The 288,358-nt window shown below is 38.7% G+C and overlaps 2 protein-coding genes across 2 annotated transcripts; one reads left to right on the top strand and one right to left on the bottom strand.

Moving 5' to 3' along the window:
* The first annotated feature begins 21,754 nt into the window (after nucleotides 1-21,754).
* Nucleotides 21,755-22,150, top strand: LOC119648511 (protein GVQW3-like). Its single transcript, XM_038050279.1, has one exon. It carries the CDS (start codon nucleotides 21,755-21,757, stop codon nucleotides 22,148-22,150), a length of 396 nt encoding a protein of 131 aa, XP_037906207.1.
* Nucleotides 22,151-70,916: 48,766 nt separating this feature from the next.
* On the bottom strand, nucleotides 70,917-286,757 carry LOC119649228 (fringe glycosyltransferase). Its single transcript, XM_038051287.1, has 7 exons — nucleotides 286,142-286,757; nucleotides 235,185-235,550; nucleotides 165,062-165,110; nucleotides 149,623-149,725; nucleotides 86,124-86,262; nucleotides 76,646-76,826; nucleotides 70,917-72,013 (listed from the first exon to the last, which is right to left on the bottom strand). The coding sequence occupies exons 1-7, from the start codon at nucleotides 286,265-286,267 to the stop codon at nucleotides 71,781-71,783; spliced, it is 1,197 nt and encodes a 398-aa protein (XP_037907215.1). The 5' UTR covers nucleotides 286,268-286,757; the 3' UTR covers nucleotides 70,917-71,780.
* Nucleotides 286,758-288,358: the final 1,601 nt, after the last annotated feature.

The raw sequence follows: 288,358 nt of genomic DNA, 5'->3' as shown, positions 1-288,358 counted from the left end.
TCTCAAACACTTATCGAAGTTCAATTCGAGTATCTACGCCGTTTTAAAACCACAGACTTGTTCAACCTATAACACGAGCTGTCGTATGGTTTCCGTTGTGGGGATTAGGGTCTCCTACAATGAAAAATGCATGAGATTGAGAGTTTGTCTCTTGATGTCAAAATTGTTAGAGGCAACCACGCTAAGTTTATACTGTACCAAGAAAGTGTGATTTATCTTCATCAGTCTTTATCCGGCTAGAAGTACCTCGTCTAGATGGAGTCGAGAGGCTTTCAAATCACCATATAAGCTTTTCGGTTGATTCCCATTGACGTTGATTCTCAGATCAATCTTTAATCAGTTTTCGTCAGCCCGAATCACTTGTCATGTTATCGAAGACGACTTTCTTGTAAATTCTCTACGACCGGCGCAACCTCGTATCGATCGCGGATGACCTCATTTCGGATGTGTCCATGACGTGTTACGCCACTGGCCCCACGCAACATCTTGGTTTCCTTTACCGTAAATCGTCATTCATTGTCTTTTATAGTTGGCCCGTGCTCGGAACCTTCTAGGGCAACAGGTCGGACGATTTTATCTAAGTTTTGATGGTGGGTGAAACAATTTCATTGATCTGAGGTATTATACAGTTTGAGTGCCTGTTTCATATGTATCGGTCGGGTTGAAAATTCAGTTTTATTCAAATTCAGTCTGAGTCTGCGTTGCATGAGGCGATTATTTCATGTTTGAACAAGTTGATCAAAATCAACTTTCCTATAAGACGCTAGGGAAACCTCATCTCATATTTAATGTCCCGTATGAAAGGAGCGGCTAGAGGGCACTTCTGTGATTAACTCCAATAGAGGCACAGAGCTGTTTTGAAGTAACTGCTACACTTCGAACTTTACTTTTGGGATGACCCTCGACGATTACCTATACTGTCGTGGTGGAGGGAGGGGCTCAGTAGGGAAAATCCTCCACTTGAAGTCAACAAAAAACCTTTAAATAAACTAAAATTACATCTTGATCGTTACGATAAGGGGCAACCCTAAACTCATCAATGGAAAACCTGAATCTAGACCAGGATTTTCCACTTACTCAAGTGACAACCAATCTGTTTGTGATCTAAGAAGGCTGTCCACTTAAGACGCCAAAGAAGAGTAAAACATCACCTTGGAATTTGGATTTGGCGAAACAGAGGGGAGCGACAAGGGTACTTCTCAATCGTGCTCTGAAGTCTGATTCAGCTGCTGGCTGGAATCACTATAAAGACGAACAGAAAGCTTTAAAAAAGAGAATAAAATCACCTAAACGGTCATCATGGAGACGTTTTTGCGAGGAGACTAAATCTCTTGAGGCAACCTTAAGCTGAAGCTGACTCTTATCAGCGAGAAGCTGGATTATTTACATGTAAAGAGTGGCCAACCACTTACTTGAAGTGCATTTCCCAGGCAGCATCCAAAGTCTCATCTCGGAACCAATAGGAACAAAAAGCGCTAGTAATAGAGCAAATGGATACTCTGGGTCTACATATTTGGAATATGTACCGTGCGTTCCTAGCACACGCTTATATTCAAATTAACGAGCGTGATGGGAAGGTGATGCCTGACGACCGGCAACCAAGCATTATGTGTCTTATACATAAAAAGGGAGATATCACACAGTGTAGGAATTATAGAGGTAACTCGTTGCTGAGTACCATCTATAAGATATTCTCCGCTGTATTGCTAAGCCGGATACAACCATACGCTCAGAACATCATTGGCCCATATTAAAGAGGCTTCACTCGAGGCAAATCAGCAACAGATCAAATTTTCTTTGTGCGGCAGCGATGGAAAAACTGTTGGAATATGGACATCAATTGCACCATCTGTTCATCGACTTTAAAGCCGCTTATGATAGCATAGCCAGGGTAAAACTGTACACGGCCATGAGAGAATTCGGTATCCCGACGAAATTGATAAGACTGACTAGGTTGACCCTGACCAATGTACGAGGCCAGATAAAAGCAGCAGGATCACTCTCAAGACCATTCAACGTCAACAACGGTCTACGGCAAGGGAATGCCCTATCAGCCGTCCTCTTTAACTTGGCCCTCGAGAAAGTGATCCGTGATGCTGCGGTAAATACGAGAGGTACCATCCTCTTTAAGTCCACCCAACTACTGGCCCATGCTAACGATATTGACATCATGGGAAGAACGACCCAAGACATACAAACTGACTTCATCCAGATCGACCAGGCAGCGCGAGATCTTGGGCTGCACATCAATGAAGGCAAGACAAAGTATATGGTGGCAACGCCAGCACCAAAAATCAACCAACCAACAACATCAAACCGCACTGGTTAACGGGAAGAATAAAGATAGGAGACTACCACTTTGAGACCGTTGACAATTTCTCCTATCTAGATGGGATGGACGATTCCATAGCCTACATAACGACGAGTTCTATGAGCGACACCATGACCGTCAAGTTGTGAATAAAATCCGGCTCAATAGGTTGCGGTGGGCGGGACACTTAATTCCTATTTATTTATTTTATTTATTTTCCTTGGACTAATTTCTTTACGTCCTAACGCCGTCCGTGCATTAAGAAACCTTGCCTATTTCTCGGTAAGATTACGTAGAACTGAGGTGAATTCCGTAACATTTCTTGGAGGCTTTTTTGGTTTTTAACGACATTGACACAGAATAACCATTTCTGTGTAACTGCCCTTTCTCTTCGTCCTGAGTCGAAGCAAAAACTTAGGGATCTGGTAGCGTGTGCAAAATCAAGTAGTCTTGAAATCTTAATAGGTTGTGATGCGAACGCTCGACATGTTGGGGAAGTGGGAAATGGAATCCTGGAGGAGAAAAGCTATTTAATTCCATTAACTCATTAATGCAAACTTAGGGCACACACCTATGTTTATCGGGCCAAGGAGAAATGAAGTAGGATGAGCAGCAAATGGTACGATAACTTGCACCATCCACATATTATACGATTGAATTGTGGTAGAGTGCTCCTTTTGTTTCTTCAGTTGCTCTTTATCGTGGATGAGCAGTCTACCATTAACGTTCTTCATACGACCATCGAAAGGTTTACGACCGCATACAAGCTTTTTCGTTTTTGCTACTATATCGAAAGTTTCTGTTGGTAGATAGCACTGCACAATTGTGATACTTATTAACCTGGACTGGAATGTTGCAGTCAAGATTCTGTCAGCAACCGGCTTCTAGGTTATGCTTTGTAGTAGTTGTCAGTAGCAGCTCGACACTAGATTCGCGTTCGCCACCACTAGGCTTCCCAGAGTACAAAAATGTAGTATCGAAAGAGAAAGGGGAATACTCTTCAAAGTCCCATCATCTCATTTCGCTTAGGCGGAAAATGTCCAAATCATATGGCTGGAATTCTCGCTTAAGTTGGAGAAAGCGAGCATTGTTGGCACCTTCAATGCAGCTGTCGAGGAATGTGCACGCATTTTAGAAACCAATCATAAACCGTTTTCAATAGCCAAAGATCGTAGCCGTGGTCAGGTCAGTTCCTATCCGAGGTGTCGTTGACGTTTTCAAATATGTTAAGTTGTCAGACCAACAATTTCTATGCCTGTGTATTCTGAAAATCCAAATCGCAGGGCAATCTTAGCATAGATAATATCCATATCTTCTAAACCAATATTTCCGAGAGCATTCGAAATAGCTTCGTTATTTACATGTTAAAAGCTCCTTCTCTTTCTCAGAAGGTGGCATGTGTACTGCCTGTAAGGATTGCCCGCTCAATTGAAGGTTTGTCTCAGTAAATTTTTCATGCTTAGGTTTATTCAGGACCCCAAATGCAAATCTAACATATATGCCAAGGTTTTCAGGAGGCGGAGCTCACAGGTGTGAAGTCCATTGTCGATTTATAGTTTAGCTTCGCAGCCTTTAAGATGAAGATGACTGGCTTTTAGGACTATGGAGCATAGTTTAGCCTTGAAAAATTCTTTTTAGTACTTTCTTGCTTCTTTATTTACCGTAACGAAAGAACAAATATTGAATATGTTGGAACTGTGGAGGTAATTAGCAGTTTTTTTCTTTATTTAATACAGAAGTGGTACTCTACCCTTCTGCTGATTAGAATCTAAAGTGAAAACCTAGACACTCGTTCTGAAAATTCACGAGATGAATAGTCAGTCATTATTGAACCACTCTGCTGCTTTCATCGTTGTTTTTCTTACAAGACTCACACTATGAACCAAATTTCTATCTTTCTATCTGAAGACAGAGTATTATCGAGGATTTGCTGAATTTGTTAATCCAGGTTTGTTATATGATTACAAAGATGTTCAAAGTTGCCAGAAGTCTGTGAAGAAAACGGCATCTGCTTTAGAAATGGCGGAACCAAATGAAGGCTATGGCACAGGTGATGCAATCACAATTATAATTACTATGTACTATGCTTGTAATGACAGGAGTATTCCTATGTCACCGGCCGGTACAAAACTAACCATATGCATATAAAGTTGATGAGTTAGGCTTCAGTTGGTATGCAAATGTCATGATTATTTCTGGCAATATTGTCACTGTGAATACCATTTTAGTGCCTTTGAAGCATCCATCTTTCCTCTGAAAGAAATGTTATTAAGCTATGTAAATTTATGTATAGATTCTCCAGAAAAATTTTCTTAATTAAGCAGAAAAAACCCAAAAGTCAATAATGCAACGCCCCCGTATAAGATCGTTATTCTCATAATTAATTACCCCGGATTATCAGGCAACAAGTGTGTGGAAGCAGCTCCTAAACTCGTGCCCCCAAAATCAAGCAATTCAAGTTTGAAATTTATGAAGATTCCTAGGATGCTAATGCTCAAGTCGTCATTCAGATATTGCCATAAATATTTTTTCCACTTAATGGGTTCCATTATAAATGTCTTAATGAATTATTAATCATCCAAGTTTGAAACAGCTCCACGACATGATGGCCTCCGCTATCACAGCCATGTTCATTGATAATGCTCAGTATTGTTTTTGGGTAGGCGACAAAAGTGTAGCTTTGAGATAATCGAAGTGATAAAACGGGGGTCTTTGCCACCTTAGTACCATTCGAATGTATTCATCATATATGCTTAGAAATGCAGTATCGGACGAAATAGAAACGAACTTTCAACGGAGTTAGAGCGTCTTAGACATACTATTTTATGGGCTGAGCATCATTTTACGGGTAACTGAAAATCACGATAATTAATACAATGTGAGAGATAGTCGAGGTCACTTGAATGAAGGGGTATCAATAAACTATTTAGTTGAAAGTAGGTTTACTTTTTTAAAACGGACGTAGCGAATTTCTAGAAATTATAGGAACAAAATGTTTTTTAATTGTCTATTAAGAATGATATGGAAAGAATATCGTTCTATTTCTTGAATCGACCGTTTTTCCCTACCATCGTAGCCCTTTTCAAATCTTTTATAACGTGCTCCCGTGGTGTCCTGCTGCTGTTCGGATGCTTTTAACTTCTACGAATTTCAGGTCATCCTTCGCTACTCCACTTAGTAGTCTGGAGTTTCGGCTTTCGTCGAATCAGAGCACTTGTCTGCACTAAGGCCTACAAATAAGTTCTGTCGGTTTTTTTTTTTTTTAAATTTGAAGCTTTATTGTAAAAAAATTGGTTATACATTCATTGTTCAAAGTATTGCCCATCGCTAGCAACAACTTTCTTCCATCTTTCAGGCAATTCATAGATACCATCGCGCCAAAAATTGGCACCCATCGAGCCATTTTTTGAGTTCGTCGTAATTGGAGAGGTGCTGGTCAGCCAGGCCATGGTGCATCGACCGGAACAAATAGTAATCAGAAGGAGCAGTGTCTGGAGAGTACGGCGGGTGGGGTAGGATTTCCCATTTCAACGTTTCTAGATATGTTTTAACGGGCTGTGCAACATGTGGACGAGCATTGTCATGTTGCAAAATAACTTTATCATGCCTTTGCTGGTATTGCGACCGTTTTTTCTTGAATTCGCGGATCAAACGCATCATTTGACGTCGGTAGAGTTTGCCCGTGACCGTTTCGTTCGGTTTTAGCAGCTCATAGTATTCCATACCCAGCTGGTCCCACCATATACACAGCATGATCTTCTCACCATGAATATTCGCTTTGGCCGTCGATGATGAGGCATGGCCGGGGTATCCCTACGTTGCCCGACGCTTAGGATTATCGTAATGGATCCACTTTTCATCGCCAGTAACTATTCGATGCAGAAAACCCTTCCTTTCTTGTCGTTGGAGCAGTTGTTCGCAAGTGAAAAAACGGCGTTCGACGTCTCTCAGTTCATACGAAACCTAATTTCCGACCTTTTGGATCATTCCCATTGCTTTTAAACGGTGGGAAATGGCTTGCCGAGTGACTCCAAGTGTTTTTCTAAGTTCTTCCTGCGTTTGCGATGGATTTTGGTCGAGCAATGCCTCTTATTCTTCATCTTCAAAAATTGTTGGCCGTCCGGCGCGCCTATTAACAGTAGCTTTCCGATGAATGTCTGGAAATGTGGATCAATGGAATAAAAAACAAGCTACGCCATCTATTGTGAAAATCGACAGAACTTATTTGTAGGCCTTTAGTTAGTTCAGTTGTTCCTTACGAATCTCATGATACTTTGGCATTTTATCATTCCATCAAGTTTATGATGCATCCTGTTCTTTACAATCTCTTTTCCTATATAAGACCAAAGTATTGAACTATTATTCAAAGGATCAGATATTTTTGTTGAGTAGTTGTAGTTGTAGTTTAAGCCTCACATGCATAAGCCAACACACATACATATATTGTAATTTTCGTTTCCTTCATAATGAAAAATATCATTTAGTTGGAAGTATCGCATCTTTCTCTTCTGATTCTGGCTGCTTACTGGTTCGATTGTGCAATAAGGAAAAAATATGGTAATAGGAAATATGCTGGGCCGTAGAGAGAAAACCCTGTCGAGACGAAAATTTTATTGAAAAACCGGGTCCAGGATGGTAATTATGCAAGCCCCTCTCCTATCGTTTCTTCGTTGACATTTTTATATCCTGGCCTAGGCCATCGTTCCATCTCAGGCAGGGCCTGCCTCGACTTCTTTTCCTACAATATTACACTTACAGACTTTCCGGGCTAGATTATCCTCATCCATACGGATTAAGTGACTCGCCCACCGTAATCTATTGAGCCGGATTTTATCCACAACCTGACGGTCATGGTATTGCTCATAGATATCGTCGTTATGTAGACTACGGAATCGTCCATCCTCATGTAGGGAAACCTTCTTCTTCTTTCGAATGTGGCCAAGAGTTCGCAATTTTCCTTGCTAAGAACCCAAGTCTTCGAGGAATACATGAGGACTGGCAAGATCATAGTCTTGTACAGTAAGAGCTTTGACCCTATGGTGAGACGTTGCGAGCGAAAAAGTTTTTGTAACCTGAAATAGACTCTGTTGGCTGACAACAACCGTGCGCGGATTTCATTGTCGTAGCTGTTATCGGTTGAGATTTTCGACCCTCGATAGAAGTAATTATCACTGGTCTCAAGGTTGTAGTCTCCTATCTTTATTCTTCCTGTTTGACCAGTGCGGTTTGATGTTGTTGGTTGATTCGTCTTCGGTGCTGACGTTGCCACCATACATTTTGTCTTGCCTTCATTGATGTGCAGCCCAAGATCTCGCGCCGCTTGCTCGATCTGGATGAAGGCAGTTTGTACGTCTCAGGTGGTTCTTCCCATGATGTCGATATCGTCAGCGTAGGCCAGTAGTTGGGTGAACTTAAAGAGGATGGTGTCTGTCGCATTCACATCTGCATCACGGATCACTAGGGCCACGCCTTGTGTTGTCTTGTTGATATCAAATGATCTCGAGACTGATCCTGTTGCTTTTATCTGGTCTGGCACATTGGTCAGGGTCAGCCTAGCCAGTCTTATCAATTTCGTTGGGATATCGAATTCTTTCATGGCCGCATACAGCGTTACCCTGGATATGCTATCATAGGCGGCCTTAAAGTCAATGAAAAGATGGTGCAACTGATGTCCGTATTCCAATAGTTTTTCCATCGCTCGCCGCAGAGAGAAAATCTGATGTGTTGCTGATTTGCCTGGAGTGAAGCCTTTTTGGTATGGGCCAATGATGTTCTGGGCGTATGGGGCTATCCGGCCTAGCAAGATAGCGGAGAATATCTTATAGATGGTATTCAGCATTCAAGATACCTCTATAATTCCTGCACTGTGTGATATCTCACTCTTTATGTATGGGATAGATAATGCCTCGTTGCCAGTCATCAGGCATTCATTCGCAGTCCCGCACCTTGAGCATAAGTTGCTGAACCGCTTGGTGTAATTGGTCGCCTTCATGTTTAATCAATTCGGCTGTAATTCTATCGTTTCATGATGACTATAGTTCACTTATGTTCCTTCAATGAGTTGGTAGTTAATGTCCGTGACGAACTCTTGATATACTAATCGCTTGAACCCTCTTGAAGCCCGTTCCATATCTGAGGTCCATCCAAGACCGGCATAACCTTCAATGATAAGCTTCGCTTCAACAGCCATTTTCTCGATGTCAATGCATGTCAGGCTTTATATTGTGTTGGTTATATTGCGTATACCAAATTCCCAGCTCCGAGATGCTGTCCCCCTACTGCAACTATTATTGTTTTGCTCTTCTTTAAGCAAAATTTTCTTCGAGTAAACTACCGTGCCCATCTTTACTCTTTTAATCGCCCATATCAATGTATTTTGGGTAGGGCTGACAACCCTACACGGAAAACAACTTGTTACGAAGCCACAACAGGAGCCTCGGACAGGACGGATTTTAAAACGACGGATCCGGCAACGAAAAAGGAACAACGATTTGCGCATTTTCTCATGGAACGTGCGCTCCCTGTACAGAGATGAAGCTGATAAGCAGCTAGCCGATACCCTGTCCCAATATAGGGCTGATGTAACAGCGATGCAAGAGATGCGATGGACAGGGACCGGTTTCCTGGAGAAGAGCCACTACACCATATATTATAGCGGTCATCCAGTAAACCATGTGCTCGGAGTAGGTTTCTTAGTCAGCCAAAAAATGAAACCTGCTGTTATCGGCTTTGAAAGCATAAGCGAACGGCTATGCACTCTGCGCTTGCGAGGCAAGTTTAGAAATATAAGCCTCATAAACGTTCACGCCCCTACAGAGGAGACTGCAGAGTCGGAGAAGGATACCTTCTACGAGGCAGTAGAACGAACCCTCGAAGCCTGTCCCAGATATGATATCAAAATCATACTTGGGGATTTTAACAGCCAAGTAGGGAAGGAGCCCGTATTCAGGCGATACGTTGGCTCCCATAGCTTACACGAAAAAACAAATGATAACGGACTGCGGACTATTCAATTACCAGGGTCACACGAAATGGTTGTTGGAAGTACCTGGTTTGCGCGAAAAGCGGTCCACAAACATACGTGGGCCTCTCCAGACGGGACCACTTTCAACCAAATTGACCACGTGTTGATCGAACGCCGCCACCTCTCAGCCTTGATGAATGTCAGAACATATAGGGGGGCCAATATCGACTCGGATCACTACCTCGGTGGCATGGTGCTCCGAGCTCGAATAACAATACCACCTAGAATCCCCTCTGACAATCAGGTGAGAGTGAAGACTGAAGCCATCCACAACACAACCCTCCGCGACACCTATTAGAGGGAAATGGATGCCGCAATAACCGCAGTCAACAGAGGACCTGGAGATGAAGCATCAACTAATGATCTTCACAACCACCTGAAGAACGTTATCATGGATACGGCCACAAATATACTTGTCCCCAGCCGCAAAAGGAGTCGGAACGCCTGGTTTGACGATGAATGTAAGCTAGCAACGGAACGGAAGAATGCCGCATACCGAGTAATGTTGCATTCTCAAAGAACGCGGGCACGCGCAGAGACTTATCACAAACTCCGTCGAGCGGAGAAGCGACTTCACAGACGGAAAAAGGAAGCCTGGGAGAACCAACAAGTCTGTGAACTAGAAAAGTACAGGGAGCAACCGCACCAGGCGCGGAAGTTTTACCAACAAGTCAGCAGGATGGAGCCTTATACACCTCGATGCTCATCCTGCCGAGACAAAGAGGGAAATCTGATTTCCGACAGAATGGGCATATTAGAGCGATGGGTTGAGTACTTTGATGAGCTACTGAACAACCAGAACATCGGCGAATTGGAGGTCCCGCCAACTGAAGACGACGGACAAATACTGCCACCACCAAGTTTAGGAGAAACAGTCCGTGCAATTCACCGGCTAAAAAATCATAAGTCGCCAGGAGCCGATGGAATTACAGCCGAATTGGTTAAATACGGAGGCGACCAGTTACACCAAGTGGTTCATCAACTTGTGCTCAAGGTATGGGACAGCGAATCAATGCCTGACGATTGGCAACGAGGCATAATCTGTCTCATAGATAAAAAGGGAGATATCACACAGTGCAGCAATTATAGAGGTATCACGTTGCTGAGTACCATCTATAAGATATTCTCCACTATCTTGCTAGGCCGGATAGCCCCATACGCCCAGAACATCATTGGCCCATACCAAAGAGGCTTCACTCCAGGAAAATCAGGAACAGATCAGATTTTCTCTCTGCGGCAGGCGATGGAAAAACTGTTGGAATATGGACAACAGTTGCACCATCTGTTCATCGACTTTAAAGCCGCCTATGATAGCATAGCCAGGGTAAAACTGTACACGGCCATGAGAGAACTCGGTATCCCGACGAAATTAATAAGACTGACTAGGCTGACCCTGACCAATGTGCGAGGCCAGATAAAAGCAGCAGGATCACTCTCAAGACCATTCGACATCAACAACGGTGTACGACAAGGGGATGCGCTATCATGCGTCCTCTTTAACCTGGCCGTCGAGAAAGTGATCCGTGATGCTGAGGTGAATGCAAGAGGTACGATCCTCTTCAAGTCCACCCAACTACTGTCCTATGCTGACGATATCGACATCATGGGAAGAACCACCCGAGACGTGCAAACTGCCTTCATCCAGATCGAGCAGGCGGCGCGAGATCTTGGGCTGCACATCAATGAAGGCAAGACAAAATATATGGTGGCAACGTCAGCACCGAAGACGAATCAACCAACAACATCAAACCGCACTGGTCAAACACAAGCACGAACAAGAATAAGGATAGGAGAATACAACTTTGAGACCGTTGACAATTTCTCGTATCTAGGGTCGAAAATCACAACCGATAACAACTACGATGATGAAATCCGCGCACGGTTGTTGTCAGCCAACAGAGCCTACTTCAGCTTACAAAGACTGTTCCGCTCGAAACGTCTCACCATAGGGTCAAAGCTCTTACTGTACAAGACTATGATCTTGCCAGTCCTCATGTATTCCTCGGAAACTTGGGTTCTTAGGAAGAAAAATAGCGAACTCTTGGCCGCGTTCGAGAGAAGAATCCTCCGAAGAATTTTTGGCCCCCTACATGAGGATGGACGATTCCGTAGCCTACACAATGACGAAATCTATGAGCGATACCATGACCGTCCGGTTGTGGATAAAATCCGGTTCAATAGGTTACGGTGGGCGGGTCACTTAATCCGTATGGATGAAGATGATCCCACCCGGAAAGTCTATAAGGGCAATATCTATGGTAGGAAAAGACAACGAGGCAGACCCTCCCTAAGATGGAGCGATGGTGTGGGCCAGGACGCCAGACAGCTTTTAGGGATATCGAATTGGTGGACCTCGGCGCAAAACCGGGATGTCTGGAGTTCCTTATTAAGGCAGGCCTAGACCGAATACCGGTTGTTGCGCCGTTGATGATGATGATGATGATGATATCAATGTATTTTCCCGGTATCGGTAATGGATCGTTGCTGCCGGTATAGCATTCTTGTTAAAAATAGTGTAAATGGTGGTTTTCTTACCTATTGTTACCGTGTAAAAGGAGGAATCTCTGCAAAAAGAGTCTTCAATTTAACTTTTAGTTAGGTCCAAATGTAGATACATACTCGCCATCATTGTCAGCTATTGATAACGTTATTTAGCTTGCTGGAGAGCCTGCCCAGTTCCTCGATAACCCGTCGGTTAACCTTCACTGTGTCGCATACGTCCTTTACGATTACGTTACGTTACTGCCAATTTCTAATTAGCAAGGCCGCGAATATTTTATTTGTACGACAACATAGACTCCTATCGATATGGCGTCAGATCAGAATAGACATTTGTAGTCAGTATTAGTCTCACCTGGGATTATTCATGATCATCAACGGCGCAACAACTGGTATCCGATCTATACCCGGATATCCCTGAAGGTTGTCTGACGTCCTGGCTTATGGCATCGCTCCATCCGAGGTAGGGTCTACCTGCTTTCTTCTTCTTTTTCTATCTTAGATATTACCTTGATAGATTTTTTTGGGCTGGATCAGTCTCCTATCTTTATTGTAGTGCCATTTTATACTGTTGGTTCTTATCCCGATTTAGCTTAATTACTCATTCATAATTAGGTGGATTGATGTTTGACAAGGAGGGCAAAGTACAAATCTCTCTATCAATAACGAGATTTGAACCGGAACCATTCATTACATCAGCTTTGTGGTCTAAATACAATTGTCTAGCTTCGGCCAAGCTTTGGAACGAACTATGGGCGGATTTACGCTGATTATCATTCGTACCCTTGTTGTGCTTTACGAATTATAAAAATGAACACACAACACCTGCGAGCCGCTTCTGTCACGCTGCTCCCAGGGCGGAGGTGAAGCAGCGTCTGATGAGTTGCCTCTGCCCTGGTACGAAACCGTAGACGTCTTCGTTTTTCTTTTCATTTTTGAACTTTGGGTGTTAACTCAAAAAGAGGAATCCGTGGACCATAAAGAGTGGGAGTAATTTGAAATAATAAAAAAACTTGTTTTTCCTATTCGCTAGTGTTGATTTTTATTTTGCAAATACCAATTTTTCGGGAACCACTTGTTCCCTTCATCAGTGCTAACCAGTCCGACATTAAATGGATGCGGACTTAGGACCTCTTAACCCCTAAAAAGAAATTGTCTGCCTCCGGCCCAGCTTTGATTAGAACCATAGGCGTAACTGAATATAATTCGTACCCTTGTTGTGTTTTACGAATTATCGGTCACGTTGCTCCCAGGGCAAAGGTGAGGCAGCTGATGAGTTGCCTCTGCCCTGGTACGAAACCGTAGCCGTCTTCGTCCCCCTTTTCATTCCTGATTGATAACTTGGCTAGATCCAGAAAAAAGAATACTTTTGATGGTACCTGATTGGTCGAACGTCGTTTGTCAATTGGAACCAAGCTGATGTTGTGGCGGACTTAGTGGTCGAAGAAGAGGGAAAATTACTAAGACTGACAAACCTCTCACTATTGTTGTTACAATCGGCATGACTGTGGGTCATCATCGGATGTCCCAACAAGGAGACCACCTTGGCATTTGTATCACCCATCACGGCTACAAGTTCATTTTTAGTTTCCTTTAGACTGCATTTAGTTTCTCATAAGAAGTTGCCATTCTTATTAGGGGGCTGTTATACTAGTGTGTTATTTTTCATTATCAAATGGACTATTATAGTCAATATACTGCATGAAATTGGTTGCCAAGTTATTAGAGCGTACTTTGAGGATACCATTAGCTTTAGCCCGACATCGTAATCACGTTTGATTTGCATAGACTCTCTAGAGTACAATAGCACAGATCTGCAAGATCTTCCGTGGACTTTGCGTCAAAGAATTAGACACAGTAGAAAATGTTAATGGTTTACTATTTGTCTTTGTATCTACCACGCGCACTATATGCGGAAATTACTTTGTGTTTATGTTGAGAAGAGCTAACAAGTGGGGGTGCGGTTGACACTTTTTTTCCGCGAAATATAGCTGTGTGAAATATCAAACCAAAGCTGTTCATTCCTACTTATCAAAGAGAAGGCGGTAGATCCACCGAATGAGTAGCTTTGGAACCAAATGGTTTTGCATTGCATGCAAGAAAAATTTTTTTGGGATATGTGTCGAACACGTTTTATAGATCGAGAAAGGTGGTATACAGAGGGTGATGCCTCTCGATGAGGCCCCGAAGGGCGGATTCTCTTACGGTCAATACTTCCGGCAACCTTATTTAGCTTAGATCCGGATATGGAATCATGAGATTTCTTGCTTAAGTTGAAAGAAGCAAACACTCCTCTGATCTTGTATACTGCTGTCAAGAAACGTGTTTAAGACAAACTAATGGATTGAACCCACACTTTGTAACCTAGCTCTAGTTGTGAAAAATGTATGCTGTAAAATTTCAATTCAAATCAGTGGAATTCTACAAATTCTATAAAAACTCCGAATATATCAGAGCCGAAAGGAGGATTTTTGGCTAGGAGGAGGGGCCAATACTATTGGCTTGAGGATAAATAATAATAAATCGGACTTATGATCCAAACTCGAAAAAAATAAATTGAATAAGATTTAAGTTTGAGAATGTTGAAAATATTAACAATTTTTTTTGGCAACTAGAAAAATTTCAGTGATTCGGACATGTTGAACGGATGGAATCTAGCAGAAGCTGACAGTGAAACCATACTAAATATGTTTCGGGAACTAGGGGCTACGTTCACAGAATCAAGGCGACTGCAACATCCCCCTGTTCCGGGGTCTAGCAGCGTCATGTGGTAAAATTTGAATTGCTCTGCTATTACTGATGATGATAAGTGAAGTTTCTACCTTCTAGATACTATCATATTTCGATGGTAGAGTTATGCGGAAAGTTTACAAGTTTAATAAATAGGAATAGTTTTACAAAAGAGGACGAACTTCAAAAATGTAGAACTATTATAGTAACCAGCCCATCAATTCTACCTTCATGCTCTCGTGCTTTTTGTTAATATGAAATAAAGTCATGGAAAAGTATTCACAAAATTAATAGCTGAAATTGACATTAGATTGTTTTTGATATATGCATAAATACCTCACTACCGCCTACATCTCATTTCTATCTATTAGTTAAATTTTTAATTAGCGATCAACTTTTATGCATTCATTATAATACCAAGGACGTCATTAGGCCATCATACCACCGACTGAGTGGAACCACAAAAGTGCTATAAATTGCATCAAACTGTCGAAACGTTGTTCTTATTAGTGTTCCGTTGTCCATTTTAATTAGAGTCCGATCGAACTTAACTTGAGAGGACAGTCATCGGATAAGGGTCCATTTGAACGTCTCAGCATCTGAGTATCTGGGCAAACATTGCATAAATTAATCAAAGTGGAAGGTAACATGAACATTCGATGGGTCCATTGTCGGTTGTTGGGAGAGGGCAAGCGATTAGTCTGCAAGGGATACGGGACTGACTAGTCCTTTTGCTTCGTATCGAATCGTATTTCCTCTTTCTAGGTATCCAGATAAACCTACTCATTCGTTTGCAATGTCCGCTACTGATTCATTGAATCTTGACTTTTTGATTTGATTCATTGGGAATAACAGTGTTTCCTAAAGTTATGATTGCAATTGGAAATTATTTGCTTAAACTGTAATGCTTATGTTTAATTGTTTACAGATGGTAATAATATAGATGATAAATAAATTATGATAGAATGTTAATAACATTAAAAAAGTCTAGGATTCACTAAGAATAGAAACAAGTTTGAATTTTAACCGTCGTTGTAGCTAAAAAATGGATGAGGATATAAGTGTGTATAGCACACAATTTTCCCAATTTTCCGACACTTTTAAAATTGATTATAATTTTATTGTTATTCGTCAAATACAAAAGATTCAAGCTTTGTTGTACTTTCTGCAAAAATTAGCCAAATTCAAAATATTACGTAAGCTATGTTTTCGAGAGTTACACAGTTCATTGAGGAATGCCAATTAACTGGAGAAACTTTCAATTGCCGCCAAAGATATTTCGAAAACTCCTTTTAATATATCTTGAACATGAGCATATCTTTACCTAACACGATTATTCTAGCGTTTAAGAATCATTGTAGCCCTCTCAACTAAAGAAAAGTGAGATCTTTGTGAACGTTGTTTATAAACGGTTATTTGTATGAGAGTTATCGCAGCCCCGGGAGATGCCAAATTGTACCTACTACATGCAATAGGTGATAAGCAGTTAAATTCTATAATTCTATCTAATAATAAAATGGAAAGCTTCGTTTGCGGGACTGATGGCAGATTATTGAGAAGACGCGCTGAGAACCACGCTTCATTAAGTAAGTGCGTACTTCTGCATGGTATGAATGGGTCAATGAAAGTCTCATCATATCTAAGGAAGTCGTAAGAGATTTAGATACAATATCTGTGCGGGTTGCGGTATTTCTTAAACTTACAACATATGTAGTTGACTTTCTTCTCCATGTATTCGTGCTGACTTATACTTAAAGCATTTCCCTTCAACATTATTAACATGACCATTCTGTTAATAGGGTCCTTCCACTATTAATGCGGAATATGAACTTGCAGTGGTTATTGGATTTGTATTTATGAAGTTTTGGATCGAATGAGGAATGAGAAGGAATGGAAATTGCTCCGGGCTACTTATGACCTGTTTTTTACTGAACTTATCAGAAATTTTACACCCGATAAGGACCAGGGCCCTTCCAGTTCATCATACTACCTAAGGCTTAGATAGTCTCCTCTTCGCCGACAATTCATGCATTGATACTTTCCAAAGTCTATCCCAATATTCTTTCATTTTCGCTACGTTGCAATTTGTCAAGTGATTTGAAAAGCAGCTCCTTCCTTATGTTATATTATGAGTAGTCTGGAGTAGATTTCGCAATGCTGTCACAACCGATCGTATACAACAGGAAGTCTGTTTTCCAATGTGTCCTGAATTTCAATCACAGTTGTTTAATTGGGGAGAGGATAGTTAAAGTAAAATGTTGAACAATATTTTTTACTCGTCTGCTGGCATTACTAGTGCTGATTTGACGCGGCTTAGCAATATGTCTCAACTGATCGCACCAAAATTCCAAACGAATTTTCCATAATGTCCTCTTATCTTGGGAGCCGGTATCAGGCAGTATACTAACTGAAGGAATCCTTCCCTGGCTGAGGAACATTTAAATAGTGCAGTGTTATGCACCAACGAAGATTTTCGATGCAGAGGAAAAAGGGGCAGCTCAATCCAGTCCAGGAGAGGCTTCCTAACGGGGCGGGAATCACGATCGTGATGGGAGATCTTGGGCATGTGATGGATAAACGTAATCTTAGGGACCGTAACGAGAATGATAAGAGGTTTGCGGATTTCTGCAGTTTCTATCGCCTTATTGCTCGAGCGCAGAGCATGTCAACTGATCGGCAACGTACCTTTAATCAGATCGACCATATAGTGATCAGCAATAGATTTAGGAGTCGCCTTTTGGATGTGCATAATAAGAGAGTCGCAGACATCGGCCTCGAGCGTGAGTATCACTTGATCATCTTCTGGCAACAGCGGAAAGCTCAACCTAGTGGGTTCAAAAGTGCTCTGCGACCTTCCGAAGTTGCGCCATAATATATGGTTAACTGCTGGGATATGGAAGCGGATAGAGGAGCGTAGGGAACGGATAGCCCTTGTTATTGCTGCAAGTAGGGAAGAACGTCATACGTTTGAGATCCGATACCTCGCAAAATCCTAGGAAGTCAAGCTTAGCTCGCCGTGACAAAAGGGTATTCATAATTGCACTGATCAGAGAAATAATAACGATTTCGCTACCATATACTACATCACGACAGAACTTGCATGTGGTCGCAATTTTCTCGATGGTCCTGTGGGAGACGGTAGACTCCTCATCCACAGCAACGAGCAACTTGAGAGATGGATAGAACATTTCCCCATGATTTTCGAAGGTATTATATCTGGGAAAGTTCCATCTCTTTTCGATGAAGTGGTTAGTCAGCGTAATATGCGGATAAGGACTGCCTCCTCAAACAAAGAGAAAATCATGTCCAAACATCAATGAACTCCAGCGGGGGAAGCCACTTGGTTTAACAGTCTTCCCACGGAACTCTTCATCGCTGCTTCGACTGACTCTGCAGGTCTGCTTCTTCCATTTACTTATGAATACTGGGAGATCTTTCCCAATGAATGGAAGAACGGGATAATCGTCATGATTTCGAAATTTCCGCCTTGTCATCGGCTAACAGGCCATTTACCGGTAGATGTATTAATTTGAAGGCGGAAGTGGTAGTGGATAGGGCACACTTTAAGAAAGGGCTCAAATACGTTGTTCGCTACGCCGTGCAATGAAACCCACTTTCCCAGAGTGGCCGACGAACGGGTTGCCCTAGAATCAACTGGCGCAGAACGATAGAGGAGGAGTTGGGCCCTCGAGAAGACTGGAAAGCGGCGTGTAGGCGTGGTGGACACATTATGCTCCATTTGGGAGGTGGTGGCCACCATATATATCTCTGGAAGTCGGCTCTAGCCCCGAGCATCTGAATCTTTGCTAATTAAATTTTATTGCGTTGGATTAACTCCTTCTCAACTGTGCCGCTCGTTAAATAAAGTAGCCGATGGATTGAAAAACATAGAGAGTGAAAGTAGAGAAGATTGATATAAGCAAATATTAAAGTGGCACGGTTTTTTGCTCTTTGTGGCAATGGGGTTTAGGTTCTTTGTCATCTTTGACTGAAATTTTAAATAAAAGCGCTTGAAGGTAGTTCTTTTTGTATTATTGGACAGAGTTGTAAATGTAAAGAGAAAGCGAACTATCGAATATCTATTTATCTGCCTTTCAAAGCAACTTCAGGGTAATCTCTGACTCTGCAACTTCATCTTTATAATCGGGATTCGACTGAAAAATAAATCCCAATAAACAATCATTGGAAAATTGAGGAGGAGTGTGGAATTTACTTGATACTACTTGAGAACCTGAAAGTCGATTTTATCTATATGGGAGGTTCCTCCGAAATCGGGGCATCGTACCTTCATCCATCGACAGAGCGCTTCTAAGAAGAAATATAAATTAAGCATATTTATTTTCAGGTTAACTTAATTCTAATTGTAAACTAAAGACTTATGACACTGTGAGGATTCCTTTTGTCCTAGGAGATTAAAATTGATCTTATCAGCTATATAGGATAATTGAAATCAAAAGCTAGAGAAAAACGTTTCGTTCTTTCCAACTTTGGGAAACACTGCACAAGAATATTTTTTAAACCGCGAAACAATGCGTTGCTTCACTTTGTTGCGTTCAGTTAACAAAAGTTCTTAATTGGGCCTCGACCGGATTGAAAACATTTTTTCCGTTCATCTCAAGTAAACTTCAAAAGATTCGAGCGCTTGCTTGTCCTTAATGCTATTCTACACTTTCAATTTCGTTCTAATCAAAATTCCTGAGCTGCATCCTTAAGTGGAAATGTGGGTACTACGGCTGTCACCTACAAGGAAAGAAATTCTGAGTAAAACAATCTCAAAACACATAGCTTGCCTTGGATGCATAAAAAAGATTTAGTATCCATTTGCGCCTTTAATTAAACGCCGCGGTTTTTGAATACGAGATAAGTAAATTTGCAAGTGCGCGAGAATCACACTGTAAGGAATAATTTGCCACTAATTGTCTTGATATTAATGATAAGACCCCGGCAATGCATCGTCAAGACTGAAACTGGTTCTTGGTTTGTGGTCCCTGATCGAATACGCCGCTGTGAATATCACTTTATGTATGAAGCTGGCAAATGCAAAATCTGGAAGGCACGAGTATGTTTGGAAACTCATATGTACCCCTCTTGAAAAATAAATGCATTTCATCGGCGGATCTGAGCATGATCATTAAAATGCATTTTCGATGATTCTAAATTTTCCCAAGCAAAATATGGTATTAGAATAAAATTAAATATGGTATGAAATCAAACTCTGAAGCTCTTGTAGTCTACTTCAAATTTCCAAGAAGTTTCTGAGTCTCTATGAATTGTTAGTGAGTTTTTTGATGCACCTGAGCAGTGTGATGGATTGCTCAGTTGTTCCGATTCTTGGAGTATCCTCCTTTGTAATGTCCCAAATCAATTGAAATAGCACCGTTTTAAGCTATTAGTGCCGATTCGAATGCTATACGCTATGCTGACGTTACTCTCAGCCCAGATGTGCATTGCATAAACATCGGCATCCGCCGATTTTGCATGTAAAGTGAATCATCCCATATTTTAGTTAAAAAAAACTGTACCGTTTGGGCTTGTTCTGTGTAAGGCCTAGGAAATTTACTATTAACTTGTTCAGGGTATAGAGTATAGAAATTTAGCCTAGTGTCTATTTTGTACGGATAGAGGAGGAAGTCTAAGAAAGATGCAGTTGCGCCAGGTCATAATAATGGGCGGGATTCACCTCAACTAACAACGAATCTTCTGCCCTTATCTCCGCGAGGCTTCCATGTAATACTGGCACGACGAGTCAACCCCAACAGCTACAATTCACTTGTCTGACCCACTTCCCAGGCTCGATCCAAATGGAATGGGGAAACTCAGTTTGGCATCGCTGCTCCAGGTGTTTTGATTCGAACTCATCAACTCTGATTTTGTTGTTCTTTGGTCTTTTTTCTGGTCGGTAGCAGGCTCAGCTCATCTAGAATGGACTCGTGTCTTTCTTTAGTTATAGTTTTGGTCCGAGTGGAGTTCAGGCTAATTTGCGCTAGTGGGTCCTTATGAGAGGGAATGCGTGGCCATACTATTTTCTTCACGATGGGTGCAACTTCATATCGGTTCCGGATATCGTCACAATGTGTTGTGCTCCTGATCCAAAACAACATTTTTCTCCATTACTGCGAGACCATAGAGGGCGATAGGATGGACGGCACTGGGTAGATTTTGGATTTGAGACCTTCGTTGATATGTCAATTACAAAGAACGTCAGCTGTATAATGTCACTTTATCCAAATTTCGCTTATACGTGTGGCAATTTTATAGTGCAGCTCACCATTAGTTGAGAATACCCATCCGAGATGCTTAAATGAAATGAAATGTAAAGAGGTATCTCTCTATGAACCGTATATTGCGTCAGTAGATTTGCAGTTTTCAATAAACCCGGCCAGGTTGATGGTAATTTGAGCAATGTCGCGAATGCGGTTTTCAAAACTTCACTCAAAAACCTTGAAGCTATTGATTAACAGTCGAAGCTAAACTTTCCGTGGGGCGCCGTTTCTCTTCCCACATTGGAATGGTCATGCTTTTTTGCCAATTAGATAGTGTCTTTTTTTCCTCAATAACCCGTTCAATAAAACATTTATTAACAAGTAAAAGGTAGTGAGTCTCGGTAAAATCGGCAATTTGCTTGCTAACTTCATTGCGTGGACTGAAACTTTTACCCCCATAGCACCGGTTGCCCTCTGCCTTTTTGTCATCATGATTATCCAGATCACCCGGAAAGACGACATTTGTGTTTACAGGCACGTTACATTTCTTTGTGCTCTTCTTGGAATCTGGTCAGTTTGTTTTGGGCGCATATGCGGTAAAGAAATCAATAGTGAGCTTCATCAAGGGGCAATAAATTGCTCGACTTCTTGAATGGCGTCACGGCGTTCCCCAGAGACGACAATGCCGTTATCACTATCATCTCATGGGCTACTTACCTTCTGTTCAAAATTGAACCGGACTGTATCATTTAAATTAACCGTTGTTGACGTATTGTTTAAATTTTTTTTTATGAAGAGATCTAAGACTGCAATAATTTTAGTTGTCAATTTTTAGTGTGATCTGCAACGTCATTTCTTTGTAATCACTTAGCAAAAAGTAGGCGGCGAAATATTTTTGCGAATTTCATTATGGATAAAAAACTTGAACAAAGAGTGTGTTTAAAAAATTGTTTTATAAACGGAATGTCTTGTCCAGACGCATTAAAAATGCTGCAAAATACCTATGGTGGATCTGCTCTATCGCGTACGCAGGTATTTAGCTGGTATAAATCGTTTAGAGAGGGCCGTACATCCATTGAGAACTTGGCCCATGCTTCCCGTCCAGCGACATCGGTAAATGACGAAAACATCGAAAAAGTAAAGAAAATTGTATCCGAAAATCGCCGAGTGACCGTAAGGGAAATAGCTAGTGAACTTGGCATATCGATTGGATCGGCGTACAGCATTTTACATGATATTTTGGGGATGCGTCGGGTTACCGCGCGGCTTGTGCCAAAATTGCTGGATTCTCTTCAAAAACAACGTCGGAAAACTGTGGCTGAAGAGATGCTTTCTATGGATGATAGGGACATTCAGCACATCATTACTGCTGACGAGACTTGAGTGTACGAGTATGATGTTGAAACTACTCAACAATCTTCGGAGTGGCGCTATCCAGATGAGCCGAAACCCAAGAGACCACGCCAAAGTCGGTCGAAGGTTAAAGTGATGTTAACTGTTTTTTTCGATAGTCAAGGTGTCTTGCACTCGGAGTTTCTTCCCGAAGGTCAATCAGTAAATGCACAATATTATTTGAGTGTCATGAAGCGTTTACGGGAAAATATTCGCCGAAAGAGGCCAGAATTATGGAAGGACAATTCGTGGTTTCTGCATCACGACAATGCACCGGCCCACACATCAGCGCTTGTATGTGACTATTTGAAAAAAAATAACGTCAATGTCGTCTCACAAGCATCATACTCGCCCGATATGGCTCCTTGCGACTTTTTCCTATTTCCCAAACTTAAATTGGCGCTTCGTGGAAAACATTTTGAGACAGTTGAAGTTATAAAAGAAAATTCGCAGAGGGAGCTAAAGGCCATTACAAAATCAGCATACAAAAAGTGTTTTGAAGATTGGAAAAGACGTTGGAAAATGTGTATTAATTCCGGTGGTGATTATTTTGAAGGGGATAAAATAAATATTGAAGAATAATTAATTGTTGTCGTTTTATTTGCACAGTCCGGTTCAATTTTGAACAACAGGTATTATAGTACAGAGGTTGATAGCCACTTTCACTGCATTTATATTCTATAGCGAAGCTTTTGGGACTACAACAACGAGTTTTTTGTTGACTGAAGATGCCGATGCGCCTCTTCTGAAGAGCTCTTGCAAGGTCCTGTACATCGCGCCATATAACTTTTGTTTTCCTCTACTCCCACCCTAATTTATGTCAATCGGTCAAGTTTGACGCCGTCCTCGGCAAAAGCAACGCTTGTTAACTCTTCTCAAACATACAAATTGATCGACACCTTGAATGCTTTACCCACCAATGCAGGTATGAATTGTGTGACGATCAATCAGGCTGGGAAGTTCGGTATTATCGGTCTTTGTCTTCACCTGAGGCAGATTCTGGAACATCACATCAACCACAGAATGGGTTCAGCAGCGTCTCCAACATTTTCCTTGTAGAGCTTAAAAGAAAGGTAGGGAACGCAAGGTGATTTTTGCAGTTTTGGTAGCAGAGTTAACTCCATCTTTTCCAATGGATCGGAAATACTTCTTTCCACAATGCACGATTCAAATGTGCTTATGAATCACACGGACCTGGCATTTTTTCTCCTGTTTCGGGGTTTCCTTGCCCTTTATCAAAAATACCCTCGCTCGTAGATAAGACGATTCCAACGTCAAGATTTTCTAGTTCCGTCAGAAGTTTGATTTTCGGCTGTGGTGCAAGCGGCTTCGTCGGGTTGTAATGTTACATTATGGTTATTTGCTGCCACAGATGAATCACCTTTCTGATCGAATTGTAACCCCCTTCTAGGTCCGAAGAAAATGCTTTATCCTCAAAAGCTCCTTGGACCAGATGAGGTATGCTTGCGATGATTCCCAGGAATAAAACCTTAAAAAAAAGAATAAATTGGCAATGTTGTACCCTCAATAGGTCAATAGAAGAAGAATCCTGGCAAGAAGGTATGAAAATCGAGTGTAGCATATGAAAACCAAATTGGGAGCAGCATAGGGAAATGAAGCACAGCCACTTTTGAAGAGCTTATTGAGGTTAATTCAATAAGCAAGCCTTATTTCTTACGAACATCGACTATACCAAAGTCACAGTAAAGAAATACGAACCAGAAAACCGGAAGCTGGACAGTTCGGGCGCAAAAGGTTTTATGGTTTTCTTTTGTAAAGTTTGGATGCTCGTTCTCCCTTTTATACGTAGTTAACTCCAGGATACAATATGCTTATATACATACGACATAAATATGGGGTTTTGTTCATCTTAAACAAATGAATACTGCACGTTATTATCTTCTTATCCTTCTTCATCAGCCTTTGTCGCGTTCAGAAGCGTCATCTTGATCGGTTGCACTATTTTGCTCTGTCGAAGGCCTGATCCAGGGTCGTTGTTTCGACTGGCCTTTTGGCCGTTTCCCACTGATTCCGATGTTCAGATCAATCTTGGCAAGGGAATTCTTGTTACCGCGTAATAAATGACCATGTAATCCAAGGTGCCTCCCTCGTAATTTTTCCACCATCAGTGCAGTTCCATATCAATCGCGAATATTCTTATGTGATCATGGCATGTTGCGCCACTAGTCCAAGGCAACATCTTCGTCTCCATTACCGCCATACGGGGTTTATTGTTTCGTGTGTTGACCAACACCAGAGGCCGATAACAAAGAACGTCAGTAATGGAACGCCATTTCATCCAGGTTGTACTAACGCGTGAAACCATTTCATAATGCAGTTTACCATTAGTAGATAGCATTGATTCGAGATATTTAAATCGCACAATTCTGGGCAGGTTACGGCCAATAACAGTGATAGTCCCTGCTTCATTAAGATCGTTTGTCAAAAATTCAGCAGCAAATTCGATCTGAAACCGCCTTGCATGAGGCGATCATTCCAGTTTTGATCAAGCTGCTTGAGATCAGCTTAACTATTGCACGCTAGGAAAACATCATCTACTTAAAGCAGTGGACGTTGGATGTCCCGTATTATAGTGTCCTTAACAAGAACAAAAAGGAGTGGCTAGAGGGCGCCTGCTTGATGAACACCGACAGAGACACAAACCAGCTCGGGCTTTAATCTTGCGGTAAATTACGCTAGAGCAATTTTCCCCAGCACGCCAGGTCTTCTGGCACTAGATGTTACGTTATCTCTTATTGTCTAAATAACCAATATTTTCTTCTATATTATCACTTATACATACGTCAATTTCGTACTTCTAGGATGAATTCAAAGGTTTTCTTCCGAAAAAATTTCCAAAATATATTATAGTAATATATGATTATTGAATTTATTTGAACAGAGAAAGCAATAGATTGTATTATGACATTTTTCAGATTTTTCGGTTGGTTCTGAAAACAAGACCTGCTTCAATTTCTCGGGCACACATTTTGAGCCCTTATTCCCTATATTTCACCCAATGACAGTGATAAGATCAGATTGATCAAATTCTGATTAACAAAATTGCCCCAGGACAGATAATTTCAACCAAATCGATTTTAATTAGGTTTTATTTCACACAAAATCTTCACAAAAAAGAAATAAGAAGAAATTTCAGTTGGTAACTTTTATACAATATTATAATGATTCTTTTATTATCGAATATATATATCCAAAAATGCTCCATACATTGCGAATATGAGAGTGCAAGGGCAACATTTTGGTACAAATTTTCTTTAACAATGAAGAACGTGATCAAAATGCCAGCTAATTAATGCATAGAAAAAAGAATAAAGGATCATAAATTGGAACCCAAATGGAAGGTGTTATAATGACATGAAAACAATGGAGACTGGGATATTTAGGTTATTATTATTGCTAACAAAGCATGTCCTCATATTTTTACTCCATAATAGAAATCGACTGTTTTGCAATCTGTTTATTTTGATGTGTTTAGTGAAATAATTTGCATAATATTAAAAATTCGAATCGGGGTTTTGTCCTCGAAACAATGAACTGCAAACATTTTAGCATAGAGAGAGGGAAGCTTTGAAGCCGCTAATGGCCCATTAGTAAGTGGTTCTGTAACGTAAATTTTAGACCATTTACAGAAATGTTAAATTATGCAGGCCGTTGTGTATATTTAAAGAAAATGGAAATTTTCAAAATTTATTGATAATTAATTTTGTATTGACAGGATAGATAAAATTTAAATTTTGTTAACTCTTATAAATATTATAAAAGGTGAGATTGAGGGCAAGAGGCGAGTTATATCTGTAAACTGCCAAAAACAAGCCAGTTTTTTAGGATTCCTTTTCCTATAGAAATGTTATGTTTTAAATGTTTTAAATTATTTATTTTAAGTGTTGACTAGGTATATTTTGCTGAAGTATTTCAATATGGAGAAAGAAAGGTAATACAGCACAATGTTCAAATTACCGATCGATCCGATTACCTTCTCATACCTTGAAGATTTTTGAACGTATTCTTGACCATCGTATTCTTGAAATGAAAACCATGGATCAAGCCGGATATGTCAAGAATTGCGGAACAATACACATTGCGCGGTTACTCATGGAGAAACACCCTGAGTAGCATCGCCCTCTTTATATTGCATTTCTGGATCTACAGAAAGCGTTTGACCGTGTGCCACACTAATGGGTCCAACTGGTCTATCAGTTCGAAGTGTGGCGAGTGTATAAAAACCGTTTCGTGTCTCTGTTGGTGTTCATCAAGGAAGCGCCCTCTCACCACTCCTCTTTGTTCTCGTTATGGACACCTTCACACGGGATTTCCAACGTCCAGCGTCCTAGACACTGCTTTATGCAGATGATGTCTTCTTAGCGTCTAGTAGCAATAATTATCTCAAGCAACTTTTTGAAAAATGGAATGATCGCCTCATGCAACATGGTCTCAGATTGAATCTGAATAAAACTTAATTTTTTACGACCGATGCCCATGAAACAGGATCAACCATTGTCAATGTCAGTGAACTGCTCAGAAGTGAGCGATTTAAATATCTCGAATGAATGCTATCGGCCAGTGGAGATCTGCGTTGCTTCATTTAGCTGAACCTGGATGAAGTGGCGTTCCACAACTGGTGTGCTTTCTAATCGACGTATCAACGAACTTCTCAATTCTAAAATTTACCGCAGTGTCATCCGCTCTGCTGCCCCCTATTGTTCTGAGTGTTGATCGACTATAAAAGGCAATGAACGGCATCTTGCGGTAATGGGGACGAAGATGTTGCATTGGATTGTTGGCGCGACATGTGTGCATTACATTCGAAATGAGGATATTCACCATCGAGATGGGTTTTCCATCGATCGTGGAAAAATTGCGAAAAAGACGTCTTCGATGGTATGGTTACGTAATTCGCGCTAACGAGAATTCACTTGCCAAGGTTGGTCTGAACATCGAAGTTGATGGTAAGCGTTCAAGAGACCTGCCGAAACAACAGTGGCTTGATACGCTAGATGGGGATTGAAACGCCACGCGATTGGATCCAGGGCAGGCTTTTGATGTAACAAAATTGCGAAACCGATGACGACGTGCTGACCCTGCTTGTGAACGGAGCAAAGGCTGAAGAAATAGAAGAAGAAGAACTGAAGTGTATTGTACTCTTAAAAAAACGAAATGGCGGCAATATTTGCACCTGCTTTAAGGACGTTGCTATCGGAATGCCAAATCGTTGTGCAACCGATACTAAAAAAATCAAACATTTCACAATTTATTATAAACGTGTATAGTTTCTAGTTGAACCTATAAAATGTGAAAAACTTAAACATGTTGAGCTTTAAACAAAAAAAATGGCAATTTTCACTAAAATTGTGATTTTCACGCCTTAAAAAAATATTTTGGTTTAATAATAATTCACATTTTTAAGGTTCAATTGGAAGGTCCTAATATAACAAAGGTGCGCCCAAAATTTTAGCAAGATCATTTATCTTTTTCATTTATCTTGCATACCAATTTTAAAAACACTGTTTTGAGAAAAATCTGTTTAAATGGAAAAGCGGTAATTGTAAAGACTTATAGCAATTCAACTATCCCTTTCTGTATCGCAATCCCTTAGCTTCTTCACAAAGGTTGGTATATAACTGTAGACTGATTGTATGCATGTATATATCGGTATATATAACAGTTAATCGTCCAAAAATGAGGCAGAATGTGAGCGGTTATGAGAAGGTCGGCACTCTCTTTTCAATAGAGGCACTTCTAGCTTTAAAATTATTCCGAATTACAATTTGAAGTTTTCCGGGTTTTTTGTGTTTTGAGTTTTCTGACCAAATTACAGGTATCTGTCCCCTTAAATTCAAAAAAACTTCGAAATATCTTAAGGAACATATTTGTGTGATACCCAGTTCCCTACAGGCCATAGTTAGCCTGTAGTAAAAAAGTTTTGAAATGAAATAAATTGTAAATATATAATTATATATACATTACGAGAGTGTTTTATAAGCTCGTCAAAAGTTACCAAATCTCCTCAAGCCTAGATTTTATAAAAGAATATTTTATAAAAGACGGAAAACATTGGTCAGAGGCGAAATACAGGAATTTTGTGGCGTTCGTTTTTCCGGAAAGTCGAAAAGTAAGACAAGTAAGTCGAGGAATCTATCCATGATTCTCCAATTTTTTAACTATGACTCAGGGAGAGGCGAATTTTTTGAGAAACCCTTGAAAAGTGGTAGGCGGAGAACATGCATAATCTAAGAAACTAGTAATAATTAGAATTATCGAAGAGTCGCTCAAGTGGCGAACTAGAGTAGCTAAGCCTGATCCTACCCAAATACGAGGAACTATGGCACTTTTTCACCGAAAGTAGAACCGAAGAAAAGGAGAGTAGCGCAGACAAACCTACAAGAGGAAAATGTTTCCAAGGAACACAAGTTTGTACCCAAGACAGAAGAAGCTTCGGATAAGTTAGGGCAATGGGTTTCTACAAAATTTTGTCCCTGGACGAATAAACAAAATTGCCGTTGTTAGAGTCTTACGAATACAAAATATAAACATGCAAAATCCACTTGATTCGATAAAAGTCACTGTTTGGGCCGCAGATTAATTGGTTCATACTTTATCTCTGATCAGAAACTTGCACTGTAATTATTACTTCTAAGCAGCTTAGCAGGTTTTTGTTAGATTTTGTTAGTTAGTTCTAACAAAACATGTGATTCCAATGGGATTTAGCAGCATGTTACGCGTTTAGTGTGTCTATACTAGTTGATCGTGAACTTCTCCCTGGAAAATTCACACAACATTAATAGGTTTCCATGTAGCCAAATGAGTTTTTCCCTGTGGGGCTACATTAAAGGTATACATCAACAATCAGGCCTTGTGGGATCAATTTAAACAAAACGAAGTACATGTGCCGAGCAGTTTCCGAAATGTGTGTCTTTCCCTTTTAGTAGTAAGCCAACAAAATACCGGAGCACATTTAGGCAACATTATTTTTTAGTCGTAAGTTCCGAGGAGATGTAATAAAATTTCATTTTTTTTTTTACTAAATTAATACATTAGTTATGCTCTGTGAGTTGGGGTTTAAAATTATCCTTGCTTGTCGCAAAAGGTGACTGAAAGGACTAGAAATTTGTAAGCTAGCAACCTACAAATTCCGAAATTCAATTCCTATCAAACCGTCAATAGTACCTCGAGTTGGTTTCTGGAATATGCGTGGTCCTTGACGAGTGCAAATCGAGCGAGAATTTCGGTGATATAAGTTGGACATTGTGGGCCTAAGTAAAGAGATAAAGCACTAGTCTGGAGAGTACTCTGTTCTTTTCTTATGGGACTGTATTCAGGAAAATCAAGTTGCTGTACGTCAATCCTGTGTAGAAGTACTGCTGACGACTACCGCAAGGCACTCTCTTTTAGCACCCGTTTTATGACAGGATTTTGACTGCAAGATTCCGGTCCAGGTTGAGGAACATCACAATTGTACAGTGCTATGTCGAACGGAGATTTCCGATACAGTGGGGAACGATGCTTTCTATGAGCAATTGCTCGTATTTGAGGTCACTCTCTCTAAAGGTGGCTTTGTGATGGTGATGGGTAATGTGAATGCCAAATTGAACTCTGACAATACTTTACTCAGGCATGTGATGGGGAAGCATGATCTCGGTGACCATAACACCAGAGGTGAATGGTTTGTAAGCGGCACGCTATTCGAACTCAAGGCTTGCTACAAGGTTAGTTGGGTTTCGGCTGACTGGCATCGAATATCAACGCACCATATCTAGGTCATCTGTAGATGTAGAAGTTGTCTTCTAAATATTCGTAATAAAAGAGGTGTTGATTTGGCATCGAGAAGAACCATCATCTGATAGTGCCTTATCCTAGCTTGCGTGCCATTGGAACTCTACAACCGTGCAAAAGTACGACGTCGTGACAAAAAGGATTCAACAATTGGTGGGGGAAGCAAAGGCTGCTGCAAATAGCAACGAAAGAGCTTGCAATTGGGTTAACAATAGGCTCTTCATCCTGATTATAAGTAAGTGATGAGACGGAAAAATTACTTTCCCATGGTTCTGAGCAGCTCCGGCAGTCTCTGAAGAACTGATACTTATCGTAAATCCTCGTAACCTACGATCTTTCCCAGTGAGTGGAAGAAGGGCTTGATCATAAGACTCTGGAGAAGTCATTTCGATAAGAAAGGAACCACATGGAATACTGGGAGAGTATAGCAGCGACTTACTACCTAAACCAGCAACTGATAATCAGGTATACCAACAGGGTTCTGCGATCCTAACTGACAATCAGGCGAATGCCTTAAAAAATAAATATATTGAGCTCGTTCAATCAGGTGTGGAGACTATAGGAGAGCGGTTAAACCTCAATACAAACTTCGCGACAATATAATGGATCATACGAAGTAGACAATAAAATGGAAATTCCAATTTCCAATTATCCTCGGAGGAAGAATATAAATAATTTGTACTACTTTTAAAATTAGGAAGAGAGAGAGAGAGTTAATGCAAGTCTTAAAACGGATTAGTGCCAGAATAATCACAGTCAAATTAGGTCCCGGCGACGTCCGCGAGGGTAACCTGAGAACAATACGGGAAGCAACTTCGAGAATAATGTACCAGGAGGCAGAGTGGTCCATCGAACATTGAGCTTGAAGCGTTAGGCGAGTCACAGTTAGGAACTGATCCAGCTCCGCCACGTAATTATTTGCACCAACCCCATTTTTTTTTTCTTGGGGTAAGGTAGGTGAATGCATTTACGCACACAGTGTTGGACTCCCGATTCGGTACGTCGTCGGACTACCAACTAAACACCTCCCCATCTTCAGAGAGCTAGCCTGGAACCGTTTGTCACATTACTTCGGGCTAGTCCCCGAACACTCCCGCTTTGCAGAGCCTTGAAATCAGGGAATTCCTTTCATCAACGGGAGGGGAGAGGAGGAAGGGAACTGTCAGTTCAAGGAACCCCCTGCCATCCGGCTCCTCCACCGGTCGAGTTCTATCTTCTTAGCAACGAGGAGGGCTCGAACGTAATGGGCAACACGGTTCCACCTGTCAGCAGTCCTCAGCATCTCTTCGACAATGTTGTCTGCAGAGAGATCCCCTGTGTTTAAATAGAGCTGCTGACGAACCCCATTCCACCTTCCACAAGAAAAAAAAGTGTGGTGGGCGTCGTCCACAACTCCATTGCAAAACACACAATCCTGAGAACGCGATTTTCCAATCTTGTGCAGGTAAGACTGAAAACCTTCATGCCCACTTAAAAATTGAGTAAGGAAATAGTCAGTCTCACCATGCTTCCGATTCAGCCACGCACCTAAGTTGCCGATGAGCCGCGCAGTCCATCTGCCTCTAGTTTCATTTTGCCAAGAGAGCTGCCACTCGTCTAGAGTGTGTTGCCGTTCTTCGCGAGCAACCACCTCCTTTGGCTCATCTCCCTTGCGCTTGTATATGGCCTGGCGCTCCCTAGCAAGAAGGGCAACGGGGATAACTCCTGCGATCACCATCACGGCCGGTTCAGAGACAGTGCGGTACGCAGACGCCATCCGTAAAGCTCCCAGTCTCTGTACTTGCGCGAGGCGTTTACGACATACCTCCTTTTTAAGAGCGCCAGCCCATACCTCTGCGCCGTAGAGCAGGACAGACTGCGTTGAGCTCATCAGGAGACATCGCCTACTAGACGTAGGACCCCCAATGTTTGCCATTAGCCTACTTAATGCCGGAACTCCAGCCGCAGCCTTGTTCGCTTCTGCTTGGATTTGCTCAGAAAAGCTCATCTTTGAGTCAAGAGTCAACCCGAGTACTTTACCGCTGATTTTGACTAGATGATCGACTCGCCGAACGATATAGGACGCAGGGTCGGAATTCTCTTTTTAGTCAGGATGATTACTTCGGTTTTTTCCAGTGCAAGGTTGAAACCATGAGTAGTCATCCATCCGCTTACCCGTCGCACCAATATGCCGAGTCTGCTTTGCGCCTGTTCGACAGTGCGTCCAGCAACAAGCGCTGCGACATCATCTGCGTAGCCGACCAGGCGCGACTCCTCTGGCATGTCGAGCACCAACCCCATAACCGCATTGCAGGGGCCGACGCCATTTCTCTCTTCAACGATGAAAAAAAATGTTCAGGTTTTTTCTTTTTAGTAGGTGACCTAATATGAAACAGTAAAAAATTTCGATATTTTGGTAACAAAAATCGCTTTTAATTCTATATTTTCTATTACAATTTTGCTCTACTATGTATATTTGAAGATAAATCTAAATTCTTGATGGATAAATAAAAAATAAACCAAATATCCATACGTCATATAACGAAAGGTTCAACCAAATTAACTGGAAACGAAAATTCGAATTTTAGGTATTGTCATTGCAAATTGCACAAAAGAAATTTTTCGGTTTTTCCTCTCATACATACATATCTCTATTTAAAACAGGCACAATATTTTACTTTACTTTCCTTCCCTTTCCTGTTTCATTTCTGTCAATTCTTGTAACCATTTCGCAGTAGTACCCTTCTTGTTGTTGAAGTCAAATAACATTCCAACCCGATGATTTGTAACCGCTCTTCGGGGTGATTTTTTAACCAGTTTGAGCATGGTTTTAAGGGATGCATGGGTACAGGGTGCAAGGATGACATAATTTTCCCCAGCTATTTCAAGAACATCAATGTTTTTCGGCTGAGGATAGTGACAATCGCGAGCGCAATGCTGACCACATTGCCTCCTAGTGTACCGTTACGGTCTTGAATGAAGTGCTCTAACACACTTCAAGGCCCTGATCCAACATGGATTGTTGCGCCAACGATTATTATTATTATAGTGACAATCAAGAACGAGTACTCCCGAGTCACTTTCAGTGGTTTTCGTGCGAGTGATAAAATGTCGTAGCCAATTAATAAACAGTTCAACTTGAATTCTGTCCAAAAGGCGATAATCATCTATAAAACACGACAAAGTTCCGCATATTAGGTCAGAACATTTATTCTTCCTAGTGAAGATTAAAAGATGCAGAATATAGTTCCACTAGCACTCATACAGGTTACTACTGAGTTTCTTAAACGACGTGAAGGCGTAAATTTGTTATTACCCTTTATTATACTAAGCTGCAGCTCAGCTCCTCCCCATCGTCAGAGAGCTAGCTTGGAACCGTTTGCCGCATTACTTCGGGCTAGCCCCTGAGCTCTCCCGCCTTGTGGAGCCTTCAAATCAGGGAATTCCTTTCACAAACGAAAGGAAAGAGGAAGAAGGGAACTGTTAGTTCAAGGAACCCTTCATTAGGGGCTTCTACCGATAGAGCTCTATCTTATTTGCAGCATCTCCTCGACCATGTTGTCTGGAGGGAGATCCGTTGTGTTTAAATAGAGCTGTTTATTCGAACGATAGATAAACACTAAAGGATATCTCCGTAGCAAAATCGTAGAATTTTTTTCCTAGGGATTGTTCAAACCTTCCACCTAGCTTAGAACAATATTAAACAAGTTCTTTTCGATATTGTTAGGAATTACTGGCTTCCTCTCTATGCGCAATTTGCTCCAGTACAAAATCAACTTCACTTTTAACGTATCGCTCCTCTGTTCCTTACCGTATTGAATTGCTTTGGCGTCTTTCGGTAACCAAACCTCGCAGTAAAAAAATTAATTATATTTGGTGTACAACTTAATTCGGTCCATTTTTTTCTTGAAAGATTTTGAAAGATAACATGAATTTAGTTTTCAGAGTAGCACGGTATCTCAAATCCGGGACTTCCTCATATTATGCTCCTTTGAACTATTCCACTTTCGATTGCAAACCTGATTAATTTGCTGGATATAGTGAGGCAATTTGAATTGTGAGTCTCAATTTTTGGGAATTTAAACATAAGTCGTACTGAACCTCTAGGAGCAATAGGTACTAGCGGGCTCTGTAAAATTAATTTGTAAAATAGAAATAATCGGGAGAGAGGCTATACGGTTGCACACCTTTGTAGCTAACTTCAGTAGTTTATTTTTGCGGACGAACTATTAATAGCGTATAGTATCCTATCCGACACATTCAACTTGAGTAGACTTTCGAAATTCAACTGCATTTGAACAATAACATTTGAGCATTTAACCAATAACCATCCGAAAACGGATATACAAATTATATATGTAGTCTGGCTAATTTTCAAATGATTGGCGAATATATTTTCTCTTGTTGCGGCTTTCATACCACGTTCCATTGGGGTTTATTCACTTGGAAAACTCGCTCGAACAAAAAAGACCTCGATATTGAATTCCAACCCGCTTTTCGGGTAGGATGTTATTGGAAATTCATTCATCAGATTGACGCCGCGCTGATGTGATGGAGAAAATATCGAGTTTCATTCTGGCCAAAATTCGATAACTCTGACCAGTTTATGTGTTTTTTACCAAAAAATGAGTGTAAACCTGATTGCAATTCAATGTTTGTCCCTTAGGTCAAATGGCTGAAACTGTTTAAGAATTTGAGCAATCTTCGTATTAAATAACAAATTCTATATAAACCCTGTAGATGCTCAATGAAGCAGGAAAACGTCAAGTGATGGATCCAAGGAAGAGAAATCAGTTAATAAAATTTTAGGCTTTACGTTGTGCGGATAAATATTCATTAAAGAGATTGGTCCATTCAACAGAAAAACTTCAAGTGTTGGCAACAATGGCAATGAATCATATACACACAGTAAAAAAACATTACTTAAATTGGGCAATAATAGATGGATGGATGAGGCAAAACGAACAGTAATGCAGAAAATAAAAAAAATAAAAGTAACCTAACCACACTATCTATAAATGCAGGATAGTCAAAAAAACTTGACTGACGGTTTCGTCCAGGGCAGAGGCAACGCATCAGACGCTGCCGCACCTCTACCCTGGGAGCAGCGTGACCGAAAGTAGTGACAGGTGGTAACGCTCCATTTATATATAATCGCAAACAGGATAGTCGCTGTGGAATACGACTGAACAAATAGTATTATTCTATTATCCAATTGATATCTACAATGGTTGCTTCGTTTGTAATATACAATGAATTTTCGCGTATTTTATGGTAAATCTGAAAAACAGATTTTAAAGAATTACATTTTTATTGCCTACGAAAGCATCGACTCGAAAATGTTTTTGGCAGTTTCAATGGAGTTGACAATGGAATGGGCTACGAAACTTAATTGTGCTGAACCCGGTGAACGTGCCCAGATTGCAAAAGAGGAGAAGGGAAATTAAGCAGCTCTACCAGAACCGAACTGCGAAAGCAGACAAATAGGGATCTAACTCAATAATCTTTTGAAATTTAGACCACATGCCATAATGCACGACTTTGAGCTTTCCACCCCACCTGTTTTTTTCATGGAACTGACGATATTTTTATATGTCGTATACTGGATAACTCTTACTAGAAGTAAGGAAAGAAAAGAAAGGTTATCAAGTTGGACGAACGTTTATCGTGAAAAATTCATTATGCATAGTAGTATCTTTCCCTTCTTCTACTTTAATCGTTGCGCTAGCCGATAGGCAGGAACTAACCAAACTAGGATATACATAAGAAATGAAACCAATAATAAAACAAGCCAGAAATCGCAAGCTCATACTCCAGGTTTTTATGTAACAATATTCGGGTGCGTACTGACTACACTTCACTTCAATGTGGTGCTGATATTTTACGTCCTAGGGTGCAGTGAGTGAATTTTATTGATAACATTGGGGTTCCATGCTCCATATTGTGACCTATCTCATTGCAAAATTTTAGTTAGTTCCAGAATGAACTTAAGGCTTTGTAATATCCGCGGTCTTGTGACATATACAACATTTCATTCGCCTTGTCCAGGGACAATCTGACGAGAGAATGCATTTTTTCTCATGTTTTAGCACCCCTTGGCTTTCCAAATTTACTCCTTTCAATTTATTAATTCCCATCCTGTCGTTTACTTATACCAAAAATTTAATATTTAAAATAATTAATTTTATTTTATTTAAAAAATCTAATGTATGGTACCTTTGTCCTAACCCCTAAAATCTATTTCCATTTGAAGAAATTCAATTGTTATATAATAATAGTTCCCTAATATGTACATGCATATTCCAAGCTGAACATGATCGAGCAAATGAAATATAGTTGCTATTATTGAACGCAAGCCTAACATTGTGCCTCTACCTTAGCATTGCCAAAAACGAAAAAGACTTGAATGCTATCGACGATCAGTCATGTCCAAAACGAATAGAATGAACGTCAACATAAAACCATCTACTCGCCAAATGTTTGTGGCTCTATTAGAATCATTTTCTCCGCTTAATAATAAATTAATTTTCACTTCGATAAATTGTATTAAAGCCAGTCAATCATACAGTGCTATCGCGACAAATACAGTAGAAAACAATGTCACTCGTACCCTGATCTCGAATAATCTCGGTGCCACTTTATTTTCCACTCAGGACTTAATTATCAGGTTGTCCACAAAGTTTTCGCACAAATCAAAGACAGAATTCAGCAGATAAGTTTATAAAAACCTTTAATTATTTAATCTAATATATAATTGCCTCCATTAGATACGACTTCCCTCCATCTATCGGGCAACTTCAAAATCCCCCCTCTATAAAACTCTTCCCCCTTCCCTTCAAAGTACGTGCGAAGTGCACTTTGGAGGTCAGCTTCAGAAGTCATTTTTTTACCATCCAGAAAATGTTGGAGGGACCTGAACAAATGGTAATCAGAAGGAGCAAGGTCGGGACTATACGCAGGATGACTCAAAACTTCCCAGCCAAGCTCACTCAATTTTCGCTGAGTAGTTAAATATGTATGCGGCCGGGCGTTATCATGATGAAAGACAATATTTCGCCTGTTGACCAATGCTGGTCGTTTCGAACGTAGCTGGGTGTTTAATCTGTCGAGCTGCTCGCAGTACTTATCGGCGGTAATGTTCTCGTTTGGTCCCAAAAGCTCGTAGTGTATGGGGCCACGAACGTCCCACCATATACTGAGTATTCGCTTCTGCTGATGAATAGACGGCTTTGCTACCGATGGACCCGGTTGATCTCGATGAGTGTAGGCTCGTTTCTTCGCTACGTTTTCGTACACAATCCATTTCTCATCGCCAGTTACCAATCGATTCAAAAAAGGGTCGTTTTCGTTCCGTAAAAGGTTAGCGGAGCAAATTCTCACTCTATCGGCCAGATTTCGCTCAGTCAGTTCGTGCGGTACCCACTTTGTGCTCTTCAAAACATATCCAAGACGCGTAATGGCTACTGCTACTCCTGATTTTGATACACCGAGATCCTCTGCAAGCACACGTGTCGAAAGAAAAGGATTCGCTTCCAGTTTGTTGCGCAGGATATCGTCGTCAATCGTATAGGGTCTTCCTGAGCGAGGTTCATCTTCAAGTGTCAGGTCTCCGCTGTAGAATTTTTCGAACCAATCGTAAACTGTCCTGTGCTTTACCTTTCCTTCACCGAATACCTTCGACAAATTTTCAATCGCCTTCGGCACCTTCGTCCCCATTTGAAACTCGTACAAAATGCAATGACGAAAATGTACTTTGTCGAATTCCATGTTTGTCCTTGAATATCCTTCACAACACTGATCCTTCAAGGATAATTTACCATGCATTTTATAGTTAGGACTCTGACCTTTCCATTGGGATATCACATGTTGTACCTGCTGTTTTGGTTTGTCTGCTAATTGCTTTTTAATTGTCACATTAATATTTGTGCGAAAACTTTGTGGACAACCTGATATTTTAACGAAAGGGACAATAATGAAACTTGTTAATAGCAAACCCGAAAATGATCAATTTGTTGTTATCATTGAGTTAGCAGTTAAATTTCTCTATGACTGCATATTTTTAAATACACAAAGCAAACGAAATAAGAATTTGAGAACCTTTTGTTACCTAGCAAATAATGAAATTAACATCTGTACAGTAACCCAAAGATAGTTGACAAACCTTGATAACCTCTCACATCCAAGCTATATAGCACATAGTATAGATTGCAGCGATGTGCGAGAGGTGGTGTTGCTATAATTTTAATTAAAGGCGCCCAACATACAAGATTTTTCTCGTATCAAATAAAATTATCGAAACGGCTGCTCATATTGATACGATCCTGTTTGCTTGCTATTTTCCAGGTATAAATACTCGTAAAACGAAACTATGTGATCTGGAAAAGATGTCCTCTCATTCGAAGTGGTATGAAATATATTATTTGTGGTGATTTAAATGCAAGGCATCGATATTGGAACTGGTGGTTTTACGCTATAGAAATATGGACCTTAAATCGAAGACAGTACGAATCAAGACTGAAGCCCACTAGGTCAGATTGTTACCGGACAGGACTCTTCGGACAGATTGCAAGGGTAACCGCTTTTTGTATCTCCATGTATAGTCCAGCCCTAAGATCGAGCGTTTTCAGCGCTTTATGCATATTTTTCGGAACTAATCCCGTCGCCGAAATGACAACTCCAAGTCGGCTTCATATCATCCGCCAAGGGCCGTAGTTCCGGATTTTTTCGTGCTGTTTTTTAACAGAGTTTCGGTCCAACGGTGCCGCTACATCTATTATGAAGAACGCTCGTTCTTCTTTCAGAAGCAGAACTAGATCGGATCTATTGTGATTAACATTGTGGTTGGTGGCAATAGTGTGATCCCACAGTAATTTGACCGGATCATTTTCCAAGATTCGCTGCGGAGTATACTTATAATAAGGATGGTAAGTTGCCACTAAGTTATACTTCAGCGCAAAGTTTTGATGGAGAATTGTGCAGACGAAGTTATGACGGATGGTATACTTGTCTCCTCTTCACAGTTGCATATAGGTTGGAGTTGGTGATTGAGAAGTCGTGAAGAATGTACCGTTTATGATTTTTTGTTGGGAGCGAAGCATCCTGAATTGAAGTTAGGAATGCTTCGGTCTCATAGATAAGTACACCATTAGTCAACCATTTGTTGGAGGCTTCGATGTCAATGCTCGACAACAACAAATTTTTTATATGACCACCATGAATGGGTTTCTCTTTCCACATGTCTTCCTGACCTTCTGTTGGACTGAAGTAATATTCGACATGGGATCCCATTCTCTGCTTCTCAAGTTCAAAGGAGATAATTTATTGTCTGCCATGACGGTAGCCTGATGTATTTGGCTAGAGGATTGTTTCTCATAGAAAAACTCACGAAGAGAATCAAATACCTCCTTTCTTCCCTGATGACATCCGATAGCTCTATTGTGAATGTTGCTGTTTGCAAGAACTACCCTTACCGGTCTATTAACAGATTCTAAATCCGTATTACTTCACTGTATCACACCGAAAGTATATAGAAGGATTGGAATGGCGAAGGTGTTGATTGCCATGATTTTATTCTTCCCGTACAGCTCAGTTTTAAGGACGAGATCTAGACGCTGTTCAAAATCCCCCAGCAACTTAAATTTAATTATTGCCACATCAGGTGTTGTTGCTTGCAATATGCCGAGGTATTTGTAAACGTCGTCCGAATCCATACCCTCAATTCGGATGTTATTATGGCTGTATCCTTCGTTATCGGTGTATTTTCCCCGAACAATTGTTGCCGATATCCCTGCTGAATTGGATGGTGATGTCCAGCAAGGACAATTTGATGTCTTCAATATACATTAAATGGCTTAACGTACATTTCGCCAATATGTCATGTTTGCTTTGGAACCCATATTTGCTTTCATGCAAAAGATGGGATAGCAGATTCAGAGCCAAACAAAATCATAGCGGGCTTAGAGAGTCGCATTGGGAAATGCCACGCGTAATTGTTATCTTTCTTGATGCTTGTGAGAATACCGATAGATTCGTGCTCCAATTCTTCATCACTATTCTCAGGAGAAGAGCGACATTCGGGTAGATTTTGTACAAGCGTAATACTTGTTTTAACCGCGAGTGCGATACGGAGTCAAAGGCTGATTTATAATCGATGAAGGCTGTCGAGATATTTCGTTTTTGATGGACAGCCTGCTTTACAGCGACGGTATCGATTATAGGCTGCTCTTTACAGCCTCGGGATCCTTTTGCGCATCCTTCTTGCTCCTAAGCTATCAATTTGTGAACATCAAGATGTTTTGAGATATTCGCGCACAGAACTGAAATGAAGACCTTGTAGATGGTAGGAAGATAAGTAATTGGTCGACATTTCGAAGAGCAAGAGACACCCTGTTCCTTGGGGACGAGGAAAGTTATCCCTCCTGGAACTAAATCAGGATCGGCAATCATTTGATTAAATTGATTTACCAATATCCTGTGAGTGCTCTTGAAGCGCTTCAGCCAGAAGTTGTGAATCTTGTTAACTCCTGGCGCCTTTCAGTTATCTACCTTGTCAAGGGTTGTTTCTACGCCCACTGCAGTTATGTCAGGCATGGACATTTCGAGGAGGGCCTCGCATGAACGCATAAGGTATGGTAGCCACGCTACTTCTAAATTGCAACGGCTGGATTCGCTCCAAACGCTTCTCGAGGAGTTTTCTGCCTGATCGAGATCGAGGTTGCTTTCCCTACCTGAGTTGGTGAGATTTTTGTAGAATCCCTGTTGGTTCTGGAAGAACAACTTGTTGTCTGTCCTTTGCTGAAAACTTTTTTGATACCTACGGATGCGATTTGCGCATATGGCAAGTTTCTGCTTCAGCGCCTTGAGGATTTCTTCGATTGGCATATCATTGGAAAGATGGTGGTTTCCAATGAAGTGCTTGCGTGACACGACCAATTTCCTTTCTCAACTTTTCGACTCCCATTTTCGACATTTTCAACTCTTTTGTTAAGTCGAAATACCCAGAACGGTAAAGTCCTCCTGCACATACCTCTGTTATTTGCTCTAAGATGTTGATTATTGAGACGAATAACCATGGCCGCTGCAACGTAGATTAGGCTGTGAACCTCTGTAGCAGTAATTTCGCTAGCCAAACGATCAGCCGAAATCCGTCAACGGCAGCAATGATGTTACTAGTTGCCGAAGTAAACTTTAGTTTTGGGATCTTTGGCCTAGCGTCTGGGAGAATCTCAGCATATTCTGTGAATGCGACCTGGGACATCCCCGGTTACTAAGTTTCTCGTGGTTACTGGGTGCATGGAGTGTCTTATAGGTGAAGAATTCGAGTTGATTTTTTGTTCAGTCCAGTAAGTTAATGACTCCACACCGAGCTCAAGTGAAACTTGGTGAAAAATTTGACTTAGCTCTGGAAATCGAGTTATGAACACGTCATGGAGTCGATGTCTGCACGCTAATGGATTAAGTTCTAAATCCGTGACACGGTAATAGGCGCGGATGATAAACTCATTTAGTCGGTTCGTTCAAACCATACGAACGTCTCAAAACATTTGAATGTTCATAAATTGATAGTTGAGGAGCAAAAAAGTTGCTCAAAAGGCTCCCGAGGTTGTAAAGAACAGCTTATAATTGATACGGTTGCTGTAAAGCAGGTTGTCCTCCAAAAACGAAATATTTCGACAGCCTACATCGATTATAGATCAGCCTTGGACTCCATATCACATTCATGGTTGCTACAAATATTACGCTTGTACAAAATCAACTCGAATGTGGTTCTTCTCCTAAGAACAGTGATGAAGAATTGGAGCACGAAACTGCAAACATGCAAAAGAGAGGTGTAAAGGTCTCGGTTAGTACTTTCCGTAGCCGAAGTTAGTTTTGTCATTTGTTGGAAAGGCGGGGAGTGCGGGGGGTTGAAAGTGATCATTTCTTTAACGGGCTCATTCTCAGAAACTACCTACCGAAAAATGTGAAAAAAATAAAGAGGCTGCCACTATATGGTGCCTAGGCTCCGAAATACCTTCCATATCGATATTTGTTTAAATAAAGTTAATAATAATAGTAACACAAAACCTTTCACACCTGAAGCGTCCAGCTTCCGGTTTCTCGACTTAATATAAGGGGGGTTAATTATTTGTTTGCAATAGCTAATTCGTTAGTAAGTATGTGCGCCAAATTTGAAATAAACCGTTTTTTAGTTTTAGTTTTTTAAACCTTTACATCGAACACAAAAAAGCACGCTTTGAGTAAAACATGTTTAAATTTTCCGAGCACTTGTCACCCCTGAATATTTCGAACACTCCTTGCAATGATTATGCACCGATTGGATGAATACTATATGATTCTGTAGCATGTATTATTCACACACGTGCCATGACAGGATGCTTACTCAAGGTATATATTGCGTAAAACAGGTGTTGGTGAAATTGCCAGTTCCACTTATAATACAAGTCGTAGGCTTGGCGCGTCAGGTATGAAAGGTTTTTTTGCTTCTTTATGTATATCTAGCTCGTAGTGTATATACTTTGAGCACACCATATATTCGATTCTTACTGCGTAGTTTTTTGACGCCAAAGAGGCAATTTTCACATACTTCAACTTTGTTAATAATAATAGGATTTTACTTCCACGAATCTTGGAGGAAGTTAAGCAGAGTTCGCAGTAAATTTTCAAAACATACTAATATAACGGGGAGTATTTTAAAGCCTAGATACCATGTGCATGGAAAACCATACCTTTTTTTCAAATTTTTTTGGTTAGGTATTTTCTGAGAACGGTTCCTTGTAATTGCCTCTTTCGTGCTCTCGCATTCCTCCCGTTGTAACTAATGTCATAACTAATATCAATTCCGAAAATTATTAATCGAAATCTTTCATGATTATATTTGGCGAAAAAAGTTTGCCCCCATATTTGTTGTGTTTCACCGCATGCTTAAGGGTTCACAGTTCCCGTCTTCCCACCAAATTTCGCGTCGGTACAGTTTTTCCTGAGAAAATTGCGCGTGATAGACAGAAAGCCTTAAAAAAAGTAAGAGGATGCACATATTGTATATACCATGTATTTATTATGTATGCACATAGCATATTGGAAATGATATTGTCAGTTGAATTGCTTTTCATTTTTATCGAATAGCTACTATGCTGATTTGAGCATTGGGGAAAATTCTAATATACGGATCTATCAACCAAGTAATTATGAGAACGCTTTTCTAAAAAGTCGAAACACATTTTCAAAGTATCCGCAATGTCCGCTGATTAGAAAATGATGATGACAGAGAATATTGTCCTGGGAGCAACTTAATTACAGTCTATTCATTTTGCTAGTTAATTAAGCAGCCAGTTCGGAACTCTGAGCAAGGGTCAGCGACTAATTATGTATCCTGACAAATGACTTGGGTAATTATATTTATTACTCCATGTAGCAAAAGTACCCATCACTGTGAAAGGAAAAAATAATGGTTGTCTTCTCAACCTCCAATTTGATTCAATATGAGTCGTTATCTGCGCAAACTGCATATTGTAATCTATTAGCGGATTTGAAGTCCACGGTATTTTTATTGTTTGGTGAGTAGAACGCCCTCATTTCACAATCACCTACGTCACCAAACCATTAACTTTTACAACTAACCTGAGGAACTTCAAGTTTCTTTGGGAAATATAATAATCAGAGCGCTTGCATTGATGCTATGAACATAAAAGGTTATAAGATATTTGTGTTTTTGTAAAGAAATAATCAAACGTAAGAATAGAGAATAAGTTTTAAAACAAAAAAACCCTTGCAAACTGGCTATCATTAAAGAAGATCTTTTGATTATTATATGGATTTGACCATCAATATCTCACATTTACTTTTCGACCCTTGGTCAACGACCACTTTTAACGGAGCTGGCGCAAACTAACTCGTCTAAATGACAAGTCCAGCACTAAACTGCTACCACGGCAAACAATGAAGTCAATGCAAAATACAAGTAGCAAATAATAAATAACAATGAAATGTGAAATGTGACACCGTATTCATCCCTCAAAACCAGCCATGAGCGTTAAGCGTGCCAAACAGTATCATTAAATAACAGTTAAAATCCACTTCAAGGAGATTAACATCCCTGCAGCGGAAAATATATCAAATGAGGGCTCTATCGCCGCTAAAATCAGCCCTCCTGCTGAGCCAAAGCCAATCAGTTCATTTGTTCAAAATCCAGCCTTCAAGTTTCAGCCCCAGTTGAACTCTCGGCTGACTATCACAAACCGGGCATATCCAAAAATAGAGAAATCACAAACTGTGTATCTTTTGCCGTTTCTACATCATCTTGAAAATTCAAGATTCATGCAGCCGATAGACAAATGAGCTGGAAACCATCTTAAACCTCAATTTGCATGAGAAACTCATTTAGTGGTCCCCAAACGATAATTTCTGAAAATATATGCAAAAATTAAGACTACGACCGTCGATAATTTATGAAAAATTCCTTGAAATCTTTCTCGGCATAAAGCTACCGAAATTCTTGCTCGTTATCGTGAACACTGTTGAAACTGTAGAATAAAAGAGACGAAGACAACAAGGAATTATAATGCACATGTTAACGTAAGTTTTGTGAACACGCGAGAACTCTCTCCTTCAAACTTCCCGGATTATGGCCTATACGAGCAAAGAACTTGAATCACGAATATATAAAATTTATAGTTAATCTTAAGATGTATTCAAATGTCGTTTCGGAATCCGAAGATAGTAATTTAGAAATAAATGACTATAGACCAAGTGTGGTTTTCGGTGTATTAAATTTCACACGATACAAAAACGGAATGACGCGATTGTGACATATTTGTTGAAAGAGAAATACCAGACCCTAAGATTAATTGCATTTGATAGTATCAAACTCATATGAGATGAATCAGATATGGAAGATTTATTTTTATGAGAATTCAATTCTTATTTAAGCTGTTTGCCTTTGATAACATGTGCCATTTCCATAATACGTCTCGTTTGCCAGACAGTTGGTTATGAAGTCATTAAAGATATAATCACCTTTGCAAGTGTTTCACAACTGACTTAAAAGGGCTATCGGAACTTGCTGAAAAAACAAAATATTTCATTGGTAGTGTGCACACGGGCAGAATGAGAACCTGGAATAATGTTAGAAGTCTTCCTGGCCGAAAACTTGTAATAACAAAAACAAGGATAACTCCCCCTGATACGTGCAATGCGATCAGGATAAGCGAAGACAAGGGGTCAAGCAGTAGACTGAAGGATAGACTGATGCGGAATACAGTCTTCTTAGAGCCAACCCATCTTTCTCTGGGGTTGATGTATTGCTCTCCAGGAGCCAAGCCTCTCGTCTACCAAGACCGCTAGTGGGTGGTTATAGTCACATTCTGTACTACTACTGCTACTAATAAAACGCTACAAATCAAGATCAAACAGTCGAAAAACTCCTCCCCCAATCCAGGATGCTATGCGAACCATGCCCTTTGGATAGTTTGCAGTCGGGGGTAACTGACTGTATTCGAACGGAGCCTTACTGATACCTGGTCACCTCAGTGAGTAAGTCTGATATTACCATGCTACAAGTGCTATGGCCTGGCTGACCTCGCAACCCTCATCCTCGGGGGAATTATATGAGTAATGCAATAAAACAAATCAACAAATCAAACAACAAACAAGCGGAACTCCATACCGCACACAAACTGGCCCATAACACAGAGGCACACCTCTGTATACTGGAGAGCCAGGTGATCACATATAAGAAAGGAGAAGTTGGGACGTCAAACAGTGGAGTCAAAGTCAATATTGGCTAACTGCGAAGAAGACTACCAACAAAGGTCCTCGTCCAAAACGCAGGGACGAGCAAAGCTATATCTGAGGTCACCCTATCAGACGTCACAGATTAGACAGGTCTCAGTGGTGTTGGTGTTAAATGGTGTCTGCACTATCTGAAACCAAATAAGGTCCTTAAGGAGGCTCAGGACAGAACTAAGCAGGAGCAGGAAGTAATTGTGAACCTGACCATCATGAAGATGTATGGGGAATGGAATAAGGAGTTCGTGTTCACTGGCATACGACATGTGATGGGCACACATGGTGGCGGTCTACCTTCCCAAAGCAGTGATTGAGACGGGGAAACCTCCTTATAACTCAATACATGGATCTTCAAACTTAAGTTTAGAGAGTTTTTAGAAGCAAGGAGGAGGGCAAACTCCTCAGAATTGGGTAAATGACCGATCCTTGGAAGCAAACGTCGTAAATGCCTGATCAATTACATATTTGGTAGCATACCTATGCACAGGGAGAAACCAAGGAAGGATACTACGGAAGACCCTAAAGGAATCACGGAAGCCAATAGAGGCAGAAAAGGCAGGACCGAGCGGGCACGTGAACTTTTTGTCCACCGAAGAGGAGAAGCTGGCCGACCGTGATCTAGGCTTTCTAGAGCGCAAGTCGGACAAGGAAACGCAAGGAAGTGCCATGTCGGAAGAGGAGAGTAATGTTCAGACATTGGAGAAGAGCTGCAAGCACTAACGGAGCCTACGACTATGACCCAATTTTAATATTGGAATAGTTCTGTTTCAAGAACACTAGTTATACCGGGGGCAGATTTGGCATTCCTCTTCTGAAAAACCAAGAGCTTGGATCATTCTCAAAAGAAGGTACGTACCTCTTTCATAGTTTTTAACTGGAGACCGCTTGGCTGTTCAAGTCGCACTAGAAGCCCGAGCATGAATTCGAAATGCAGTTATGGCATCAGGATACTTCCTAGGAGTCGACACCCGGATCTCACAGGGATTAGTCGTTAGGCTGGCGAAGTTCTGCGAGAGGAACACGCTATCAGTTCTTCTCGGCTGCGATGCACACGTTCACCATGATCTCTGGGGAAGCAGCGACATTAGTAAAAGAGGTGTGTACCTTCTGAAATTCATCCTTTAGAAATACATAATATAGGGAACACACCAGCATTCATGATCTGTACCAGACAAGAGGTGGTTGACCTGGGAAACACTCTGTTGCGCGGTTTGGTCAAGAATTGGAGGATGTCCGATGAGCCTTTTATGTCGGATCACAGAATAATCAGATTCGACATTGACTGCAACTTTAAGGTAAATAGAATAACAAGAAATCCCAGGAGAATAGAGGAACTCTTACACAAGACACCCGAGTGACAACATGGCTCCTCTACAGGTGAGCAGTGACATCATGAGCGAAATAGAGCTAGAAACAGTGGCGGACGGCCTCAACAGAGTCGTCATTAACGCATATGAAGCCTGCTGTCCGGCTAAGATAGTCGCAAGGGACGTACCTAGGTAGAACAGAAACCTAACCAGAATAAGGAAAGAGGTGCGAAAACCCTTCAACAGGGTCGAATAAACCAGGGACTGACAAGGATACATAAGGGCCCTGATGGCGTATAGCAAAGCGGAAAGGGAAGCAAAATGGAAGAGTTATAGGGAATTCTGTGAAGGATTAGAAAAAACCACTGGAGCATCCAGGCTATATAAAGCTATGGCCAAAGTCGAGGTAATATCTTCTTTCTGCCTCAAGAAGGGAGATAAGACATTCATCAAGAATGAGGAAGAGAGGATACAGAACTCATTTTCACGACGGAAAGCAAAAACGTTCTCCCCGACATCCCATCAAAAGACAAAAGGAGGAAAAGGTTAATTGGAAACTAGCGAAAGAGGTATGCTAGGAGCTAGAGTCAAATGGGTAGGGGGAATCTTTAAATCATTGAAATCAACCGGAGTCTATGGCATTTTCCCAGCATCACTCCAGAGAGGCCTATGAATCATCCTAGGATCTCACCTAAGAGTGGTAAGGGTCGGCGCAGCTTTGGGATATATACCAAGGGCAAGGAGTTGGGCAACCGAAACTGCTCTGTATTAGCTGGCGGGCGTATTACGGGATACCACAGAAACGGAGAAAATGGCACTGTGTTCGCTTTGGACATCAAAGGAGCGTTCGATAATACATGGAAACAACCTGCCCTTCTGGATGGCCAGAATGTTAGAAAAGGGTAATAGAGGTAAATGTAAATGTGTAATAGAGATAAAATATTATATTTGGGAGTTACACTAGACCAAAAATAACTCTGGAAGACACATATTGAAGACGTACATATGTTGGAAAACTACAAGGGCACTGTTGACATACAGGTCCACAGCAGGAAAAAAATGGGGATGCATCCCGAAAATGAACATACACTGCAATAGCAAGACCAATGATTACCTATGGGGCGGTAATCTTATCACAGATGCAGGAAAGTAGGGAAATCTTCAGAATGTCCGGGAGTACCAGGGAGGCTGGGAGCTGCCTAAATCGAAGAAAATTGACATTCCTTCTCGATGGCATCCCGAATTGGTGATACCAAGGAATAACATGACAACGAGGTTTCACTTCGAAGGTACCTACTACTGACAGCCAAGCAGCTATTAAGACACTTGGGTGCTACTGGAGTGCTTTAACAGACTGAATACACTCGGCGCTTTGGATACTCTGGGTTCCAAACTATATTGGGTTAGAAGGCAATGAGGCAACTGACGCGCTGGCCAGGGAACAGGGAATGAGCAGCGACCTGGGAATATGGGTCAGAGCCATTCTGTACAGTTGGAAATGCGTTTATGGCCACGACATTCAAAGATGAAGACGAACGACTGAGAGAAATTTTCCGGGCGAACTGACCAGGAATTGAACAGTCCAGGGTCCTCATGGGGGGATACAAACACAAACGTTCGAAAGATTGCTTAAACCTCACCAAGAAGAGCTTCCGGATCATAGTGGGGATGGTCACTGGTCACCACAAGCGAAACGATTATCCTGGGGAAGCTAGGGATATTTACGGACGCTGTCTGTAGATTCGGGGAGGAGAGTAATGAAACTTCCTTCTGGGCCATTATGTTCAGTAATGTGGGAGAATAGTTAATACCAGGTATCATTAACACCAGATACAATTGAAACACTTGGAAATAGGAAACATAATAAAGTTTCTATGGAGTATAGGTTTAAACGACACACTATAGTTTATAGGTATACTATGATGAGTAAACGGGCACAATAGTTCTTTTAGGACGCAATGCGAAATCCCTTGACGATATTATTAAGTAAAGACAACTACAGAGTTTAACAAAAAGCTTCGCAGAGGATACAAGTAGAAGTTGCTGATGAAGCCATTCTGAAATACTCGGATTTAATCCCATTCAAATTAACAGGCATGCCTTTAAAAAATAATTCAAGTTGTAAGGGCTTAAACCGTTGTTCTAAATATTTGCCTTTCCTTAAGACAAGAAAAGAAATCCTTTCGTTGGCTTCAGACTTTTTGCCAACAGTGAATCTGATTTCTTACTTACTATCATTTATCCTAGCAACAAAATGATACAATGAACATTCGGAAATACCAATTTTTAGTCGAGAATGACGAACATTTGTTATTCAAGTGCATACTTCATGCCTATTAAGGGACACGAAACTTTTGTTAAATTAAATCATTTTAATGTGTAGGAACTCTTTCCCATGCTGGACGAGCACAAAGATGTCTAGACGGCAAATTTGCTGAAAGCAAGTATATAAGATATAGGTAAATAGCAAGGACCATCAAGTTGTGTTGAAATGAGTGGCATATTTTGTCGTTCGCTGGAAGAGTAGCACGATCTCACTTACGTCAGTATATACAAAACTCCAAACAGATGAAGTTTCAAGAAGTATCAAGTAACATACTTTAATCGTTCGTAGAAGTGGATTTGCAAATACTTGTTATGTGGATGGCTTTGTTGATGTGATTTGCGATGAATGAAAGATAACAGATTGACAGATGAGACGTTATAGGCGTTGCTTTCATTTTAGTAGAAGTTTTCAGTTTTTGTATAAAAGAAAACCTAATTAATCCTCATCTTGTATCGGGCATATTTGCGCCGTTTTTTTGTATAAAAAAAACCTCATTGATATCGTTTAAAGGCTGCCTACCACACTCAATTTACTCCGAAACGGTTAAACCCAAGAAGACTACATACAGGAGGAGTAAAGCGATTTTCTGGACGTGATCGCATATGCGGATTAGGTATTAGGTAACTAGCTAACTAGCGCCTGGCCTAAAATATTAGGTAGAGTGGATTTCGCGTGTGTCTTTCATGTATTGGTGTGCAGATGTGTCGATGGCACCTATATGATATAAAGATCGGCGTATATGTGGGATGCTTTGCTTCGACCATACAAATTCAAGTAATCTACTTGGATATGAATTTCCTGTATGTAATCTATCTCTGCTCTATCTATCTACTACTCTTCCTCCTAAAGGAGCAAATTGCCATCTCATTAATACACGAACCTTGGATCGGCGGGAGATGAACCATCAAAGAGCTTCAAAGAAAATATTATATGATAATTTATTCCACAGCGCGAGAGTCACTGCTCGGGGCAGACCTAGAGTAGAAAAAAGAAGAGAGAAAGAGTCTGCAAGCTTTTATGCAACCCTACCTGAGTTCTAAAGATTTAACCGTGATCAAGCTGGAGGAGATGGGGGCGGAGAGCGTATTTATTTCCTCAACTTACGTAGCTCGTAACCTAATCTATCTACGGCGCCTGAAGAACTGCAGTATTTCACGTCCACCATCGCAGAAAAAAAGGGCAACTTGTTAATAGACTGCGACGGCAATGCAAGACACACGCTTTGGGGCTCGGAAATCAACGAAAGAGGTGAGCCATTCTTTGATTTTATTATTAATACAAATCCATCAGTGTGTAACAGAGGCAGTATACCAACTTTCTATTTGATCAGCTTGAAGAACTGTGATGGTTGGGAGGAGGTGCTTCCTCCCAGATGACAGTTGGACAGTTGAATGATCCTGCTGCAGACTCCATGAGAATCGACTGGAGGAAAGTCAAGTTATTAAGAACAGACTCTCCGGTGTGCAAAATGGTGAGATTGGCACAACAGGCGAACTGCAATGAAAGGATGGGGCTCTAACCACATTCAAAATCTCATGCCCTGCTAAATACAGCAGAAAGACACTGCCACCGTGGTGGAATGAAGACCTCTCCAGCCTTCAACATTTGTTACAGTCAGAAATATTGGCACCCATATCAAAACTACTTGAGAAGTATAAGTCGGCTATCAAGACTGCGAAGAAGAATCTTCTAGTGAAGCAGAGTAGTAAAGAAACAATAAGAAAGGTTAGTGCTTTGGCCAGTTGAGATTTACCGGAGCTGTATCTCAGTGGGATACGCATCCCACTCTTGGAGACGGGCACGCTTTGTTTTCATACCGAACGCAGGCAGGCGCAGCCTTGAGTCCGCCAAATGACTTTCGGCCAGTGACCGCCACCTCTCTTATGTTGTAGAGACTGGAGCACATCCTAAACATCCAATTAAGGACGATTATGGAGGGGGGAGGGGGGCGGGTTCGTTTCTCGCAGTTACGAAAGTAAATGGCAAGTTCACAGAAACCACTCTTCACGAGGTAATTAACACAGTTGAGCAGTTACTACAATAACTTCCTGGAGCGGGGAGAAGGTGGTGGTGTATGTCGACGACTTCGTGATATTATTGTCATAGCTGTTTCCTTCCATTATGGGTGATATCATTGAAGAAGCATTGGGAAAGTTGTGCCGCAAGATATGAATCAGGCATAAATCCAACCAAAACGGCGAAATGAACAAAGATTGGTTCTTTCTTCCAATGTAAAGTATCTGGCGGTAATCCTGGATCCGAAGTTAAATTGGGGATTAAACATAGAGCTGAAGCTGAAGAAGGCCTCTAGTTTATTATGGTTCTCTGGATATACACAGCCGTGACACGTTCCATCCTAATGTTGGATTCTGTTGTGATTAAGGTTCAAGGAACCGCGTGTGCATCTGCTATCGGAGCTCTCAATCGTGCCCATCAGATGTTCTCAATGTACTCCTACATCTCCTAGCCCTATACCTGTATATGCGAGGTTTCTTGTGCCAGATGCGTGCAAATGCATACAAGATGACGACGTGGCTGCGAAATGCCCCCCCCCCCCCCCCCTCCCTATATGCCATACTCGACCTACCCTATAATTCACATTCCCGCAGCTGCGAAGAAGAGAGAGAGAAAACCCTCTGCACTTCCTTTGCGATTGCCTAGCTCTAATTAGAGCCATGCTACGGACACTAAATAAACCATGCTTTGAGGACATCAATGAGGTCTTAAGCTACAGGGTGAGGAAGCTGGTTTCATTCGTGGACGCTACAGTCTGACTTAGCAGAATTGAACCGGCTAGACATAGGGCTATATGGTCTCCTCGAAGTGGCCACTGATAGCTACCTACCAGCACTTGTTAGTCAGATACTACTATCTCAATAACCTATCTGCTCTCTCAATAACCCGATTGTAGAACTCCACAGTTTTGCTTCCAACTCGCCGCTTTCCAAAGCTCAGATATTGCTTCATTTATTTTATTGCTTCCTCGACTTCTGTGGCGCTGACAGTTACGTCCTGGTTGTACGATATGAGTAACCAAATGGTTTTCTTAAGGAACGGCCTGATTTTGTGACCACAATCTGAACCTTGCTGTGGCAACGGCCAAACCTATACTGAAGGCAGGCTCAGCATTCATGCTGGTGGATGCAAGACCTACCTAAAAACTCTTCACAACACCCGAATTGAACAGCACAACTCCACGCTTGAGGCCCGAACGGCTCTGTCCGCGATGTGAGCATAACCGCAACTCCTATGAAACTCCCATTAGGAAGCCAACTACAAATAATCGGGCTGAGAGCACATGCCCCAGGCATTCTCCTGAGACATATGAACTCGGAGGGCTATCCCGGTTTCCTTGGTACCAGATAATCTCTGGAGAGGATTCACGGCTAGATGAGTTCATGTTCATACTCGGGTTTGATTGTCCAAGACTTTGAGGCATTCGCCTACTGCATCACGACCAGCAAGTCAATGTAAATCCAGCGTTTCCTCTCTTTCCTCAGTGCTAGTACCTAATTTTAGGTACTAGTACTGAGGAAGGAGGCACGTGGTCTCCGAAACAATTCTATGCGTGGAAAAAAATAAAAATATTAACAGTATAAGGAAAAACACCTAGTAATTTTCTTAACTTATATACCAACTGTAAAAAAAAGACATGGACATTAATTTCAACTTATTCCTACTACAAAAAAGGTTGCAAAGTGGCACCTGTCGCGGTCGGCCTTTTCACCCACATGACCATCAAGATCACCCGCAATGACGATATAGTCGTCGACAGGTACATTATAAGTCTTTGTGCCAATTAGTTGCCACAAAGCGTTTTTCTCGACCTCGAGTCAACATGCCTGCGAGCGTATGCGACGAATAAATGAGTGATCGGTTGATATAATAGTGAACTTCATCAGCCGGTTATAAAATCACTCCACCTCTTTAATGGCATGGCGGAAACTCTCAGAAACAGCAATGCTGACTCCATAATGAGCGCGTGAGCTACCAAAATAGAGAAGATTACGTGTATTTTTATCGCGTTCTATGTATTATACTTTTGGCACTCTACTATGGAGTTTTCTGTATAGCCAAAATGTTAATGCGCCTTATGTCCTGACGTGATAACAATCCTTGCCCATCTCTCGACAGGATCCGGTTTCGTCTTGCCACATCGACTGAGGACGCATTTCTCAGAAAAATCAACGCGATAATTTCTGTAAAGACATTGAAAGTATTTTCTTGGTCGGCATGTGGCGGGACCTGTCACCAAGAGAGCTGAGGTAGGATTTAGCATGGTGGTGTAACTTTAATTATACTTTATTCACCTCTTTCACTAGCTTCAGCATTTTATTCTTCTTTTACTGAGGATGGTACAAAACACGTTATCTCTAACCTTCCTCCTTTATCTGGGCATGTGACCAGCATGCTATATATCAGAATGTCATATAATAAACGCTATTACGAAACGCAGGCTACAGTTAGAACTCCCGCAAACGTGAAAACGTCATTTTGAAAAAAAAGCGTTTCAAAAAGAAAATGTTTGAAAAGTCACTTTTCGATGAAGACACTGTCTTAATTACAGGCAAAATACAGTTGCAACAAATACAAATGCACTCGTAGAGGGGACCGCTTTCAAATAATTATAAATACACTGTCTACATAGATTACGTAAGGAGGAGGAGGTCGGTCGAGTCTGAGACTGTCCCCGATAATCGCTGGGTTGTACGCTCATAAAATCTAAAGGAACATGAATTTCGTTTGAAATTTTTGCAGCGTATTCTGGGATAGTGAAGCTGTCGATCTATGCAATAAAAAAATCTATTCTGAAAATATTTTTTTTTGAGATGTGGTTTTCCCCCTTAATACTTGTTCTGAAAAGATGAATTTCCAAACTGACATTAAACATCCATTTCATATTCTGAATTTTTAAAATATTTTACCACAAAATTTTAAACCAACTTTTTACCGCTGGTTAGGAATGGAGCTGGGGTTCTTTGAATTTTCTGTCGTTGTTTGTTTTAATGGACGATAGTATTTGGTCTAGGAAAAAATATAATCCCCTCAGCCTGCTATTTTTTTCACGGCCTCTAGCTATAAAATCGTCTACTTATGACTGCAATTAATTCCGATGTTTCCTGTAGAACCTCATTAATGTCCACTGGCAACCGAGAGGACTGTGGAAAATACTAATTATGCTTTGCACGAACTAGAAGAACCCGACATTGCCAATTTAATGCGCTGCGTCACTTAACTGTACAGATTGAAAATTACGGCAATTAAAACTTCAGATCAAATTTCCTTTTCACGAGATCCCACTCTACTGCCTAAATCCCTCTTTCCAACCGGCTTCCTAGCCGCCCGTACTCTTTCCGGTCCATGGCGCGTCCGACGGACGCGCGCACATTTATCTAGTTGATGGCGCGTCCGCTGGGGGCACATATCACTTGTCCCAAACAGGGATGCGAAGCGGGTATTTGGTATCGCTCCGCCACAGCACTCCGCTCCAGTTGAAACCAAGGGGTTTTGGCAAGAGAGCCCATGTCGGGGCTAGTCGACCTGTCCAAGGAAATCCTTTTGGGCTTACCACCGACGTCCAGACTGAACGCATGCTTCCCGCGCTCAAGGACCTTATAGGGGCTCTCATATGGTAGCCGCAGCAGCTTTCGGATACGGTATAAACTACGCAGGTCGCCTGAGAGTCGTAGGTTCTCTCCTTACACCAGCTCAGTAGGGCTGGCAGCAAACTCCTCGCGAATGGCTATACGGAAGCCAACCAGAACGAAAAGCAAGACCTGCCACCAGGACGGCGCGTCACGCGTCATAATGGCTGCCTAGAACGTCCGATGTCAACGTTCTAGCATCCGATTGGACGACAAGTAGTATGCAGTTGTCCACTGGCGTTTGAATCCCAGGAGCTTTTCGAGTTCCGAGAAGAGAGTAAATTTAGATTGCATTCCCCCGTCTGTGATGATTGCGGTGGGAACACCAAAGCAAGGAATCGACTTTCGACAAGAAGCCTCAGCACATGAGTGTGCTATTATGTCCTTCAGAGGTATTGCCTCAGGCCACAACGTAAATCGATCAATGATCGTAAGGCAACACTTGAAGTCGCGCGAGTATCGCAAAAGGAGATCCGAGACAAAGCATCAATGACTAAGTTGTCTTTACCGGACACATGACGAATGTCCGATGTGAACTAGCAGATGTAGGCTAGAAATCGCTGAGGGACGCCTTGCCAAGTTATGACGTTCTTTGTTATTGGCTTATATTTCGTTGCATTCTTAAATTGCAATGTGCAATACCGTCACCTTCCAAGATGAGAGTGGGGAAATAGCGGTATCGCTCCGTCATAGGACTTCCCAAGTATTAAGAAGTTTAAATTGTGGCGTTACTAACATTTCCCCGCCCTAGAGGATGCTATTGAACCATTGTATTTTCAGACCGGTTAGTTAAAGCAAATAAGAATGGGAAATTGATGAGCAGCTCAGATTCTTTTCAAAGCTCCCAGCTCCATCTTTATTCAGTGGTAAAAAGTTGGTATAAAACTTTATAGTAAAAGATTGAAAATCTAAATAGGAAATGGAAATGGCTAAAATTGAAATGGAAAATTTTGCAATTGACTTGGGAAAGTCTGAAGTTAGTTTGGAAATATCTGAAATTAGTTTGGAAAATTCTGAATTTGACTTGCGAAACCCATTGCGAAACAAATATTCGGAGAATTTCGTCAATTTTCGAAGTAAAGTGCAGATGCCATTTAAAGCCGGGCGGAAATTACCTGCAACGCAAAAGGAAATAGCGGCTACACAGCTTTCTTCGACGACGTTTTCTTTTTTGTAGATCCCTCGGCCGAACCTATTATACCTACAAATTTTAAGTCACGGTAAATCGATTCGGAATCGGAGAACTTTTTTTCGATTAGACACATACATAGCAAAAGAAGTATATAAGATTTTTATGGTATGTCAATTTTTGGAAAATTAACGCCAAAAAATTATGAACCTCCATGGAGAATATAATTAATTAATACGGTGGAATCCCAATAATTTTGTACATCGATACAAATCGACTCGGTCTTCTGTTATTATTTTTTTTGCAAACAACGCAAAACTGTTCCTTTGAGTCAGTGTGTTATTTATTATCCCATATGCACATTTCAGTTGTGACTTGCTACCTTTATCAGTGGGTTATGAAGCTAAAGACCAATATGTTAAAAAATAGAGACTAATGGTTTCGTCCAGGGCAGAGCCAACTTATCAGGCGCAGCCTCACCTCTGCCCTGGGAGCAGCATGGCCGAAAGTGGCAACAGGTGGAAAACGTTCCTTTATATATTTGCAAAAACAGAACCAGGGAGCGAATTACATCCAAGTCAGCCAATAGTTTGAGCCTAAGCACACGATGCTCCCAGGGCGAGGTGACGTAACGTCTGATGAGTTGCCTCTGACCTGGAAGAAACCAAACGAGGGGTCCGGGGACCAAAAAAGTGAAAGTAAGTTACTCTCCATTTGGTCGGGTCCAACATCCAAAGTTATATAATTATATTATCCGAATAAGTTTATCATAGAATTAAGTTCAAGAGCAGGGAATGAGATTTTCATAGATCCGTGTTTAGACGGGTTTCCTGCGTTTCCCTATCTATGAGGAAACTTTCGTTATTGCACGTCATCCGGTATGTCCCTAATACCTACCTAATATTGTATTTCTGGAGAGTTCGTTCAAATTTGACGGTTCCCCCAGTTATTTTCCATGTTTTGGACTCCCGATATTTCGTACCAAATCATCAGTCCCATGACCATACGAACTATCGGGATTCTCCTGTGTACAATTAAAGTCAATGGGACAAGATTTGCTCAAGTTATTAGTTAGGCCAACTTGAAAAATGCAGTTTCGGGAAAAACGCGTCAGAAATTTTCGGTATGTTCGCATAGGACAACGAGGAGTTATGGCAAAATTGAAAATAAAAGTATTTAGATACCCATGATTTTGGTAAATCAAATTGTGACCAGAATTTCTACATAATTATAGATAATATTATTATGATAGATAATAGGCAGTGGCTCATTGCAAGTTCAAGACATACTTCATTAGTTCATGCTCTAAGCCGTTTTAATAAGAACATGACACGATGCGGCCTTATTCACTTTTCCTGTCATGTTGTTTTTTTTGTTTTTTCAACGTAGCTCGCGTAGATGTCTATGATCGTTTGTTTGATCTTTGTCATATCTGTCGCATTCTAAGACAAGGGTCGAATGAATTTTATGATATTCCTTCGCATTAAAAATCAATGGGAGCTCACATAAAATGAAGATCTTTACACCGCACATCCAAAACGAAATATCCAGCCTCGAAAAAAACATCCGCAATTAAAAATGAAAAGAAACCACGGCCATGTCCCATTGGTCACAGGTAGCTCAACAGGTGAGCCAGGTGAATCAGCAAATAGAATGGGATTCGTGCAACTACACGGAAACTACTTGCAGTGACCTCAATGGGTGGTTCCCGTGTTCTGATCGACTATTTATTTGTTCGTTTCTCGAATTTTTATTTTGGAAATTTAATCAATTTGGGCCGGTCTTAAGACGGACGGAGAATAAGACATTAAATTTAGAAGTGTCTGTACCGGACTGAATCAGAGAAATGAATTCACGTGTGGTAGGGCTATTCAAATAGTGTTGGAGGATCGAACAACATGCTATGGTCCTTTGAATATTTATACAAATTGAAAAGTAACTAGTTAGAACCTCCGATTTGAAAAAGGGAATGAAGACCTGTTGATCAACAAAATAAATAAATATTCCTAAATAGCTATTAGTAGTGCAGTTGGAAGTATATATTGTCCCTATAAGGACGCAAATGGTAACATAAATTTCGAATAATGAATCCTACAAAGACCATTCTAAGTTCGAGCTGCGTTCTCCAATGTTAATTTCAATCCCCAAATTGGGAACCCTGCAATCGAGCCCATTCGATTCTGATTTGATGATGGAGCATATTCAACAAAGCCCAATCACAAAACTTATGAATTAGGCGATGATTCGCCAAAATCACATTATTATTAGGGAAAAACTGTTTTTAATATTTTACGCTGGATCTGCTCGTAATGGTAACGACGGCTCGCTTCAAAAGAAGACACTTGAAGACGATTGGCAGGTGTACAACGTTAAGAGCTACTTGGACAAAGTGAAGTAGTTTTTAGAAATAGAATGGAGTGGCTCCTTAGGAATTTCGAGGGTGCACTCACCCGAGTTTAAGTCGATCGATTTTACTGCATGCTTTTTACTCATTAAATATCACTAGATTAGCCTGCGTTCTACCTATAATTTTTTGAAGGAACTGACATCATGTTGCTCATGGCAAATTCGATGTTAAGCAGGTGAAGTACTCATGAAATATGTATATGCGAGCTTGTACTTACACGAGTGTAGCGCATGGGATGCCTTCTCCTCATTCGGAAAATTAACATACTGCTCGTACGTTTCAAGTATTATACTTTGAATACTATGTTCGTCCGTTTCACATAGTAAATATTCTAACTATTAAGCGAATGTGCAGGGAGGAGTGTCAATGGTTGCAAGAATTCATTAGCATTAACGTAAAGCTTCAAAAGGTAGGGTGTTAAGAGCTGAAAAGAAATCCGAAATCACAACAAAAGAAGACAATTTAATGTTTCCGCCTCTTTTGTTTTGGATCAAAATGTGAACCTTTTCTTATTTTCCTGATGGTTCATTATCATGCAGGATAATTTTTACGGTTTTGTAATGACTTACGAGGTCGGCCGGTGGTCAGAAGACCATCTAAACTAGACGAAGTTGACCGAGAAGACAGACAAAAAGAGGTAGAAATAGGACCGCCTACAGAAACTGAAGCTTTACTCAAGTATCCCGTTAATATGCTCGCATGCCCTTGTGCTAGTTAGGTTCGGTATGCGATGGATGGGGGGGTAGGTGTTCTTTTGCACAGTTCAGTCCTTAACTTCCGATCAGCAAGATTATTCCCCAAATATTGAACGACAGTTGGACTTAGGTGTTGAAGCTCTCCAACCCTGCGAAAAGCAGCGGATGTAAAACATGGGTGAAGACTCGACTGTCCATCATCTTGGTATGCAGGTTACCTTTGGGAAACCTCCTCTTGACTGCATTCAATTGCTAAAAGAAAGTCTCCTTCTCCTCTGATTCGAAAATCGCCGTTGTTCCTCATTCTGGACCAGAATCTTGCAGTCAGTACCTGGTCCAAAACCAGTTCGCAGGTAGAGTGAATACTCAATTTGAATACTTCCTAACAAATGATCCAATGTCGAAGACAAATTCACCGTTGATGTGGACCTCTAGCAAAGTATTTAGGAAGGTATCACAGGACCTGCTGTTCACCCTCAGAGTCCGTCCAATTATGGATACTCTGCTAATATACTTAAATGTCATGTAATTAATTGTACTGCATAAAAGTAATAGCACGGGTGTCTGTTGGGCCGTTACACAATCCAGTTATACGAATCCGCGGAAAAAGTGTGTAAAATTAGTACTGGTGCTGATAATTACGTATAAGGATTTGGATTATGGAAGTCCCTATCTTTCGCGTAAAAAAAATTTGGAAATCTTAGCGATAAAAGCTCAAGTGTTAACGTTGGGGCTCATAATTCCCAGAATGAACTTACATCGGCTATCAACGCTTGAGACAAAGTAGTTGGATCGCCAGCCGGGTTAAATGATGGGCTGTAATGCTAATATTTATGGAATAATTGGACAAACAACAAGAGAAAACAGCACAAGATTCAAAGGAAAGCATTTAGGAAATGTCAAAACAATAGAAAGAAAGCATCAATACAAAAAAGACAGAAGTACCGCAGTGGGGAAGTAGCAAAGTAATAGGAGGACATTCAAAAACAAATGGGAAGCAACTTTGTAATTTAAGAATTTAAACACAAAGTTTCAGAAATTGCAAGTAAGTTGATTGTAAATTGAAAAAAGTAGGGAAAACGGAACAAGTAATATGTGCAATTAGGCTGAATGAACATTTACTTCTAAACAAGAACAACGCCACATCAAAGATCAATGCTCCGATATGTGATGGAGCAACGCCGTTTTCTAATTTCAAATTTATCCCACCTAAAATCATTTGATTGATGGCGATTCTGCTCCTCCTATAACAAGTTAATGAGAGGTTTATTCCTTTTTCTCCTACTTAACCTCCTTTAATTCCCTATTTCTCATGACATGACATTCATTTATATTCTTCTTCTTTTTCTTCAGCTTTTTTTTTTTTACAAGCGGGCGGGGGGGGGGGGACTCGTCGCGATCGGCTTTGCCATTTTATTTTATCAAATGCCTGATCTGGATGCAATCTCAAGGCTTTTAAATCTCCATCCAGCGTATCAAGTCATCGTTGTTTCGGCCGGCCTTTTGATCGTTTATCATCGACTTCGATTTTGAGACCAATCTTGGCAAGTCAATTCTCGTTAGCGCGAATTACATGAACATATCATCGAAAACGCCTCTCTCTGGCAGTTTTCCCAGGATCGGATATCTTCACTTCGGATGTGATCAGAACGTGACACGCCACTAGTCCAACGCAACATCTTCGTCTCCAGTAGTGCAAGACGTCGTTCATTGTCGTTTATAGCCGGTCAACACTCAGAACTGCAGAGAGTGACAGGACGGACGACATTACGGTAAATTTTGGAAATAACACGTTGATACGTCGATCATCATCGATCGATTCATCCAGGTTGCGTTAATGCGTGAAGCAATTTCATAGCGCAGTTCTCCATTGGCTGGTAGCGTTAACCCGAGGTTTTTAAATCGCTCAGTCTCGAGCAGGTCAATGTTGCTGAGACTGATTGTGTCTGTTTCATGGGAATCGGTCGCTAAAAATTCAGATTCAATTTGGGAGCGTGTTGTATGGCACGATCATTCCATTTTTGGACAAGTTTCTCGAGATCATTTTTGCTATTAGATGCTAAGATAACATCATCTGCATAAAGCCGTATATTGGGCTCTGGACTTTGGATGTCCATAACAAGAACAAAGAGGAGTGGTGAAAGAGCGCTTGCTTGATGAACACCAACAGAGACACGAAACGGGTTCGATACCTCCACCACACTTCGAACTTTACTTTTCGGATCGTGACAGAGCAATTGAACCCAGCGCACGAGTTCTTCTGGCACTAAGTGTTGTCGTAGAGCATACCAGATTAGTTCATGTCGCACATGATCAAACGCTTTCCCTAGACCCAGAAATGCAATGTAAAGAGGGCGTTGCTTCACACGGTGTTTCCCCCTGAGGAACCGCGCAGCGTGTATGGCGTCAGCAGTTTTTGACAAATCCGGCTTGATTCACTGTTATTTCAACAATTTCGCGAATACGGTTGTAGAGAAGGCGTTCAAAAATCTTTATGGTGTGGGAAATTAACGGCACCGGACGGCAATTTGAATATTCTGCTGGACTACCTTTCTTGTTTTCTTATTGGAACTGTGGTACTTCTTGCCAGTCAGATGGTGTTCTACCTTCCTGAATAACCCGATCAAAGAATTCACTGAGTGTTGGGTCCTGTAGCTTTCCCCGATTTCATCCGTTTTATTGCCTCTTCGACGTCAGTTGAGCTGATAGGTGGAACTGCACCAATTGTCGGGAATGATTGCGGAAGTGGAGGATGAGCAAATTCTTTAGTTGAAATCTGCTCGAAATATTCTCGCTATCTATCCGCCGCGGCTCGACGGTTGGTAAGCAAAGTACTATTCTTGCCATTAACGCTACAAAAGTGTTCGATATCATGTGGGCGTTCGTTTCGGCTTTTGGCAGGTCGATGCAGATCTCTCTCGCCATTCCGAATGTCCAGTTTATCGTAAAAATTTTTGTAATGGTCCGCTCGGAATTAGAAAAATTAATTAAAAAGTGATCACTTCTATTCTATTTTTACAATTTTATTTACAAAACACTCTCATCTTTTAACTTCTCTCAAAATCCTCAAACCCATTTAAATATTTTCAAGGTTAGGTGTCCGAATAGTTCAGTGGTTAGAGCACTGGGTTGTCATATGGAAGCCTTCGGTTCAAATCTCGCTGGTGGCAGTGGGATTTGTATCGTGACTTGACGTCGGATATCAGTCTACTCAGCTGGGAATGAGTACCTAAGTCAAATCAGGGTAATAATCTCGGGCGGGCTGACCACATTGCCTCCTACAGTGTACTGTAGTGAACCGCTACTGTCTTGAATGAAGTGCTCTAACACACTTCAAGGCCCTGATCCAATATGGATGCGCTAACGATTATTATTATTATAAGGTTAATATAGAAATTTTATAACAAAATTCTTGCTAGGACAATTCTTTCACAGTTCGGTAATTGCTGCCGTCCACCAATACATAGAAGGGTTGTCACCTTCCGGTACCCTCCAGGACATGAAAGGTGTAAGGATTCCTGATTCTTAAAGGAAGCAACATGAACTCGGGCCAAGGACTGGAATGACATTATTGACCACAAGGTAAATTCATCAACTCTGTTAGCTGGCTAGTATCAAACAAGCAATCTGAAATAAATGATTTCTTCACTTCCTAATCTTTGCAATTTACTTTCCTCATCATTTTATACATTACAAATTGTTTGAATAAATATTTTATGCATAATTAATTATATATGGAATTCATTTGAAATGTCGCCACTCACCTTTATTTTTGCCTTTTTTAAAAACGTTTGAAAATTAGAAATTATAAGGAATTAGAATTAGCCGAAACTTGTCTTTTAGGTTTTGTGTAGTGTAGTTTTGACATTGGTTACAAAGGGAAAAAGTGAGATGGATCCGAAAGGGTCAGTTACTTCAAGGTCCCGTTCTCTGAAACCACTCAACCCAAATATCTAAAAAGAAATATGTTGGTCCATAAACATCGTATCTAGGCCTACCGATACCTGTTGAAATAACTTTAATAGTAGTATATTACCCTTTTTGTCATAAGTATATTTTCTAGAAATTGATTGTCCTAGTATCATCGATGGCCCCCCTACATGAGGATGGACGATTCCCTAGCCTACATAACGACGAAATCTATGACCGTCAAGTTGTGGATAAAATTCGACTCAATAGGTCACGGTGGCCGGGTCACTTCATCCGTATGGATGAGAATGATCCAGCCCAGAAAGTCTATAAGGGTAATATCTATGGCACAAAAAGAAGACGAGGCGGACCCTGCCTAACATGGAGCGATGGCGTAGGTAAGATGCCAGACAGCTTTTAGGGATATAAAATTGGTGGACCTCGATGCAAAACCGGGATATCTTGAGTTCCTTATTAAGGCAGGCCTAGACCGGATACCGGTTGTTGCGCCGTTGATAATGATGACCATCGACTTTTTTAGTAATATTTATACTACAGAGCATAATTCTACCAACTTTGGTGGAAATCGCACTGTCATTAAGAGAGTTCTCACACATCAAAGTTGTCAATTTTGTGCAAATTTTTTGTCAGTATCATGCTAATGTGGATGGCTTAACAAACGAAATGCATAAATATTACGAACTAGATACAAATGGGTCAAACGCCTACCACACCACAAAAATACATAAAATTTTTCATACCTGAAAGGCTTGACTTCGGGTTTCCCGACTTGCTTTCTAATCTTCTTGCTGGTACTGATTTATTTTATTTTACCTTAAAAATATATATTTGATTTCCGTTTTTTTTTAATTGCTTTGATTTATAGTGAGAAGAATTTTTCTTCTTATTCTCCTCTCTAACCTGCGAAACTCACATTCATACATCTCGATTTTTTTGGAGGATGCCAAGGAACTCCAAAAGCCACACCTCTTAAGCATCTGGGGCACGGGTAGCATTGATTGAAGATATAATCCGTTGTGGATCATTCCTCTCGATCACAGCACTCATTTCGGAAGCGTTCACGGTTCCACGCGCAAGGTCGAACCGTGATTTTTTTTCTTTTAATTCCAGTTAAATTGTGTGTTTTCATTCGTTAGGTTCCTGCGATATCCCGACGTTAGCTTCTGCTTTCAGATTCCGGTGTGGACTTATGCATCGACTTAAGGTCATGGGAAAGTTTGTAAAATGACATATAAGCGATTGAAGTATTCAAAGGAAGCCCCTCTTAACATTCCCGAGGCTAGCTATCAAAGAGGCAAGTAAGCTTTGCGGGCGAATCTTTAAGGTCAATACCACCAAAGGTTTTCATAGCTCTTTAATTTAGATGGTTTCTGCAGGTCGTACCTCAATTGTGTAAACATAGAGACCTGTTCTTGGAAGTCCACTCTTCTTTTCCGTCTTTGAACGATTCTTCAGGCATGCAGCCAGTTCCTTTAATTCTTCGTTCCATTTCTACTACGGTGAGCCTCTCCCGCTGGGTAACAAACAACAGTTTGAATAAGCAGCTTGAATATCTTTCCTACAGTTCTCTGATCCATGCAGGCGGAGTTGAAATCTAGCACACATTTTCCGCAGAAACTATCCTTCTACTTTGGGCCTGTCTGTTTGGGATTCTGCGCCCTTCTCTGCTGTTTAATTTCAAACAGGACCGGCTGATGATAACTGTGTGTTAAGTCTTTCATAACCCACCACTTCCTCTCTTTGACAAAAAGGAACAGCCGAGAAAAGTGATGTCAGTGATAGAATCCATACCGGCTTTACGATACGTACCGTTATTTGCAATTCTTGTTTCCAGAGATGTAAACGTTTTGAGCAGCCTACGACCTCTGTTCTTGGTCGCTCGACGGTGCCTTAAAATCATCATTATCACTTGATATCTGATGGGTGCGCCTGAAGTTGTGTTGTCTAGTATTATCTGAAATTCATATACTGTGCAACTGAGTCTTGCGTAGAAAGTATAACAATTTGTGCTGTTTATTTTATTCCGGACGAAACCTTCTGTTGGCTCTTGAACTTCCTGCAACATTTGCTTTCTGCACACCCACATTGTAGCTTGTTTGCTCTTGTCGTAAATTCAGACACTACCCTCTGGAATCTTATATGGCTCGTTGATTACAACAGCGTCCATTCTCTCGCCTATTACAGTTTGTGCCAAGAGATCCTGATCCGCCACGCAGTGATTGAGGTTTATTTGCATTATCTTTAAGACGATTTCATCTTACCTTGCAGGGGCCCTTCTCACTTTTATAATTTTATTGCAAATGTCCTAACTCCAAACATTTGAAGCACTTTGAAATTATCGCGAACACGACAAACAACTCCTTCCCGCTCCCATAAACTTATTCGCACTTTCTGCTAGAAGGAAAAGAAATACAAAAAAACCTGGAGCACTGCATACATACAGTTAAGTCCTTGAGGGTTTTACGTGAGCACCTGTCCTTAATCCTACGGTCCTCTTCAGACACGGATTGATTTTGTGACCACAATCAGAGCTCCGCTGTGACAAGCAACAACGGTACCAGTCTATACCAAATGCATGGCTTAGCATTCATACTGGTGGATGTAAGACCTACCTAAATCTCTACCGAACTGAGGAGTACGGCACCCGTGTTGAAACGCAACACCACGCCGAGCCCCGAAGATCTCTTCTCGCTTGAGCGCAACCACAACTCCCATGAAGCTCCCACTTCGAGGTCAACCGCAAATAACCGAGCTGTACTCACATACAACGGGAGTTCACCCGAAGTATGAGAGTCCAGGAGCTATCTCGATTCCTATGGTACCAGTATACCCCTGGTGAGGTTTTGTGACCAATTTGCCACTTTAGATGAGTCCCCGTGCAGAGTCGGGTCTGATCGCCCTGATTAGGCCTTTGGAGCATTCGCCTACTGCATCACGGCCGGCAAACCTACATGATTACAGCGTCTCCCGGTGCCACCACCATGGAGGTTCTCCTCGGCCACTTGATTTTGGTCACCGCCACCTCTGAGCACCACTGCATACATACATGTAAAAGGAGGGTGTAAAAATTTTTTCACCGAATATAATCATGTGGGGTATCATATGAAAGGTCTATTAGAAAGGCGAAGAGTGGGAGGGGTGGAAAGTGATGATTTCTTTAATGGACTCATTCTCAAAAACTACCCAGCCCAAAAATCTCAAAAAATTCATGAAGCTGCCCCTATATGTTGCCGGAGCCTCAAAATACTCTCCATATCGATATCCGTTCAAATGAAGTAAATAATAGTATATTACCATAGTTTTTGGGAAATTGAGTAGCCCCCCTTAAGTTCATCCCAGAGTTAAAAAGTTGTAGTAGTATAAAATGTAATATGAAGCATATTATCCCAAAGTTTGATCAAAATAATACTATTAGTAAGGAAGTTACAATTGCTCAAGGATAAAGGCGAGTCTCCCGCGCTTAAAAACGGGACAAATTGTACCAACTGGTCCTCCAGGTTGGGGGTTAGGTAGGGCTGACAACCCTACACGGAAAACAACTTGTTACGAAGCCACAACAGGAGCCTCGGACAGGACGGATTTTAAAACGACGGACCCGGCAACGACAACGGAATAACGATTTGCCCATTTTCTCATGGAACGTGGGCTCCCTGTACAGAGATGAAGCTGATGAGCAGCTAGTCGATACCCTGTCCCAATATAGGGCTGATATAACATCATTACAAGAGATGCCATGGACAGGGACCGGTTTCCTGGAGAAGAGCCACTACATCATATATTATAGCGGTCATCCAGTAAACCATGTGCTCGGAGTAGGTTTCTTAGTCAGCCAAAAAATGAAACCTGCTGTTATCGGCTTTGAAAACATAGGCGAACGGCTATGCACTCTGCGCTTGCGAGGCAAGTTTAGAAATATAAGCCTCATAAAAGTTCACGCCCCTACAGAGGAGACGGAAGAGTCGGAGAAGGATACCTTCTACGAGGCAGTAGAACGAACCCTCGAAGCCTGTCCCAGATATGATGTCAAAATTATACTTGGGGATTTTAACAGCCAAGTAGGGAAGGAGCCCGTATTCAGGCGATACGTTGGCTCCCATAGCTTACACGAAAAAACAAATGATAACGGACTGCGGATTATTCAATTAGCAGGGTCACACGAAATGGTTGTTGGAAGTACCTGGTTTGCGCGGAAAGCGCTCCACAAACATACATGGGCCTCTCCAGACGGGACCACTCTCAACCAAATTGACCACGTGTTGATCGAACGCCGCCACCTCTCAGCCTTGATGAATGTCGGAATATATAGGGGGGCCAATATAGACCCGGATCACTATCTCGTTGGCAGGGTGCTCCGAGCTCGAATAACAATACCACCTAGAATCCCCTCTGACAATCAGGTGAGAGTGAACACTGAAGCCATCCACAACACAACCCTCCGCGACACCTATAAGAAGGAAATGGATGCCGCAATAACCGCAGTCAACAGAGGACCTGGAGATGAAGCATCAACAAATGATCTTCACAACCACCTGAAGAACGTATCCATGATGGATACGGCCACAAGCATACTTGGCCCCAGCCGCAAAAGGAGTCAGAACGGCTGGTTTGACGATGAATTTAAGCTAGCAACGGAAGTAACGGAAGAATGCCGCATACCGAGTAATGTTCATTTTCAAAGAACGCGGGCACGGGCAGAGACTTATCACGAACTCTGTCGAGCGGAGAAGCGACTTCACAGACGGAAAAAGGAAACCTGGGAGAACCAACAAGTCTGTGAATTAGAAAAGTACAGGGAGCAACCGCACCAGGTGCGGAAGTTTTACGAACAAGTCAGCAGGGTGAAGCGTTATACACCTCGATGCTCGTCCTGCCGAGACAAAGAGGGAAATCTGATTTCCGACAGAATGGGCATATTAGAGCGATGGGTTGAGTACATTGATGAGCTACTGAACAACCAGAACATCGGCGAGTTGGAGGTCCCGCCAACTGAAAACGACGGACAAATACTGCCACCACCAAGTTTAGGAGAAACAGTCCGTGCAATTCATCGGCTAAAAAATCATAAGTCGCCAGGAGCCGATGGAATTACAGCCAAATTAGTTAAATATAGAGGCGACCAGTTACACCAAGTGGTTCATCAACTTGTGCTCAAGGTGTGGGACAGCGAATCAATGCCTGACGATTGGCAACGAGGCATTATCTGTCTTATTCATAAAAAGGGAGATATCACCAGTGCAGCAATTATAGAGGTATCACGTTGCTGAGTACCATCTATAAGATATTCTCCACTATCTTGCTAGGCCGGATAGCCCCATACGCTCAGAACATCATTGGCCCATACCAAAGAGGCTTCACTCCAGGCAAATCAGCAACAGATCAGATTTTCTCTGTGCGGTAAGCGATGGAAAAACTGTTGGAATATGGACAACAGTTGCACTATCTGTTCATCGACTTTAAAGCCGCCTATGATAGCATAGCCAGGGTAAAACTGTACACGGCCATGAGAGAATTGGGTATCCCGACGAAATTAATAAGACTGACTAGGCTGACCCTGACCAATGTACGAGGCCAGATAAAAGCAGCAGGATTACTCTCAAGACCATTCGACATCAACAACGGTCTACGACAAGGGGATGCCCTATCATGCGTCCTCTTTAACCTGGCCCTTGAGAAAGTGATCCGTGATGCTGAGGTAAATGCAAGAGGTACGATCCTCTTCAAGTCCACCCAACTACTGGCCTATGCTGCCGATATCGACGTCATGGGAAGAACCACCCGAGACTTACAAACTGCCTTCATCCAGATCGAGCAGGCGGCGCGAGATCTTGGGCTGCACATCAATGAAGGCAAGACAAAATATATGGTGGCAACGTCAGCACCGAAGACGAATCAACCAACAACATCAAACCGCACTGGACAAGCACGAAAAAGAATAAGGATAGGAGAATACAACTTTGAGACCGTTGACAATTTCTCCTATCTAGGGTCGAAAATCACAACCGATAACAGCTACGTTGATGAAATCCGCGCACGGTTGTTGTCAGCCAACAGAGCCTATTTCAGCTTACAAAGACTGTTCCGCTCGAAACGTCTCACCATAGGGTCAAAGCTCTTACTGTACAAGACAAACTTGGGTTCTTAGCAAGAAAAATTGCGAACTTTTGGCCGCGTGCGAGAGAAGAATCCTCCGAAGAATTTTTGGCCCCCTACATGAGGATGGACGATTCCGTAGCCTACACAATGACGAAATCTATGAGCGATACCATGACCGTCCGGTTGTGGATAAAATCCGGCTCAATAGGTTACGGTGTCACTTAATCCGTATGGGTGAGGATGATCCCACCCGGAAAGTCTATAAGGGCAATATCTATGGTAGAAAAAGAAGACGAGGCAGATCCTGCCTAAGATGGAGCGATGGCGTAGGTCAGGACGCCAGACAGCTTTTAGGGATGTCGAATTGGTGGACCTCGGCGCAAAACCGGGATGTCTGGAGTTCCTTATTAAGGCAGGCCTAGACCGGATACCGGTTGTTGCGCCGTTGATGATCATGATGAAAGTTGACTTTACCGTGTAAATTTACTGCAACTAAATCAATCAATATCACACTAAAGTGGGTAATCAGATATGTAAATGCATGTATTATACACAACGTGCTACGTACAAATGGGATAGTTCTAAACTCCAATATTCTCACAGAAGAAGCAAATAAAACCTTCCATACCTGAAGCGCCCAGCTTTCGGCTTCCCGACTTGTCATTATATTGTATCACGCTATGTGGCACACCATCCTGGGAAATCTCTTTGTAGTCTACGCAAACTGGTGATACAGACCTCGGAGAGCTTTACAAATCGCGGGTTTTCACAAAAAGGTAACCAGTCCGAGTACGTAAGTCTCGGTATCCACGTAACAATATATACAAATATATATGTACAGAAAGCGAAATGAACGGAGCCAACGCCATTGTTTCTCTCTATCATTAAATCCGGTCAATCACGGTACAGAAAAATTTAACTTCTTTTTTCCTCATATTGCGTTGATATCGCAGTATTTTGTCTAGTTTTTCTGCGGATCCTCCTGCAGTGAACACATCAACACTCTAGGAATCATTTTGGAACAGCTTTGTTGCTTCATTGATTTCGAGAAAAGTTTTGACAACGTGAACAGGGAGTATAGCTGACGTGCTTTACGCCCGTGTGGGCATCTCAGGGTATTTCAGGTAACCGCGAACGATAGCGAGTAGTTGTGGTTGACATGCTATACCCCACCCAAGGGTAAATGCCATGAGAAAGGTGCCCGTTTTTCATCTAGAAAGCCCCCTTGAAAGGAAGTACCTTGTTCTTTTTAACTAACCGCTTCATGATGTTTCTCGAATAATTTAATTACAGTGAATATGAACTTCAGGAAAACAGATAATTGACCCGTTTCCTTTGAAAACCGAAACTGTAGCTTCTCTTCATACACGAATCAAAATGGCATACATTATAAGCTTTTCATTAATTAAGTAACACATTAAATACGATACGAACCAAAGCGTAAGAACTTTCCTCCTCTCTGAAATGTTGTAGTGAACATAACATGAAATAATATTTTCCAGTTTTTCACGAAATACTTTTCTAGAAAGTTCTCAGTTGCGTGAACTAGAAAGACTTCCTCAACCAAGAGCAAAGAAACGAAAGTATTCGCATCAGCTGCAGTACTACTCCAAAGAGACCTTTCTTTGCATTATGAGTGCCCTTGGGTTAAAACACAAAACAGGTGCGATTTAAATATATCATTCTTTTATTTTAAACTAACAAGTATACATCATTTATCAAAAAATTGCAATAACTTTATCACCTAGATCACTTCTCTTTTGATTCCACAAATCATGTATTATCTCAATTAGATCGATTCAAAACAATCATTTACAAAACAAGAATCTAATTCACATATTGCTATTTACAAAGGAATATTAAAATATTTCATGGAAGCGGAATAAATATTAGTGTCACATATTATGTCATACTATCTCTTATAGAGACTAGAACAATCCTTTTAAAATTTAACAAAACGCATTTCGATGTATCTGGGCGCAGCAGAGCTTGTCTGCATTTCAATTGAATTGTAATTTTATTAAGACCGGAACAGTCTTATTCTCCTACTCCCTATTTTATTGCAATAAATAACACATATCCACGTTTTTATTTACACTTGACAGTAGATAGTCACTACCTTCTATTTACAAGATAAAGTATGCATTTGCCTACACAACTAAGAACATCACAGTCATTTCACTATAGTCGGGAATAGCAGCTCCGTCCATATCAGCATCGCGAAAAATGCTCTAAAATTTTAATTATGATTTACGATAACACGTTTCCGTGTCTATTTCTTTCGCGGAAAATGCATCACAATGCTCGAGGACGGATATAATGTCAGGTTGTTGAATTCAACTTTCCATTATTCCGCACCAAGCACAAAAGTGGAGGATGTTGCTCGAAGCATCATAAATTCTGATTTAGTATCTGAATAATGGTACAGGACATCATCGCCCACTGGAGCTGACTATTGCTGCATTTTTTACACGTAGGATGGCGACGTAACGGCAGAAATTGCTCTAGAAACTTCCCAAAGTGGTTGGCGGTATTACCTCGGACAGAAGCTGAAATACGGGAAAAGATGGCAGTGCAGCGAGTAGAAGCGCTTCGGATCCGTTTTCATATCGAACCCGTCAATTTTCACAACGTTCCATTCGTTTTTCATTCGAGCATAACTGAAGGAAACTTGGTCATGGAAGGTTTCAGGTCGGATGAACTCCATCGGCTCCAGATGTGAATGAAAGTTGTCGACAACGGTGAGAGGTACTTTGAGCAGGTGTTCTGGAATGAAATGAAAAATGCGGGATTATTGACGAAGTTATGTGCATTAAAGTATCAACCATGATTTCATGGTGAAAGTTAAAGGGAATAGTTTCTTTGGAAAATGACTAATGAATAGAGTTGAGCGCTAATTTAGAACTATCGTTAACACAGGCTTGAAGAGGCAAATTATCAGATGCACATTTCCCAAATCGACTCAATCAGCAAGAAATGAAGCAAGCCGAAAACCGGAAGCCAGGCGCTTCAGAGGTGATGATTGTGTGTATTTCTTATGTAAAACTATTTAAATGCCCAAATGTGTTGTACGCAACTTGAATGTGCCTTCAGCAGGTCATGCTAGTCACTTTAGTATATTTATTACCATTCAATTGGGTAGCACAAAGTTTTTACTGAACAGGCAAACTTGACCTATAATAACTCAGTAATAGTAGGATCTTTAGAAAATGTATCGTGTTTCATAGTATACTTGTGGGTTATATTACTACGACATTTTACGATTCTGGGGTGATTTTAAGGTTTCCAGTCTTCTTTTTCTTCAACCTTTGTCCTGTTAAACATCGGGATCGGCTCGTCATGATCCTCTTAGCGAGGCGAGGCGTTTAAATCCCCATTCAACGTATCAAACCACCGTTGTTTCGGCCGACCTTTTGGTCGATGTTCAGACCAATCTTGGCAAGTGAATTCTCGTTAGCGCGAATTACGTAACCATACCACCGAAGACGCCTCCCTCGCAATTTTTCCACGATCGATGTAACCCCATATCGATTGCGGATATCCTCATTTCGGGTGTAATTGAACGCCACTTCATCTAGATTGCACCAATACGTGAAGCAACCTCTCCACCGACTAATAGCATGGACCCGAAATATTCAAATCGCTCAGTTCTGGGCAGGTTACTGCTGCTGATAGTAATTGTGCCTATTTCATGGGGATCGGTCGTAAAAACTTCAGTTTTATTCAGATTCGATCTGAGACCGTGTTGCATGAGGCGATCATTCCATTTTTGGACAAGTTGCTCGAGATCATTTTTGCTATTAGATGCTAGGGAAACATCATCTGCATAAAGTAGTGTATAGAACGCTGGACGTTGAATTTCCGTGTGACAGTGTCCATAACAAGAACAAAGAGGAATGGTGAGAGGGCGCTACCTTGATGAACACCAACAGGGATATGAAGTATGATAGTTTTGATACACTCGCCAAACTTCGAACTTGTGATAGAGCAATGAACCCAAAGCAAGGATTCTTCTGGCACTAAGTGTTGTCGTAGAGGATACCAGATGAGTTTGTGGCCCACACGGTCAAACGCGTGGAACTACTCCAAATGCCGGCAATAAGTGTGGAAGTGGAGGATTAACAAATTCTTCAGTTGAAATCTGCTCGAAATATTCTGGCCAACTGTCTGTCGCGGCTCGACGGTCGGTAAGCAAAGTACCGTTCTTGTCATTAACGCAACAGAAGTGTTCGATATCTCGTGCGCGTTTGTGTCGGCTTTTGGCAAGTCGATACAGATCTCTCTCGCTATCCCAAGTGTCCAGTTTATCGTAAAGATCTTTGTAATAGACCTCTCGGGTGACAGCGATCGTTTTCTTTGTTTCTCGATTGCCAGTCTTATAATTTGCCAATTGGCGAACGTTTTGTAGTCGAGGAACTTGTGGTAGAGGCGTTTCCTCTCACGGGCCTTCATTTAAATATCGTCATTCCAAAGCCAAATATCTCGGTTGATGTACCGCTTCCCTGTCTTGGTGACCCTGAGGGTTGCAAAGGCCGCTTTGTGGATCGTGTCTTTGTGGTTCTACGATTTTTCCACATTCGTTATGGTTGGTAATCACGCAAGTGAGATCATTTCTTCTTTCTTCTCACGAAATCGCCACCATTTAATGCAATTTTGTATGATTAACTCCAAACTAACAATTTGAAAGTACACTTTCTTTTAAAACCACGGTTGGCTTTTTTTTTACATTTCCTAAAAGACTTCCACTTATTATACAATTTAAATATTCCGCTTTTTTTCAAAAGAAATTATTAGTCTTAAATAATCCTGAGAAATTAATTTTTCCAAAATACAACACAACAACACAACGCTTGAAACGAAACTGCGGCCAAGCAAATTTCTCGGTAAAAAATTAGTATTGAATGCACATATTTAAATTTGAATACCGTTATATTCTTAATTTTGTTGTTGCAATCACCATAAGAATGGTAGGCGTCACTTTCTTTGGAAATGTATGCTGCTAAGCAAATTTCGGGCATTGTAAATGATCGGACACTTTGGGAAGATTTTCTCTAGTGTCTTTCCGATAATAATAATAAAAAATCGTTGGTACGGCTAGCCAATTGGATCAGGACTTTGAAGTGTGTTAGAACACTCCATTCAAGACCGTAACGGTACACCATGGGATTACAGCATCCTGTAGGAAGCAATGTGGTCACCATTGTGCTCTCCCGTGATTATTATCCAGATTTGACTCGGTTACTCATTCACATCCGAATCGACTGGTATCCAACGTCAAGTCACGATACAAATCCTTCTGCCACCAGTGAGATTTGAAGCTTGACTTTCCGTTCGACAGCCTGGTGCTCTAACCATCGATTTATGAGCAGGAATCTAATATCTTCTCCCAAGTTGCCACGAAGGAGTGGAATAAGCAACTCTGCAGAGACCAGACATACTGAAAAACGCAGTGGGAAGACCGTTAAGGCCAGATTTACTCCGCTTGAGCACGTTGATGGTAAAGGTAATTTCACTTCTGTAATGAAAGTTGAATTTGTATGTTACGGTGACTTGAGAGAGGTAGGACTTCATCGCATGTTTTACGTTTCAGGGAGATGCACAATTTTCGTTCATATAGTCAGGTAAAGTATCAAAATAGGTCCTAGTTTTCGAGTAGATTGCGAAACGGAGGAGTGAGGGTCATAAAGGGGTCATTTAAATTAAGGGGCCATTCTCAGAAACTACCTACCAGATAAATCCGGAAAAAATCATGATGTTGCTATTATATGACACCTAGGCTTCGAAATACCTGCCATACCGCCATTGGTTAAAATAAAGTTGATAATAGTATATTAATATATTTTGGAATTTTGCTGAAAACCCCGCTGAAATTCATCCTAGAGCAGTAAGATTTTGCATTAATATGGAGCAGCCTCCTGGAAAGTTGGATGGAAATCTTACTATTACTAGCAGTAGTCTTGTGCGTCAAAATGTTACTAAGAGATAAACTGTTAATATCCCATCGAATTAAATATCGGGGACGTTCAACATATATACACTATGAGCTATATATAAATGGAACCATTGTGTATCCCATTAATATTACACGAAATGCCGAGCTTCCGGTTTCCTGACTTGTTTACTTTTGCTGAAAAGAAATATATGCAACAAATTTTTATGTGGAAATAAGAATAACGGTTATCATGATATTCGGAGAAAATCCGATAAAAATCGAGACAAAAAGAATTGGCGTTACGAAAAGAAATATCGAGACAAAAGGAAAGACAACCTCGTAGCTATTAAAAGGAGACAAAATTTAAAACCAGCGTAAATGATACACGAGCAGATAAAGGCGGAGAAATCATCAGTGGGAAAGAAGAAGTCAAAAGTAAAAGTTTCCAGCACAACTGACGTTGGCGATTATACATTCCCAGACAACATTGGGGCAGAAATAATCCTTTGTCGCTAGAGGTATTTAAGTCCTCTGTGATGGAAAGCCGACAGGAGAGCATAAAATGAACTGACTATAAGGATATGGCCTAGTAGCCTAGTGTAAAAGTATACTCTGTCTCAGTCCCATCCTCCATCCTACAAAACATTTATCAGGATCTTGAAAAATAGAATTAAGACCCGCGAAGAAAGCATCATTCGAAAGTATCATCTTGAGAACTGAACATTCAGCAACATACCAATCTTTCATGACATCTCTGTGCTTGTCTCACTGCAGTGAGCTTATCACTGGCAGAGCATTAAGTGCGATGATAACGAACGAGAATGGTAACTGATAAGCGTACGACACTATTGATTACGCCGGACTTTACAAAGATATGCTTTACTTTGGCATTTGTTAAAACTACCTCACAGGTTGTAACTGAAAATGTGCAACCAGCTATGGAACGGCCTGGGCTCGTATTTTTCAATTTAAATCTTTAGTCCATAGTAAGAGAAATGTCCTCTGAATGCCAGAATATGTTGGTATAATATTTACAGAAACCAACTAGAGTGATGATGTCATCATGTCGCTCCGTTTTTTGGTGCAAATTATAATGAGCCTTAAGATTGTATCGAGGAAATCGGTCAGTTAAAATAAAAAATTGAAATTGCGTCCCAAACGAGAAAAAATATGAACTAGGTGGAATAATACAGTTGACGACTACCACATAGGGAACCTGAATAACGTAATGATCTAAAAAGCTTTTGGAAGTAAGGACCTGTGAAGGATTTTTACAAGAACAGCACGGTAGGATCTTTGGTGATTTATGTAGATACGATGAACCCGCCGCTATGGTAAAGTTCGGAAAGTTCTACTGGACTGAGCAGATTCATTGAATGGGCATATTATTCCTTGAACAGATTACATTGCATGAGTAAAGGTGCATGAATTACATTTATTTCTTGTATGAATTATCACAATCTTACCTATGATGAAGCCCATTGTAACATCATCTGGAAATCGAATTCTGTCACCGATATTTATGAATTTCCCTCCTCCAGCGATTGGCAACATTTTTAGCGTCAAAGCTCGACTCAAACAAAATCCAGCACCGCCAGTAGCAAACCAGAAGGTAATCTTTTTGTTAGTAGGAACTGACGAATTTTTCTGAAAAAAAAAAGAAAAAATTTTTATTCCAAATATAATTAAAATACAGGAACAAAATGAATGAAACGATATCCCATCATGATTCATTTTTAATTAAAGTAGAATAAACGAAGTCTAAACAAAACACGTTCAGATGCGTAATCGGTACATTTAGATTTGCATCATCATCAAAATACCTTGACCACCACCACTCTTGCAAGATCATTCCTCATGCACAATCTGCGATTTTTAATGGTCGATTTGAGTTCAATGTTTTGCCGCAAATTTACCGTGAACAAACTCTGAAGCGGATGAGCGGTCAAGTCAACAGGGAAGATGATACAGATACAGATTTCCAGGTGAGTGGTTTTAATTTCAATTAGGAGATGTGGGTTGGAGGCTTAAGAAAGATCGTGTGCTCTTTCATAAGGCAAGCATGATTTGCGCAATGTATTTTAGATGGTGCGCCTAGGCTGAGATTTTCAATTCGCACTTTAGTCTTGGCTTTGAAAACAATTGTTCGATTCTTTCAGGTTTTCTCGATCAGGAGATTTATCGCGCCTATGTAAAATATAGTAATTTTGGATAGAAATTTCCACTATCTAATATAGCCACATTAAGTGTAACACTGAACAGGTCAATCTGTACATGAACGACATATTTTGCCGTTGAAGAGCAGAGCTATCTCGCCTAGACGATGAAAGGAAGTCACTAAAACACTGCTCAGCATTGAGTCGATCCCGTATCTAAAACAACCATGGTGGTCGAACTACCAATCTCCAACAGATCTTTGCTTAGTTGATCAATTTATTTGAGGCTGGACACAGTCCCTAAGTTGATTGATTTAGAGGCCGTTTTGATATATTTGACCATTTAACTAAATCAGATCAGATAAAGAATTGCCTGAGATATTTGCTAACCATTAACAGCGCCAACATTTGACAAAAAACACTTCTGAACATGATCAAGGTTCTTCATTAGTTACTTTCCATTCGGTATGCTAAATCTACACATGCAAGGTAGTTTCTGTGTACTGATATTCGAGAAAGGCAGAACGGTTAGACTTTTTTAACCAATTTCTGAGACACTCTAAAAACTGTGCATGTCAGATATTCCACTATGATAATATATTTACTTTCTAATTAACTCGATCGATATTGGCTGAATAAAAAATGTTGAGTGAATCGAATCAGAAGAAATAAATGGTATTTAGATCTATTTATAGATACAATAACAAGAAATGAAAAATTTTGTACATGATCACCAGAAGCCCGTGAACTTCAAGAAATCCATGGAGCATAACAGCACTTGGTAGATTAGTCACTGTCGAATTGGATCAGATATGTGTCTGGTAATGACCTGAAGCAATCACAACATTTGAAAAGGCTTTTACATGGAACGCCAAGGAACTGAGAGTACAGTTGCACAGAAGACGTTTATTATTTTTCATAAGACGATCTGTCGCATGACCAATCGAAAGCCATTTATCAAAAATTGTTCTTCTTGTTTGGTATCATGGGATAGCGTTGGTGTTTTATGTTTCCCCCGAGGAGATATGTAAGTTTCTACAAGTGCAAAAAGCAAGCGACATTAGGACGGGATATGATATTCGAGAGGCATAGTCAGCGCCAGCAAAAATTGCTCACTTCAAAAACAAACAAAAAGTAAAAAGGAATTGAATTGAATACGAAGATCATGCATACATTCTAACATGTTTTTGAAATGTTGGATGTAAGGCGATTTGCTGCTAAGCCCCCACATACCTACTACATATACTTCAAGGTGGTCGTTCAATATCTGCCAGATCTTTCAGCTTGTTACAATTTTTTAACACTCACTGCTCAGTACGACGCAGTGTAGAAAGTGTAGGTAAAAGCTATTATCCATTCTAGGTCTAGCGTTCACTACTGGTATTTTCTCTTCATATCAATTGCATCAACAATGTCTAGGTTTCTATGGACTTTATCAATTATTAATGATCCGATTGATCTCTATCAGTTTATGACGCGTTTCTTTAAAGTTTATCTTGTCCTCCCGAGCAAAAGTTAAATTATTCATCTCTCGAATAACCGCGAGATCGATTATTGATAGTAATGTAAACTGTAGAGCAGCAACTCGTCTTTGCATTCATAGCAATGAGTATGGAATTCCTCCCAAAGAATATTTGAATACTGGCACTAATATGTATTGGTTCTGATGGAGATACAGGAAAATTAATAACTAGCATTCATTTTGTAATATAATTTTCGTGTTGTTCTGGATGAATTTATTTCTAAAATACCACAAGATGTAATATTCATTTAGAGATTGTAGAAACTTATTGAGCTGAGGCCTAAGAATACGCTCAATGTATGCCTTGCTTATCGCAAAAAATGACTAAAATCAATACAAATTCGTAGACTAGGAGCTTGTAATATATATATTATAGATGGTACTCAGCAACGTGATACCCTATAATTGCTGCACTGTGTGATATATCCCTTTTTATGTATGAGACAGATAATGCCTCGTTGCCAATCGTCAGGCATTGATTCATTGTCCCATACCTTGAGCACAAGTTGATGAACCACTTGGTGTAATTGCTTGCCTCCATACTTAACTAATTTGGCTGTAATTCCTTCGGCTCCTGGCGACTTATGATTTTTAAGCCGATGAATTGCGCGGACTGTTTCTCCTATACGTGATGGTGGTAGTATTTGTCCGTCGTTCAGTTCAGTTTGCGGGTCCTCCAACTCGCCGATGTTCTGGTTGTTCAGTAGATCATCAAAGTACTCAACCCATCGCTCCAAAATGCCCATTCTGTCGGAAATCAGATTTCCCTCTTTGTCTTGGCAGGATGAGCATCGAGGTGTATAAGGCTGACTTGTTTGTAAAACTTGCGCGCCTGGTGCGTTGCTCCCTGTACACTTCGAGTTCACAGACTGGTTGGTTCTCCCAGGCTTCCTCTTTCCGTCTGTGAAGTCGCTTCTTCGCTCGACGGAGTTCGTGATAAGTCTCTGCGCGTGCCCGCGTTCTTTGAGAATGCAACATTACATTCTTCCGTTCCGTTGCTAGCTTACATTCGTCGTCAAACCAGCCGTTTCGACTTTTTTTGAGGCTGGGCTAAGTATCTTTGTGGCCGTATCAATGATAACGTTCTTCAGATGGTTGTGAAGATCATTTGTTGATGTTTCATCTCCAGGATCCCTGTTGACTGCGGTTATTGCGGCGTCGATTTCTCTCTTATAGGTGTCGCGGCGGGTTGTGTTGTGGATGGTTTCAGTATTCACTCTCACCTGATTGTTAGAGGGGATCGTAGGTGGTGTCGTAATTCGAGCTCGGAGCACCATGCCAACGAGATAGTGATCCGAGTCTATATTAGCCCCCCTATATGTTCTGACATTCATCAAGGCTGAGAGGTGGCGGCGTTCAATCAGCACGTGGTCAATTTGGTTGAAAGTGGTCCCGTCTGGACCGCTTTCCGTGCAAACCAGGTACTTCCAACAATCATTTCGTGCGATACTGCTAACTGAATAATCCGCAGTCCTTTATCATTGGTATCCCTATGAAAACTATGGGACGTATCGCCTGAATACGGACTCTCTCCCTACTTGACTGCTGAAATCTCCAAGTATGATTTTGATTTCATACTTGGGAAAGGCTTCGAGGGTGCGCTCAACTGCCTCGTAGAAGGTGTCCTTCTCCAACTCTGCAGTCTCCTCTTTAGGGGCGTGAACGTTTATGAGGCTCATATTTCTAAACTTACCTCGCAAACGCAGAGTGCATAGCTTTTTGCTTATATTTTCAAAGCCGATAACAGCAGATTTCATTTTTTGGCTGACTAAGAAGCCTACTCCGAGCAAATGGTTTACTGGATGGCCACTATAATATATGGTGTAGCGGCTCTTCTCCAGGAAACCGGTCCCTGTCCATCGCATCTCTTGCAACGCTGTTACATTGGCCTTATATTGGGACAGGGTATCGACTAGCTGCTCAGCAGCATTCGGTCTGTACAGGGAGCGGACGTTCCATGAGAAAATGCGCAAATCGTTGATCCGTTGTCGTTGCCGGGTTCGTCGTTGTAAAATCCATCCTGTCCGAGGCTCCTTCTTTGGCTTGGGAACATCGGTTTTCCATGTAGGACTGTCAGTCCCACCCAACCCCCAACCTGGAGGACCAGTTGGTACTGTTTGTCCCGTTTTTAATCGCGGGAGACTCGCCCTCGAAGGACTAGAACAAGAAATCCCTTATATAAACGCAACGCGAACGAACCCAGTATATAATATATATAGTGGACATGTATTGGCTTCATTGAAGAACAATAAAGTAGACAGAAAAACAAAGCTGATGACATACAAGGCATTAACTCGGGCTGTCTTGAGTTATTTCAACGAAAGGTCAACTATGAAACAGGCTGGAACGAAGGCAGTAAGGCAGCATTTGCATATCTTATATAAGGGGTGGCAAGCCTCCAATTTTATATTAGTTTAGAAACTACGGTGACGACCACTTAGATCTGTACCAACCGAGATATCCAGACGACTTCTGAGAAAAAGAATACAAATAGAGCAACGACCAACTAGGAAGGGCTTAAGCTTAGACTTTTTAAATTGGGCGCCCCTGACGAAAGTTGACCAGTCCGTCTGTAGCGCCATAGAAGCATACAATTGAAAAGAACTGCACTCATAATTTATTACATAAGAAACCGACAAAACGGTTCATACCTGAAACACTCAACTTTAGGTTCCGTAACAATAATAATATGTTATTTGCAGCCTCAGGAGGTTTTAAATAATTATCAAAATCGAAGACAGAAACAAAAAGTGGTAAAACTGCATACCAGTTTAGATACTAGTTTAAAATTAGAAACTAACCATATCAAAAAACTAAATGAAAAGTGAAGGAAAAGTAATACAATAAAATCAAATTGAATTAAATGTCTAAGCCACAAGAAATAAAATTGGCAACTTGTTGAAGGCGTCACTTTGTCGCGAATAACATTCCACAAAAGAATGCGTTTTTTTTTCTAGAAACATTCAGAAAAACTATTTGTGTACAAAGCGGACAAAAAATATGTTCCGCTTGGCAGAAGCTTAGAATAAAATTACTAATTAGGTGACCGAAATGCGGACCCACTGCTCATAGGTGGAAATGGATGATAGGAAATATGATACCGCTTGAGAAATAAATATAAATAGCATAATTGTTGCAAAGATTAGTGAGAACACCGCAGGCAAAATTGAGGTCTTTGTAAGCAATACTCTACACTCATATTTGCTTAAAATTGGTTATTTTTTTAAAATTAAGTTTAGTCACAAAATCTATTAAAATCTTCTTCTTTTGCTTTAGCCTTTGTCCCGTTCACAAGCGGGGTCGGCTCGTCGTGATCGGTTTCGCCATTTGGCTCTATCGAATGCCTGATCTGGGTGCAATCTCGAGGCTTTTAAATCCCCATCCAGCGTATCAAGCCACCGTTGTTTCGACCTGCCTTTTGGTCGTTTACCATCGACTTCCATGTTCAGACCAATCTTGGCAAGTGAATTTTCGTTAGCGCGAATTGCGTGACCATACCATCGAAGACGACTCTTGATTGAAATATGAAGCATAAACAGTTTATTTCTACCAGACTTGGCACAATTATACCAAATATAATCCAAAATAACTGCCGCTAGCTTTGAGGACCTGATAAAGTCTGGATCGGAATCGGCAGCACACGCTCTTTAATTTGGTCCTGTCCATGTTGTTCATTATTTCAGCTCACGCTTATAGGTTTGGCAAGAAGGTCATCATGACTATGAAGTCAAGCCTGGGGTTTCCGCGCCTTATGAACGCTAAGTCCTTCTGAGAAGCATGTGCCGAAAAAATGTAAATACTGAATGACTATGACCAAATTTGGCTTCGCTTTCATGAGGAAGTTAGGCCGAGGCCTTCAACCTCTCGAAACTCTCTGACAACTTATACACTTCCTTTGTATTCAAGATAATCCTTAATTCTCTTTGGTGATTTTTCGGCACAAAGTACTCAAGCATTGTCATGTGCTAACATCATATGAGTAGGTAACGATATTACCTAAACCAGAATAGATTGACTGCAAGTTTACACAAATGTTACTATGTTGAGCAAATGTCGGATTTATCTCCAACGCGCTATAAAATGCTTGGTTCATTTGTGTTGCTTTTAATGGCTGCCAACATGTTGTCTGCATGATAATTATGTCTTGTTTGCACCGAAGGATCTCAAGAATCTTTTTTTAAATGTCACTCACCACAGAGACAATAGTTTACTCTCAAATATGTTAAAGTGCTCTGACGATTATTGAAAGCGACAGAAAGGGTTAACTCAAAGCTAAGGAAAATTTGGGTTCTAACATATTCGCAAAAAGATATTTTAGATCATCGAACGGAGAAAGTTGTTCTTTTCTAATGAAAAACATTAACATTTGTTACTTCATATGGTTTCTCGTAATTTTTCTACCGCCTAAAGAAACAGCAGCATAATGAGGGCAGGGCTACATTAAAATAAGAATTGCAGTCGCCAAGATCTTGTAGATTTGACAATATTCATTGGCAGGCAAACTGTAACGAATTACAAAGATCCACCTATAGAAAATTTAAGATGCCGAGGGAATTTTCATAGACATCTTGTCATTCGAATATGATTCGGAAAATATTTTCCGTACTTGATATTTGTCTTGTAGACAGACACTCTCACTTTTTTGCTAACACTGGCTTCAGAGAGCACATGCCTCCATTTCCTTTCGATTTGAGGGCAATGTCGCTTGAATTTATCGATATCTAGCTAGAAATAACCAGTGGAATACAAGATAACGAGCATCCCCTTCTCCAGGAGTATCTTCTAAAATGGCACTTGTACGCCGCCATGGAGGTTTGCAGCTTTGCAAGTGCTTGGAAGTTGCACTAACTTCCGGAATGCCCGATATGTTTGAAAAAGAGAAAGAAAAGAAAGAATTTAATTTTTTGTCTGGGACGTGATAATGAACATTTATTTTGCACACCGAGTAATGCTGCATTCTCAAAGAACGCGGGCACGCGTAGAGACTTATCACGAATTCAGGCGAGCGGAGAAGCGACTTTGCAGACGGAAATAGAAAGCCTGCGAGAACCAACAGGTCTGTGAACTCGAAAAGTACAGGTAGCAACCCCGCCAGGCGCGGATGTTTTACCAACAAGTCAGCAGGGTGAAGCCTTACACACCTCGATGTTCATTCTGCCGAGACAAAGAGAATGGGCATATTGGAGCGATGGGTTGAGTACTTTGATGAACTACTGAACAACCAGAACATCGGCGAGTTGGAGGTCACGTCAACTGAAGACGGACAAATACTGCCACCAAGTCTACAAGAAACAGTCCGTGGAATTCACCGGCTTAAAAATCATAAGTCGCCAGGAGCCGATGGAATTACAGTCGAAAAATTACACCAAGTGGTGCATCAACTTGCGTTCGAGGTGTGGGACAGCGAATTAATGCCTGACGATTGGCAGAGAGGCATTATCTGTCTCATACATGAAAAGGGAGATATCACACAGAGCAGCAATTATAGAGGTATCACGTTGCTGAGTACTATCTATAAGATATTCTGAGCTATCTTGCTAGGCCGGCAACCGATAACAAGTACGATGATGAAATCCGCGCACGGTTTTTGGCAGCCAACAGAGCCTATTTCAGCTTACAGAAACTGTTCCGCTCGAAATGTCTCACCATAGGGTCAAAGCTCTTACTGTACAAGACAATGATCTTGCCAGTCCTCATGTATTCCTCGGAGACTTGGGTTCTTAGCAAGAAAAATTCTCTTGGCCGCGTTCGAGAGAAGAATCCTCCGAAGAATTTTTGGCCCCCTACATGAGGATTGACGATTCCGTAGCTTACATAACGACGATATCTATGAGCGATACCATGACCGTCAAGTCGTGGATAAAATTCGGCTCAATAGGTTACGGTGGGTGGGTCACTTAATCCGTATGGATGAGGATGATCCAGCCCGGAAAGTCTATAAGGGCAATATCTATGGTAGAAAAAGAAGATGAGGCAGACCCTGCCTAAGATGGAGCGATGGCGTAGGTCAGGATGCCAGCCAGCTTTTAGGGATATTGAATTGATGGACCTCGGCGCAAAACCGGGATGTCTGGAGTCCCTTACTAAGGCAGGCCTAGATCGGATACCAGTTGTTGCGCAGCAGCATTTTCGTGGATCTCGCTTCTGCGTTACAGGATGGACACGTGATTATCTCGAAGAATCCTCATTCTGAACATATGCTTAGCTAGTGAATTAAGGTGAATCAGAATGTCCACAATACCCCTATACGTCTTCCTGATTTTCAATAGGATAAATTTTGTAGTATGTTTGTTTAGTTTTAACAGGAAAACTTTTGTGTTTAGCAGCATTTAAGGCTCTGTCTGTCTGTAGCATAAACTTGAAAACAGGAAACACATTACAGAAATAGCCGTAGAAGTGAAAAAAGTTGACCTAAATATAAATGGTAATGAAACTAAAGAATTAGGACGGATGAATACGTTCACATACCTTTAGCAGCAGTAAGTAATGGTTCAGATGAGGACATCGACATTCGAAAGGTCGGTTCCTATGTACGAGACTACGAAAAATTTGCAGATTAATATGTGACCGGAAGATGGTGGTCATCGATATTATCTATTAACACAACAAAGCAGTAACACGGATGAAGTCACAAAGCGCTTGAATATATCTTATACAAGCCAGAAAAGGAAAGCATCAAGCACTTCAGTGGAATCTGATCAAAGGGAAATAGGAGACGAAATATTCATGACGATGCGACTGGAGTCTAAGATAACTGGAGAAACCGTTAAAAATGAAGACATCTTGTGCACTTGCTAAGGTAGAAATGTTAATTGCTATCATAAATATTTGTGACATGCTAGAAAAGAATACATAATTATTTCAAGACAAAAGATAAATATATAGGTTTTGCAAGTTGAATTCAAAATTTTCCAAACCAAATTAAAACTTTTCGAACAAACTTCAGATATTCCCAAAATAACTCCAGACTTTTCCAAGTCTTTTTCAGAATTTTTCACTTTAGCCTGATTAATTACTAATTTGGCGTTATGTGCATTATGCATTTCTCGATGAAAAAACCACATGTTTCAACATGAATAACTCAAAAACTACTATTTGTACGAAGAATTTTCATAAAACATTTTTTACTTAAAATTGACCATGACGATTTCTGTGATTATTTTGAATATTGAATTTTCCACTCCCTCCGGGGGATCATAATATGACATGACAATGCCAGTAATAAATGTTAATTTGTAACTAGAAGTAAAAAAAGTCAGTACTCACATTATCTAAGTGAATTTCTAATGGTGAAGAAATGCTTGGTTTTCCTAGATACCAGTCAACCGTTGGGCTATAATCGTCCAGTAGTCGCACCAGCCTTGGTACATTCACGTAGTTATCGTCGTCAAAATGACAGAACCACCTGAAAAGATTAACGAATAAATAGGCGTTAAATGTAGATCGTCGTTTATTGGCGTCATATTGAGGTATAAAAAAATGTTTATGGGGTAATCATTCTACTCCTGAATGGGCAAAACATGGAGCCAATGACCAATCTAAAGGTTTTTCTATTAAGTTTACGATTCAAACAGTTACACAAAATATCAAAATCAGAAGGAGTAACCGCCAGTTACCTTTTTCTGTTGCTTTATTGAAATTTCTTGTTCCTTCTAGCATAGTTACATCTGTATTGCATCATTTACATTGGCTAATTAAAGCCTGGATGCATGACAGTTTATACGAATACTGCTAATCATTGGTTGGCAACCGGAATCACCTAAGTCGTACGAAGCCACTGGAGAAAAGAATAGTCCTATAAATTATCTGTTCAGCTGGCGGTCGGGCTTGGGCAATTTATGAAAGGCAACATGTAACTGCTGCTCTCGGTTTTGCTGATGATACGGTGCCTTTCGCAATCAGCAATGAATGCGTTATCGTTTCCTGATTATTTCAAAGGTAAATTAAGGTTGAGTCCTCATTTTTAGCTTTCAAATAGTGGTATTATAAGAAAGGTTATCACTTCATTTTCTTTTTCATTTCAGAGATATTTTAGTACCTATTTCTGAATACGACTGGCTCACAAATGGCAGCAAAAATGTCTGATAATTTTATCCTTGTGCTATAATTCTAAAAGAGGAACCGCAGAATTTCACTCCTATAGCCACCCTTAATACACTCGCTCTAAATAACAGAAGCAGACACACGTTACTACAAGCGATCTAAGACAACCGCACACAGCAATCTGAGATACTTACCAAAGGTAGAGACGATCATCGAGAAGCCATTCCACCAAGGGTGAACTGATTAAGGCACTGTAAATTAACTGCGAAATGCAACCTCACCATCTCTTCCAGTAATTTATTCATATTAATTACAGACAGAGTGCGGTTATTTATTGTTATGTGTATGGCTTGGCCATAATTTTTAATCATTTTTATTTATGCGTTTAGGGTCTCTCCAGTGGCCACTGCATGAAATCAGCCTAGGGACGCCAAGTTAAGAAGTAATCATCCAACATCGTTTGCCAATATATGCAAACCTAATTGACTTCCCGTCAAGGCAATTTGGACTTTACAGTCTAGGAATCTTGAAAATAATTAAGTTTTTAATTGTTTCAGGTCTACGTGAAGTCTCCATCGATCTACTTTAAATAATCTCTAAGACTACGTTAGGAATGAGAGAACGTTAATTGAACATCATCATTATGAAGAAATAATACCCTTTTTATGGTTATGGGTGCAAATTTTTTTGAATTGCGTTGCACAAAAAATATGCATATTCATGCATACTAATTATATATTAAAGTTCACATATGCATCCAGATGCCTATGAACATTTTTCTACAAATTGTACTATTCCAGGAGAAAAGAAATCATAATTACTGTGCCCGAATAATATATATGTAATATGTACATCTAGTCCCAACTGAAAATTCGACTGAGAAGTTTGATAGGGCTGGTACCAGAGGAAGTTACAAGGATTCGGTTTTATTTCAAAATATATTAATTTAGAAAAAATCAAGAACACACAAAACCATTTTAAGATCCCCACCTTTACATTCATAGAACTACTACAGATACTAATAAACTGCCACTGAATAACTCTGATGGGAAACAATTCTAGCGAAAAATCTAAATCTTTTAAGTAGATCCTCGAATTTTTAATCACCGCTTTAAGATCTGATTGGAGTATTCTGCAATTCATAAAAAAGCTGATCGAAAATTCTGTTGAAATTTACATAATTACCGATTCACTTAACAAGTAGTGGGCTGTCATTAAGTTGTTCAATTCTGTGTATTTATTTTATAATTTCCGTTTAAAAGTTCTTGATTCTTCTCCACTTTTGTTTTTCTTATGTTTACACCACCTACATCAAGTGTTTGCAATAGCTCGTTATATTAAGCCGAAATGTCGGAACGGTCAATAAATTACGTAAATATTTCTACCAATTGAATAAACCGGGGCTTCTATATTTTAATATGTATATTCATATGTATGTATGTACCCAAACGTATTTATGGAGTTTAATCGAAGCGTATCCAAGAAAAAAAATCAATGAACGTAAGTAGGAAGTATCTGGAATTACTAACACACAATGGAACTACATATCGACAAATAACCTAAACTAGATTATCTTCTAAGTAGACATCTACTTATTTGATGAAATTCTCAGTTTGTTCGGCATCTAACTTTTTTTGAACGTTGACGTCTCGTTCATAAAATTGCTTGTGCCGGAATATCCAGGGTTAACTTTTGAAAGTGCAAAAGCAATGGACAACTGAAATTCAGGGTGTTGAATGGGAAGAACCTAATCAGCAATTCGTTATGAAAAAAACTGAAACAACAATCTCATCTGACCCATTAATTTTCAGATTTTATTACGGCGAAAAGCAAAAGAGTTAAGGAAGAAATCGATTTGCATTTTAATGGGTAACTGGCTGGTCTTTGTCATATAAACGACCGGGTCGGAACACGTCAGTCTTTAGCTACTCAAAAATAAGCCAGAAGAAGGTAACTTTGCTTCCAAACTACATATTCTATTTGCCACAGTATCACAGCACGAGCAGTGAAATACGAGATGGTCTAGGGGCTTCGGATAGCGAATCACCTCAGGAATTCAGTCAGATTTCCGTTGAATTTTGACCTGATTTCCATTAAAAAAAGAGAAAAAGGATCTAATGAGCTTTCTAGGACAATTAAATTTCGAGATTAACAGATACTGCAGTACATAAGACACAGGAATTTGGGAAAGATTAGCGAGCAGTGCTGCGAGTGATTTTAGAATCAATTTTCTGTTTTCTTTGAGAAAACTGAGAATAATTGATATTGAAATATTATTTTTCAAAGCAACGCACATGCCATTAAAAACATAAACTCAGAGTCATTTTGGATGGACTGTTTCATTTTAAATCAAAGCCCCATATGGTAGTTATGTTGTCTCACATAAATGATTGCCATTTACCCATGAATGAGGCAAACGACGCCGCCCTCCAACAGTCATCATTAGCGGTGTACTGAAATAATTTTCAGTTCGTTCCAGGTCATTCTGAGATACTAGTACTCCTTTTCCACTGTTTTGCACCATGTATTCTAGCCAACCAACCTGGAAAATGGGTTCCGTTGCATAGTAAAAGCTGCAATGCTGTGGTCGCCATTTCTCAATGAATAAACTATTCACTGCTGCTTCACACTTTTGGTTAACACTTCCACGGGTATCCAGTACGCATGTAGATAAAGGTTGATTCGAACAGTGGGGGCCACTTTAAGAAAAAAATGGGGCCGAACAGGCTAAGCTTGACGTTGGTGCAGCATTGGACAAAATAGAAAACGCGGATTTAGCGCTTATAAAACGTCAAGCGACACCAGGTTCGCTTCCAATTCATCGACGCATCTAGTCCGCTGCAATTAATGAAAATAAGAAGAGTGCAATGAGCAATCAGACCAGGAACTTTCAGTCCGACTGTGCTTGCCTCTTTCAAATCCAGAGCCACTTGACCAAAGTGATGCCTCGACGAGAAAGTAAACAGATGATATCTGCGTAATCCTCCGACCAAAACATGGAGAACATCACTGATAACAAAAAGAAATAATATCGGTGACAGGTTGAAACCCTGGCAGACCGAGACCCCTTTGGGCATATTTTTCAAGAAAGATCATTTAGACCGTTACTGAAGCAACGTTATTTTTACCGATGAATCATCTTTTTGGACCTTTCCAATGATAAAGCACGTCTGGACCACATCCCCCAACAAAGCAAACCTTACTTTTATTCTCTCAAGCCATTATCGCGCGGATAGCTCTTTTATGTTCAAAACATGGTGGAAATTGTGTCCCACCCGCTCCTTTTAGATGCCAGCAACCTCAGTTGACCCATGTAATTTCACTTTACGTTTATTTAAAAGCATTCGATGCATTTGCTTTATAATTTCCGTATTCACAGCCATTTTCGGCCTTCCGGAGCGAAATACACTCATTTTAAATTCACCAAATCACCGATAAACTGTTGTTCTTGAAGGAACAGATATAGGATAATAATTTTTCAAATTTTATTGATTGTTCAAGAGTTTTCCCAACAATTTATAAATAAATTTTTTTTCATCAAATATAGTCATGTGGAGTATCAAATGAAAGGTCTCGGTTGGTACATCCTGAAGCCGGTCTTAGCTTTGACATTTTTTGGAAAGATGGGGAGTGCGGGGAGTTGAAATTGACCATTTTTTTAACGGACCCATTCTTAGAAACTACCAAACCGAAAAATCTGGAAAAAATAAGGAAGCTGCCACTATATGGTGTCCGAAATACCCTCCATACCGATATCTGTTCAAATAAAGTTAATAATATAATATTATATTACTATAATTTTTAGTAATTGGCTGCAAAACCCCACTTTAGTTCATTCTAGCACCACGAAATTTCGCAACAATATAAACTATAATATAGAGCAAGATTGACAATTAGCTGGGATGAATTTTAGGGTAGCAATTTCACGTTAATCAAATACTTCAAAGCTTTGATGCATATTTGCTTCTTCCTTGTTAGAGACTTATCTTGTAGGAAGGTCTATCTGTCCACCATTTATTGTACCGCATTCGAAATCAAACCAATTCGCACATATAAAATTAGAAATAAAAATCCATATAAATAGGATAGGCTTTAAAGGCCATATACTTGCGGCCCATACTATATAAATAGAAATTAGGATCAACTGAATAGTACTCATAGTTGCGGTCAGATCTTGGCCAGAGCAGACATTCTTTCAAGCATAAATCCAATGAATTTATAGACGCGGAACTTAATCAAAACGGAATCTAACCTACGGCCCTCTTCCAATACTGGTCGTAATTTGTCACATTACCGCACAGCGGTCTGGTTTGCCAGGCGAGCAGGCAAGACGCCCGTGAGTTACCTTTTCTTCTTAGACCGAGGCTACTCCGAAGGTAATTGCTTTTCGACCGTGTGCCGTTCACTTTTAGCGTTTTCTGTGCTTGTCATGCAATCCCGGCTTGTGCCTTAATGCATGTCGAAAGGTAATGGATCTAGTTGCGGCAAGAGTTTCAAGGTAGAGTGGGCTCAAATGCAAGCCATTAGATCAATATTGCGCGACTATGACTGCAGAAAACCCACACCCACGATAATTAAATCAAGCACCTTTAGTTTTATGCTTGCTACAGTAGAAACATAAGATAAATCAGCTGTGGTGCTAGATACATGTTTTGGTCAGTTCCATGAACGCTGCTTTGCGATAGTTAATATGCGTAGCGTTATTACATTTTAGAAAGTAAAAGACCCGCCAGGCGAAACGCGCCACTCAGTCACGAGTTTGATACTACGACTTTTTTGCAATTAACTATTTTTTGGTAAGCATAAGTTCATGTACAATAGATATGTATGAGAGTAACAAAGAAATCAAAGCAAAAAAATGCTGGAAAAGTTGTTTGAAACTGGGAAAGCTCGATCAGATGAATACACCGCTAAGCATAAAACATTTTAAATAATATTTTGATAATGAACCCTGTAACGGACTGAGTCAAACGAAGTAGCTACGGCACTCGAGACTTAAATCCTCAATAATGTTTTGGATATGTTTGCATTATATCTTAACATTTGCACGAAACTGATTGTAGAAATGAACACGTTATATATGCTCCTATGTATGTGCGAGCATTGATATAGCGCTGAAAGAGTTGACCCCTTGTTATAGAAAAGTTTGAAATTAGTCTTTAAAACGAGAATGCTTCGTTAGTGCCGAGAGTAAGAGGTGTCCTGCAGATATCAAAGCCAATTATGGAATGAAACTAACTTAAAGGCATTGTGTTTTCTGACACACACCATTCACTTTAATATATTACTGGGTTATAACGTAAATAATGTCCTCTTTGTGGTTTGTATTAGGTTGTTGCACATGAAATGGCCGATTTGGTACTAAAATTTTAAACGACTGTAAAGCTTACACAAATTTATTTAATTAATTAAAATAGGTGCCAGTTAATTCAAAACACTTCTCCCAGCGAGAGACAAGAGCATGTATGCCAGTTTCGTAGAAGTCCAATTTTCAGGGGTTGATAAATTGGTCGAGGCAATTCTGATGACATCTTCATTCCTCAATCCTCCTAATCTCGGCCGTTCAATACTCAATTTTTGGTGCATTTCTCCGAGCTTGGCACAGTATTTCTGAGTATTTATCGTTTTTCCAGGTGCTAAAAAAGAATAGTGGATAACTCCAGCTGTAGACCACCAAACAGTCACCATTAGCTTCTTCGGATGCAGGCTCGATTTCGGCATATGCTTCGGTGGCTCATCAGCATCTAGCCATTGGGCTGATCGGCGATCAGTCGTATAATATCCACTTTTCATCACATGTCACTATTCTGTCCAAAAAGGGATTGTTTCTGATGCGGGAGAGTAAAGAACTGCAAATTTGCATTCGAAGCGTCATGTTTTGCTCCGTAACGGCATGCGAAACCCATTTGTCAAGTTTTTCACCTTTCGAAGTTCTTGCAGATACCGGGAAACTGCCGAATAGTCTACGCCCAGTTCCTCTGCAATGTCTCTCACAGACTGACGTGTGTTGGATTCGATTAGCAAACGCAACTCGTCGTTATTAATCGATGGTCCTGGATGCCCACGTGGCTCACTTTGAAGGTTTACGTCGCCTGATCGGAATTTTTTGAACCACCGTGTGGTTCGTTCGCTTCCCGTATCAGCGCCAAATGCGCTGTTAATGTTTCTGATCGCCTCTGCTGCTTTATGACCGAGTTTGAACTCATACAGAAAAAGTATACGTTCTTGGCTCTTTTCCATCCTTTTTTCCTTTTTATTCACTGTTATCACAACGATGGTCAAAACTGAAATGACTCCTTGATTAAATGTAGGACTATTTATACTTCATTATCCGACACCAACAGCGCGAACTGGTGGTGGTTTGATACAGCAAAATCGCAACACTTGATTACCAAATCGGCCATTTGGCCTGCTGGTTCGCTCTTTTTATTATGTATTTATTTAGTGCTAGTGCACAAGACTATCGTACGGAAGGTCGTGGTTCAAATCTCACTGGTGGCAGTGGGATTTGTATCGTGATTTGACGTCGGATACCAGTCGACTCAGCTGTGGATGAGTACCTGAGTCAAATCGGGGTAATAATCTCGGGGGAGCGCAATGCTGACCACCTTGTCTCCTACAGTATAATGTAGTGTACCGTTTCGGTCTTGAATGAAGTGCTCTAACACAATTCAAGGCCCTGATTCAATATGGATTGTTGCGCCAACGATTATTATTATTATTTATTTAGTCACTACAAATGAGCATTTGAAAGGCTTTCTATGATTTTAGTTTTGGACAACATCTCTCAATACACCAGAAAACACAAATATTACTTTTCCGGATGTAATTTGGCTTATTAGTGACTTTTCCTCATAACCTGGGTTTACTCATTCTTACCTACCCCTCAAATTCACATAAACGCTCTATTTCTCGCCTGCTCTAGTGATTGTATGCAAAGAATGACCGTGTGATGCCCGTTTTTCAACTTTTACCGTTGAGGCAAGATGTCCGGTGAAAATCATGATATCGCAATTAATTTTTGCTACAAAGCCTCGAATTATTTGACATCAATTTTACTTCAAAAGAGCCTTCAAAAAATTTCTGTCAAACTATGCAGGTCAATCAAAGCGAGGCCGTTCATCGAGGCCTTGAATTGCCTCTTATGGGGAATTTTACTTTGGGGAAATGCCAAAAATCACAAGGGCACAGTTAGGACTAAATGGTACTTTTATATGAGCGCACTGTTGTTGTATTTTTTGTACCATGTCCATATACGCATCAATATTGTTCGTAGGTTGCGAAACATGGTTTTAGGAAAGAGAAGGTTGAAGAATAGGTATTTCAATACGTATCAGATGATACCACGAAAATCCAAACATTTATTCCCACGTAATATAGATTACATCATAGTATAGGCGCAACCAGAAAAATGAACGGATTATAATTGAAAACCAAAAAAAAAAATCGAACTTCCATTTCAGTTTAGATGTTATGTATGCAATAACTACTCTAAAACAACGATCCATTAGATTGGGAAGGTGGGGGGGAAATTTCATACCCACGTTCCTACAACGCTTTCCGGAAAGGTCAAGTTTTACGGATAGAGGAGGCATATAAAGGCGCCGTGGGTAATTATACAATAGCTATTCTCGTGCCAAGAAGGAAGTGTACTTTGGTTTTTGTTCTACTGGGGAACAAATGGTTGTTCTATGACTAAGGTGGCATTTTGTAACAAATTAAAGGTGTTTTGTCAATAAATATCAATTTATTCCCTGTGGCCGTTTTGAAGCCCAAGCTAACTAATTCCCTCCATCATTTTTCACGATTGCATGTATGGTTGTGGGTTTCAAACTCCGTATTGGCTTACCTATAGACATACTATAATACTTTCTATCAAATTGAAACAGGCTGCATTTACTTTTCCCAGACCACAAAGATGAATACCAACTCCAAGTCTAAGATTTTTACAATATGAAAAGATGTAATATCGCCGACATGATGGTTTACTAGTTAGAGCAGTAAACTAACGGATGGTTGCCGTCTAAATGTCACTGGTCGCAGAGGAATCTGTGTTGTAGACTTGGTATCAGAGCAACTTCTTCCCTTCTTCAGTGCTAATGAACCACCCTTAATTTAAGAAGAAAACAAGTTGTTCGCAAAATATCAGTATATTCGAATTTCACAAGCGATGGAAACGACGTTACTAATTTAACTCCTTTTATTTAACAGCTCTGTACCCATGTATTTGGATCTCATCAGAGTTACCGACTATATTCTATATATAATATATGGAAGGCAGGTTGTCAGTTTTACAATCATGGACTTCGGTTCAAAGTGCCAATCAGATATACTGTATTTAAAAGCGTGGAATAAGGTAGGCAGATGACTAAATCAAGCAGGTTCAAAGAATACTCCTATATTCCGGAAAAAGATTAGACTCGATAGTGGACCATACTTTATGACAGTACTTTGTAAGAATATGATCCGGCAGGAGAGTAACGACCACATTCGTTGCGACCCGCAGACCATCTTACATTTATTAACGAAAGTAACACTGATGGAAACAGCTTTTGTAAAAAACATTTAACATGCTTTTGAGGATCACACATTCTTCTGAGCCATGAGCTGTATGATACTATCCAGAATATAATGCTGAAACAGTATTCAAAGATTTTGTGCAGCTCTGAATGATAAAGGAAAAAACCTTATCTTCAGCAGTTGAAACAAGGGCGACGGAATTTTCATCTTGCATTAAGCAGGCTATGAAGAGATTGCGAAAGGCTGGTTCTTTTGAGCAAGGCCTATCTATGGTTCTTTTGAAGAATAATAACACATGCGTTTACACTAAATTGCAGATCCAACGAGTAGTAGTTAAGATTAATTATTTGAATAAATTTTAGTAAAGTTAATAGAAAATTATATTTTGAGCTGCGAAACTAAAGTTCCAGAGTTAGGCTGAATTTCGAGCAGAATTTGCAAAATGGTTGTATAGGTCTCATGTGTCTCAATATAATAACACTGATGGGGTAATTGACTATTAATGTACCTAGACGTGATTGCTAGGAATACTTCACAGGGAATAGTGTTACCATCTATGATATAAACCTGAAATTTCCGAACAGAGCAATAATCATTAGACTTCCAAGTAACAATCTCAAAGAATTCCAATCGGTTATAGACGCCTAAGTGTTTAGTAGAGAGACAAGCATTGCTTTGAAAATGAATGCTAAATGAAGAACAGCAGAGCTATGACGTAGGAAGGAGATGGTTTTTGTCCGTTAAGAAAATGGAACCGTTCCGATCGGAAGAACTGAAATGACTACACTGCCAATCCGAAAATCTGAAATGACTATTTTTGCCTTCTCACTGAGTATTTCAAAATCTTCGGAGATTTCAAGTCGACAAAATCATTTTGTGGTCTCGTCGAATTTTTACCCCGTTGTACAGGTACATAATAGTTCATATAGTTAGCTCAAGGCAACAGGGCAAACAGCCAATGTGCTAAATCTTATTTCCAACTCAGTAAATTCTGGATAAAGCATAATAGAACTTGGTGTACTTCTTGTTCGCTATTCAACTCTTGAAGAAAACGAGGTCCTTGAAAAATCTCCATGGCAGGAAACTGGTCGAAAATTATCCTTAATGGAATCATCTTTGTTACTTATCTAAATAACCCAGTCAATCGGGATAAACTTGGTTGCTCTCGTCATGGCTATACGGTATTTTTGGGTACTTTATATATGCTTTGCACGAACGTTATAGGAACCGAGCTCAACTCAACAGACAACCACATCATGCATCGAATAATTATCAAATTTGACACGAGTTCCTTATGAATTTTATGTCGTCTGTCTATAAATTTGTCAGAATAAGCCGATACTATTTAAATATTTAAAATATTACATTTTTCATCTTTTACTAATTACAAGGTAACGTAAAACATGCCAGCTATCAGTATATCAGTTCCTGAAATGGTTGACCTCGCCTTAGCCACACCCGATGTTGGTGGTGTCAATCTCAATGTGTTGCATTCGCTTATGCAAATCATTGTAAAGAAATTGGACATGACTGAATGTCGAGTGGAATTTCGCGGAGCAAGAAGCGATGTAATCGAGACTTTGGTTGGACGTATGCCTAAAGTTACCTTAGTTGAAGTCGAAGAATTCGAAGTAGATCCTACTGATGAAACGAAAAGATTGCCGGTCGAGAGAGATACTGAAGATGGGAAGAATATATTCACAATTAACCACCACGACGCTACCACTGGTAAAAAGAAGGAAATGCCACCTGGTTTCCCCTTGCAGCCAATCCAAGTGTTCAATGAAGACGATTTTCCCGAGACAAGTAGTAAGGTGCCCAGCATTCATGATGTTACAGCTCCAGTTTTACCCTCTTCTGAAGATCTGCTTCAAATAGAGAGAGGAGATTCTAATGCAATATTTGATATGTACAAGATGCTCAATTTGGAGAAGCGTTTGGAAGCTGTTGAGGCAGCACTAAGGAGGGCAAATCAAATTACTAAGGCCATCAGTGATAAAACAGAAATAAGCCAATCAAAATTTGTAAAATTTGATGGAACTCAGAAAGTATTACCAGAAATCTTAAACAGAATTGGTTTATTGGAAGAAGCAGTTGCAAACTTCGGAGACTATAAACATAGAGTTTCTAAACTTTCTAGTAAATTCAGGCACTCTACCGCTTCACCCTCAAAAAAATCTCAATCATCTAGAAAACCTAGCCGCGGTGGAAGCACAGGAGGCAACTACGGGGTGTCCGAGGTCTCGGTTGATCGAAAAGATAGTGAAGTTATCGAATCTGAAGACGGTCAGACTCTAGTAGGGCCCAGTTTCATTGGGGGTGGCCGCCTTAACGAAGCAAATGAAAATCCAATTGCAGGGATCAGTGATTGGGAAGCTTTGTTATCAGAAGACAATCCTTTCGTTCCAAACTTACTAAAGCTGCTTTTGCAGCAATTATGTGCGGAAGAATTGAATGTAGATAACTGTAAGTTCCTTCAAAAGTTTCGAACTCAAATAATAAATGATATTTATAACGATCCAAATATGATAAAAGGCGAAGGCAGGCTATTCAGTTCAGCTGGTTTTCCGAAAAACAAACAAGGCAATGTAGATGCCCAAAAGATCGGTGCCCTTACCTTGGCAAAGGCTTATCGAGACCAGTGGTTCACAGGCTGCAGCAAGGAAAAGCCAGTGCCTTGCAATGTGCTGAAAGATTATGATGTGTTGGTTCATCATTTACTGATTGATGACTTCTTCCTAGGCTCTCTGGCGAGACTCATTACACCAGGATGTGTGTGTCCATGCGAGACGGTAAAGTTTTACGACTTCGACTACCTGGTATCAAATCAAAAACGTCTTGAGACTAGATTGGATGAATTCCTGAAGGGAGAGGATGAACAATCTTTTCCTTATCATAAAGATACTTTACAAAAAACGTGGCAGAATTTGGAAAAGACTACCAATATTGTTTCTGAATATTACAAAGAATTTTTACAAACAATGGGGGAAATTCAAGCAATGCTCGACGCGAAATTTGATAAATGCCACGTTTGCCAACTAAAAGAATTCGTAGGCAAAGAGATCGAGAATATTAGAGCTGAATTTATGGAAGCCCTCAATAAAAACTTATATCCAGATGCTTCAGTTGGAGCTTACAATCTTGTTAAGGATTTGAGATGTGTATCATGCAAAACAGAAGTTTGCATGAAAGACAGATCGTTCCCTGCCAATGTCCCAAAATATCCTAACGCACCTGAATCAAAGGTCCTTAAAGCTATTGATAAGCAGTTGTGCCATCAACCAACGAATCGATTTTGTGGAGGTAGACATACCGTCACAAGACCAGGAGATCGACTATGGCGAACAGGATATTTTCTTGATCAGTTCAATGTACATCCACCATCGGCGGATGTGACTTTAGCCGAAGGCGCTAACGGACGTATGTATCGCGTTGATCCACCGAAATCAGAGTGTATTTGTCTAGAGCCAGTAGTTGAAGAAAATAATCGATGTGAAATGTAGGTAAAAATCCTTCATGCCCGTTTATGGATATTTTTCAGCGTGTATTTGCTAATTGTTATTAATTTGTCACGATTTCAACTAAGATGCTTATGCATTTTATTATTATTCGCATTCGTAAGAATCTTATGTACAATGGTGTCACCAGTAAATTCTTTTTTGGATAAAATATTGTATATAAATATTGCAAAAAAAGATGGAAATATTCTCCATGTATTCCTTTCACAAAAAATGCATTTATAGATTCATTTCTCAAGAATAGTTTCTGCTTGGGAAAAGACTTCGCAAATGCCAGAAACTCTACAAAAAATCGATCAGCTTTCTTTGCGGAAGTGGGCTGATTTTCAAGGAATCTTGCCATGACTTCGAAGAAAACATCGTGGTGACCATTTTGAGGTTCTAATCTTCTTTTCAGCCAAAAATTATTTTACGGTTAACATCGGCCCATTTAGGCTGAAGATTATCATAAAAGTTATTGAAAACTCTACTTAAGTTTTCACAGGAGGTATGTCGACGATAGAATCTTGCCTGCCTCCACCTCTACGTTAATTTCGAGGCGATTCTCGTTTTCCTATCTTGAATTTTCAGTTTCAGTTTGAGTGAATTATGTCACAGATATGCGTCCGGTGTACAAAATGAAATGAAATTGAAAACTCAGTGTACAAAATCTTTTCAGAGTAACTGATTCGATGGTTCACCTTCACCCGAGCGTTTAGGGTGACGGAAAACTTCTCACGAGAAGCTAAACAATTATGAGATATTTTTCAATATATAGTTCGGCTTGAGACCTAGGTCATGGAAGAAGCAGGAATGCAGGCCCCTCTGCCACAGGAGAGAGCTGCTGAGCACAAGTCCGACTTTGAAGGATCATCCTACATTTTACCTGGGGCGTAAATTGTTGAGCAATCCGAATTTATTAAGGACAAACACAACATACACCAAGAATCAGAGGTGTGTGTAATAAGTCACGGGGGGGATGAGGAGGAATCGAAGGAAAATTCTAAAGCTTGGTTCGTCGATGTCAACATAGTCAACAGAGATGACATCCAACTGCATACCCGCAGAAGCAAGGAGAAACGAAATATGTGGAAAGCAGAGAGGAGCAAGTACCCAAAAAACACAAGACGTGTCGTCTTTTATTTTTGGGCACTTTAAGCAACGGGGTTAAAACCTAGGCAAGTTGTGCCCAAAACGCTAACACCAACAAACAAGGTGACGTTCTGTTAAAAAGAACAAGCTTTCCGCAACCAAATGAAAATTTAATTTTCGAAGGTCTTGTTGCGCGTGCTCAAAAGCATGAAACCTCGATTCAATGTGAAAACCTACAGCAAGTCACTGATAAAGTAGAACGATACATTGCCTTAGCGGATCAGTTTAAGTTGCAAGATTTGCAGAAGCCATCTCAAGAAGGCATATGGTTACACACAGAGTATATGGCTGATTCCCATAACCCAACCCAATGTTTCTTGCTGTTTCCACTGCCAACTCTACACAACAATCCTGTGAACTTTTTTGTTCTTACTTCTCTTCCGTGTTTATTCCCTCAACCACTGCGCTCTCTTCTTGATCCAGACTGCTCCGAATCCCTAGACATTCCTCTCCTCACTCCTTCCTTCCTCAAGAGTGGAGATCCTTCACTAGGTATGAACTACGATCGCATCTCTATTCTTTCGTCTTGCTTCACAATCCGCGCATTTCGGTCACCCCATTGTCAAAGAACAGTATGGTTTCGTGAAACACCGATCCACTGCTTCAAACCTTTTGGTCTTTACCAACTTCATTGCTAAATGCCTTAACTCACAACAGGAGATACACACTATATATATCGATCTTCCCAAAGCCTTTGATACCGTTGACCTCAATGTTCTCCTCTCCAAACTCTCTCTACTCAACTCCTCCCTTAATCATCTCTTGGCTTTCGTTCTAGCTCTCATATGTTTCTGCAAAACTTCTTTTCATGGACACTCATCTCTTTCCTTTTTTCCTCTGGTGTTCCCGAAGGTTCAATGCTTGGCCTAGTATTTCTATTTTTATCAATGACTTCTCTCCGTTCTCACCTGTCCATGTTTGCCTCTATTTCTGTGCTTTTTTGCAATCCAACCTTGACACCTCGGTCCGTTGGTGGTCGGTTAACAAGCTGACACTTAATGTCAGTAAATGCCACTGGATGTGCAATTCATTTAAAACTTCTCCGACATCCTTTCCCTATTCTATTGACGGAGAACATCTTTCACTACCGAACTCCGTTCAAGACCTTCGATGACAAACTTGGTTCCAGTTCCTACTTCATCAAGCGAGCTTTCAAAATGCCTGCTTTTATTCTACGTTCCTCCTCCGACTTTATTTTCATTCAGCCCTCCTTAACACTTTTCAACTCCCTTGTCAAAGACATCCTAGAATATTGCTGGATTGTCTAGTCCCTCTTCCTTCCGCAGCCGTGATGAAGCTGTGCAACATAAATTCTCACCCGAACTCTCTTTTTCAAAAACAACCTTCTCCGGGTGAACTATCCGCCACGACTTCGCATCTTTAATTTCCCTTCCCTGCAGCAACACCGCATTTTCCTTGATATGTGTACCCTTTTCAAACTCTGTAATTGCTTGATGGACTGCCCTTCGTGGAGCTCAACATTTACTTTCACTACCTAATCGAGAAGCTATGCCGATCCTACAACGCCCTACAGCTTGGACCTTTGAATAAGTCTCCTCCCTTAGCTATAAGCGCACGTTAAGCCATTTAATTGCTCCTCCCTCTGAGGACAATATTTAACTAGGAATTTATTTTCTATATATTGACTTAATTAAATAAATAAATGTATAGCCTTAAAAAGGAGATCCCTTTGAATCCTAAGTATAGACGATAAGAATGATCCAAAGCGTTGGAACTCACAATCCATCTTGTAGCTACAGTCGTGAGCTTGACACTCTTCGCTCTCTTGTACTCTTGCACTGCTTATCAAATCCAATACCCAAAAGATTAGTCCGGTTTACAGAAGGACGGCCTTAAAGGCGTTCTGCAGCTTGAGAACCATTTCAGAAGGTGCAGCAATCCGGAATGATGTATATGATTGCCTTCGTGGGAAATAGGGTCTCAACCGTACCTATGCACCATCACTGTGGGTTCCTGGCAATATATATCAACCCCCCCACGCTTTTCCAAGAAACCGCAGCAGAGAAGGCATAGAGGAAAAGCTACATACAGTCTTACAAGATTTCTTTGCAGTGATTCAACGGGGAAAAGAACATAAGTTAAGGGATGGACTTATGGGATGGGCAAAAATCCCACACGGTGGAATAATGCGCCAGTTGCTTTTGAAGATTTCCTGCTTCGGAAAGATACAGAAACGGTAAACTGATTTTAATAAACTTTGTGAAACTTTTGTGAAAGTTCATTTAAATCTCGTTTCATATTCAACGTCTTTTTCATAGAAATAACAGCAGCCTATAACTGAGTCGATGTTTTAAAAGCAGATTTTTAATAGGAAAGGTAGCTTGGGATTGAAGAATAATAATCAAAAGAAAAACATTGCAGTTTCTTTTTGATTATTGATTATTACTTCACTATCAAAGAGAATCTCTGAACAATACTTTTAACTGCAAAAGCCCAATGAAGTGTAAAGTGGAAAAAATCAATTTACAGACGTGGCTCATGCGAATAACCTATCATGGCATTATCCAATGTCCTCTAACTTAGCACGCCATGTACTCCAAAGGTTAAACTACCGCTTAAGCCATCTGAAACCAAGTGAATATTCTGCATCGTTTAACTGCATAATTTATACATAATAACCTTGTTTTCGATTATTCGCCATAGCCCCATGGAATTTGTAAAACATCCGAAAAATTCAAAATTGGCCGTTAAATTAGCTCGTTCTCTGTTTCTGGATTCGTTGCTGATTGCTAAATTTTCAATTTGCTGGGATCGTGAAATAATGATTTGAATTTGAAAAGATTGAGGTATCCTTGCCACCAAATGAGGTGTATTGTAGGGAGCGGATATTCATATGAAATAATCTGCTTTCAGTTACGTGCTCGCTAATGGAATTGAAAGACATACTATATCTGTGGAGATCACATCACATTCTTTATTCGAGTAATTCATGAATGATATAGTAAGGAGGGTTCTTGCCTCTTGCATAGTCGGATGTATAATAAAGTGTTAAGGAGTTTATATTCAAATACAATTTCAGTACGCACAATCACCGTCGGTACTTTCTCTTATTTAATGTCCAATGGATGAGATGATCGATAGCACTAGGTAAGTAACAAAACATCCTTATTATTGGGTAACTAAACCGTCCTTTTCTTTTAACATCTCTTTCAAATTTTCTGAGGGTAAGAAGTATTTTATGTGAACATATACCTAACATATGTATCTACTTTAAGGGAACATAGTCTCAACAACATTCTTGTCGTTCATCGAAATTTTGATTTCAGTTAGGAGCAATGCGCCCATTATTCTCATTCAATTCAATAGTTGTACTATGAGTATGTATGTATATACCTACTGCATTTACTTTTTCCATGCATAAAAATACCTGAGGACCACACTTACCTGAAAAGAAAGAGAAACAAATTAAAGTCACGTTTTCGTAATGAGAAACAAATCTCTTATGCATTTAAAGAAGCTTTTGTTATTAATAATAATCACAACTAACAAAAAATCTACTTTAACAGAGGTTTTCGCGTATTTCTACTTAATCAATACCGAGTGAGATTAGCCTGTCACGATTATTTTAATTTTGAGAACCTTAATCATTTCTGTCGCACGTTCTTATAAAGATTAAAAAAAGATTTTTCGTTTCCTTTGGTCATACGGGTTTTTTATTTCCACTCTAATTTGGTGAAAACATTCTGAGAATCCAAAATGGAATTAGTCTTGCAGTGTAATCCGTTTTCGAAACCTTCGATGCGTGAATACATGAAAAGGCAACATCCGCTCAGTCCCATCTTACACAGTACGCTTCATTTGAGGGACAAATCCGATTAAACACTCAGTCACGGAGATTTTATTTGTGACGTTGGTATCAAACTTCTTAAATTCATTCAAAGATTAAATATGGAAGTCAGAATATGCTTAGGTATTTGTTTTTCTCGCAATACTAGTGGCTGTTGGGCAATTCACCAGGTGGTCGTGGGGTAGAGGGATTTTCCTAGTTATTTCCCTCAGCAGTAATGTCAGGAATTATCCAATGTGCTCATCAATATGTACGAAATTTAAAAAAACATTAGTGAGGACAATTTTTAGTTCATAACTAAAAAGGTAAATATTATTCTCTGTGCGCATAAGGAGCGTATTTCCCAACCTTTGGATTCAAGACTCAGCAATTATATTTATGTATATTGAGTGAGAAGTTATAGTATCAATCATGCTGATTTTCAGACGAATAATTCATTCAGTTGCAATAGAATATTAGGACATTAGACAATTGTGTACATTGAATGCAGTAGCTCCAGTGATGAAAAGACCCTGCTGCTAGCGAGATTGAACCGTGAACCTCTGGCAGATGTGCCTTCCAGATAGCCGGAAATGGAAACAAGTCGGAATACTGGAAGCTGCTGATTCGAGGACAAAGGTTTTGTGTTCATCTTACGTAAAAAAATTTCTACGCACATTTTCTCATTCGTATAGGGTTAAACACTCAAAATATTCCTTCCTATATTTTTCAAGCTACGAAATATACGTACATATTATAGACGTAGATATTATACTCACCCTAAGCAAACCTGTCTGTTACCGAATACTATACTTATACATATTTATTTATATACATTGATCGTGTACATATTTTTGATTTACTTCGTGCACAAAAGCATACATACAGTACGTATATTGGATATCGCTGGTTTAATGTACAAATATATCGATCTGAATTAGGCACTGCCCCAAAGCTTAATTAGCATACACATATGTAAATGTCGGTCTCGAGTAATTGATATTGATATATAAATGGGAACAAATAGGAAAAAAACTGAAACGAAGTGTTTCCTTGCGATCCCCCCATTCATATCAGCTAACTTTGAAGTGGTATTGATATGTTGTGATGACCACATAGACATTTTAGAATGCATGAAATTCACATAAAATGTAAAAGTTTCACCCCCTATAACTTATAATAGTTGAATTTCCTTCAAACCACAGCTATGCCTTATGTTATCGCCTATGCTTATGCCAAATTTTGTACTTGTAGAATGAACTTAAGGGGGCTAAATTTGTAAAATATGCTAATATAGTATTAATAACATTATCTGAGCAAATTTCGGAACGGGATGTATTTTGAGGCCTAGATTTCGTTTAGATACATCACTGTGATTTTCTGGTAGGATAGGTTCTGAGAAGGAGACCTGTGACACTCTTTGACAATCATATTTTGAAATCTCACTCCCCTACGTTTCTCCCGATATCAAATATGGGATCAGTTTTGTAAAGTACTAATTGAGTCCTTTCATTTGATACTCCACATGACCATATTCTGGTAAAAAAATTTGCACTCCCTTTCGCATGTATGGCGAGACCCCTCTTAAACTCAACAGAAAATTACGCCAGTTGCTATATTTAAAGAGATTCACAGGCCAAACGTTCTAACCAAATTTCGTGGCAATCGGTCCAGCTGTTTCCGAATAAATCGAATGTGACAGAGAAGCAGACATCGAATCGATTCTAATAAAGTTTTGTTTCACACAAAACCTTAAAAACAGTTAAAATTTAAAAAAGTCGGAAACTGGATGCTGGTTGTTCCAGATTTCATACCTTTTATGATTTGCTTATGTAAGCATTGTCGGATGTAATACTGAATACCTATAATGTCGTAGCCTGAAGTAAATTCACACCAAAAGCACAACATCGAATATATATATAACTTTTTCTAATAGTAAAAGAAGGATTTCCATCAAATTTTGTACTCGTGCTCCATGCTGAAACATGAAATCCTAGGATGAGTTTAAGAGGAAGGAAGTACGACATTTGCCTTTATTTAAGCATGGATTTTGGTAGGGTGCCTTTTTATTTTTTTTCTAAGATTTAAGCCTGTAGTGACATAAAATGTCAAAAATTGTAGAATTTTGTCCTTGAGAATATAGTAAATAAAACTAAGAATGATGACAATAAGAGATACCATCTCAGAAAATACTGGAACGCATTTCGCAGAAATTAATACCTCTTATCAGAGCCACATATTTACCTCGCCAAACGTCATGTACTACATAAAGGTAAAATTGTGCACCGGAATGCGGGTTGTGGCAGATGTACATTCAAGTGACGATACTATTCCTAGTCTATTTCGCCACGTTATCGACGACGTTGTTTACGGTTTCTTGGCTGAAGAACGGGGAGGGATTTTATGAACCATGATATCCTTACTCAAATACTATGACTTCGCTGATAACATGCCTTTACAGTCATGAACCTTGACCAAATGATTCTAGATTTGGTGAACTATGAGTGTCGAACTGAGTATAAATAAATTCTCATTGTGTTGGGTCATCCTACTCTTCCTATCTACATTAATAGGAATTGATGTTAAGAAGTTCCGCGCCAATGTCCTCTCTGTGCTGCTATGTGAGAGCATAACTAGGAAACTTACCGTCAGTGTTACTCGAAGGCTCCAAGTCTTTATTAACACCTTTTCCGCGGTGTTATTGGTGTATCTACCACGACAAAATGAAGAACTATGTACCGGCCAAATAACAGTGGGCGTGTTGATTATGACACAGAGGTGGCAGTGGATATGTCACACTTGAAGAAAGAGTGACAATCTCGCTCTTCAGAATATTGAGCTGCGAAAGTATAGCTCTCGCAAAAGTGCCTATCTATGCGGAGAAAGTTAAGCAATTTTGGGTTTACTGCTACAATACACAATTTCATCGATTAGATGAGCGTTGCAAAAATAGCACCTAAAATACCTCTTAAAATTGTAGACCGGGGTCGCAGCCATCGAATGATGTTGGACGGTTTGCTAGGGACTCACATTGAATAGAAACTTAAGCATCAGTTTGTAAACAAAAAATTTACAGACAGTTTAGAGCATGGGATGGTTTTCTGTTGCGCAGCCACAGAAACTTCTTGAATTTATGTTTTCTCGGCCCGTTTCTATATGCTGCTTCTTTGAATTGTATCAAAATACACAAAAAAGGAGTTTAAGTTATAAGTCAACGCTTTCGCACTGAATTTCGTACCGATATGTAGAACTGATTGACCATAAGATACGGTGGCCCAGCCTTTGAAACTCCCCTCATAGTGCTCTTTCACGAATCATAATTTTGCGTAACGGTTTTTTCTGATGCTAATGAATTTCGAGTGGGTCGAAAAGCAATTGGTTTTGCATCCTTCAATATCGCCGATTCAGACATTGTCGCTAAAAGCATAACAAGTCGGGAAACCGAAAGTTCGGCGCTTCAGGTATAAAACGTTTTTTTGATCCCTCATGTGATAATATTCAGGTGCACGATAGTTTTATTTATATATAGCTCGCAATGTATATACGTTGAACGTATCCGATATTCAATTCGATGCGGTACTGATAGTTTTTTTTAGGGAGTACCAACCTACTGTAACTTTGTTAATAATAGTAAACTTTCCAGTAGACTTCTCCATATTAAAGCTAATTTCAATTCAAAAACTCATTCTCAAAAAATACCAAGCCGAAAAATCACGAAACTGCTCTTATATGATATCCAGGGCTTAAGCTGCCCTCCATACCGATATATACACAAATAAAGACAATAATGTATATAATTATATTTTTTGAAAATCGAGTGGAAACCCCCCTTAACTTCACCGTAGAATCATAAAAATATTAAAATTGGTAAAAATCCCACTACTACTGACAAAGTTATAGTACCCCAAAGTTGGTGTTGTAATCCAAAAGACAATGTCAGGATCACATTGAAGTGTGCAAATTGAACAGTAATATTCCAAAATGTTCTTTCAAAAGAAATATACAAAACCTTTCGTAACTGGAGTGCCCAGCTTCCGGTTAGAGCGCTGGGCTGTCGTAGCGTAAGATCACGGTTGAAATCTCACTGGTGGCAGAGGGATTTGTTATCGTGACTGGATGTCGGATACCAGTCGACAAAAAAATTCTTTGGGAGTTACCTCGAGAAACATCTCTTTTAACAAATGCATTTTGATTTTTGTGTTTCGGATGATTCTACCGTGGGATATCGTGTACACCGCAAAACAACTATTTCCCGAAGTGCCTCCAGAGATTCATTGTCACGCGTTCAATTTGGGAAAGTTGACTAAATAAGTTGGCACTATAATTAACCCTACCCTAGGATTTTTATAAATAATATAATAAAAATAAATAATAAATAATAATAATTTTCCTCAAATGAGTTGACTTGCTTACGCTCTCGAATATTATAAATCCCGCCTATTTCAATTCAATATTGCCTACTTTGTAATCCGATTTAATTGTTAATTGGTCTATAGGCAGGTTTCGTATAGATGTTGAATTCTATTTTTCCTCTCTTATTTGGTACATTTAAATCTAAAAGAAGAGATTTCGCCGAGAGCTCTGGGTTCTGTTTCCTTAATCTTAATTATTCATTTTAAATTTACGATTTTTACTTACTACTTTTCCTCCCAACTAACTTTTCTGATCTTAAGGACACAGTAGATTGTTATTCCACGCAACCTCACCTACTAACTTGGATAATGCACCGATCCAGAACATATAAAGATGGAACTCAATTCAACTGCTTGCAATATATCTATTCAAATGACGCACAAGCGTCTATCCAAAGCTAATTGAAAATTTAATATTACATCATCATATGGCGAACTACGAAAATTCGCGACCCACAGAGACCGCACGCGTTTCAGTCATGCCACTTTTGCCGTTGCCAGTCGACAGTATTTTAATTGATCTTAATTCAAGTGCAAAATTGCTGAAGTTGTTGTTTGTCGAAGAATCTCAAGAGACCAGAAATTCCCCATTGCTGAATCATTCCTTGAATGAAGCAAATCATGCCTAAATACAACTTCGTCCGTCATTTGGTTCATTGTCACAATAAAATCGCTCGAAAGCTGATTAATTTAAAACAATTGTTACAAATGCAAATTGGTCGGTTTTGAGACAAACTAAAAAATATAAGCAATAACGTCCGCAAATATGGACGAGACGGTTTGAAGAAGTGTTGTCGAGCCGAGGCTTGTTGTTTTTCAAGAAAACAATTCGATGGGACACTTGAAATTTAAAATTCGGAATATACATAAGATGATCCACTTTCTGAAATACATATAGTAGTTGCACAGTAGAAAAAATATTCTCCCTGAAGTGCCATTGAAATGAGGCTGAAATCGTTCAACTTCTTGAACTAACTTTATTTGCAACTTTTTTTGCTTCTTTTTCGAATCTGGTACAGTTTTTACCCTTTCATTCCATTACATGCGTAGAATATGAGTAGATTATACTCTTATAGTGAAATGAAAGTATAGTAGTCAATTATTGGAAAATAATACACCTTGCTTGAAAATGAATGTTTTCATTTCAATATTCCTAACATGCTTTAGAAAGCACTTAAAATATTTTTATAGCATTTATGATATTGTATTAACAAAAAAATTATGTCAAAAGGGAAATAGGGCTTTATGACTCGTAGAAGTAGCGAATGCCACAGTGTCCTACACAGGAATGGAAATTGTTAATGTACTTTGCTCTAGTTTTATGACACTACCGGGTGTAAATAAAGCAAAGCCATACTCTATGGTTTAGTAAAGGTGCAGTAGATAACAGAGCACTGCATGTACGAAAGGCTTTTGATTCCGCATCTATGCACTAACCACTGCCAACAGCACCTGACTTCGATGATAGGGTTGGGTGTTTTTTTCTTTCAGCCACTCTCTAAGTTTGTGTAAGCGATTCACTGTCTGTCCGTCACATGTACTTTTCTCCAATCCGAGTGCAATTTGCTGGACATATGAGAACTATAAATTCGCACGCATACAGTGAGTGACATAAATTTACGTGGAGTTTAAAGGGGAGTGGGGCTCCCGATATATGCAAGAGAGAATGTAAATTTCTTTTTCATCGAATATATTCATGTATCAAATGATCATATAAGGGCAATATCTATGGTAGAAAAAGAAGACGAGGCAGACCCTGCCTAAGATGGAGCGATGGCGTAGGTCAGAACGCCAGACAGCTTTTAGGGATATCGAATTGGTGGACCTCGGCGCAAAACCGGGATGTCTGGAGTTCCTTATTAAGGCAGGCCTAGACCGGATATCGGTTGTTGCGTCGTTGATGATGATGATCAAATGAAAGGCTTCGATTAGTACTTTCTGAATCCAATATTAGTTTTGATGTGAATTGTAAAGTACGCGAGTAAGGAGTCAAAATGTGCACACTTAAAATGGGACAGGACTCATTTTCGAAACTATCTAAAAAAAATCAGGATGGTGTGAAATCTAGGCCTCAAAATATATCACAAGCTTTGTGTTAATGTCTAATTCAGATAGATATATTTGAACATTGAACAAGCGGTATTCAATATACGTACTTTGTATGTACATATGTATACTTTTATGCACGAACTTTATTGAAAATAGGTGTACGATTAATTTATATACATGCGTATAGAATACAGTATTCGGCAATAGGCAATGTGTGTTTGTTTAGCGTAAACATAATATCTACGTCTGTAATATGTACGTATATCTTGTAGTTTTTTTAGCCACAAACGAGTGGGAAAATGAGCGTAAAAAGTTTCTCACTGCCAGTGCCAGCTTCCGGTATTCCGACTTGTTTTTATCTGCTTTTGGTGAACTAATTCTCATTTGCTAATAATGTTGAACTCCTAATGTTAAGCGTACGGAATCCGCTAGAATCGATAGTAGCAGAGCAAATTATTTGTGTGAGTAGCGGCTGACGAAAATTGAATTGCACTCAAAACCCCTCACATAGGGAAACACAAAACCATTTATACCTGAAGTGTCCAGCTTGTTTATTATTGTCCGACTTGTTTATTATTTTATTGTGCACACGGATATTTTCTAATCGATAACGTTGATATCTTTGTACATATTTATTTGAAAATCCAACATAAATACTGAACTAAGTGGCCGTCGGAACTGCATAAATGCATCAAATAAGTTTTATTACGTCTGTATATTGTGAAATCGCAAACAAAATCTGTCTCCGAAAAAGTGAGAAGTGCATATTTACTTTATTTTAATAATAGTAATAATCGTTGGCGGAACAATCTATATTGGATCAGAGCTTTGAAGTATGTTAAAGCACTTCATTCAAGACCGTAACGGTACACTGCAGAATTACAGTCCCCTGTAGAAGGCAATATTGCGCTCGCCTGAGATTATTACCTTGATTTAACTCAGGTACTCATTCACAGCTCAGTGGATTGGTATCCGACGTGACCAGTGAAATTTGAACTGCGACTTTCCATAGGACAGTCTTGTGCTCTAACCAGTGATCTATCTGGATACATTATTATTATTTTGGACGTGCTATTAATCAAGATACCACTTCCCTTCAATGTCGAAACCAGTACCTCACAGTGAAGAAATGCCTCGTCCTTTTCCTCTTACCAAAAAAGAAATTTAGATTTCAGAAGAGCCAGATTTATCATGATGGGGGAAGCAGCGAAAATCCAGAGTTTTACTTTCAACAAGTTCTTTTCGCCATCCGTATTTGATAAATCAAAGTGAATTGAATGATTTCATACGAGACTTAGACTTATCAATTAGGTAACTTATTGGCTCCTAACACAATAAAGAAGTGGCTTCATTTTATTCAGATTTTGAAAACATATGCTACTGTAGCGATATAGAAACTTTGATGAGTGGGTTGAACATTTCTTATGTAACACAAGAATGGAGTTTATTTATTGGTGGTAGTACTGCTGAACAATGGAAACAAGTATGCGTCAGTACTAATAGCATATTTATTTAATTTTAAAGGAAGCATGTGCAAATATGAAATCAGTATTAGATTTAATAAAATATAAGGGTTACAGCTGGAAAGTATGCGCTAATTTCAAAGTTATAACTATTTTACTCGAAATACAGGTGGATTTACTAAATACTGTTGTTTTCTTTGTATGTGGGACAGCAGAGTCACTGAAAATCATTATACTACAAAAGTTTTCGGAAAATCTAATGTGAAACATGCACCATTAATAGATCCTAAAAATGTTATTTTACGATCACTCCACTTAAAACTTGGTTAGATGAAAAATTTTGCCAAGGCTATGATTAAGGAGAGAAGTGTTTTTCTTTATATTTGAAGACAGTATTTTGAAAGTTAAGTGACGCTAAACTCAAAAAAAGAATATTTGTGGAAAAACCCGAATTTTGACAAAAAGGTTACTGACAAGGAACTTGATGCCACAGAGCCGAAAATGCGGAACAGCTAGTTAACGACATGTTAAAAGGATACAAAAATTTGGGTTGTAGAATGTCCTTAAAATCCAATTTCTTCATTCTCATTTTTCTTTCTTTCTTTGAGGTTCCACTAGGATATAAAGAAGTTTCAGGCACGATTTCAATTCCGTTATGATACAACTAAGTTATAGGATTAGTGTTGGCGTTGGAAACGAAAAAAATCTTCAAAACACAAAAGAAAAAGTTAAACTTTTATGATATTCTAGGTTTCCTAAATTGAGTTTTATTGTATTGTTTATACCTAAATGATATATTATAGATAAATTTGATTAATGTCAATTCTATTAGATTTCTTCAAAATATTATATGTTTGGGCCTTTCAGTTTTTAATATAAGAGACGTGATGGAGAGAAAATATGTACATAAGTATATTTACTAAACGATAAGAATAAGTATGAAAATATGACATTTCAAAGCGGGTACTATTTTTTTTTTATTTGTATTATAGTTGATTTATTTGACCCGAGATTCAAAATTAGTAGTTTTTAGTTAGCAAGGCTATATTCAAGATTTAGAATTTCAGACAATTTGCTTCAGTATGATACTGATATTCAATAATGCTCTAAAGTGTGAATTCACGGGAAAAGACAACCTCAATTTCCTGTAACTTCGGTAATAATAATAAGATTTTCATCACACTCTTTAGTATAGTCCTCCATATTTTGGTTTATATTACTGCGGATGATGATGATGATGAAGGGGATGGAAATCTTTATTTCATGTAGGTGAATCATCATAATTTGATCTTCAGACTTTCCAATTATATAATTGTCTGCCCTGTTTTTAAGTCTATACTTTTTGACAACTCGATTCCCTTGAAATAGCAGACAGTAAATCGATATTAATAAACTCAACACAATTAACTCAATTGTGAAATATTTCAACAAATTAACTCGACTCTATCTTGATTAGAAATGCGAATAGACTAGGTCATATATGTACGTACGCAAAAGTAGTCAAAGAGTATCATGACCCGAAAAACTAATTGAAATCTCTTTAAATGTGCACTTTGTTCACAAACATGGCATCTAATCTGACGAAGATTTTTTCTAATAATATACTTTACATAAAATATACGTACTATAGATTCTTGACACATTTGCTTTTTTGAATTTACTATGAAATAAGGGGCCATTGGGCCAGTTTTGCACGAACATGTATGCCAAACAGGATGAGACAATTGAAACAAGTCGGAATGCCGGAAGCTCGCGCTTCGGGTATAAAGGTTTTGTGTTCATCTTATGTAAGAGACGCACATTTTTCTGTCCGTATATAGTTACAAATCCAACATAATCCTTCATATTTTTCCAAACTACGAGTCATACGTACATATTAGAGCCATAGATATCACGCTCACCCTAAACAAACAAACTGCCTATTACCTACTGTACACATATATGCACGTATCTAAATTTATCGTACCCATATTTCCGATTTACGTCTTATATCTAACTGAATTAGGCACTACCCGCAAAGTTCATTAGCACGCATATATTATATACCTACATACACACATGTCTGGTTGACAAATAACTAAAAAACTAAAACAAAATAATTGTCTGCGACCCAATTCATAAGAATTCTTTTCGTTGTGGTATTGACGAATTGATATGTGATGATGACGTCACGCGGGTTGTAGAGTGCAAGAAATTCACAAAAAATTGTAAAGTTTCACCCCCTATAACTTTGTTAATAATAGTTGGATTTTATTCAAACTTGACCAAACTATGCATTATATTCTTCGTTACACACATGCCAAATTTTGTACTTCTGGGATGAACATAAGGGGGGTGCCGGGTAAATTTCTAAAATGTGGAAATATACCATTATTAACTTTATTTGTGCAGATATCGGAACCGGATATATTTTGAGGCCTAGATTTCGTAGAGATGCACCACTGTGATTTTTTTCAGATTTTTCGGTTGGATAGGTTCTGAGAACGAGACCTGTTACACTTTTTGTGGGTCATATTTTGAACCCTCACTCCCCTATGTTTCATCTAATATCAAATATTGAACCAGATTCGAAAAGTACTAATTGAGACCTTTCATTTGATACCCTACATGGCTACATTCTGTGGAAAAAAAATTTGCACCCTCCTTTCACATGTACGGGGAGCCCCCCTTAAACTTAACACAAGATGGCGCCACTTACTGCATGTAAAGGGATCACCAGATTACATACTCTCACCAATTTTCATGACAATCGGTCTAGCCGTTTCCGAATAAATCGGGTGTGACAGACAGACAGACAGACAGACAGACAGACAGACAGACGGACAGACGGACAGACAGACACCGTCTCGATTCTAATAAGGTTTTGTTTCACACAAAACCTTAAAAAGAAAAGGTACATTCGATTAAGTACTAAATTTTTTAATCAACAAAAGTTGGTGCAAAAAGTCGTTCAATATCCTTTAATAAGGTTTATTAACTTTTTTTAAAGAACCAAAATGAAAACTTTTGATTGAAAATATTGATCAATTTAATACAGAAAGTGCAAAAATTATTTGCTTGAGTTTTAGTTTCCCAAATAATTGGAACACTTTCGCATGATACTATATGTATGTATACGTTATCCAAAGCCGAAAGTATTAGCACTTAGAACTTGCCTCCACGATTAAAAAAATGTTTTCTGTAATAAGCTAGCACTATTTTGTACCAAACATTAGTTATTTTTTGGTTGCACCTGTTAATTGTTTGAGAATAATTCCTGTAAATTCATCAAGCGAGTAGTACTTTATAAGCTACCTCAATAGATAGCAAATTTACTGTGAGCTTTTCTATAGAAAGGTTTGGTGTCATAGATTTTAAACAGCGAGATTATGCTTGGGAAATACGTTGGTTTCAGAAGCTTCCCTTATTCGAGGAAGACTTAAATTTAAATTCTGCGTTGACATCCCACTAACAAATCTTTATTCCCAACATTTATTTATTAATAAGATTTACATAACGTAATTTTGGTTTCTAATTAGTTCCTGCAACATGTTCCGCGTGAAAGACGTGAACTGTCATCGCTCTAGTAAATGAAAGAGCGGGATTGACGTGCATGCCAGCGAATTGAATTTTTTTATCGTATAAGTCGACATTAGGATTCTGCATTCGTTCTATTGGCGATATAGTTTGAATAGAGGGTGCATGCCTCTGGAATTAGTTCGCAATTGTTCAATTTCATGATTCCCTTCCGATTTTTTTAGACTAGCCTCCAACTTTTTAAGTTATCCAATGTAAACATGTGTGACATTTCTTTTGTATCGATTTATTATCAAATTTTAGAAGCCATAAAATTTCTCTCCAGTTCTCACTGGAATAGTGAATAGGAAAACACTCACAAAATACTGATGAATGATTCAGTAACACAATTTGGAAAATGGCTTACGCAGTATATATAGTGTTAGCTGTTAGTAACACGTAGTTTATTCAATGAAGAAATTGGCTCTCTTTTAAAATCTTAGATGAAATATGTTAAGTATCAAGATTGGGAGGAGGGCCCCGTTTAGAAAGTTCACTCACCTATGTCCAGGTAGCAACAAAGGGGAGGAGCAAGAGAGTCGGAAAGGTAAGACAACTAGGCGCAACCAAATGCCAAACTACACAATTTTTTTCTGCTATTTTTTAAAAATTTTTCAAAAAATTCCAAATTTCACATTTGCAAACTTTAACGCGTTCAAAAGATTATGAAATATAAAATTATGTATAAAAATAATAATAATCGTTGGCGCAACAATCCATATTGGATCAGGACCTTGAAGTGTCTTAGAGCACTTCAGTTAAGACCGTAACGGTACACTAGGAGGCAATGTGGTCAGCATTGCGCTCGCCCGAGATTATTACCCTGATTTAACTCAGGTACTCATTCACAGCTGAGTCGACTGGTATCCCACGTCAAATCACGATACAAATCCCACTGAAGAGAGAGATAGAGAGATTTGAACTGCGACCTTCCGTACGACAGCCTTGTGCTCTAACTACTCAGCTATCTCAGCTATCCGGAAAATATGACCCCCAAAAAGGGTAACAGGTTTCGTTCTCAGAACCTATCCAACCGAAAAATCCGAAAAAAGTCACAGTGGTGCATCTCTACGAAATCTAGGCCTCAAAATATATCCGGTTCCGACATCGAAAGTACCGATACCGAAAGTAAAGTTAATAATAGCATATTTCCACATTTTAGAAATTTACCACGCAACCCTCCTTATGTTCATCCCAGAAGTACAAAATTCGGTATAGGGATAAGGGATAAGGGGGCGATAAGGGATAACATAATGCACAACTTGGTCAAGTTTAAAGAAAATCCAACCATTATTAACAAAGTTATAGGGGTGAAACTTTGTCATTTTTCGTGAATTTCGTGCATTCTAAAACGTGCATGACGTCATCATCGCGTATCCATTCGTCAATACTACATCGAAGGGAGTTCGTATGAATGGGGTCGTAAAGAATTATTTTGTTTTATTTTTTCAGGCATTTGTATATGAATATCAATTACTTCAAACAGACGTGTGTGTATATAGTATATACATGATAATGAAGTTTGCGGATAATTCAGATAGATATATTTGTACATTAAACCGACCGCATTTAATATACGTGCTATATATGTACATACGTATGCTTTTGTGCACTAAGTAAATCGAAAATATGGGTACGATCAATTTATATACGTGCATATATATGTACAGAATTCGGAAATAGGCAGTTTGTTTGTTTAGGGTGAGGATAATATCTATGGCTGTAATATGTACGTATGTCTTGTAGCTTGGAAAAATATGAAGGATTATGTTGGATTTGTAGCTATATAGGGATAGAAAAATGTCCGTTGAAGTTTCTTACATAAGATGAACACAAAACCGAAGCGCCAGTTTCCGATATTCCGACTTATTTATATTTGATGTAGGTTAAATTCTTGGCATTTGTCAATAATATTAAACTCAGAGTGTGAAGCGTATGCAACATATTCGTTCCCATTACCGCAAGACAGCGTTCATTGTCTTTTACACTCAGGACCATAGAAAGCGGCACACCAGGACGATATTGCGGTAAATTTTAAATTTGAGACGTTCGCTGATACGTCGATCACAAAGAACATCAGTTGTGGAACGCCACTTCATCCAGGTTGCATTAATCTGTGAAGCAATTTCAATACGCAATTTTCCATGACAGGTTACTGCCATTGCCAGAACTGACCGATTTAAATATCTCGAGTCAATGCTATCAGCCAATGGAGAAGTGCGTTATGTTCCTTACATAGGGAAAAACAAAACCTTTTATACCTGAAGCGTCAAGCTTCCGGTTTCCCGACTTGTTTCTTTTAAGAAAGCAGAATAAAAGAAGAAGCCTAGGAAACGATTGGAGAGAGTCGACTAGGAGAATCTAGGGCTTGAAGAAGCTAATTGTTTTTATTTCAAAAGTGAAGACGAAGATAAACAAACAAAAAAACTAGACCAACGGCACCTTTAAATAAATTCTATTCGAACCTCTGTTCAAATAAAGTTGTATGCTAGTATGTTACTATATTCCGCAAGTTTAGTAAAGGATTAATTTCGGGATTACAAAAAAATGAATCCTCTCATTATTTGTTCCTAAAGTCAACAAATAATGTCAATGTTACATTAAAGTTGATAGTCTGGCGTATGTAATTAATATCCCGTACGACCCACTAGCTAAGTACAAATGAAAGCATCGAGCACCAGAATAGTTAGCCCCTGACTAATTTGTTGATGCTTTATTTGGCGTGGGAGTGGCTAGATACCTCTAGGCGGACGCTAGACGGATCCGTAAAGTTTAGCTGGATATCAAATAATTAGTAAACATTATTTTTACAAAACTAGATAGGCTCCATCTAGCAAATCTTAGATAACGCCGATTACCTACGGCCACGCTAGCCCCCAACATTTCCCTGTGAGGCTTTGAAGGGGAGAAACTAACTCATGAGTTAATTTCCAATCACTAATCTTGAACAACTGCTGTTATTGTGATGGAAACCATATCTTTTCCAAATAATGAACTAAATGACAATTTATTCCTAAAAGCCAGCAACTATCCTACTGCATATATCACATAGTTTCCCTTTATCGGTAACTCTCCGCTCAACATTGAATTTCATTAATCAGGCTGATGTAAGTCCAATAAAAACTAATTACCAACTCAATAGGACAATTGCCATGTCCAAAACACTTCATAAGACACACATAGAACGGAGTACACGTCAATGCCATTACGACTGTCGCTATTGTGGTTTCCATCAAGGAGGTCCCAGACCGGCAATTAAGATGTCATTTCAGAATAATGACTGTGCGGCTTCTGGAAAAAAACTCAGCGGGTGATGGTATCGTTTTTCATTTCATTGGGTCAACTTCTTGCTTTTTTGCAGCCTCCATTTCTTGTAACAGATCAGACTTTCTAATTACAATCTCACGGTTTTGTTTTCTCCTTTTCCTGTTTTTCTGATGGAAATTTCAGTTTCGACTATTTTATTGTTTTTATGGTGAAATTCATCAATACCAGCCTTGATCATCGTTATCGAACTTGTTATGAGCATTCCAAATCTTTCGAATTACAAAGATGTTGATTTCCCAACAATAGAAATCTATTATTTAAGAGATTCCGTTAAATCAAAGAAAAAATTTACACAAGTGTGAAACACTGGGAATCAGGCTTGCATTCTTACTATATATAACGACAAGTTCATTGGTGTTTTGTACCAGTGTTGACATAAAGTTCTGAGATTAAGATCAGCATTTAAATCAGAAATAAATAAAAATTTCGAGGAAAACGATACTTCCAACCGAGATTCGGGGGTATCAAATAGCAATCCGACGTTTGTGTTAACGAAATAAAAACTTTGGCCTCTCCACACCAGAACGAATTCGAAGAGTTAATGTTCCGATCGATTTGATAAAATGTCCCGTTTGCATTATAAACATTTCAACGAATTATACTTTTGCTGTATTTCCTATGTTTTATATCACCCAAATGAAATGCTAAAATGTCTGGAAGTTTTTTAATGGATGGGCAGTAACATGTTGCCTTATTAACGTAAACAGAACGGCGGATTGTTTAATTTATTCTGTGTTCATCTGGGTCGGGTGTGATGAGTTCTCCATGTCGCCAAAGATGTTTGTTTAAACTATGCATATGCAAAATTAGCTGAAATATACTATTGGATATTTACCATATTTTATGCTTTCAAATGTTGTTTAAAATTGAAGTGAGACGCCCGAATGTCATTGACTTTATAGGGACAAACATAACGTACATAGGCACTATAATAATTCAACGAATTATCGTATCCGTGTTTATCAGCATTAGTAACATGAAGAATAATTTTCTCAGAAGGCATCTTTGCTTGCTTACGAAGATCTAATATACTAGATATACTAGAAGAAGTTAGGAGGGTGATTGTTAGTCTCAAGTTAAACAAAATAAACAGGCTGTAGAGAAGATTTCCTTTATTAGCTAAAATTGTGTACTGTATTTCGGGAACCACTTCTCCCCCCGTCAGTGTGCTCTGTTAACAAAACTGGGGTGATTGCAGATTGTGAGTATTACGAAGGTGGTATGGGATAAAAGATATTCGGCGGTCATTATATCTTTTTATCGATCCAACCACAAAAAGGTTATTAACAAATCCAGATGTGAATATTTACTTTAAAGGAGCTTCAGTGGCTTAGAAAATGCATACAGTAGTAGGAATATATTTAGAAACGATAGAAAAGAAAACATAAAGTCATGTTTTCCTTGTATTCAACGATTTCTATGTTTGTAACGGTAAACTTAGCGAGGTAAGACAATGGTATTGTCATCGTTGAAATTGAGATTACAAATACTGTGGAAATATAATTATAAACGATTTGTGGTTCGGCTGATTTACCAAAATATTCAACATAATTTTCTGGTGGAAAAACTAGTGCAAAGACAATTCTTCAATGAGGAAAATAACGGCAGAGCTTCAGTGTTCTAAGAAGATGGTTTCTAGTGCGATTCAAGTGTATTCTAATAATGGAAGTGTTGAAAACCCAAAAAAGAAAGAAAGAAAAAGAAGAAAAGGCTTATTTGTCAGCAGAGTATAACCAATCCTTTTATAGCAAGTAGGGATATTCTAGTAGCAATATCTTCGCAACTGGAAAAAAATATTACTACGAGCACTAATCGAAACTGAAGTTGGATTGCATGAATGCTCTCCTTGCCATGAACCATACATCTCCAAACGACTAGAATTGATGAGAGTACTAAAAGAAGTCACTGCCTTTCTTGGAAAGAATACTCTGGAGTGATGAATCGAAGATTAACATGTTTGGATCCGATAGTAAACGTGTTCGACGCCCAATAAGCAAGAAATTGGATCCCATATATTTCCCAATATTTTTGAAAAATTCCTTCCTTTTGAAGAAATCATTTTTGTGCAATAACAATAAAATTACGTATAAAATTTCCATGGAATTTATGTCATTTCTGATCATATTTCCATCACTGTATTTGTTGAAAATTTTGAGCGACGAAAATTTCTGAATTTAAAACTTCATAATTTTGCCGCAACGTCATTGTGACTGACTGTAGAACTGCGTAAATGAAGCATCTCACATTGTTCTAGTATTAACACGTGGTTGTGTCAACTTTAATTAAGACTGGGTAGCAATACCTCTCAATATTATAGTATGTAGGTGTGTTAGCAACTCATTCCTGTACAGAAGTTCTATTTTGAAAGTAGACAATGAGTCCCGGATGAAACGAGCGGCAAACTTTTTTAAAATTCCACATTTTTGTCTTGTTTGCCAATTTTTCATGGAATATGGTAAATTGTCACGTGAGGGACACTTTAAGACCAACTTTGAACTTTTGGTTTAAGGCTTACCAATTTTGGGATTAACTGTTGCGCTCTATAGATTAGCTAAATAATGAAAATTTAAAAGGAAATATTTTTTTGTAGTCTTAAAAGATAGATTGATTGGTTGATTGACTGATAGGCGGATCATGCTTAGGAATAATATCTGCTAATTCGAGCTATGCGGCCGTGGTAAATAACCACAATAGTATTAGAGACCATATACATGTAATGTAATTTTACCTTACTAAAAACCAAATGTTTGGGCAAAATTCTAAAAATGTTGAAAAATTGAACAAAGCGGCGGGGTAAAACCGTTTTTTTTCTCCAATTTTAAGTCAAGGCGTTCTGGTTCGACGATTTTTTTTAATTTCACGCGGTATGAAAGTCACAATCGCTGCAGCAGCGGGGGTGGGGGGATATTTTCTTTTCAAAATATCACCATATACACATTGTTTATACCAAAATATAGCCTCAAAATTTCAAAACATTCGATCCATTATTTTTTTTAGTTGCCAAAGACTACTTTTTTTGGGGGCAAACACACCAATTGAGTCCCTTAAAGTGACGTACTTCCGGTTTTTTTGATGAGGTACATGTTTAAATTATTAAGTCCTTCTGTGAAATGTTGAATTTCTTTACTTTTATTCTTCTGTGGAGTCTAAGGCATCCTCATAGTGTTTTTTTTGTTGTATTTGAATTTCAATGCAGACTGCGCTCCAAAGTCATTGTCATCGTATTTATTGCCGACAGCAGCGGCACAGCACAAAGATGAACACAAAAATCTGTGATAAACAGGAATTCTAATCCGGAGTTGGGGGGTCGAGACGCCGGCTTTTTCAAACGGTTTCACCATGGCACCGCCAAGATTAGAGATTTGCTAAAATTAGAGTAAACCCCAGTTAGCAACACGTACGGCAAAAATACCTTGTTCAGACACCAGAGCAAAAAGATTTTACTGGCATCATACATTTTGATAAATGAATAAAAAATAGAATAATCTTATATTCTGGAGCCTTCGCTAACTGTAAAGAGGAGAAGCAGAAACGAAGTTACCCGGCTATGTCATATACGTTTTTTTAAGTGGATAAATATCGCGACGGAATGAATTTCTTGTAGATAAATTGTCCACTGACTTCTTGTAGATAAATTGTCCCCGACCTGATAGGATGCTACATTTCTCATTGACCGCCATTGACCGCTGGGTGGGTGATTTCGGCTTTTTACAAGCTTAAAAATAGAATTGAACATGAAACAACAGGTTTGTATTAAATTTTGTGTTAGGAAACATTTTCATGGTCGAACCCGACCAATCATTCATTAAACGACCCATTAGTAGAGACGACACTTAAGTTTACATATGAGTATGACACGTAATTTAAATATTGACAAGTGAAGGTTATACTACGAATGGGCGGACAACGAAAGATCTAGGCACTTTTCTGTCGAAAAGAAGATGCCCTCAATTTTGATCTATTACAACGGTATTGCTTATCATGAGTTTTTACCAGAATGTTATTCAGAAAAGGAGGAGAATCATTTGGGCACAATGAGAATTGTTGGAAATCCATTATTATCATTGATTTTTTCACCAAGTAAGTAGCGAATACCTTCCAAATTCACCTGATTCAGGTGCCTACGTTTTTTTCCTGTACTGGTTGGTTAGATTCTGAAAACATTCAATATAAAACAATATCGCTTACTGCATGTCTAAAGATTCACAGTTTCAACACTTGAACCGTAATTCATTCCCCAATATGGCTCTGTTCTCCACAGAACCTTTAAAATTAACTAAATGGACTCTTATCCTATTATAATAAATGCTAATCTAATTAGTAACTATCAATAATTTTATACACGAATTTCTATGTGGTAAAAAGCTAAAAATGTTTCACTAGAAAAACTCATACCTTCGTTCCGAAGAATGAAATTATTCAAAATTGCAACAAAATCATCATTTCCACTCAATTTAAGTCCAAATTATGTGAATCCATGAACTTGTGCGGTTATATTAAAATTGAAATTCTATCCATAAAATATACTTTAAGCTGCGACTAAAATTTCGGAACTGCATGCTACTCTATCCATACATGTAGACCAACCACTAACGGCGGAAGTATTGACCAAACTGTGTATCTTTCAGCACGAACGAACGGGGGAGATGCACTCAAATGCAACCTCCTGCAAAGTTCTTGTCGTGATAATCTTCTTCATTCAACAGAATCTTCTCTAAGTACCACACAGATTACGACATTCTATACACATTAATCGCACCATTTTATTCATGAAGTAACTAAATACGCTGCCCACATCAAATCATCTGTAACCGAAAGGATTGGATTACTTCATCGGCTGAAGACAAGAGACATAGATGACGGGCAACAATGAACTTCAGAGAAGATAAATACCAGAAAGGAACCCACAAAACTGGTGATACTTCATAAGTGGCATTTATTCATCGTCATCTTGGATGGCTTGTCCTCCGAGGACGACAGGGATATCAATTATGCATACAATCCAAACAACTACAACAATTTCATCTCTTGGCACTAACCATTATCTAATGGTGAGTCGTGTTTGTAAACTTTCTAACTGGAAAACATTGAAAAAGTGAAAAGCGTTCAGGGAATTGTGTTTGACGTTCAATTTGAAAAGTTTGTCAGACCACATGACGCTTTTAGCACCAGAACAAGAATCCTAAGGATGCCTCTCATGTGTGGATTACAAGTTTAGTTGAATTGAAATAAAGCGAGGGGACCAGGAGACTACGACCGGAGCTGGATTGAAGGACTTTGAACCAGATTTGGATGTAAGTGGATTTTGCAGGTGTTTAAAATGTGATGCTAAGAAGTTGGGATTCTCTTGAGGGTAGCAGATTTATCTTGATTGTGGTATTTTGAGAGCATATATATGATTTATGTTTCCAAGCAAATACCCGGTTAATCTCACAGATGAAGCGATGTTAGTAATTGTCGAGATTGTACATCGGTTCCGCACAAATGCTGTACTCGTATTGTACGCTAGATGTGTAGTGTTTGACTGCCGGACGTTTCAATTAAACGGTCCACAAGATGACGTCCGTTGGTTCAAGTATTTCGGTCGCGGGATGCTTGATATAAATGACGATATAATGGAGCCAATTGACGAGAAAGAGTGCTAATAGCTGGCAACATGGAAATTCTGCTACTATAAATGTCATTTCGTCAATTTGAATCACCGAGAGTGCCACGATTTAATGCTCCAGGCGCGCAATTTTTAAATTACCGTAATCGAAGCGATGACCGCAATTATTCCAACTCAGAGCACCATGACAAAATACAAAATACAGGGTACATGCCGCAAGAAGCGGGCAGCATCCACTAACAAATTAAAAGCTCTTCAGCAACATGTTGAAGCATTTCACTTAAGTGCATTTGTTGTTGGCTGAGTTCGTTAATTTGCTATTCAAGCCGAAGGCAATGTTAGCAACAGCAGTTAATGTACTCTCTATGATGTACTTGTCATGGCGATTGAAAGCGACAAGTAGAATTACTGAAAACAATTGAGGGGACCTGCTTTTGAATACCACGCTATGTCTTCCAATTGAGGCGTTATGAGATTAGTGTATGAAAGTCAATAAATGCTGGACCTACTAGTTTTCAATATTAATCGGGCCTCGCATCTTATTTGGTGCCATTAGGAGATATTAATTAAGTCGGGCTCGAATTTGTATGTGTCGACTTGACACTGCGTGGGCATAATTTATCGGGTAATGTTTGAAACAAAACATTTTGCTGTGGGCGTCATTTTCGCCTAACTGCCATTTGCTTTTGTGATGGTTTCATAAGCATATTTTTATCTTCAGTAAAAAAGCAATGAATTTTCGTGGCGCCAAGAAGCTGCAGAGATTTATACATGAACATTTGCGTACAGAACGAGAGTTCAAAGTGAGACTAGTCGTACATTAGCAAGATACACATGTCATATAGTAGCAGGTAAGTGATATTAGCAAATTTCTTTATTAGTGAGAGGGATTTTTACATGTTCAACTTCACATCGAGCCAGATAAGATATAAGTACATTTAGGTAGTTATAAGAGTAAATAGCATTGCGGGACCAAATTGATACTGTTTTACGGAAGCATTAAGATGATTTCTTGACCATGAAAAAGTTGAAGCCAGTTGTAATTACCATCAAAGTTGTACCATCAAGAAAATTTGTTGGATATGTTTTTTGATACATGATGTGCTTTTTGGTTCGATGAATGAATGGGGTCGTTTTTACAGCATAGCGTTTAGAACTTTGTCAGTCGTAGGTAAACCGTTCATAAGCCAAAATCTCCACGTAAAGATGACAACTTTAAATCTAATGAAGAAATCAATTTGGTTGAAATTAACATTTTAGTCAAGCAGTTCTATTCTGAAGCTGCAAAAATTGAGGAGGCGAATTCGATGAAAAGTTAGCATGAGAATTGAATTGAAGCCATGAATCTAAAATTGCCATAATTCGAAAAAGTTTGTGAATATGTGAAAAGTTATTTCTGTAAGTATAGGTATTTTGTTAATTATTTTCCAGATAAATTTATGATGTTTGTAACATAGGAAGAAATTCAGCCTAAATGTTAGGTTGGTATATATTTTCAGAGAAATTGAAAAATATCCATGCATACTCCATGCACTTTTCCCTGAATAATGATCACATTAAAATATGTATACCAAGGCAATGAACTCAATGTAAAAGTTCTATCTAGGATTGACCACCATAATCATAATCTTGTTCATACGTCCAATTATTCTGCTTACTACTATCGCGTTAGCGTTCCGATGTATGAAAGGTTTGCAGCAAATTTAGATGCTGAAATATGATGACGGAAGCAGAATATCCAAAAAATTATCAATATGTAGGGTACATTCAAAAAGGGCGAATGGCGAGTCTCACTTGAACATGGAAATTTTGCTGCAAATAAGTATATTTTGAGTGACATCATAAATTTATCAATAATAAGAAAGTGTCTGCATGGTGACATATACAATATTTGTAAAGCTTTCTGTGGTAGATATTATTGCAAAAAATTGTATTCGTATCCTTGTCAATGGATGTTTGGATGGATGCCGGGCTATAAAAGATTTTTTTGAACTGAAGTCGGGAAAGTGATAAGCATATTTTGCGGTACTGCTTGATAGAAAAAAAACTCAAAGTGCGGATTAATTTAGAATAAATTTTAAACAAAAGAAATTTTATAAATCAAATGTTGTGTGTTAATATACTTTTTTATAAAATGAAAAGAAAAACAATAATTTCCGCATCTGATATATTATATATATATAAATACTTACAGCCAATAAAAAAATAATGGACCAGTCCCAAATTGAATTTCGTTAATATAGAACAGTAGCTGGAAGTTTCAGGCATGAAAGGTTTTGGGTATTTTTCTTATAAAAACATTTGAGTGGACGTTTGTCCCTTTAGTACCTAGCACGTAATGTATATGCACATATGAAGGGAGAATATCTACTTTTGCGTGATACCGACATTTAAAGCCTTGAATTTGCATAGAAACGACACATTTAACCTGCTATAACTTTTTCAATAATAGCACGATTTCCACCAAACTTGGTAGGATTATGCTCTGTGTTAAAGCCTATATTTTATGATTCTGGGATGAGCTTAACCCCCTTGAGCTTTGCAGTCAACTACTGAAAATTATAGTAACATACTATTATTAACTAAGCACCATATAGTGGCGGATTTTCGATTTTTTCCCGATTTTTCGGTTGGGTAGTTTACTGAGAGTGGGTCCGTGAAAGATGTGATCACTTTCGACCCCCGGCACTCCCCACCTTTCCAACAAGTGTCGGCTTCGGAAAGTACTAATCGAAACCTTTGATTTGATACCCCACATGGCTATATTTGGTGGAAAAAAATATATACCCCCCGTTTTGCATGTATTTGCATTTTTTTCATGTTTGGAAGCGACGCTGAAATACCGTATGGATATTGCGCTGTTTGTTTTCGATTTTGCTACATTTTTTCGGTCTTTCTCTACTCATTATTCTAGGGACGGGAATTTTAATGTAAAGTTTACTTCGAAGATAAGTTGAATTTTAGTTTTGCTACATAACATTGAACAAATGCCCCGAAAGAAAACTTTCCATAAAAGAAAATCAACACGTTCTTATTCGTGCTGATTCTGAATCAGCCATGTGTCATGTCAAAATTTCACGCGGTCCCAGCCCCGACGTGACTAATGTTCATCACTTTCCAGGTTGGTGGCATACGGTTAGGATATATTTTTAAACTATTTCTGTTTTTTATACACCAGAGGTTTTTCCAGTACTATAAAATTGCTTGCAACCATCTAAAAAACTATGTACTTGCTAGCGTTCAAGATATTGATCAGAATAGTGCGAATTTGTTTGTTTATTTTTCTAGCTGATATTCAATCCCCCTGTAGAAGTTATATCTCCCTGCCTTTAGATTATTCAAATGTCACGGAGAAATAAGAAAGATTAGATATAATGGAATATCAGGGTTGAACCAACTGCTGCCAACCCAAAACTCCGCGGTGTATAGTATAGCGTTGTCATGGTGAAATACAACGTTACGTCTTTTTACTAGGGGTGTACGTTTTCCTCCAATGCCGTGTCAAGATCCTCTAGTTGGGCAAAGTATACTTCCTCTGCCATAGTTGGTTAGTGTGGTAACAGTTCCCAGTTGAATAATGCCTCCAATATCCACCAAACACGCAATAAGACCTCATGAGGACGAAATCCTAGTCTTGATATGTGTGTGTGGTGTGTTTCATTCTTCTTGTGAACGATTCTGCTACGTGTAGCAATTTTGTAAAGAACACACTTCTTATCCCCAATGACAATATACGAAAAAACCTTTCGATTTTTGCCTATTTGGGTGTGGAATGCAATATCTTCTTCTGTCTGAGGGATAACTCTTGAGTAATCCAGGAATCAAATTTTAAAACATAACCCAGGGACGAATTCTGCTTACTATAGTGGTAGCGTGTACGTTACACTTTTCTGATAGTTCCGCAAGTGTTATTTTATTCTCTTTCTCCAATGCCGCCACAAGCTCGTTTGGTTTTTCAGAATGCGACTTCCGTTTTCGACATTAAATATATCTGTATAATCTTTCAGGCTTTGTATATTAAAATTGTTGTCTTTCCATCTGCCTATCTGTTTGTCAAATTTAATTCACTGCAAAACTGCTTAGCTTTTCGACTATAAAATTAGTTAAAAATCTGTGGTTTGTAAAACCCTTTGTATACAGAGAGTGGGAACATTTTATATTGGGTTTAAGGTTCTCTATATATGCGAAAAGGAGGTATAAATTTTTTTTCTCTTGAAATGGTCATGTGGGATTTCAAAAGAAAGAGCGGGGTCAGCACCTTTTGCAACTGGCATCTGACATTTTAATATCAACTGGAACGCGGAGGGATTAGGTCTAAAAGTGTAGCCACCATCAAGTGAAACAGACCTCATTGTCAGAACCTACTCAACTCAAAAATCTGAAAGGAGTCGCAATAATGCATCTACGCGAAACATATCCCGCTTCGAAATTTTCTCAAATGAAGGGAAAAATAGTTATTCACTATATTTTAGGAATTTACTTGAGAACTCTTACGATTGCCTTAGAAGCAGCTTATGTGAGTCAAATTCAAAAATTTGATTGAAATTCCACTCTTCTTAACAAAGTTAAAGTAGCTCGAAGGCACCTTTTGGTGTAAAATTACTGCACCCGATGATGTTATAGAAAGTCCTAACCGCCTTACTGGTTACGGTATACCTATAACCTCACTTTCTTCACAAAATTTGTAGACGGTGCCCGTAGCAGTGACTATGATTCGGAGGCTCTTCTTGATGAGGCTAATATGATCTTTCGAGCGTTTGGGTTCAATACCCCATGAGCACCCTGGAGCATTCCATTCGAAAGTATAGCATGTTCACCCAGTAAAGTTCGCTCGGCCGTTCTTCATTTTTCAATGTCATAGCCATGAACCCATTTCCGACTCCACTTTTCCTGGACAGCTCGTCCACTGCCTCATTGCCTTCGTATCCAATGTGGCCCAGAAACAGACCTTGTTGAGCGAACCGAGCGTGTACAGTCTGTTAAGGCGTTCACATACCAGTTTGGAATGTACCTGGTAGGACTGCCTTAATGCTTAATAGACTGAACACCCATGTACACCTATATACATACATTTGTAACGAGAAAATTCTTGCTTTACAGGACAATCTCTGTGGGATCCTGATCAAATGAAGTTAAGTTATTAAGTAATAATTAGCAATTACACACATAAATTACTTAATGGTACATTTCACAATGTGGATGATTACAAATTAGTTCATCGGGTGAAGTGGTGATAGATTTTATGAACAAAGTTAAGTGCCTTTGGAAATGTTTAGTACTTCGATGGAGGACCGGATAAAAGTTTTATTTTCACTTTTTCTAGCTATTTATAAAATAAATTCATAGATACGATACAACAAAATTTTGTCCTACCATTATTTAGAAAGTCATAAAGGGTCAAAAAGCCGTACAGAACTTTCTTACATAAGAAATATACAAAACTATACAACATTCATACTTGAAGCTTTCAGCTTCCGGTTTAGAAAACGCTAATTCAAGCTTAACTAACTGTAACTAAAAATTGGCGACTACTAGAATCTACAAGTGCATGAAATATTCAAATATGCGGAACGACTACAAGAATTGGTTCATATCCGAGCATGAAGTGTAATGGACCTAAATGTAGATTGTTGAATGGCTTGTACTTATACGATTGCGTATACAAGAATGATTATTTTCACTTTTTACAAGCTGATGTCACTCGTTCAAAATGACTTCCTTGAATTCAAAGTTTCATCCATTAATCGAATATTGAAAGCCAATACAAACAATTGTGTCACTTTGCTGTGTAATTTTTCTGTGCAACCCGTCCACCTCTTAGTAATCTTTTCCATTCACATATTTCAGAATGGAGGAATTTTGTAATAAAAATTAAAATTCAATTTTGGAAGGACATATGGTGTTATTACTTAAATCTCATCCGGAAAAATAATGTTCCTAAAAGCGCTTGTTTGCTGCAACACTCTTCTAGTTTCGTTTTCGATCAATTCACGATCCTGCATTGAAGACTCTTAGGAATTACTAAATTGAAATGCATCACGCAGCCATGGGCTTACCACCTTGCTTGGTTGAATTAATTCCTGTTAACCATAGAATACAGTAAATTTTTCTAGGAAAAGCGCACATGTACCTTAGTAGTAGTTTTTTAATCATAATAGGATTTACACCGGATATTCCAGTTTCGTCCCCTATTTTATATGGCTGGTAAGCAGTTGCGCTTATATTTTACTTGGGGGATATCAAACGCCGCATAGTTCCGCGCAGGTGAATTGCTCGGAAGAAACAGTTTTAACTATTTTCAATGGCTACTGACTGCATTGTAACGTTACTTAAACTGAGTATTCGGCAATTATTATAAAACAACAAGTTCAGCGTACAAAATGTTGTAGTTTAATCGCATTCCACTATCAAATAAGGGAAACATCATCCGTTCTCCTACTAAAGAACAATCTCTGCAAGACACAAAACAGTAAGTGTGATTGAAACCGAATATTCCTACGCAAGTAAAGGGTGCGCATAATATGCCTTACTGTCGACGTCAGCTTAAACATACCGAAGTAAAGCGTCAAAATGAACTTCAACATGTTAACATATGAGTATAGTATGTCTCACTTTAGTTTATGCGAATATGTTCTGTGGTTACTAGATCGCAAATTCAACGTCACTCGTCGAACTTATATACCTTGGCAGAGGCAACCATATGTTAGATACAAGAGCATCAACCAAGTGTAATATCGCTGATTTTTCACGAAAGGTTTCTATATTCTTGCTCCATATATAGACGTCTTCGCAAAGTGATGTGCAATAGATTTAACTGAAAGCTTGGGAAACCAATATACGTGTAAAAAAGACTAGTAATAGGAAGGAAAATATTTTTAAACCATTTAAAGCAATTTTTTTTGAGAATTGCGGGGTCCTAAGTCCGCATCAACTTGATGCCGGACCGGACCAAATGGAGAGCAACCTACTCCTTCTTTTTGGTCCACGCACCCCTCGTTTAGGGCCTAGCACCCAAACTTTAAAAAATGTTAGGCGATAGCCAGAGGAATCGGCTATTTTAATACCTTCAATGTCACATTGAAGTCGTAAGAACGCATATTATACTTATTGTATTATATATAAGAAAACAGTTAACTAACATCATCGTTTACAATCGCAATACATATTTTGTAGAACAAAATGATTAATTCACTAACTTCACATCAAAAAGCAATCTAATTTTTCATGTTTTCCCTACTCGCATTCTGAATGTCAGATCTCACCTGCACCGATCAATCAAGTGAGATTCATTACAAACAGCGGATAAATGTTAACAAAAGAACTTTATGTACCATTATAGTAACAGCCCCGCAACGCTTTGCTGATAATTGATTTATACTACTTGGGTTGGCTGGTTACGACTGTGGAGCAACTATTATTAGGAACCTAGTAAACAAATCGCTCATCATTGACCTCTTGTCGAGTGCGCCTTCTATAACGCCATGTACACAAGCATTATTCATTTGATTCCTAAACAATAATTTCAGTCAATTTGTTTGCCATCAAGCACAAAAGACTCAATCAATCAGCAATCAGAACAATTCAATGGAGTGTGGAGTTGGCCAATCGTTTCTCCTTTGGGAAAGAACAAGTTTTCAGTTTGAACTGGGATCACAATTAACACCACAGAGTCTGAATGCGACTACTATAAAAGTGTTCCGCCTACAAAATACCTTTCTTATGGACCAAACTTTTTATTCTTGGGGCACAGAGCACTTAACTTTTTCCTTTGCGATGGTGCGTGTTACAGCTGTGTGCAGTGGCATACGTAGTAACTATGCAACGAGGGTGTTTGGACATCACTTGTCATGGAATAGAAAATTGATTTTTTCCAAGTTCGAATCAGTTGGATGCAAATCCTCAATATAATGTAAATTCATCCCGGGAAATTGTATATCCTCTATTCAGATTTCAAATTTATGCGGGTTTTACAAATATATCATAATATTAGGGGAACGAAATGTGTCTACTAATTTTTCTGTAGCACTAACTTCATTCACACATAAATAGATACAAAAGCCAGAGTTCTGAAAGATCCATTCAGAAGCTTTGACGAGATGAACACTGCTTCAAGAACATTCAGCAGCCATAAACGGGAAGCCATTAAGTCCTTGACAGTTGAAAATGATGAATGACAGCCAAAGCAAAACTGTGGCCTTCCAAAATCATAATTTTCAAAGTCGGAACCTTATACAAATTCGAAGCAGTCCAGTAGCCTCATCAAATTCACAAACATATCCACGCACAGCAATGAATGCGGGGATTTCTTCAATTAGCAATTAGGGCCGCGTCCGCTTCTTTCCAGAGGATTTCCGTCTTTGCTTCAAGAGATCTGATCTGAAGAGCAACGTTCGGCTGAAAGAACCTGATACAATCAGATACTTTTGTTAACATGATCGTGATCAAAGTTTGGGCAGAACAGATTGATTAAAATTTTGAAACGCGGTGAATAATGCGATTTTGTGTAATCCCTTAATCGATTTAGAGAACGAATAATAAATTACCACGCTTCAAAAAAAATTAACACTAATGAAGTTTACTATGTGTGGTGTACACAGTAGACAGAGTGAATAGCCCCTAATTTCAATTGACTATTTTTGGCGTTGGATGTTGAATCAACTGAACAAATAAAATCGCGAAAATTAGTTCGAAATTCAGTAAATTTGCGGTTTGGTGCTATTAGGCTTCTCTTCTCTAATGTCGGTCGACAGTCGATCCCACGAAACCGGAATGTTTCGTTTTTTTTCAGTGGTAATTAGGATTATCGAGAAGAATATTGGAATGAGGGGTTAGAGATAAAATTTGAATTCTCCAAAAATAGTTCTGTTTTGTGTGTAATAATTGAAAGGGTTTTTGCGTCCTTTCAACTATCATCAAGAGAGCAATTTACCTTAATCTCGAAAAAATAAAGGAAGTTTCATTAATAAAGGAATTTATGTAGGACGGGTTCATTCGTTCGTGGTGGAGGGATTAACTTGCGTGTCAGACGCACGTAGGTGTGAATCGTGGTGGATATGACATTGGAAAACAATTTTTGACACAATTTCGTTGTCAGTAGAGAATTGAGTAGGAATCTGACAGTTCAGTCTGCAGTCAATCGTGAAAAAAATAACACGCTTTCAGTACATATACATAATAATTAAATAAATTAAATTAAATCAGCGAATAAATTTCAATTTAACTCCTATATAGACTGCTCTAAGAAAGCTGTGATTATCGAGCGACCAAATTATAATTTTAATAAAGTAAAAAAAAGAATAATAATAAAATTAATTAATTTAGTAGTAATTAGTAATTTGGTTTAGCTAATATCTATCTTGCATGCAGTCAGTAACATCGCTCAACGTTGAGCTTAAGGAGGGGGGTGCGCGCAAAAGAGGAGATAAAATTTTTTTCTACCGAATATTAGTCAGATGGGGTGTCAAATGAAAGGTCTTGATTGGCAGCTGGAATCATTTTTGACATTTGACACAAAAATGAAGAGTCCGGGGGTTAGAAAGTTGCAATTTTCTTCACAGGTCCATTCTCAGAAACTAGCCAAGCCAAAAATTGGATGCTGGATCTACACGCTTACCTGACCTCAATGTGCCGTGGCAACGTTTATTCGAATAGAGTGTTTGGCCGAATTTGTGTAGATTTGCAGGCGCTTGCAGCCGATCCGATCGAGAGTTGGATTTTTTGGTACAAGCGAAACCCTGTTCAAGTGCAAATGTGTGGATGGTCAGGTTTTGTCCCCAAAAATCCAGCCAAACGTTAGTGCAGGTTTAGAGTTTGCGACATGAAAGAAATCACGAAGCTGCTACTATACGGTGCCTACGCCACAATATACTCTCCATACCGATACATGCTTAAATAAATTGATTCAAACCCCTTTCATCCTAGAATCATAATATAGGCTATGATTCTAGAAACTTTGGTTGAAATCGCACTACTATTAACAAAATTATAATAGATCAAACTTCTCTTTTGTGAAAATTTAATGCAATCTAAGACTATAAATGTCAGCATCGCGTGAAAATGAATGCATAAACATTACGAGCTATATACGAATGGAACAAATGTCCACTCAAACATTCATTCATAAGAAATACAAAAAAACTTTTCATATCTGCAGCGTCAGCCTGCTGGTTCTCAACTCGTTTGTAAGTTGTTTTCAACGATATCAAGCGCTATAAATTCCGATTTTCAACCCGCCTGCCTGGGCAATTTTTTTCTTGTTTGTCTCTTTTCTTCTTTTCTCTATAAGTTTTTCCTTCCTTTTTCACACACAAAATCAGCCCTTTTCGGCATCCTAACAGTCTACGTTTGCTGCATGTCATCGCCAAATTGAAATCAACGAAAGCCGAAAGAGATGAAAGTTAAACAGTGACAAATTTGAACAAACAACAAAATAGAAAATGTCAGCCGTTACCTCGGCAGCCAAAAAGGCAAAGTGCGAAGTTTCTGTAACTCGTGCAGTAGAGTGCACATTAGGGAAACCAGCACAACCTGAGTAATAACGTGTCACTAATAGGCAAAAACTCTATTTTCAGCAACAACAGGACGTGCAATTTCTGCGAGTGGATCAAATCGGAACCTCATCGCCAAAGCGTCTTGTTCAAGAAAGTCCTAGACATTTTGAAATACCCTAACATTTTCAACGAGAATCAAACTCCATTATTGACGATCCTGCTTTAAAGAAGTATAGAAATTACACTAGTCGTTCCTTTTCCTCGACGTGCTCTATTAAACTTTAGTTAGAATTGCTTATCGCTAATTTTATTCCCTCCCAGGAGCTCTGGAAAATATGTAAGCTAAAGTGCTATATTCCCATCAAAATGTAACCTTCATCAGGATGGAATTAAACTAGGCAAATCTGGTGAAACATCTTTAGTAGTATTGTCTACACTACACATGTATACAATGTCCAGTGAAAAGAACTGTTATCTAAAATTTTTTGCCTAAGCACTTTAATCTGGAGAGGTGGTGACCAAATTTCACAACAAAGTAAGGTAACGTAAAAAGAGATTACAGGGTCACGGATCAAAATTTTCCAGTCGCAGCTGAAGACCGCACCGCCTTCCAGTTTCCTGGGTTGCGGAAGAAATCACATGAAATTTTGACGTCACGTCCTTAATCGAAAACGAAATTAGCATTGCTTCCGCTAGCTTAGCTCTAATTCTGGCAGTTTGCGTTCATTATAATTTGTTCTAATTTCATGCCTGCAAGTGAATATGAGGGAACAATCAGAATCTCGCCACGCAGCTCTGAAGATAGAGGTGAAACAGTGTCTGCTGAATCCTGCATAATACCATTGACTATAACTTTTCATGTTCATCCCTTTACGATAGGAACGAAAAAAAACGTTGACCGCTTATCCAACTTATCGAAACTTTGTTTACCCATAATGTGTAATATGCAATTTCATAAAAACTTGTGAATTTCCGTCCGCACAGATAGTCTTCAACATACCTGCTATCATAATCAAAGACATACTGGGGTAATTACGATGAACCAACGGCAAAAAACTGGTGGAACTGTATCAAAATCACGCATTATAATCTTGCTGTTAGTTGCTTGTCACACGCAGGAACACGCTTCTCCGGTGAGTCCTCAAGACGAAGTCTTCTCACCTGAGAACTAATTCCATGCTACTGCTTCAGCTCCAGCCATTCATTACAGACATAATTACATCTTGTAACTTCGCTGCCATTAAATATGAACTGGTTCTTGGGGCTAATTGGATTTCGCACTCCAAGTTCATTTGTCTCCTCCAAGGCATACATCCATAGATGTAAAAATTTATAATTTGCAAATCCCACGTTCCAACTCCTCTCACTGTAGATGATAGGTATGTGGGCACTACATTTGTGCACTTAGAAGTGAGTACCACTTTAAATCGTAACAACTGCATTTTTTAGCGTGTTTGCAACAAGTTCAAAATCCTGTGGATGACCGCCTAATGTCCGGCATCCGGCATGCATCTTAAGTGCATGCCCACACACATATGCATATGGTAATGGGCGGAATCGATTGAAGACTATGACCATCATAAAGTGTCATTGCGCTGAAGTTGTCGATGGCAGTGCAACCGCAGAAAACGATCAATTTTGCCATTTTATTTTCTGCACGCCAATGTCTGGAGCAGATTTAAAAGAATCAGATAATTTTATCTTGCGGTTGAACTGGGTGCAGTCGGCTTGCAAATAAAAATATTGATTATACTGGTGACCAAAAATTGATTTGTCCTTTACCCTTCAATTTCAGAAGGTATGAAGTATGGTTAATACAGGAGCACGTATGTATCTAAGCAAGTATAGAATAGTATTGCCCTCATCTAACTAAAAGCTAAGATAGCCTCATTTATTGGATCGTTCTGAAGTAGAGCGCTCTACAGGACAACGCGAACTAAGAAGAGAATAAGATCCTCGGTTTTGCAAAGGTGTGTGGTTACAGTGGCATGCACAATAGTCTCTATCCAATTGCACCATTATTTCGGACCATTCCTCTTGAAATTCCATAAAATTTGCAAATTGGTAATACCAAACAGGAGTGATTTCAATAGATTTGCTGACTGCACCCAGATGTTAGAGATTGTAGAAATTTTACGTATCACATTGAAGTTAGGGGCAACGAAAAGCGTTAATTCGAATCCAGCAACTCAGAAATCACTTCAAGGCTATCATTGCCTATGTGGGAAGCATCATAGAAAAACTGCCTGTATGCCGTGCTAGTGAAGTCAAAATTATATTCCCCCTTGACAGTTTGTTTGCAGCTAAGCCGGACATTTGAAGCTAGGAGTATCTTAAGTTCATGTGCGTCATGAACTCTTATATAGCGTAGTTTATAAATGAAACCGAACTGTTCGATTGTCATCAATAAGTGCGTGAAATCAACATCCTAATTACAACAATGTAAATTGTTGCTTTATTCATATTCGTAGATAAAATCATTCTAAGCGTATCTTCTGACCAGATGAAGATCCATTTTTGCAAACTCCACTATACATATGATTAGGCTGGCTGTTGCTATGTTAGGTCTTCTGGTGTCCCGTCAATGATCTGATATGCCTAGAAGCGGTTCAAGTAAAACGAAACGTGCTCCGCTTTTATCATAGGGACGACGCTCTGTACGCGACCGCAATTATATGGCATTAGATTGTGGTCGGCAGTTATTACTTGTGCTACTTTCATGGCTCAAGGAGTTACTTCTTCTACTAGCAAATAATAATATATGGATTGGCGGATGCCGTAGTCATAATAAGACGCCGAGGTTTATTAAGAGAATTACACGCAACAATCTATGCAGTCAAGATACAGATACTTTACATATGCATAACTGAAAATCTTGAGAGGGGGAGATGCGGTTGGCAATCATTCTGTTTTGATGATGATTTAATGCTCGCATCAAATTACTATAAGTTGTCTCAAGAGGAAAATTGGCGTATTATGTATGTATATCGTAAACAGATTGCCAGTACGTCATGTTCGTTTACTGTGCTGCTGGTGCTGCCTCATAAAAGAGTAGATACAAGGAGGGTGAGATATAGTGTTTCATATCGAAGCGAAGTGTTTGTTCAGTTTGAGTTCATGTCAGCGGTTTTATTGCGAGTGGTTTCTATGAAACGATGATGAATTGCAATACACATATACTTTGAAATTGATATCAATTAAAGCAATGCTTCAATGACGTGGAGTGTTGCGCTGGGAACTGATATGGCATGGCTTCCAAGAAAGCTGTTCAATGCTTATTTAAGTATCAATGCATTATTTTATGCAGTTTAATTCAGATCATAAATGGTTACAGTGAGGGGGTTTGAGTAATTGCTTTGTTAGTCATGAAGACGATTCCAATGAGATATAGGGCAAGCAAAAGTTTATTCATTGTGAAGTTCCAAGAATAGGCCAATACATGCCGCCCTTTTTGAAACATATAATGACGAAGTGCTTTATGTATACAGGACGCCGCCCTGGCCTTGCAGAATTACACATTACGTCCTAGAGCATAAATTCTAAAACTACAACAAAGAAATAATAATTCTTGTCCATTATTCAGTTTTCGAGACTTGTTTGGACTATACTGTGTGCTGATTTTTGTTGATCATTTCCATGAGCGAGTACGTTCAACTATCATGTCAGCAGTACCAGTCTGGTCGTTCCCTGGAGAGCAGGATATGAATTTTCGAAATGCGAACAATATAATACACTGTGTGTGACCAAAAGTATGAAAAGATTTTTGAAAGTACAATAACTTCGATCGAAGATAAATATATTTCTAGGAGTTAAGGATAACATTTGATTATGGAGAGGAAACTAAACTTGTTCGAAGAAGTAAAAAGGTAAATGATGTAAGTCGAATTTTTGACCCCAGAGGAGAGTGACCTTGGGTGTGCCGCCCAGACGGTTCAGCGCGTCTCTGCACTGCCCCACCAGCCGGGAAGATGTTGTCGCTGAGTACAAGGCCTTGATGGCCGCTTGGATATTGTTCAGAATGGCTATGTTTACGCTTCGGGCTCGAATCTCGCTCCAGCCATCGACAGACTTCCAATATCGCCAGTACTTCCGCCTGGAATACACTGGCAAAACTTGAGAGACCATACGACTTGGATACACCGTGTGAATTCGAGAAAACCCTCGCGCCGACTCCACAGGCCATCTTTGATCCGTCCGTAAAGAATAGTGTATCATAGTCTTGTAACACGCCGCCAGTCTTCCACTTTGCCCTGGTTAGAAGATCCACAGCAAAGTTTCTCGTGAAGTTCAGCTTGCGTGTGGCATAGTCCGTGGGGGTTGCCCAGATTTCCCGAGGTATTTCATCTAGAATGTTGCTGTGGCCATAGGGTCTCGCTGCCCAGCATCCGGACTCATGTAGCCTGACGGCACTGCACGCTGCAATATATTTAATGTGGAGATCTGGGGGAGGAGATGCAGGAGTACATTGAGAGCATCTGCCGGGCAGGACTGCAGAGCCCCAGTAGCACCTGCACACGCGGTTCTTCCTTTTAAGCTTCGTTCTATTGTGTTTTTGTCTTCAAAGCCTGCCACCATACAATAGAGTCATACGCTAGGATCGGACGCACTACAGCAGTGTGCATCCAGGAAATCATCCTCGGCCGGAGACCCCATTTCTTTGCAAAGGATCTCTTCCTGGCATAGACGGCTATACAGACCTTCTTAACTCTCAGTTCTATGTTCAATCTCCAATTAAGCTTAGGATCCAGGATTACACCCAGGTACTTTACATTAGAGGAAAGAACCAATCTTTGTTCATTCAGCCGTAGTGGATGGAATTCAGGTATCCTAGTCTTGGTGGCGAATAGCGTCAGTTGCGTTTTGGTTGGGTTTATGCTGAGTCACACCTTTCGCAACGCTCTTTCCATGATTTCCAAGTCGTCGGCATACGTCACCACCTTCATCCCGCTGCTGTCAAATGTACGTAAAATTTTGTCCATTACTACAGGGTGCGGCAACATAACTTCCTATTTTCAAAACTGAACAAAAACTATTGTATTCATAGGAAAATATTTATTTATTTTTTATAATGTAGATCCATGTCTAAAGTTTTTATTTACATTGTTTTGAAGATCAAATCTGTTAGGTGACGTCCTCTCCACACATTGCGTAAACCGATTTCTGGCGTTTGTCATGACTCTTGTTAGCAACATTGACGCTCTCACTGCTTCAATGTTCTCAGGTGATCTAACGGGCCGAGGGACTCCAGTTTTTCCTTTTGTCGCACTTGCAGTTTGTCTGAATGTAGTGACCCATGTAACAATTGATTTGCGATTCCGAAATGCACGCTGTGTTGCAATAACCGAACATCCGCTTGAAAAGTAAACCTCAACGGCAAAGGCACGCTCCTCACTATTCCAACGCATGATGGCGACTGAATCATGTCGGGACAAAACTTTACAGTATCCCCTCTTGAACGAGACCACTAGCGCTCCGCTATGACAGCAACTAACTGAGTGGCGCGCATTTTAAAAAAGGAAGTTATGCTGCCGCACCCTGTATTAACCGGGGCACCGGTGAGATGCGTCACCCTGGGGCGTGCATCTGTTCACACCTCTGGGCAAGTGGTTGTCTTCCAGATCCGACTGGATTATCCTGGTACTTAGCGTGGATATAATCCAATGCGTGAGATACCCCTCCAATCCAATACCGGTCTGCCAACAAATCGACTTTTGTTGGAATTAGGGCCTACTGTAAGTAGGAAGCTAATGCCAGAAAAGCGAAGAATCTATTCTAATGGCTTAGGGCCGTTTTCACCAGTAGTGGATCTTACGTTTCTTACGCCCTTACCCAGTGTTGTGGAAATTGCCAGAATATGCATCTAGAATAACAAAAATTCCAATTTCGGTAAAATGTGTATGCACAACAGAGAAAGTAGTTATTGCGAAATGGCGATCACTTTTTCGAAATATTAATCAAGATACTACAAAACTGCTAAAGTAAGCCTTTGGGTCAAATCTATGTATGTAGAAAAGTATAGGACATTTATGTAGTTTTGTACTACATAATCAAAAGCGTTATGATTTCATTAGTTCATAACCTCTCCTGGCGGAGCGATAAATATGCAACGATAAATAAGTATCATTCAAAACCATGTTGAAGATTTGCATCCTAGACCAGGACTCAATTTGGCACTCAAACTAAGTATAAGCGTTGTTCTGGCTTTTTGCAATAGTCGTAACAGGAATGCATTTATCAATTCAACCGAACAGGGTTAATACGAATGTGAAATTTCATTCATTTCCATAGTGGATACTTTAGTGTTTTCCCATTACTTGTTTGGAACTCTGTTCCCAAATTCATCCAGAAAAACTGTTCCTCTTTATTAAGTGTGGATTATTGTTATTTTGCAAAGTATTTGTGAGCAGAACGTGCTAACCACTTTGCCTGAAAGCAAATTCTGTGTTAAAAAACAGCATTCAGAAACGCGTAGCGGTTGTCACATTTAAGATATAATAAACACCTTCAATACTAATTACTGAATGACGCAAAGTGGCTTTTTTCTCGGAAACTAAATCCAGCCACTCATTCTGCTGTCCACACGGTCCCAAATAATAAAGCTCTTGTAAAAAATATGATTGTAATAACCATCTAACAAGTACCATTATCCTCCACAAATTGGCCAATTTAAAATCATTAAAATAAACAAAACGTCTAATTGGCGTATCTATATGTCGTAACCTCTCCCGAAACATTCCCAATAGCTTGGACCACACTGGGCGCTGCTTCCAGCAAAAACGAGTACAAAATAGCAGTTCACTAATAATAAAATAAAATCTCACATTAGCAGCTTCTTGTAACATGTAACAAGATATTTGTATTTGGAATATTTTGCGAAATGACAGTGTCACCTTTAGTGGCCTTGTTGTCAGGAGGACGCCTCAGGTAGGAGACACGCGGTGGTGGAATTGGGCTCACTTGCGCCACATAGTTATGCCGGCGTTCTGCGGTGCTTTACAGTCTAAACAGGTCATAAACGATTTAATTGCGTAATTATCATGTAGCGCTTCTCATTTTCGTCTTGTACACCGTGTCTAAGTGATTCCTAGGCACCGAGCGATTATTTTAGATGATGTGGCGGCGACCTAGGACCAGCCTGACTGGAACCAACAATTATGAGATCAGGGCGTGAGCATGAATGAGCATTTACAAAATTGTTGCTGGGAAAATAGTCTATATCGCAGGCCGAGACATTAAGGTACATGAAGGTTAGCAGCTTCATTAATGTAAGTAGTTTGCAGGCATCGATACTTGGTGAATTAGATAGTCCCAGAGACCTGGCTGGTTAAGCTTTGGAAATGCCGACATCGATATAATGAACTGAATAAGTCAACCCTATGATATGTTTTCCTTCCAAAAAGTTGGTGCCTCTTTAACGACTAGCTGAGCGGGAACAAAAGGTGTGAACTCTTTTAATGAGTTATGGAATGTATGAAAACACGAAACTTTATGGGCACAAAAGACTCATTAAATAAATAGAGGACAACGCGTAAATTTTCGTGGCCATGAAAACAGGCAAACATATATGTTCCTATGTGTACAAAAGTATCTACTACCGGAGCATTTATACCACATATGGAGCGAAATTGGGGCACCAAGCAATGTAGACACAGTGTGGAAGTCACAAGGTCGCTACGATTGGTTTGAAAAACGATGATGGTAAAGCGATATGGAGATCGAGATGAGAATGAAATGGGCTCTGGAACTCTCACAATCAACTTATCATTTCGTCTAGAAGTCATTTATCAAAAGTACGTACAAAGTTGGCATAAGAACTTAGCCGAAGAACACCATCAACTTGCCTAGCAATCGACCGGCTGCGAGGATGATGGATGAGAGGACGGGAATCGGTCTGTTGGTTAAAACACTACCGTTGCACATCAGATAATTATCGGTCATTAATTTTATCGTCTATTTGACGGAGATGAAGTCAAAGACGATGGCTACAGGCTATTAGATTAGGTTGTTACTCTTTCTTGTTTCCAACTTCCCAGATCCCAGCCTGGACTCATAATGAAGTGTGTCCAAGTCAGTTAAGACGATTTTATGATGGAATTTGATGCGGTTTACCGAGTGTGTTCGCAAAGCCACAAGAAAATAATGCTCGGCAATGTTTTATTACATATTTGTTCTAACGCGGCATTCTAGCCAGTTTATTCTTCGATGTGAATAAAATTCGTCTTGCGACCATGTATGTATGAAAAATTGCAAATTATATTTTACAATTCAAAGTGTATTCCACAGCGTTGGAAGTGTGTGATCTTCTATGCCCTTTTCAATGAAGGTGAAATTTGATTAGAATTCTGTAATGCATCAGAAAAATATGGAATAAATAGTACATATTAATAAAACCCTGTTCATGGCTTAAAAAAGCGTTACAGGTCACTTGAAGAATCTGGTTATTACCCCGCGGGACTGTCATTTTTTTAAATGTTAGATATTGCCTTCTGTTTGTAGTTAAGTCTAAAATTGATAGACCAGTAGCTTACTCCAAACTACAATTTTAAATACATATATACATAATAAAATAAAATTGTAGTTTGGAGTAAGCTACTGGTCTATCAATGTCATTTTTTGTTTCAGGCATAACCGCAGACATAACTGGGACCTGGAGGATAAGAAGATTGTACACTATTTACAAACTCGACAACCGTAGAAAAAGTGTTGACTCAAGGGACAACGTAAATGAGTAGCTCTATGATCAAGTTAAAGAAACGGTAAGCGGAAAATATATTTTCATTATAATGAATATGGTATAAACGATTCTCAAAAAAGTGGAAGTGGTGTATAAGTATGATACCCTTCTCAAAACCCAATGGGAACACACCATACTTAAAGGATAGCTCTGAAGAATACCCTCTACTATCCCTTTAGCTTTAGCTATTCCACTGTTTCTCTATTCCGGGCCGCCAAAAAATTCCGCATCGGTAGAAAATCGCACCCTTTTATACTTCTTTTCTCCAACCGGAGTAACCTAAAAGTATATCGCATTCCTCCTGCGTTCGGTACCATCCTCGCCTGGACCATAATGTCAGTACCAGCTGACGATTTGACTCCTAACCCTAATTTCTCTCTCACCTCTTTAGGATTATGAGTATTGTCTTTCTTTTCTCCCCGGCACGTGAGTACAGATCAAAGTCGTAAAGATGTCACTATAAACAAAGCTATTTCTGGCGTTATCCACTACCGTAGCTCCCTGAAGGTTAAGTACATCATTGCACATAATTTTCCCATTCGATACCAGCGGGAACAAAATACTCCTTGAGTCCATCATTAGTGTCTTACCAAAGCCATCTTTCTTCTGGGTAGCTATCTACGAAAGCAAAGAGTAGCTGCAAATTTCAGTCATCACTAGTGATGGATAATATCTGGGAATGAAAAGTGGGTTACCTACAAAAATATCCTAAAAAGAAGAGCATATTGTCACCCCGGAAAATTTGCCCCCTCCACTTCTAAACCGAACTTGAGCTTAAATAACAGAATGTTGTTTATATGGTGCGTCATTCTAAGACCGATACATTGTGAGTTGTTGAAATCGTGCGAACAGCTAAATTCGGACAAGTACTATCAGCACTTGGATAATTTAAACAGTGCACTCCAAGAAGAGAGGCGGCCATGTTCAAGAGGAAAGACATCATATTGCTTCATGATAATGTCAGGTCAGTTGCTGCTTTAGGGGCTTGGCGGAAACTGGCAGAGCTAGGCTAGGAAGTTTTGCCACAATCATCATACTCTCCGAACATAGCACTTTCCGACTACCATTTGTTTCTTTCCATACACCATTTTTGACAGGGCAAAAAATTTAAAAACAAAGAGGATTTCAGACAAGCATTGGCAAATTTTTTCGCTCCCAGGAATAAGATCCCTTTTAAAAATGGAATATACGAATTGCTATCACCCTGGCAAGAAGTCATAATTAATGATGGGAATTGTATTATTCAATAAAGTTTATTTTATGCAACACAAATTTATTATCTTGTTTTATTATAAAAACCGATAAAATTCTCCGATAGACCTAATATTATTTTCGTTGGTCAGCACCATGTCCAATTGTGTGAAACATGACAATGACCCGCGCTTTTTCGTTTGTTCGGTGGTCATAAGCAACTGCGAACATAGGAGAGTATGAAATTTGTTTTCAAACTCTATCAAAACGAGACCCGGACTTGTAGAGACGAAATCCGAAACCAGGATCCCTCTATATTTCTGAAATATTCGAAGAAAATGCAAAAACTCCAAGCCCGAAGCAATCAGCCTTTCTCACTTCCTCTCAGGCCTGACAGAGATTAATGTTCGAGATTGGCTGAACTTTTTGTTTTCGACTGGAACTCTTTTTATTGTTAGAAATTGTCAAATGATCTGGCTACAGTCAATGTAATCGTATTCTGAACAAGAGTATGCAGCGATATCTTTGAGCATTTAAATTGTTGGTTGCACAAGAGAACCATCCTTTTTTGCATTGGCCAAATTGAAATATCCCAATGAGAAAATGCTCGTTAATTTAATTTTCTGCAAAGAATACTTGCAACTTTGTTAGTTTTTTGTTCTATGACCGCTAGATCGATCCTCAATTTTGTTATGGAATAACAATTGCATTCATTATTGTTTATTTGTTCATAATCTTCTCGGATTTGACGCTCGCATATATCTATTCTATGTTTTTTTTTTCTCTACTTTCCCCTACATATCTTTTTTTTTAACTTTTATTCACCAGATTTTCCTTACAGTTATTTTGGGGGTGAAAGTATTGTAACCTTACTAAAATTTTGATTAAAAATATATATAACTCCTGTTCACTCCTTTGTGGAGCATAGAGCATCTACACAGTCTTCCGTTACTTATCCTTACTTTCTTCTATGAAACTGTCCACGTTGATTGTCTTCACACTTCTTGGTGGAGTACATTTTGAGAAAGATACCTGTTTCAGTTTATGGGATACAAATTTTGCCTTGTAATTGCCTTATTTTTCCAACAATATTAAAAATCTCAAGAAGTAGTTAGTGTAAGTAAAATTCTACCCTTTTTCAAATGTATGGAGAGCGCACCACATACTCAACAAAAAGTTCAGTTTTATTACGATAGTGACCAATCTGTTTTCGTAGCTAGACAGATACACCATTGCGGTCGTAAGAGATCCAGAGTGCTTTATTTCCACTTTTAATATTTGCTTGGAGGAGGATATCTTTCCCGAGATAGTGCAGAAAACAAATCTTGGGGCTGCTGTCAAACGATCTAATGAGCCATCCTCACCCGACGACATCGCCGGCCTAGCAATAGACAGAATATTGAGCTTGTTGTCAAGGAATCTGAGAATTCGGCCAGGCTAATCATGAAATAGCTGACAGCACATAGGCCGCATCGCTGGCGGATGAAAAGACTGAGGCGCTAAATAGGATTTAGTAAGTGGCACCACATGCTTCATTCAGGAGGCGTTTCGAAAGTTAGCCTATGAAAGAGTACCAAGGAAGGAACAATGTTCACCGTAAAAGTAAGCTGGAATAGATAGCTCTGTGGGACCTCTACAGGCGTTTGCATGGATGTTTTAGTTTAAAAAATTCACCATGAATAAAACTTTCCCTATACCCCCATTGGGCATTCGTATTCGAGAAATATTCACTCCGCTGATCGCTCTTCCTTTGATTTACCACTAATTTGATTATTCACCATGCTCCTGATTACTAAAGTTTCATGTCGACTCTCACTTTGCCACATGTTCTTTACAGGATTTATTGAACGTGTCAGATTTCCGGGCTTTAAAGTACTGCTTGATGAATTCTGTTCGTTTCGACTCTACTGCTCTTCATCCTTGTTAAGCTTATTTACGTGGAAAGTGACTTAGAAACTGCGAGCAATCGTGGCAAAGTGTTGAACATTATGGAGTGGAAAAAGGACAAACTTAAACATTTGAATTCGGGTAGGAAATCGAAATACAGGAAAACCATCCCAACAAGGTTACAGATGGTTATTTTCCGCTACCTATAAGAAAAGCGAAACGTTTCCTGGGAAGGGAAAGTATTATATGGCATGTGGTATAATGATTGAGTTGGCTGATAACAAACCATTTTTGTGTCACACATCGCTCTCGATTCGCATTATTTATCCCCTCGCGGGAGTTTATTACTTGTCAGAATTTAATGTGAAAATACTCATTGTAAGCCATTATGTTATCAGTAAAGAAAAATTAATAAAAGTAAACTGTTTGAATATCTTAGATTTTACATAGGGCACAGGAAATATACACATATGCATAAATAAATATCAGGGTGGGATTGATTTCACGTTTCTAAGGGGTCAAAATTTCCACAGTTATGTTTGGGGCATCCAAGGCTCTTTGATTTACTAAACATTAGAACCCCAGAAACACCTCGATGCTCATTGATATCGTTGATTAAAATAAATATCAGGCACATACTGCTGAGCTAGTACAACAGAAACCATTTTCAAGATTCTACTTAATTTCAATTGCAAGATAGTATTTTACCATCAACATAACCTTTGAGAAAATGTCCAGAAAGTCCTTCAGATATTTTCCAAAACTAGTTCGGTAACTTACAGTCTACTGAAGTTTTAGGCTTAAAATCGGTAAGATATCATTTACATTGACATTCAATTGCCATAGGGCTAGCGTGGAGAATATCCTTTGAGCAGATATCGCCATGTAGGGTATTTCGGAACCTAGGCACCATATAGTGGTAACCTTCTGATTTTTCCAGATTTTTCGGTTGGGCAATTTCTGAGAATGGGTTCGTGAAAGAAATGATCACTATCGGCCTCCCGCACTCCCCACCTTGGAAAGGTTTCAAAACTAAGACCGGCGTCGGAAAGTACTAATCGAGACCTTTCATTTGATACCCCATGACTATATTTTTTTAAATAAAAATTTACACCCGCCTTTTGCATATATGGAGAGCCCCTCTTAAGTTCGACCTAGAATGATGTATACGTGCAGCGTTCGCAGTTCCCACCTTTGCACCAAATTTGGTGTCAATCGCTACAAAGGTTTCCAAGAAAAATGCGTGTGATAGACAGACAGTCGGACAGACAGACAGTAAACTGATTTTAAAAAGGTCTTGTTTTACACAAAGCCTTAAAAGGGGCTCGCCTGTTTTGACGGGGAACGGAGACCTGTGAATAATTACTACTGGCCAATCAAAGAATTAAGTTTAGGTAGATAGCACTTTAAATAAGTAAAGAATGAAATGGAGAGATTTCAAGCGATAATTTGCACATGAACTCTGATACCGTTTGACAAGAAACGATTGGGATAGTTGTGAAGATTTTTTATGTCAGAGTGACTTGTGCCAAATTTGCAATCACATTGTGATCGTTGATGAAAACTGCGTTCGAAAGTAGAATCCCGAGTACAAGCGTAAAATATGCCTTAAAAGCTTCTGAGTTCACAGAAAGAACAACCACCGTACAGTCCACACCTGACTTCAGGGGCTTTTTTCTTTTTACAAATTTAAAAAAGGAATTCCGAATGGAAAAATTTTCGAACAAGATTGAGATGTAGGTAAGTGTAGCAAACTATGTTGAAGAGAAATATAATGACTACTTCCTCATTTGAAAAATAAAGGGTATGAAAACATATTTTTCCTTCATTAAGTTTATTCAGCACACCTACTCGTACTATATCAAACTAATCATTTCAAGTCGGGGGAAATTGATAAGTTTGAACTGCTATAACTTTGACACTAATAGCCGGATTTCAATGAAACATTGAAATGGTACTATCATCTATGCCAGTGCAAAATACCGGTGCAATATTTCGTACCCTTAGAGTGAACTTAAGAGAGGTTTTCCAATCAATTTCTAAAAGCTGGTAACATACTATTAGTAAGTTTATTTGGAACGGGACTTAATTTGGGGCTTAGATTCATCCATATAAGTGCAACACCTTGAGTGTTTCCAGATTATTGGGTTGGGTAGCTTCCGAAAGCGAATCCTGTCTCACCTTAAGTGTGCACATTTTGACTCCTTATTTCTTATTCCTTATTATACTAATCGAGACCTTTCATTTGATACCCTACACGACTATATCCTGTGAAAAAAAATGTCATCCTCATTTGTATGTATAGTTCTCATCTGCCAACCGAATTTCTTTCAAATCGGTTTAGCTACTTTGGAGAAAAGTGCATGTGATAGACAGGCAGACAGTGAATCTTTTTCGTTTTACACAAAACCTTAAAAATTGACCAATGCACATGCCAAGGTTAAACAAGCTTGTCATAGTCGCTGAACGTTGCACTGCATTAGTCCTAGGTGGATTTCGTTTTGCCGAATTGCCACAATATTTCGGCCAAAACGACATATTTAAAAAAAAAATTCTTTCAACCATGTTTTTTTCACTTTATGTTTGCGAAAATTTCCATTGAAAAACGTGAAACCTTCTATCATCTTCTAAGGAGATATGAAGAGATCATATAGATGTAAGGTAATAACTCATACCTAGGAGTTTTTGAAAAATGCATTCCTGCAGCACACCAGACTATTCACTTTTGATGATTGATCATCTCTAGTCCGGATTTGTTAGTCAACTACGCAATCTGACTATCGTAGCGTCACTTTCACACGGGAAATTGAAGAATATTTAGAACATTCACAAAAAATATTAATATTTTTTTAGTGCCAATATTATGAGGGAATATTGCGTAGTTTATGAGACGTATAGATTCTAATTGCAGTTGCTGGTTATTGTGGACATCTGTATCCTAATAAATATAATAATAATCTCTGGGCACAAGGCTGCGATCCCATTTTCTACATAAACTTATATTTTAAAAATAAAATGGCGTTGTCATTCGATTAAAGATCATTACTCACTTTTTTCCGCTCTCCAAGAAAACATCCAACTCCGCTGACATCTTGCAGCATAACGCCTTTCGAAAATGTCCCATGGAGCAGTTTGTATTGATCAGATGTCCTTCTGTAAAACGAAATATAGAATGTGAAAAATACATTAAATACTATTTTAAAAATGTTTGGCGGTTCGTTAGCGAAGTATGAACAAAACTCAGTTTCTTGAAATAAGAGACTGAGGCCGACCGAACATGGCCACAAATCATTCGCGACTGCGCTTTTCGCAAAATACAGAATGTCCTTAATTGGATGGAAATTTTTCAAATTGCCGAGAGAAAAGATTCGTTTCGCGAAAGGTTCCATGGAACGAACGGGTTCGACAAACATGGGACGCAGATCTGAGAATGTCCTAATCAAAATTCCAATTGGCTGCTGGCAGAATGCAATTTTGTTGTTTCGTTGTCACTCGAATTGGTTCGAGACTAGTGCAAGTGGTGCGATGCGGACAGATATTGTGAACTGATATGGATCATGTAAGATGGTGATTAGCAGCAGCGAGAGTCAGGGCAGGTTGAGTGGAATCGCTTTTTAGAACGAATCGATAGTTCCAGCTCAGGGTTTAAATCATCTTCAGTATTTTCCCCGATACCAAAGACAGGGTTGATTATCGCTAGTGTTTGAAGTTGAAAATATGCCAAACCGTCGTAAAATCGATTTTTATCGAACTATGACTAAAACGTTTTATTAGCTTCAGATTGTTTTACAACAGATTCTTACGGCTCGATAGTTAAATTTGAAGTATAATTAACTATGAAATGTATGAAATATGCTGGAATTCGGAAATTATGAAATTATTCATCGAGGCTCGTGTTTTGAGAGAGTCGTCGTCTTAGGACGATCTTCCAAGTTGTTGGGTTCAAGAAATGGATTTCTTTTCTAGTTCTTGGAAATACACATTTAAAAGTAGTTAATAAAAGCCGCAGTGAGCATGTAATTAAAGTAATAAAAAATAAATTCGAATTTTTCTTTTTGTAACTTTACTAAGTTTTCAGATTCGAATTCGACTGCTGAGGAAGATGATAAGTAGTCGGAACAGTCTTGGTAAGGTTAAAAAAGGGAAAAATTCGTATCTGTGTCTGTCGATGCAATATTTCTAAATGGATTTCATTTGTTAACTCTGCTAACACACACCGAACAAAATTTTTAAACGGACCATAGCGCTTCCATCGAAACGTGTTTTTGCAAAATTTGCTCATTCAATTTCAATTTTTTAAAATCATTTTTTTTTACTCTCTGGTTTCCAAATTAGAACCTGCCTCGCTAGCATACAATATACTTTTTGCCAGCATTCGGTGTCACCTGCATCTTGCCAATTCAGTGCCATTTGCTACTTGGAATTTGAGCAACTGCTGCAATTGTTCCTTCTCTTTAGTCAATCCATTGGTCCTGATTTGTTCCTAGTCCTGGCCAGAATATTCAGCCCGCAATTTCTTGTCTCCTTGCCTTCTTAGTGAGCCATGCAAACATATAGCAGGATTGTCTGGATACAAAAGTTGAGCAATCGAAGATTTGTGTCCCTTATTATTTACAAGTATCTCCAGACATTTACCAAACGCCATCTTGGCCAGATAGCGGTTTCATCAGTTAAATAAATGACTTCCTCTGCTTGCCTCAGATCCACAAGTCTTTTCGTTTGTCCTATTTAGGTTATAATACAAATAAGGCGAGATATCTGGCATATTTCATTTTTCTCAAATATTTTTTTTTGTTGGTTGGTTTTTGGCGTTCCTAGTAACCGTTTCTATTCCTGGCCTGCTATAAATTCTCTTTATTTGTGGGTTACAGGTGAATAGGTGATAACAAATCTCCTCTTTTCTCCCAGTTTCGTTTGACCCCATTTAGATTCAATCGTAGATCTTTTAAGTCCTTGCAACTGTTTCTAAGATATACTTAAACTCACAGCCGTAACATAGTTCTCTGAGTGACAGCGAGAACATTGTGCTTAAAATATGTGTCAGAAACATTGACTGAAATCGTTCGTGAGTCTTCGCCTAGAGTATGGTGACTTCCTATAAACATCGAATTCTAACCAGCCTGGGTTGTTAATAATGATGATATCAAGGAAGCGCAGTTGCCTATCCTTCTCCTCCTTTATGTGAGTGTCATGCATTGAGTTAAACGTTCGAGGGTGATTGAGGATATCATCTACATATCCTACCCAGTACTTTGTCTGGTGATTTTATTCTCTGTGTCACTTATCAAGTGTTCCATACACACCTCGGAGGAGGAGACAGTTTCGCTCCTGGTGTGTTTTTAAACAATTTCTCCCGAGAAATGGGATAATTTTCCCTTAGGCAAACATTTCTTAGGTGGAGGAACGCATGCTACCTTTCAAAATGTGTTTCAGGGAGGTTTGCAGATCTGGCACTGCAAACCTCTCGAGATGTACAGCTTTCCTTCATCCAGATTGAGCAGACGGGCGAGATCTTGGGCTGCACATTAATGAAGACAGGATAACGTACATGGTGGCAACGTCACCACAAAAAAGAACCAGCAACATCAAGTAGCACTGGTACATGAGGATGGACGATTCCGTAGCCTTGATAACGATGAAATTTATGAACGATACCACGACCGCCTGGTTATGGATAATATCTGGTTCCACAGGTTGTGGTGGGCCGGTCACTTAATCTGTATGAGTGAGAATGGTCCAGTCCGTCTATAAGGGCAATACCTATGGTAAGGGGCGGGATGGCGTAGGCCGGGACACCAAACAGCTTGTAGGGATATCGAATTGGTAGAACTCGGCGCAAAACGGGACTGTCTGGAGTTCCTTACTAAGGCAGGCCAAGACCGGATACCGATTATTGCGCCGTTGAGGATGATAAATTCTCAATTAATACCTGGATGCATGCCGATTTAACATCTACAGCCCTTCTACCAAAACCAAATCCTTCGGACGAGATAGAGTACATGATAAGTCGATTGGTTCTCCAAGCTGAGCAATGTGCAATAGGCCGATATCCACATCACAGTATACTGTTGTCCTGAAACATGAAATTGGTCCTCGAAGTGGATCGAAAATACAACGACGGCTAAGGCAACGGAAATACGAGTTTGGCTCCTGGAACGTACGTTTTGAACTGGCGCTGATAGAACACTCACTGAACAGATGAAAGAGTTGAGAAACGAGCGGCATCTAGCATACTTGAACCACTGCGGACAAATTATAAAATTATAATAATTCTCCTGGTAGAATTCAGTAATGAATTATTTTGGGGTTGGAAAAATTGACCGCTGTTGTGTTTTTCTTCTGACAATCTATTGTATTCTCCGTTTTCTATGATAACAACAGCGTTCTCGTTATCCATCCGGATATAGTATACAAAGTTTTTGTTTGATTGCTTATTTATTTCTTGGAATATGTATTGAAGGCAGCATTCGATGTTTTAGATTTCATTCATTATGAGCGTGGTGATGTGTGTACTTCATAATGTGCTATAATTAAAAAGTATTGCACCCTTCCGCTTTTTCCAATGAACTATTAGAGAGTAAGAAAATCAAAGGATTAAACAAATTTTTAACAGCTTATAGATTCCTCAAAATATTCAAAAGGGACACGTAAACAAAAAGCTGCTGCTAATTCAAACGTAATATATTTGTAAGCACCGATGCGCCTTGAATACAAGTCACCCCTGTTTACATCTCCCAACAATGGAAAAGACAACCTTTTCTACCTGAAGTTTGCAAATGTCGACGGGATAAAAAACAGCTTCGACACCGAAAAAGGACATGATAGGCTCGATAAAACGTCAATTAATCCAAGGCTTAAACGGTAGTAGCTCTCGGGGTTTTTGCAAATGCAACCAAAGAATACATCGCCCAGACTTGCCCCGCGTACAATTATCAGATTCGATCTTACAAAGATGATGGCCAGCCGACCCTGTAAAAGAAAAACTTCAGACAGAAGCTCAGAAGCAGCCCCAGGAAGGCTATCAATCAAAATTTGACAGTTTACATTGATCACTGAGATTGGCCCATTATTATATATAGTATCTACCACGATCTGAAAATAAACTTTTATTTTCACTTGGATTTGCAGAATGGCGAACAGCAACTGAAACGCACGAAACCACTATATAGTAAACCTTGGCAACGACGTTTCCATATGACTGAATGATTCTCTCGAGCATAGATGAAACACTCAAAATAATTCCTCTTGCATATGTTGAATATAAAAACAGCCGATATTGGTTTGTAGGGGACAGGCATATAAAACAGAACAAACTTTGATCTCTGCATGTCATGCACCAGACGATACAATTTTCCAAGCACCAAAATTGAGAAAATGTCTTACAAAATAAGTAAAATTGTTCTTTCCCATGAATATCAGAAAAAATGGTATTCAATGCAAACCTAATTGAAAACCAAATTTTTTTTACGAATCTTTCAGGTGATTTCTCCTATCCAGTCATCTTTCCTAATCGAATTTTCTGTAGGCGTTCATTCTTGATATCGTAAATTCCAATGCATATATTACTTCATTATCCGTAGTATAGTGTACAAAGTATCTTGAAGACAATTCTGGCCATTCCAAATAGCGGCTTATTTAAATTTAAATGAAGCTTTAGAACCATAGATTTTAGGGAGCTCATATTCTTTCAACAAAATACTAAATCAGATGCCATTTGCTACTTAATCGTAGGCGACTGTAAATCCGGATTAGGGGAAAACTCTCCTATAGATAGAATATTAAATAGATAAGTGCATGTAATTAATAGGCTGGAAGGAAAAGAGTCGTTCTTAATGCGTTGTGACGAAAGACAAATATAAAAATCGGGAATCATTTGCATACTAGTTGAAAAGGCTTAATTAAGCGCTACCCAACTTCGAAACGGGCTTATGAATTTGTTGGTTCGGTTGGGTGGGGGCAAGAAAAAATTTGTAGGTTTAGAGAACACGTTTTATGTGGAATGGAAAAGTGTTTTAAATTAAGCTGGTAATATTCCTTTCCTTTTTCTTAAATAACATTCATTATAACGATAAATTAAAGAGCAGGAGTTTGGTTCGTCTAGAATTCAAGGCTTTTATAAAATAACATACCAAGGAGAATTGCCGAAATAAATGCAAATGAACCCATTTAAACACCATACCAAGAACTGGTTATGATTGTAACACCGGAAAAATCTATCCTTTCTACGTAATGGTAACGTTTTTATAGGAATGCATGCTTTCAAAATTTGCCCGGAAATTTCCATGAATTCATTCTGAAAAGCTATATGAATATTTTCAGGAATTAATACTTTATGGTCGCGTTTTGACAATGTGGTTTCAATAACTAAGTTAGTGTTCTGGAAGAAGATTTTTTAGGTTAAAAAAAATCTTTGCAACTTAAGTTTTTAATTGTGCTTTTCTGCTCTCAAAAATTAGTATTTCATCAGTAATACCCGCTTGACTTCAGATAAACACTTAAAACAAGGATTTAGTTCCTAATGTGAAGAGACAGCGGGGACAATTTGAAGGCAACATAATGAAAAACAAAGGATATGATTGATGACAGCCTAACTGTGAGAAAGTTTAAAGTTGAGTGTGGAGACATTCGAGGAGCCAAGGAAGAGTGAACTGAAACTGGTTACCTCAAATATGGGAAGATCCAGTACTACCCATCGATTAGGATTTAGAACAAAAAGGAAGGCAAATTAGGATGCGCCAATTATATAGATCCTTCTTTGATATACTCTGCTTTTAAAGTTTTAGCGTAAATCCTGTTCGATTGTGTCCGTTGTTATGTGCGATATATCTAAAGAGATTTTTAATGAGATTGAAACTATTTATGGTGATATAATTATGAGGCATACAAGTACTATATGATATGTACAAGGAGTGTCGTGCATGACGATCAGGGGAGCGGAAGGCTTTCAATTGTGACTGACGAAATAATCGAGAATGCCATTCGTAACAATCGCAGATTGACGTTGAATAACTTTCTGTAATATTTCCGCAAATCTCCAGTGCTTTACTGTGTGAAATCAGTGAAATCTTCGGATATTAGAACCTGCCTGCGAAATCGGTCCCAAAACAGCTGATAGGATAACACTAGGTGAATTGAGTGCAGACCTTCAAACAGTTTTCGAAGCATTACAAACTCGAAGATGATGATTTTCTTCAGCCCATTGTTACTGGGGATGAAACTTGGATTCCGTACTATACGCATGAAACCACAAGATAGCACTAATAGTGGTGTCACATTAAAAATATTCAAAAATATTCAAAACCGCAATTACAGCCAAAACAAGTTGGGAAGCCAGAAGTTGGATGCTTCAGGTATGACAGGTTTTGTGTTTCTCTATGTGAGCAACTTTGAGTCCAGGGCAATTGTACTTGTATAATAATAATAATCGTTGGCGCAACAATCCATATTGGATCAGGGCCTTGAAGTGTGTTACAGCACTTCATTCAAGATCGTAACGGTACACTACAGTACATTGTAGGAGGCAATGTGGTCAGCATTGCGCTCGCCCGAGATTATTACCCTGATTTGACTCAGGTACTCATTCACAGCTGAGTCGACTGGTATCCGACGTCAAATCACGATACAAATCCCAATGTCGCCAGCGAGATTTGAACCGCGATCTTCCGTACGATAGCCTTGTGCACTAACCACTCAGCTATCCGGACACAATTGTACTTGTATAATAACTTTAAGGGGGTCATCCCGTGTGTCGGGTTGGAGAAATCGATTTTTTTTTTGCATGAATTGTATCTATATATAGTGGAGAATATGTGGGCAAAGGGATTTTCCGATATTCCGAGTTCTTCAGAAATTACAGGGTTAAACAGGTAAGGAGTTTGCAGCCGCGGCTAGAGTACTCGATGAGAAAGAGCATCGAATCTTTTTTTACCCGTTACCTGAGCCTTATGAATTTGAACACAGGTATAAATATAAAAAGATGAAAAATCAATCAATTGTCTAAACTTATTTGCTGTTTGGAATAAAAAGGATAATCCAGTCTAGAGTGAGCACTGAAAGGCTTCCGAGCTATACTCAGTTGTATTTTATTGTAAGTATCGTGCTGTTTGTGTGTTCAGTGATTTTTTTAAATAGATCGTACGAAGGGAGATCGCTTTAACTTTCAACGTCATGCTCACACTAAAAAACGAGTATTTCATGGGAATCGATAGTTATCAGAGAAGAAAAAGGACTTCGCATCAACATCAGCAAAGAAAGTTTTAGCAAGCATGAACATGGATGTTCCAATTGCGACAAGTTTTGTATATTGTATATTGGATTTTGCTGGAGTTTTCTCCGGTATTTCTGCAAATAATAAAATATACGTAGTAGTAAAAAAGGAATGCATAGGACATGTCGAGAAAAGAATGGGAACGCGACTTAGAAATGCAAAGAAGAATCACAAAGGCATTGGTGGAAAAGGGGCTGGAAAACTTACTGATAAGGACCTCACTACATTTTCTGGGCTAACTATTCGTCGACCCCCAAATTCGACAGAAGGAATGAACCAAGAAATTTGGGCAACTTTCTTCCATAAATGTTCTACAGACGAAAATCCTCAGCATCAAAATTGTCCAGCAGGCGAGGACAGTTGGTGCAAATGGTGCAAAGCGGAAGCTAAAGGAGAGCTGGATAGTTTTCACCACGAGAAGGCACCTTTGACTGAAGAAGTTCAAACAGTCTTCAAACCAATCTACGAAGATTTGTCACGAGATGATCTGTTGAACAGATGTTTAGGAGCAGAGATCCAAAATAACAATGAGTCGTTAAATGCATTGATCTGAGCTTTCGCTCCTAAACACCTTCATTCTGGGGCGAAGGTCGTAGAAATAGCCACTTTTCTGGCTGTAATTATTTTCAATGAAGGATTCAATGGCATTCTCAAAATTTTAGTGACAATGGGATGTCAAGTTGGTCATATATGTCAGGTTTATGCCGACCGCCGTAATGAAGCGCGAATTTGGCGGTCCGAACGACGATTGACTGACCTCGCTAAAAGAGCCACAATTGACACCAGAGAGCAACAATCGGCCTTACAAGACTTTTTTTGAAGAAACGGAGGGTGCTCTCTATGGACCAGGTATAGCAGATTAATGGTGAGCTAAAATTTTGCTGTTGATAATCACATTTAAATTTTCAAATGCGTTTTTCTCGAAACTGCATCTTGAAAATCGGCTGCCACCATAGCTCAAAATCTATCAAACCGAATTCTTTGAAATTTTCATGGCTTCTTTAGTACATATTTCTACGGTCCGCAAACTAGGATAATTGCAATCGGACGGGTAGTTTTTTTTTTATTCATAAAAAAAGCCGTAAAAAAACACCAAAATCCAAAAAATTAAGTTCAAAAGCCCACCAAAAATTTACCTTTTAACATTTTCTAATTATCCTAGTTTGCGGACCGTGGAATATTGTCCACATTAAAATGCCGTTTAGTTTTTTTACCTCAGATGAACACAGTGCCCTCCAGCGTGGCAGCAGAAAGACACCTTTTTTTGGAGATGGGTGCATAAATTAACACCTATTCCGAAAATTAGCTACGAAAAAATTATCACATATACTAGAGATATCAATAAACATATGGTGAAAAAATCACGTTTCTATCTTTATCCAGTCCTTCAAAATAATTTTTCAAAGAAAGGCAAAAAAAAAACGGCCTTCACACGGGATGACCCCCTTAAATTCAATTAAGCATCATTTTTCAATAGCCATTTACACATGCAAACTATCTTATCCATTATACTTCATTTGCTCCACACTAGAAGTTTTATTAGTAAATATGACAACAGATACAAACAAGTCGGAAATCAGAAGGAAGGAAGGTTTTGGTGATATTTTATGTAAGAATATTTGGCTACACGATGGTTCCACTTATATATAGCTCGTAATGTATATAATAATAATAATCGTTGGCGCAAAAATTCAATTGGATCAGAGCCTTAAAGTGTGTTAGAGCACTTCATTCAACATCGTAACGGTACACTTTAGGATTACAGTACCGTATAGAAGGCAATGTGGTCAGCATTGCGCTCCCCCGAGACTTTACCCTGATTTGATTCAGGAATTCATTCGGAGTTGAGTCGGCTGGTATCTGACGTCAAATTATGATACAAATTCCAATGCCACCAGTACGACAGCCTTACATACAGATTGAATATACTCCGATGTGGTATCTGGTGATGAGTAGTAATTTGACGCGAAAGGGCGAACTTTGACTAATATAACTTTTTTAATAACGATATGACTTTCCAGGTTGATGGTTGATGGTTCCTTTTAGAACCTATCGTATTGGAAATTTGCAAATTCTACGGATCTAGGATGAACTTAAGGGGAATTCGAATTAAATTTTCAAAATATAATAATATACTATAATATTATTAGATTAATTTGAACATATATCGTAACGAGGAGTATTTTGAGGCCTAGGCACCATGTGCACAGACCTCCATAATTTTTTTCAGATTTGTCGGTTTGGTATCTATTCTGAGAATGGCTCCTTGAAATAATTGACCCCTTTTCGGAGCCTCGCGACCTTCCTTTCTGCAACCAGTGAAAAAAAGTTTGCACTCATCCTTTACGTGTATAGGACCCCCTTAAGTTCAACGTAATTCACTGCATATATGGGGGTTTACAGTCCTCACCTTCCCACCAAATTGCGTGTCAGTAGGTACAACCGTTTCCGAAAAAAGCGGGTGACAGAGAGACAGGCAGGCGGGCAGACAAACAGTGAACCGATTTTCATAAGGTTTTGTTTTAAACATGTTTGTTATACACTATTAGAAGAAATTTGCAAAAAAGTGATAACTTTGACCTATTATAACTCTGTTAGCGATAGTGCGATTATCATCAAACTTTGTATTATAGTATCATACTCAACAGTATAGCCAATATTACTGATGATTCTAGGATTAAGTTAAGAGGGATTCCCAGTCAGTTTCCAGAAAATATACTTGTAATAAATATGGTGATATACTAACTTTATTTAAACAATTTTGAGGCCTAGTTACCATGTGCATGAACTCCTATATTTCTTTTCAAATATTGGAGTTGGGTAGTTTGAGAACGGGTCCTTGCAGTAACTGCTCCTTTCGAACCTCTGCGCTCCTCCCTTGGCAATCAATATCAAAACTAATCAAGTCCTTTTATTTGGTGCCTCATATGACTATACTCGATGAAAAAAATCTGTACACCCCCTTTTGTATGTATTGTATGGACTCACCAAAATCCATGTAAAACTATGCTACTCACAGCATGCAGTGGGACTCACAGGTGCCATCTTTCTACCTAGATGTAACCCTTTCTGAGTCAAAAGATGTGACAGAAAGACGGATGGACTGGCAGACAGACAGACAGTCAACCGATTTTAATAGGGATTTGTTTCATACAAAACCTTAAAAAAAGAAATAACCCCTGCATATAATACGCTGATTCTCCCATCTGTTCATTACGTGTTATGTTGACATTTATTTAAAGGATTCTGGATTTGGGCACGGCAATCGTAGCTGAACTGTAGATCAGCACCCATAACGCCATCAATTTAATTGGTAATCGCATTCTTTCTATATGCATTAATGGGCAGACCATTTGATCAATTTGTATATCTAAAAAGCGGTGTTTCTGCCAACAGTTGTACCCAGATTGATGGCTCTTCACGTATTTTCAACGGTAAGTCCGGATTCCCCGTTATGTCTGAAATTTGGAAACGCAGTAATCTTAACATCAACATCAAGCTGACACTGTTTAGTATCAATGTTCTCTCTATGCTACTATACGAGAATAATACATTGAAGGTGATCACCACTGTTACTCCAAACATTCTCCTATTGCGTTGTGTTGACTGCCTCTGACACCATACTAACTAACGAAGATTTTCGCCGGTGTACGGATCAGACACTCGTGGACGGAGTCGAAATAGCAGTAGATAGGCCATGTATTGAGAAAGGGTGGCAACTTCATTGCAGGTGATACCATGCGATATAGTAGTATTTGGGGGGTTGTTCGGCCTAGAGCTACGTAGCGCAGAACAACGGAGGACGAGTGCATGCTTTTCGCAACTAGAGCAACAGTCAGTATAGTGGTGATCATAGTTTTGAATATGTATGAGGAAACAGCACTTTTGGGAGTAGCTCAGGAAATTTGACGGCAGCGTTCCTGACAATTATCAGTAGTAAACAAAATCAAAATGGCTGAAACTGACAAAAACACTGGAGTAGTACATACAAAATTTGAAATATTACTGGACGAAGAAATACTCGTCTTGGGAGTGTAATTGTTAATTCGCCCTAATATACTTTGACTAAAATCTCGCATAATATTCTTCGATGTAGCCTCGAGTTGGGGGAAATAAACGAAAACAACTTGGGCAGCGGAAACTGTGCCAGTCTTTCGGATTGAAACGTACAATCAGTTTCTAAAATGGGGAATTGGGTAAACTAAAAACACGGTTGTAGTTGTACTCGTTTCAGGTTTTATATCCTAAATCCTCCAAGAAAATGGAAGAGAAAGAGGAGAGGAGGACATTATAGGGTAAATCTTGCTTGCCGGAACCTCCTTAACTTCTATAAGCAGTCGGAAGAAAAGACGAAATTGGCCTGATGACGACATGTCAAAAAGGATTCTTGCGGATCCAACAGCATGAGCTTGGAAAGATGAATGGAGGGATACATTACGAAAAAAGGAAAAGTTCCTTGGTGCTAAGAACATTGGATGGATATCGGGAAAGCAGGGGACACCCACCGTAACCTATTGAGCCGGATTTTATCCACAACCTGACGGTCATGGTATCGCACATAGATCTCGTTGGTATGTAGGTTAGGTTTTTGTAAGCTGAAATAGGCTAGGTTGGCTGACAACAACCGTGCACGAATTTCATCATCGTAGCTGTTATCGGCTGTGATTTTCGACCCTAGTTGCAGTCTCCTATCTTTATTCTTCCCGTTTGACCAGGTCGGTTTGATGTTGTTGGTTGATTAGTTTTCGTTGCTGACGTTGCCACCATATATTTTGTCTTGTCTTCATTCTCGCGCCGCCTGCTCGATCTGGATGAAGGCAGTTGGTACGTTTCGGGTTGTTCTTCCCATGATGTCGATATCGTCAGCATAGGCCAGTAGTTGGGTGGACTTAAAGAGTATCGTACCTCTTGCATTAGCTCAGCATCACGGATCACTTTCTCAAGGGCCAGGTTAAAGAGCACGCATGATAGGGCATCCCCTTATTGTAGACCGTAGTTGATGTCGAATGGTCTTGAGAGTGATCCTGCTGCTTTTATCTCGCCTCGTACATTGGCCAGTGTCAGCCTAATCAGTCTTTTTAATTTCGTAGGGATACCGAATTCTTTCATGGCCGTGTACAGTTTTACCCTGGCTATCCTAGCAGAGGCGGCTTTAAAGTCTATGAAAAGATGATGCAACTGATGTTCACATTCCAATAGTTTTTCCATCGCTCGCCGCAGAGAGAAAATCTGATCTGTTGCTGATTTGCCTGGAGTGAAGCCTCTTTAGTATGGGCCAATGATGTTCAGAGCGTATGGTTCTATCCGACCTAGCAAGATAGCGGAGAATATCTTATAGATGGTACTCAGCAACGTGATACTTCTAATAAGTTTTAATTAATGGAATTAGCATAAGATTTAATTGAAGATATGATGGTCTACTACCCAAATTTTAAATCTCAAATGTACTGTCAAGCATTTTATAAAACGTATGTAGCTTCAAGATTGTATAAAGCAGATATGTTCACTTCAATATAAATTATAGCATAATATGCTGTGGGAAAACTGTTACTACTTGCAGTTGTATTGGTTACGAATGCCCTTTTATCGCAATTGAAAAAATATTTCTAATACAGTGTCCTATTGTTGCATGAGAGTTTCGTGTCAGATGGAGCAGTGTGTAATCAACAGGGACTTCTATATATGCTTTTAAAATTACGTCCTACCGGGGAGGTCTACCGCCGCCCTGAACAAACAATAATATGGGGCAAACCTTATTTTCGACATATTTAAATGTACATACATATGTGTTTATACCTAACTTCCATTGCAGCAGTCAAGTTGAAATCATAGAATCAAATTTCCGGGAAAAAATCTATTATTTCACCTCACCCACCTGAAATTCAGAATTCTATTCAATTTCAATTTAGGCTTCTTTGTTTCACCTGAAAAACTCAATGTTTTCCGTAAATTCGTAACAAATTTATGGTATCCCGATGGTCATAAAGCTGTCCACTGTTGTTCGCTCGATTTGGTCTTTCTTGAGGTCCTCTTCGATTTTTAATTGATGTCGTAAATTTAGTTCGTCTCAAAGTGTTTGCTTGATATCTAAGTTTGAGCAGGTCTTTATAAATTGTCTCGATTCTGTTTTTTTCGTAACTTTTGCCCACAATACCACAAAAGTGAGATGGGTTCATTCTGTTCTGGTCAAGTTGAGCATATCCAACACTTCCAATTTACATACGTACATACTGTTCGATGTCGTCTGATTTATTGCCAATGGGTGGCATTTCGATACGATAAAATCCAACATTTCAAAGTGATGATGTTTCTTGTCTATCGAATGTCAGATAAAGTAGAATTTAGTTTTTATAGGCCAACACCATTAAACTATCGTGTATGCTCGAGGATATTTTGTGCATTTCGTTGATGATCGAAATTGTTTTAATTTGGGTTTTATTGATTTGTGTTTGAATGTTCTTGGAATTAGTGATGTTAATGAGTAATCACTCTCGAAAATGTCTGGTCGTCTGAAGAGGAATTTAAAGGCCACCAAAAACAAGATGAAATTCTTTATATAAATTGAAATCCTAAGATTAAGAGATCTATCCAAAATTTGTAGATTTGTATAGATGTAAAGTAAAATCCATGCATTCTAGGTGAAATACGAATTACTAAAAAAATATTGGGAAATAATTTCATTGGGGACAATCTTACGATTGCTTCTGAAAATTTTCCTGAAGAATATAGCACTTTTACATTAACTTGTATATCACAAATATACCGATGGGTACCAATTAGCATTAATGATCGTTTTCATGACATTTTATTGTTGAAAAAATTGATTTCGTTTTATATTGAATCTCCCAAAAAACGTTTTTAGTAGGTAAGTTGAAAACCCTTCTTAAACTCTTTCAAGAAAGTTTTAATTAAGGTAGGTTAATTATATTGGTTTCCATTAACTTTATGGATTTTCATCGAATACCCAAATTTTATTGTCTATAAAATTGAGAAATCTTTTTAGATTGGTATGAATGTGAATGCATGCCAGGGGATTTCAGAGATTTTTAAATCTTCTTACATTATCCATTAACTTTTCACTTATCAGTTCTCTAATAGCGGTTACAGCAGTTATTTGGAACAGTTACTAAGTTGGCTTTCTTTGATACCTTCTTTTTAAGGTATTGTGTTGAAAAACCTTATTAGAATCGATTGAATGTCTGTCTGCCTGTCACATTTGGTTTTTTTTTCGGAAATGGCTGAGGCTATTGTCACGAAATTTGGTGGGAACATGTGGTCTATGAATCCCCTTAAATAGAGCAAGTGACACCATTTTCTTTTGGGTTTACCATATTTTAGAAATTCACCCAAAAAAACACCCCTTAAGTTCATCCTAGGAGTACAAATATATAAAATTATAAATGATAATATAATGCACAATTTTGGAAAGTGTGGAGAAAATGAAACCATTATTAACAATTTTTTTTACGTGAATTTATCGTCATCTAAGACGTGTATGACGTCATTATCGTATAAACAGATCTCATATGAATGGCATAGTTGGATGTATAAAAGGAATATTTTGGATTTTTACCTATGTGCGAATGGAAAAACATAAAGTTGTCTACCTATGTGACTAAATAAACTGAAGCGTACAAATAGTACTTTTATGAACGTAAGTAGCCCATTGAGATTTATTTAAATGACGGCAGAAACGACAACAAAAGAGCCTAAATCTGTCAGGAGATTAGAAATAGTGACCGCACAGTATACGCTCAATATTTAAGGGTTCGAAGATTCTATCTGTGGAAACGAGCAAAGTAAAAATATTACTTTCAATATGTTGACAGGAACTGTATATAACATCCTTCTTGCAGTTTTATCTGCCGCCAACCATAATTCAAAATTACACTATCTAGAACGACCACCAACATAAGATTACATTGTCGTATTCGATCCCTGTTTTCGTCTTTCCCTTGACGAAAAAACTGATTACTACAGATTCCACTATTGACAGCATGTCGACAATGGAAAACCGATAGATGCTGTGTTCGACGTCGATAACGGACATTCGTTGCCATTCTCCAAATGGGCAACTGATAACCGGCGGATTCAAGGTATAAAGGTAACCTCTATCTATCAAACGACATCTTGTCGGCATCCCGTTTACTAAATTGAAAGCGAAACTTTTCACAAAGTTTTTTCTTTTCCACGATAACGAATGGGAATTTCTTTTTACTCACTTGTTTTCTCTTGGTAGTACTTGTCATCAACATCTGTGAAAAACCATGTCTGAAAAGAGAACAAAAAAGAACGAAAAATGAACAGGTGAATTGTGAATCATGCTATCATCAGAAAGGTAGGAACACATAAAAATAAAATCACACAAATAGATAGGCACAAAGCCACTCAGTCACGACTATGGAGCTAGGGCGATGAAAAATTCAAAAATCATTTTTTATTCAATCAATCAAATGACTTCATCACTTTTTCAATCACACACAATGGAAGCGACTGATATGGGATCGATTTGAGGACTCCTGTCGGGGATGGTATACCTATTCAGATCACATGCAGTCGCAATGGTGTCATGATGAAAATTACTTTTCAGTGTGCAGTGTAAGATGGAAAATTACGTAATCACAATGGATAGATTATTTTCACCAAGAGTTATTGTCTTTTTTAATGAAGATACAATATGTGCACATCAATCTTCCCGAGTGTCAATTTGATGTTCTTTTTATGAAATTTGATCATATTAGTTGCGTGAAAAACTGTGGGATCTTAAGCGAGTTTTCCGTAAGTTGACTGATTTTCTTAAATTGAATGGCTTTTCATAATATATATGCATCAGCTGGAGCGATTACGGTAAATTATTTCATATCACATGTGTTTGTAATCGATTTTAGAGTTAGTAGCAATTCATAGAAGACATCGGAAGGGACACTTAGACTAAATAAAGAGATACAAAGAAGAAAAATCGATAAAGACAAACCCGAAGTTTTCTTTCGCTTTTCTGAGTAATGTGATGAATTGCTAAATTATATCCATTTAATATTAACCAAGCTAATAATTAAGTGGCCGCAATATTTGTACAAATCTCTCGGAATAAGAATTCTCCAGTAGAGAGGTCGCGGACAAGAACCCCAATTTAGTTAATTCTCTTTCATCACATTACGAATCTACTGTGTCAGATAAATCAAAATGTCAGAAGCAGAAGTTTCGTAAAATTCCTCTTAGGAACGACTATATCTTACAATTGAACTGGAGGTAAAGGTAGGTCGTTTGTTTGCACTGCCTGGTCGTACTCATGGAATGTAATTACCTACAAGGCTTATCATTAATTATATCTTGAGCACGAAAAACAATTTTCCATGGTGCGCGGATTATTGGCTTCCTAACCATCGAAAAGTACACAGGCAATGAGGGAACAGCCAAAGTTGAACTTTGTGTATTTTTGTGGTGAGCATTAATTTAGTTTTGCTGATATATTTGAGGTTACAGTCCGATAAATAGGAGCAAGCGGTTTTATAGTGGAAATCCTATATATCATCCATTCGCCAATTTCTCAACGTAATTTGGGGTAAATTGTACAAGAAGTTGCCTACGGTATAGTTGGACCTCAGTAATGAGCTAGGGCGTTAAGGATAAACCAGTATAATTTGAAATTCACCGACGAAATAAGCGAAGAAGTAGTTGAATTGTAATTTATGAATTGCAAGGGGATGGGATGATATAGTAAAGTTTGGTTTATTTTCATTTTCAACAGTAGCTGTAATAATTTAGGTCAAGCTATCAAAATAGTATCAGCAAATGGTCATAGATAGGACTAATGGCAGTTGTTGCTTTTCTGCATCAAAAAGTCATATCCTCTGCAATGAATGGAAGAAAATATTGCTATTATGATTGTCCCATATTAAGACTGAATATGTCTTTTTGGTAACTTGGTTCGACAAATATAAAATATTAAAAGGGTTATTTAGGAATAGAGGTAGTGAACTTGTTTAGTAGGCTGAGTATGACGTATTTGGAAGAAACCAAACCGTCACCACAAACAAAGCAACAGAAAAAATCTCAGGGTTTTCAAAACTTGACTAGTAAATTAATAAAAAATTATCCCTTGGATTTGAATAACAATGCAAACCCTTTGGTTCGTTCCTTCTCTCTGTTATTGTGTGTAGTATGAACGTAATCAACAAATGGGTGAATCGTATGCAGCTTATCAATATACTGAATAGTCTTCATTACAAATGACTATAAGCTATCTCTGAAAATTTTAATTAAGCATTAATTTTGAGTCCATTTTCTTGTTACGACCACCCACTAGCTGCTTACGCGCGAAAATACTGAATTAGGCTAATTGCATTAGATAGAAAATCGCAAAGGACTGACTAGAATAGATTTGGAAAATTGCGCTGTCTAATAATTGGGATCTCGGATTAAATTGTTCACTTTTGTATGGAAATAGTAAACAATGAAAAAGTAAAGAAATTGAAGCCTAGTGGGCGCTAGAAATTAACTTTAAATGCGCTTTAACTTAAGCTTTTGATCTTTCGTCGGTCCTGGTATTATTCTAAAATCTTCAACCAATGTCTGAAGAGTCCATGCCAACGATAAAGCAGGCTGATCGGTTTAAATATCAAAAGTACATCTATTCGCACTGTAGGTGCGAAATGTGTCCTTGGAACCAAGTCTCGGATTCGACAAGGCTTCATCGAAATGCTGACTTCAGTTGTTCTACCTACCACATCAAAAGTCCGAAGTGGGGGCGTGGAAACCGCTTAGATCATCGAATGCGAGAAAGGATGTAACATGAGGCACCGAAAAGGGAGAAACATAACTATCTTAAGTGCTCTCTTAAAAATCGAATGTCCTATTTAATAAAGACTCTATTTTTGAAGAGCAATGCCAGGTCTGTGACAATTACCAATACGATTGTCGCCAGCCGCCGCCAGTGAACCGAAAAGGTGATCTGCTTAACCCTTGATAGGTGTTTTTCAATCCAAACCACAGCTAATGGAGGAAGAACTACCACTTCTGATTTCTCAAACTACTCACCCAAGAAACGATGATCCGAAAAAACGCTTCTGGCATCCTATAGACATACAAGATTGCTTCCCTTGCAATCAGAAATTGCATTCTAAACTGCAGCAACATTTACATAAAAATGCACGGAACTGTCGAACAAGTTCATCGATTTGGAGATAAACTGCACTCTGGTAGAAATAGGTAGCTGCTCGCGGTATTGCTTTAAGGTGGTCATTCCGTGTGTCGGATCCGCGAAATCGATTTTTTTTTACTCAATTGTATTTAGATATAGTGTAGAATATATAGGCAAAGTGATATTCGGATTCATTCGGAAATTATAGCACATGATAAGTCACATGACAGATTTATGTCGATCGCCGTAATAATCGAATGACGTTCGAATGACTTTGCTTAAAGGACAAGAATTGAAGCCAAGGCTGTACATGTGTTTCTTGAAGAAACCTAAGGTTTCTGGGCTAGGTATAGCAGATTAATGTTCAAGATTTTATGGCTAAAAATCGCATTCTATTTTCAAAATGCGTTTTTCTCGAAACCGCATGTTGAAAATCGGCTGCCACCATAGCCCAAAATTTATCCAATGAAATTCTTTAAAAATTTCGGGACATATTCAGAACATATTGCTACGGTCCGCAAACTAGGATAATTGCGATTCATTCAGTATTTCTTTTTTATTCATTGAAAAAGCCTTGAAAAACACCAAAATTCACAAAAAAAAAAAATTTAACACGGCACCAAAAATTTAGCTTTTAATATTTTTTAATAATCCTCGTTTACGGACTGTAGTTAAGTCTATACGTTAAAATGCCGTTTACTTTTTTTCTTTAAGATAATCACAGCGCCTTCTAGCGTGGCAGCAGAAAAACACCTTTCTTGGAGATTTGGGTATTTTGTCGGCAGATTATTAAAAAAGAAAGTTTCTATCATCAAAAGTTCCGCATGCACCATTGACAGCAACTTGCTTCGAAAGCTAGTCCTCGAAGAAGTGCGGCTCACCACTCTTTGGTCATAGAGAGGTTTTTCGTGGATCAATTGTGGGTTTTTACTGGCGGGGTAGCGGTAATTGTATTGAACGCAACGCGGTTTGTCCAGCGGTTCAAATCGTCATGAATTATACTTCGGGGAATGGTTCCTCATGTCTAACTGCGCAGAACGACGTCGCCTCGATGATTTTCGCTAGAACGCCCGGGCACGGTTTATTTGGACGCTAACCGTTGCCTAGATTATCACCCACAGTGAACTTTTCGTACAAACGCTTATAGTATTTTTCGCGGGAGCAGTTTGAATTTTTTTTTTTAATGCATGTTGAAAAATTGAATCTGGATATACAATTGAACAATTTCGGCACCACGGCTAATCTCCTCAACATTGCGCATCAAATATGCGACAACATAACGCAAAGTTATTTCGAACTTCTAAGGGTCACATGTAGGTGGCCACCCTGTATGCTAGATATAAACTACCCCAATTTTTGCAAAACAAAACCTTATGAAAATTGATTCAATGTCTGTCTGTCCGTCTGTCTGTCTGCCACAAGCACTTTTCTCAGAAACGGCTATTGACACGAAATTTGGTGAGAAGGTGGGAACTGTGGATGTCCAGACATGCAATCAGTGATATCCTTCTACGTTGAGATTTAGGGAAAAAGGAGAGTGTAAAAATTTTTTCCACCGAATATCGTCATGTGGGGTAACAAATGAAAGGTCTCGATTAGTACTTTTCGAAGTCGGTCTTAGTTTTGAGATTTATTATAAAGGCGGGGAGTAGGAGGGGTGGAAAATGATCATTTCTTTAACGGACCCATTCTCAGAAACCATCCAACCGAAAAATCTCAAAAAAATCATGAAGCTGCCTCTGTATGGTGCCCAGGCCTTAAAATACTCTCCATATCGATAACTGTCCAAATTAAGTTAATAATTGTATATTACCATATTTTTGGGAAAATTGAGTAAAACCCCCCTTAAGCTTATCTCAGAGTTATAAAAGTTGGTAGTAGTATAAAATATAATATGAAGCATATTATCCCCAAGTTTGATCAAAATCATACTATTAGTAACAAAGTTACAGTAGCTCAAAATTGACTTCACCGTGTAAATTTACTGCAACTGAATATCAATATCACTAAAGTAGGTAGTCAGACACGCTAAATGCATATATATAACGGGCTGCGTATAAATGGGATAGTTCTACACCCAAATACTCACACAAGAAGCAAACAAAACCCTTTATACCTGAAGCGCCCAGCTTCCGGTATCCCGACTTGTTTTGATTGCTGGCGTTCTTGAAATGATACGAAGAATAATCTGATATGTACCAATTGCCTTCATCATCAGATTGAGCAGGCGGCGATTGATGCGAGGTTTTGGGCTGCCAGAGACGAAAAAATAACAACATCGAAGAACACTGGTCAACTGAAAAGAATAAGGATAGGTGAATACAATTATGAAACGGCTGATAAATTCTTCTCCTCGAAAGTTATAACTGATAACAGCTATAACGACGGAATCCACGAACAGTTGTTGGCAGTCAGCAGAACTTATTTTAGCTTACAAAAAATATTCCGCTCGAACTGCCTCGCCATAGGATCAAACCCTTTACTGTACCAGATAATGATCTTACCATTGCTCATGTATTCCCCGGAGATTTGGGTTATTGTCAAGAAAAATTGTCAATGTTTGTTAGAAGCTAGACGGAGAATGTAGGCTTTACTCACTCATAACTTGCATTGTAAAGGGAAATTGACTTTTAGTGATTTTTTTCACCATTTCGGTTACATCTCATAGCTGTGCTATTGTCTAGCCACATATCAAGCAAGGTTTAGGCAGACGATTTTCTGTTTATATAATTTATACCCATGTCAAGCTTTTGAATTATGATAATATATTCGGAGCTGGCAACATCAGTAATGGCTTTTGATCACGTCGCTCTGCAGGACATAGTATCAGAAATTTTTTGAAAGGCTGAGTATTAGCCCAAAAAAGAGTGGTCTATGCATCAGGAGGAAAGTTTAAGTTGTTCCTCAAAAACTGGCCATTCTATCCTCAAACAACAATTGTTGAACTCATTTTCGAGAGCCACCGTTATATATATAATATATTTTGTGACCATTTATGGTACGCGGACATATTTCTCCTCCAATTTGAAAATTTTCTCCCAAGACTATCTTTTATTAATTAAGTTTAGGAAGAAATGGTTGAAACTGATTTTATAGAATGTTTTACAGCCATATGGAGATGCAGATCAAACATAATCAGGAAAAACCATGTCACCTCGAAGTATGAGGCATTAAAGTTTGTTAGCATCTTTCGCCTGTTTTAACACTCTTAAATACAGGTTTCGAACGTTAACAAGACTATTCTTCCCAAAAAGGTAGAAAGTTTTTGACGATCTGAATTACAGATGGCGTAGAATTCTAAAAAATTAAATCTTTTCTTTTCTTTCGTAAACTCTGAGATTAAATCTGTTCCACAACAATTTGAATAATAATCTCATTGGCAAACTGAAAATGGAAGTTAATGGATAAGCATGCTAAATATTATATATTATTATACTTGTAACTGTATACATGGGCTGGAGCGGTAGAACCCAGACATTTGTCGTATCGAAAATCAGGAGATATTTCCATATTTTAATTATTTTTCCAACCGTATCATAAATATGCCCCTTTCAACTGTATATCATGTTATCGGAAATTATTAGCCATTCTGCAATAAATATGTTAATGCCACTTCTATTGTGTATCAGCAAAATAAAGAAATCTAGTAATGAAGAACAAAGAAAAAGATTGAAGATTATTGTTGTGAAATCCCACATTATTGGACTCTGGGAAATATGAACGTCACAATTTCACAATCTTCAACTAGATTTTATTATTGTACCGCGGGTCAGGGCATTGTATGCAAATTACTCTTTTATTTCTTACGGCTCGTTGATTCGCTTCTTTAAACTCGAGTAAAAATTTGTTTAGCAGACATGCATACATTACGTATGTTCTGTATGCAAGTGAACTTTTCACCACCTATGCGTACGGAGGATGGATTGGAAGCAAAATGCTGGAATGTTTGCAAGAAAGAATCTAAAATCGAATCTAAAGACCTGGAAATGATGCGGGCAATAATTAAAAACTAAACCTTAATAGGAGTGGTTAACACATTATTCTTTTGGCTGCTTGAACTTAGAGTACCCATCTTTGACCGCTTCCAGCTATTAACCCTAAAAAAAGTCCTAAAAATCCAAATCTAATGGTTTCTTCCACGTTATATTGTTTTCAAATTTGTATTCTAGGTGCAAATTTAAAAGGAGAGATAAGCAGACACTATTGTGGTTGATGGACAATTATGCCGTGATGAGATAAGCCTCTCTGGTTCTAACCATACAATTATTGACAAGATGTTATCTGCAATGGGAAAATTATCGAAATTAATTTAAATTTCTTGGCACGGAATTTTGAAATGCACAAAGTGTTAACAAGTCGTTAACTATTTCATTACTTTATTGTGCACTTATTTGAATACGCTTTTTGAATTTTCCTTATTGTTCAGCCTAATGGCCTTTCAAAATCACGGATTAGAGGTAGGTTGAAGGAGTCTCGAGACATTTAAATTCCTCTTGAATACGTTTATCACCCACGAAGCGGTCAATAAGTGCCACACAACCATTTGAATATTTATTGCAAGCCAGGAGACGTTCATTATTCACGTTTTGTTTGCCAAATCCGATTCCAGCCATATCCATATGTATGAAAGTACGTACCCTATTAGAGAAACTGATTGCGAATAATCGACTGTTGTGCGCTTTCTTCAACCACTCGCATCTGAAGAATATTACCAAGGAAGAAATCTTTGGGTTACGGTGTTGTTCGGTGAGTGGCTCGTGCCTTCGATAAATCATGCAGTGCAGGAATGAATAAAAGTAAAAATCAAACGGCTCTTAGGTATGAAACAAAAGATTCAAGTCTGAAACTAAAGTTGAGATATCGTGCTTTGAGCACGTCTCAATTGCGGCAAGCAAGCGGGAGTGGCACCCAGCCAGCGGATTTTCCAAAGTCATTTCGTGCACGGCGTGTAAGTGGATTCTTTGCGAAATGTGATTTTGTGTAGTAGCAGAGTAAAATGTGGTCTATACACCTGAGATGTCGGAAAAAACTTTTTTAAAGAAAATTGTTGAAATGATTTGTGATCCTGCTCAAGTTATGCTTGAGAAATTTCCATACAACTGGAGTGGAAAATTAGAGAACTAATAAATTAATCAACAAGCAGTGCGACCTCTACGAATATTTTTGACTCCATCCAAAACCAGACAATTGAAATACTGAAGAATGAGAAGATTTTATGATTTGAAAGATACTGCTTATTGTCCGAAATCCAGCGATGGAAAAATAAAATTAACGCATTGAATGTGTTCATTGACATGACAGCGGCATCATGTGACAAGCTTTAAACAGCTATGTAACTACGTGCGCGGACACCGATGTACTGCGTCACATACAAAGCACTAACACCAGACGTGCATAAATTTTCACCCGCAATTACCGGTACGTTCGAAGATCCGCAATGATTTTTCTACCAATAAAACTTTGAAAAATGCTCTGGCAGTTGTATCTCCTGTATACAGTCTTCTTGATTGGCATATACATTTGCAATATTGCCCTGGATGAAGTCTGGCGTGGAAAACGTTGGAAGACATTAATATGGAGTACCATGCCGTAAATCTGATTGCATCACCTAGAATCTGCAATAAAGCCGTAAAAGGTAGAAGCGCGGCTTATTTTTATAGTATAGAGTATATACTTTGGGTAATCCATTCGGATTTAGGGCATAGTGGTGACTGCCGAGCATGCGGCTTTTAGTAAAGTAGGTTGAAAGATGTCTCCACTTAATTTGTACGTCTGACTATTTAATCCCAGTGGAGCGAACCAGGAACGGATGAATGAATGAATGAATCGGAGGCATGGTAAACATATGAACTTCCTTTGGCAGCCTTTGGCATATCTCCATTTGTGGAATGGATGAACTCTGTGCCAGGGACCGCTACAAAGGAGTGATTAAAATACGCAATCTAGCACAGTCAATATCCTAACTAAATTGACAAGACTACTTAGGCTGACCCTAAACCATGTGCGAGGGCAGATAAAAGCAGCAGGACCACTTTCGATACCATTCATAATCAACAATGATCTAACACAATGTGATGCCTTATCGTGCATGCTTCTTAATCTACGTTGGGAAAAAGTGATCCGCGATGTTGATGTAAATGCGGGAGGCCCTATCCCCTTCAAGTCTACCCGACTACTGGCCTATGCTGACGGTGTTGATATAAAGGGAACAACTCGAGATATAAAAACTGTCTTCATTCAAATTGAGCAGGCGGCGCGACATCATAGGGTTTGACATTAATGAGGAAAAGATGAAATGAAGCAATATCAAATAGCACTGGTCAATTGAGAACAATAAAGGCATAAGTACATAACTCTGACCCTGTTAATCATTTCTCCTATCTGGGGTCGAAAATTACAGCCGATAACAGCTATGACGACAAAATCTGTGCACGGTTGTTGGCAGCAAACAGGGCCTATTTCTCTTTTCTATTCCAAATAACTCACCATGGCTCTAACCGTACAAGACAGTGATTCGTATGGGTAAAGATGATCCAGCCCGGTTCCTCTACATCTACTGTATGATAGAAAAGAAGAAGAGACAAATGGAGCGACCAAGGCCAAGACAGCTTTCAGGGATATCGAATTCCTCAACTTCGGCGCGAAACCGAGATAAGTTCCTTAATAAGGTGGGCCTAGACCAAACACCGCTTGTGCTTGGTCGCCAATCCGGTTTATGCAAAGTTTATTGTGATAGAGTAAGTTGAAAATTACCAGTGCGCTTTCGCGTTGGAAATTCTAGGCCATCTTACTTCCACCTGTATTCGAATGGTGCTGGAGTCATACAACAAAAGATATAAAGATGATTTATTAGAAACTTGAAGTTTGATTGGCAACTTTTACTGCACAAAAAAATTGAAAAGTGAGTTTGCTTAAAATTCTGTGAAATGAAATTACGTTTTGGGGCATAAAGCATTCAGTTAGGGTCGTGGGGTCTTAGAAAACTTACTTGTCTATTAACGACGATAACATCGAAAAAGTGATGAAAATCAAAATCGTCCTGTTAGCATTAGAGAATAGCGGAACACCTAATCACCTAGGTCAGGACGCCAGACAGCTTTTAGGGATATCGAATTGGTGGACTTCGGCGCAAAACCGAGATGTCTGGAGTTCCTTATTAAGGCAGGCCTAGACCGGATACCGGTTGTTGCGCCGTTGATGATGAATAAAAATTTGTAACAAGACACATGAATGTTGTTTTTGTTAAGCGGTCCGGATCAAACTTGATCAGATGTTATTTTTTATTTGCTTTAAATAGATCTCTCTTCGTAAAATTCCTAAATATCATCTTAACATTCCATGCCATTGGTAGCCATTGCTTGTGTTCAAATTAAAAAAATGCATTTATTATTACAATTTGGAAAGATAATAGCCTGTGATCATTGTAAATTTAATTGTGAAAAGAGATATTTTTCAGCGTACTGAATTTCCTGTGGGACAAGATTGCCTTTGCAATGACGTTGGGGTAGTCCTTTAGTCTGCTTACAGGCGCAATATTCACTTTCTTATTTTCCAAATCATTTTAGATTAACGCCAGAGACCCATAGTTGAATCCTGTGTGTCTATTTAGGCTTAAGCACTGATTTGTAACAACTTATAGATTAAAAAAGGTGATGATGCACTACAAAGCGTTTTTGAAGTTAAGGGCGGAAATCCCACAATGAGGAAGAATTATTTGGAATTCAATTAAATTTGGATATTATATTAGCCATATTCCGAATAAATTTTCAAAAAAAATTTTTAAACAAGTCGGAATACCGGAAGCTCGCGCTTCGGGTATAAAGGTTTTGTGTTCATCTTATGTAAGAGACGCACATTTTTCTGTCCATATATAGCTACAAATCCAACATAATCCTTCATATTTTTCCAAACTACGAGACATAGATATCACGCTCACCCTAAACAAACAAACTGCCTGTTACCTACTGTACACATATGTGCACGTATCTAAATTTATAGTACCCATATTTCCGATTTACGTCTTATATCTAACTGAATTAGGCACTACCCGAAAAGTTCATTAGCACGCATATATTATATACCTACATACACACATGTCTGGTTGACAAATAACTAAAAAATAAAACAAAATAATTGTCTGCGACCCAATTCGTAAGAACTCATTTCGTTGCGGTATTGAATTGATATGTCATGATGACGTCATGCAGGTTATAGAGTGCACGAAATTCACAAAAAATTGTAAAGTTTCACCCCCTATAACTTTGTTAATAATAGTTGGATTTTCTTCAAACTTGACCAAACTGTGCATTATATTCTTCATTACACGTATGCCAAATTTTGTACTTCTGGGATGAACATAAGGGGGGGTGCCGGGTAAATTTCTAAAATATGGAAATATACTATTATTAACTTTATTTGTGGAGATATCGGAACCGGATATATTTTGAGGCCTAGATTTTGTAGAGATGCACCACTGTGATTTTTTTCAGATTTTTCGGTTGGATAGGTTCTGAGAACGAGACCTGTTACACTTTTTGTGGGCCATATTTTGAACCCTCACTCCCCTATGTTTCACCCAATGTCAAATATTGAACCAGATTCGAAAAGTACTAATTGAGACCTTTCATTTGATACCCTACATGGCTACATTCTGTGAAAAAAAAATTTGCACCCTCCATTCACATGTACGGGGAGCCCCCCCTTAAACTTAACACAAGATGGCGCCACTCACTGCATGTAAAGAGATCACCAGATTACATACTCTCACCAATTTTCGTGACAATCGGTCTAGCCGTTTCCGAATAAATCGGGTGTGACAGACAGACAGACAGACAGACAGACAGACAGACGGACAGACGGACAGACAGACACCGTCTCGATTCTAATAAGGTTTTGTTTCACACAAAACCTTAAAAATGTATGCGTAAAATAAAAGAGTTACGCGACAATCTTCCGAGGAAGGTCGTAACTAGAGTTCTCTCACTGGGAAACGTGTAACGAGTACACTTTTGGCCTGAACCAAAAAGGTTTTAATTTTACGTCACTAACTTACATTTTAAGAATATCAACCTGTAGCTGAAAATAGTCAACATCAAAAACGTTGCAGGTGTACAATTTTCACCATTTTTTTCACTAATGATGTAAAAATGGCACCCTTATTGTTGCAACGTTTGATTGGAGTATAACGATGTTGTCGATTTTCAATTGAGGTCAAGTTTCTTCTCACAAGTTAAAGTTATTTCCCTCATACTTCGCATCTGAAGCCAATTTTATATTTGCTCTAGATGACATTCCACTTGTCGTTGTCGGGGTCTGCAGGTGAACTAAAGATTGCGGTATCGTTAGCAGTAGCTGTGGTCGTTAATCCGCTAACAGAAAAGCTTATCGTATAGATAAAGTAGTAAACAGGACTGAGCACACGTTTGGAGACAGGAAGGGAGCATGCGTCCTACAAGCTTACGCCACAGCTAGAAATACTGCCCTGCAATATCTACTATCTTCAAGAGCATTAGTGATCCAGTTAATTGAACTTGCTCTATGTATTGCGCTATCTCCTAGATCTGAATTGATTGTCTGTTATCAGGAGATTTTTGAATACTTTCGATATGTTGGAGAGAAGGCTTATCGATTTGTAAGATATCATTTGTTTGTATCATTTCCACGTTTCAGAATCAATGTGACAGTTGCATTTTTCCCATATTTTGCAAAATATCCGTTTTTCAGGTTTGGATTGAAAATGTAGTATAGCAAGAAGAAAGAAAGAGTGGAATTGAATTTTTTTAAGTGTCTTTCGGATCTAATCACTTTAAATACTTCTTCCAGGTAAGCAGGTAAGCGCGAATCCCTTCGCTTTGTCGTCATTATTTTTCAAAAGTACTATACGGAGGCTCTCTGTTGGTAGATCTCCTGATCCTCGCCAATTTAAGGAATTTTGTAGTTTCATTGAGTTTACTACCCGCTTGGGAAGCCCTATAAGGTTGCTATTTCCCTGGAATTCTTCTTTCATTGCAAACGCTTTCAGAATCGTCGACAATAGACTTCCTTGACAATGAATCTCTTTGAAGATTTTGGTGTAGTTGTAGAAACATTTAATCTAAGCCAGATTTTTTTAAAACAAATGTCAAGCAGAATATTATTGTTGCTACCATTTTGTATATTTGTGCTGTAATATGACCAAACCATCTACCGCATGGAAGTAGCGTTGTCCAAATTTGTACCAATCTTAGATTTTGTATGTTAGTTATTCGAGAACGGCACAAAATGTAGAATTATACCTCTTGTTACAAGATTCTGTGTAATTCAAGGTTGACAAAAAACATTCTGCGCTTTCATCTGCCACATTCCTTTTTAAGCTGTTGTGTAAAACAAAACCTTATTAAAATCGGTTTACTGTCTGTCTGTCTGTCCGCCACACGCATTTTTCTTCGAGACTGTTGAAGCGATTGACACCAAATTTAGTAGAAAGGTGGGAACTATGAACGCTCATGCATATAGTAAGTTGCATCCTGTTATGTTGAATTTAAGGGGAGGTCCCGTACATGCAAAAGGGGGTGTAAATTGTTTTTTCACCAAATATAGTCATGTGGAGTATCAAATGAAAGGTCTCGGTTAGTACTTTCCGAAGCTGGCCTTAGTTTTGACTTTTGTTGGAAAGGCGGGGAGTTCGGGGGGATGAAAATGATCATTTATTTAAGGGTGCCATTCTCAGAAAAAAAAATCTGCCACTATATGGCCTAGGCTCCGAAATACCTTCCATACCCATATCTCTTCAAACAAAGTTAATAATAGAGTATTGCTATAAATCGCACTATTACTAACGAAGTTATAATAGGTTAAAATTGCCACTTTTTCGGAAATTCAAGATTTTGAATGTCAATATCACCCGAAAGTGGCTATTCTCACATGTGCGTATATTACGTGTTACATAATAATGGGACAAACTCACACTCAAGCGTTCAGCTTCCAGTTTCCCGACTTGTTTGGAATGTATTCCCGGTCAAGCCAATGCAGTACTTTTCGGAAGAACTTAAAGGCAGGCACTGTAATCTGTATTCTATTCGAAACGTTGTCGAGCGCAAATCGATTTTGCCTCTCACGTCCAAGTGGCTATTTAAGACGACACCTGTTCAACTTCAGAAAACTGCTGTTTGTTGCTTCAAACTACTTGCTTACTTCGATTTCTTAGGACCAATCCTAATTTCCTACAACTTTGCCAACATGATATCGTCTTTTAACTGGCTTTAATTTTAAGAATCAAACTCCTAAAATCTAAACATGTCAAGATAGTGTTAACATGCAACTGCTCTGCGGTCCGCTTCAACTTTATTCCATCCAAAGTTAAAATTGAAACAAATCGGAGCCAAACCAAAAACTAAAAGGTTGAAAGAACAATTTCAAGTCCACCGGGCGTAGTGAACCTCCAGTATGATGCATTTCGCGGCGTGTTCCAATTCAGTGTACATTTCATAGAAAAACTGCTCAATGTATCTCGTACGAGTGAGCAACATGCATAGCTCGCGAGATGATAGTTCATGCATAGGTTCAGTTCCGCTTCGAGGCAGGTATCTTTTGTGCTATTGCAAAATGAGTATGAACGAGACACATGTGCTACGAATCTATGAAACTCACGTTAGAGACATGATTTACGGCGGTCGATCGAAATAACCTTACAATCACGCTCTCGTTTGAGTTTCTAGCCAGCCGGCCATCAGGCTGAACCACCGGTACGGGTACCTACATAGACACAACCTGAAATAATAACAACAAAGTGGTCCAGCTTGTACCACTCTAGCTTGCAAATCGAAATCACACTCCCTCGCCCGGGGCAAATATCTTTAGAAACGCAAATTTCTATGCTTTCGCATGAGATTGAACTCAGAGTGGCTCAGCTGCTCCAACTAGATATAAAGTTTCAATAAGAACCAGTTTGATATAATTGAAAGGTGAAATATTGTATGAACATTTTCAGGACTTGTTTTTTTATTTTGTTTATATTTGTCACAAGGTTGAACTTGACTATTTTAATTTAATTACGCAGTGGCTGAGAGCCACTTTAGGAATGCTGAGAATTTCAAATAATTTTGGGAGCAAGGGATCTTCCTCGTTTTATTCTCGCTTTTCCGTAGATAATATGCGCAGAAATTCCTTGGAATAATGATACCCAGATGATAAGCCAGATGAAAGGAAAAATCCAAATGATATGTATAAATGGAGCATGCTTGCAAGTGCCGTAATTTTTCCCATTTGTGCCTCTCTCACAATTCGACTGGCAAAAGTAGTTTCAGGAGAAGAGATTCCTATTTTAATTATGCAGGCACATTTTTCTTGGCACAGAGCAATTTTATTTTAGCAAAGCAATATTTTGGCTCCTATGTAATTTCATCCGGGTCCACATACTTGAAATTTTGGTCCTTGATTCACATAATGCCCATTTAAATTAGAATAGAATACCAGGGACATATCCTGGTATTCACAGGGGATTATCCCCAAAAGTATACATAACAAAAGGATTTGCACTTATTGAGTAAATGCAACCATAAATTCTTGCCTAGACTTCTATTCATGGAGTCCATACGATCTTCAGGTGGTTTTGTATCTCTGGACAATGAGAGCCCCCACAGGAATTCGTATTGTGTTTGCTCCTCGTCGAGAAGCGCTCTGTCATAAGTAGTATGTTACTGGCGAGTATTATTGTGCCCGGAGCGAGAAAACGTCCAATCCTTTTATGTCGGGCTCCATAAATAAATGTTTATGTCGATGAACAATGTGGTATCATCCACGCTATCTCTATGCTCATATGTATTGAGCGCATTATTCGCGAAATGTTGTCATCGCCAACGGCAGCTAAGAACAAGACTTGAAAAGCATATAAAAAATGGTTTGCAATAAGACAACTTCCATAACAGAAGAGAATGTCTGCAGGAATCCTTTCCTTGCACTTTCTGCTCAGTTACCATTTTAAGAATCAACCTGTCTTCAACGCAAATGCGTATATAGTTCGAGGAGAGATATGATGTTGAATTATAAAACTTGAATTCACAGTTTGCCGGGGCAGTCTCTGCAGAGGTTCCATTTGCTAATTGCTACTTTGGTTAATACAGTGAAACGTTCAAAAAACCATTCAGATTGCAACTACCGACATTTTCCTAGGTATTGACATCTACGTACAATTCAAAGGATCTAGAAGAGTACAGGAGTATCCATTTGTCAACATCATCAACCGTTGCTAAGAAATCTAATTTATCACTTCGTTTGAAAAAAGGCATAACCCAACAGTTTTCAGAGAAAAATTATTGTCAATGGAGATGCCCTGCATTATACGAGTAGATTAATGAGACCCATATTAATGCTGTTCATTATTATATCTTGATCGAATACATAATTATTATGATCCTAAGTCTAGAAAGGAAAAGCAGATAGATGCAATTTATGCCATTATTAAATACTTAGTGTCGTCGGATTCCTAAAATATTTTGAAATACAAGGTTTCTGTCACTTTAAATTTACCGTCTTTTGTGAATTGTTAATACAAAGCTGTAATGATGAAACGGTCAATTCTCATTCTTGAAAAACCAGGACGATTCCAGATGCCGATCGATGTACACTCCTAAAACCCATGAAAATAAGAGTTAAAAATGGTAAAACCGCACGGAAATGTAAAGTTGGTGCTGCTTTTAATAATAATAATCGTTGGCGTAACAATCCATATTGGATCAGGACCTTGAAGTGTGTTAAAGCACTTCATTCAAGACCATAACGGTACAATACAGTACATTGTAGGAGGCAATGTGGTCAGCATTGCGCTAGCCCGAGATTATTACCCTGATTTGACTCAGGTACTCATTCACAGCTGAGTCGACTGGTATCCGACATCCAGTCCCGATACCAAATCCCTCTGCCATCAGTGAGATTTGTACCGCGACCTTCCGCTACGCCAGCCCAGCGCTCTAACCACGTGACTATCCAGACACTGCTGCTTTTGGTAGATAAAAATGCAACTGGTACTTATCCTACCATGTTAGCTATGTACATTACCCCAGTATCTGATGGAAAGTCGGTGTTTGTTCAATTGGAGGCGATTATACCAACTGGAGATATCACATGTCAGTCTGCACTGAATTTTATAGCTCCTGATCTATATGTCCACCAGTTGCGGTTGACACAAGAATCAAAACCCACAGATCACATTATTCTATTAAGTGGTAAAGTTCATTTTCAACTATCTACACGTACAACAGTCACATCCGGGACCCCGAAACCCAAGAGAAATAGTCAAATCCCTTTTTCCAATATAACGGCTGTTAATTTGGTATGGATTTCGGGATGCTAATGTCAAAAACATACTGTCCCGAAATTGCGGCTGGTTCGAGAGTAACATAAAAAATATTGGTTGATTAATGACACTTTCAACTTTATATCCATAAACGTCAACCTGAAAGTGTTTCAAAAAATATCTGTCTTTAAGCACCGGTGGCGGTACAATTTGCTAATTAGTGGTAGAAACCATTCAAAGGCTCACCAGGTGGGTATAATCACCGCATTCTGGAATTTTAAGGACGGAAAAGCAGCAATCTTCGCGGTTTTGACCATGATAAAATAAAAAAAATAAGAATACACTTCAGCAATACTTGAAGCAAGCGCCACCAACATCTTTCTAAAAAATATAAATGGCAGAAATGTGGTCGTATACCTTAAACGCGAATTTATTGTAGCCCCAAAGAAGCATTTGATAAAAAAAGCTGAAATATGTACCCCAAAGGGTCTACACTGTCAAAAAAGGAGAGAAGTATGATGACCGAAAAAAATGCAATATGGTGTATGAATATCTCTCTTGGCTTATAGGGTTTGTTTTCTCCCATTTCGATCTGAGTCACAGTAATCGAGAAGCTGGCGGCGGCCACCATTTAACAAAATAGGACAAAGACGATATTCCGACGAAAAGGTGGCTAGCATCGATGACGTAGTGTACGCGAAATTGAAATTATTATGCATACGTAGCACGAATATATTTTCTCTAGTGTACATTGGGAATACATACGCTGGTTGAGAGGAGGGGCCATTGGTCGAAGTGAAACGTATTTTCAGCTAATGGGTAAGTACATTAGCATATTTTAGGCGGAAATATGCGCATTAGATTCGAACTAAAGGGAATAGAAAACTGCTATTCTGACTAACAGCCAGGCGTCTATCAATAGGAGCAGGATGAAACAGGTGAACTCTAAACTAATATAGGGACGTCTTAATATACAGAATATGTTCGGCTCGAACAATGTCTATATATTTGTTTAAGAATTGCGGGGTCCTAAGTCCGCATCCACTCGATATCGGACCGGACTTAGGACCCCGCAATTCTTAAAAAAATATGTGCAGCTCTGGCCAAGCTTTGGTCCAAAGTATGGGCGGATTTACGCTCAATATATTATAATTCGTAGTCATACTGTGTTCCGCGAATTATATAAAGCAGCACTTAACATCTGCGAGGGTTTTGTGTTTACACAAAACCTTAAAAGAAGAAAACTCAATTGCGAAAACTATAAGAATTTATATGCTCGGATGGCAAGTATATACTTTGCAAGAAAACGATGGGCAACGATTGACCAAACTGAACAGCAAAAATGTTAGAAATCTAATGTCCATGTCCGTCGTTTAATTTAATATCAATAGGGCATTCTAGCTAAGTTAGTTCTAATGATAATAACCAATGCAAGACTCTAAGATGAAATGACATACATTTTCTATTAGCAGAATAGAATGAAGCCCGGGCAGGCTATACTGCTTTTTAACTTCATTCTCCAGCAAGCTGCATAATAGACAACGATTAGTATTAGAGGGATATTCCCTTAGAAAACAGTGCATATGCTGACAAGATCACTAATATCTTTCGGTCCTAAGGGTTGGCCAAAGTGAGTCAACTAGTATCGGACATCTAATTACGATACAAGTCCCGCTGCAACTAGTGAGATTTCAACCGCGACCTTCCACTTTTCGAAGTACTCTCATGTATCTCTTTGGTACAACCGTACTGACAGAATGTTTGACGTTTAAATAAATGACGTTTAAAATAAAGAGCACAGCAAAACTCGAAAAAACTTCTTGATATCTAGCAAAATTGTTATATAATATGTTACTTAGAAGGTGCGTATAACACAAAGGGACAGCCGTAGTCGTATTTGTTCAATACCAACCCACTGAGGGGATTTTCTGTTCATGCAAAACATTTCTTTTAATGGTAGGATCATGACATCAATATTTACATCGACAAGAAATGGCCCCTCGAAACTTCGGTCAACTGATTTAAAGGCCTCGAATGATGAACGACGAAGTGTTACTTTTTAAGAAGGAAGTCAAGCTAACAGAAGATGGTGCACAAATTACTCAGATGTTACAGATCGATTAATAATCCCAGCGAAATAAGTATAACCACCGTTTTGGTTAGTCGCAATTGAAGCTGGACTCATGATCAACGGAGTAGAAAATTGATAGCGTGGCCCAAGTACGAAAAGCAAACCCATGGGGCACATCAATATCAGTATGTGTGAATAAAATTTCGAGTGGGTAGCTCAGTTCGCTTACTTGGGGCTCTATTAACGACGACGGCAAAGAATGCCACAAAACCCAGTTCCGAGATCTCCTTATTAGGAAGTCGAGGACTGTGGTACGCCAGAAAAGCAGATCGGCGCGTTTAAGCAGAAAGTGCCCTGGAAAATATTCAGAGATAAAGGAATGGTGAACGCGATACAACCGTCATAAATTCTGCAGTAGTATTCGCCTATTTTGTTTCCTTCGACTTTCCTCTTTTTTGGAACATGAAAATCACAATTTCGGAACAAAAATGCAGATGTGCGCAACAACAAAAGCACTGACAACATCTCATCTGATGGTCGCTTACGTTCGCTTGAGTGCTGCGTCCGACACTTTTCACAGGGATGAAAAGGGGCAACTCCCAAGTGCAATATTGTATAATCCAGCTGTCGTTCGACAGTGGAAGGGCTATCGGGCTAATCGGATGGCAAATAGACGCCTGAGAATATTGATGAGTATTGAGCAGAAATCAAAAATGCTCTTCTCTCGACGCTGCGCAAGTCATCGGCAGGTCTGGACGGGACGTCATAAAATCTGACTGGCTGCATATTATGGTGGAAGCGGATCGATTGGCCACAGCGATTGATGGCGTGTGCCAAGCGCTCAAACTTCGATAAGAACGAAATCTCGCTGTTGCGTTCATTAGGGAAGCGGACGATTTGATGGTCTTGTGAAGAACGTTGACGGTCGGCCTCTCATCCACGATGATGAGCAACGGAAGGGATTGAAAAACCACTTCACCACGGTTTTTAACCGTATCACATCCGGTCAACTGCCTCCCCTTCTAGATGAAATGGTTAGCTACCGTAACATGCGGATACGGACTATTCCTCCAAGCAGGAGAGAAATTATCTTGGCTTTAAGTAACGGCAGATCTGTTAATTCCACTCGAACGAAAGTCTTAGAAACCGAAACCTTTTGCAGAAATTGGAAGAAGAAGATGATCGTTACGATTTCAGAGAAAGGCACCCATTTTGAATGTGAAAATCGGAAGAGTATTTGCGCACCGGATCCTCCGGCATTGACTACGTCAACATCATACCGATCATTTTTATATATCTTCTTATCTTATATCCTCGCTTCACCTGCTTTCCATCGATTTCGAGAAAACTTTCGATAGTGTAGAAAGGGAATGTATCTGCTGTGGTATGCGTAGAAAGAGTATTCCAGAGAAACTAGTAGCTCCTATCAGAGCGACATATGATGCACAATATGTTACGCGCTGCACCGAGGGAAAATCTCAGATGATTGTGAGGTTCAAATTGGAATCCGCCAGGGTTGCATCTTGTTACCGATATCATTTCTTCTTGTTATGAGTGGCATCAATGAAGTTCTTCATGTTGCCTTGGCGGGAAGTTCACTGGACTATGATGTCTTCCTTAAAATACCGTGGCTGCGTTGATGATATCTGCTTCTTCGCTACCTTGGAAATGCAATTTTCTCAACAGTAACGTTAAGTTGAAATTGTTCTGCGGTAATGTTCTTTCTATGTTGCTGGACGGGTGTGTACGCGGTGTACCGGGAAAGTGACACCATTGTCACTCGAAGCTTCCAAACCCCCGCGCCGTGCAGGGATGGCCAACGAGAATAACTTAAGAAATGCCGCTGTTATATATGCTGAGAAGCAATCTGATTTCAGTTTATCAACCCTGCACAGTTCGATTAGGTTTTTTTGAATTTATTCTACATATGAGCCGCCAACTGCTTATAAACAAGTCGGGAAACCGAAAGTTACACGCTTCAGGTATAAAAGATTTAGTGTCTCCCTATGTGAGTAATGATTAGTACATGACAGTTCCGTGTGTACATAGTGAGAAATTCATTTGCCCTCTACTTTTTAAAAAGCCGTTTACACAAATAATTTGATCTGGGAGGCACCGTATTAATAGCAGTGAATAATCCCAGCTATGCTTCACACTGACGAGGGTTAAATGAATACTCCAACTTGTCCCAAATGTTTGGACCATCTCAAAAAATATACAAACCCTTTTCAAGAAAAACCTGTACTGCTAATACTTGGTAACCACACATGCCATATCAGCCCTCAAGTTATTTCATTTGGCAAGGATAATCACATTCATAAATTGAGTCTCCCATCATATAGCAGTCATAAAACCCAGCCGCTAGATAGAAACTTTTTCAGACCATTAAAGGCATTTTATGATTCTGCTGCGAATGACTGGAATGTTTGCCATTCTGGTCAAACCCTAAGCATCTATGATGTAACACGGTAGAGAATACTATAAACAGTTTCCGCACTACTAGAATATTTCCTCAGGATCAGAGAGAGATCAGAAATTACTAATCAGAGCGCTGATGAAGAAGGAAACGAAGAGCAGTTATAGTCGGACGATAATTCTTAGTTTTCAACATGGATGAAGAAGTTGGTTTGCTGCAAGAAGAGAATGCTAATGAACCCAGACAAAGCGATCATTCTGGAAATTGAATCAGAGGTGATACCAGCGAGTCTAAAGAATTAATCCTGCCATTGCTGACTCGATTACTCCTCTGCAACTGATAAACCAAGTTGCTCTACTATACCAGAGACCATCATTCCTCTCCCTAAGATACAAATGCGACGAAAAAGGCCAGGAAGGGGGTGAAAAAGGAAACGCTAACACAAAAAATTAAAAGCGAAAAGTCTCAAATATGGCTAATGCTAAGAAACAATTGTTTGTCAAAAGCACGAAGAAATTTAGATATTGCAATACGACCTCAGTATCAGAATCCGACGAACACTCAGTTCAAAACAGCAGTTCCGATTTGGATATGAGCTTTTTAGAAGCAAAAGAAGACCATATAGTCGACGTCAACCATTAGCAAACAACAAGAACCATTAACGGGAACTAAGAGCTGCAAAATGAGGATTTCGCTGTGATTAAAGTACAGGAAAAACAAAGTTTTCTTGCCGGCTTTTCGTCGTCAAAATTATTGCTGTCCACAATGATAGTGAAGGACACTTCTTCAAGAGAGTTCATAACAACTTACGATTTGCGGAAACCTCTGAGGAAACTTTTCTGATATTAGTGATGTTAAAATGAAGTTGACCCAACCTTAGATTCACAAAAACGCGCGTTTTCAAAACACCCTATCTTTTTATGAAGACCTCGCTTGAGTTCATTAGAACCTATTGATTTGACTATTGATTGGACATATAATAATGCGTTAACGTTTATTTTAAGATTATTTCAAGTAGTGTTTGTTTCTAAGAATTGACAAATAAATTTTGGCTTACACAGAAAACCTGCTATTTTTCTTCCACTTTTCTTACTTTCTGGGCTATGTGGTAAAAACTCGTACCCATTTTCAGAGGAAATTTTAGGGTTTTCGTAAATTTTAATTTGTCAATTAGTTAGTCACCCAACAACTCCTGCTCGTCTGGCAAACACATCTGACATCCCCATCCAACTGATTTAAACTTTACCGCGCCGCTATTTCTCCACTGGGACCAATGAATTCCAAAAGCAAAAAGGCAAGTTTTTTCCCCTTAAATTTTAAATGAAGTAAATTTGTTTTCAACGATATAACTTTATAAACATAAGTCCAACCTCTGAAAGCATTCCAATGAACTATGTGAGGGAAATCCTACAAGCCTGTCTCGACCGTGCTAATTCAAAATATTTTAAATTTATTTGCATCATGCAAAACACAGATACTTAAAATTAACTGCAGATGGCAAAACCAATGCAAATAAACCGCAAACTGGATTGCTTCGAGTTTTGAACACATTTTCTTTACATTCGATTCACTGTGCGGCGGATTGTCTGAAGTAAGTTTAACGAAGAGAAAGGCATATATAAAGTCATCCGTCCTCCTTGAATCTAAAGAGGTAGGGTTCCTTTTAAGGTTTTAATTAAATTTTTTCTATAATATTTTCTTGAAAGAATTGCAATTTTACTTAAGTGAATGACACCTGAATTGATATTTTGATATGAAAAAATGTGTGGACAATCCTCATAATTTCCTATTGTATGCCTTGGTATCACGTCTAATTGAAAGAAATAATAAGTCTCTCAGATGGATACATCTTTACACTTGCCTTTGTCCACTTATAATTATGAAAAGTAACGCACAACATGACTACTTCCAGCATTTTACGATTCAGGGATATAATAAAACTGCGGCTTCACTACCATCGCTCTCCAGACAAGGACACACCGTAATCTGTCCAGGTTCATTACGAATTCCGAAAGACATGCGTTGGAATGTTTCCTTGAATGCTAATATCATTTCTACGGTATGAAACAACGCAACGCACGGAACGCACACCGATTGTCCACAGGACAGGAGCACTTCATAAGCAAAATGTTCGGAGCTTAGCAGCGTTGTAACAACGTCGGTTAGAATGATGATGAATTACTTCATGGTTGAGGAACACAATACACAATCACAAACTGAACATATTATAGTTCATGCGGCTGTGACGAACCTTCTACTTTAGAATTAATTATTATAAATTACGTAGAACTGGTATCCACTCAGGTCCGCAGAACGAAGGAATTACATGGTTTTATGGTAATTCTAATGCTTCATAGAATGCATTTGTTTCCTGATCTTAATACGCAATTGTATTCCATAAAGGATTGTAAGTTAGTCATTAGAATGGTGATCATAAAGTATTGAGAAACAGCAAGGGTCAACTGAGTAGAAAGCAGTGAGAATACATTTCTCTTCAGATATCATATCATCATCTCTTGCTTCAAAAATTCCAGATACGAAGTTTTGGAACATTACATCTCAAAAATCTGACGGAAGGATTTTGAATATAAGAAGACTAATCCCAATAATTATAGCCACTTCTTGCGGGGTCATTATAGCAAGCCGTAAAGCAATAATTTTCTTCATTACACTTTCTTCTGCAGTTCATTTAGCCTGAGTGGCAATTCACAAGACCGTCATCTCGTCGAACATAAAACAGTTACTTGTCAAAATTAATGCTTCATGCTGCAATTTCCCCCACAACTGAGAGCGTTTAGTAAAATGCTGCTGTTGCAATGCAACAGTTTTTTAATTTACTTCAATTTCAAACAGCCCAGTCCAGTCGTTCTGCCCAAATTTTACCTTCAAGTTTCTTACTCATGGTCCTCCACTTATTTGCAACCCCAGTCGACAACTTTATATGCACGGTGTGCCGGAGGTGAAATTAATTCAGTGCACATACAGCAAATAGTCCAAAAAAGGCGAAAGGTTTTTTCCTTCTTATTAAGAGGCTCCAGAACGTGACACTGCACAAGGATCAGATATTATATGATACGGCCGAACGTACAGGGCAAGCGACTCTACACAGTAGGCAGAGTTCCATGATGGAAAATAGTAACTTCGAAGTACTTCCATACGAGACTGATTGCCTTTTAATTTGCGGGAGCAACTGATAAAAACAGCATTTTAAAGGTTTATGGAGTGACCACACAGGAACCAGAACTTCCGACGTCCTGTGTGATTCCTGAAACTAGGCGAAAAGCTCCTCTGGAGTAAACGTTCTGTGATAGCATGCCAGTAGAGTTGTTGTTTAGAAACTTAAAATCCAGCCATAAAATCCAAAGGTGTGCCTAGACGAGTCTTCAATAACAAAAAAAAAATATTTTACAGTGGAGGAGAGCAGAATCCGTACAGGTGACTTGCAGCATCAATATCAGACACAGGATTATATAAATAAGCTTAACAACTGAAAATTGAATGGAATGAAAATATGTGAAATTTCAATATTGATTATTCTTCGGTGTGCTTCTTCGAATAAACATCCGAAATCCACTAAGGACCAAAAAGGAATATATTGTACTTATGTCTTCAAAAAACTCTTTGAAGTCAACGTAACAGCGGTAACACTCCTGCTCATTTTGTGGATCAGAAACTAGAACTGATATTATCTGAAACAGAAATTGCTGATTTGAATAAACGCCGTGAGTCCATAAGTGTGTTTTGTCACGGACGCTTATTTGCTGTAATAACAGCCAACAGGTCATGGTCTTTTTGTCGGCAAATGTTTACTACATGCCAAGGAATACGACGGCAACGTAATAATATTGCCAGAAACCAGAAAAGAAGCAATGGACAATGTTTTTCATTTCTTTTCTTTTCTCGAGAAGAGGAGCATGTACGAAGCAAGACAATGGACTCCAAATATGATTACCTGATGCTGAGCGATATTTTATCGGTTTCTGGAATCAGTACAAAAGTACACACACAATGGTCTTTGGAAGTTTCCCCCAAAATGGGCATCTGAATGCTATAGTAGCAACCCATGGAACTGGTATCGTTTGCTTGATGTAATGATAAACAATTGACGCAGTTTGAATAAAAACAATTGCAGTTGTTGGATGTTTTATTTAGTGATTATTTAAATTCAGGTCTTGAATACTCAAATGTGGAGTTGAATTATATCTCTGGAAAGTAAGATAGGATGTAGGCGAGCTCTTCTTTCTTGAAGGCAAATTGCCCATTATATCGATCATGCCCAATATTTGGATGATCCACAGCAATTCAAACGCTTTAATCGTGCATTGAACGGGAAAAGGTACATATATGTAGGAGTATATTCATTTATATATAGATATGGCTTGGGAGGAAGTCGTTTGCTATTTGCGGTGAAGTCACTTCATCCTATTCTACGAGGTTGCAGCGATATCGAAGATTGTACAAGCTAATTTGTAGATTTTTTAGTAAGAAGATACATTTGTCGCTACTTGAGCTTGAAAATACTTCCCTCGCCTAGCTTTTCAAATTAGGATTTTTTCACATTTGAAGCAAAAATAAAATAAATGTCGATGGCAATAAGGAAATTGTAGTTACCACCAGACGAACTACGAGAGTACAAAAGCCATTACAAAGCGTATCATTAAAAAAGCCAGTCTGCAAATAAAGCGTTAAGGCGGAGGAAACTAATCGAATCTAAGCACAACAAAACTCAAAGCAATAAACGGCAACTGGAACGGATAGGTAAATTTTGGTGATAAAAAGGAAACGGACGGAAATGGTGAAATCGAACGTAAGACTCAAAAGCAACAATAAATCTAGGAGTCCAGTTGTACCAAAATTCAACTCCCATAGATATGTATACTTGTAGAACCGAAGTAGTCACAATCTTTTGAAAAAAATAACAAGACTGATTGACGAAAATAATTTTCTATATTTAGCCTGAAGAGAGGTGAGTCACTCTTTGCTTTCATTATTACTTCAAATCTATCGGTGTGTAACAGGGGCAGTACACCAACCTTCCATTTCCCCTGCTCGGAGAACTGTGACGGTTGCGAGGATGTCCTTTATAATAGTAATAATAATAATCGTTGGCGCAACAATCTATATTGGATCAGGGCCTTGAAGTGTGTTAGAGCACTTCATTCAAGACCGTTACGGTTCACTACAGTATACTGTAGAAGGCAATGTGGTCAGCATTGCGCTCGCCCGAGATTATTACCCTGATTTGACTCTGGTACTCATTCACAGCTGAGTCGACTGGTATCCGACATACAGCCACGTTAACAAATCTCCCCGCCACCAGTGAGATTTGACCCGCCGCCTTCTGCTACGACAGCCCAGTGCTCTAACCCCTTGCGCCATCCGGACACCCTATCACCCTAATAATCGACAATGGGATTCTTAGGGTGGAGGACTGGAGAGTGTCTGACCAGAGATCCTTCTCTGATCACAGTTCAATACTTTTCAGTCTAGATCGCGCCGCAGAGGTTTCCAAACCCTTCAGAGACCCCAGGAGGATCGACTGGAGAAAGTTTGGTCGTAATTAAAAAGAAACTCTCCGGTGCGCAAATTGGTAAGATTGGTACGACAAATGAACTGGAGTCAAAAGTCGGGGCTCTGGAAAAGGCATTTGTGCCCTATTAAGTATAGGAAAAAGACCCTGCAATCGTGGTGGAATGAAGATCTCTCTAGCCTCAGAAAGCTGACCAGAGAAATCTTGAACATCTGCTACAGGCAAAAATACGGGCATCAGGACCACCAAGAGCCGATTTTAGTTGGAATATTGTCAGACCATCGAAAGCACCAGTGAATCCGCGAGGCTCAGTAAGATAAGTCCAAGGAACGTAAGAGCCCATCCTTTCTCGGAAGGCTCCTGGACGGAATCTTCTAGCGAAACCTTGAAGCTGCTGATTCAAACGGATTTTCCCGGCAGCGAGTCAGAACCTTGCTTGGAGGGTCTGCGGCCACCCCAGCTGTGCGAGACTATCAAATCGGTAATTACCGAAGATAAGGTTGGCTGGGCTATAAACAGCTTCTCCGCATAGAAATCTCCAGGCCCAGATGGCATAATGCCAGTCATGCCACAGAAGCAGCAGGAAAGGGTTTTACCGTGGCTTGTTGAGATTTACCGGAGCTGGATCCCTTTAGGATACGTGCCGCAGTCCTGGAGGGGCGCATGAGGGGTTTTCCTACCGGAAGCGGGCAAGCTTGGTCATGAGTCCGCGAAGGACTTTCGACCAATCAGCCTGACCTCGTTCGTGCTGAAGACCCTAGAGCGCGTCCTGGACATTGACTTAAGGGCGATTAGGGAGAGAACGCCTTTCTCTAAGTCCCAGGATGCCTACCTCAAAGGAAAATCCACTGAAACCGCCCTTCACGAGGTAATTAACACGGTTGAGCGGTCGCTGCAGTACAAGCAGTATACCCTAGCTGCCTTATTGGATATAGAGGGAGCTTTTAACAACGTTAGTACCAACGCCATCAAGGAAGCCTTGACCGATATTGGATTGGAGGGATAATCTCACGCATTGGATTATATCCATGCTAAGTACCAGGATAATCTAGTCGGATCTGGGAGGCAACCACTTGTCCAGAGCTGTGAACAGATGCCCGCCCCAGAGTGGCGCCATCTCACCGGTGCTCTGGTTAATAGTAATGAACAAAATTTTATGGACATTGAACAGCAGCGGGGGGAAGGTGGTGGCGTATTCCGACGACTTGGCGATATTAGTATCAGGTATGTTTCTGTCCATTATGAGTGACATAATGGAAGGAGCGTTGCGAAACGTGTGTTTGTGGGCCGCAAGATGCGGACTCAGCATAAACCCAACCAAAAGGCAACTGATGCTATTCACCACCAAGCCAAGGATACCGGAATTCCATCTACTACGGCTGAATGAACAAAGATTGGTTCCTTCCCCTAATGTAAAGTATCTGGGTGTAATCCTAGATCCAAAGCTAAATTGGAGATCGAACATCGAACTAAGGGTTAAGAAGGCCTGTATAGCAAGAGAACCTTTGCAAAGAAATGGGGTCTCCGGCCGAGGATGGTTCTCTGGATGTGCACCGCTGTTCTCTGGATGTACGCCGATGTGCGTCCGATCCTAACGTACGGGTCTATTGTATGGTGGTAAGCTTTGAAGAAAAAATACAATAGGATGAAGTTTAATATAATTCAAAGAACCGCGTGTGCAGGTGCTACTGGGGCTCTGCAGTCCTGCCCGGCAGATACCTTCAATGTACTCCTGCGTCTCCTCCCCCTAGACCTCCGCATTAAATACGTTGCAGCGTGCAGTGCCATCAGACTACGTAAATCCGGATGCTGGGAAGCGAAGTCCTACGGCCACAGCAACATTCTAGATGAAGTACCTCGGGAAATCTAGGCATTCCCCACGGACTATGCCACACGCAAGCTGAACTTCATGAGAAACTTTGCTGTGGACTTGCCAACCACTGCAAAGTGGAAGACCGGCGGCGTGTTCCACGGTTATGACACAGTATTCTTTACGGGCGGAGCAAAGATGGCATTTGGAGTCGGCGCGGGGATTTTCTCGAATACACACAGTGTATCCAAGTCGTATAGTCTTCCAGGTTTCGCCAGTGTATTCCAGGCGGAAGTACTGGCGATATTGGAAGTCGGTCGATGGCTGGAGCGAGATTCGAGCCCCAAGCGTAAACATAGCCATTCTGTGCATATTTTCGAGCTTGATCCTTTAGGCAAACGCAATGAGTCCACGAAGCAACAATATAATATCTACAGTATCATACCCTTTAACATTTAAATTCGTCATCAAACAGAAGCTTGAGCATTTCGGGGCTTTGGGTAATTTTTACGATAAAGCATTGGAATTGATTAGTTGGGTAAGAAACTGCTGACCTCTGGACTATTTTCAATCGAAGGAACTCTATGAACAGTATTTCCAGGGATACACCTATACATTGGCAAATTAATTAACAGAAAATATAACCTATTGCGAAACCGGAAGAAACTTAAACTGCTGAGTTTTGCTACGATGTCTTTTCGGTCCATACTTCGTCCCATACCCAAAACATCCTTAGAAATCTAGTATATATTTCTCATTAAGGGGTTACATCCCCCTTAATTCACAATCAAGATCGCTATTTTGTATAAAAACCACTTAGAATATTTTTAAAATTAGTTTCTTTAGAAAGTCACACTTAAACCAAAAAACGCTCAATTTTGAATATGGCAAAAACGTCGGGCGCCATATTACAGCACCCAGAAAGGAACTGTAAGAGTAAACGCGGGTTTTTCTCGAAATCGGCGAGCAGCAAAACTCGAAGAGTTTTTATCCGATCGACGTGAAAATTTAACGGTAACTTTTTCATTTCATTTCTACTCAAAAGTCCATACGATTTTAGCAATTGAGATTGTTTTTTAATAATTTCTTAAGTTCATTTTTTTCATCGAAACAGAGAATTTTTTTCTAAGCCTCGCCATTTTCCGAAAAAAGAAATTAAAATTATAATCGTGTGTACGTCACCACCTATGAAAAAAAATATGCTTCTAGATGATAATCCAAAGGAGTTCTACTACTCGGAGTGGATGACTTCCAAAAATTTCTTACAGCAACCATTTTGTAAAAAAATTGCAATAATGATTCTATTTCTTACTCCTGAAAAGATGCTTAATCGATTAGTATATTACTTTAGGGTTATAATTTATAAAAATTCTCACAGAAAAATCTTGGAAAAAAAACCTTGCCTGGGGGTTCCAAACAGATATAACCAATGTCAAAGTACTAAAACAAGTGTTATGGTAGTACATACTAAAGGGGACTTTCAATTACGCTCCGCAACGCTACTTACATAACAAGTCTCAAGCCGAGATAAAGGAGGAGATTTTTGGACAATGTAGTTAACACTATCGCCAGCAAAACAAAAAAGAAATGTTAAGGTTATTGAACGAAATAAAACATATATAGAGTTACTCCACTGTGATGAATTTTACCTGATCTCTCCTGGTAATAGGAGTTACAAAAAAGGTTATACAAAGTTAAGAAAAGAACTGGGTATTTTTCCTTATACTGGAAATATTTTTATTTTCCTCTCGCATACATACTAGTAGATTAGGTACTAGCCCCGAGGAAGGTGACACGTGGTCTCCGAAACGCCTTCCAACATCAAGAAAAATATCCCTTTCTAAACGCAACAAAATTGCAATATATCGTGTCTTACTGGACGTTGTATTGCTACATTTTGCATGTTTGCTGGGAGACGCCGTTAGATAATCCTAAAAGTACATAAGTACATAATAACCGTAATATCGGAAAGTGACGAAAATCCTATCGTTATTCCAAAAGTCCCCTTCAAATAGATTACCGTAACGGTGATAGAATATAGGATGAGCTGTGTCTAGATGAAACCACCAGTCCAAATTTTTTTAAAAATTGGTGATTTGTCCTAAGCGAGAAGTCTGTGAGTCCTCTCACATGCACTGAGTGAAATTATTCTATATTAAGCTTAAAGGGCTTCCGATACATGTAAAAGGGGCATGTAAGATTATTCTTATCCGAATATTATCATGTGGGGTATCAAATGAAAAAGTTCACTCAGTAATTTTCAGAACTGGCTTAACTTTCCAAATCAGCAAGAAGGCGAAGGCAATAGGACCCAAAATGTAGGTACCACAAAGTGTAACAAGTCTGATTCTTAGAACCTATCCAGCTTGCTACTGATCAGATAAAATTGAGGCGACGCATCGTATTAAGTCACTTTTATTATCTTATGTTTGCTTGTGGAAACATATGTAATTCTTGGAGCTTTTGAGTGACAACTTCCCAAATGCTACTCCCATGTAGCAACACAGAAGGTACATTAGCACAGAACAGTCTCAACTTGATCTTTCTGTTAAGATAACTGTATTTCCAGATTTTAGACAGAGCAGCCAATGCGGATCTAGTGCTGTTAATGTGTCGGGCAACATCTAGTTCGGTGCCATCTTCGGCAGAAACCAAACCTCGTAGATATACGATGCTCTGCCCATTAATGCAGATAGGGAGAGATGACCCTTCAGACTGAGAACCTAGGTTTTGTTCGTGTTTATCTTCAGTCCGATTCCGATTCCGAATCCAAAGCTTTTTGGCCAAGGTTCATGACCCGGTGAGAAAGCAAACGCGTAGTCGTGGTGATTGAGGAAAGATATTATAGTCCATTAAACTCCTCCTCCACGTCCTCCAGACAAGGCCGAATGAAGAACGTCACCGATCCGAAGAAAAAATGATGTCGATAACATGATGCAACCATAGTGGACTCCGCTTTGGACCTCAAAATCCTCCAAGATTTTAACTCGGCGCAGCACATGACATTTTGCGCTATCATATATCGCCCTGATAATGGCTGCTAGTTTCTGTAGAATCCTCCGGCAAACTGTTCACCATATTGAAAGCTTCCTCCGAATGGATGAACAGCAGGCACAGCTCCAAAATGTACCATAGAGTGTTGATGTGGCCAATGCAGGAGGATCTGGAGCGGAAATCAATCAGTTCTCTGTCGATCAAGCTTTCGACATGTTCTTCGATGCGTTCCAGGATTATTTTAGAAATTATCTTTCGATGGCAGGGAGCACGCGGATACCCTAATCGTCACGCTAAAAAGGGGTGCCCGGTATCGGAGTTCGAGCGCGTCACGAGCGTCATCTCTCGCAGTGGTCAATAAAGACTTCAACCCCTTGCCTCTCCCACTGTCGGGCGACAGCTGGATCATACAAGAGGTCCCTGTTGAGCTTAAGCGGTCGTAGCTCCCCAATCCTACGGTAAGTGGCGGACGCAACTTGCAAGCGAACATAAGCGTCCATCAGATGGTGAAGCCTTCCGTTTTGGACATCCAGGAGGCAACTCCTAAATCTACTGTTTATCGCGAAATGGTTGATTGGATTGCTCGTACGTTGTCGGCCAGTTAAAACCAACTGCCTTTATAGCAAGCTCTCTGCTCGAATAATGTGCCACCAATGACGAGGCAATGAAAGGTACACAAATCCATGAACGTCCCACCGTCATCATTATGGTTGCCAGGACCGTGTTTCCCCATTAACAAGATGTCTTCAGAACCCACCTTGGCATTCAGATCACCTATTACGATCACAATGTCACCTTTAAGAAGCCTCCACTGAACTACGTGTAAAGAACATCCTTCTCTATCATATCAAAAGTTAGAGATTGGTGCACAGCATTATACAATTATGATGTTCCTCATCCTGGACCGGAATCTTGCAGTCAGAAGTCTGCCAGAAACCGGCTCCCAGGCCAAGATCTCGGGCCTTGGAGCTTCCCAGATTTCAAAAACACATTGGCTTTAGTGGAGAAAGTGGGAGAGAAGTGTTTTCCAAAGTCCCATTGTTTACCAATTTGGTTGTTTTTTTATGTAGTGAACCTTCTTCTCTCTCGCTAAGCTGCTCAAACACTGCAGCGCCTCCACAGTCCCACCATCTTACTTCGCTTGGATCCGAAATGCCCAGCTTATATCGTTGGAATTCCCGCTCAAGTTGTAGAAAGCGAGCCGTTGTCGAGGAGCGTGCGCACATTCCAGAGACAAATCATAGCCCATTTTTGATAGCCAAAGCCGTGAGGTTAGTCCCTGTTAGTATCTGCGTTGTTGACGTATCGGTAGCAATAAAGTTACAAAATTTGCAGGGTGTTTGCCCACAAATTTCTACTCCGTTTGAGTGTATTCTTAAGTCCCGCAACTAACAGGGCACTGAACTGGAGTATTTATGTATTGCTTCTCTATAAACCCTATACATAGCTCTATTGAACTTATGGAATTCAATGTCGTTATATGTAACATCGAGTCGTGCTAAAAATTTTCATGACGAGAACAAATATATACATAGATAAAATAAATGGAGGAAGATTACTATATATTGCCAAAAGCTAGATTAAATCCACTAACTAAACCTATTCCAACAGTCTAAGTTGTAGGCAGAAAACCCGAAACGAGAAGTTAATTTTCAAGAATATGCCAATGTATCCTATTTTCATTGGGTAGGTGTATAATTTTTTAATGGAAATAGGGTTGCTTGTGATTCATTGTATAATTTTTAAAACAACCCTATATTTTGCCCTGAAAATCATATTTTTCAATGGCTATTCTTTCATTTTCTAGGGATGTTTGTCACCTGTTTTCATTGGTTTCTGAAAATAACGAAAATACATATTCACCCTTTCCATTGATGCACTAACCACATCCAAATTTGAATGAAGCTTACCTGTAAAGAAAATATAAACTGTTGTTAGACATCAAAAGCAATCCAGGAAAACATGAAACTCTTTTTAACAATCTGAATACAATCTAATAATAAATCAAGAAAGAAAGTGGGAGGAAAATTCGATTCATCTGCTCCTTACGAAGCACATTTTATTCTTTCCTTTTCCCCGAAAATATATTCCCATGATGTCTGTGACCTCGAATGACGACTGGATGCCCCATTATATCTCAAAATGACAGATCCATTGACGAAATGTTAACGTCTGCTACTACTCAACATTCGGAACAAGTGGTTGATGTCTCTTGCAGACATCGGTCCAAATCTAGCGTATTGCTCTGTCTGTCAAGTGGAATATGTTTTTTTCATATGCCAGGTTCATGTTCATATCTTTCGAAGTGCCACGAATTATGAACAGGGAATAACCACATACGGAAAATTCTGTGTACCCTCATTTCGTATGTTCACATATAAGGTAGAATATCTGCGCCATCGTGGAACGGCCCGGGCAATACAAACGAGAACAGCAGCTATTATGTCTACTACTGAACTGCCTATGATTTTCGAAATACTTGGCAAAGGTGAAAAAATATAAATCCATGCGGGTATGGAACACAACGTAATGCGGTCGAATCTTAATATGTGTAATACCAAGGGAGTATAGAAAATAATCAGAGGTTTATGCCACGGATGAACCCCTTGAAATCTCAGCAGCACATGAAAAACTAATGTAAATAATGATGTCATGTAAGGGCTGTGCCGAAAATTACGAAGAGATAAGTAAAAAGAAAAGTCGATGAGTATCAGATGAAAAAAGGGACGCATGCATGTATTCCTTCAGATCTGCCCCTCGTGTGGGATTTTTTTACAGACTGAGTTCCAGTTTTCTTTTAATGAGAATGAAAGCCTATAAATAATGATCCACCAACTATTCGTTGAAATTATGCAAGTTCAAACAAAATGTACTTCTTGATTGGTAAGTACACTCGTACATAACGTCTATTTTGCGAAACTAGGTTAACGGAACTAGGATGTCGTTGCAAAGCCAATTGCAATCCACACTCTGTCTATAAATAGACAGTGTGAAGTGATTCTCAAGGATTTAGAACGTGAATGGAATAAACGAGGCCAATTCGTTCCGCACACTATAACTAGTCCCAAAAATAAATGGAAATAATTAAAAATTTATTTATGTGAAAAAAGGTGTTATGCAAGGAACGATTCCAAATATTATAGGCTAGCTCGCACTAAGCTAGCTTAATTAACCGCTTTGTATATGCATATACATATATGTAATTCAAACGAGGAACAGTCATAGTCACCACTTTAAATGAAGCTACTAGCTCCTGAGTCAAAAATATTTTGCATCTCAATCGATAGCTGACAAGAAAAAGAGAAATTGCAATAAGTCTTCAAGCGAGAAGTATCTGCATACTCTTATTAACTCTTTCGCAAGATGCCTGAACAACAATAAAAGTGTAAAGGTTACCCTGCAAATCTGTTTTTAAGGGGATGATCCCGTGTGTCGGATCCGCGGAATCGAATTTTTGGGCATCAATTCTATCTAGATGTAGTGTAGAATATATGGGTTAAGTGATTTTTTGATATTTGGAATCATTCGGAAATTATAGTGTTAAACACGTGATAAGTCCCATGGTAGATTTATGTCGATCGCCGTAATAAAGCGCGTATTTATCGGTCCGAATGATGTTCGGATGACTTCACTAAAAGGAGAAGAATTGAAGCCAAGGCCGTACATGTGTTTCTTCAAGAAACCTAAGGATTATGGACTAGGTATAGCAAGTTAATGGTCAGTTAAGGTTTTATGGCTAAAAATCGCATTCTACTTTTTAAATGCGTTTTTCTCGAAACCACATGTTGAAAATCGGCTGCCACCAGAGCCCAAAATCTATCCAACCAAATTCTTTGAAATTCACGACTTATTCAGATCATATTTCTACGGTCCGCAAACTAGGATAATTAAAATTCATTCAGTAGTGTTTTTTTCTTCATTGAGGAAGCCGTAAAAAACGTCAAAATTCGAAAAAAAGTTTAACACGGCATCAAAAATTTAGTTTTTAATAATCCTAGTTTGCGGAATGTAGTTAAGTCTGTACGCTAAAATGCCGTTTACTTTTTTCTTTAAGATTATCGCAGCGCCCTCTAGCGTGCCAGCCGAAAATCACATTTTTTTGGAGATGGGTGTATAAAAATTCGTATTTGCATCTTTCTCCAATTCTTCACAAAAAATTTCTAAAAAAAGCCAAAAAAACGGCCTTCACACGGGATGACCCCCTTAAGCGCCCAACTTTGAGTATGAGTAGATAATATTTGAGGAACTGGAAGATTCAAGGACCTGAAAATCTTAAATGTCAGAAGGAAAATTGCAATGCTGATTTTGACCAGTTTGTAGGATACAATGGATAAAGATTCGATATAAAGTTGAACTGAGTTATTTTGACTTTATGATTTATATCGTTCAGCGTATGCTCAAAAGTTGAATCATTGTTTGACGAGTAGATTTGTTCGCCAATATTTGGTTAATGGACCCTAAATAGTATTGTATTTTATAGACTACTGCATATAAAAAATATATATAAGCTCATCTTTTATTCAAACAAAATTGTATGAATGTATTTGCAGCAGAGTTTGGCTGCGTAATTTGAGGTTTCGGGCGCAATGATATGTGTGAAGTGTGTGAAGTATGTTTGCAATTGCATGAACGAAGCAAAGAAATTAATTCATTTTATGCCTCCTTTAACATTTAGTAAACACAAACCCAAAGCGCGAGTTGCTGGAATTTTTCTAGGTAAAATATGAAACTATTACTGCTCCAAGAACGCGTAGTATTTGTATTATATTTTTGGTTTAGTCTGTAAGCGCAAAATAAACAAACAAGCATTTAACTGTTAGAAATGCTCACCAAGTTCAAGAGTTCCAATCTTACAGCGGCAAGTTGTTTGCATGTAAACTATTGAAACCAGAAAACAAGATGTTGCTGGCCGGTTCAAGTGTTCGATTAATAAAGCACTCAATTGCCTACGGCTGAAAGATGCTTCAAACTACGTCCGTAGTGTTGCTCATTAAGTTTAGCTGTTTTGTTAAAAAAACATGTGTGGAAAGTAAACTCATATTCAGAGAATAACAGTAACAACATGATCATTACATATTGTTGTAAAGCAAATAAAGAGCAAACTTTCCTTCATTACGAGTTACTGATGCCTAAAACATCTCAACTACTCGATAAACAGAAGATTACATTTAGAGGATAAATGAGTTAAGGCATTAAATGACAGACCGGAGATCATACGGGGAGTTATTGCACTTCCGTAAAAATATGTAAGGGGTATGTTATGCAACAAAAAAAGTTGTACAGATATGCATCATGTTTTATGTAGTTTCTTTTGCGTACGATCGAGCAGGAGATGAATGATAATTACGGTTAAGCCTAGTTATTTTGCAGATACATTTTCCTCAAGACGAGACAAACTGACGGAAATTACATCGACTTTAGTGGGCTTTCGCAGTTTTTCAGTGATGCAAACTAAATGCTTTTCTTAACAGCACCTCATTGACATGAAATCAAGAAGTATGGAGTTGCATTTATAATAATTTGACTAATGAAACTATGGTTACGTTAAATATATATATATATAGATAGGTAGAGCTATAGGTATATATGGTTGGCTTTGTTAGACGTTGCAGTTCAATCACAAAAATGCGAAGTTCCTGTTTGGCTGGAGGTTTATTCCGTTGCCGCAAATACAGTAGAACTAGTTCCCGAAATACTGTACATTTTCTTCCTTAACCTTTGATCAGCTCGTATGTATCCACACAACATTTTTGCCCATCGGTCCGGGTAGACCGAAGAGGTTCTCAAGCACCATGTAGCGCATTAGGCCATCGCTATTTCATTAGGCTCGGTTGTTTACTATCGACTTGGACAGTCAGGCCAATTTTAACAAGCGAGTTCTCGTCAACGCGCATTACCGAAGACGCTACTCGCGCAATTTCGACACGACGGATTACCGTGTAGACAGTGTTCACTGTCTTTGGTGAACTAACACTTGTAAATACCTTTTGTGGACATTTGTGGATTTGTCAATCATAAAGGCCACTACGTTATCTAGGTTGAGCTGATTCTTAAAGCAAATTTACGATGCAGTTTCCTATTGGCTGAGAGCAATCAAGATATTCTCCGCTATTTTGTTAAGACGGATAGGCTACGGCAAGAACGCCATTGGCCTATACCAAAGAGGCTTCACTCCAAGCAAATCAGCAACAGATCAAGTTTCCCCTCTGCGGCAAGCGATAGAAAAACTGTTGGTATATGGCCATCAGTTGTACCCTCTTTTCATCGACGTAAGGGCCGCTTACGATAGCATAGCCAGGGTGAAATTGTGCACGGCCATGAAAGTCTAAATACGCGACAATAACATCCGATATTAGCTGCCTTACTTGAAAAAAAAAAACACCTTGATAAATTTGGATCTTGATATAATTCTTTTCAAATTACACCAAATTTAATGTTGATAGTTTAACTCAAAAATAATCATAATAAAAAATGTACTATTTTTTAAAACCCGTCTTCACTCCCTCGAGGTTGCAGCCAGATGTGCTCTCTTCGGTTCAGTGTCGATGGGTGTGCTCAATGTGGAGTTCGCCACTTTCGATGCGGCCACTGTGGGACGCGTGTTGCCACAAGAGAATACGGTGTCCTGGTGAAACTGATAAGACTGACTAGGCTGACCCTGATCAATGTGCAAGGCCAGATACAAGCGACATTGTCACTCCCTGTTGAAGTTGAATCAACAATCGTCTAAGACAAGGAGATGTCCTATCGTCCCCCTTTTCAACCTGGCCCTGGAAAAAATGATCCGTGGTGCTGAGGTAAATGCGAGAGGCATCATTTTCTTTAAGTCCATCCAACTACTGGCCTTTGTTGACAATATGTTTTTCGGTCCCTTTCTCTAGCAGACTGAGATTTTAGCTGGTAAATACGACTTGATGCTATCTGTTGTATGTTGAACCTTTTTAATGTGAGTTTTATATGCTTGGACAGATTTGAGAGGTGATCCGCTGGGACAGCAGACAATCGCGGTCACTTCGTTCCATATTTACCAACATAAAATGGCAGCGTATGGCACGATAATCCATCGCATTCTGATAATCTCACTCACAGAGGGTGACTACTAGATCGAAAAACACTACATTATGGACCCTGCAAGGAAGAACGGGTACGCACGAAGGATAGAACTTAGTAACCCCACTGCACTTTTTTTTGGAGTAAGGTGGGTGAATGCATTTACGCACAGAGTGTTGGACTCCCGCAACAGTACGCTGTCAGACTACCAACTAAACACCTGCCTGTCATCAGAGAACTAGCTTCGAACCGTTTGACACATTACTTCGGGGAAGGAAGGGAGTTGTTAGTTCAGGGAACCCCTTGCCGTCCGATCCCTCCTCCGGTCAAGTTCAATCTTCTTCGCAATAAGAAGAGTCCGAACATGATGCGCAATAGGATTCCGGCTGCCAGCGCTCTTCATCATCTCTCTGACAATGTTGTCCGGAGAGAGCTCCCCTGTGTCTGCATAAAGCTGCTAACGAAAGCCGTGCCACCTCTCGCAAGAGAAAAAGGAGTATTCAGCGTCGTCCGCCACTCCATTGCAGAACACACAATCAGGAGATCGCGTCTTCCCAATCCTGTATAGGTAAGACTGAAAACCTTCATGCCCCCTTAGAATTTGGGTAAGGAAGTAATCAATCTCACCGTGCGTTCTGTTCAACCACGGGTCTAATTTGTCAATGAGCCGGACAGTCCATCCGCCCCTTGGCTCATTTTGCCAAGAAATTTGCACTCGGTAAGGGTGCGTTGACTTCTTCACAGGCAATTACCTCTCTTTAAGTTCTCGCCCTTACGGCGGCAGATAGCTTCGCGCTCCTTGGCAAGGAGGCCAACGGGAATCACCATCACAGCCGGTTTGGAGACGGTGCGATAAGAAGGCGCCACTCGCAAAGCTCCCCGCCTCTGCACTTGAGCAAGGCGCTTACGATGCACCTCCTTGTCAAGGGCATCAGCCCATACTCCCGCACCATAGAGCAGACCCGGCTGCGCTGCTCTCATAAGGAGACATCTCCTAGTAGATATAGGACCCCCAACATTCGCAATTAGCCCACTCAAGGCCGCGACTCCAGCAGCTGTTCGTTGCTGCTTTGATTTGCTTGAAGAAGTTCATGTTCGAGTCGGGCATCAAACCAAGGTATTTAACCACTGGTTTTGACTCTATAGTCAACTCGCCGATCGACATGGGACGCAGGGTCGAAATTCTTCTTCTGGTCAAGATGACTACTTCTGTTTTTTCCAGTGCAAGGCTAAAACCATGAGCAGTCATCCATCTGCTTTGCGCCTGTTCAACAGTGTGTCCAGCAACAAGTGGCACAACGTCGTCTGCATAACCGACCAGGTGCGACTCTTCGGGCATATCTAGTTGCGGCAGACTATGATAGGAAGCGTTCCAGAAATTTGGCCATAGGATGGGTCCCCGTGGTATTCCCGACGTGATTTCCATCCTGCTTTGGTCCACTAAAGTCTCATAGAGCAGGGAGCGGTCTTACGAGGCACGTTACAATTTTGACAGCGCCTGCATGATAGATGCAACATATATATTAACGCCAACATCAATTGAGGCTGTTCGACATTATTGTTCTCTCTGTGTTGTTATGTGGAGGCCGCACCTAGAAAGTGTTCGTTACTGACTTTGCCTTGCGGGTCACCGGAATATGACCGGTGCATTGTTAGGAGGCAGAAGTCTCAGCGGATAAATTACAAATCAAGAAAAGGCAAAAACTTCATTTCTGACTGGGTCATACTAGGCAACTTATATCGCAGCAGCGCCCGCGAATGTTCGCTCTGGAAACATGAGGTAGAACAACAAAGTTAGAATATAGGTTCTTGGTTAGTCCTTTGCGGATCGAAACATAATTGCGTGAATTGAGAATAACGGGGTGAAAGCTTGTTGGCGCACTATGCCCCAATTAGTGTTTTCTGCCAACTATATACATAGACTTCAGCTGCAATTGCACTGACATGGAACTGTACACTATGTCACCCTCTATCTCTCTGGAATTAATAATAAGTGTTCGCCAACCGGAAAGAAAAAACTTTCAAAATTTCACATCCTAAAACAGCGCTTAATTTTTCTTTTCATTTCATTTCTTCTTTTGTTTCACTTCTTACCTGGTTAAGAAATAACCAGTTGCCAGAGGTTTCTGTTCGTTTTATGGACCTAAACTGACTAAATTTTCCTTCCATCACTGCCTAATTAAGATGAACTAGAATGAAAAGCTTTCAATCATTACCACCATTTTTAAATGGAGTGCCAACGAGGTGGCATTAAAATCATTAGGCTTGACATCATCGAGGCTGCATTGCTGCTTTTAAATCCATCTCTTTCAACTAAAGGCAACGGAAGTATTAATTTAACAACAGGCGATCGTTTTTTGTGGCTCATTATTTTTTGATTGAAAAGAAATTCCTAGCTCACCTGGTGTGTTTTTACGTATGCGGATCATTCTATTTTTCATATTGATATTTCATTAACCTTCTGATTGGAATTCATTATTTTCTTAATAATATAGTTTGACACTAGTTTTAACCGAATACTTTTGTTTACGAAAATTGATAGAATGGATGAAAAATGCCCTCAATGTATTTCTGTAGTTATGCAATATAACATTGTATGAATTTTTCGCTTATTCTTTTGGCATGAGTGCACTCATAGTAAATATTCCAAATAATTTTTCTGAATAACGCGCGTAAGGGGTTAAGCGATTCAGCTACTGGCATATAAGAAAAACGAAACTTTGAATTTTAATTAATCACAATCTAAAAATATCCATGCAATCTACGTATACGCATATATATATGTTGCCCAATTCTTCCCAAATCCGAATCGACAAACCAGTGATTAACTCTGGTCTTCAGTAATCGCTTAACCGGCTTTTTGTATCACTCCCTATTGAAACCCATTTAAGTTCATTTCTGCTTGAATAAAGCAATCCGAGTAGATTTCGAACGACGACCTTAATATTAGTTAATGATTCCGATTTGAATATTTTCACCAAATATGTAAATTTGGTTTTGACTTGACGATAACAGAATATCAAAACAACATCCGAGACATTTTATGTCTTTTATTGCTTTCATTCATTCCCTGATTGCATTGATTTGGTTTTTTAATTACCATCGCAACATCTTAAATCGTTCTTGTTTGCGGCATTTCTAGCGCTTCTGATTACATTATCCAAAACTTGTGTCAGATAGCTTGTCCAATAAATCGCCTACAAATGACAAGGATTCTGAATCCGATGGAAAAAAAGAAACTTTAATAATTGTTTAATCGGATCAAAGGAGTTTTCTTATTTTTTAGAACGCTAATAGGAACGGTGACAGTAATTTATGGATATTAAAAGTTGTCGGCGGATTAGGGAATTTTATTTAAAATTTAAATACTGATTTTTAGACAATTTTAGTTTTTGTTTATAACCAGTGCAGAATTTTGAGTATTTGATCTGTGCCGAATAAAATAAAATAAGTGTAGGATTTACTCATAATAACAGAACTTGTCTTTTAAAATTGAAGCAAAGAAGATTATAAATTTCTGTTCAGTCAAAGGTAAGATATCGTACGTATGTCATCGCCAACTAGATGTGCTAAAAATATCTGGATGGCATTGAATTTCATTTTTTAGAGTAGAAGACACAGGCTTCAGAGAGCTTTCCGAAGGGTATTGAATTTCCAAATCAAAGTATATATCTTTCCTATTGATATGTGGAGAATAGCAGAGGATCTAGTAGCAACATTTTTTTTTCATGGAGCATGGATTATGAAATATCTGAAAAATAGATTGTTATTTAAATATACTACTCATTCCTTTCTAGAGGGTGCACAATAATGCCATTTTCGATATTTTATTTTTTAATTAGAGACTGAATTGAGGGATTTTTATTTTGGAAAATGAGGTTCACGAGGTTTTGAAAAATGTAATTCAGGAATTAGTTATTCCCTTTACCTTAGATTTTAATGCATCAACAGAAAAACTGAAAGCAATTCATAATTTAATATACGTAGGGAGAGTTCATTGAGAAACCCCTTTTTGTGACGAAGCCATTGATGGCATTATACAGGTTCAATAATGTTATATGACTGATTCTGGAAACGGCTTGCTCCTTGAGAAATAATAATATGTCATACCGCTGAAGAACGACCTAAGTTGGTTATCGTTAAGTCGTCCGTGGAAGTAAAGGATAATTTCAGAAATATAATAAGATTTTGCGAGCAACCTAACATGAATTCAGGTCTGATTTGGCGAAATGTTAGCGTTTTCACAATGTCAAAAACGAGGTAGAAATAAATGATAATAAATATCTGTGGAATGCGATAGGCGACATCCATTGAAGCAGAGCGGTCCATCAAGCTATTTCAAGTTCAAAGTGCGCAAAGATATCAAGGAAATTGCTGGGTTGTAGGTAAGGTAGGTTGAGGAAGTATGGGCGGATAGGATAATCGCTATTTGCATGTAAAGTATTAGAGAGAGGCGGATTGCGTTGTAGTCAGAAGGAGGACGCAGTATAAAGTACAATATTCTGGGGTTATTATTTATGGCGTCATTGACCAGCAAAACAAAGCTTATCGCTGACAGTTACGTCAATGTCTTGAAGAGACGGAATACAGAGAGCTGAGAGAGGATATAGAGTAAAAAACATCGAGTGGTAATTTTTTACGTTTAGTGCTAGTCTATCTATATAATCCTAATGCACAAAATGTTTTCCTAGATGGCATTGAGAAGTTTTCGAAATTTATCACACCAAATTTTAAAGGTCATTATCACAAAGAAGTGGTAAGGCAACTGTTAGTTATCATTCAGAACGTGAATAACGAGTACAGTGTGTGAGTTTTATTTAGAAGTTCCTCGTCTGTTTCAGTTTGAAAATTTGGTTCACCTTGACGTATTTTGACGCCCATAGAGGAACCCAATATAGTTAGTGCTGTGAAAATTAGAATGAAGAAGGCCTTCCTTATGATTTTAAATAAGCAAACGAAGGATTATATTCATGTTTCGCGTCGATATGGATTAAAGAAAAAAAACTGAATACAAATGTGTTTAGGGATAGTAATTTAGTAATGATTAGGGCAGCCCATCAATCCTCATTAAATTTTTAATAAAATCAAAAAATCCATTAAGAAAATTCTAAACGAGCTACTCTTCGTCGCAGTGTCATGTTAGTAAAAAGCCGCGTCTCAAAACGAAAACAATAATGGGGCTGGGCCTCCAGGTTTGAATGGGCTTACACTCGTTATAAACAAAAATTTAACATAATGTGTAGCTCGAGAATTAAGAGGCTTAGACTGGATTGACTATAGTCTTCAATCCTAGAATATCAGATCCCTTAATTGATGATGATGAAAGTCTCCTTCACCACGCCAGTAGCTAATTAAAAGCGATAGTAATAGTAATAGTAAAATTACCGACATGCTCGACTGCTCCCAGGGCAGAGATGAAGCAACGTCTGATGAGTTGTTCTGGCCTGGATGAAACCGCAAGTCATATTTTTTGCAAGTTAGGTGTTTGCCCAAGGATGAGGGTCCCGTGGACCACAAGCGAGGAAGTATTCGCTTTCCAACCGGTCTGGTCCGCCATTAAGTGTGTGGCGCGGCAGGATTCGCAGCATTCGAAATTTATTTCGAATGTTGCGAGTGCGAGCGAATAGATGGCGCGGATCTATCCACTTTGCGTAGCACGCCAAGGGAGTGGAAGATCGCAGTAATTATGTTTTTCAGACCTGTCACTGATTTTGATTATTAAGTTTCGAATTGAAAAAAGAACACTGAAGTCTTTTTGATTTGAAAAATAGAATTGGAGTTGAGTTCGCTGACTAGAATTGGAGTTGAGTTCGCTGATTAGAATTAGGACTAATAATATGTAAAACCATTAATATTAAATGTTCGCTTAAATATTTTAATAAAAATATAAGTAATGTTAATTACTTAATATTAATGGTTTTACATATTATTAGTCCTAATTCTAATCAGCGAACTCAACTCCAATTCTAGTCAGCGAACTCAACTCCAATTCTATTTTTCAAATCAAAAAGACTTCAGTGTTCTTTTTTCAATTCGAAACTTAATAATCAAAATCAGTGACAGGTCTGAAAAACATAATTACTGCGATCTTCCACTCCCTTGGCGTGCTACGCAAAGTGGATAGATCCGCGCCATCTATTCGCTCGCACTCGCAACATTCGAAATAAATTTCGAATGCTGCGAATCCTGCCGCGCCACAAGTGGATGGAAGACAAAGGAATCCCTAGATTCTCAAACAAAATTATACCGACATGAAGTTGCTCACTATTTTTAAAACTGCGAAGCTATATAGAAAACAGGAGTTTGGAGTCACTTTGATAGTGGAGAAGAAATTCAAGTAAAAAACCAGCGACTTGAAGCCCATAAATGAACAAATGTCTCTGATTCACTTCGTGGCCAATTTTTAAACTATTTAGCGCAAAAATAAACTATTTAGCGCAAACATGCCCCAATTGAAGAGAAAGACGGCGAAGTGAAAGGCAATTTCTACAATAGTCCGGAGAGTTGGGAATGAGGAGACTAAGTTAGCAACAACTAGTGACCACAGTCTCCATGATATAATAGATGGAATTATAGCGCCCAGGACCTCATTGATTTTGCATGTAGCGGATATTTAATCTTAAAATCGACATACTTCCAAAAAACGACTTGGGCATTCCCCAGAGGGCATTATGTTCATCCAGAAAAGATTATTTCCTAGCATCCTTTATGTTAGATCATATTCAGGGACGAACTGCAACTCCGACCACTATCTGATTAAAACCACATAAAAGTCAGCCCAAACCGCAAATTATATATATTTATCCTGCAAAACGAGACAGTAAACGGGGAGTACTAAACACAGTTGGAAGAAAGACTGCTGAATTCGATACTACAAGACATTCGAATTGGCTCGCAGACGATACCTAGACGTAATATGGGTTGCCGAAACATGAACGATGAGCTTCATATGTTATGTTGAAGTCTAACTTTCCACTGGTAACTCAACTACTCGAAGTAATAAGATTGAGAAATAAAGTCTTCATCCTTTATTGATGTATTGATGACATGATAGTAAAACTTTAAAGAGTGGCAATAGTAACATTACGTCAAGTTCCTTCTCATCTACGAAAGAAATTTTTATAAACTTGCCAACGTTTATAAAAGAAAGCAAACGAAGTTGGCATACGAATTAACGAAAATAAAACTGAAATTATGACGCCTATCAGACGAAAAGTTTGTTGTTCCCGATACTCCTGCGAATTTCTACAATCGTTTTGTTAGTTACTGCAAGTATGTCAAAGATATCATATGCTACTTTTTATTCTCTTTGGTAACTTTGCTGCCAGATATAGAGCAGCGTAACTATAATAAGAAAATACGGCAAATTAGTTGTAATGTTTACCCTACATAATTCTTTCTTACTGAGACGTAGGTTGCTTTTTTAATCTCCCCCTTGCTTACCGGGATAGTTTTTGTTCAGGACCAGGCAGTCCGCAATACCATTATGTCATCGTTCTACGAATCGTTTGATCGTTTCTTAGAGAGTAGTTCCCCGTTTCATTATAATGACATCGTATGACTCCGCAATGCACCTTGGCTTTTTCTGTAGCGATGACTTACAGAGAGCGTGTATATTTCCTCCAAGTGTTTTCGCAGACCAATCCTCGTTCCAGATTCCCTTAGAGGTCCTTCGTTGCATGCTGCATTTCCGATCTGGAGTGGAATTGCCGGATAATTGTTTTGCATGCTCGCCAACTCCCTTTTTTACTTAATTTGTATGTCCAGTTCCGCCAAACCATCAAGCGTGACAATGTCCTGGTATTTACATATATCTATCATAATTCGATTGCCTCGTTTTACTGCCCAAATTTTCAAAATACCGAATATAATTTGCTGGTTTCGAATGAGAGCGCAATTAGAGGAATATCCTACCAATATATAAGCGACCCAGTTTTTATTCTTCCATTTTCTTGAACTATTGACATAATACATAATACAAAGCTTAGACACTCCAACCGTGTTAGCTCATCATAAAAAATATATCGCAATTCCATTCGATCTGTGTGACCCTGAAAGGCTCAATGCATTTTCTTACAACAGGACCACAAATGCTTCAATAGTTAAAGCATTGGCTTCTGGTTTGCGGCTTTTACATTGGACTCAACTTACATATTGTAAGGGACGAATATGCGTTATTAAAATATTTTTTTAGTTACGGTGGTTAAATGTTGTCCATTTATAAATGTTAAGGGAAGAGATAATTGGTGTGGCTCAAAGATGGACGAATCATCAGCCATTTCGTACCTAACAGCGGTTAAAGCGTGACTGGCCAATTGAAAGGATATTAGAGATTTCGTTTTCTTTTTAACAGCTACGTGAACAGAATTCAAATATCTAGGAATGGTAAAACAAATTGCAAGCATAATTTAGCTGAGATTAAATGAAGAGCATGATAGCAAGATACAAACATACGTCGTCCGTGGAATCAGCAGGTGGAAAACTCTGACCAACACGTGAGTAGCGATTATAGAAGAACGACTGCAAGCGTCGACGTAAGTAAATGTATGTTTAAAGCACCTTGGCAGCGGTGCAACGATCAGGTGAGAAACGAGTTCAATGTCGAACTAGATTCACGCAAAGGACGTTCTCCACAAGACACAGCAGCAGCAGGTGCAAATGAAATTGAATCCGTTTGCAACTCATTAACTATTTACGGGTAAAGATGTACAGTACATGCATACTCCAGGGCTATGGGATTGTAGTTTTCCTCATCGATTCACTTGCTCGCCCGGTTCAGATACACACAGCCTACACAGAATAGGGAGAAGAAGAGCGGAACATGTCCATTTTATGGGACTCTGGAAATCAGGAAATTATCTGCCAGATGCTCTTCAAGCCATCGGCATTCGGAAATTATATTTACACTACATGCCAAGAAACTTCCCGTGGGATAGCGTTTACTAGATATAGTTCATGAAATTTAGTGTCCCAGCATTTGCATCAATATTTTTCATAGTGTCGCCAAGTGTTGGTGTTGCCAACTTGTTGCTTTACGAAGCCAACTGCAGAGACTTCAAATGAAAGAGAATTCGAATAAGGAAGGGTCATAAATTAAATAGTTTCCGTGGAAGCGTGAAGCTTTGCCGTGCGAAGTTGCGATTTTATATCGTTCGTCCTTATGGGATGAAGATTTGTAGGAGATAATTGTTTGAATTTTCAATCCGTAGCATGTAGTGGAACAACAAAAAACAAAACACGAATATACTTTAATTCTGAAAAACTACGCACAATGAGGGGAGATATCATCGGAAACACTCTCAGACAGAGTTCAAACACATTAACTATCCGCGACAATCAAAGGGAAAACTTGAAACGGGAAAAGTAAAAGCAGATCGGGTTAGATACAATCGTTCCCATGTTTATTACTCCCGAGTGTAGCAGAGCATTTCTCCGTATTTTATTAACATGTCGGTGTCATTAACATACGACACATATGGCCCCGAGACTCACTTTAAGCCGCATGTGGTGGCCCATTTTAGGGCTCCTATTGCTGCTATTCAACGCCACTCTACAACAAGTCGCTGTTTTTGTCGGCTTTTTCGAATCTGTACACTTGTTCCTGAACTTCTGAACTCATTCTTGTCATTAAGAAATTTTAACACTTCTTTTGTGAACACAAGATCCCTATGATGAAATGGCCATAGAAAGAACGAGGTGAGCATCGTTTTACACAGAAAAGCTAATGACAAAGTTGATTCGTTTAGTTGGTAGATGGGCAGTTTGTCATCTATAAGAAGTTTTTCGACGGGCCATGGGAACAACAGTGGCTGCTAAGAACGGGGCTTACAAAATTCGTGTTTAGGTTGAATTCACTTTTTATTGTTCAAGGTATCAGAGGGATCACACAATAGTTGCGGACGAACAAGAATTTCATTTGTACATTTTACGATTTCTTGACATTATGTATCTTATCGTGTACTAGTTTTCCTGTTTCACAACATGTTACAGATATGTAGATTGGCTTAATTACTCACGGCTCTTCTGCGAAACCAGTCACTGGAAATCTATAAAGTTATTTGTCGGCTTTGTTTTATGAGATGATTGTTCATGCTATTGTTTTCCAGTTCTTTTAGCACGAAAATTATATAATTAAGTAAAGAGAACTCCAATTTTTTATAAACAGATAATATTTGAAATTTAGATGGCAGTAATGATGGATGTGCATTTACCGAATGGTGTAGTACAACCGCTTTATGACGACACTTAAAAAGGATCCGAGCAATTAAATAAAGTTAAACTGTACCACTTACTTTAGTTAGAGCAATGCAGACTTAAGTATAAATACATATATGAGCAAAAACATGTATGTGTTGAGAAATTAATTTTCTCTCTCTGTTTGTCTTTTTTAGAGAAAGTTCATTGTGGATACGCAGGCGTCATCTCCTCCATCTCTCCTCCCTGATTTCTCCACATCCTGCATGCAGGACCATCGTTCTAGTATTGCTTCATGAGACTGATCAGTTATCGACGGCTGTCCGTCCGGCGTTCGTCTATCATATGATCCTTTCCTTGAAGCCATTCCACTTACTAATAACATCTTGCTGAGTTAAGTTCATAGGGAGATCGCCATATCTACGAACAGGAGATGCACATTTTTTCCCTGTATATAATCATGTGGGGTATAAAATGAAAAGTCTCGATTAGTACCACTTCCAAGTGTGCACTTAAATTAAAGGCCCATTCTCCGAAACTATCCATCCAAAAAAAAATTTCAACTTGATACCTTCTCAAATAATACCTCAAAATATATTTTTATACTTAAGAAAATTACCAGTAGTATAGGTTTTGTTCATGTGATGGTCCCATTCGACTGAGTAAAAAATTGATATTATATTCTTTACTTTAAAGTAAGACACTGCATTTGAGTTATTATATTATGTTTTTTCGGTTTTAAACATCATTTTATTATCTCCATATGAATGCCATCCACGATGATGCATTCTAAACACACATAAAACCGTGCAGCGCATGCCATCTTCTTACGTTGAACTTAAGGTGCGTCTCCAAATGTGCAAAAGGCGCGGAGGGGTGTACACATGGGAATGGTGGGTTAGAAAGCGGTCATTTGAATGAAGGGACCATTCTTAGATAAAGATAATCAAGGCGAAAAATTAGAAAATTATGAAGCTACCCCTGGTAATCTATGGTATATAGATCGCAAAACAAGCCCTACATGAGCATAAAACTTTTCAATCCGCAGCGTACGACTTTTTGGTTCCCGACTTGTTGGGTTTATCTTTAAAAATAGTAAATCGTTACTTTCGCCACCACGAAGTAAAACTACACGTGATGATAGATACGTGATGATTTCTAAGAGCTTAGATATTATCTTCTATTTGTAGTCAAGCCTAAAATTGAAAGACCATTCGCTTAGAACAAAGCTTTTTGTTGATGAAGGGGGTAAGTAGCTCATGAAATATATATCTACACTGTAAAATAAAAATTGTAGTTTGGAGTAAGCTATTGGTATATCAATTTGACGTGATGATATTTCGCCCCAAAAATCCTCCCAATCATCCTCTTTGCTTTGAGAACCCATTTGATCTTCATGATCCCACTGATCAGTAACTGTATCTCAATAGTGTTGTTTCAAATTATCTTCAGTGCCGTCACTTCACTCTGAAACACTCTCATCTTTTTTACGGTCGGGACATCTTGATGTTTTTAACGTAAGAGTATATTCACACTGTCGAGAGGCAAACAACACTGCATTATTACTGGGTGCAAAAAATGAGAAGCAGGACTCTTAGGAGCATAGAATTAATTTCAAACAATTGGAGAGTTTTTGAAGGCTGCGATTTTTTCGCATCCGCAGAAATTCGAGCGTTTTAACTCGTTACCATCGACCGAGTGCAGAGACGACTTTGTCGTTTACTGTTTAAATCCACAAAACAGATGCAAGAGAGAGCCGATGACAGAGTTTTCCTTCGGAAAGCTGGCTCAAGGGATCTTAGGATGCATTTCCTTTCTGTTATCTATGTACAGACTTTATAATATTGGAGGCGCTCCTGTTTGTCCGGTCCTGTTTTGAATGTTTTTAGCTAATCTATTCCAGCACTAGCTTGAGTAGAAAACCCCTGTGTATACAGCTTGACAAAACAAAGGCACATTTCTTCCCTAGAATTCAAGAGATCTTTGACGACTAGACACCTTTCAATATCACCAAAAATAATTCTTCAGTAAGCACAAATAAAGATCTCTTCATTCTCGTCACTGCTTAACGCTTTCTGAGCGCTTCAGAATGCGTTAAGCAGCGATGATGGCTTCTCTGAAAGGACGCACTTTATTTTGTTTTCAGTTGTTCTACGAAGAACATTCTGCTCTCTTTTATTGGGTACTGCGAAAACAGAAAGTTGTAGGATAATATCATCATAATTTTGATACGTTGTGTCCAACTTAATTTTAATACGCCTTAGCATCTGTAGAACATATAAAAAATACGAAAAAAATCCAAAATTCACGATTGGGAATGAATAAAATGAGATATAATTAATATTCAGTTTTATAAGTAGAAAAGAACTAGCCTAGAGTCCTGGTTGGCGGTAGTAAACATAGCAGTTACAAGGGAATTCGTGGTAAGCGCATGACCTTATCCTGAGAAAATGTTTTTTCATCCCTTTTTACTTGTACTGGGGGCGGCCCTTCTAAAATCAATACAATATCACACTACCTACTGCATATGTAATATTTTACATACAACTCTTCTTCAGTAACTTTTGGGGTCATTTTCGAATAAATAGAAAGCAAAAATATTATATTTGTATATTTTATTCTTGGTAGTCCAGTCGGACTAATCATCTACAATTAGCTGAACTATTCGAAGTTGAATTTGAAGCAATCAACGCTTCTGTAGCACTCTCAACGTATCCGCAATTTTATTCGACAAACAAAATTTAATCAGACATTGTAGAAATTGCCGAAATCAACGATAAATATCAAACAAATAAGGATTTCTATCCAAATCATATCAGGAGACCAACCTACCTGCTTATATTCAAAATTTTCCAAGAATTTGTCAAACAAAACCAACGTACAAAGCGAAGTGAGCAGTGAAAAAAAGAATAGCCGAACCGTGTTTAATAATGAAAAACTCACGCTAGAATTTTCGGGAAATCGGAATTTTTTGTCGTTTCAATTGAACTTTAATATGTTAACAATCGCAGTTCCTTTCTTTACTCCATATGACTGCAATTTAGGTACTGCAGTTAGTATCTTGCTGTTCTGGTTTGTTTATAATAAGTGGCCGTTTATGCAGCAACCGAGTCTACAGGGGACTCATCTGAAGTGGTTCTTACCAAGAAGCCTCACCGAAGATTATCTGGTACCATGGGAACTGCTGTGATCCTCTGAGGGCATATGTCTCAGGAGAATTCCTAGGGGATATTTTCTTGGCACAGTTATTTCTGGTTAGTTAGTTTCTTTGTGGTTGTCCCCATATTGCAGACAGAGCTCTTTGTGGGCTCAACTCGAGCGTCGTACCCCTTAGTTGCAGTAGAGGTGTTAGATAAGTCTTGCAGTTGCTGGTATACACGCTGAGACTGCAGCAGCCAAACCAGCACCGTTGCGCAGTCATGATGGAGCTCTGATTGTGTTCTCCAAATCAATTTGTGTCCGGAGAGGGCTGTGGTGTTATACTTACACGGCATTAGATCCCCAGAACTTTTTGTACTTGAAACTTATGTAAAACGCGTTTTTCTGACTACAACAAATTTTTATTCGATTGATTTTAATTTGTTACTGTATATTCAGAATAATCATCATTATGTATATTTTTTTCTTTATATTCGTGGTCCAATTTTTTAAAAATAATTTTGGAGCTATTTTTTTGTCGTTTCTTCCAATTTGTTTGGAACCCACCTTTTTTGCTAAAATCAACTGGAAAAATCATTCGTAGTGTCAAAGATACTATGATATCCAATTGATTTCTTTCACTACTAGCGACGGGGAAAGTGTTGAGTTTTAATTTATAAAAACTTTTTCCTAGAAACACCGCGAACATGCATTGATTTCATTTTGTTGCAGTATCATATCCAATTTTTACCGTTATGGGCCGAGCCATGCAGCTATGACAAAAAAAAAAGATTTATGCGAAAACATTGCTTCGAACAGCTTTGGAAAAATTTACAAGCACTCCTGAAACCGAAAGTTTGCTCTATTTCTCGTCCTTAACCGTGTATGAAAAAAACTGTTTGATTAAAGTCATTTGCATCTGAAACAAATTCTCCAGTGGCACAAGAATTCACAGTTACCTCCCGCCAATCCAACTAGTGGTATTTACAGACAATGCTAACTACACATTGAAATGTATATGAAGGCTGACTAACTCGAGCTGATTGGGACGCAACATGTAGGGCAATTTGTTATCGCCTGTTGAGGATAACTCTGGTGTTCATTATAATTTACAATAGTTACTCGATATGTAAGCAGTTATTTCATTAAAGAATTGGAGAATATATGCAATTTTGAAAACTGGTCGCACCTTAATATTCTGAACTAACGTGGATTTTCGAATGTGAAACATAAAATGTTCCATTGAAGACTAGCTTCATATCCTTTTTATACAAGGTGTTTCAAAATACCGGAAAAACTGTAAGCCAGGCGATTCCTCATTCTAAATAAAAAATACAAAGTAAATTTTTCTCGTTTTCTTAACCCTTAAGCTTCCACTGGCATTTTAATTTCTAAAACAATCGCCGCCTTTACACCACTATCGCTAACGAATCTGGTTTACAATCCAATGATATGCACTAAACTTTGAACATTTGATTTTTTTTCTAAGCAATACTTCATAAGGCTCAGCTAACTCTCTATACTTTCGATTGGACGCATATTCAAATGATTAATTAATTTACATCGATTTCAATTTTCTGTTTTCATATTTTCACCCACCAATCGTATCTGAATATCGCTTGACAAGAAATGCAATCTTCATCGCACCCAATTCCCCATTAATCATAAGAAGACTAAACCATTTTAAAGCTCCCTCAAATGAGAATAATCACACATTTGTAAGCAGCATTGGTAAATACACATTGAAAGCCACCGTTTCCAGTGACCTTTCCAAAATAAAGGAATCTCGTTAAAATGTATGACTCTTATGTTCTGCAGGCAAATTAGTCTACCTTGGGTCATTCAATCTTCTCAGGTGTGCTCCGATTGTGTTCTGCCAAGAAAAACCATATTTACAATAATTTCCATGTACAACCCAGCGGTAATAAGACAAAATTACACACCTCGCATTTAGTCTGTACCTTCCGTATCGGCACTTTAATTCCAATAAGGGGCGTATCTGAACGCAGACCAGGGCTGTTTTGCAGTTTCTCATTCTTATTTTTGGTACGCATAATTACGATTTATAAAATTAATTGCATTCGATAGTCGGACCGATGTTGATTGGATTAACAAAAAAAGAACCGGAATCATAATTGGGCGTTTCCCAAGATAATTCATTTTCCGGCTTCTTCAGACTTCTTCAGCTTGTTAGACTCAAGTATGGGCAACATACTTGAGGTGGCAGCATTTCAACAACAGAAACAGCAGCAACAACTGATGGCCGGCACACCGAACAGCAGCTTGAATAAGTCACGAATTATGAATTGAGGGTCGGATAAGGTTCACCGGTTCTTTTAAACAAAGCGAGGTTCGGCAGAAGCTGAAACGATGTGCCAATGAATGATCTTAGCCAGTTTAGGTATTTTGAAATTTTACAAACCAAAGCCAAAGATACTGAGTTCGTGCCATTCGACCTGTTATCAAAATGTTAAAAACCTTCAAACAAATCACATTTGAAGTCACGATAGCAATGCCCGTCTAGAGGGTACTAACGCTTTGATAGACAGGTATAATATAAATGGTAATGATTAAAATTTTAATGTCAGTAGATCTCTCGAACTGTGATCCATAATAACATGAATGGATATCATCGAAACATATTAGTTTACAAGGAATATTACGAAAGTGCATATGCTACTTATTAGCGACGTGCTACATATTATGATAGCATAATCAAAATCAATCTACAGTTATCACTGTTATAAACTTCTTAAGATGATACATATCTTACAGGTGAAAGTTAGATCGCTGTAAACATTTTCTCCATTCCCCTTTAAATTTGAGCCTAATATTTACGTATGTTAGTTGAGCTGATTTTATTGAGCCGTAAATGAACTGGCGCTCTAAAAATCGATTTTATAGCTAATTACAATCATATTGGTGCTATCTTTTTAACTCTACTTAGTAGCTGGTCTATGGACGGCATCAACGAGCTGCAGATTATTTTTTCGCCTTCCATTCACATTTTTTCTCATCGAAGGCCCCAACACCTTACAAAAAATCCATAAAATTTAAATAAGGTTATCTGTAATCCGATGGATTAATAACGATAAGCTATAAAAATCTGTTATTTAGTACAGCGAGCATTAGGCAGTGAATTTCCGTAGACTTTGTCCATAATAATTGTACAAATGATGAATGGAAACATTACAAGTGATTGTAAAACGGAATGATGCTGTAGTGTCGTTTGCAATTAAATTGCTGCAAGACTTAATGATCGATGCTATAGAAAACATTGTCAAGTTGAAGAGATTAACGACTCTTCTGAAAATTTAGGATCCAACCGTTGTATGTTGCCTGGATGCAATCCCAAGTTACAGTAAGACGTGCTAACCAGCTTTGTTAGCCGTAATTCTGGAATTCTGTTTATGATATTTTAATTTCCCTCGAAAATTCCTAAGAAAAATTATTCCCGTCAATGAAATCCGTCAAAATGAAAAACAGTAGACTTTTTTCATCACCAGTCCCCAATATAAAACTATTTCTTTTCTTTACGTTTTTTCTTTTGTAATTCAATTTCAATAGTGATTTAGACTTTAGAATTGTAAAAAAGGATTGAACATTCCATGTCCAGTTGATAGGAACGCTAAAAATCTTTAATCCAACTTTTAAGCATTCTACATCATGCCTCCTATAGTTTCCACTTTTGATGGATCGCATGACAGGTAAGCAACGGCATGGCAACCATAACTTCTGTATCACCCCTTCCCGTGTATTTTTGCAAGACACTATTTGCTTGGTTTATCGAGTGTATGATGTAACTCTGGATGTCTATCTGATAGATCAATTTCTCCTTTTATCTTCCATTGGGCTGCTCTTGGTGGAATTTAATTTGCGGCTCAGACCAGCTTTTCAAGTCAAAAAATTTTTATTGCTGGATTGGATAGGTAGGCACAACCGACTATTTACAGGATTCACCTTTCTCCCAATTTACTCTTTAATCAATCTTATTATAAATTCTGTTCTACCTACATATGGAATTTTTAATGAACGTAGGTGGTTGTATTTCTGCAAAAGTGTTTTTCGACACAAGTTTACATGCTGCATTGCTAGTCTAAGTAAGAAAAGTTGGAGTGCTTTAGACACGTTGCTTCAGACAACTGCGACTGTAAAGTTCAAATTGTTGATATCCTGGCGAAATCCTTGAAAAAATAAATAAATTTACTCGACCGCGCACTTGGCGTGGAATTGTCCAGAAACCCGGATTTTCGCTAATCATCCGATCTGCTGATAGGACTGAAAACAAAGTTCGTCCATTCATTACCTTTAAAATTAAATCCACATGCAACTGAAGCGACCCAAAACAAGCGGGAGCGTTCCGTTGATTTTGTATATAACAATACTCAGTTACACGTTATTGAATATTCCAAATGTTCAAATCGATTCGTTCTATCTCTTAGGGAGTAGTAATCTAACGCGAACGAGGTAACTTTGACCGACTATAACGTTGTTAATAATAGTGGGATTTCGACCAAGCTTTCCAGTGTGATGCCACTTATTAAAACTTATATTATCTAAACATGCATTAGAAAATTACGAATCTGAGATGAACTTAAGAGGGGCTCACAGTAAATTTCCAAAATATAATAGTATAACTTCATTCATCATTTATATATCGTAACGTAAGGTATTTTGAGGCCTAGATTCCAATTTTCAAATGAGTAGTTTTTGAGAATGGGTCTTTGAAGTAATTGAGCCCTTTCGAATCCCCGCACTCTTCCCCTTTGCAACCAAACTAATCGACACCTTTCATTTGATACCCCACATGCCTAAATTCAATCAAAAAATTTACATCAATTTCTTGTTGGAGTTTGAATCCAGTTTGTGTAATTGATGTTTGTAGTAATAGTACAATAATTTCACCCATCTAATTAACATATCCGTTGGAAAAAACAAATTCGGAATTCTCATTTATTAACTTTGACAGTTAAAAAATGTAATTCTCACGAGGCGGGATAGAAAATACGGTGATTGGTTCACTGAAGTCACTGGGCGAGTAGTTTGAATCATTGCTACGTCAAAACATACGGTTTAGTGTCTGTTAGTTCCGACTTTTGAATCAATCAATTTTTAAAAGAACGGAAGGAAAATATTACGATAATATAACCTTACGTTTTGACGTAATGGTAACGAGCTATATAGCAACCCCCAACAAAGGAAAAGTCAGAATGTTGTCCGCATCCGCTTGATGTTGGGCCGAATCCAATGGTGAGCAACTTACTCCTCCTTTTTTATTTCACGGGGACTAAGAATCCCTGAATCCTCAAACAAAATATGTTCAGCTCTGGCCAAACTTTGGCGCATAATATTGACGGACGCTCAATATAATTCGTAGTCATGTCATATTCTGTGAATTATATAGAATGAGGTTTTTACAGCTGCGAACCACTACGGTCACGCTGCTCGCAGGACAAAGGTGAGGCAACGTCTGAGGAGTTGCCTCTGCCCTGGTACAAAACCTTGAAGCCGTCTTCACATTTTACATATTTTCCTATTTTACACATGGGGAACTTAAATTAATGCAAATCTTCGACATATTGTTACACAATTGATTTGCAGGTCCAAGCGTAAAGGTTATGAAGACCATGCAGGGGGAGAGTGCAGTTAACGCGGAAGGACAATGTTTGCACGGTTTTGGAGGAAATAACGCCCGAATGCAAAGTGCACAAGTCATTTCACTTAGTCGTTAACTGAGTGGCGATAAGAAAATGGATTCAGACTACGGGAATTCGAACCTTGGGCGTATTGAATATTCCGCGGTATCCCTTCTGCGATATCATTTGCGTTAGACTGAGAGTATCCACATTCGGGTGATATTGACATTCATAGTCTTGAATTTGCAAAGAAATGACAACTATGACCTATTATAACTTTGTTAGTAATAGTGTGATTTCCACCGAACGTGGTAGGACCATGCTCTATATTGTAGCCTATATCACTGCGTGGTGCTAAGATGAACTCAAAGGGGGTTTCGCAGCCATTTACTAAAAATTATAGCAATATATTATTATTAACTTTATTTGAACGAATATCGGTATCGAAGGTATTTCGCAGCCCAGGCACTATATAGTGGTAGGCTACTGATTGTTTTCAGATTTTTCCCTTGGATAGAGTACGAATCCGTTAAAAAAAATGATCACTTTCGCCACCTCGTACTCCCATCTTTCCAACAAATGTCAAAAATAGGACCGGTTTCGGAAAGTACTACTCGAGACCTTTCATTTGACAATGTGACAATTTTTGCTGAAAAAAGTTTACATCCCCCTCTTGCATGTACGGGGTCCCACTTATATTCGGCATAAAAGAATATAACTCATGTATGCGTAAGCGTTTACAATTTCCACCTTTCCACCAAATTTTGTGTAAAGCGCTGCCACAGTCTCCGAGAAAAACGCGTGTGATGGACAGACAGACAGACAGAAAGCCGATTTTAATAAGGTTTTGTTTTACACAAAGCCGTAAAAATGAATAACAGTGACACAAAATTCGAGCGCAATCATACATTATGAATTAAGATTGGAGTTTATGCTTCATAAGTGTTAAGTTATAACGAAATGATCCGCACAATATCAGCCTAACTGGAAAGAAACCGGATTTCGCCTTTCAGCGCACTTTTTGTTTAGCAAGGCACGGAACAATATTCGTCCGTCCTTCTTGATATTTCACCGCCGAAATGAACTTTGATAGTTTGATGAGCTGGTCTACAGTTTCTTGACTTGACTTGTGACATTATACAACATGGTGCGGAATTTGGTTGAAATTTAGAATACTGATAATCTAAAAAAACAGTTCTTTTTATCTAAAATGACCTTTGAGAGCTTTGTTAAATTTCGCTATATAAATGATTTCCATTATTAGTGAAAATATGGCTGGGCTAGGAACCTTGAAAAAGTTCAAAATTAGGGACGAACGGTTTCGTCCAGGGCAGAGGCAACTCATCAGACGCTGGCTCACCTCTGCTCTGGGAGCAGCGGGACCGAAAGTGGCAACAGGTGGAAAACACTAATTAATATATTCGCAAAAGCATGAGAAGGGTGCGAATTATATCCAAGTTAAACCGCCTAAGTTAGGCTAAAGCTAGATTATTGGCTAAGATAATGAGGGATCCCAAATCCACATCCACTTGATGTTGGACCGGACCAAATGGAGAGCAACTTATTCTCTAATCATACTAAACAATAATCGAGCTTTAGCTTGACTAGCAATGGCAATGGTCAACCGAATCCAAAGCTCTGAAGAATTCAGTGTAGATCTCTTCTTATTTTGGAGTTCAGTGTTAAAAGTGGTAAACTACAATAAGTTGGTTACGGTGGACAGCCTTCTGTTCACTCGTGATGAAATACCTGATATAAAACGAAAGGGATTCTTCGACATGCTTCACATGAATTTTGGACAAAAAACAGAGGAGCGATACGTTTCGGCCTCTTTTGTGTAAGGGAGATTTCTTCTATTTATTTGGATAGGTGCTTTTAGAAAGTTTCGTTAAAAATTAACGAATGGGGAAAGGAAATACGCTGAAGACAATCAAGATCCTAAAAGCTATAATATTTATATCAAGACTATAGATGAGAAATTCGACAATGGTGGGATGAAGAAGAGGAAAGTAAAACACATAGGGTAAAAAAGGGAATGTTACATTTGAAGGAGGGTAGGAAATCGAAGTAGATGAAAAGAAAGCAGGTAATAATTTCGGAGGAACTCACATATTCAATTAAGAGAGTATGAAATGCGATCTTCAAATTTTAGGTTATTAACAGGATAAGCAGTTGATAAACGGATAAGACTATAACGGTCTCGTTGTTGGAACGCGCTTTTGATGTTTGATACCTATTTGGAATAAGCATTTCTTACTAAGGATTTTGTGGACGAACAATTAAATGTAATCTCTGGTCACATGATTCTGCAAGCGAAGTTTCTACGAGGAGTCTTATATATCTGATTCATCCACAAGGTCGATTTGGAAGTCCGGTAAACAGCGTCTTTGCCATGAGTTGCCTTGCATAGTCCTCATTAAACCAGGAGAAGTTATTATGTCTACTTTTTAATTGATTGGTGTAATGTGAGCGATAAATGCAGTCTTCTCTAACCGCTTGAAGTTATCTATGGTTCTATCCTAAAAGGTAGGTAAAAAACCCCCTATTGACTTCTTTAAAAAATATGGTACAAGCGAGCCGATTAAATTGCCCACCCTAATCTCTTTCGTGGGATTGAAAGACGAGGAGTTGAATTCGGCTACAATTACGTAGTGTTTGAATCCGCTTAGAAAGGCACCAACTGTTGCCTTGCATTTACTTGAAAAATTTAAAACATATCTACAAGATTTGCTTTTGTTCTATTCAATTTGGGATTGGAATGGAATACATGAATCGCTGCCGGGTAAAATACGATATGCTTCTCCGCAGGACTCGTGGTATGCAAAAATATGAACTGCTTTATATGATAAATGTTGCGATGGCTGTAAATATGATATCCTGGAGAGATATTTATGCAGAGGGAGTCCGATTACTTCAGGAAGTTTATCCAGGAAAGTAAAGTATCCGGCTCGTACGGTATGTATGGCTTAAAAAGCAAAAAGAAAGGACATGTTTGACGATTTCAAAATTCTAAACAAACCAGACAGACAGTTGAATGAATTATACACCCAGAAGTTGACAGCAAGCAGTGAAACATCCACCAGCAATAACTCGATGTCCTACACGAATGTTGTGGGGGTGGGGGATTTGCTCAGGCAATGATTATTGGTAAAGGCTCAATTGCAAATGCTGGAAATGACAACAATGGACACTCTGCTTACTAGTCATTTGTCACAACTCAACTCCTTCTCGAGGTATTTAAGTTTCGATGAGATACCAAATACCAACTGTGGTTGGACTTCCACACTATTGGACTGATTACTTTTAAGATTGAAAATGGATGATGTACTAAAGTAGTCAGAATTCAACGTGGATTACCAGATAGTAAAAACTGCCGGACCTCTACAGTTAAAGCCACCGGTTGTGTTGTTGGGGAGCTTAATCATGGTTGTAAATTGATAATAGCAGAATTTTCTGCACGTGGATTATCTCCGCATTGCTTCAGGGATATTTCTACCAGAACTGTTGGACTTCGTAGACGGATGTTTGTTTATTTTTTCAACTTGAATTTTTAGTAATCTGTAAGGAATCACCTTTTATGACTGTGGGCGCATCTGTACATTCGTTGAGATGTTCAGATTCACGGCCGGGTAACTACCTCCTTATATCCACCACATTAAATACTAACAAAAAGCTGATGAGCTTATGTTGCAGGCATAAGTTTGTGTAGGTGTATTATTCATTATTTGTACATTTTGACACTTGACTTTTCATTTAATTCCTATCTTCATAAAGATGAATCAAAGGGATTCAAAGCTGCCTAACAGTAAACGAAGATATCGTTGCTATTTAAGAAACAAACATCAAGCGGCTCGATAGGAGGAAGATTTAGGCCATACACGTAAGCTATTTTCCAATTGATTAAGTTAAGCTTGGTTGATCCCTAGAAAATTAAATTTAACCCAGTTATTTGAGCCTAAAATGTTACATTGGGTGCATAACATTTCTTAATGATGAACAGAGATACGAAAATCATTGGGATGCACTATATAGGAAGTTTTAAATGTATTTATAGCGAACAGATACGTTTAATGGAAACTAGGTATATCTTTGTCAAGTCACTCCAAAAAACGCATCCAAACCTCCTTTAAAGTTCTTACAAGTGCCAGCATTTCGTATTAATCTCCGGTAACATCACAGCCAGTTTCACAACATTAATCTTGTTACAACCACAGGAGAGATTGTCAATAATAAGATATTCGCCACTACATGATAACCATTTATCGAAATTACCAGCATTCAATTATCCACATATGTACGTACATATAAGTACGTCCCCAAGTTCACATGTCTAACTAGACGTAAAAAATCATTTTGTGCATTTGCTGCTGAACAAATATTACGTTTTAATATTCAACAACAAATAAAATCCATTTCGTTCACATTGGTGCTACCGATAAAAAGCTTACAATGGAGTCTCGTCTATTTCAGTTCCTCATCCAATTCTTTCACTTGCTTCCATGCCCAACATACAAAGTTTTATTTGCTCGGTCTCCTTTATTAAAAGTGATTAATGACATCCTGTCCGAAGCGACGAAAACAGATACGATGTTCAATGAAGATTAATGAAACAATTTCATACTTGCAGATTTGATATCCGTCCTTTGCGTATATCACTGAAACGACGAATGGCCGATCCGTTGACTGTATATGACTGTATCCCTGTTAATTCGTCACATACAACCCAGTTATAATAGGAAAATAGGAAACACGAGAGTGAAACTTTCGAGGTAAAAGAGTCCTGGAAAATAATAACACAATATAGAGGGAAAATTTTGATGAATTTTCTGATTGGCGCATAGGATTATTAACGAAAATATGTGAAGTCTGGGTACAATATAATAAAAGGGAAACGGATCTTCCAATTATGGAGCAGCATTAAATTGTCGGTAACGTAATAAATTTTAATTATTTCTCTGTGGTTGGTATCGAAACTGCATACGTGCAAGCGGAATATACTGAAAAGGGTATGCACTTTGACGTGTTTGGCGAATGCTTTTGGATTATGAAATTACTTGTTTACGTAGTGAATAGCGTTGGATTCTGCAACCCTTGTCAGAATTCTGAAATTAATTTCGCCCAGAAATCCTTTATTGTCGAGAAAGTGATTTCTTTCGCATAGCATAACTAGTTTCCTTTCAGATATATCTTTTTACAGTAATGTAGCCCTTTCTTCAATCTGTGTCCCTCAGAATCTCAGTACTCTCCGAATAGTTTGTTTATTACAATATCTGGCCTTCCGTTAAAATTCGCAATATTTTTAGTGATTCGAAGAAACCAAAGTTGTGGATTCCCTAGCTTTTTTATCCATTCATTGCAGGTAAAATTACCGAAAATGAACTAACTTGGATTCAGAACTGGGGGCTGCGATGGATGAGGGAGACATGTGGTCCCCTCCAGAAAGAATTTATCATTTTCTCATTGAACATCATCATACTACCATGAAAAATAATTAAACTTTCGAAGGAAGACAATAAAAGTGCGTTTGCAAATTTCGAAAATTGATAGGAATACAAAATTCATCATTCAGTGAAGTGGCTCAAATTTCGGTTTGGGGGCATATGAGATAGGTGGAGTAAAACTATAGGAAATTGTGCTGAAATCATATCAATCTGCACTAACATTTTATACTTTATACTTACCACCGTTTTCCAATGTGTATAGAAATGCTTCTACTACACAATGGATATAAAAACTCGTTTGCCATTTTTCGAGGTGTCCTCGTAAACATGTAAACATGTGTAGGAACACCTCCGTTGGATAAAAAAAAAATCCTGAACAGACATTATGGATGGAGACGTAATTGTGTTTTATTGCAAATGGTCGACCAGAATTGTGGGTATTAATCAGATTATCAAACTGTTTCTAATTTATCTAAAGACTGTGGCTTCTGGCAAAAATTGTCTTGTTTGTTTCCACAGAAATCTGCAGTACCTAACAGGGGGCAGTTAATTACTCCTATTTTTGCTAGTGAATTCATTGAAAAGATAAAAAGATGAAAAGGCAAGAATTCATAGCCAATCGTTATCCAGCACTTGCTTTAAACATATTATAGTTTTTATACATGGCCTTTGAAGGACCTGAAAATGATACTACAAGGCGTTAGCGCAAAAATCAGACTTCAAATGATACATTGAATAGACAGCATTTGATTAACTTTGCGGCAAGCAAAAGTATGATTGAAAGTTAGCTTGCTTTCCACGATTTGGATCTGGCGTTGCCTGACATCCACACATCAGTTGAAATATATCATGGTTTCATCCATGGCTGGTTCAATGACGAACCCAGTCAACTGCACCCGAAACTATATTCAACTAGAAAGCAGGATTTCATCGAATACCAATAGAATTAATCCGAAAAATTAGAAGGAAACTCGCTGCAAACTATTGTTATTATCCATCCTCAATATTTGAACGCTTTTACCATTGCTGTCCTAAACAAATTGTTCATATGCTAAGTTATGTCGCAACTCTCTCAGCAACAATGGAACTCAATTCACCTCTCATGAGTTCTCTAAAACAGAAGACAAATGGAACATTACGTCTACACTCTCAAATGTCAAATTTAAATGGTAAGTGTATAGATGCGCTGTGCTCTCTAAATATTCTTAAATCTGATGGGACAGCATCAAACGCCGGACTGGCGGATAACAAACCTCCATTGGGATTCCTATTCAACCGAGACAATAAAACTACTTTGAACCTCATCACAAAACCTCTGGATATTGAGAAACAATTTGACGACAATCATGGACGCACAGTAGAGACCTTAAGCGAAAAACAAACCTTTTAGAATTCAGATAGATGCATATACTTTTTTAGAGGAACTTTCGTATTGGGGAAGATTTGCAAAGTTCTTATCCAAGAAGGTCGACTTTAAGGACTTGAGACAGTTTGGTTGTAATTTTCATTCAGTTGAGTACATGTTACGTAACTATTACTTTGCCTTTAAACTTCACCAGCTAAGAGGAGCATAAAACCTGTTGGACCAACATCAACAAATTGCCAAACCCTATCTCCACCTCCATATGGTAACCGCTGGGAGCTCTTTTTTAGCGAAAAGCTGCAGACGCAGTAGGATGAAGGCGAGCCTCCGGCGCCAACTCGTCCTCAAGGCTGCGGGTTGGGTAGGGTTGACAACCCTACACGGAAAAAAACTTTGGTACGAAGCCACAATAGGAACCTTGGACTGGACTGATAACACAACGATGGTCTCGGTAACATAAACGGAATAACGTTTTGAGCCTTTTCTCATGGAACGCGCGCTCATTGTACAGAGATGGATAGCTACCCGATACCCTGCCCCAATATAGAGCTGATGTAACAGCGTTGCAGAAGACGCGTTGGACAGGGACCGGTTTCCTGCATCCAGTAAATCATGTGCTCAGAGTAGGTTTCTTAGTCAGCGAAAAAATTGAACCTGCTGTTATCAGCTTTGAAAACATAAGGGAACGGCTATGCACTCTGTGTTTTGCGAGGCGAATTCAGAAATATCAGCCTCATAAACGTTCATACATCTATAGAGGAAACTGCAAAGTCGGAGAGGCAGTAGAACGAACCCTCGAAGCTTGTCCCAGATATGATATCAAAATCATACTTGGGGATTTTAACAGCCAAGTAGGCACGAAGCCCGTATTCAGGCAATACGTCATCTCCCATAGCCTACATAAAAATACAAATGATAACGGACTGCGGATTATTCAATTAGCAGTGTCATACGAAATGGTTGTCGCAAGTACCAGGTTTGCGAGGAAAGCGGTCCACAAACGTAAGCCTCTCCAGACGGAACCAGTTTCAACCAAATTGACCACGTGCTGATCGAACGCCGCCACCTCTCAGCCTTGATGAATGTCAGAACATATAGGGGGGCCAATATACCTCGGTGTGTCCGGATGGCTGAGTGCTTAGAGCACAAGGCTGTCGTACGGAAGGTCGCGGTTTAAATCTCACTATTGGTAGTGGGATTTGTATTGTGATTTGACGTCGGGTGCCAGTCAAATCGGGGTAATAATCTCTGGCCAGAGCAATGCTCACCATATTGCCTCCTACAGTGTACTGTAGTGTACCGTTACGGTATTGAATGAAGTGCTCTAACACACTTCAAGACCGTGATCCCAAATGGATTGTTGCGCCAACAATTATTATTAATATAGTCTCGGATCACTATCTCGTTGGCATGTTGTTCCGGGCTGGAATAACAACACCACCTAGAATCCGCTGAGACAACCAGGTCTCGTTTAAACCCAACTACTGGCGAATGTTGCCGATATCGACATCATGGGGAAAACGACCCGAGATGTACAGCCCAGATCGAGCAGGCCGCGCGATAACTTGGTCTGCACATCAATGAAGGCAAAACAAATATATGGTGGCAACGTCAGCACCGCTCAATTTTTAGCTCCCGGCTCTAGATGATAGAACAGCAATGCGATTATATTGATTTGAAATTTCAACTTGTGCTGTAATAGTATGCTACTCATTATTAATAATGGAACATTTAGCATTTTTGATTAATCTTGCCATATTGGTGGAAGTGGGGGGGAGAAACTGGGAAAAAGATGGAGATCATGTAGCGCCCGTAAATTAAATCGCGATCACTAATGGTTATTTTAAAGAGACATTTCTGAAAGGGAAAAATTATGGTTCTGTGAAACTTTTTAAGAACTGTAGGATGAATAGTCCCAAGGCCAGGCAAAGGAGAAGGGTTTGAGGTAACGTACTTTGCACTGTCCTCAGTAAAACAAAAATAAAATGCTGACATCAGGGAAAGAGATAAATACCGGCCCCGGTCCTGTCGAGAAATGGGCAAGGGTTCTTGACGCATGGACGGCGTCAGGATGTAAGTAAGTTAGTCCGAACAAAACAAATACTGGTACCCTAACTAGCAAGACTGAGGAACTCGTAAGAGGCCTTCGGAAAAAGCGCATTGATATCTGCGCTCTGTAAGAAACCCGATGGTGTGGTGGCAAAAGCTGCGACATTGAACGCGAACGCGGTAAAAATGGCTATAAATTCCTCTATTTTGGTAGTATCCACACTCAATGCGATGTAGGCATTGCCATCTCAGAGGGTTTCCGCGACGTCGAAAGATTTGATGATCAGCTGATGAAGCTCATCATTATATCAGCTGATCGCACTATTCACTTCTTCACTGCGTACGCAACATAAACAGGTCGACCTCATGCTGAGAAAGACGCCTCCTGACAACTTCTCGATAAAAAGACTTGTCATGTGCCTGCTGACAACTATATTATCATTGCCGGCAACTTTAATGGTCATGTGGGTAAAAAGGCAGACGGTAAGAGGTGCCCTGGAGGAAACGGATTTGGAGCGCGTAATGCACCCATATCCTTGTAGTTATGAATACATGGTTCATCAAACGATTGTCTCGTCTTCCTACATTTTATAGTGCGAGCAGTAAAACACAAATCGACTATATTCTCATCAGACGCCGACATTTTACCACCGTCACTGATTGCAAACCCGTTCCCTATGAGACCATCGCACCTTAACATCGGCCGTTGATCGCCGCGCACTAAATGGTGGTGACTTTGTAAGAAGGAAGAAAAAATGATCTAACTTATGTGATTACCAACCATTACGAATGTGGAAGAATCCTGGAACCAACTGAAAGATACGATCCACAAAGCGGCCTCTGCTATCCTGGGGGAGGTAAGGGGTACATCAACCGAGATACTTGGCTTTGGAATGATGATGTTGACATGAAGGTCCGTAAAAAGAAATGCCTCTACCACAAGTTTCTCGACGATAAAACGCTGGCCAATTTTCAAATTTATAAGAGTGCCAACCGGGAAGCAAAAGACGCGATCGCTATCACTCAAGCGGACCATTATAAAAATCTTTACGATAAACTGGACATTCGGAATGGAGAGAGAGCTGTATTGACTTGCCAAAAGCCGAAACGAACGTACACAGGATATCGAACACTTCTGTTGCGTTAATCACAAGAACGGTACTTTGCTTACCAACCGTCGAGCCGCAACGGATAGATGGCATCAACGCAACTTGGATGAATTGGCGTTTCACAACTGGTGTACTTTACGATTGACGTATCAACGAACGTCTCAAATCTAAAATTTATCGCAATGTCGTCTGTCCTGTCGCTCTCTATGGTCCTGAGTGTTGGCTGACTATAAGAAACAATGGACGGCGACTGGCGGGAATGGAGACGAAAATTGGGCTATGCTTTCGTAGTAGATAATATATTACAGCAACGGGATGTAAAAAATATTCAAATTAACACCATTAAAATAAATTCTTGAATATGTAGCTCGCTAATTACCACGTGCCTACAAAAACTGGGGAAGAGGGAAGAGAAGATTACCTCTATTTTGACCACGTACAAATAAAGCAATGGTGTTCCTCACATGAGAAAATAGTTCGTATCTGGAGCGAATCAGATCTTCAATCAACGCGCTAATAGTGCAGCTGCCTCAATGAGTTTAACGATGACGACTAAGGTATCTTGGAATGTTTCTCTCCTTCGATATTTTTCTAAAATCTTTCCATTAACTTATTAGAAGCAGATTATTTTAAATTTATTAATTATTTTATATTATAATTTGAAAATAATTATGCAAGTTACTAATATTGCTTCGTGGAATTGGCCTTCATTACTTCCAATATATTTGGCTGAAATATGGGAATTTCAGGGCAAGTAACTCACTTCTTTGGAAGTTTTGCTGCTATTCAAATTTATCCGATAAATAAGATATGAGCAGGTCGTGATTTGCTTGGTGTCGGAGAACTCAACTGGTTATTATGCAATATATCTTTTACACGAGCGTGGTCTAATGTGTTAATTATAATTAGAAGAAGATAGTCAAGAAGCAGTGAACTTTTCGAAATAAAGACTTCATTATATGTGTTTCATTTCGTCTTTTAACTAAATTAGTCATTTTGTCATAATTAAGCAATAAATTAACTTAATATGTAAATATTTTCGACAGAATATCAAATATCGTTTGTCAGCAGCGTGCGTTTAATCACTACCAAGAATTTAAATAATAATATTTAAGTAAACAATGATAGATGAGAGGGCTTCATCAAAATATCAACACAGCTGCCCCGCCCCGTCGCTCTTTGTTTGCTTCAACAAGATTCATGTAGTGGATATTTTAAATTGTGGTCAGTTATAGTCAGTTATAGTGGCACGATGAAAACTTGATAGTTTCTTTTCTGCATCAACGGAATAAACTCAACCGGGACAATCATTTCATAACAGCCACTATGTAAATATCAGATTCGTTTATCGCGAAAATAAACGCGGATAAGATAAACATTATTCTTGCATCGTAATCGCATGTAATCCGAATACGAGCGAGTACATTATTTATGAAGTGAATAAACATTTTGAACCACGACATCGATCAGACCGAAAAGTGATCTTTCAGCAATCAGCATCATTAACGTCTTCTGAACCTGTCAATTATCGTCGAAACTCCTATTGAAATGATGAAGAAAGAGTCAAGTGCTCATAAACTTTTAAATTCGCTCGAACTGTATTGGCGATCTGAATGGAATTGCAGCATCCATTTGAAATTTCAATGAGGATGGAGCAAAGTCGTTGATCAGTTGACTGCTTACAAAGTGATTTTTCACCTTTCGCAGTACCCGTTTCAGTACTTGCGGGAAACCGCTTGATTTGCTGCGACCAGCGATAGAAGTCCGGAGAAGGTTGAAGTTGCCGCGTTGCAAAACTTTACTAGTTTAGATTCTATCAATGGGCTTAGATTCGATATAGGCAAGCGAAGGGTTCAAAATGCTATGAATTTGCATGCTTCATTTTTGAGGATGTTAGATAACGAATTATGTAAGAAGTCGAATCCTACAATTTTACTGCTTCTACGGAGCTGTAGTCAGCAGCCAACCTAGTTGCAAGAATAACATTCATGATCCACACAAACTATGTCGAATCTGTCCACTCCAAGTCTGATCAATTAAAGTAGACAGAAATATGATAAATCGATTGATTACCCTACGTGAATAATTGCTTGCCAGGTAAAGTAACTTCTGAACAACTTATCCAAACTTACCTGATCTCTTGCCAGTTGGAACCAAGTCTTGATAATCAATGCGAGTCGTGTATCGTGATAATTTTTTGTCGTTTTCACACTGATAAAAATGTCGTCTAACTCGGTGATAGGTGGTTTGGGCGTTGCAGTTACCGATCGCTGACTTAAGCCGCGTAGCAGAAGATTCCGACCCGTATCGCTGATCGATGAGGAATCTGGTCGCTCGATATCCGAGAAATTGAAACTGAGTACATCTTTACGAATTATCACAGTTGTTGGTTGATGCTGTTGGATATGTTGTTGTTGATGTCCATCTTGCTGTTGTGATGCGACAACAACAGGTTGAATATCTTCTTGCTGAGCGACTTCAAGAGGTAGTTGAATTGTCTGTAATGAATATTCAGAGCAAAGAGTCAATAAAAAAGAGTCAACAACGACGCTACAATTTTTATTATTAGTTTAAGGAGGATTGCTAGATGGTGAGCTAAATTTATTTTAAAAAGATTCTGGCTAAAATGCTTAAGGCCAACTTCGAACTGGATTTAGCTTAATTTGGCTTGAATATTTAATTTAATATCGAAATATTTGTTAATATCTTAAAGATGTTAATTTAATTTGCATATTAATTTGAGGGTTATCCTCAGCTGATGGGCAAATTTCGAGGAAAAATACAATTCGCAAATCTCATTCATTATTCTCTATCAACTAAGATATCCTGTTTTTTTGGTATGCTCTCATGAATGCATTTATAATTAATTTCTAAGTTGTAAGTTAGACTCCATATTAATTATATTCATTAAATTAATGTGTAGCAGCAGGATGATCAGAAAAATGATAATGTCGAATTCATCGTGTGGCTACCGTTTCATCAAGCAGTGAAGCAAATGACGACGCGGTGTTGCAGAATTTTAGCTTTTCAATAGAGTCCTTCTTTCTTTTATTGATTATATACATTATATACATATATATGCATCGCATATTTTAATGAGCATAAAGAGAAAACTTTCATATTTTCCAACAAAATAATAGTTTTGTTAAAATTTTTCATTTGCATATTCATTATCATGAACGGCGCAATAACCGACCAGTCATCCCGGTTTTGCGTCCACCAATTCGATATCCCTAATTGCTGTTTGGCGCCCCGACATAATTACCATTTTATATAATTTTTTACCAAATTGTTATTAATCGAATGACAAAGAGCAACATTTACATTTCAGGAAATATCACTCTATCCCTAATAGTTGCATATGATTGTATTGAATGATTATAATTCAACTAAAGTTGGATTGAATATGAAAGATTAGCAGTATTACCTTATATCCAGGATAAGATATGTTTATCTAATAAGCGACGTCCTAAAATGAAAACTAAGGCAAAACAGGATTCATAACCAACATCCCTACCAAATTTGAAGGACAAATAAATTAAACAGATAGAAATATAAGATTTAAATCGTTTTTATTCCAAATCTATTAATGTATGATTTATGTTTCAAATTAGAACAGTTAAATAAAGTATAATGCCAAATAAATCGTAGGCCACATTTTCACTGACCTTTACCAGTATTGGGCTCAGAAATGTGTTGTTTTGAGCTCTCAAAATATGATACCTCCTTACAATTAAACAATTAAGTACTTCCTGCTTGTCGTGAATGACTATAGGGGATAGAAATTTATATCATAACAATTTGCAAGTTTCGAAATCCTCTCTTTAGCGAAACGTTAACAGCGTCTTAGATACGGGCTGACTTAACGAATACGGCCTTTGGTTATGGAAAACGAATTCTGACGAGATCGGCAAAATTCCGGTCCAAGTTAAGGAGCATCGTAGTGCTACGCATCGAACGTCAATTTGCAATATTGAGGAAAGGGATACTTGCTATGGGCAAGTTCATGCACTTCAGAAGAGTTGGTGCTCAGAGGTGGCGGTGAGGAACACGGGGCGGCAACCCTGTCGGCCAAACCAAAACCAAGTGGCCGAGGAGAACCTCCATAGTGGGGGCACCGAGAGACGCTGTACTGAATGCTCCAAAGGCCTAATTAGAGCGATCAGACCCGAGTCTGCACGGAGACTGATCTGAAGTAGCAAATTTGTCACGAAACCTCATCGGGGATATACTGATATTATGGGAACTGAGATAGTCCCTGGACTCTCATACTTCGGATGAACTCCCGTTGTATGTGAGTACAGCTCGGTTATTTGCGGTTGGCTCCCTAGTGGAAGTTTCATGGGGGTTGTTGGTTTATGCTCAAGCGAGAAGAGACCTTCGGGCCTCGGCGTTGTGTTGCGTTTCAACACGGGTGCCGTACTCCTTAGTTCGGTAGAGATTTAGATAGGTCTTGCATCTACCAGTATGAATGCTAAGCCATGCATTTGGTATAGACTGGTACCGTTGTTGCTTGTCACAGCGGAGCTCTGATTGTGGTCACAAAATCAATCCGTGTCTTAAGAAGACACACTGCACTTCAAGAGAGCCGCATACCTTCGCATAAGACACAGTCTGTTTCCATGTTCCAACTGAAATGTAGCAGTGGGAGAACCTTTTTGCTGCAGAAACGATTAAAACTTCAAATAATTAACCTGTAAATTTTATTAAGCGGCAAGTGTCTGCATATGGCGCGTTTGAAGTTGTCGGATTACGGAAACGTGGAGGTAGATCCTTAAAATTATGGAGCAGGGAGCCTCTTGATGGCTACGCGGGGAATGAACGGGATGTATTGAAATATCGTTACTGTAGTAAAGTGCACAAACAACAAGACAGAAAAATTCACCAAACATTCACAACATTTTTCTACCATATAGCATATGACAAAGGAGGTAGTGGTGAGCTTTTCAATGGTAGTTGGGATGTTAACCGTAAGCTTCTCATCCGCGATGCGCAACTGAATAGGAGGAAGGATCACTTCACTACGATTGTCACGCTCAAGCGAAATCACGGGCGTCCTTCGCAACTGCACCTTACAGCCATAGTAGTTTTACATTGCTTCATCAAGATAAAATCTCAAAGGAATTTGGGTAAAAAGCAGAGTCTACTAGGGTAGCATTTTTCTCCTTTTCGCTATCGGCAATGTCCTTCATGCGGCCTATTCTGGAAGACATGGGGGTTTCAATGAAGCATAACATTTTCCCTCACTCATCTTGGAGAAAAATAACACCAAGAAAATCAAACATGAGCACAATATCGAGAACGTTGACCAGTTTACATATTAATTACTTCTGCCAGATTCCCCTCCAGCAGCTCCTGGCATCGAAATTGTGTCAAGAGAAGTTGCACCTCGTCTTAGAAGAACTACTGCCATACTATTTTACCACTGGTTCCTACCTAGCCTATTTTTGCCGACCGTGGTATCGACCTGTTCTGCGGTCTGTGCTCACCGATGAAAGTAGCATTAGAAAAATAACTACTAGTTACTCATAAGTGACAATAACGAATGAAATATCACGGCCACATACAGATACTCGTGAAAATGTTGATGAAAAAGCGGAAGTGGCGTATTAAGAAAGGGAGGCAATTTTGTTATTGACTTTTCCATACAATGGAGCTCATTATTTCAGGTTAACGGACGGGTGGGTGCATCAGAGTTAAAATAAACTTAATGATCGCAGGTCCATGGATCAACAATTTATGTAAGGAATAATATATAGTCGATGTCAACAGTATTGGGCTTAATATATTTCGCTTCTTCATTACATAACAAATTCAAATTCAAAATAATTGCTAAATTATGAAGGGGTGATCTGATTTCACAAATAATGTTTATGTAGCCTTCCAACGTTGATTTTACAGTTAATATTGAAGAAGTATTGTATATATTCAGCAACGTTTATTTCATCGTTCCCCATTACATATATTCAAGTAAATTGCGTCGCATCTAAAACAAACGTACTCTATTCCGTTTTGAGAAAATAGCGATGACGTTTGACTTTAAAAATATCATTGGATGTCTATTGCTCTGTGCCACTTTGCCACTTGAGAACTAACCTTGGCTCAACTTCTTCTTCAGTGCCTGAAGAAAATATTCTTGAGGCGGCAAATTAATTTTCTCCATTTTCTAAAATAAAAGCACATTTGTAGCTAACATTTCCCCCTGATGTTCTATTTAATATTATTGAATTTGATAGTAGAGTTGTGCATTGCTGGAAAACAATTCCACAAACTCAACTTAATAAAAATTTGGTAGAATTCCGGGGAAAAAGTTAAATACTTTGTAAGGGCTACGTAAAGTCTTTAGTCGAGTTATGATGGGCTATATCATATCGGATTTTTCTACTTCGAAATGTTGCCGTTCATAAATAAATGGGAGGGTGAAATTTATCGAATTATAAGACGAATAATATTAGATTCACTTGGATTCATTTCCAGGTCAGTACGTTCGTCAATAATCTTTCTTCTTGAGAGGATTGAGCAAAACATTCTTGTTTCACTAAATTGATGTCTTTGAAATGTTTTTTCTGTACCTTTAATCGATCTTTATTGTATCTTTAATCAAACTTTTGAAAAATGTTGAATAATAAATCGCGACGGTTCAGGTATGAGAGGTTTTGCGTATCCTATATAAAACCATTTAAGTGGATATTTGTCCCATTAGTATCTAGCACGTAATGTATTATATATGTATTTATTCTGTCAGAATATTCACCTTCGCATGGTACTGACATTCAAAGTCTTAGAAATCGCACTGAAGCGATAACTTGGACCTATTATAACCCTGTTAGTGATAGTGCCACCCAATTTAGTATGATTAAGTTTTATATTATAGCCGCAAAATTTCATAATTCTAGGAGGGAGTTTCATAGTCTATTACTAAAAATTGCAGTAATATACTATTATTGACTTTATTTTAACAAATATCGGTATGGAGAGTATTTCGGAGCATAGGCACCGTATAGTGGCAGCTTTGTGATTTTTTGCAAACTTTTTGGTTGAGTAGGTTTCGAGAATGGGTCCGTCAAAGAAATGAATAGTTTCCAGCCCCGCCAGCTTCGGAAAGTGCTAATCGGGACCTTTCATTTGATAACCCACATGACTTTATTTGCGGAAAAAAACACCTCCTTATGCATGTATGATAGCCCCTCTCAACGTAGGACTCAACTTACTGTATGCGTGGGCGTTCACAATTCTCACCTTCCCAACAAGTTCCATGTCACCGTTGGGAGTGTGACAAATAGCTGTCTGCCAATTCGAGAAGGAATATTTTCAATGAAGCAGTAATCAAGTAGCCAAGATTTTCACACAGCCAAGCCAAATTTTTCCGTTTTCTAAAAGTTGATTTTTGCCCTAAAAGTCTAGTCTAGTAGGAATAATACGTAAATTCACAGTTCAGGTTCGGTCACCTTTATAAGGCTTGAAAATTTATCAGAGAAGTAGAAGAGAACATACAACAGAACTAAATGAATTTAAATTGGGAGTGGGTTAAGTACCGAAATCTGCAACAAAGTTCTAAATAGTTTGTGCTAAAAACTTCTGGAATCTGGAACCTTCATATATAAATGTTTACATAAATAGTTAAATATTAGAGTCGGAAACCTTGGCAACCAGGGGCCAATTGTGCGAAATTATGCGATCAATCCAGAAAAGCCGGAAAGATATTTCTTCTCGATCAAGAAAATTACACAATGCTGTTTTAAACAACTCGGGAAGCTGGAAGCTTGGCGGGGGGATTTCAGGTATGAAAGGTTTTGCTTGCTTCTTCTGCGAGTACATTTAAGTGCAGAACTATCTCATTTGTACGTAGCCCGTTATGTATATGCATTTAGCATGTCAACTTTGTTGCTAATAGTATGATTTTGATCAAACTTGCGGGTAATATGCTTCATATTATATTTTATACTACTACCAACTTTTATAAATCTAGGATAAACTTAAGGGGGTTTTTACTCAATTTTCCCAAAAATATGGTAATATACTATTATTAACTTAATTTGAACAGATATGGATATGGAGAGTATTTTGAGGCCTGGGCACCATATAGGGGCAGCTTCATGATTTTTTCAGATTTTTCAGTTGGGTAGTTTCTGAGAATGGGTCCGTTAAAGAAATCATCACTTCCCACCCCTCCCACTCCGCGCCTTTCTAATAAACCACAAAACTAAGACCGACTTCAAAAAGTACTAATCGAGACCTTTCATTTCATACCCCACATGACTATATTCGGTGGAAACAATTTTTACACCCCCGTTTTCCATGTATGGGAACCCCCGTAAATCTCAACGTAGAAGGATATAACTCACTACATGTCTGGGGGTTCACAGTTCCCACCTTCTCACCAAATTTCGTGTCAATCGATATAGCCGTTTCTGAGAAAAGTGCATGTGACAGGCAGACAGACAGACCGAGAGACAGACAGATATTGAACCGATTTTGATAAGGTTTTGGTTTGCAAACAAAACCTTAAAAATACGTGATTATATTTTTATTGAATCAAGCTAGTGGGTCAAAAACTTATTTGACTTCCGCTTTTGATGAAATAGAGAAATAATCCGCAAATTTCTCCCATGATTTTCTACATTTAGGTCCATTTAGTTTACCACGTCCGATTTGAATGTTAGCCGGGGATTATTACAGATAGTCATATAGATTTTTACTGTTAGCTCCGCTCATGTTATCAAATAAGATATAGCTAGCCATTTTCCATGAGCTATGTTTTAGTTTTAACATCATTAGAGAGAGGTACTGGAGGGACAAACACAGACACAACTACAAACATTCATTACGTGACCGAGGTTCGAACCGATCGAAACAAACCTTCGACCATAAAATAAAAATACAACCACCCAAAAAAAGTCATAAGCCTACATAAAATCCGAAGAATACAACTGAAGTCTAAAAAATAATTTACGTGGATGGTATATTTATATGGTCCAATTCACTAAGAAATGGTGCTAAAATGGGTCAATAAAATAAATAAAATACTGAAAACATTTAATTTCGTTTATATAATTATGATCTTAAATCTCTTAAGATTTCGATTACACAGGAAGCAACTACTTCATCTGAAGGAAACAATTTAATCAAGAAAACTACTTTTTTTAAAGATAAAATTTTCATTCGTTTGTATGTATTCATATAGTAAGAGAGGTAATATATGTATGATATAATATAATAATTTTAACAGGACTCGATGCATTCGAACTCTATGCCTTTGATTTCTTTGATTGAAAATTTGCGAAGAAAATTACTGCTATCAATACAAACTCTTTCCAGAATATTACATATTTTATTTTTTGGATTTTCCACCGCTTCAGGAAAAGTTTCTTCTGACAGGCTTGGCTGATAAGAAATAGAAGAGTTTTTACAAAAAGAAGAACTTATCGCAGATAATATCATGGAAAGGGATTTGAAGTAGTACATTAAAAATCTACAGTACGAAAATGAATATACTAATAATCCTTTTGATTCTGTCATCCCTTTACATGGAGAATCAAATCAACACTCCATTTCCAGGCTGCTTCTGTTTCTCGACAAAATAAAGCACTTAGCCTTTGTTCGCACTGTTAATAATAATATTTGCCGAAATATTTTCCAGTTTTGGTGCGCAAATTTCCAATCCATCGACCCCATACCTTAAATTCCAACTACGTCAAATAGATATATATGCAAAATCCTAGCTTCTCCGTGGTTAAGATTGAGCTTAAACATATTCAACTTTAAACTCAAAGTAGCGATCCTTTTGTTTCTTTATGACAGTCACAATCACACATTCTTAAAGCAATGCACTTATCCCAGCGCTTCATGATTGCGTAAGTGATCTGAATTTCGGTATGCAAGTTTGAGGCCTAGATTCCCTGCAGAAGTATCATCACGACTATCGATTTTGCATCTTCTTCTGCACACAAATATTTATATTAGCGAGCTTTCATTGTTGGGTATTCTGAAATAGTGTCAACCACAGCTTCAGGATAATTGCTGTTCTATTTGGGCATCAATCAATATCACTTAGAAACAATGGGGTTTAGTGCATCGGTTTAGAAATTTCTAAACTGAAATTTCTAAAATATACGAAGCACAGGTTCCCGTAAGGTTCTTTATTTACTAAAAATAAAAAATGTCGACTTGCAATTTCGTTCAAAGCAGATGGCGGACTTATGATTCCTAAAACAAAAATTAGTTCCGCTTCGGTCGGCTTTGGACTGAACTACCAGGGGATTTTTCGTCTCAAAATGGTTCGCACTTATGTCATGTTCGTAAATCCATATAAGAAAACGAATAATACTAAGGAACTACTTTCTTTATGGTGCCCTCAGGGCAGAGTTGAGGCAGCACCTGATGAGTTACGCCTACGTTTCTTATCTAGTGAGCTAAATGTGAGTCGCCAATAGACTTATTGTGACCGAGTCAATTGTATAACCAAGAAGGAATGTTACTGGACAAAATAATCAATATTCATAAGATTTTTTAATGAACTAGGTAATACGAGACTGATAAGTTCCAGTTACTAATTTGGAGGTTTCTGCGAATTTCCAGATGATGGATGTAATTTTTTTCGCCGGATGGATGGTATGAAAAGATCTTGATTAATACTTTTCGAAGCTGGTATTAATTGTTCACATTAATTGTGATAGAGGGGGTGAAGAGGTTTTATACTTAAATCAAGGATTCATGCTCAGAAACTACCTAATGAAAAAAACTATAAAGAAAAAGACGATGACGCTTCTATATAACAGGTTTCAGAATACTCAAATCAAGTCAATAACTAGAATTAGAAAATGTTGTAGTGATACAGATACGCGAAAATATAGAAATACCTATAGTATTTCGGCATATAAATACCTATAGTAATCGGCATACTATACTATCAAAGGAACACAATAGTTCTTTAGGGCATAGTGCACTTTCGTTTTGGCATTATATACATATTATTATTGAAATAGTCAAGTTAGGCTGACATAGCCCTGTAGATTCTCATAACAGTAGTTGAACATGGCTTTTCATTATTTTCTTCCTCAATTTTTTGTCCCTAGAGTACCCAAAAATGGTAGTATAGAGGAATAATTCCTAGTTTGTTGCTACGATATTTTCCATTAGAGTCACTCTCTGCTGTTAGCCACCTTGGGGGACCTCCGCGCAAAACCAACATGTTGGGAGTTCCTTAAGTCCGGCATCCACGTTCAGGTTGGCGTGTTAATTACACCTGCTTAGTCCACATTTGACCGGCGGCCGTAACATGGATGGGGTGCAGTTGGTCTATCAGTTTTGCCTGTTCAGGCGGCCCGTGATCGAATGAAAAATGATTTGGTCAACTAGCTAGACATGTTTGTTTAGGATCTGAGCGAGGATTTCATGTTTAAATTCTATGGGCATCTTTGTCGCTGGTCGATATTTTTGATAAATGTCCACACACAAATGTATCTCAAATTCACATCTCAGGCCTTCCACGTCCAGAGTTGAACTAATGATGTTGCGGCTTGCCAGTACGTGGATGGTATTTTCAATTCAACCAGCGGTCGGGTGCATTGCGGGCTCTTGCGGTGTAACTGACAGGCCGAACTGAACGTGGGTAGATACTAAGGCGGATACCAGTTGGTACCATACAGTATATGTACTTGCTGTGTTGTTATAAACATACAATATTATATTCATAGTGAACACTCCGAGTTGTTTTGCTTTTGATGAGTTCATTGATATGTGTTCCTTCCTTAGCGCAAGATATCCTGCAGTAATTGTTACTGCAATACTAGTATATGCAAAATAAGAAACTTTACTTTTGATGAAAACGGAATCTACAATCAAATGTGTCTTAGTACTTTATAACTACTATAAGTACCTATATATATATATGTATATCTAAGATTTTAACTATAAAGAATATACATTTGAAAAAAAACTATTCCTTGTAAGTAGTAAATTTACATCCGCAACTCAATGAGCCCCCTTTAAACTTAAATCAAAATCGAATAAACAGCATAAGACACAATATGAGGACATGACTTTCTTGTAATCATAGAGGCATTTCCGATACACAAAAAACGCATATCGAGTTGCAGACTTCGTTTGTCAAACGTTCATTGAGCAGAAAAAAAATGAATAAACACAACAGAAACATGATGAAGCATATAACCATATGTGAATATCCGATTCAATGTAATTAACCAGAGAAAAATGATTTAAGGTTTTTGTACATGGGCTTATTTTGAAATCGTGATAATATCAAATGTGATACAATCGAGCTTAAAAATACACTAAGTAGTTTTTCTAAATCAGCTCAATGGTTAGGCAAATAGTTGATTTCGTAAGGACAGGAATGTCAGTATTAACAATTGCTGGTGTCTCGAGGAACGTTCACTTCCATCCATGGGATATAGGCAGGTGCCCTTATTAAATCGTATAATAAGTGGAGAAAGGAATAAACAAGATTATAAGAAAGGCTAATTAGACGCAAGAGCAAGTTTTGAGAAGATGTATTATGTGATTAAGTGAATGGCTATGAATAAAATGAAACATTACATGCTTCGTAAGTCGATATCATTTGCAAAGTAGAATGGCAAAGGCATGGAACTATTAACGAGATTACGTATTCATTACATTTCACTTAGATAATCGATGTACATATTAATCTACATTTCAGGCTGGATTTACTCCTGCCCGTTTTTCGTCAAAAGCGTATTCATTTAAACATGTAGGTATGCATGTGTATATCATAGTTAAGATATGCGAACTCATTTTACTTTATTCGGAAGAGATTGAATTTGAATTTCGTGTTGGCGTTTCTTAATTTGCTTCTAGTTTCTAGTTTATGATTGACTCAGTGATACCTTTTCTCATTACTTTCAATACGACATTCGCAACGAAAAGCAATAGTATTTCAAAGACAAAAAGTGAAATCTCTATCTGCGAAAATCCATCCATACGTACATATATCGAATCAATTAATTTAAATGAATATGTAACCATATCTATCTTCAAACTAAATATTGATGACAACAAAACGAACTTCTATAATGTAAGCATGTATTATACATAGACAGTTGATACCTGCTTAGATCATGTGGACTGATCAAATTTCTGCAAAAAAATATTGGCCAGTTCTGGTTAATTCTAAAGCATGCTTAATTTGATCCGATATGTTAATTAGGAAGTCAAGATCAAATATTATACATTCAGAAATTTATTGTACTTCGTTGTCAATGTTTCCCTTATATTTTAAATTTTTTCTTTTCCCATTCAAAGGGGCTCAGCAGCATTGGCATTTGATAGTTTTGTGAACTTACTTCATTCTGAATAGATCCGAACTTAATTAAAACTTATACTCGTTATGGTGCGATTTGTGAAGTAGGAAGGTACAAACTAACCCATAAAACGCTGGATTATATTTGAGATACGAAATGTTCCATTTGTAGATTACAGCAAAACTGAACCCAAAATTTTTAATTCTGTGAGCTCTTCAATAAAAACGGTTCGCTTGTTTTCGTGAAGATCAGAGTCTTGGCAACTATCTTCGAGAAGATATCGAGTATAAAGTCGAAGACGATGACCAGCAAGGGTTGTCGGCAGAAAATTCAACTCCCAATCCAAAAATCTCAGCACGATTGTATGTGCTGGGAAACAATTAGAAGGAAAATCGAGTATGATGATTTGAGTGGAACCAGCAAAATGTGACGGCAAAATTTTGCTGATTCTTCGCTGTTCGGTTAAAAAGGAAAAATAATCCGTATAAGGTTTATACCAGTGGCGCAGCAGGATTAGCAACATTCGAAATAAATTTCGAATGTTGCTAATCCTGCTGCGCCACAAGTATAAACCTTATACGAAATTAATTTCGAATGTTGTTAATTCGACTTACAGATGCCACCACCGGTGTTCTCCGTGGCATATTCGAACTGCCACGAGGCCGATTAAAAAGAGCAGTAGGCTTTTGCCAACTTTTTTAACATAGTATTAAATAATTCAAGTCACAGTGAACTGGGCAACTTTATCATTTTGAGAAAACAGAAATATAATTCGAAATACAAGAAAGAAATTTCATTTGTCATTCATTAGAGGCAAATTCGTGCAGATCTGAAAATCCCTAAAACCAAACTAATTTCGTGCATCAGTAGCGAATCTTAATCAGAAATAATTCAAAGTACACAAGACACCTAAAGTGGTGACACCGAGGTACTCGCCAGATTGATTAGAACGAGGAAAAAAGGCAGGTTTGTGCGGAAAAATGACCAAGAATAGATTTTCTACGTTAACCCCGTGATACCGTCTAATGCAAAGCGAAACATTCACAAATACAAAATCTTCCTATATAACATGTAGGACGTAAAGGAGACGTTGCAAGGGCGAGGAGACTGGCTAACGAAAGGAAATTGGGACGTAATCAAAAAAAATAAGCAACATAAAGAATTTGGGCGTCTACAAAAGTTACCATATGTCGAAACTAAATAAGAGGACAAAAATTAATACAGACTTAAATTACATATATCTTAGGTTATTCAGCAAAGGTTAAGCAGTTAGACCGCAAAAAAAGGTGTAATTATGAGCCCTAGTGAATATATTAATTTTGACTATCAGACTTTCAGAAGAATACACACTAAACAAGGAAAGAGCTGGTTCCTAGAATACTACATTTGATTGGGATTTGTACCGTGATTTGACGTCGGACACCAGTCGACTCAGCTGTGAATGAGTACCTGAATCAAATCAGGGTAATAATCTCGGGCGAGTCCAATGCTGACCACTTGACTTCCTACAGTGTGCTGTAGTGCACCGTTACGGTCTTGAATGAAGTCCTCTAACACACTTCAGGCCCTGATCCAATATGGATTGTTGCGCCAACGATTATTATTATTATTAGTAGAAGGCAAGCTGTATTAAGCCCGTTGCCGTTTTCACTAGCAGAAATGCTACTTCAAGGGGAATACTGCGCGACATCTCCAAAGTTTTGCTATCTAAACGAAATATGAAAGACGTATTAAATATTAGATTAGCCAAGCCCTCTTCTGGACGAAGATCTGAAGAGAAAGTGTGACCTGTGTCTTGTTTTTCAGTTAACTCCGAGTGGCTAATGTAAACATGTTTTACCCAACGAAACAAAAGGACCGTGCAGGCATTAAAAAGGGGTTTGCTCTGCATTTGCTTGGTCTCTAAATGACTTAACACTCAATATATGTTTATCAGAAGAAATACTCTAATCAAAGCTTATATGCTAATGTTAAAGATGTATCTGGGAAGGCTGCGCATATTTAAGTTGGCAGGAATTTATTATAGATGTTTAGGCCTTTCTCGCTCCGTTCTTGTCATTAGTTGCTGCCAGTTTCTGCTGAAACAGATATTTATCCCATACAAACCTGGAATCAAAGGTTCTTCATCTCTTATAAAAATTTGATATATCTAGGAGTCAACCAACTGAACAACTCATTTTACGGATGCAAGTTTTATTGACTTCTCCGGAGTAGATATTAACTCTTACTTTCATTTCTTTGATTATCGAGGTACCGAATGAAGCATTTCATCGGCACATAGGCCAGGTATCTGTGGACATGTTGATCAGAAGGCGGCAGAGTGATCGATGATTGGGCCAACGTAGAAATACCAATTGCAGAACGAGGTACAAATTTCTTGGAAAGACCTGTTGGGAGTTAACGCACATCTCAGCGAACCTATCGTGATTTTTAAAATTGATATTTTCATCTCTCCGTTTTCCTCTTACGATTTTCCGAATCAACTGTCCAAACGCGGTCTTTTTGTCATACGGGCACAAAGTGATTCGGCAACATCTGACAAAGTTCATGTAAAAACACGTTGCCGCTAACTCACGCACGTATCAGTCGTATTAAAACTTATCCACTTGATTGGGCCAAGAAGAATAGCGAAAATGTATGCTTTTAATTATCAGCAGCCACTCCATCTTTAGATATTGATTGACGCAGAATAGCAAATAACAGTAGTAGCAAACTCAACCCAACCACCAAGTTTGGTCGGAGCGCTAGAAAAACGAATCATAGAAGCGCTGAACTCGCATAAGAAAACAAATAACATTGATATCAAGTGGAATCAGTTGAAAAACGCAACCTAAACACCTGCAGACAAAACGATCGGACACGAACCTCGATACGAAAGGATTGTATAGATCGACAAAGAATACCAGCCGGCAATTGGTGAAAAAAAAAACGTTAAACAATATAAAAGCGGCCCACAAGACCCAAACGAGACAAATATATAGAATTCAGACGTCTCCCGGACTAAAAATGCAGAATGAAAAATGGAAGCATATAAATGACAAATCTGCAGATTGAACGATAAATTTAAGAAGCATAATTTAAGTTCCACGCACAACTTCACGAAAGCAATGACAACAAAGTTCTAGCTCAGAAACGTATCTTGCAGGTGTTAAGCGAAATATTTTATTGGAAATATGGGGTAGGCAGAAAATCAATGAACTCAATATTCTGAGGAGGTTCTCCATGCCAGAACACAATCTCTGCACATCGAGGAAACGGGAACTGTACAGGCACCTGAACTACAGTCAAAGAAGTTAAGGATGCTTTAAAAACGTTCAGAAACAACAATGCGATGGGTGTGGATGGAATACCTGCTGAGCTACTTAAAACAAAAAGAGTGGGGATGGCGATCTTATTTCGTGAACTCAAAAACAGTATTTGGCCTGAAGAAATTATGCCGGAAGATTGGCGCAAAAATATCATTTGTCCTAAAAGGTGAGTAACTCTACTGCGGAAGCAGAGAAGGATATCGTTATTGGGTACATGTTACAAAGTGCTGCCAAAAATAATCGAAAGAAGGTTCGAACACTTCGAAAACCAGGGAGGATCACAACGTGGAAATTCAGCGATTAACAAGGTATTCTCGGTAAAGCAGATATTGGAGACGCGTTGCGAATATTGCTTTGACTCACTTCAAACAGGATTACATACATACCGTATTAATTGCTCGGCACTGTACAAAGCATTGTCTAAATTTTGAAATTCCAAGGAAACTGTGAAAAAGGAGAATGAGAGTAAAATGCGAATGGAAATAAGTCAGCCTAATGCTGAAGTATAGATTCAGTTCAAAAGAAAAAGTAAAAGGGAGCAAAGGAGATCCTCGTGAAGTAGCGAAGGAATTTGGCATAAGGAAGAGAAGACCAAAATATTGACGCAAACCAGGAGGAAGACACCAATTAGGTAAAACGAGACAATAAACGATTAAATGACAATTTTGTATAATGAGGCAAAACTCTCACAGTTCATGCTTGTCAACGAAACCTTGTACACAAGGAAACAAAATGCACAATATGTAAAACTTTAACTCATCGTTCGTTAATTTGTCCTGCATTACATAGTGAGATATGAACGATGAACCAGGGCGTAGGGCAAAAATCAATTCTCTCGAAAATCGAATCCTTAAGAGAATCTTAGGTCCAATGAAAGTGAATAGCGGATGGTGAATGTGATAATTGTACCTATTATAGGAAGCCGCCATCCATATTAAAATTCGAAAGCTCGAGTAGGTAGGTTATGTAGAGAGTATGGACGACACGAATTTTCAGGCTGATATTCAAAAGCAAGGTTGAAAGTGAAGGACCCCTTGAAAAACCTTAAAACAAACGGAAGGGCTCAGTGTACAACGTAAATTGCACGCCGTTTGGTTTTTGAAATTGAAGGACTTTGTCCTTTGAATGTGAAGAGTTGAAACGACGACTTTGGGAGGCTAAACTCTGACATCAGACTGTAGCGCATCTCAGGGTGGATATCAAATACCAGTCGTCTCAAAACCTGGGTCAAGTCAGGGTAGGCGGAATACCGACCGTATGGGATAATACTTTATTATTTTAGCCTAGAAATGAAGCACCATAGCATGCCTAATCAATTCAGAATTCCCAAATCGTGTATAATATGTAATACAGGGTGCGGCAGCATAACTTCCTTTTTTAAAATGCGCTCCACTCAGTTAGTTGATGTCATAGCGGAGCGCTAGTGGTCTCGTTCAAGAGGGGATACTGTAAAGTTTTGTCCCGACAAGGTTCAGTTGCCATCATGCGTTGGAATAGTGAGGAGCGTGCCTTTGCCGTTGAGGTTTACTTGTCAAGCGGATGTTCGGTTATTGCAACACAGCGTGCATTTCGGTTAACAAACAAAACATGGCTACTGGGCTGACACCAACCCTCGAGAATTGCATCAGAAGCCTTTGTATTCACCCAAAGTCACAGTGTGGTGTGCAATTTCCTCAGCTGGAATTATTGGTCCCTGGTTTTTTGAGGAAAATGAGGTTACAGTGACAGTGAATTCGGACCGGTATGTAAACAGAATTTTTTTTCCCGCGGCTAGAAAATTTGGATTTGGGGGACACTTGGTTCCAACAAGACGGTGCAACAGCACACGCTTCAAGAGCATCGATGGCTGTTTTGAGGGAACACTTTCCAGAGCGCCTTATCTCAATTAGAGGCGATTTGGAATGGCCGGAACGCTCTCCCGATCTGTCCCCTTGAGATTTTTTTCTATGGGGTTTTTTGAGATCCCATGTTTATGTGAACCGTCCAAGAACCCTACAAGATTTGAAGACCAACATCCAAGAAGAAATTGCCAACATAACACCTGACAATATCTAGCTAGAATTTTCTAAACGGATTTATTGTAAATGAGGAAATCTTTGTCTTGTAATCAATGGAGATTTCCTTACATAATACTAGAGTATTATCTCCATGCTTAATATGCGCTTATTTTTTCGTACCAAGAGTTTCGCGAGGAAAAAGCTGGTGTTGGGAATTGCGATCATCTAATCGATATAAAGCTTAAAACAAAAGTCATGTGGTGATTTGCGGAAAGCATTTGGTTAACTCTGGCTCTTGGTGATCTAAATAATCTAGTTTTACAGTCGACTTGCCCAAAAATATAATAATACGACGAATATATGTATCTTATTTCTTTTCTTCCTTCGCACTCTGACCATAAACTACGTTACATTCCTAATAGGTACCTTGTAGGGATTCCCAGTAGAGCGCTAACCAGACATAGGCGAAAATTGACTAGAGACTTATACATTAGCACCAATTTCGACTAGACACCTCCAATTATTGATGGATTATTGCGGATTAGGAAAAATTACGAATTAAGCAAATGCGAGGACTAAGTTGAATGTGTTTTATTATTGTCAGAGATTAAACGAATATAAATGTTACAAATTAAGCAAATGTGTTGAGTTCATCGTACCTATTTCACTAAGCAAAAAAGCTCAACACTTACCGGAAATACAAGTGCGCAATTACCTCATGAAAAATGCTTTCATTGCGAGGAGTGACATTTGGCGAACTATTCAGATTTTACTAACGTATTAGGATTGACTAGATCTATTGGAAGAACGTTTTCATTGCTCGAAGATTATATCTCACATCTTTTATACCCACTGCCCTTGTTTGAGCCGACTCGTTCCAGTTCATGTACCTGAAAATATCTAATGCATGCCTCTTTCCATTTCTGACCATTTCGGATGCAAGATGCAATCATAAACATAAACAGACTGTATTGGTTGGTGAAAGAAACGTTGAATGTTTGAATTGAATGTAATCAACAACAAAAACAAAACAACCGAAAAATGCATTATCTTTAGGTCACCTGCCTATACACCATAAACACACTCACCTCTCGACTTGTTTAGTTTCCGTGAAAATTACTTCACATTCGGCGTTCGGTAACTCACTTCTGAGAGTGATGCATTTTTTGGTGGCTCATGGGAGAGGGTCCTTATATGGGCGAAACATTTAGACGTTTTTGTACAAATACAGATATGAATTGAATGTAGTGATTTGGTGGCGAAATGAAAATTTTTAGTACTAGTAGGAGTACTACTAATGAAATAAATGGTATTAACCACATAGGATTTTATGAGTAATTGATTACTAGGAAAAAATCGTAGATTGTAAACGTAGATAGAATGAAAAATATCGATTCTGAGACTTTTGAAATTGACTACCTATTATAGTCTGATGAGATGAGATTCTATCAGACACGGAGTTTACTTGGAAGCCCCTCGAATAAAGGTTTTGACAAAATTACATTGCCTGTGCAATTTCAGAGGGAGGGAGGCATAATTATCATCCTGGGATCAAAATTTCTTCGGCCAACCCTGCCATAAGATTATGCTCAATGTTTTTTTATAGCAAATGATCACATATAGAGAAGGCCTACTAACAAGCACCACCATTACCTTTGGAATTTACTGATAATTTGAAGGGATTCATTGTGAGCTTACGAGGAATGATAACACACAATGGCGTATTGAGACCCATCCACTTTATTGGCCTGATCTGGTACCAAGAAACAAACATTTTAAAATAAGTATCGTTCCGATGCTTGTAGTTCTTCTAAATAAAAATAAAACTTTCTCCTACTACAATATATGTTAATAGTTAGTAAGTACGTATTTCGAGAGCTACTTACTCTCTTCCTCAGTAATTAAGCTAACATTATTTAAATAAATAAATAATTTCCTTAATTCAAACCAAGCAAGTCATATCCAATATAATTTTATTATTATCCTTTTTGGTAGGTAAAAAATGGGAAACCGCATTTCAAGGGATTGGAACTCAGACTGAAGAAGTTCTGCGTCGAGTGCATCTTGATGGAACGGCACAGTTTCAACTCGTCAGCATAGAAAAGTTTGAATTGTATCCGATAATAATCGTGATAGGTCACATATAAATATATTGAAGAGAAGCGAAACCTGTGGTACTCCAGAAAGTACGAAAACACTATTAGATATCTGGCCATGATATTTAACGAATTGAGTTCGATAAAAAGATAAGACCGATAGTCCAGCCAATTAAGAACTGGACCGGAAATGTATAATTTGCTAATTAATATCCCATAGTCAATTCTGTCGAAAGCCTTGCTAAAAGCTGTACAGACTATTTCAACTTGATATCCTTTCTCCATTACACAGAGGACGTCCGAAACAAGGATTATGAGGTTTGAGGTAGTCGATCTACCCTTTCTGTTCACACGTGAATATCGAAAGCAACTTGAAAAGTGCCTTGACGAGTTTTTCCCACAGACTCCGGAGATTTATACACAAGTGGAATTTGTGAAGAAGACAAATAGTAACAACGATAATGATTGTGCATATATTATTCGTTAATTGTCATAAGCAGAAAAATATAAATTAAAAAAATAATTTAGGGGCTAATCTAGAAAACAAGGCATGTCAGACTACGTCGTAGTAAGTTTCAAAGCTTAGCGCTGTTTCTGGCTCACATGTCTCTCGGAATTCCAAATTCGAAACTAATTGCTTTTGGATAACTAACTGTTATATATACTGATATATATGTATGTCGAAGAACAACTGGTGGCAGCGGCGTTTCCTCCGGGAATTTTTGGTGAAGGTTTTTGTAGTTAACAATCTAAGAATAGTTTAAGATATTGAATTTTAAAGCTATTATAAAACAGTACATTGTTTTATTACTATTCGAAGGTAAAATAGTATATTGTAAAAGACATCTGTTTAGAAGCTGTTGTGAAACACTTTGTTTTCATAAAATGCATTTTAGTTATTTAAACAAAATATTTACACGGCAATCCGATTAAGATGGCCTGAGTCAGCGCGACTCAATGCTGCCAGGACGAGACCTCAGTACACCTAGTAACTGTTGTAATAAGTTTACCTAATAAATGAAGGGAGAACAGAAGACCAGTTCTCTGCTAGCTCTGTGATGAATAGGCACCTTCTAAGCTCCTTGTACTGAGTACTTGGTATAGACTCAATTCGTACATGTACGCGTAAAGTTGTTTGTAAACCGATAATTGTATGTGACTTTCCAATTTGTGTATTACAACGTTTTATAATATTGTGAACTGTTGATAAAGGTGACATGAGAAATGAACTAGAAATTATGTCACCCGCCCAAACTTGACATATGTTAATCAGAGTGAAATTATGCGGTATTTCCAACGATTAATTAATTGAAATAATAAAACTTGTTGTTTCTTTTTCGTTGGTGTGGGTATTTATTCTTGCAAATACCGATATTTCGGGAACCACTTGTTCCCTTCATCAGTGCAAACAATGTGCAGATATATAACAACCTTTATGAGAAACCTGAAGGATTATACTATGGAATGGAATCGCTCGTGGATTTTTCGTTATCGAGACTTTAAGCGCGTTTTTCTCAAAACAGTGATTTTCAAGTTGGTGTGCAAGATAATTGAAAAGGTAGTTTTCATATTGCTATTGGTAGGTAGTATTTATATTGCTATTACATAATGTGGTACACAGCTTCTATACACTAGTATCCTCTAATTGAACCTAAAAAATGCGACATATTATTAAAAATCAAATATTTTAAAGCCAAAAATTCTCAATTTTTCTTGAAAGTCGGAACTTTTTTTTTGTTTAAAGCTTAACATTTTTAATAAGTTTTGAAAGTTTTTGACATTTTGCAGGTATAACGAGAAACAATAAAAATATGTTTATAACAAATTGAGATTTTTTTTATTTTTTTAGATGAAAATTAAGGATGCCAAGTTGCACACGGATTTGCCATTGCGTGGCCCTTGAAACAAGCGCAATACCGCTTTCTTGGTTTTCAAGAGTAAAACAAAACTGAAATTTTTCATTCAAATATACCTAGTTAAGACCACATTGTCTAAAATATTTAAAACACAACATTTTTACTGGAGAACCAGAGACAAACTTCGCTCATAGCGATCGTCTTAGTCTTCGGAAACTACACAGAGAATGGTGTAGACCATAAATACCTTGAACTTCCCGAAATCAATAGAAAGATGGAAGCGGATCCCGTAGTTAAAATATATCTACGATTACTACAGTTATTAAGAGTGCAATAATAATAATAATCGGTGATGCAACAATCCAATTCGGATTTGGGTTGTGGGACATGTTAAAGGACTTCACTAACGTTACACTAGGAGGCAATGTGGTTAGCATTTTGCACACCAATGATTATTACTCTAATTTGACTCAGATACTTATTCAGAGTTGAGTCGACTGTTATACGACATTCAGTCACCTGTGCCACCAGTAAGGTTGGAGCTGCGACTTGCCGTTGCTGCAGCTGCCAACAAAATGTATAAAACAGTGTAGACTACTTATTACAATCTCTTCTCAATTGATGAAAAATTTCACCATTTATTTTAACTGCAAAATGAAATTAGGAAGTTTCGAGTAAAAAATCCTGTACTCCTTGAAGCAGTTTTAGAAGTCAGAAAACCTAGTTATGAAAAGGTTTCGGATTCATCTTTACCGCAACAGTGCAAAGATAAATTACAGTAGGAGGACCGTTCAAAGAGAAAATTTGAGAAAGTACCAAAATGCCAAAGTGTCTTCCAACAGTTCAAACTTCCAAATAGTTGAAATAGGTTTCGAAGTTGGGAACAAAGCAAAACAGCATGAATAGGAAATAGACGTCTTGCGAAAGAAAGTAGGAATAGAAATGGAAATACGAAGTTATAGAAGTGTTCGTTTTAAGATTTTATGTAAAAGAAAATCTTACTAAAATCCTCCAATTTACTCGAGAACGGCTGAACATACTTCCACGAAATTATGTGAGAACGTGTGGTCTGTGAATTCTTTTACATACAATGGGTGGTGTAATTGTCGTGTTAAGTTTAAGGGGGCTCCCTACACATGCGAAAGGAGGGTGTAATTTTTTTTCCCATATATGATCATATATTAAATTAATAACTAACTTCGTCAAACTTTTAATATCAGCTGGAGATTGAGGGAGTTAGAACGCAAAACGTAGGCACCATGAAGGTCTCGTTCTCAGAACCTATTGACCTACAGAAACAAAAGCCGAGATAATGCATCTATGCATGCATAAAAGTGTTAGTTGTTTCAAGCATACATATTTCTATGTGCATACAAAGTTTACGAGTAGCGTCCAATTCAAATGAATATATACATTTCGTTTTCATTTTAAGGATTCGTAAATGTATTAAAAGCGTAGGTCCTTAAGGGTATGTTTTTCATTTCGAGTGAATGGGTTATGTACAAAAAAGTATATAACTATATTAATATGATAATATTAATAAACTTTCTGGCAAATCGGGCAAAGAAATCATAAATAAAAGTGAAATTTTGGAGTACAAAATTACAATCCAAACAGGAATATTTTTCACTTCAATAGCCACATCACTCATCAGCTGATTAAAAATCGACCTTTTGTCTTTTACGTTTTCCAATTCCTTACACCTTCAGAAATGTCCTCTTAAAATATTTTGGAAAAAATCGAATTTTAAAGTAGTTTAAAACGGTTGTTAGCGTGATAAGATTTTCAACTTTTCGCAGCCCTCTTGCTAAAAGATGGATTTCTTCTATTCCTTACACTTTAAAACCCTGGTTCTGTTTCAGACTTGCCAATTTTGAAATTAATTGCCTGCTATGCGATGATTTTGAGACGCCAACTTTGGCGCCCTCTATAAAAAAGCTGAATAATGAAAATTAGAAGAAGACATTTTTTGAAAAGTTACTTTATAAGATTTAATAAAGGAGCTTCATAAAAATTGGCTTTTTTGCCTTTTAATGTATGACTGGCACCATGAGCTGAAAAATTTGCTTTCTGGTAATATTCACAACTAAAGTATGCATTCTATATTAATTAAGAAAATGTATTTTTCCCGACTCAAGGCCTCTTTCTCTTCTTTCTGGTCCATTTAAAGATGTGACTAAAACTTCGTCCTAAACAAATTCCTACTGCGACCTGTTAATTGCACTCTTCTCCGACTGCGTCAATCTCACGTGAAGTCTCAACGTACTCAAGAAATTAGCGGCACATTGTCCAATTTGAGCAGTGATCTTGAATTTTCTTCAGGAAAATTACTTGGTGGAGTATAGAACTTGTGATATTGTTTTGTGCATTCAAAACATACCGACAGCAACATGTTGAACTAGCGATTAACAACCCGGTCCCAAAAAATTATTTTACGTATGACAGACAATGTCAACAGAGCGTGCGTGATAATTGTTGTGTACATAAACTCACGGAGGTACAAAGATTGCGTACATATTATTTGGGAACTCAGTTCACAGTGAGAGTCTATAGGCGTACATCTACGGCTGACTAGACTTGTTATCAGATTGTGATTAAAAATGTCATCCAGGCGACTCTTTCGTATTTGAAGTGGATGATGTCGTTTTTGAAACATCTTGAGACAAACAGAACGAAAAAGGAAAATAACTAGGAATGAAGTAAACCGCAGATACCAAATTTAGATTGCTCTGATTGTCAAGTGGACAAGTGTCTAATGGACCTTAGAGACGATGTGTTGCCTCTGAAACGGGGTTATTGCTGACTATTGAAATGCATTTCCATATATGTATGGCTAGGCATTATTGTATGATTGCATGTAGTTACATATGTATGCATATAGCCGTGAATATTGACGTGGATGCCTGGTCGGGATGGCATCGGATTCAAATTTTAAATGTGTACACTTTTACTGGGAATTGGTAGAGATTTCATTGCAGATACATATTGTCTGTCTTCATTGGGTGAACGCTTTCAAATGATATATGATTATGTTATGAAGGGAAATCATCATCCATTCAAAGTTATTTTCTCCTATGTTACTGGTCAACTCATCTAAGCAGGATTTTCGAGAAGGGAAGCACAAAAACACTTCCTGCTCCCTATTACTAAAATCACGATGTACTTCAATCACTAATGAAGTTATTTCGAAAGCAAATATTGTTTCATATCGTCTTCACTTCACAGTAAGTTCATTTAACCAGCAAAAAGCTAATTGCTCTTCAGTAAATATCTGATACTCGATATTCACCTTAGATAAGGCATTTCCATTAAAAATAGTTTCCATTCCTCAATAGCCGACGATGGACATTGAAACCTGCTGTCCGATTTGAGTATGGGTTTCAAATCTGATTCATATTGAGAACTCTATGTACTGACGACGATGATGAGTTGTATATTTTTCGAAACTGTTCATTCCGATTTTCATCAAGTAAAAGCAATATGAAACAAGGGGCTGATCAGAAACATCAAAGCCAGTTCTTAATTAAAGTTCCTTCACTGGGCCGTGTAACAACAAAACATCAATCATTCTGTGTCCATGTAGAGTCCGCGGCCATCACCAAAGTAGGGGGGAAATGAGTCCCATTTAGATATCGATCGGTATCTGACATCGAGATAGGGCGAGTATGTGGTCGGGCCATTTCAGAGCTGCATTGCAAAGGTAACATCAAATCAAAGCCGAACCTGAGCACAACTGGGCCGAATGAGGCGTTGAAGCTTACTACTTTCAGCTAGATGAGTGACCCCATGGCGCAGACAACTGTTAACCTTATCGCGGCGTTTGTAATTCAATCTATTTGGAATACAGGTGCACAAAGGTGGCATCACTCTATTCTGGGACACCACATTTAACCCAAAACCGTATATCAGATCAAAATGATAGAAAAGAAGTATCACTAGTTTCTCAAAATCGTAATTCATTGTTGCGGGATGCTAAGATTGGGGACAAAATGCCGAATACGATTTGATTTTCAATTTTCGAACCTTAGCAGAAAACTACACACTGCACTTCATTGCAACTGCAGGGAAGATAATTTTGCTATTGATGTGTTACCTCACTAAACACATAAAAATTTTTTTCCGAATTTATTGAACTCTTTTTTGGAAAGCCATTTAATATGATGAAATTGGTTAAATTATTATCAATTCCCTTTTTCTAGCTTTTCTATGTCCATAGATTCGTTTCCACCTCTACGCGGAAACCAATGAACCGCGAACTTGAAATTTTCGTTTTTCCGATTATTTTCCAGATTATTGGAACGTTGCTCCGTTCACTTTTGCATAATATAATCGTGAAAGGGACGTAGCGTTGGAACTGATGTGGTTGCGAAGTTAGAACCGTTCTAATTTTTCATTTGGTCCTCTGCGGACTTCGCCAATGCTCCATCACGACTCAGGTGCTACATTGCAACAGTTCCAGTTCACTTGATTCACAAAGCAAGAAATATGGTGCGGCTTGAGTTAACATTCACATCCGGATTTGAATATATGTTCAAATATATGTAACATACATACGTATAAATATGGAGAATTGAATCGATTGCATGCCAGGTGAACCGGGAAAAGAATGAGATGAGTTTACCACCAGTTAAATCCATCTCCTGCGTGGTGTTTAAGCGGTTTCACTGAAACCACGAATCGAGGGCGCGCTCAGCAGGCCTTTATTCTCTTTGAATCCGCTTTGGGTACGAATTGTGGAATCATTTCTTCTTTATTCGAGGGTTGATGAATTTGCCCTGGTGTAAATTTTATTTAGTGAAATGGTGTTTAAAAAAGCTTCAAAGAAACCACAAAACTGAAATAAATGGACACGTAGAAAATTTTTGGAGTGAACTGGAATTTGTAGAAAAATTGTCGATGAATGGGGGTATTTATGTAAAAGAGAATACATTTTTAAAGAGGTCCTTCTATTTGAAGCAAAAAAGAAAATTCATAAAAAAGATAATTACGCATGCGGGGAATAGAACAAACTATATGGGCAAAACTTTTTCAAAATTTGTTTAATGCATTTTTCAAGGTTTTGTTTGAGGTGAATGAGGGTGAATCCTCTCTAGAAACTCAAATGTATACGTGAAACAAGGTAAAAAGTTGGCTGCAGGAATCGAAAAATATTGGAATACATAAATCCGAATTCTTTCTTGTAAGGTTTGTAAGATAATGTAATATGGACAGTACTTTTTAACCTCCATATCTTACCTCTCTTATCTGTATATCTCAGAAATATTATTTACCGTTGAATGATGGTCTAGCATAAGTAAAATGCGAAAATGTTTAACTACTGTCAAGACATAACTAATCACCAGTTTGGCACTTTTTCTTTACTACATTCCCATATGAGGCTCCGGAAGTGCACTTCGCTAAGCGTATTTCTCGTTTTTTTTTTCGACGACTTAGTAAATGTTTATTCAAAAACGATTCAGAGCATTGATTAATATATGGTATGTAGTGGAGTACATGCAAAAAATGTTTTCAAAAGGAAAAATTTTAAAATGGCAGATATACAGTTGTTTTTTAAGAGTGTTTTTTAAAAACTGGTTCGCGATGGACACAATATCTCGACAACGGTTCAGCCGAAATCAGAATTAAAAAAAAATAGTTAGTATATCGTATTATTTAGTCGCTAAACGAAAGATTTGCAAAATACTCTTAAAAATGGCGGCGATTTTAACAAAATATTTGCTTAATTTAGGTTTTTTTACTTAAAAAAATATATATTTTTAAAAGAATTGAAAACTTTTCGCTCAGCGCTGTTTACCGCAAAGGCATTTCTTTTGCAGACTCCAAAACGTTGCTTCGATGCTGGTTACAAGCCATTAAAGCTCCTCTTACGACTGCAACTACAACCGGTATATACGGCGATGAAGGTTCAAAAGTCTTATAAGTAGCTACAACTTCGGGCCCAATGCTCCGATTGTTCTGAATTTAGCTGAGAATATTCCTGAGATAATGTACTTAAAGAATATGTAATAAAATTTTTCCAATTTCTGCGGCCATCATAACCCATCACACTGTATATAATCGCTTAAGGAGGGACATACTTGTAAACTGCCAAAATCAAGTAGGTAAGATAAGAAACGTTATATTTTCAATATTTTAAATGACGCGGCCTTAACTAGGTATATTTATATGAATTAACTAATTCCTCTTTTACTCTTACAAAAAAAAAAACGGCGATAATATTTGTTTCGAGGACGTTGCCATCAGAATGACAAATCGAGAAAACCTAGCGTCCTTAATTTCTATCTGAACAAATCAAAAATTTCAGGAGTATAGTTTCTAGTTGAACCTATAAAATGTTAAAAAATTTCCCAATTTATTAAATATTTTAAACTTTAAACAAAAAAGCACGAAATTTCAGTAAAAATTGAAACTTTAAACCTTTAAAAAAATATTTTCTTAATAATTCGCTTTTTTTAGGTTCAACTAGGAGATACTAGTGTATAAAAGGTGTGTGCAAGAAAATTCATAGACCAGTAGCTTACTCCAAACTAGAATTTTTATTTTACAGTGTAGATATATATTTTGGGAGCAACTTACCCCCTTCATCAGTACAAAGCTACTGTTTGTGTGCAAAATTAAGAGAGTATTTTTTGAGTTATCTTGCACACTGTTTGGAGAAAAACACGTTTAAAATTTCGATAACCAAAAGTCAATAATTGTAAAGACTTGCAGCCGTTCAGCGATCCCATTCCATACTGCAATCCTTCAGCTTCCCCGTAAAAGTCGATATGTATCTCTCCTTTGAGTGAAGGGTTTACATGCTTAGCCAAATATTACACGAATGTTAATAAAATGACTTTAGAAATTCTGCAGTAACTAATACTAACTGTATAAGGAGTCGAATAACATCTAGAAACCACTTCGGTAACCTTCTTCCCAGAGCAGAGGCAAGGCAGCATCGATCAGTTACCTCTGCCCTGGATGAAACCGCAATTCGGTTGCTTTTAAAAATTCAGTGCTATCCTAAAAAGAGGAGACTAACAAAAAAACGGTCATTAGCTTAAGGGTGATTTTTATATACATACAAGAGGTAAGATAAAGATAAATATGTGTATATCAGAAAATAGTGAAGCACACATGGAAAATCCACGGAGTCTTAGGTCTGATTATTTTCAATAGGTTGTCTGCCTATTGAAGATCCCAGATTCCTTGATAACCGTTAGTTGATTGCGAAAATGGACTCATTATGCCGACAGGATCTGTGAGTTTTTTTCTATCCAAATATTAAGGGGGTCATTACGTGTGTCGGATCCGCGGAATCGAATTTTTTTTGGCATCAATTGTATCTAGATATAGTGTAGAATATATGGGCAAAGTGATTTTTTGATATTCGGAGTCGTTCGGAAATTATAGTGTTAAACACGTGATGAGTCACATGCTAGATTTACGTCGATCGTCGTAATAAAGCTCGTATTTATCGATCCGAATGGCGTTCGAATGGCTTCGCTAAAAGGGCGAGAATTGAAGCCAAGGCCGTACATGTGTTTCTTCAAGAAACCTCAGGTTTATGGTCTAGGTATAGCAGATTAATGGTCAGTTAAGATTTTATGGCTAAAAATCGCATTCTACTTTTTAAATGCGTTGTTCTCGAAACCGCATGTTGAAAATCGGTTGCCACCGTAGCCCAAAATCTATTCAACGAAATTCTTTGAAATTTTGGCGATTTTCTACGGTCCGCAAACTAGGATAATAGCGATTCATTCAGTAGTTTTTTTTTATTGATTGAAGAAACCGCATAAAACCACCAAAATTCAAAAACAAAAGTTTAACACGGCATCAAAAATTTAGTTTTCAATATTTTTTAATAATTCTAGTTTACGGACTGTAGTTAAGTCTGTACGTTAAAATGCCGTTTACTTTTTTCTTTAAGATGATCGCATCGCCCTCTAGCGTGACAGCACAAAAACACCTTTTTTTGGAGATGGGTGTATAAATTGCCCTGTATTTAAATAACGAACTATGTGATCGGGCTCCAAAAAACATGCTCAAGATATTAATAAATCTATGGTAAAAAATTCGTATTTGTATCTTTCCCCATTCTTCACAAAAAATTTCTGAAAAAAGCCAAAAAAAACGGCCTTCACACGGAATGACCCCTTTAACTACACTACTAGGATCTCTCCGATCCCTCTTTATATGCTTTAAGAGCCCGTGGATGAAAATCCGAAAAAATCCAAAATGAGGATATTGTAAAATACTGTAAACTTATTCACTTTATCATTGCCTACTATGTAATATTTTCTCTAAAAATACTGTAAACTTATTCACTTTATCATTGCCTACTATGTAATATTTTTCCTAAAATACTGTAAATTGATATGTACCGGCCTACTAAGTATAGGTAAAAATTGTATAAAAAAGGAAATATAAATTAAAAATACGTAGTTCGTTGGAACTATCAAACTCAAGCTTAACGTGTTTCATTCTGTGGAGTCCAAGCAATTCGCTGCTCCCATAATTTACACTGCTTGATTAGGTCATTGTGGAGTTCAGGCAATTGCTGCTCCCATAGCTGGTTAGTCTGGAGTTTTGGCATTTAGCTGCTCCGACTAACCATAATCTAATCTAGAAAGAAAGAAGAATAAGGTATTGCCAAGTGGACTGGCAACAATCACATAAGGTGGCACATCACAGGGATTGCCAAGTGGACTGGCAACAACCACATAAGGTGACACATCACAATATCCGCGATCGTTATGGGGTTGTACCGTACGTGGAAAAATTGCGAGAGAGGCGTCTTCGATGATATGGTGTCGCAATTCGTGCGGCGAGAATTCACTTGCCAAGATTGGTCTGAACATCGAAGTCGACGGTAAACGACCAAAAGGTCGGCCGAAACAACGGTGGTTTGATACGCTGGATGGGGATTTAAAAGCCCCGAGATTGCACCCAGATCAGGCATTCGATAGAACCAAATTGCGAAACCGATCACGACGAGCCGACTCCGCTTGTGAACGGGACAAGGACTGAAGAAAAAGAAGGAAAGCCCGCGGATGAAATGAAGTGGCTACAGTTGCACTAATCGCCATTCTTAATGAACTTATGATATTGATATATATCAGCATTATGCTTTCAACCAACAATCGCTGATGAAGAGAGAATATAGCGCTCATGAGATCGTGCAGTTGCAGAGGTTTTTGGTCAGGACCATCAACAGAAGCTTCACTTCATTAAGCAGACCGTTTGTGCCGCCCCCGACTGTTTTTTTCCTGTAGAAAGATAAACTTGTTCCTACCCAGATGTTTTGATGGTATCTGGTGCAGTGGTTATTGATAAAATCTCCAGTAGGTTACTTGACGTTCTATGGTGGCCCGATACTTCAACAAGTAATTTGTTGCCTCACAGTAACGACATTCATAGCCAGAAAGCAACTGATCGACCACATACGAGAGATGAGATCGACGACATTGCGTAGCAGAAGGGGCGGCTAAAAAGAGATCATCACCTAATGTTCACTTCCCTTCGGCTGCATATTGCGTCCGCTGTTTTTCGTAGAGTTTAAGATCTGTCACCTTCCAAGTTCAAAGCTGACCGCTTATGTGATCCAGCCGACATTCGACAATGGGAAAATCATTTTGCTGATCGAAAGAGCGATATCTTAAATAGTCGGCCTAAGAAGATGATGGATCGCCGTTACACTCTTTTCCCTGAAACAAGGCAGGCATCATCAGATATGACTGACTACGAAAATTAGAGGTTTATTTCCTTCGGTCATGAAGATATTAGCTAAAACTACTCTGGACTGCATCAAAGAACACCTAAAAAATTTGATCGCGACAAACTACAACAACACCTTCCAGGTTATTTAGGAGCAGTGTTCGGATTTCAGATCTCCCGAAATCGTTGAACAGTAAGTGATGTTCTTCAGGGACAATACTTATCTATGCTCGACGTAGGAAGGATATTCCAGAGAAGCTAATAGCTATTATCAGAACAACATATAATGTGCAAAATGTCACGTGCTATATCAAGGTAATATTACTGGGACATTAGAAGTCCAAAGCGGAATCCGACCAAGTTGCAGTCTTTTGCTCATTCCTATTTGTTACCGATGATGTTGTTTTTGCTGCCTTGCCTGAAGGACGTGAATGGTTTCAGTGAATATCTGTTGCCGCCTCCGCTGTTCCAGAACCACAGATATCTCGACGCCCACTTTAAGTTGAGGTCGCTTTGCGCTCGTTGTGCTATTGTATAGGAGTAGCACATGGAAGGTAATCATTACTGTTACTCAAAGGATTAAGTCGTCTCTGGTCCGACACCATCTTGAACGAAGAAGTATGATGCACAGGCTGGATGCAAAGACACGTTCATTAAAGCTGGAAGTGACAATGCATAAACAACAGTTAGAAAAGGGTGACATCACTGGCTGCGCAATGCGATCAAATCGAATATCCAAGTCAATAGAGGAGGAAGAGTGTAGACTTCTCGGGAAAACCTGACGAGAGCTGAAGCACATTTAGGCATACCCACAACGATGGTGCGTTGATATGATTGGTGCGTTATGCTCCATATTGGAGATATAGTTCTCTATTTAGACTGCCGATAATTTAGTAGTCAAAATGCTGAATACGGAAATACCGCTTTTACTATTATGATGTTTTCACTTAATATATCACACGCTATTCCTATTTAATATTAATTATTATTTACGTTTAGACCAACTTGTAAAATTTTTATTTCGGCTAGTTCTGGTGTTTTTACCTGTAAAAAAAAAGAAATATGAAATTAACAATTTTTTTCAACCAGTGATGTTAATTGTGATAAAGGTAAGTACAAAAAGGATAGATCGTTTTTCAAAAATCATAGGTTCATATAACAGTGAACGGAAATTTAGGTTTTAAGACGCAAATATCCAGATATCGTTTAATTCAAGCTGATAACTGGCAAGAATTTTTGGCCCCCTACATGAGGATGGACGATTCCGTAGCCTACACAATGACAAAATCTATGAGCGATACCATGAATGTCCGGTTGTGGATAAAATCCGGCTCAATAGGTTACGGTGGGCGGGTCACTTAATCCGTATGGATGACGATGATCCCACCCGGAAAGTCTATAAGGGCAACATCTATGGTGGAAAAAGAAGACGAGGCAGACTGTGCCTAAGATGGAGCGATGGCGTAGGTCAGGACGCCAGACAGCTTTTAGGGATATCGAATTGGTGGACCTCGGCGCTAAACCGGGATGTCTGGAGTTCCTTATTAAGGCAGGCCTAGACCGGATACCGGTTGTTGCGCCGTTGATGATGATGATGATAACTGGCAGTCAGAAGCTAAGGTTACATTATGTATGAAAGGTTTTCTACTTTACTTATGCCAGGGTGAGCGGCATAAATGTACTTCTACTCGTATTTGTAAGGTTCGACTATCCTAGCAAGATAGTATTGAGAATATAGTAATGGACATTTTGCAAGGGTGGCCCAATGTTATTTATTCAATCCGCAACATCTGGATGATGTAATGGTTAGCTCACCATTTTCTTCTGGGGAAGGATGTAGCAAGTCGATGTTCACGAGATGAACTCAGCGAAAATTTGATTCGTAGATAGCCACAGCGAGTTGTATGTTAAAATAGTCACATACGGCATCGAACAGAACTTCAACGGCGGAACAAATAATAAACGAGTTTGCAGCTAGCGTTTGTCACAGTCCCGATTCCCAATTAGCAAAAGAACGGCGGTCTTAAAAGTCCAAATCTAACGTACAGCGAATTTCGAAGCATGATTTATGCGACAACAGAAAATATCCACAATGTACGAAAAAGTCTGCATTCAGCACTTTAAATAGTGTGTTTCGGATTGGTGGATCACATTTCTAGTCTAGTCTCTTGTCCTTGCAGACAAAAGCGTCAAACACGTAGTATGCAATGTCAGTGAAAGGAATTGTCGACCGATGGGGATGGACTCCAAGAATCCCAACGTGCTAATTTTGTGAGGTTTTCCTCAAAAATTGATATCATGGACTCCGCGACTACAACTGAGTCTCCGTGGAACGAGAAGTAAAAGGGTGATCCACTTGCATTTTTCGGAGCGTAAGTGCATCCTTGACTTCTTCGAATGTAGTTAATGAGGTAGTCGCTCATACGGCTTCTGAACTTCGAAGTGGGGAGATTGTGGCGTGAAATTAAGTACCTCCTCGAAATATTAGACTTACCGACTTTTTATCTAATCACTGCCTTCAGAAAGATTTCATGTCACTTCCCTGCAAAATACGGTTCAAGACAAGAATCATTTTGTAATTTTTAAATTACGAATAGGTCTCTTAAAGGTAAAGCAATTTGCACACCTTATCGTTTATATGCCTACATTTCTTATTTCTGTAGATCAGCCATACGTTTTAGTTCTATGTATTTGTCTCGTTTGGTTATGATGCTGTTGATTTTGTTTATGTGCAGCGTTTGTATCATCGATGGCCTGATGACACTCTTCGTCAAGCAATCTAATGTATTCATTTTGGGGCTGAGTTTCGCGTCCGAATTTTTTCTCGGCAACCGTCTTGATTGAGTCTTTAATCTGACTCCACTTCAAGGTTCAGTGTCCGCCTTGGTCTTTCAACGTTTCGGCATATCGCTGTGCCATTTTTTCATTCTTGAGCTTTTCGATATCGAACCTTATAGGGGGGTAAGTCTGCTACTTCTGTTATTTGCTATCCGGTAAAAATATTTTGCTCTGACGGGTTTCACCCCGCATTTTCTCAATAAGGACGTAATCAATTTGGTTATACAATACAGTATTGAAAATGTATGTATGAAAATATATGAAAGTGATAATGAAAACAAAAACAGACAATTTTTTTTTAAATGCCGAATAGTGAGTATTTTATTCCTCATATACCGGTATTTCGAGGACCAGCTGCCCTCTTCTTCACTGAGATTTTGTCACTCATTCAGCATTTAAAAAATAAAATTTGTTTTTTTTCATTATAAAATGAGCCGAAAAAACGGCACACACAATCGAAGATAAGTGAGTAATGTTTAAACCAAGTCGGAATGCCGGAGGCTACGCCTTTCAGGTATAAAGGTTTTGTGCTGATCTTATGTCAGAATCTATGCACGATTTTCTATTCGTTCATAGCTAAGAATACAAAATATTCCGTCATATTTTGTCAAATTTCAAGCCATGCATACATACATATCAACGACATAAATAATATATTCATCCTAAATAAACAAACATTGTTTATTACCACATGAAGAAGCATGTGTGCGCGCATCTAAATGGATCAAACGCATTTCCACTTTACTCCGTACACAAAAGCGTACATATATGTATGTTGTGTACGTCACCAGGTGCACACATGTCTATTATATTGATTACTACCCCCAAGCTTTATTAGCACATACATATTATATACACATGTTTACCTCGAGCAATTGACACTGATATGCAAATAACTAAAAAAGCGAAAGAAGGAAAACTAAAACGCCCCCATTACATGATGATGACGTTATACATGTCTTAGAGTACAATAAATTTATCTGAAATGCGAAACTTTGACCTTCTATAACTTTGTTAACAATAGTTCGGATTGTCTTCAAAATTATGTCCTATATTATCGCCTATGCTAATGCCCTATGTTTCACCCGGTATCAGAAATAAGATCAAGTACTAATCGTGCCACATAGCCACATTCTATGAAAAAAAATTACACCTCTTTTCGAATGTATGGGCACCCCTCTTCAAACTCAACACAATATGGTGCCACTCGCTTCATGTAAAGACACACAGACCATATGCTTTTACCAAATGTCATAACAATCGGTTCAGCCGTTTCCGAGTAAAATGGGTGTGACAGACAGACAGACATTGAATCGATTTTATTAAGGTTTTGTTTGACAGAAAACCTTAAAAAAGTAAGTGAGGAGTGAATCTAATAACAATAACAACATGTCACTCTACACCTGTGAGCACCGAATTTAGCACAAGACAAAAATTATTTAATCTTATAGATCGATCCTTCATGCGGGAAATGTCCAGCTCTAGGTTCAGGATTAAGCAAATGCCTCATGATTAATTTGTAGCACAACACCCACCACGTTATAGAATTCTCAACTCGAGAGCTTTTAAATCCCAAAAAGAATAGAATTATAGAAATTGTGGAACAAAAAGTGATATTGTGATAATTATGTAACAGTCTAGCGGCTACATTAGTGAAATCCGTGTACCAAATATGTATAAATAAACCACATCTATCAACCACTTAGAGGTTGCTACAATACCTCATACTAATTCTGATGGGAATTACCGTCAAACGACTTTATCTTTTTTTATTGAAGTTAATAGTAATTTCTCTAAATTGTCATATTTAGTACCTCTAAATCTGTTAAGAGCATAGGAAACTACCAACATCTACCTTCAACTAATAAATCAAATATGCAAGCAAATAAATGAAATTATCATAATTGGACCAGAAACGTCATTTAACACTCAATTGAGAAGTGAATAATTTGGGTAATCAGTTTACGACCGGCAATAACTAAAAGGGTTAGTGAGGCGATTAGGAGGAAGACGACGACAACACTGCCACCCATATTTGGCGGACGAGCAGTATCTAATCATCTCTAATAAAACACACTAACTCCGTTGTAACATGCCCATTAAACAAATCATTCAGTTGTCACTGAACACTGCCTTTGAGCACGCATCCACCAACTAGTTGGATGAGCACTTAGCCCCGCATATGCATGGGTGGCTGATGCGTTGCCTAATCAGTCGGTAATAATAGAGTAATGTAGTGCTATTTGGAATTAGTTTGACTTTGACAATCCACCTCAAAAACCACTTCAGTTTTAGATACACCAGCGTGTGGCGGTTTTCGAGTCAATGTCAAAGCGTTTAATTTCGAACATTTAGTGCGTACTATCCTTTTTCACCGGATATCACTCACGATTATCATTTACTTATAAGAATGGTAAGGAGAGTGTTTTTGGGTTTTATTGGAAATCGTTACAAAAGCGCCCAATTTAAAGCACTTTCGCTTCGAGCCGTCCTCAGGGACGGCAATAATCCACACTTGGGTAATGTCTTAATTAAAACGAGAGAATACATAGTCGCTGTTAAGTCAACCGTCCACAATCACCTGACGCAGTTGTTGCTTCTTCACAATACCAGAGAGTCTTGGGTGGACAAAAAGAAAATTTATCGACAACCCAAGTCGTGAAGGTAGAAGATGGAAGGAAAAGGCAGCCTGGCGAGGTGCGCACTTTGTACGCTTGTCATCAGACGTAGCTATCCCACACGGCAGTGAAGCTTGTTTGTACTGTGAGTTTTAAAACACGATATATACTCATATACGACTCATCGTTTAGAACAATGAATGTGAAAAAAACAGGAGGAAAGATTAAAAGAAACGACACGAAAAGGGCAGTTTGCCCACGTCTTACTGGCTTCCCGTTGAATTTTCACGGGTGGTAGAACACAAACGTTGGACAAGTCATGCTAAATATGCGATAACGACGAAATGCCAGCGTCTCTAATAGCGCTACCACGATGCAACGAAACCAAATAAGCTGTGATGCTCCTTGGTCACTACTCGTAAGATTCTGTAAAGACTTCATAAATTTTAGCTATCGAATTCTTAAGATTGCGAAGCTAATGCCAGGGAAATTCTTCAAAATTTTAGTTGGTGTTAAATCTACAATGGTTAGTGTGTGCTTCCGCTGCAAGTCATATTGAAGTAGCGCTCTAAGAAAGCGGAAAGCGATGTTGTTTATTTCCAGTCGAAGTGAAATTTATCTCTAATTATAAATCAAAATGATAAATCTATATATCAAACAATTTTGGGTTTATTGCATAGTATTCCGAATGCAATTACTTTTGCGCTTAAATGAATCCCGAAATAAAATCTCTCAATGGAATAAACTTTTCTGGCACTTCTCTGTTTAGCTCGGCCAAGAAGCACCACATCTAAAATAAATGATGATATCTTTTATAAAAAGCGGCGTTTTCAAATTAATTGCATAGATTTAAAAATAGAGATGGTATACTATTTTTCATTGCCATTCTAGCTTTCTTAAAATCGAAGAACACCCCTATCTATGCACATACGTTAAGGTATTTTTAAATCCACATTACCTTAATTATCATTGTAGGTCATATTTCACATTAATCGATCGCCTTCAACACATAACGCAAATTTCCGATATGTACGGCTAACCTCAGCCTATTGCTAGCCATGTCTTGATTACCCTCATCACGCGAATGCCGCGGGCTTATGGTAGTGTTGTCATTATTGATGCCTATTCAAGTGTATGGAAATGATTTGGATATTCTCTCTTCCGGGCAATTTTTACTTTTTAAGAAGTTGTTTCCATAATTACAGAAAAATATTCTAATAGTTTGACACAAGAAAAAGAGAGAGAAAAAAATCCAAAGATTAATAAGCTGCATCAGCCAGCGCAAATGAAAAATGGTTTCGATTAGGAGGGCGTGCCAGCTCGAAATAATGACCACGAAGAGATTGCAGCAAATCAAAACGGCAGAGTTAATTCGAATGATTAAATTGAAGAAATCGGGATTGAGGAAGAAGCTAGCACTACTACGTAAAGTGGTGGTCTGACAACCAATACAAATCCCGACCAATACAGCCCCCAATGCGGGGCTCAACAAGGATTAATTTGAAGAATGTGAAACTCTTGCAAGTAGCCTAAAACAACGAAACAACTAAAAACAGCCTTTTTGGAAATATAATGTTCAAGGTTATTGAATAACAACCTTTCATTTATCGGCCGCAGGATCGGATTCTAGTTCCGGTCATGGATGTTTAAGTTTTCCTGTGTTTGTCCCAATGGTTCTGCTCCATTACTTTGACTATTGTTTTAGGACAGGGATAGTCTTGAGCCCGTCATGCATTTGCTTTATTGGTCATGGGACTCTTTTTAGGATTTTGTGTAAACAGAAAACCTTATTAAAATCGGTTTACTGTCTGTCTGTCCGTCACACGCACGTAGTCATGTGAGGTATCAAATTAAAGGTCTCGGTTAGTACTTTTCGAAGCAAGTCTTAGTTTTGACATTTGCTGGAAAGGTGAGGAGTGCGGGGGTTTGAAAGTGATCATTTCTTCTGTCACGAAAATTGTTAAGAGCATGTGATCTGTTGTTCCCTTTACATGCAGTAAGTGGCGCCATTTTGTTTTAAGGGGGCCTCTCCATCATGGCCATGTAGGGTATCAAATGAAAGGGCTCAATTAGTACTTTTCGTATCTGGTCGCATATTTGATATTGGGTGAAACGTAGGAAATGAGGGCTCAAAACATGACTCACAAAAAGTGTAACAGGTCTCGTTCTAAGAACCTATCCAACCGACAAATCTAAAAAAAATCACAGTGGTGTATCTAAACGAAATCTATGTCTCAAAATCCATCCCGATATCTGCATGAATAAAGTTAATAATAGTATATTAGCATATATTATGAAATTTAGCCGGAAACCTGCCTGAACTACAAAATTGCGTTTGTATAAAGGACGACATAAGGCACAATTTGGTCAAGTTTGAAGAAAATCCAACTGTTATTAACAAAGTTATAGAGAGTGAAACTTTGCCATTTGTTGTGAGTTTCGTACATTCTACAACCTGTATGACGTCATCATTACATATTAATTCGTCGAAACCACAACAAAGTGAGCTCACATGAATGGAGGGTCACAAAAAAACATTTTATTCTAAGTTTTTGAGTCATTTGTACATCAATATTAATTACTCCAGACAAACATATGTGTGTATGTAGGTATATATACGTGCTAATGAGGTTTGCGTTTAGTTAGTCCTTATTAGTACACTAAACCAGCGGTATTCAATATACATATGTATACTTTTGTGGAAATATATTATAAGTACGATCAATTTATATACGTGCATGAATATGCACGGTATTCGGTAATAAGCAGTTTGTTTGTTTAGGGCGAGAATAATATCTATGTTTGTATCTGTAATATGTACGCATATCTTAAAGTTTGGAAAAATATGAGAGAATATATTGGATTTGTAGCTATATACAAATGGAAAAATGTGCGTAGAATTTTCTGACATAAGATGAACACGAAACCTGTATACCCGAAGCGCCAAGCTTCCGGTATTTCGACTTGTTTAGGTTGTCGCCCAGTTTTAGGAAAACGGACGACTTACGGTTTCGTTCAAGACAGAGACAATTCATCAGACGCTGACTTACCTCTGCCTGGAAATATTTGGAAACACGATGGTTCCATTTGTACATAACAGTTTTGACCTATCATAACTTTGCTAGAAATAGCAGGATTTCCACAAAAATTTCCATGTTATTACAAAATTGTATGATCTCACAATGAACTGAGATGATATGAACTTAGAAAAAAATAGTACTCACTTTATTTGGGTAAATACGGAGAGCATTTTAAGGCCTAAACCATCATGATCTTTCATATATCAGATTATAGATTAATTAGAGAGGGAGAGAGAGTGGGGCTTTCAAATAAGCCACCACTTTCTAATCGCCCTATTCTCCAGCCTTACAACTGGTGACTAAACTAAGATCTGTTTCGGAAAACTCAAGTCAATATTTTCCATTTGACACTCCGCAGGGTTATATTCGATGAAAAAGAATTTACAGCCCCCGCTCCTTTCGCATGTATAGGCATTTTTCCTTAAACTCAACGTGGAACGATGTCAAACACTGCATGTCTGCAGTGTAGGGGCTCATACTTTCAGCCGTTCCGCCAAATCTCGCGTCAATATTTGTAGCCGTTTTAGATTTTCCATCCCTCTTTCAGGTGTATGGGAACTCCCCTTAATTTCAACGTACAGCAATGTAATTCACCGCAATTCTGCTGAATTTCGTGTCAACAGGTGTAACCGTTTCTGAGGAAAGTACGGGTGATAGACAGACAGATGAGCAAACGGCCAAAATTATAAAAAGATTTCGTTTTTGATAAAATCTTAAAAAGGTTATCAATTTTTAAAAAAGTTTTAAGCTTTTTATTTATGTATATTGCTCTTTAAAATGGCTAGAATAAACCATAACACTAAACCTGAGGAATTTTCATGGCCTATTCATGCGAAAAACACATTTAAGGGGTAATACTACCTTCTGATTTTCGTTTTTGACTATTTTTGTTTGTTGGCCCAAATGGTTCTTTAATTATCCAACAAAGATATTCAAAATTATTTTTCTGAAGAAAATTTTTTTAAATGGTTAAAAAAGTAAATTTTAGGAGTAAACTCTTGATGCCACTTTGCAGATAATTTGAGAGCGAATTTTGCTATTTAACTCTAGAGTTTATTTGGGTGCTAATAATGTGTTAAGGATTATGGGAATTTATTAATCCTTTTAAATAGGAGACTAGATGTCTCTAGTGTTTGGATGTTCATTACTAGGATAAGGGCTGATGCCAAAAGTCCTCTAGAAAATGGAGAATAGGTTTTGTTGTGAGTAATTTGCCTTTCTCGCAATAGAATTGATTTCATTAGCATTTTATTGTAATATACTGTAAAAATGAGTAGAACTGTAAATAGAAACAGCAATTCAGCCGAATATATCAGAAAAGCTATTTGAACCACCCTTTATCATACAATTTCTTAAAAGGGGAAGCGGTAATATCATTTATACCTTGAGGGTCGGAGTTCATGGTGTGCTAAACTAATTTACAAAGACCTAAGGAGGCTTTTTGTTTCAAAATTTGATATAAATACACCTTTTTAAGATTTCTTTTTGCAAAATAATAATAATCGTTGGCGCAACAATCCATATTGGATCAGGGCCTTGAAGTGTGGTAGAGCACTTCATTCAAGACCGTAACGGTACACTACACTACATTGTAGGAGACAATGTGGTCAGCATTGCGCTCACCCGAGATCATTACCCTGATTTAACTCAGGTACTCAATCACAGCTGAGTCCGTATCCGACATCAAATCACGATACAAAGTCCATTGCCACCAGCTATCCGGACAACTCTGCAAAATCCATTCTATCTATCAACAAAATTCCTTTTGCATGTCATTGTGGATATCATGGAGTATATAAAAAAGTTATTATTAAATTTATTTCCCATTATTGTCAGTTATGTTCTTGCTCTTCCATTGAAAACGAAAGCTGCAGTCCAAGATGTCATTTCCACAACATCTTTGCCCGACAGTGGTTACTTCGACTGCCTTCAAAATTAGCACCGATTTGAAGCATATTTTCAAACGTTTTTAATGCATTTTTTATACATTTTCAACATAATAGAGCACGCACTTTGTTACTTTATTATCCAACAAATCTTGCGCTGTCTAATATTCATAATTATAAAAGGTCTATACAATGTGAGAAGAAACAGCTAGCGCGTCGCGCTCCGTTTTGGATTGAAACTGAGTTAATTCCATGCAAAGACACCATTATGGAAAAGGCTACAACTTTTTTTTTCTTGGCGAATTTCTAAATAAAATTTTAGATGATTCTTAAACACAAAAGGAAATTTCTTGAAAATCTAATGCCTTTAATTTTCATAACAATTCTATCACCGATTTTAATACTTTTTTGTTTGGAAAAAAATTTTTGCTTCAAATTAATTTTGTCTGAAAAATTCATTTTTTTTAAAAATCGTAAGTACTTCACCAGACTTTTATGTCAATTTTAGCAAGGTCTTTAGTTTTTTGTTCTAAATAAAAAATGACGACTTGCAGGTTTTCGCCCATAGAGGTCATTCTGTAAAGGCTTCTTTGCGTTAAAAAGATTTGAAAGAATAAGTTTCTCTATTACCTTGGATCTTATATTAACATATACAGAAAAGAAAACTAGAGAATATTAATTCATTCTTAAGGTTTTGTTGAAAACAAAACCTCACTGAAATCGTCTGTCTGTCTGTCGCACAAACTTTTCTAAGAAATTTGGTGGAAACACCTACGCATGCAATGAGTTACATAATTCTAGGTTAAATTTAAAGGGCATTCAAAAGGGGGAAGGGGTGTTACACTTTTTTTTTCACCGAATATAGACATTCGAAGTCTCGATTAGTACTGTATTGTTAATAGTATATTAATATATCTTTAAAATTGACTGTAAATCCCCCTTAAGTACATCCTAAACTTGTAAAACTAATATATACTTTGCTTTTTTCAGATACCAACATTTTACGATGTTCTAGGTTGCAGTAAATTTACATAAAAAGAATCAATTTGGCTCATAATTTTGTTAATAATGGTAAAAAGTCGACCAAACTGCCCCGGTTTGCGTTGTTAAGATGTCAAGGAATGTGTCCATAATATAATATTTCATATGGTAATATATTATTATTAACTCTACTTGATGTCGGGGTAGTGAACATTTGAAATTATTTTCTGCGTTGGCAGGTTTTGTAGAAAGAGTTTTTGAGGCAGCACCTTTTTTCGCGTACTTTTTGAGATTTTTTTAGTGAGAAGAATTATTTGGATTTCAATCAAATTTGTGCACTATATTAGTAAAATTCCGAACAGCTGGTGAGCAAGTTTAAGCTAAAAAGTAAAAAGTTGTGCGACAATATTCCGCTGTAGGTCGTAACTGGGATTCTCCAGCTGCGGGACATGAAGCTACTCCAATTTGTATCTGAATCCAAAAAGCTTTTAATTTTGCATCGCTAACTTATTTCCTACCAATGTGAACCTGAATGCAGCAAATAATCAAAATCAAAATTTTGCAAGCATTCAAAAAGATATTTCGATTTTCATAATTAAAACCACCGTTAAAAATATGATTTCATCCCAAATTTCATAAGGATCGATTTATTACTTTTTGAGCTAGAATTTCAGCAAATGTGAAGAACGTCATTTTGAGAAAAACACGTTTGAAAAATCCCTTTTCGAATATGAAGACACTTATCACTCTTCATTACGAACAAAATATAATTACAACAAATACAACACTGTTTACATAATGCTACCAGATTTCGTAAGGATGGTAGTGGTAGACTTTGAGCCTGTACCTGAAAATAGCTCGCTTCTACCCCTATAAAATCTAGAGGACCAAAAATTTCGCTTTGAAATTTCTGCAGCATATTCCGGGATAGGTAGGAAGGTAAAAAATCGATCGAAGCGTTTCATTTGGGGATAAAAAATTTTACACTCTTCATTTACATCTGACTCTAAAATTAAACAATTCCAATGTTATCATCAAATTTAATGTCAATAAGTCTAACAGTTTCCAAACAAAATGCGTTTGATAAAGAGGCCGAATGATGTAGAGACAGACAACCGGACAGACAGACAGACAATAAGCCGATTTGAATAAGAGAAAGAATAAGAGTGCATAGTTTGAATTAGGAAGTGGTTAGTTAACCAAAGTTGGTCCCTGAAATACTTATTTGTATACATTTTAAATTACTATTAGCCAATAAAGGAAACTATCTTGCAAATCAATCTTGTACATAAGAGTGCAGTCATAATCAGTGCAGAATGGACGATTCAATACTACACTGGATGTACAAAGCCTCCACTTCACATGAACGGTCACCTATTCGTGATGCTTAGAATACTTAAGACCCACAACTGGTAACACTCTTAAGCGAGTCATCATAATAATAACAATGCCAAACTGTAGACATCAAAATTATTGCGATAACGTCGGCTGGAGGTTTCGATTTGTACTTTTTCCTCACGCTAACAGCGTTCGTTGGCTTTGCTTTTGTATAATAAATTTCATGAAGTCGAAAGTCGTCCACAAGGAACTCAAGATAACTGAACTTAATGCCGGTAGCTTCACTATGACACGAAAATCGGCGAATTTCTATAGGTGAATTGTGGAAGAGCCCGAAAGCTGGAAATTACTAATGACACTGTTGCGTGCTAGCAGGATCACAAAGCCAATTAAGTGACGCTTCTACATTATTAGCTAATCGCGCGAACGATAGCATGCAATGGCACGGCATCGAGATTTGACCGCGTTTCCCTATTCTGTTAACAGTGCCCACTCTCATGTAGACTGATCTGTTGACATTTAAGTTGATGGACTTCATTCAACAAGTAATGTTTTGTTAAATTAAATCAATAAACAGTTTGAGGTCTTCGCTCATTTTGAGAAGCATGGATGCGAGCAGGGCCCATATACAGAATTCCAGTGTTTTCAAGTCCGACAGACTTCGCAATTCATTAAGAGTAGAAATTGGAATGAAGAGAAAAGTATATATTTCAAAGTACGAGGATCATATCACATAAAAATATACATATATCCTAGCGATGTGCACCCAATCAAAATATAATTATTCGAAAGAATCTGATGGAAGATTTGAATGAAAACGATCCTAATGAAAGTTCAATTTTGGATTATTCGATAGTTGTTTTACACATCCATTTCCGAACTCCATTATTTATGCCCAGGAGCGTTATTTAGAAGGTCCAGTCAACCTTACATTCAAATTAATTCCTGGGGCTATGTTAAATTACAGCAACGCCTTAGTTCGAACAATACCAGATAAGTAGATCGGCCAAGTCCACTTACATACTATAAGTACACAACTGCCATATGAGCATGAGTAAAAAGTCGGCTGAGTCATGACCAAGAAGTTTTGCTAGTCGTGTGTCTTAGCTGCCGTCGGCCGAGGCGTTGTTTCATGCAGTTTTGCAACTATTGTGTGGGCTCTGAAATGCATTCGCCTTGCAATAAAACACCTTCACGTACGGATTTCAGCCGGATAAGACACAAAGATAATAGACTTCGACCGTAAATCCAACTCCTTGGCACACTTCCATTTCTGTTGTTCATTTGAGAATGTAGAGCCATGTGTTGAGTGGAACGCGTAAAGGTGGTTCCATTTATTTTCTTTCTCTGAGATAACGAACAGACATTTGCCTACAGCACGGAACAAAAGGTGAAATTTTCCGGATCCATACATACGAAGATGTAAATATAAATTCACAACCACCGAAGTGTGAAGTAATTGCCTGATATAAGCATATTAAGAAATCGTCTTTCCCGCGAAAAATTATTGAAAATGCAAGGTGTCACTAAGTACAAAATGTCTTTTTCATTCTCTACATGCGAGGCGTTCCCACAAAATCGGTCAACACATTTTAGCGCTCACACTATTTTTTGCAATGTTGTTTGAATTACGACTGTTGACCATTTTCTTATCAAACCGGCCAAAGTTGCACACACCAAAGGTGGCCAGGCCCTTTAGTGCTGATTTCACCTGATTTCTTTAAATGATAAAAAGTCAGCTTTTTTATCTTTCCACATTGAAGGCGTCAATAAACTCGACCCAGTGTTTATTCAAGATAAATGTAATTTGCTTTTCCGATTCGAAGAATTTCAAATTTTTTTATATTATTTGCTTTTGCATTCATTGCGACATTTTTTTAATCGTCCCATTCTTATTAATCGTGGGAAAGGCATTTCATGTTTTAAAGTCAAGTCGATTAGTTACAAAGAGTGAGAATTATTTACTCATAAAATTGGCATCAAAAAAGAAATCAAGACTATTGTCCTAAATGTATTGTAACGTCCCACAATTTTTGCGTTATAGACAATGGACTTTCCCAAAATGGAATATGCTAAGTTTATGCAACCACAATTCAATTGGTGTCATTTGCGCAGGATCACATATCATAAAAAGCAACCTGAAAGTATATTGTAAAACGACAATCCTTCCCATTGTGGCCTAGTACCGTCGGTAAACCTAATAAAGCTCGTACCTATTTATAGGATGGCCGTGGTCGCCACATTGAAGAATAGACTTCTTCGCAACTCCAGTTTAAACAGAACAGATTGTTTCACAATTTCGTTAAAAGGTTATTATTGGCATGAACCATTTATTAATTTAAACTAATAAAAGCTAGTGAACGCTACTCAATTATATAAAGAAGAATATTAGAGGTCTACCATATATATCTATGTATCGTCAAACTCCTTTAGAAAGAGAGAAGCGTTTAATTATTTAGCCAGGCAAGCAAATATTTTCAGACTGCTGAGAACGTTACATTTTACATACATCTGGGGTGTATTCAGCAGAAAGAAAAAAGGTTGTACTCAAAAGAATTGTGTATTCTAAATAATGAAGCTTTGTGATATTTGTGTTCTATGTTTTATTTTACTTTCAATCGAAAGATTTTAGAAATTTTCGGAACTATTGAATTGTTTAATTTTAAATAGCTGAAAATAATACCTGAAACAGAGTCTTCGTCACTGTGTGCTCCCGGTAGAAATGTCACAACTGCTCTACGATTCTGAATCCGTTACCGAACCATTTACTAAAAATCCGTATCAGAAAATTGATCATGCTTGAGGCGGGTTGGGGTTGAGGTGTGGTTGACGACGAATACTTCACCCAGAGGTGAATAGTAACCATATATAAGGTGAATCAGTCCAAATTATTCACTGATCGCACAAATATTTAGACTGACCGTTCGTTGATAATAGCCATATGGTTTGCAAAAATTGACAAGGTGAAATTGTCGAAAAGTTCAGTTCCGTTAGGTTTAATCCATTCCGCATCTATCCTCCAACACGGCCGACTCAGATTTCATTTGTCTTTTAGAATCGGTCTGTCGGTGTCCAAATGCGAGGCAGTTTTTTACACTTTTCTGCACCATGCAAGGAGTACCTTTAGGTACAAACTACCATTTAAAATTTTGTTTGTGGCCTTTAGTCCTTATCTCCTTATCTCTCACTCTCTGAAATCACTATATATATATCGTACCAAACCATCGTTATTTCCGTTAGGTTCTGAAAAGCGATTCATCGCATCATCGAAGACTCGTCCCGAAATTTTTTATTGATTGCTTACACATAAGACCTGTGGATTCGGTTTCAAGTTGAATCAGATAGAATAAATTGGTTAAGTGTGCGATATACTTTTATCCTGGGAGAGAAAAACAGTATACAAATAACATTTTTAATTTGAGGACGATTCTAAATTTTTCTGCTCCCAAGTTCTTCTAACATTTATTTGGAATGAAATGGAACTGCTAAAATGAATGGATTTAGTGTTTAATGTTTTCGGCGCTAAGCTTCGCCGAAAATACCACTGTAAAGGGGCTTGAATTGCATACCAATTAATATGGAGTCAAATCAGCATAATACAGGTGTAGTGGCACATTACCACCTAGCGTACCGTTACAATCTCAAAGTGCTCTGGTAAGTTTCAAGGCATTCAAAATTTAAGGTGCTAGTACCGTGAAAAGTAATAAAAATTACAATTACAAATTCAAATGACAATCACACTTTTTATTAGTCATTATTTTAGCCTTAAAAAGTATTAAAAAAATTATTTTGTTTTTTTTTATCATTATGGAAATTAGACCTTCCAATGATTGCAGAGAGAAATGGCACATCCACATCTAAAAAGGAAAGCTTCTTACATGACAATTTACCCCCTTTTCTAAAAAATCTACAAAATATAAAATATTGTGAATGCTTACAAAAAGTTGACAAACTCGGCAGTTTTTGCAATTTTTTTTTTATTTTTTGATTATATTCTGGGAAACTGCCGCGACGGATACCATAATAAAGAAAGCCCGACAAAATTTACTCAAATGGGTTGAGTAAATCCTGAGAATACCGCAGTTTGATAAAATGTGAATTTGAGAAAAATACATTTAAAGTTTTTTCACTACTTATTTAGATAATATTTAAAACAAAAAAACATTTACATTTGGATCATACAGAATTACTTGAGTCGATATACTTTTGCTCCTCCTCTTGCCGCACTATGTTTTTGGACGAACTCGCTTCCTTCGTCGAAGCCTTTTCAGCCATTGCGATCTTGTATTCATCGTTTTTTACGGCATATTTGTAGGATTTAAAGCCAATTTTTAACAGAGCTACCTATTTTTGTTTAAACACCGCTAAGAAAATATGCATGCCCAATTCCACTACTTCCTTGCATGTACATGTTTGTTTGGGGATAATCGTCCAAAGCTTTTTGTTATAACACTCATTGTTAGTACTTCACTTTCAGCCAATTTTTTAAAACCAGTTTAATATGGTCCTAACATACCTCTAGACTAAGGGTTGAGTTCTTTTCTCTATTGCAGGTATTTACATCACTCTATGTTACAGTTAACGTCCTGCGATGTCCTGGCTGTTGACACCTACACAAAGTCAAAGATACGCGCCCAATAAAACTACTGTAACTTTCATAATAATAATAATAATCATTGGCGCAACAATCCATATTGGATCAGAGACTTGAAGTGTGTTAGAGCATTTCATTCAAGACCGTAACGGTACACTACAGCACTACAGACCCTATAGGAGGTAATGTGGTCAGCATTGTGCTCGCCCGAGATTATTACTCTGATTTGACTCAGGTACTCATTTACAGCTGAGTCGACTGGCATTCGACATCCCTCTGCCACTAGTGAGATTTGAACCGCAACCTTCCGCTACACCGGACCATTTCTTTCATTCTCTTTTTGAATTTTTTTTATAAAAATATGGGACGTGATTCCTAAAGTTCTATAAATTCGAAATATGCAAAAAAAAAAAATAGCTTTTTCAAACATTTTTCACGATACTAGTACTGTATTTTCGGCGCATCTTATCTAAAGGCCTCAGTAATACTCCAAACCACAGTTCATTTTGCTGATGCCTTGGTAAAATTCTGTAACAATTTTACCGCTTACGTCATTAAAACCTTCTCGGAAAAATCATCCAAAAAACATACAAATTTCTCCTGATATGTTTGAAATTTAATTTTTTTGCTAGCGCTTACATAAAACTTCTTCACATAAACAGCATGAGCAATGGGAATGGAAGGATTTCCATCCTCATTGTGAAGTAGGCAGCTTTAAGACTGATTTTAGAGGCATCTTTATCTTTAAACAGGGCGGCCTTTATAAGATTTGTTAACAAAAGTCAGTGAGGTGATATTATGTGCAATCTCATATTTTCCGATCCACTATATAGTAATTACAATTACCGATGTTCTAAAGCCATGCTCATTTACAGGGAATGTAAATTTAAATGTTCAAATTAACAATTTTAACTCATTGTCATTGAATAGCAAAAATTTATTAAAAGGCAATTCTACTACAGTATACTCATGAAAACTAGGCCACCATTCATCACTAAAAATATTATGCTCATGATCATCAAGAAGGCAAAAACTACCTACTTGCGGATTTTCCGACTGCTACATCTAATGGCCGGTGGAAATCCCTATCGTTTTAGATGATATCGGAAGGGACATGAAGTCGCAGCATCTCTGGAAGTAAAGTGGATGACGGACTCAGGGCTCCCTTAATTTTCTTAAAATCTCTCCGAGAGTTGAAGGCACTCTGAATGCAACAAACTCGAGAGTATCTGCATGAAATTCGCCAAGTTCCGATAATATTGACGGCACAGAAGACGACATTTACTTGCTATGAAAACAATCTGGGCCAAATTTTAAGGGGTTTTTAGGAAATCCTTTGATTGTGTATTTAGTGAAATTTTCAGCAAAAAACATATATCCACAAATATATGCACGTGGGCTATAAGAAAGAATTATCCTTTCCGGTGCGAGACCTACCGACGAAGATCAGAAGCACCTACCGCTGAAATGATAGAGGTAGAATTCCGATTGAGCCACTTGTGGTGATGTCAGAGGCTCTACAAGGAACCTAACGGACTAGACGTATTGCATGGTCATTTCTCTAGCAAACAGCGAAGATCCGGAAGACTGAAGCGAAATCGAAAAGCGAAAATTTGTTGCGGTTTGAAGTGCCTCTCGAGATTTAAAGTTTATTTAGTTGGTAGATCCAACAGGAAATACCTAGCGCGGTAGATACCTTTTGCTTAATGGGAGTAGCTTGATTAGATCTGCAGAAAATATATTTCATATTTGAACATTATGTATGCGGAATTATACGGTTTTCTATCGACGTCTGCAGTATACCGACGGAGAAGGATCCTTAACAAAAACGTTGGAAAATACCAAAACTTTTGGTTGGTAGCAGTTGTTTGGTATTTCACCAATTCTTAAGACATCAATATCCTCATCGTGTGTTACATTAGCCATAGACGTGTAACCAAGTTGTTGATTTTAGCGAGATTATATATATATGGGCAAGTTGTGATGATCACAACCTGATCGACCAGCCGCAACTTCTCCACAGATGTGGAATTTCGTTGCAACCACAACTTGACAACAAAGGCGTTATTTCGCTGCAACCAACAAGTTACTTGCACGTTTGTGATTGGTGTTTAGCCGCTCCACATGTTTCTCACTTGTCGCAAACCCAAAACCTCCACAAACGCGAATGGACCGGCAGCAAGAGCTAGTGGATCTACACATATCAAACCAAACACCCTATCCACAGGTTTGCGTTTACGACTGCTAGTTAAGGTTTGGCAAACATGTTGATCACCAGCCCGGAAAATATTGTTATTTTATCAAATCATAGGAAAATTAACGAAATAAGGGAAACCTTACAGTGTTTAGTTCCATAGTTTAGTTGAACTGCGATGGCAAAAGATCAGTGATCCTTGCATTAACTCATCTTCGTCACCAAAAGGATATCTATCTTATCGATCACAAGGTTCAGTGATAATTATTAGACTTAAAACAACACGTTTGGGCTCTTCTTATTGGCAGTGTCAAGATTTGGTACATGTCAAAAAGCATGATTTCTTCTTCAAACAGATCCAAATTATGTTCGAAATCCAAGGAAAATACCTGATACAAAGTTTATTAAACCTCCTGGACGATCTGAAGGAATCACAGGCTAGGTTGCTTCATAAAAGAAGGACGTCATTCGTTGATCAGCGAAGTGAAACGTGGTTGTTGAATGACAAAAAATACCAATTTATTTACTTTAAAGGATTCGAGTTGCAAATGGTAATGAAATGGCATTCATTTGCTAGAAGGTGAGCTACTATTCAAGACTATCGGAATATTAATGTGAACAGATTACAATTTCAATATTCACACAGCAGAAAATTCTGAGTTAATAATCTGAAGCATATAATATCCTTGAAAACAAGCAACGGCACTGCCAAAATATGTATTCATTTTACTTTGCCGACGGGTTCGCCAATTGCAAGACATTCACTTTAAGTGAGATTATATCAATACGAAGCTGAAAAGCTTGTGCGATATTTCTTTCTTTTAAGATACTAAACTCATTGCTTGAAAGATAGAGATGCAAGAAAATTATGTGTCCAACAAAAAGTTATTATTTTTGCATATCTGCATGCTGGGAACAATATGTGGTATGTACCAAAACACTCATTTGCAGGTGTGTATCCATTTTCAAGGGCAACAGAATGGAAGTTGAATCAATAAATCACTCAAACATGAACATTGAAGACATTTTTTGTGTATTCGGTGCTGGGTCAGCAATAGGATATGAGTGCTCCCGTTTCGCTAAGCTGGAAGTTTCTTGAGATAATTTGTCTGTTCGTGCATATGTACATATGTAGACTAGCAAACCCATGCACGGAGTTTTGAAAGGAACAGAACGGCGGATATAGATATGTACACATATAAAGGATAAATGATTAAAGTTTTGGTGGAGGTGTTCCGAAATGTATGGGGTAAGAACGAGGAATGCGAAGTTTATTATGATTGCTTTCTATAGAAAATAACAAAAGTGACATAAATAGGGTAATTACCTGGATGTTCGGGTAGCCATACGCATTCTGATACAAGACCAGAGTCATGTAGATGATCGCTACGGCAAGTGTCATTGCTTGCAAGGTTCTCTTGTAGCGTTGCGGCAATGACAACGAAAGGCTCATTTTATCTCTTTATGAGTCATCTGAATATCCATGAGTTACTATAAATATCCTTCCAACACTTCGCACATGAACTCGTATCACTGCTATCAATTCGTACAAATATTTCAATAAAAACTCATCCACCAATTTAGTATCAAACGAATCAAAACAACTTCATATGATTAAATCACTCCGGGGACACATGAAAAAGGACACTCACAAATCACCAGGGTAGCCGGCAAAGGCGCCCACTATCCTTAAGACACCGCAGATGCACTGATAAGATCGACTCAGTCAAAGGCAGGCGAGTGCATCGAGACGAAACGATTCCAGCCGCGACGCGAATGCACGCATGTACACTAGGAGCAACTCGCGCAGAACGTGAAGCAACTCCCACACCCGACCACAAACAGAATCAAACTGATCCGCGATCACCGCTCCATGCACTGATCTCCAGCTCGGCCCAAGCTCCCATTCGAACCATATGTGTGGAACTGGAGTAGCCAAGGCAGGGACGTGTTCTGGCCAGTGCAACGATCTCTCCGTGGCGTGGCCGCGTTCTCTGTTGATGTTTTCACCTGAGGAAATGGCTCTCTTCCTCCGGGCACATGGTAAACCTGTTCTACCTTTGCCGCCAAGCGGCAGCACTCCGCTAAACCAACAACGCCGGCCACTCACGGCAGGTCAGCTCCGGGAAGCTACATATGGAGGTGATCGCAATATCGCGGCCGCGAACGCGATCGCTGTAGCACTTTTCTTCGAGATTGCACTTTTCGCGGGGAGATTCCGGGAATCGCCTACTACCTTTCGTCCAAGGATGCATGAAAGGAATCGATTTTCAACCGATTCTCCGCGTTAAAATGATCGCTTCATTTGATAACTTGTCGATTGGTTGGTTTTATTACCGGATTTTGCCTATTCCAGGTGCTAATATACCGAGGGGTTAGGCTTTGTTGTTCATGTATTCTTTCAATGTAAGTTTACAACGTATATCAGCGCAAATTTTAAACCAAATTGTAATTAGAAATATCCATGGAGTCAATATTAATTATATTTAAATGTTAAACTAATTACTTTTGAAGGTGAATTAATTAAATTTAGATTCAGTTTTAGATTTGATTTACAGTAATGTAAAAGAAAGTGAAGTCAGGGGATTTTTGAAACAAAAAAAAGGAAAACAAAATTTCACAATATGGAAATTACTAAAAGCAAAAGTGCAAAAACTCTGCAAAGGAAATAATTAAATTATTGAACTACATCGCGGTAAGCGTGGCATCAAACTTTAAAATTAATCGTTGAAAAGATGTAATTTACCAACAAAGGGAAATAATAAACAAAACCAGATTGTGTTACTGAACCTGTGAATAAAGGAAACTGCAAGAAAAAAACTTTACAATAGGTTGTCGGGAAATGGTAAAAAATGCGACAGTGTTCTTAGCCTAAGTAGCAAATGAAAAAATGTGAAGGTAATAATAATAATAGAAGCTTAATCGTTTGAAAAGACACTTTCAACTTAAATTATTGTGTGTGTGGTGGGGAAGAAGCAATAGCCTCTGAGCACTCAGGCTGTGGTGGCCCACTGTACTCGGCAACCCCCATCTAACGGAATCCGAATTCGTTAACGTATCCCAGGATTTCCGTTAGTGGATATGATGCTACCCGTTGCAGCTGGAGGACATCAGCACCGAAGATCTGATGTTTGATGCGTCCATAGATGGAGGATTCAGATCGAAAATGCTGGTTGGATTCCGCTTCCTCATTGCAGGAAGGACACGTATCATCTTGAATAATTCCTATTGTGAGCATATGTCCAGCTAGTGAATTATGGCCTGTCAGAATGCCAACAATCTTCCTAAAAGTCCTTCTGCTTTTCGACAGGGTAAAGTTTGCGGTACGCATGTTCGGTTCTCACAGGAAAAGTTTAGTGTGTCTAGCAGCATTTAGGCTGGGGGTCAAGCAGTGCACTACAGGATAGACTGACGCGGAACATAGCTCCCTGAGGCCAACCTATCTCTCTCTGAGGATGGGCTGCCTCTCTTCTGGGGCGTACCAAGTCCGTTAGTGAGTGGTGATAGCCACACCCTGTACGAGGTGACCCTACTATTAACAAAA

This window comes from Hermetia illucens, chromosome 2, assembly GCF_905115235.1.
Source record: "Hermetia illucens chromosome 2, iHerIll2.2.curated.20191125, whole genome shotgun sequence".
NCBI lineage: Eukaryota > Metazoa > Arthropoda > Insecta > Diptera > Stratiomyidae > Hermetia > Hermetia illucens.
This window is presented reverse-complemented; position numbering and strand designations above follow the sequence as displayed.

Bases quoted from the DNA above. Each gene is read 5' to 3' on its own strand.
- LOC119648511 (XM_038050279.1), top strand. From the start codon at position 21,755: ATGCTGCAAAATACCTATGGTGGATCTGCTCTATCGCGTACGCAGGTA.
- LOC119649228 (XM_038051287.1), bottom strand. From the start codon at position 286,267: ATGAGCCTTTCGTTGTCATTGCCGCAACGCTACAAGAGAACCTTGCAA. The intron at 235,551-286,141 runs GTAATTACCCTA...TATTCATTACAG, and splicing joins ATGGCTACCCGAACATCCAG to ACAATTCAACTACCTCTTGA. The intron at 149,726-165,061 runs GTGAGTAAAAAG...TTCGTTTTACAG, and splicing joins GTACTACCAAGAGAAAACAA to AAGGACATCTGATCAATACA.